The sequence below is a fragment of the Bos indicus genome, chromosome 7 (genome assembly GCF_029378745.1).
Source record: "Bos indicus isolate NIAB-ARS_2022 breed Sahiwal x Tharparkar chromosome 7, NIAB-ARS_B.indTharparkar_mat_pri_1.0, whole genome shotgun sequence".
NCBI lineage: Eukaryota > Metazoa > Chordata > Mammalia > Artiodactyla > Bovidae > Bos > Bos indicus.
In genome coordinates, this window is record NC_091766.1 from 92,646,906 (window position 1) to 92,935,263 (window position 288,358).

The following is a 288,358-nucleotide window of genomic DNA, read 5'->3' on the forward strand; positions in this document are numbered from 1 at the left end:
GCACTACAAAAAGGCATGACATTTCGCTTTTTCAGGCTTTGATTTAAAAAAAAAAAAAAATATATATATATATATATATATGCTCCTAGGCTTAGATACCACAAAATAGCCTGTTTGTTGTATTTACTTCGGATAACTACTGTCTCATGGCTAAAGGGAAAGGCATGAAGTGCTTTAATTGGTCATTTGTGGTTTAAGTCCCATTTATGTTTTACCAGAAAGCACAGTGAGAGGAAAGGCACTGGCTACTTTTTTAGCTGACCACTTGGTGTACTTAAAGCGGTGGTCAAAACCAGGGCATTTAGAAGGATGTTGTGGGGAAAGACTCTCACTTTGTATTTCCACAAAGTAAACAGCCCTTGATGAAAAGAAATATGAGAACTCATTAATAAGCATATGCCAAGCAGGAAGAAAAGTCCTTTTAAGCAGACCAAGGTAAATGAATCAGATCCAGAAGAGGTTGTGGTTAAGTAAAAAATTAAGGAAAAGCAAATCACTGCCATTTCAGCTCAACCAACAGCCTTCCACCAACAGTCCCCTTCCTCACTCCTGAACTCTCCCTCTCCCTCCCCACCCCCCCGCCTTCTCTCACACACACACACACACACACATCAGGGAAATCAACAGTAATCGGCAGCAGTTCAAATGCTATTTGTGGCATTCTGACACAATACAGAGCACACACCCCTAATGTGCAAGCAGGGTTCTCTTCCCCTCTGCGCAGAACGTGCATTCAGAGCCTATTATGTGTATAAACAATGGCATATGTAATTACCTTTCTAGGGTGGCAATTATTTCTCAGCATCAACAACCAGACTTAAAACATGCTCCCCCAAAAGACATATGGGGATCAATTCTGGGTCAATTAAGTCAGGCTTTGATTTATCACATGGTGTCAGGCTATGTTAAAAAAAAAAAAAAAGAAAAGAAAGTTTACCAAGGAAAAAGGATTATGAGGTAAAGGCTAAAGGTTTGACTCAAATTGGTTTGCTTCCAACTTTGCTTTCTGCCAGTTGCTCTGCCCTCCCCCATTCTCCAAACAACTGTGATTCGCTGGGTTTTATGTTAGACAGTTTGCTGTTGAGGAATACTAAATGCAATGAATCTAGGACTATAACCAGATTTGAAGTGCCTCCCCCACGCCCAGGCAGTGGGAGTTTGCCGTGGCATGCAGCAGAGGGTAGGGGTTAATAGTTCAGGCTCTGGAATCTAAGAGATCTGGATTTTGATCCCATGACTTAAGATAGATGTCTCTGAAATGGATAATGTCCACTTCAAGTGGTCGTTGTGTGGTTTAAATGAGATAATTAAGTAAGAGGACACATGAAAGCACCGAGCTCAGCCCCTGGCACACCATGAGGACCCAGTGAATAGAGTGATTGCTCTTCCCCTGTGGACAAGCCAGAGGAGGAGAAGCAGAACAGCCCTGCCCACCCCCCAACGCCCCCAGTGCAGAGTGGGGCAAGGGTCAGGGGACGCAGAGAGGAGGTTGGTACCAATGACAGGGCTGGACTGGTGAACCCTAGACACCAGTTAAGAGACCAGCGGACCAGACGATAAATCAAATCCAGCTGATTTGGACTCATTCTAAGTACACTGACTGTAAACTCCAAACCAACAGAGGTGCATACTCTGTTAGCAAGACCCCTCTGTCCTTTACAGAGCTTTACAAGTCATAGGTGAAGAAAAGCTACTTTATATGCCTTGATCACCATATATTCGCTGAACATGTATCTATGTACCAGGCTCTGTCCTAGGCACAAGGAATACACAGGTGGTCCCTCTAGATCTCTCAGAACAGTAAATAAACATCTACAGTCTTGTACCATACAAGTTCACAACTCAGACTTCCTGGAAGTTAGTTTACACAAACTGAAAGTGACACATCAAATATCCAGTATCACCACCAGGAGTTTAGGGGTGTGACAATACGTTGTATTAAGGATGAATCATATAATTAAAGTCATTGGTCAGATTAGGTTTATTCCTTACTCAGGAGCCAAATCAAAGTTTCTAGAAATTAAATAAAAAAGAATGATTTGAGAATTCTCATCAAATTTTTTAGGGACTGATAGAATGCTCCATTAAAAGAACACTTTAAATCCATTTTATAGGGAGCAACATTGTTTATTAAATGAGAGAAACAGCACTTACACAATTCATTTGACACACAGCACACAATGCTATTGATGGCACGTATTGGCAGCTCAATTAAGAAGTCTGTTGATGATGCTAAAGAAAAAAAAGCTGGCACATTTTCAATTCAGATGTGGACATTACTCAAGACAAAGACATGTCTATTGTTGGCTCATACATACTAAAGTGTGTCACAGACACTGTTTGTGTCTACAGTCATATTAGCATCTTAACACTGGAAAAATCATGACTTATTCCCAGATCAGAAATAACTTTTTGGAAAAATTATATAGTCATCCAACTCATGGAATACAGACAACAATGCAATGAATACTGAAATGGCCAAATTGTTATACAGAGCCTTTGCTTGGGTCTGTTTTGCACATTCCTTGCCCTTTCTTGGGTCCATGAGCAGCACCCACAAGTTTGAGCCAAACCTTTCCCTTCTCTATGCTAATAACTCACTCAGAATGGCAGGCCCCGAGGGCATGGGAGGCAGAGGCTTATAGAGACAACAGGTATAATTCACCTCCCAGCTCCCCAAGAAATGTATGAACACAATATATTTCTCCAATATACAGTCTACACCTAAGGAGGGGGAAGGGATTTATTCAAATTTACTCCAACTATAATGTATTAATACTTCTAAAGCCTACTGAATGTATATTAAATCAATAAATTGGGAACTATCAGAAGACCAAAAAAATGGAATTAAGATGCCCTGAGTTACCCACATTAAGAGTTTTGTTTTGTATTAAAGAAATTTAGGGCTTCCTTGTGGCTCAGCTGGTAAAGAATCCGCCTGCAATGTGGGAGACCTGGGTTTGATTCCTGGGTTGGGAAGATCCCCTGGAGAAGGGAAAGGCTACCCACTCCAGTACTGTTTCCTATTTTAGGGACACACTTAGAAGCAGAAACCCTCCCCCCCCAAAAAAAAACTGTCTCTTGAAACTAATTGTAAATACATTCAAGGTCGGGACCACATCTTATTTGCCTCCCTCATTTTCCCTCCCTATTCTGCACAGTGATTCACACATAGTAAGCACTCAGTTAAGTTGAAAAGGCAATGACTGTTTCAATTCACTTTAATTTGGAGGGGTTGCATTGATTTAAGAAACAGCTGAGACAAAAAGGATAGTTCAGTCTTTCCTGATTCCTGGCTGGTGAAGCACACGTCTTGAAAAATTCCTTTGCCAAAGCTTGCATTACTCGGGCATCATTAACTGCTGGCCATGGTGGCATTTTTAATGTCTTGATCTGTTTCCATTTTTTGCTGATGATAACAAGAAGACTCTCCAACAGTTGTCTTCCCAACAAGAAAATATGAAAGGTGATTTGAAGCCGGTATCCGGTGAAGCAGGTCTTTGGTCCACCTCCACCCTACAGACAGTACACCTGAGAACAAAATGCAAACAAATTATTAATCTAAGCCTTTCAAAGAACGACTTTTCAGAAGCACAATGGTTGGTCTTTTGCTGATTGCTAAAATCATTTAGCTCAACGTTTCAAAAACACAGCCAGGATCTCTCAGGATAATGTTGTTTAAAGTTTTATTTCCTTACCTTAAATAATGACTTTGAAATCCATGCCACCCCAGGTGCAGATCCAAGCCTAATAAAATCAGAAATACCACAAATTTGTGCATTTTGAAAACAAAGGTTCCCTACCCAGGTAAAGATTCTGCGTGTTTTTCTTTGCCTTGATAAATGGCAATAAAACCTCTCCTGAGGTTCAGAGCCCTACCCCTCCATGAACAGTGCGTTCCCACCTGTGTCCCACGAGAAGCACCAAAGTGTCTCGCTGGGACACAACAGTTATACAAAGAGAAGCCCATTGTGAAGTAGTGTGGGCAGGCAGGAAGACACTTTCTTCAGCAAAGCTCTGAACTAACCAGCTGCGTAGAAGCAGGACGCACGCACACCTCAAGGATCGGCTCTACGGCAGAGGCCCCGTGAGAACAGCCTGGGGAGATGCAGGTAGGTCCCGCCTTGGGCTTTTCAGTCACATCCATGCACGTGTATATGAGCAACACAATCTTACACCTGAAAAGGAAGACATCTTTGCAGGAAATGTTTACTCATTTACGTGCTCAAGTGTGACTGTCGCTCTGAGATGTCCCACTGCAGTGGGATAGAAAGCCGATCAACACGCAAGTAAGCTTAGCCTTAACACACTCAATTTGTTAACTAATTTATTTATTTGAGTTTCCAAAAATTGGCCAAAAGTAATTGCACATGTGTTTAAAACACACTTCAGCTCATGCACAAAAATGTCATATTACATGAGCATTTAAAACCCACCGAGTCATTTCAGGTCCTTCCTTCTCTGTTACATCAACCTTGTCACTGAAGCCTGTTACTTCTTAATCTGAAATGTCTTTTGCAGACCCCTCTTCTTCTGAATTGCTACTAAAATTCCCCTGCTTTGATAGGCCTATTCTCCTCTGCCTGGACTATGACAGGCTCCTGGCTGTGCCTCTGTCTCCTCTGCTGACGTCTCAACTCCTTCTAAGTCATGCTGCTTCCACCGGGCCTCCTCTTCAGCCATTCATCCCAAGATCCCTGAGTTAGGGCCCTGAAATCTCCACCTAAGAGGTTTAGCATAATATTTGAAATGGGTGACCAATAAAGACCTACTTTACAGCACAGGGAACACTGCTCAATGTCATGTGGCAGCCTGGATGGGAGGGGAGTTTGGAGGAGAATGGATACACGTATATGCATGGCTGAGTCCCTTCGGTGTTCGCCTGAAACTCTTCCAACATTGTTAATCAGCTATACCCTAATACAAAATAAAAGTTTAAAAAAAAAGAGGTTTAGCATAGCTATGACCTTCAGTCCATCAATAGGTAGGCAAAAGAGAAGCAACTCAGTCCTCCGTGGCCACAAATGCGCTAAATTGCACTGAGTTCACGCTAAACTGCTTCATCATAATATTTCCTGTGGTCTCCCTACCAAGCCCAGACATGCTGGTCCAATCTTCCAAGCTGTTTCTGCACTAGCTTTCCCATTTCCAACATGGCTTTGTGTCTTTCCCAGAACCCAAAATCTACTTGATGAAGACCCTGATACAACTTTCCCCAGATTCTACTGCAGGACTCCAGTTGCTGGCCGGGATTCAGCTGTGAATAGACTGCCCACTGCCATGATACCACCTTTCCTGACTCTGTTATCTCACCTGCTATCTACCCTCTAGTTGCCCAAATCTCCTGCTGAATTGGCTTTCCTCATATCCAGCATCTTCCCTGAAACCATCCCAAGACATCCTCCTGGTCTCTGAGGACTGATCTGCTAGCTAACCCTAGTGAAGCCAGGCTCACAGACCCTCACACACCTCATCTTCACTTCCTCCTGCTTCCTGGCAACCTGTGTTACTGAGGTCCTGCATAGGAACCCCCTTTTCCTATCCTAGACAAATTCTAACACTCAAATGTCTTTACAATATTCATTCATTCATCACTTACCAATTTATCCTTACTTCATACCATTAAAAATGAGGTCGACAGTTTTAAAAAAGAAAGGGGGAAAAAAAAACCTTACGTGATTACTCCTGCCTGATTTTTGAAGTATTCCACTTTCCTATTTCACTTCATTTCCTAGTCTCCACCATGAGGTCTGTGCTTCAGATATACAAGTCTACTGACCTCTAAGCTCATTTTGAGTCTTTGTTCACCCCTTCTTTTCTTCCTTCCTAATTAGCTCCTTTCATCCTCTCACTAGTGACATGATCTAAGAAGCCTTCCCCAAGAAACAAATCCACATTGACTTATCCCTTATCTGGATTCCTCTGGAATGATCAATATCACACAATTTAAGTGCTTGGTTTTCACTACCTGTTTCATATACACCAGCTTCCCAGGCTGTTAGTCTTTGAGAACTGGGATAAAGGCCGTGTCTTAAGAGTTGCGATGGAGCCTCCAAAGTACTTGATGTTGACCTTCTAACAGGAGAGCAAAGCTCTAGTTCCATCTCCTTTACCCCTAGTTCACTTCCCAGCCCCACAGCCAAGGAGGGAAAGAGACAAAGTGACTCAAGTTACTGGGTTCAACTAAACTTAAAAGGGGGTGGAGCTTTTGCTATATTGAGAAGAACACAAAGTTCTAACCTGCAGGCTTCTGTGGTTTCTTTGCAATTACCTTCTAGGATTCTCACTCTGGACTGCTTCTCTCTACTTCCATGCGGCGGGTAAGACAAAACAGGTCACTTCAGACATGCTCCCCAACTACCACCTCCACCCACCTAGATAATACCTAGGCCAGAAAAATCAGACCAGCTCTAACGTAAACTTTCCCTTTCTTTTTTTCCTTCTGCCTCATCTAGCCACTAGTGAAACAGGATCTAAAGAGCTGGACCCAGGAGAAAGGGACCAATGAGGACTGTCTGTGTGCAAGACACAATATTTCTAGGCAGCTCCACATGGATAGCTGAGCACATCAGAAACTGCATTAGTTTTGGGAGAGAGGTGACAGCAGGTGGTAGGGCAGCACCCAGGTAACAAGAAGATCTGTGTATGTGCTGAAGGTCTAACCTATTGTTATCTCCTCCACTACCTGTAGCCCCAGGAGATACCCAGATAAAAGTCTGTGGGTCCATCTCACATAACTGCTAAACACAGTATATACTGAATAAATATTCATTAATTGATTTTTCTATAGTAAATATCTAAACTTTATCAGAAGAGACCAGGAATTTTAGGAAACCTTGAAGTTCTGGGTCAGAGTTGTTTATGATTTATGTATGATACCTGCCTCACTCAAAAGCTTAAGGTAATTTTATTTTTATAAAGCCATTTCTCTACAAATACACCTCTTACAACATAGATCTCTGCATGTGGGATCATTGTGAGAGTAAGAATGCAAGCAAGACAAATTCTGAGGGTTTTGCAAGGCTTTCTGCCAAAAATTAAAGCAAGTGGCCTTGTTCTATTGTGAAATTTTGTAATTAATACTTACAGTTGATGACTAAGTCCCACTGTAGAATCATGTAATATTCATGATATCTCACGTATTTTGAACATTTAAATATATCATACACACTATATACATATATACATATACATATATGTATATATATACACACACACACACATACAACCTTGATATACTACTTGGAAAGAAATGGAAAATGGATGCAAAGTCATGAGATCATTGGTCACTTGTCCAAGTCTGAAACAATGCTCTCAATTATCGTATGATACAGAGACTGTCAATTTGTCCTGTTATATCCATTCTCCCCTTTTTCCCTTTATTAATAGAACCTCTGAATTTTGAGATGTACGTGACCATAAAGATTGTATTTTCAAACCTTCTTGGCAGTTAGGTATGGCCAGTAGGATGTGAGTAGAAGTTAGGGGTGCAACATCTAAGGAATGCCTTTAAAGCAAATGCTTATAAAAACCTTCAGACACATGAATGAGGCTCACGCCGAGGGACAGCGTAATAGTAAGAGAGAAGTTTACTTCTGCCTTATTCAACAGCCTATGCATAAGCAGTCCACAGCTGATATGGCTGAAATGGCTCCCCTACTGTGTCAAGGAGCTCCTTCTAGCTTGTTTAAGTCACTGCATAGTGGAGCCCAGGTTAGACCGCTGCAACAAAGACAGCACTGTAGTTCGAGCTCTGCCACTTACTAGCTATCCACCTTTGGACAAATTATATAAACTCTGTTAACTTGTTTGAGCTTCCCTGGTAGCTCAGCTGGTAAAGAATCCACCTGCAATGCAGGAGACCCTGGTTGGATCCCTGGTTTGGGAAGATCCCCCGGAGGAGGGCATGGCAACCCACTCCAGTATTCTTGCCTGGAGAATCCCCATGGACAGAGGAGCCTGGTGGGCTACAGTGCATGGGGTCGCAAAGAGTCAGGACATGACTAAGCACAACATGGCATGAACTTGTTTATTTATCTATACATACTTCATAGGTTGCCGTTAACAACATAAGGCTGTCTTTTTTTTTTTTTGCTTCCTGCTATATCCCCAGCTTCTAGCAGTGTCTGTATACAGCAATCATTCAACAAATTAGTTATTACTGCTGTTCCTTTTGCTATCTAGACAAATAATGCCATACCTTAACAACCAACCATTAGGTACTTCCAGTGAATATCTGAAATAATACAATTAATCAACAGGGAGTACATTATAGCAATCACATTTTCTGGCCCAAACTTAGAAAACGTGGTCTGACAAAAGTCAGAAAGAAAGGTTTTCTTTCTGACTTGTGAACTTATTATTGTGAAAATTTTTACATGTTAAACCATATATATTAAACCATTGGTTGTCAATTTAATGAACTGACTTTCCTTTTCTAAAAGTATCTGCTTAAACTGAGCAGCCCTGGAAAGTGAAAGGCATGTAGCCCCAAGAGTATTATTGGTTCTATCTCCTCTAGCTTTTATTACAAGGTTCCATTGTACATGCATATGATGCACAAAAATGCCTGATTTTTAAAACTCATTCAAGGTTGTGAATTTGTATTGTAATCATTCAGAATCTCCAAAAAAATAATCCTTTTATTTTCCCCAAGGAAGATGAACACTGCTTGCCTCTACAAAAATAGCATGGATAGAGTTTTCAGTAAAATACATTTCTCCTATTGAAGAGCACTTAATACACACACACACACACACACACACCCTTAGCTGCTTGCATTTCGCCACAAGTGGTACTGTTCGCCAGTCACTGAAGGAATTCAGTCTGATCTGTTGAGATGATGGATTCTGACAAACTGTGTAAGCCTGTCATTAAGGGGAGGATAGATCACAGTCTCCTTGCAGGACATTATACTGCTTACATTTCTCATCCACATAGCCCATGAAACATAAGGGAAAAGAAAGAAGATGGAAATAAAGTTGAAAACGACACACTGCTTCTCTCACCGATGAGCGATAGCTGCCCGCCAGCCCACACTTGCCACAACGTCCACGTAAAGCTCTGGTTCTAATATGAAGCACCTTTCACGAAGGATGCAAAGATTATGCACAAAAGTGATTATGACATGATTTAATCTAACTTGGGACCTTATGCCCCCACTTTTAAAATATTATTGTTTGCTTTCACCCCACATATTTAGCCATTTTCCTTCTCCATAACTTTTTTTTTACTTACATACTTGAAATTTTCATCTAGAATGGAGATTGTCTCGAATGAAGTTCATTAATTAAGTGAACTGAAAAGATAAGTCTGAATTAATGAAAAGTCTACATAAGGACTACTGTCCAAAAAATCATGATAATAGCAATATTAGCTGATAATAGCAATATCAGCTGATATTTGAGAGTTTACTACATGAAAATCACTGGCTGAACACTTTATAAGCATTATCTCACCAACTCCTTACGAAAGTCCTGGAGCAGGCATTACCATCCCATTTTTACAAATTAGAAAACAAAACCTGAGAGATATTAAGTAACTTGCCTAAGGCCACATAGCTAATGAGTGATAGAATTACTTTCACACCTCAGTTTGCCTGGCTCCAAAGCTCATGTTCTTTACCACCACACCAATCTGCTGGGGTTTTCCTTTAATCAATTAGAATAATAAAGCAATATCTCAGATTAGGTTAACAAAACTCTGCCTTAGTGCCAAGGAACCCTGCATTACTTAAAAAAATGAGAAGTATGTGAAATTAGCTCACTAATTATTTTAGATTGGTAATAATTATCTACCACTTACGAAGCACATACCGGACACCAGGCACTTTACATTAAATCTAACCTTCACAGCAACCCCACAAATTAGATAACTGTCTCCATTTTATAGATGAGGGAAAAGATACTCAGAGAAGCTAAGTAAGTTCAAGGTCACACAGCTAGTATGTGGCACAATCTTTGTACTAGGCCATCTCCACACTACCTTATTGCCTCTTCTGCAAAGCCTTTTCTCTAGTGTGCTAGGAAAGGCTGCTTTTGAAAGTAAGAGTGCCATCCCCCTGTGATTATATGTACACTATTTATTAGCTCAGCAAAGCTTTAGTTCAGAGACAATCCAAAAGTAAACTTTAACTCAAGCCCTTATTATCATAAATTCCAAATTTAGTGAGGTCCATGTTAATGAGTTTTACTGCATATAGGAAAGAGTTTAATAGTCACTTAGCCCTGCTCTATCTCCATGAACAAATCTGAAAAACCATACAAAGGTGAAGGAAGGAGAAATGACCTCAAAACTAAAACAGATAAGAAGTGCCTATAATTTGTAGTCCAGCAAAAAGTCGCAATATGCCATATGCCAATACCACAATACAGTACATATGCCAATATGTATCAACAAATGCAACCTTACAAGTGTAAGCGCTCTATCCATCAATTAAAGAAAATTAATCCTAATCAGATGTCCATATTAAGGAATATAACCATAGCAAATCGGCAATAATAATTAAAAGTCCATTTCAAATCTCTTTGGTGAGCAGTGAAATGTCTAACATAGCCAGGCTGCCTGATCCTTTTTGCAGTGTTGTACAAATGTGCAATTAGGTGAAAATTCCTGGCTGTTTAACATGGTCGTCTCTACCTCTCATGCTGCACTTGTTTCTAATGAAGACATGCTTCCGTGTGCACCCTGAGTGGGAAAAATGTACAAGCTGTGACAGTCAAGCACATGTCCACTCTGGGAGCCGAGTTCGTCATATACAGTTTTGTCACAGAAGTCATCACAGTGTTGTAAAGATTTTAAACAAGTCCTACTTGCATCAGAGGGGGCCACCTGAAATGATCAGGATCCCAAAACTCTGTCATATTACATCATGTTTTTTTTTCTTTTCTTTAAATCAGCTTGTAAAGAAGCTGCCATGTCCCTCTCTGCAAGGGAAACAGTCTTGAGATAAAAATGAAGGGCAGCCCAACTATTCATTCAGGCATGATGCACTGTTGAACCAGATTTAAGTTCACGTTGTAGTCTGGCTAGACTCTCAATAGGTCACCTGCTTCCTAGGGATAGAGGCAAGGCTTAGAGACAGTGGGTCAGCTGAGAGCCATCTTAAGGGATAGCCCAGCAGTCTCAGAAACTGAGTGAAGTAACTTCCTGTTGCAAGATACTAACTACACTACTATATGAATGTTAATTGATCCAACTATCTGCAACTGACGTAACTCTGATAATCCTGTATCTTGCGATGCTTGATAGGCTCACCAAAGTACTTAACCTGAGGAGTCAGTCTTTCACTTCTAACTCACTCAGCCAGAGCATCATAACCATTACTTTTTCTTTCACAGTCAATTTCAAGTGATTATAAGGCATTCATGATAAAGAGCATTGTTTCTCATTCTCTGAACTTTTCAAAGTCAGAGTGAAAACAAAACATCCTTCCTGGCAGCGTGTGATGAACTCTGAATTCTCAGAATTCTTCCCAACCTATGAGTCTCTTTAGTGGTAATCGCTCAGTCGTATCTGACTCTTTGCAACCCCACAGACTGTAGCCTGCAAGGCTCCTCTGTCCATGGAATTCTCCAGGCAAGAATACCGGAGTGGGTTGCCAGTCCCTTCTCCAGGGGATCTGCCCTACTCAGGGATTGAACCTGGGTCTCCCACAGTGCAGGCAGATTCTTTACTGTCTGAGCCACCAGGGAAGCCCTATGAGTCTCTGATTGTTATCAATCAACTAAATGTTATGAGATACATAGCAAGTCCACTTCCAGCAATCTTTCCTACAGAAATACTAACACGTTTATACAAATTTAAAACCCTACCATTTTCACTATAGCACTGCTTGTAATTGCAAAAATGTGAAATGAGCTAAATGGCCAGCAGTTGAAGAATGATTTCTTAAGGACCTTTCAAGCCACAGACCGCTATTCAACCATTAAAAATAATAAGATAGGTCTCTACTGACATGAAAGGGTGTTCAGGGAAAAGAGGAAGGTGCAGAACAAAACATATAGTGTGGTACGACGGGAAAATACAATGTATGTATATAAATCCTGGGGGGAATATATATTGTATGTATATAAATATACATACAATATATACAATGTATGTATACATACCTTGAATATACAATGTATGTATATAAATACGACGGGAAAATACTGTGTATGTATATAAATAAATAAATATATATGGAGAATATGGAGATATATGAAACAAAAAGATCTGTTTTAGAGAAATGTAAATATATACCTATATATATATATATATTTGTTATGTGATATTTAAGTAAAAACATTTATTTTACATACATATACACACATTTGTACATGCATAGAAACATCAGGAAGAATAAGTCAGCTCAGGCTGCTGTAACAAAATACCATGACCTGGGTGACAGAAACAACATTTATTTCTCATAGTTCTGGAGACTGGGAAGTCCAAGATCAAAGTACTAGCAGATCTGATTCTTGGTGAGGAACTGCTTTCTCGCTTATAGACAGCCACCTTTTTTGCTGTGTCCTTACAGAGTGGGGAAAGAAAGAGAGAGAGAAGAACCAAACCTCTGGAAAGTGAGATCAGGAAAGGAGGACTTTTAACTTTTCACTTGCACACATTATTGTATTTATTTAGATTTCTAACCAATTCCCCAAAATTGAGATACCCTTCCTTTCCTGCATTCCAAACAAGTTTATAAGTAGTACAAAATACAACCTGTATTACTGATTGAGACCAGGGTGAAGGAAGTAGCTTAGGGTGAAAGCCAAACCAAGCCTAGCTGTCTAAACTACAAAACTTGGGCATCGCCACAAGCCAAGCCAGTGCTGGGCCGGGGTTCGGGAGAATGTGGCTCTCAGTGGACAGGCCCTTCTACAGCTAGAACGAGGGTGGCAGGAAGCTGAGCTGGCCCACTTACTTACTTCAAATTTACTAAATAGGGAAGTTGCTCTTCCTCTACAGCAGAGTGAGAAAAGTGGTCTGACAAAAAAGAATACAATCTTTGTCTGAGAGAGTAGTATCAGGGGTGGCTCAATCTACTTTGCAAGACGTTAAAGTGTAAATGGTGAGAAGACAGAAGGAAGAAAGTAGACAAGTCGGGAAGAATTGAAAGAAAGGAAACAGAGTAGGGAATTTAAGAGTTATTAAGGACGAGGCTAACAAGATGTCAAATGTGCAAAGTTGAAGAGTCAAAATAATTTTTACCAAGAATCTAAGCACAGACAGTGATGGCACCATTTACACAAGGGAAGGTGGACACCTCCTCAGTTCAGTTCAGTCGCTCAGTCGTGTCCGACTCTTTGCAACCCCATGAACCATAGCACGCCAGGCCTCCCTGTCCATCACCAACTGCCGGAGTCCACCCAAACCCATGTCCATTGAATCCCCTTACTGAGACACAAATAAAAGGGGAGAAAGAGTAAAAATCATGGTGATCTGAGGCAGAACAGAAGGAAGAAAACCGAGTTCATATCACAGGATTAGTTTTATAAAAAGGTGGACAGATTCTCGGGCTAAAGCCAGACAACAAAATTAAACTTGCAAACTGCCACAGGACTGGCTGTACTGAAGTCATGACAAAACTCAGAAGAACCAAGACCTACTTATAAATGTTTTATCACACTGTGAAACTTTTGAGAAATTATGTGCTCTATTATTTATAAGACATTGCTTAGATTACTATTGATGTATATATACTCTATATCATTCAACATCATGCATCATAATATTAGTAGTTCACATGCTCCTCTGTCCCTGGGAACACTAAAGAATAAAGGTTTTGATAAATAACAATGGTTTAAGCTTGACTGGCCCTGTGCAGTTTTTCATTGCAATTCTGGCTACTATTACACCATATTCCCCAAACCACAGTGCAGTATAAAGTAAAATCAAACAGACCAAAGAAACTGCTGGAAAGATTCATAGTCTAAAAGTCTGGCCCCATATTTTTAACTGATCGAGACTAAAGTTTCTGCACTGGAAAAGTTTCTGTTATTTTCACTGATCTGTGTTCATGCCTTGGTTTCCATGGCCATAGAAGTCCTTCTAGCAAACGGGTTCCTCTGGTAAACAGTTTTCTGTGAGTTAAAAAAAAAGTCAGAAAGCTCCGTATCTTTCAACAGTCCCCCAAACTATATTCTTTATCAGGTTTTTAAGTTCTGTTCCAAGACTCCAGTCCTCAATGTGGTTTAGTTTTACAACCAGTTGCCACCTCTTAACTAGCAGTTTTTGACATCATTCAGGTTCGGTTTTGTAAAGTGGGGGCTACAGCCCTTGCTTGGGCTTCTTGGCTGCTATTAAAGTTATACTGGCCTTTGGTTAAGTGTGGAGGCTGGCACAGGGAGGATCCATGATGGTGATTATCATGCAAATCAACCTCCTGCAAGTCCGGCTCCTCCATAGGCCTTCCAGCACTGCTGCCCGCAGTTGCTTCATTGTCTCCAGGATAAAGCGAGCCATCTTAGCTGCTGACACTGGACGCAACTGGGATTGGCTCTCCTGACAGAGATTAGTGGGCAGCAATGAATCTTTCACTCGGAGTAGAAATACGATTTTATTTAAGAAAATAACCATATATAATTGGGCCGCTGTCATTTTAAATTTTAATGGTGAGAGTAATATGGAGGCTTCTGGAACTTTAAATTACGACTTTCAGAAGCTTCACACTGAATCTTTCAATTATTCTCTGTGAGTACTTTCTCAAAGCATGTGCCACCATGACATTGATATCACAATTCAAATCTACATTCACATCCGACTGCAAGGCTATGAGCTATGTGCCGGCGTGCTGGCTGCCTTATTTTATCTTTGAACATCTGACGAGGCGAATCAAGAGGCCCTCTCCCAGAGCCCAGCCAGCTGTTTGCCAAATATTCAAATACCCTGGCACGCAGAAGGACCTTTCAGATTTCCCCCACATCAAAATGAGCGACAACCCCCTATTTTTCCCATTAGTTTCTGGCTCACCTACATCCTTTCACACAGGCCCGCCTGACTCACTCGGCTAAGCGGTCGGTCGGTCGGTCTAGCTCGCTCCCTCCACTCGCCTCTGGGATTCCCCCAGCCCAGCAACTGGATCCCTTGTGTGTGCGGCAGGATGGCAGCCACTTCAGACAAAACCGTGGGGGAGAGCCTTTCAAGTCTGTCTTTTCTTGAAGTGGATCTGAAAGACGGGCTGTGCTGTATTTGCAGTGGTAGGAAGACAGCAAAGGCAATGTGAGAATTTTATGTAAAATGCATTCATTAGACTGGAGTGAAAAATGGAATTGGGAAGACGGTAAGGGAAATGTGGAAAGGTTTTTTTCCTCTTCTAGGAAAGTTTGACCCCTCTTTGGGGTCTTAACTTCCTTGTTATATAACTATTTTCTTTAACCGTTTTAATATTTTTATCTTCATATTAAAACAAGTCAAAGTGAATAATTATTTACAAATTTAGCTTTATATTGCTTCAATTCTTTTAGAGAGTCCCCTACCTCAGTAAAAAAAAAAAAAACAAAAAACTGCCAAATTTACAACTGTAAATAACTAAATCCATTGGCACTAATGAATCTATAGTAAAAGACAAGCAAGCCTTATTTCACAATTTAAATGTCCTGAAGCAATTTTCCTCAGCTGGATGACTTAGAACAAGGCTATAGGAAGCATGTGGGAAGCTTAGAAGGAGAAAGGGACTAAGGTGCCACAGACAACAGCCTCTTCCCTAAAGGCTGGTCAGACTTCCTGGACACTGAAACACCGCAGGTTTCCAGCTGGGAGAGGGTTCTCCGTTCCTTCCGGAAAAGTTGAATCTGTACTTGTTCATTTCCTGTGATGTGTTTACACTGTGGGACAGAAGGGGCCCAGTGGGGAATCTTTCAGGGCACAGCCAGAGGGAAGCCAATCTCACAGGAGGCATGGATGCCAGATGTCAAGCCGGTGTGTGCTGCTGAGTGTGCTCTGAGCATCCCACACAGGCACCAAACCGTGGTCTGAGCAAACTCTGCTGTCCTGATCTGGTAGAAATGTATGTTGTTTTTAAAGCACAACAGCAGTGATAAAAGGAACTGCTCTTATGAATGTAAAACCTACCTGTGATACAGATAGGCTGATGGCATTCCTGGTCTGCCAGGCAAGTCTATTCACTCCATCAACCCAAATCATCGTTAAGACAAATAATTTACTCCTGGGCGCCATCGCTGTGGGGTGGCCATAGCAAGTGCCGACTGACACTAGTTCTGGCAAACAGCCTCAAACATCGCTTTGCGCTGAGATCAGGACTATGGTGCCCCAGTGAGCATATTTCTAAGTCACCGATTGTGGACAGAGAAACAGAATTTTAAACCCCCCACATTGATTTTGGAGCCCAAAGCAGTACAATTATTACACATCCTGTCTGCCTTGGATATTTAAGGCCTGTGAAGTGTTTCAAGCACAAAAGAGTTCTACATAAGTCATTCACCCAAATATTTAACTGTGCTCTTATTTTATGCCCAGTACTGTACTATGATAAACCAGTTTTACTTAAAGAATCATGCTCCTAAACTTCTCTACAGAATTCAGTACCATGGCCCTTTGTCTTTAGGTCCCTTCTCATATGTGAAAGTTCTCTCCCTCTTAGAGGAGCTGACTTCTTAGCCGCTCTGCCCCTTTCTACTGATTCCTCTTCTACACCACTGTCCTCATCGCTCACTCTAAATCAAGGAGTGGAGGGCAGTATATCAGAATCATATGGGGGCATTATTTTTCAAGTGAAACAAGTACTTTCTACCCCCATCTGAGAATCATCACCTATTTGAATCTGTTTATAGCGGGAGTAAATCATATCCCATAAAAGTTCGGGGGTGAAAAAAACAAAAACAAGCTGAGAATCTCTGTACTAAACAGTTCCTCTTAATGATATTGTCACCTATATGCTGGTGATTTCAGAAGTAACATTTTAAGGGAATTCTCTGGTGGTTCAGTCACTAGGACTCAACACTTTCGCTGTAGTGGCCCAGGTTCAATCCCTGGTTGGGGAACTAAGATCCTGCAAGCCATGCGGTGCCAAAAAAAAATTTGTAAGCCTCTGTTTTCAAATGACATATTAATTCAAACTCATTAAGTACAGCAGATCTATTACCTTTTTTTTTTTTCCTTTTCTTCCCTTCTTATTATCTACTCAGTGGATACTTCATACTCCCCATTCCCACCCCACATACCACAAATCTGTTTCCAGGTATTTTCTCTTCTTCCTCAGGAATACACCTTAGTCTGTCAATCATGTGCCATATTCCGTCTGGACCACGGTAGCCTCCTCACTTCTTGCCAGCAGCCTCTCCATACTCCAGATTCTTTGCCTTGTGATCCTGATTCCTACTGATTACAGCAGGAAATTCTAGAATGTGGCACTCAAAATACATGAGATGATTTTTTGATACCAAAAATTTGATTTTTTAGACCAGCTTTTTTATATTTATATATTTTAATAGGCTTAGAAAAGTAGAAATTATTAAGCTTACTTTTAAAGTAAGCTTTTGGTATAAAAATTGGACAATTTAAATAAAAATCTAACTGAGGGAGTATGCAGATATTTTTTAAAAGATAAAAATGGTACACTAGTCAATGAAGTTTGGGAAACCTGGTCCTACAAAATAGGTCTGAATTTCTTACCATGATATTGCAAATGTTATACATCATCTTCAGTCACTTCTTCTTCGTACATTCCCTGCATTTTACTCAGATCTTTTGTGGATTAGCTTAGCTAGTAACAAAACACCCCAAACCTAGTGGCTAAACACTTTATTTAGTTCCTAACTGTGCAACTCAGTTGGGTTATCCTGTCCAGGATGACAACAGATTTCCCTATGACTATGGGACTCTGTCCATAGTCAATGGTGGATCAGCTGGTAGCTAGGATGATCCAAGATGCTCTCACTCACAGGTCTAGGGGTTAGCTGACAATTAGCCAGAGCCTCTGCTCTCCTGCAGGTTGTTACTTATCTCGCAGCAGTATAGACTGGCCTCATTCACAATATGGTCTCAGGGTTCCAAGCACAGAAGCCCCATTGCCTTACCATAACCCAATACATATCAAAATGCAGAGTTTCCTACTAGGAAAGCAAATGACCTGGGATGGTGTAAACTCAAGCCTGTATAATTAACATCTGAGAAAAGTGGCCAGTGGAGGGTGGGGAGAGGTAAGAAGAAGAATAGTGTGGAAATAAAGGAAGGGGTAATCCAGGCCTGCGGCTAGTAATTACATAATTACATCAGTTTTTAGGGACCACATGAAGGAATAAAAGTTCCCAGAACATATAGTCATTACATCTGGTAATATAGGACTTAGGACTCTGTATATTTTGCTGGGCATCAATATGGAGTCAGCATTTACATATATACTTAGGCAAGACGACTGGGGAGAGAGTTAAGGAAGAATCAGTTCAGTTCAGTTCAGTTCAGTCACTCAGTCATGTCCGACTCTTTGCAACCCCATGAATCGCATCATGCCAGGCCTCCCTGTCCATCACCAACTCCTGGAGTTCACTCAAACTCATGTGCATCGAGTCAGTGATGCCACCCAGCCATCTCATCCTCTGTCGTCCCCTTCTCCTCCTGCCTCCAATCCCTCCCAGCATCAGAGTCTTTTCCAATGAGTCAACTCTTCGCATCAGGTGGCCAAAGTATTGGAGTTTCAGCCTCAGCATCAGTCCTTCCAATGAACACCCAGGACTGATCTCCTTTAGTATGGACTGGTTGGATCTCCTTGCAGTTCAAGGACTCTTAAGAGTGTTCTCCAACACCACAGTTCAAAAGCATCAATTCTTAAGTGCTCAGCTTTCTTTGGATGTCCAACTCTCACATCCATACATGACCACTGGAAAAACCATAGCCTTGATTAGACGGACCTTTGTTGGCAAAGTAATATCTCTGCTTTTTAATATACTATCTAGGTTGGTCATAACTTTCCTTCCAAGGAGTAAGCATCTTTTAATTTCATGGCTGCAATCACCATCTCCAGTGACTTTGGAGCCCCAAAAAATAAAGTCTGACACAGTTTCCACTGTTTCCCCATCTATTTCCCATGAAGTGATAGGACCAGATGCCATGATCTTCGTTTTCTGAGTGTTGAGCTTTAAGCCAATTTTTTCACTCTCCTCTTTCACTTTTATCAAGAGGCTTTTTAGTTCCTCTTCACTTTCTGCCATAAGGGTGGTGTCATCTGCATATCTGAGGTTATTGATATTTCTCCCGGCAATCTTGATTCCAGCTTGTGCTTCTGTCAGCCCAATGTTTCTCAAGATGTACTCAGCATATAAGCAAAATAAGCAGGGTGACAATATACAGCCTTGACGTACTCTTTTTCCTATTTGGAACCAGTCTGTTGTTCCATGTCCAGGTCTAACTGTTGCTTCCTGAGCTGCATATAGGTTTCTCAAGAGGCAGGTCAGGTGGTCTGGTATTCCCATCTCTTGAAGAATTTTCCACAGTTTATTGTGATTCACACAGTCCAAGGCTTTGGCATAGTCAATAAAGCAGAAATAGATGTTTTTCTGGAACTCTCTTGCTTTTTCCATGATCTAACAGATGTTGGCAATTTGATCTCTGGTTCCTCTGCCTTTCCTAAAACCAGCTTGAACATCTGGAAGTTCACAGTTCATGTATTGCTGAAGACTGGCTTGGAGAATTTTAAGCATTACTTTACTAGCGTTTGAGATGAGTGCAATTGTGCAGTAATTTGAGCATTCTTTGGCATTGCCTTTCTTTGGGATTGGAATGAAAACTGACCTTTTCCAGTCCTGTGGCCATTGCTGAGTTTTCCAAATTTGCTGGCATATTGAGTGCAGCACTTTCACAGCATCATCTTTCAGGATTTGAAATAGCTCAACTGGAATTCCATCACCTCCACTAGCTTTGTTCGTAGTGATGCTTTCTAAGGCCCACTTGACTTCACATTTCGGGATGTCTGGCTCTAGGTGAGTGATCACACCATCGTGATTATCTGGGTTGTGAAACAGAGTTGTTTAAAATAATATTGTGCTAATAGTTTTAATTCCCTCATTTTTTTCCTTTGTGAGGGCTCCCATTTACAAACCACTGGGGCTTCTCTTGTGGCTCAGCTGGTAAAGAATTTGCCTGTAATGTGGGAGACCTGGGTTCAATCCCTGGGTTGGGAAGATCCCCTGGAGAAGAGAAAGGCTATCCGCTTCAGTATTCTGGCCTGGAGAATTCCATGGACATGGGGTCGCAGAGTCAGACACGACTGAGCCACTTTCACTTTTACTTTTTTCCTTTTACATTTATTAAGGACATTCTGGTTGCTGGGAGTAGGGAGAGGTAGATTAGGAGAATCCTGGGGATTGGGAAGTTCACAGTGAAACTGGGGTGAAAGATAGCAGGAGGATGTTGGGGAAAGGGTGGTTGTGGTAAACAAGGTTTTTTTTCCGGCCTACTTAAGGAAAAAGGGAAAGTGAAAGTCCCTCAGTTGTGTCCGACTCTTTGTAACCCCATGGACTACAAAGTCCATGCGTATAGCCCTTCTATAAGAGTGGGTAGCCCTTCTCCAGGAGATCTTCCCAACCCAGGGATCAAGGCCAGGTCTCCCGCATTGCAAGCAGATTCTTTACCAGCTGAGCCACCAGGGAAGCCTAAGAGTGGGCAGCCTTATCCCTTCTCCAACAGATCTTACTGACCCGTGAATCGAACTGGGGTCTCCGGCATTGCAGGTGGATTCTTCACCAACTGAGCTGTCAGGGAAGCCCACTTAAGGAAATAATGCTTAAGTGGAAAAAAAAAAAGCACATTTTAAATACAATTCTAAACTTCAAACTATATCACTTCAAAAGAAAATATGACCACTGAAATCAATATAAGGTGAATTTAGACACACTGAAGTCCTGTTCCAAAGTTAAAGCCAAATTTAATACATTTTAATAGAATCTTGAAACTTCCAAAATCCAAATAGGAACTTGTCTCCTGTAAGAAGTCTTTACAGCTGTCCCTGCTGAGGCTATTCTCACAATGCAATGGCAGCTCTGAAACACTTTGGCACTAAATGTGCACTAGATCAATCTACATTTGTTGATATTAAGCTCCATAAATGAATCCCCAACATCCTCCTGCTATCTTTCACTGCAGTTTCACTGTAAACTTCCCGATCCCCAGGATTCTCCTAATCTACCTCTCCCCACTCCCAGCACCTAGACTGTCCTCAATAAATGTTATGGCTGACAGGGAAATGTAGCTTTGAACATATATGCTCAAAGTAAAGTAACTTCTACTGGCAAAATTTTAGGTAAGCTCATCAAAGGCTGAACTCTTCTCTCACTCCTTCCCCTGTGAGGTGTGTGTGTGAGGCAGAGACAGAAAGAGAGAGAGAGAGATCGGGTTATCTCTGGTGCTTGGTCTGCCTTAGGATACTCCAGTTCTTGGTCCACTGCACAACACCATGTCAGAACATTAATTACAGATATATTCGGTTATAGAGTTAGAAAAAGGAATCAGATAATTGCCTAAATCCATATGTATATTAGCCATTTCCTTGCAAGGTCCAAACTCTACTACAGATATGTAGCAGGACAGCTTAGCATAATATGAATAGAAACAACATAATATATTGTTTTGTCTGCTGTTGTATTATAGTTGTGTACAGAAAAGGAGGTGTGATACATGATTGTCAGTAAGGACTCGGAAGGGCTTCCCTAGTGGCTCAGTGGTAAAGAATCTGCCTGCCAATACAGGTGATGCAGGATCAGGAAGATCCCCTGGAGAAGGAAACAGGAAACCACTCCAGTATTCTTACCTGGGAAATTCCATGGACAGCAGAGCTTGGTGGGCTACAGTCTATGTGGTAGCGATAAGAGTAGGACATGACTTAGCAACTAAAACAACAACCAACAAAAGGCCTCAGAAGCACAAGTTCCTTGCATTTTATTTCATCAGACTTCAATATCTGATAAAAGCAATAAGCACCAAATTATATTTGAATGCTGCTGCTGCTGCTGCTAAGTCACTTCAGTCGTGTCTGACCCTGTGCGACCCCATAGACGGCAGCCCACCAGTCTCCCCCGTCCCTGGGATTCTCCAGGCAAGAACACTGGAGTGGGTTGCCATTTCCTTCTCCAGTGCATGAAAGTAAAAAGTGAAAGTGAAGTCGCCCAGTCGTGTCCGACTCTTAGCGACCTCATGGACTGCAGCCTACCAGGCTCCTCCGTCCATGGGATTTTCCAGGCAAGAGTACTGGAGTGGGTTGCCATTGCCTTCTCCGTATATTTGAATAAACCTTCCATAAATAATGTTTTCATGGCCATCATAAAGTCTAAAATGCAGATGCTAATAATTACAAGCCAAAGTAAAACCTCCATAGTTTTATAAAACTATACAATTAAAACTATTTTCACTTATACTGTGATTCTCATAGTCATAGAAACAGATATTGGTTAATATTTCCATTAAATTTGAACATTTTATGTTTAAATATAAATGTTTCAGCTAAAATTTTCCCACTTTCATATTTTAAAATCTGAATGTGTTCCACTGAGTTGAATACTTTATTTCCACATAACCAAGCAGACCTTTCCAAATGTTTGGATACCTAGGAAAATAGCACAGAGAAATCAGAAAACTCTTGCGAGTGATTATAAAGGTACTGTATTTCTGATTACATAGGCACCTTAAAAGGGGTTCCCTCGTGGCTCAGTCGTTAAAGAATCTGTCTGAAATGCAGGAGAAAATGGGTTCAATCCCTGGGTCGGGAAGATCCCCTGGAGAGGGGAATGGCAACCCACTCTAGTATTTTTGCCTGGAAAATTCCATGGAAAGAGGAGCCTGGCAAGCTACAGTCCATGGGGTAGCAAAGAGCTGGACATGACTGAGCGACTAACACAACACACACACACAGGCACCTTAAAACAGTGAGTTCTTTAAATCCTACACAGCCTTCAGAATGGGAGAAAATAATAGCAAATGAAGCAACTTACAAAGAATTAATCTCAAAAATATACAAGCAACTCCTGCAGCTCAATTCCAGAAAAATAAATGACCCAATCAAAAAATGGGCCAAAGAACTAAACAGACATTTCTCCAAAGAAGACATACAGATGGCTAACAAACACATGAAAAGATGCTCAACATCACTCATTATCGGAGAAATGCAAATCAAAACCATAATGAAGTACCATCTCACGCTGGTCAGAATGGCTGTGATCCAAAAGTCTACAAACAATAAATGCTGGAGAGGGTGTGGAGAGAAGGGAACCCTCTTACACTGTTGGTCGGAATGCAAACTAGTACAACCACTACAGAGTACAATGTGGAGATTCCTTAAAAAACTGGAAATAGAACTGCCATATGACCCAGCCATCCCACTGCTGGGCATACACACCGAGGAAACCAGAATTGAAAGAGACACGTGTACCCCAATGTTCATTGCAGCACTGTTTATAATAGCCAGGACATGGAAGCAACCTAGATGTCCATCTGCAGACAAATGGATAAGAAAGCTGTGTAATATATACACAATGGAATATTACTGAGCCATTAAAAAGAATACATTTGAATCAGTTCTAATGAGGTGGATGAAACTGGAGCCTATTATACAGAGTGAAGTAAGTCAGAAAGAAAAACACCAATACAGTATACTAACACATATATATGGAATTTAGAAAGACGGTAATGATGACCTTATATACGAGACAGCAAAAGAGACACAGATGTATAGAAAAGTCTTTTGGACTCTGTGGGAGAAGGTGAGGGTGGGATGATTTGAGACAATAGCATTGAAACATGTATATTATCATATGTGAAACAGATCACCAGTCCAGGTTCGATGCATGAGACAGGGTGCTCAGGGCTGGTGCACTGGGCCGACCCTGAGGGATGGGATGGGGAGGGAGGTGGGAGGGGGGTTCAGGATGTGGAGCACATGTACACCCATGGCTGATTCATGTGAATGTATGGCAAAAACCACTACAATATTGTAAAGTAATTAGCCTCCAATTAAAAATAAAAATAAAAAAATAAATCCTATACAGACAGTAAAATACAATCAGAATGCAAATTTAGGAACAAAACTGAATAATTTAGTAGCTTGTTACATGATCAGATATGATTGGTCTTCTCTGTGTCCAATTAAAAAAAATAAGAAAAAGATTGCCTTTGGTGGCTTTGGTCTAGGAGTGGATGGTGTGTTATGTCCATTAAATAGGAAGCCAAGATTACATGAACAAATAATTTCACAGCTCTGTGGAAGGACTGATGGTCTTTGCAAAGGCCTAGACTGGTTTCATCTTTCTTGAGATTTTATCACTGATTTGTTCTTAGTCGTGTGAAGGCATTAAGGCCAGCAGAGGTGACAAGTGTTTGATATACAGTAATTGAGCCACTTTTGTCAGACTGCATTTATTTTAAGCTATGCTCATACTTAGTACCCTTACATGTTTATGTTCCTGGGTTTTAGTTTTGTTCTTATTCCCAGTGAGGGGTTGAATATGTATGCCAATTGTAATAACACTCTCCTCAAAGCTCTACAAAAATAACACATACCTGTTTTGGTGCAAGGGATGCCTTTTCATTACATGAACGTAGAGCAAGCTCTTTAATATAAAAACTTACCCTTTGTTCATTACCCTACTTGCACAGTTTGTAACATATCCCTTACCTTTTAGCATATATTATCCACTTCAATTCAATCCATTCTTTACAATCTGCAGCAAGCCACAGAAGTTTCCTCTTAGTGAAAGGAAATTTGAAGGGAGGAGGAGCGTAGAAAAACACATTTAATTTATCCTATTGAAAAGGGACCATTCTAGATGATGTCTGAGCACTTCTGCATTTCCTTACACACTGCAAATCAGCTCAGATATCTTAATCAGTGGCTAGAAATGTATCCTTATCAGTAACATATTCATGAAAGATGGTATGTGTATGAGCTGCAAAATGTTTGGCAGAGACCCAGGAATAAAAAAGAAAGAAAGAATATGGTAAAGAGTTGATGGAATAGCTTTGTGTTTCAACTCTATTCATTCGGGGAATTTTCTATCATCTCTGTTTGTTCTGTATGGAAGGATAATAGACAAATCAGCAAAATGTCAGATTTCTATTACTTGATTTCATCTATATTTAGATGTATTTACTGTACAGTAATCTAGGATGGAAGTATATCTATATACAGTTGTGTATATACGAACATACATACGTTCTCATGGAGCTTTCTAAATCTTCCTATTTATAATACCATCATACAAAGTTTCTGTTTTGACAATCTAAGCACTCTTTAAATATTATCTCATAAAATCACGAGCAATTCCTGACAATTAATTTCTGCAGTCAATGGTCTACTCAAACTGGGCAACTCCCCTTGGAACTTAGAAGCCACAAGAGCAGACTGTGTGCATGAAAAAGCAAGACAATTCATTAGCCGATTCTGCAGCAACTCAAAGTGGCGGGGGATGTCAGCCCCTGCTATGGTGCTTCAATACTAATGAGAATCATTGCATATTCATAACCTCAAATACAGTCAGCTTCTTGTAAAAACTTTTGTCACCCAGGCTTCATGGCAAGAGCAAAGCACTGCACAATCCGTGTCGTGGCACTTCCGCCAAGTGAGTGCAAGAGCAAGATTGATTGTTTTGCAACGCTGCCTGATGTGGAACTAAAAGATGCTGCCCCAAGGGTCCTAAAACTCTGCTTGGTTTGATTGCAAAGTCCTAAGTAATCAAAGAAACAAAAAGGATGCAGTGGTGGTGAATGTGTTTGCCTATATATACATATACCCACATATATCACTACACATGAAAAATACGGAAAAGAATACTTTAAAGTTGGCTTATTGCATGCTCAGAGTAATTATCTGTGAGGAATGTAACACCATCACATGAATTCTTACCATGTTGAAAGAAAAATGTTGTGCCCCAGTAAACTTGTTCTCAAGTTGCAAAAACACCACAGCATAGCTTAACAGAAACAGACTTCTAAAACTGTCTGAAGTTTCCCGTCATTATCAATACCAAAGCTTAGAGAACTGAACCTGTCAGCTCCACCAAATCTAGAGCTATCTGGAATCCAGCTCCTCAGGCGGCTTTTTATGTTGTTGTCACTGCCTCCCTTGCTTTATCATCATCATCATCATTATTAGTTTCCAGAAGTGAGCCGTTCAGTGTGCTTGCCAGGAAATCCTGAGGGCTTGGCACTACACCATTTGACCCCAAAATACCTGTCTGTTTGGGGTAGCTACCAGCATCCCCTGGAGTCAGAGAAAGGAAATGTATGTTTCAGCACCCACTTTGAAAAAGCCTTGAGCATTTTTCCACTCATAATGATGTCTTCAGCGGGAATGCCAGCACACTTCCACATTTTTCTGGCAGGCATACAGTCTACAAACTACCCATAAAAATTAAATAAAACAGGACAGTGAAAGAAAAGTTTCTAAATTTGATCACATTTGAGTTGTTAAAAGTTATTTCCAGATGCAAAATGTATATAAATATCTGCATAGCTAAAGACAAATCAGGAATATTAGGAGGCTGGTGGGGGGTGGGGGGTAGATGATGAGGTGTTGTGGGGGAAGGGGCTCACCCAACTGTCTTATATCTTAGTCACAGACACACAAGCTTCAAAAATAGAAGGATTTGTGTTTATGATTGATTGAGGTAACTGATTATCCACAGATATTTTAAGTGTTGAGACATTAAATTGTCAGCTCTATCAGTTTGATTGCAGTAAAACATGAAAACATTGACTTTTGTCTAGTTAGAGAAATTTATTTTTCCCAGAATGACAATTCTTTAAGTAGAAGCCAGGCAGCTTGCCAGCTTCCCGTGTCATACCCTGAAGTTTGCAAATGCAACCCATATTTTCGAGTGTTTTTCAAGGTTCAATGAATGGTGCAGAGGTCTTTTGCAAATAGTCTGATAATAAACAGATTCCTGCAGTACTCTTCCTTCTTTAAACCTGAGAAAAGTATTTACTCATTTAGAAGGAAAAAGGAAAATTGTAGCTTTGTACTCGTGGAAGATGTGTCACATGCTCTTCAGTTAAAGTATCTCTCAAAAAGAATATAACCCTCTTTGGACCACCATACTGTGAACAAGCATGATTCATATGTTTTATAAGTCTGAAATAAAATGCTCATCATAACTGTCAGTAAGCTGTCAGCTGTCAAAAGTCTTTGTTCCCAGAATGAGGCATTTGTCTGATCCTCTTTAAGAAAACATATTCCAACCTAAAAGGAAGATGTTAAATCAAGTAAATTCTACTAAAATTGATTACTGTTAAAACAGCCTGATATTCTAGATCCTTGTGTGTACTATACACGTCCATAGTGTTTTACAAAATAAAAACACCATATCTTATTTGCTATTATTGCTTGTTAGAACACCTGTGCTTTTCACTGGGTAGAACTGTAGTCCCAGTGTTTAAAACCTAGTCCATTATAATAACAAAAATGTCAGATGTTTTATATATAGTCAAGCTTTTAAATAAAATCTGTGACTGGGAAATCACTTAAATGATGATTAAAATGAAAACACCAATCAGAAGACATGTAGTCATTAATTCCACAGAAACACCATATTTATATTCTTTAAGCATTTATCATGATCATTAAAACACAAGATGTTCTAGAGACCAGCAAACCACTGAGCCCTCCATGTTTGAGTTCTACAGATAGCTGCAGATAATATCTGGAGAAAAAGGTTCCCTGAACAGCCAAGCAAAGGTCCACCAACTAGGACATCTTCCCAACTCCTTTAGCCAATCATCTTGTGCCCCGGAGTGCTGCATTTGGTTGCTTTTATCATATCTTAGAGGGTAACACCTATTATAAGTGGTCATTAAATTACCCATTCTCCTACTCCTTTATTCCAACCACCACTATACTGTATTGTATAGAACCATTGCACTGGTGGTTCTATGGCAAAGCTTCATAAAGCACCCTGTCTATACACTGTCAACAGCCACAGGTCCTTTTGTTAACATGCTTTCCTCTTTGGGTTAGTTCTATTTATTTTAATATCATGCCCATAAAGATTAAAAATGCAGATCATTTTCCATTTAACATCCCTTTTTAAGTTTGTATTTTCCGAAAATCTAAGAAAAATTCATTTTTATACCAATTGTCAAGGCTATGGTTTTTCCAGTGGTCATGTATGGATGTGAGAGTTGGACTGTGAAGAAAGCTGAGTGCCGAAGAATTGATGCTTTTGAACTATGGTGTTGGAGAAGACTCTTGAGAGTCCCCTGGACTGCAAGGAGATCCAACCAGGCCATTCTAAAGGAGATCAGCCCTGGTGTTCTTTGGAAGGAATGATGCTAAAGCTGAAACTCCAGTACTTTGGCCACCTCATGCGAAGAGTTGACTCACTGGAAAAGACTCTGATGCTGGGAGGGATTGGGGGCAGGAGGAGAAGGGGACGACAGAGGATGAGATGGCTGGATGGCATCACTGACTCGATGGACGTGAGTTTGAGTGAACTCTGGGAGATGGTCATGGACAGGGAGGCCTGGCGTGCTGCGATTCATGCGGTTGCAAAGAGTCAGACACGACTGAGCGACTGAACTGAACTGAACTGAATACCAATTGTGCTTCCCTTGTGACTCAGCTGGTAAAGAGTTCACCCACAATGCAGGAGACCTGGGTTCAATCCCTGGGTTGGGAAAATCCCCTGGAAAAGGGAAAGGCTACCCACTCCAGTATTCTGGCCTGGAGAATTCCATGGACTGTATAGTCCATGGGGTCGCAAAGAGTCAGACACGACTGAGCAACTTTCACTTCACATATCACCTTTATCCATAAGGAGCCATTTTTCATTTTATTATTTTCCAAATCGCCAAGAAACCACAGGTTATGTATATATAAGCATCAGTATATTGTAAGCATTACTGCTCTTCTTCACTTTGATGTATGCATAATTTGAGGGGTTTCCCTGATAGCTCAGTTGGTAAAGAATCTGCCTGCAATGCAGGAGACCTCGGTCCAATTCTCAGGTCAGGAAGATCTGCTGGAGAAGGGATAGGCTACCCACTCCAGTATTCTTGAGCTTCCCTTGTGGCTCAGCTGGTAAATAATCTACCTGCAATGCAGGAGACCTGGGTTGATCCCTGGATTGGGAAGATCCCCTGGAGAAGGGAACAGCTACAACTTTTAACAAAGTTTATTTTCGTTCTTTCTTTGTCTGCTTTCTATGCCAAAACTACCCCCTGGTAGTTTCAATATATTGTGTCAGGTCTAAAAACAATGTTCTTTCGTATCTTATACACTAATTTTCCGTCTTTTGCCATTCCTCATCTCTTACAAGGTTTTAGTATTTAGCTCACAAATAGGTGAAAAGTAGATAAGTTATTTTGTTCTCCTTTGTTGGTTCTCTTTTTCCATTAAGAAAACTAGAATTCCCTTGCAGCCAAACTAAAGTGATTCATTTGCTGCTCGCATCTTAAAACAATTCCATAATTTCAGTGGCTTCACAATGTTTTCTAGACCTTCAAATTCTGTCCTCTCTAAAGTACTATCTACCAGAGATTACGTTGTTAACTTTACAAGGAAATACCGAGCTCAGGTAGGGCTTTTCTCTGACATTATGGATATTGATTCCGAGGAGGACTAACTGGTACTAACTCAGTACCACAGCTAAAGTGGCCTCAGGTATGATACTTTTCACACTGCTCCTTTGATTGCTCTCATATCTATCCTGAATCTTTTTTTCATCATCTGTCCTCAGACTTACAAAGTTCACTTTAGTGATAGCAGCCACATTACCACAATCATAAACTAGAATTTACATGCTCTGAACCTCCCTAAACCTCATTTCAATTGTAAATTTAAACCTAAAAAAACCCTAAATTTTATTGTAGCTATCTTAAAAATCTTCTTCCTAACTACCTACAAGTAGTCTCTCCCTTGAACCCTTGGGCCAAATATAGACTTTGCTCTACTGCCTAACTTTTTTCCATATGCTCCTTTTTAAAAAAACTGTCCATCAATAATTACCAACAATCTCTGCAAATAACCTCTTGCTAGAGCTAGATATGGAGAAGGCAGTGGCACCCCCACTCCAGTACTCTTGCCTGGAAAATCCCATGGATGGAGGAGCCTGGTAGGCTGCAGTCCATGGGGTCACTAAGAGTTGGACACGACTGAGCAACTTCACTTTCACTTTTCACTTTCATGCATTGGAGAAGGAAAGGGCAACCCACTCCAGTGTTCTTGCCTGGAGAATCCCAGGGACGGGGGAGCCTGGTGAGCTGCCATCTATGGGGTCGCACAGAATCGGACTTGACTGAAGTGACTTAGCAGCAGCAGCAGAGCTAGATAACTGAAAATATCAGTTATCCTCTTGCATATATAATATCATTATTATATGTAAAACTTTCCACTTTCTCTGTTTTCATAGCTGGAAGGAATCATCATTTTAAGAGCAGTGATTTTCAGATTGTATTCAGGGGTGCCTCAGACGTTCTTTTTAGAAGAAAATTAATGAAGGAGCAATATCATATAGAAGGTGTTCCAGAACAAATTCATCCAGAACACCATCACTTTTTGCTTACAACTTTTTTGAAATAATTTTAAATATACAGGAAAATTACAAGCACAGTACAAAGAACTATTGTATGTGCTTAACCCAGACTTTAACATTTTGCCACAACTGCTTTATCATTCTTTCCTACCCTTTCTCTCTTCTCTTCTCCTCTTCTTTCTCTTTTTACACAGTATACATCTTTTATTTTCTGAACTGTTTGAAAGTTACAAAACCTTGTTCCATTACCTCTAAATACTTCCAGGTAGATTTCCCAGGAACAAAGATATTCACTTATATTATTACAGTATGATAATCAAAATCAGGAAATTTAATACTGACACAATGCTGTTACCTAATCTATACAATTTACTTAAATTTTTTCAACTGCCTCCAAAATTCCTTTTACAGCAATGTTTTCTGGTCCAAAATCAGCCTTTCTTTGCCTTTTGTAATACTGACATTTATAAATAGTACAAACAATTTTCTTTGTAAAAGGAACCTTCAGTATGGGTTTGTCTAGTTTCTCATAATTAGATTTAGGTTATACATTTTTGGCAGAAACATTATATAAATGATATTGTGTTCTTTTCAGTGTATCACATCAGGAAACATATAATATGGTTCGTCCAGTTATTGGTGATACTGACTGTGCTTACTTACTTAAGTAGTTAAAGTAGTATCTACAAGGTTACTCCACTGTAAAATATGTTTTACTTAGTAATTAAAGAACAATTCATGGAAAGATATTTTTATAACTTTGTAAATATCTTAGCCCTCATCCATTTCTCACTCACTGGTTTTAGCATCCATGGATGACCCTTGCCTGGTGGTTAAAATGGTTGCAAAATGGTGATTTCCTAACACTATCATTCCTCCTACATTTATTTATATGGTATCCTATTCCCTGGAATGTGAAGTCAAGTGGGCCTTAGAAAGCATCACTACAAACAAAGCTAGTGGAGGTGATGGAATTCCAGTTGAGCTATTTCAAATCCTGAAAGATGATTCTGTGAAAGTGTGGCACTCAATATGCCAGCAAATTTGGAAAACTCAGCAGTGGCCACAGGACTGGAAAAGGTCAGTTTTCATTCCAATCCCAAAGAAAGGCAATGCCAAAGAATGCTCAAACTACCGCACAATTGCACTCATCTCACACGCTAGTAAAGTAATGCTTAAAATTCTCCAAGCCAGGCTTCAGCAATATGTGAACCGTGAACTTCCTGATGTTCAAGCTGGTTTTAGAAAAGGAAGAGGAGCCAGAGATCAAATTGCCAACATCCGCTGGATCATGGAAAAAGCAAGAGAGTTCCAGAAAAACATCTATTTCTGCTTTATTGACTATGCCAAAGCCTTTGAGTGTGTGGATCACAATAAACTGTGGAAAATTCTTAAAGAGATGGGAATACCAGACCACCTGACCTGCCTCTTGAGAAATTTGTATGCAGGTCAGGAAGCAACAGTTAGACCTGGACATGGAACAACAGACTGGTTCCAAATAGGAAAAGGAGTTCATCAAGGCTGTATATTGTCACCCTGCTTATTTAACTTATATGCAGAGTACATCATGAGAAATGCTGGACTGGAAGAAACACAAGCTGGAATCAAGATTGCAGGGAGAAATATCAATAACCTCAGATATGCAGATGACACCACCCTTATGGCAGAAAGTGAAGAGGAACTCAAAAGCCTCTTGATGAAGGTGAAAGTGGAGAGTGAAAAAGTTGGCTTAAGCCTCAACATTCAGAAAACGAAGATCATGGCATCCGGTCCCACCACTTCATGGGAAATAGATGGGGAAACAGTGGAAACAGTGTCAGACTTTATTTTTCTGGGCTCCAAAATCACTACAGATGGTGATTGCAGCCATGAAATTAAAAGACGCTTACTCCTTGGAAGGAAAGTTATGACCAACCTAGATAGCATGTTCAAAAGCAGAGACATTACTTTGCCAACAAAGGTTCATCTAGTCAAGGCTATGGTTTTTCCTGTGGTCATGTATGGATGTGAGAGTTGGACTGTGAAGAAGGCTGAGTGCCGAAGAATCGATGCTTTTGAAGTGTGGTGTTGGAGAAGAGTCTTGAGAGTCCCTTGGACTGCAAGGAGATCCAACCAGTCCATTCTGAAGATCAGCCCTGGGATTTCTTTGGAAGGAATGATGCTGAAGCTGAAACTCCAGTACTTTGGCCACCTCATGTGAAGAGTTGACGCATTGGAAAAGACTCTGATGCTGGGAGGGATTGGGAGCAAGAGGAGAACGGGATGACAGAGGATGAGATGGCTGGATGGCATCACGGACTCAATGGATGTGAGTCTGAGTGAACTCCCGGAGTTGGTGATGGACCGGGAGGCCTGGCGTGCTGCGATTCATGGGGTCACAAAGAGTCGGACACGACTGAGCGACTGATCTGATCTGATCTGATCCCCTTATTTATTCACTTGTTTACTGTAAGTATGAACTCATGGATGTTTTCATTTAATAGATTAGCATTTATTAATCTCTTTGGGCTTCCCCCCTGGCTCAGCGGTAAAGAATCTGCCTGCAATGTGGGAGCTGCAGGAGATGAGGGTCCCATCCCTGGATCAGGAAGATCCCCCAGAGTAGGAAATGGCTACCCACTACAGTTTTCTTGCCTGGGAAATCCCATGGACAGAGAAGTCAGGCGGGCTACAGTCCATGGTGGCACAGAGTCGTATATGACTGAAGCAACTTAGCACACACTCAATCTCATTATTTTGAAGCTGAATTCTCTCAGATTTGGCCAGTGGGAGTCCCTCTGATCTGACTACTGAGGCCTTTTGACATGTCCCTATCCCTTTGTGAGCTTTAACATCACTTTTATTTTTATTTTGGGATTTGTTTCCAAACAATGCTTTTAAAAATTTGAAACCCATTTTTCTGCTATAATATTTTTTCCTCCAATTTTCCTTATTTCAAGTCAGGTTTGTATAAAAAGTATCTAGAATACAGAGAAGACGGAGAATAAATGATGGTAATCCTTTTGTTTCTGTGGCTGTACTGGCTACCACACCATCCCTCAACCTGCCAGGCATGCTCCTGCATTAAGGGCCTGGCATCCCTTGTGTCCTTGGCCTGGAAGCTTCCTCCCCAGGCAGCTCTGTAGCTGTTCCCACGTCTCCTTTAAGCCATAGCTCAAACATCCCTTTCTCGGGGAGGCCTCCATTGACCACTTTTATTACAGCAGAACAAATGTTCTCAAACTTTTTAAAACACCCTTTGAAAACTCTTGATGATAAACCCTTCATTCCCAAAGCTCCATTCCAAAGCAAGATATAAAATAACAATTGGTTTAACCCATCAATGGTTATGTCAGAAACATGATCTTAACCCTCACTGGTTTATTTTACCACAGTCAATTGACAAACTTTCTAAAGTGTTTACTGATATATGCATAGTCCTTCTGGGTCATTGAAACAAAATAGATGCTACCCACTCTGCTTCTTCTGAGAGCAGAGCAGAAGATTCCTTATTGATCCACTTATTCAGTTCACTTCCTTATTATACACAGCATATCCACATCTATATCATTTTGCTATGAATCAGTCTAATTTTTAAAACTGTTTACTCCTAAATAAAAGTATCAATAAACTAGAATAATGTAGAACTATTTGCCTTACAAAACTGCTCTCTAAAAGAATATGTTTTAAACTATGTAACATTTAACATTTGATTATCCCAAGTAAGTCTTTAAAAAACAAGCAAAAAACCCTCAACAAAGAATCACAGATAATAATCACCATCAAAGAGATATCCAAGACTTTATAAGTCAGGTGCTTTCATTCACATTCAGCAGAGAAACTCACTTTTCCCTGAGTATGTTGTTTCAATATACAATTTAATGTGATTACATTTCACAGATCAGGGTTAAAAGTGTCCTTGCTAAAATACACAGCAAAGTCCATGACTTAACAGCACTTTTCCAAGGCAAACTTGGTAAGTCATTACTATGCATCATCAGTTTCTTAGAAGATCTTAAGTTTGTCAAGCTACTTACCTAGTCTTTTTCTAAAACTACTAACATACTTCAGACTTTCCAAAGTATATTATTTCTAGCTCCTATACTGAAGGCATATAGACGGCTTACCTTTCCCCTCAACATCTATTTTTCATTAAGTTACATAATAGACATCTTTTAGGTTTCAAGATGCTTCTGTATAGAGGAATCAATACATTTTTCAACACAGCAAATAAGTAAATGCTTACAGGCCACAAAATGATGAGATGCCTCATTACATAATATAATAGGATAGAATAAATTCTCCTAACATGTAACTGATTTTTGAAGAGTAAGTCATGTACCCCAAACTATACTTTAAACCTCCTGGCTACCTAGTCCATCTAGTAAAATCCTTGAGTGATTTACCAATGATACATCTAAAGACCTAACTCACTTACAAAGATAACTATTTTAAGCACTGTAAGAACTGATTTTAAGTGAAACTCACGATCTCTAAAATATATACATATATATATATATATATATATAAATTCAGTGGCCATTTGCTTTTTCATTATAATGTTAGTTATCCTATAGTACTCAATTATCTAAGATAAAAGGCACAGCATAGTATTTAGTCTTCTAACATACAAAGAAGAACTATATTCATCACATATGATGAAATATAGCTTCTTGTTCTTGAGGGCTAGACCTGAGCTGTCCGATATGGTAGCCAGTAGCCACACATGTCTGTTGAGCACTCTGTAATATATCTAGTCCAAACTGAGACACACATCAGTGTAAGATACACATTAGATTTCAAAGACTTAGTATGAAAAAAATATAAAATATCTCACTAATAATTTTATGTTGTTTATATGTTGAAACAATATTTGACATATTGGGTTAAATAAAATATTAAATTCATCTGTTTCTTTTTACTTTTTTAATGTGGCTACTAAAAATTTTAAATTGCATACATGTCTCACATTTTATTTTATTTGAATTTTTGACTGTCTTGAGTCTTTGTTGCAGTGCGCAGGCTTTGCTGCCTAGCAGCATGTGGGATTTTAGCTCCCAAGCAGAAATTGAACCCATGTCCCCTGTACTGGAAGGCAGATTCTTAACCACAGGACCACCAGGGAAGTCTCGCTTATATTTTATTTTTATTGAAGAGGACTTGTTTAGACTAAAGTGGACAAAAGGCACAGTCAGAGGCCAGCTCCACAGTGTATCATAAATATCCTGCAACCATACTACTTTCTAAGGTTTTGAGGTTATTAGCAGATAATCAAATCCCACAAGCAACAGAAGACTAAGTCTATGTGAACTCAGTTTGTAATGAATACAATAATAAATTTACACATTTAATGATATCATAGTGTTTAATTAGGTAACTTGGTAACCACCTGCTGTAACTGTCTTTAAAATTACTATCAATAGTATTGTTTTGACATAGCTAAAGTTCATAGATTTTATTTTTTATTATCTCACTTCTATAAGTACTATACTGAATATTCTTATAAATAGTTAACTGTCTACTGAATACCTTGATTTAGATATAATGGGCATTTCAAATTCATTATGTCAAAACTGAAATCATTATCTTGCTGTTAGGAGTCTATTCTCTACGGTATTTCTGTGTGCCTCAGAGTAGGAATGGTCTATCCCTCCAGGTTAGAGGGCATACTGTTCCCTGACAAGGATAATAAAGATAATGTCATCCTCTGAGACAAGGTTGGCCAGTTTTGCTAGTAGGCTTTTACAAGCCTGGGAGGACACAGATCCACCTGCATCTGAGGGCATGGCATCACCCTGAGCCTCATTCTGTACTACAGGACTTGGGGAACCAATATGAACATGCAGATTATACTGACTACTTTGCTATGAGCAATAAACTGTCTAAATCTGACTGGGTTCATTGTTTCCTTCTTACAGGAATCTACAGAGTGTGGTGAGCCAGCCTAGCAGCTGCAGCTGCTTAAGAACTCCTTAATGCTCCTTCTTCCTTTGTGTCCTCAGTCTTCATACAAGCACCTCTGTCTACTCCACTGCCCAAGTCAGAAACCTGACCATCAGTCTTGACTCTTGCCCCTCATTCACCATATCCGGAGCATCACCATGTCTGAATTATTCTACCATCTAAATTTCGACTTCCCCTGCCTTCACCCTGGTTCGCATCATTACCCGCTCTCACCTACATGCCTAATTTGTGTCAGCGTCCCTAGCGTTCCCCTACTTCACCCATTCTTCACGTTGCTGCTGTAATGATCTGGTTATGTCATTTTATTGCCCTCAGGATAAAGCCCAAACTTGTCAAAGTTACGAAGTATTTTAAGGTCAGAATTTATGTCGAATGTTTCTTGGAATTCTATTTGTGATTATATTACTGGGAGGAGGGGGGAAGGAAAACAGAAAGAAAGATTAGCCCACTTCTAACATCAAAAACTGTGGAGCAAAATATAAGTTGGGTGGGGTAGACCTTAGTTAATTCATCAAAACTTCTCTCTTCCTCATTCATGAGCATAGCTGAACTGTAAGACTTTCCTCTGTTAGAACTGGTAATGAAAAGGGGGTCCAACACAGTCAAGAAGGGCCATTTTTATTTTATTTTTTTGCCAGCCACATTTATTCTGATGAAGAGAATGCTCAGGTTATAAGCAAACATGCCCTTCCTGTTACTAGACTTAGAAGAGGTGATTGGTGTCAAATCTATCTTTTCTTTTGGTTCAGGGCATTCAAAAAACAGGCCTCTTTTCTTTTTTTTTTCCTTTTAAATGATATTTTAAGCATGCTTCATTCAGATATATCATGTTGACTGAACTGGGGAAAATTCAAATAAGATTATCCTGCTTCTCGTTTGGTCTAGCTCCTATTTTTCATGACTTAGCTCAAATTTTCTTTCAGGAAACCTTCTCTGACTCCCAAAGTACGGTTACATGTCTTTCCTATGTGCTTACTCATGTTTTAGCATTTAATTTCTTGTTGTTGCTATTTAGTCAATAAGTCATGTCTGACTCTTTGAGACCCCATGGACTGTAGCCTGCCAGGCTCCTCTGTCCATGAGATTTCCCAGGCAAGAATACTGGAGTGGGGTGCCATTTCTTTCTACAGGGGATCTTCCTGACCCAGGGATCAAACCCCACATCTGGTTGGCAGACAGAATCTTTAACACCAAGCCATAATACTGAGTATTAATCTCTGGTAATCTCCTTGAAGACAGTGTGTTTAACTCATTATCTACACCCTCTATGTTATACCATCATGCCTGACATATAGTGGATACCCAATAAATAATTATTTACTTTAAATATATAATCAGATCACACTTTCAAAAATCAGAAAGGGAATTGTAATCTTGAAGGGAAACAAACCAAAGGAAAGGGATTTTAATTGTAGAGTTTTTCTTATCTTCTAACATATACTCAAACACACATACACACATACTGGCATGCCAAAACACTAAAGTTCTCCTAATTTCAGTACCCTCCCACTCTGAGGTTTGAAGTTACAGAGCCATTAGACGCTTTCATGAGAAAAAGAGAAAATGTATTTTTTTTCAAGGATTTATTCATGTAAGGCAGATTTTGATTTAATCTATATGTAACTCAAGTCTGCTTCCAGGCCAGGAGCACAAAGATGGTGAAGCTAAGATGACAGTTTAACTGGACACTTAACTTCATCTAACACTTTAGGATGAAAGATCCTCACATCTGCTTACTAGCCTTTTCAAGAGGTATTTTTGGCCCCTGGTTAGAATTTTGAGAAGAGAAATTTTAAATGCTGCTGAGCTTTCTTCCAAGACTTTACCCAGGGCAGCCAATGTAGCCCCTCAAAAAACAAAAAAGAGAGATCTTTAAGGCAATCGGTATAGCACAGTAGGTTTTAAGAATGTCTATGATCCCAGCAGTGTGAATAGCTTAGGGAGACACTGGTATCCTGGTAATCACTAGTTGGTTACCCTAATTTAAATTTTCAGAGTTTTCTTTGGCCAATAGCTGAATCATTGGTTATAAAATGATTTTCAGTAAGATCATTCTAGCACAACCTTATATTTTAATGACCTGGTTCTTTTAGATTATTAAAAGCAAAGTTCTTAAACTCACAGAGCATTTTCTTTCATATAAAGAATAAGTATATCAAGCCCAGGTGCCACAACTACTGAGCCCACAGGCCACAGCTAGAGAGTCTGTCTGTGCACCACAATGAAAGAGCCCACATGCAGTAACCAAGACTCATGCAGCCAAATAAAGGAATATTTTTAGAAAGAAAAACAAAGACTATCACCACACTCACAGATAAATCTGGGTTCTAGTAATGACCCTGCAATTTGCTGTATGAACTTGGAGTAATAATTTTAAAACTTCTGAGCCTCAGCTTCCTTTTTGTGGTCAGGATTAATTAAATAACAATACAATGTATCCATAACATTACCCACTACTCTGTTCATGCTCAATAAATGGCAGTCATAATTTTCACAAGATTCTTAATAGCATGAGTTAGCAGGCCAAACCTGTCCACCCCTGTTTTATAAATAAAGTTTTATTGGGCCACAATCACAAACATTAGTTTATGTTTTGTCTGACATGGAACAACAGACTGGTTCCAAATAGGAAAAGGAGTTCATCAAGGCTGTATATTGTCACCCTGCTTATTTAACTTATATGCAGAGTACATCATGAGAAATGCTGGACTGGAAGAAACACAAACTGGAATCAAGATTCCCGGGAGAAATATCAATAACCTCAGATATGCAGATGACACCACCCTTATGGCAGAAAGTGAAGAGGAACTAAAAAGCCTCTTGATGAAAGTGAAAGCGGAGAGTGAAAAAGTTGGCTTAAAGCTCAACATTCAGAAAACGAAGATCATGGCATCCGGTCCCATCACTTTATGGGAAATAGATGGGGAAACAGTGGAAACAGTGTCAGACTTTATTTTTCTGGGCTCCAAAATCACTGCAGATGGTGACTGCAGCCATGAAATTAAAAGACGCTTCCTCCTTGGAGGGAAAGTTATGACCAACCTAGATAGCATGTTCAAAAGCAGAGACATTACTTTGCCAACAAAGGTTCGTCTAGTCAAGGCTATGGTTTTTCCAGTGGTCATGTATGGATGTGAGAGTTGGACTGTGAAGAAGGCTGAGCGCCGAAGAACTGATGCTTTTGAACTGTGGTGTTGGAGAAGACTCTTGAGAGTCCCTTGGACTGCAAGGAGATCCAACCGGTCCATTCTGAAGGAGATCAGCCCTGGGATTTCTTTGGAAGGAATGATGCTAAAGCTGAAACTTCAGTACTTTGGCCACCTGATGCGAAGAGTTGACTCATTGGCAAAGACTCTGATGTTGGGAGGGATTGGGAGCAGGAAGAGAAGGGGACGACAGAGGATGAGATGGCTGGATGGCATCACTGACTTGATGGACGTGAATCTGAGTGAACTCCGGGAGTTGGTGATGGACAGGGAGGCCTGGCGTGCTGTGATTCATGGGGTTGCAAAGAGTCGGACACGACTGATCGACTGATCTGATCTGATCTGATCTGATGACTACATCTGAACTACAATGACAAAGTTGTGCAGAGTAACAACAAGATTTAAAACAGAGACTATATGGCCCACAAAACCCAAAATATTTACTATCTGGCCTTTTACAGAAACAGTCTGCTGACTCCTACTTACAATAAATTTCACTAAAACTTCTAAAATAATATTATCACCTTGTAGACTATTAATAAACCATTAATAAAGCTTTCCTGGCTTTAATATACTCAAAACTTTGTAATAAAGTGCAGTGCATTTAATCTCACAAAGATAATGGCTCATCTAATGGCTCTTTCATCTGTCCTCAATAGTGAATGGATGTGGCTGGGAAAAGTCTGACAGGAATGGCTATACAAAATAATAAGCAAAATCTAACTCTTTGTAACAAACTGATAAGTTTAAGTATATTACTTGCACTTCTATATTCTAGGCTTAATGAAAAAGATAGGAAGGCAGGATATTAGGTTCCCCGTTCAGCCTCCACTGACTTCATTTCCACTGGTCTCTAGAAGTACTAATTAATAAAATCTTTCTAGGAAAACAGTACCTTATAGCACTGTAACATTCTTCCAAAGGTAAAATAGAACTTGAGTAGTGTTATCCAGTGGAGGCTATCCCTGAACAACTACTTCCTATCCGAACCAAAGTGTTTATATTAATAAATGCAACTGGATAAGAATTCTCCTGCAACCTAGAATTCTCCTGATACCCTGCATCTCTACTTTCATTTGAAAAAAATACTCCTCAAGGGAAGTAAGTCCACATTGCTTCCCTGCTCTCGACCCGCTAAGAGTAATGACTTGCCATCACACTTAGAATAAAGTCCAAGGGCTTCACTGGGGTCCCGATTAGGCTGTACTGTGCCTCTGCCTAACTCTTAACCTCATTTCCTACCACTCTCCTCCTCTACCCACTATGCTTCTTACTAACTCCTGAAGACATCAAACATAAGCCTCTGCATTTGAGTCATTCCACTTCCAGCGACACACTTCCGATATGTAGCTGGTCTGGGAAACTCAGCTACATTTCCGATATGGGAAACTCATATGGTTTGTTTCCTCACTTCAGATTTCTGCTCAAGTATCGCCTCCACAGAGAAAACTTCCTTGACTGCTTTTTCTAAAGTAGGATACTATGTTATTCTCTACCCATTTAATCTGCTTTTTTTTCCCTACAGCAAATCAAATACATATTTACTCATCTGTTGCAATATATATATGTGTGATGAGGACCAAGATTTCATCTCATTAACTATTTTATCCCCAGAGCTTAGAACAATGCCTGGCAACAGTGAATTATCACTGACAGGGAATCTACTGAATTAACTATGTGAAAGATTTGACTATTCAAGGAAAGCTTTCAGCAAATGCAACTGACGGTGGAATAAGAAGACCAGTAATAGTAATGGTGGCCATGTGAATCTAGAATACTCACAGATGGAAAGGTAGAAGGCTGAAGGAACTAGATTAGCATCGGAATTAGAGTAAGATTTTTAATAGCTAGAGGATAGTAGGCAGGATGGAAGGAAAAAGAATGAGACCAGGCCACAGATGGCAGAAGCCTGAGAAAAATGGAGAAAAATCTCTTTTTGTAATCCCATTCACTCCCTGTCATTCTCCTCCCTCTCACGTTTCCTCTAGCAATATTGCATGCTAAGTCACTTCAGTGGTGTCCAACTCTTTGTGACCCCGTGGACTGTAGCCTGCCAGGCTCCTCTGTCCATGGGATTCTCCAGGCAAGAATACTGGAGTGGTTTGCCATGCCCTTCTCCAGGGGTCTCCCTGACCCAGGCACCGAAGCCATGTCTCTTATATCTCCTGCATTGGGAGGTGTGTTCTCTACCACTAGCGCCACCTGGGAAGCCCTTATGCACCCACTTTTGCCACCTCTCTTCCTCGTCCTCTTTTGCTTCCTCAGTCATAAATTGTTTTTCACTTGTATATTGCCTTCACAAGGTTTTTTCTTGTGAATCAGTGGCCTGAGTAAAAGAAAAGATCTCTAATGAGAAACTCTTAAAGAGTATATTTGATATTCTTTAGATGCTAAGAACACCAAAATCAGCATCAATATCAGTATCAGTACTGATGATCAGTACATTGATGATCAGTATCAGGTACTCATCATCAATGCAACAGACTGAAAAACAAACGTGAAGGCACTCCCTTTCACCTCCTACATCAAGAATCCCGACTGCTTTGGGAATTCATCTGTTTAATGTTCTTTTCTTCCTTCTCCAGAACATATCTTTAAAAGATAATCATCATTTTTAGTTTTACTGAGGTATAACTGACATATAGATAATTGCACATATTTTAATGTATATATTTTGATGAGTTTGGACATATGTGCACACATCACCACAATTAAGGTACTACAAACATATCTAGACTCTCAAAAATTTCCTTGTATTCTTTTGTGGTTTTGTGCTGTTGTAAGAGCACATAAAGAAAATGAAAGTGAAAAACATGAGATTTATCTTCACCATTTTAAAGTGCACACTATCATATTTTTAACTATGGGCACTGTGTTGTACAACAGACTCAACATATTTGACTTCTATCCTCAAACTGCTTTTAAAACTTATGACACACCCACTAAAGTATGCTGGGCCTAACCCCTAGGCCTAGCATTACCTTGTTTTATTAAGTTGACCCCAGTGCTGATACAAGCTAAAACAAAAGAAAACTGACAAGCAGTCTCGTCAGACTCATAAATGATTGTGTACATGTGCCTCTTCTCAGCTCTCATCAAATGACACTGGGCTCGGTGTTCAACTCGACTCTTTGAAGGATAATTTCTGACACATTAGCAGCAGCCAACATAATAATATATATTAATTTCAGTCAAATACCTCTCAAAATATAATACCCCAGAACATCAACTTACTCATTTTAAATTCTTCCATAGGAGTCTACAGGAAGAACATGATCTCTGTAATCCAAAAGGAGTCTTGAGAAAATAAACTGTAAAAAAAAAAAAAAATTTAGGAGGAATTCATAATAAAGTTCATGTTTTGCCCATTAATTTTAGATACCAAAGAAAAATCAAAGCGAGGAGAGATGTTTTTAATACCAAGCATATTTACAAGTAACAAGGCATTAAGATTTATAAACTAACATGATCACCTACTTAAAGCTAATCAATATATTCAACAACAAACAAGATACTTGTCTTAAATGATTTATTCCATTATTTTGGTACCTATGCTTAAATTAATTCCAATTACAACTCTATATTCAAGACTTGAGAGAGAAAAAAGTTAATTACGCAAATTAAAAATCAAAAGCCTAGAGTATTAATCTCCTCTACACATACCCCTGTTTCATCTCTCCAACTCTCCAAACCCACACTCCCTGTCTCTGTCATTGTACATTCAAGCCCGTACTATCAAGTCCAATAGGGTTGGTGTGAAGTTAGTGTAAAGTATGTATAGCTAGCAGTGTGACTTTATTATTTGTTTTGCTTAGTTCCAGGACTGAAGAATGCCAATTTCAATGCAAAGGGTGGTCATTTGTGCATGTATATCTCTCTTCCCACTCCTCAATGAAGCTGTGACTTCAGTGACGTTCAAGAGTGCAAAATACAACAACTGTTTGTATTTATCCGTATTAATGTCACAATATATTTACTTTGGAAGGGATAGGTCCAAATTTAGGTTAGCAGCCTACTCTGGCTTAAAACAGAACATATCTCCCTAAGGCACTCTCCTTCTGAAATAATTCATTACCATAAAAGTTAAGTATTTACAGGACAAAAACCTGAAACAATAGTAAGAGCAACAAAACATTCTGCTTTTCATTTCCACTAACTTGGTGTTAATGAAATGTGACACTGCTATTAGCATAGTATAATATGAAAAGGTGTCCAATGTACAAAGATAATATGAAAACTCCTTCCCTGGTGGTTCAGACAGTAAAGAACCCGCCTGCCAGTTCAGGAGAAGCAGGTTCGAGCGCTGGGTCAGGAAGATCCCCTGGAGAAGGGAATGGCTACCCACCCCAGTATTCTTGCCTGGAAATTCCAAGGACAGAGGAGCCTGGCGGGCTACAGTCCATGGGGGTCACAGAGAGTCGGACACAACAGAGCAACTAACACTAATGACAAAAGCAAAACAAAAATAGTTCTCTTTCCTTTTCATATGCCCTTTGTGTTAGCTGAAAAGCATATGACCTTGTTATCTACATGCTAGAATAAAGATATAATATATACATAAAGATATATATAATAAAATTGGTTGCCAGTGTGCCTAGAAGGAGGCTTCAAAAATAACCAAGTAGAATTACTTTTCCCAGTGCCCCATAAATGATACATTATACAGGACTCAGTTCTTACTTCTCTGTGTTAGAAGCTGTACTAAATGCAGTTAAACAAGAGAAAAAATATCTAAATAACTCTCAGAAGTGGCATACATAGATATTAGATCTTTGTTGAAATCTCAAAACTTACATTATCCAAAGGTTTAAATCACCTTTAAAACAGTATTAAAATTCTAAACTCATGTTGTGTTTATTTTTTTTTAAGTAGATGTATATTCCTAGCAACATGTTTGTATCTGATGTTACTCATATACATAAAAGTATATAGTCATTTTAGGGATTAATAGAAAACCAGACATCTGCACAGAACATTTCCCTCATTAGATATTATCATGTTAGCAAATTTTCCCTATTTTTTATTTTACTACAAAATAAAATGAGCTGATTTTTACCCTCAAGTTTCTCTATAATGTATACTGCCAATAATGCAAATATTTTAATGGCACATTAGAAGAATCTCATTTTCCTCTAAAAATCACTACAGCATTTAGCCCTGAAGAGACCTCATAACACATACAAAAAAATCAAGATATGACTATGGCACACTGGCATACCAGTTACCACTTAACAAATATTACTTTAATCATTACTTTTAAACTAAAAGCTATCTTTTCTTAAAATCTCAGTCAAGATCCCATTGGTCATTAGAATGTTATTTGGCCTCTTCCTAAATAAGTGCCAAATTGAATCAATTACACAAGAATCAATTAGCAAAAAACTATATACAAATCAACTGTCTTAACTACCAGCCAAACTGTATATTCAAAAAAGTAACTCTCTTCTGTCAGAATGTCACATTTGGGGTTCATGGGGGTATAAACTGATACCTTTCTAGAAAGCAATTTGGAATAACATTTATAAAATATTACTGTTTATTTTCTTTGACCAGTAACTCTATTCCTAAGAATTAACCTAAAGAAATAATCAGAAATAAAGTTTATATATATATAAAGATGTGTATTCCAACATGACTTACTAGAGCAGAAGGACAAAAAAAAAAAAATGCAAAGCTCAAAACAAAGCTTAGATTTAAAATAAATACCATGCAGCCATTTAAATCACAATTATGAATAAAATGTTATGACTTAAAATTCTCAGCACACATACATAAACCATACCAAAATATTTACAGCAATTACCTGTGGTTGGCATCATTATAGGTTATTTTTATATACCTCTTTTGTATTTTCAGGAGCTAATACCGCTATTCAAGAATATTTTAATATCCTATACTGAACTATTATAAACTAAGGGGTTTTGTTAGAAGTCATTTCAGTGACAGTCATAGACCATTTCACAAGCACAGAGAAGAAAAGATGGCTGGTCAAAAGTAGATGACTGTCATCAGCTAGCTTTTCCTCAAGCACTAGGAATACTGCTATAGTTCCCCTGCTAATATCCATCAGTAATCAAATTAGTAGAGCACTCATGTTAACAATTTGTATTTCCATCTGAGGGTCAATTTATTTAACAGATAGCTGTTTTTCCCAGTAAAGACAGTTAGTACAACAAACTTGCATGGGATAGGAACAAATATTTACTGAGTAAGTTAACTGCTGCTGCTGCTAAGTCACTTCAGTCGTGTCCGACTCTGTGCAACCCCACAGACGGCAGCCCAACAGGCTCCCCCGTCCCTGGGATTCTCCAGGCAAGAACACTGGAGTGGGTTGCCATTTCCTTCTCCAATCCATGAAAGTGAAAAGTGAAAGTGAAGTCGCTCAGTCGTGTCCGACTCTTCACAACCCCATGGACTGCAGCCCACCAGGCTCCTCCGTCTGTGGGATTTTCCAGGCAAGAGTACTGGAGTGGGGTGTCATTGCCTTCTCTGATATGTTAACTGACATGATGCTATAAGCTTTTCTGTTGTTGGTGGTGTTCAGTTGCTGACTCTTTGAGACCTCACAGACTATAGCCCGCCAGGCTCCTCTGTCCTCCACTATCTCCCGGAGTTTGCTCAAATTTATGTCCACTGAATTGGTGATGCTATCTAACCATCTCATCCTCTGCCACCCTTTCTCCTTTTGCCTTCAATCCTTCCCAGCATCAGGTTCTTTTCCAGTGAGTTCACTCTTCAAATCAGATAGCCAAAGTAATGGAGCTTCTACAACAGCTCTTCCAATGAATATTCAGGACTGATTTTCTTTAGGGTTGACTGGTTTGATCTCTTTACTGTCCAAGGGACTCTCAAGAGTCTTCTCCAGCACCACAATTTGAAAGCATCAATTCTTCGGCACTCAGGTTTCCCTGGTGGTTCAGACAGTAAAGAATCAGCCTGCAACACAGGAGACCTGGGTTCGATCCCCCGGGTCGGGAAGATCCCCTGGAGAAGGGAACGTCTACCCACTCCAGTATTCTGGCCTAGAGAATTCCATGGACAGAGGAGCTTGGTGGGCTACAGTCCATGGGGTTGCAAAGAGTCAGATACCACTGAGTGACTTTCACTTTCAACCTTCTTTCAACTCTCACATCTGTACAAAACCATTGGGAAAACCAAAGCTTTACATACTTCAACACTTTACAGATTTCATTTAATCCTTGCAATATTGTAATGTAGGTATTATTATTTTTCAGAGGAGGGAACTGAGGCTCAGAGAGGTTAGGTAACTTATCTAAGTACACAAAGCTAGTAAATAATGACACTAGAATTTGAACAAGCTTTTCCATATACAGAACCTTCTAAAAATATCAGTGAAGGAAATAGTTAAACTGTAATGATGGGATTATTCATCCTGCATCAGATAATGCCCTTGAAAATATTTCAATTGTAAAACACTAAGTAAATAATTTTGAAACAGCCAATAGCTAATTCATTGAACATTAATAATAAACAGACTCCACATAGCCAAGAGAAAAGCAAATAAATGCTTCAAGTAATATTCAATAAGATAATGCCTAACATTAACTGTGTCTGGAAATTATAGGTGTTCAATAAATACAGTATTGAACCAAACTAATTGAGATTGGCTGATAAAAACAAAAATAGAAACAAATGTCTATCACTTTCCAAAAGCTATATGAACACACTCAAGTTACAAAAAATTAAATTTATTAAATTATAATATAATAGGGACTTCCCTGGTGGTCCAGTAGGTTAAGAATCCACCTTCCAAGGCAGGGGACATGGGTTCTATTCCTGCTTGGGGAACTAAGATCCCACAGGCCTCAGGGCAGCTAAGCCCACATGCTGCAGCTACCAAGCCCACGCACTCTGGAGCCTGCGTGCCACAAGTAAGACCTGACACAGCCACAGATAAATAAATATTATAATATATAATTAATTTATGCTAGACAACTGTTTATCATTAGGTAGAAAACGGAGAAGGGATTATATATTACAGAGTAAACATAAATCCCACACACAATGATGCATTTAGCTCCTAATAAATTAATACAACTTGATTAAGGATCTAGAAAGAAGATAAAATAATTGAGAAAGTTTCTATTTTAACTCTTAAAATCTAACCACTAAAAATTTTAACCTCAATGCTACTTTCCTTTAAATGAAGCATTCTAGGGACTTCTAGAAGGTTCCTGTTTGGGTAAAACTATTAGAAATCATAGCTTTTAATAATTTAAATAATCTGTTAAAATTCTGCTAACAAAGTCAGAGTTAAATGGCTATGGTTTTGGTTCACAAACACATGATATGAATAATTTTTGCCTATTTTTAACAATATATAAAACCTCTACCACTATACCATTAAGATAATTAAACTAAGTTAAAGCCCATGTGTTCTATAAACTTCCTAAGGTCAAAAAAGATGATTAAACTAAGTTAAGGCCCATGGGTTCTATAAACTTCCTAAAGTCAAAATCGTTGCTGGCAAAACACTAAGGGTCAGTTTTTCATAAGCTAAAATAGACAAAGGAATTTAAATTGCTACAGATAATCACGGAGCAAATTTGGACTAAAGTAAGGAAAGTCCCGTGGACGGAGGAGCCTGGTGGGCTGCAGTCCATGGGGTCGCTGAGGGTCAGACACGACTGAGCAACTTCACTTTCACTTTTCACTTTTGTGCATTGGAGAAGGAAATGGCAACCCACTCCAGTGTTCTTGCCTGGAGAATCCCAGGGACGGGTGAGCCTGGTGGGCTGCCGTCTACGGGGTCACACAGAGTCGGACATGACTGAAGTGACTTAGCAGCAGCAACATACTAAATACATAAGTATACTTAAGCATATGTATATTTATATATTTATTTATACATTTAAATATTTGTGTTTATGTATATATCGATAAATATATATAAGTAAATATTTATATCTATTTATATTTTTATATATTTATTTAATAATGCTATAGTACACTCTTAAAGACCAAAAATATACCCCTATTAAGATAGAATGGAATTAAGACTGGGTGTGTTGATATTCCTGGAAAGTAGACCTATCTTGGGCTTTCCAGGCGGTGCTAGTGATAAAGAGCCCGCCTGCCAATGCAGGAGACATAAGAGACACAGGTCCAGTCCCTGGGTTGGGAAGATCCCCTGGAGGAGGGCATGGAAACCCACTCTAGTATTCTTGCCTGGAGAATCCCGTGGACAGAGGAACCTGGTCCACAGGGTCACAAACAGCTGGACATGACTGAAGCAACTTAGCACACACAGCACAGACCTTGCTCAGCCACTATTCAAATTTAAACCCTGGCACAGTCTGGATAACCTATCGTGCATAATCAAGAAATTAACTAGCACCGCCACCCAAGATCATTAGCAATGGTTTATTTTAAGCTTAAATGAGACTAACTTATAAAAATGATATTAGTATGCTTTATGTCTTCTTTGTAAATAACTGTAAATTATATAATCTAAATGAATAAACAGAAATAAAAGGTGGGTCCAAATTAGGATATTAATATTACCTATGATTATTAAACAAAATAGAATTATAAATAAGATTAAAAGGATCAATAAAATCTGTTGAGTTAAAGCCATAAAATTAACCTCCACTAATGATCTAGTAATTATATTTTTCAGGCAATTTTTAAAAATAATTTTATTTATTTATGGCTGTACTGGGTCTTCATTGCTGCATGGGCTTTTCTCTAGTTGTGGCAAGCAGGTCTACTCTCTCGCTTCAGTGCTTTGGCTTCTCATTGCAGTGGCTTCTCTTGTTGCCGAGCATGGGCTCTGGAGTGCACAGGCTTCAGTAGTGTGGCTCCCAGCCTCTGGAGCACAGGCTCAGTAGTTGTGGGGCGTGGGCTTAATTGCTCCACAGCATGTGAGATCTTCCCAGATCAAGGATCAAACCTGTGTCTCCTGAACTGGCAGGCCGATGCTTTACCACTAAGCCACCAAGGAAGTCCCTTTGTCAAACAATTTTTATGTAAAATTGTTGGTCAGATTGAATACTTGTGCAAGATTTGTAAATACAGATAAAACTTTAAACAGTTCAGAGAGTAAAAGTGGTTAAAATAAGAATCATACAGTAATTTCTGAAAATGTGCTAATAACTTGTCACAGTGAGTCAGATGCTAAGGTTTTATCTTACTCATTGTTAAATTCCCAGAACCAAGTATAGGGTCTGCAAAACTACAAGTTGTTAGTTATAACAAACTGAGGTTACATCCTTTAGCAAGTTTTGCCAGATTATTTTTTAAGAAGTTAAGATTTCCCATCCTGAATATTTTAGTGCACGTATGAGTATGTGAATTTTTCTGGGAAGAGGATTAATATCTTTCATCAGAGATTCAAGTGACACCAAAAAGTTAAAAGCTACAGATCTAAACAAAATACGGACATGCTGAATGTAGGTCATCACTGTCAAACACAGAGAGGTAAGGTAGCTCTAGAAATAGTTCAGAAGAGAACAGTCAGCTCTGGAAGGAAAAGAATGGAGTTTTCTGGTAGTATTTTTTCATTTGTTTATTGCCCTTGTTCTTTTGCCTGTGTTGATCAATATTAGAAAATTACTACAATTCTTCATTTAATTCAGTTGCACAAATGTAACCACTGATATAGTTACAGTATAGCATACTTTAGAAAGGCACACTACTGTTATGAAGTTAAATGTACCTACAATAAGATGAACAAGTTGAGGTTACACATAATATCTTACTAGATAATTATCTTTAGAATCTCAAGTTTAACTTATTAATATTCTTTTTATTAATTCCTGTAACCCTTGCTTGCTATAACTGAGTAAAACAGTGACTAAACCTCACATGATAAAGTAAGCTGGATCTCCTATTAACTCTCTCTTTACATATAATTTAAAATCTTCTTTTAAAATTATAAGCGTACCTATTCTGTAGGTGAACACCACACAGCCCTGCCCCACCAAGCTTATTCTATGTGCCAATCCTCATGCCAACTGTAACTAAAATGCTGTAATTCCACATCATTACATTAAGCAAGAGCCAAGTTGCGGATTTTACACTGTCTGATTACTAAGATCACATTAGCTTACTACCAATGGTTTAGTCACTGCATCAACTATGGGTATTAAATCTCTGGATGCAATGAAAGTTAACAATGCTATTTTTATGTCATGCAAAAAAAATTCATTCAGTCTGTTTTCCCTTTTTGATTACAGTTCATTTAAGGGAAAAATGTTGCTGTATGGCTTGACAATGTTTTATGTGTCTTCGGCTGATAGAACACACAAAACGTTTGAAAAGGCCCATTTATTTGAGCAGACGTATTAAATAATACTTTAAATGTGAACATGCATGTCATAAATTTTGTAGTCTCTTTAAAGTAGGATAAATCTGGTATTTAAAATAGTCTTTGTTCAAAGCCATTTTTTTTTCTAACAGTCATAAAGGGACTCTGATTTGTGCTGCATGAACAATGCCAGCATCATCATTTTAATGTTATCCATATGGGCTTCTAATAATAGATAAGAGTCTACATTTGTATTATATGTCTTAGAGACATTTAAAATCTAGATAAGGAAAGGCTGATTTCATTGGCCCCATAGTTAAAGGAAAGCAGACCCTAATTAAAAGAATTCTGTTCTGAATTAACTAGTTTGACATGTGCTAATTGACAGTTCCTGTGAAATGGTTCTAATTAAAGTCAATATGTCTTTTTCAATTAAAAGGAAATTAAGAATATACTAATATACATTAACAACTTAATCTGCCTTCAATATCCCATACATCAGCTGCTTTTTTCCCCCCTAACGTTATTGAAGAGCCATCTGACATGAATCATCTACTGTTTGCTTATGGTATCTCATTATTACTTCACACGAGCACAGGGGTAGTGTATGTCCCCTTGAGGAAGAGGATAACCTGCACATGCTTTAATTTTAACATCTCCCAACTCTTAGTTCATTAAAAGTAAACCCACCTTTTTGAATTCAAAAAATGGACACTCTTAGTAAGAATCTTTGCTAACTGAAAACAAAGACAAGTGTTCTCAATTAGTTGGTCTTTTACTATAGGCCTTAGAGGTAATTGCATTCTGCTGGAAAGAAGGCTGGACTGTTTTCATCATTTGGCTTGATTCAATGCAAAGCTTGATCTGAGCAACATACAACAGAAAACATCTTTCAAATTAGGTTCTGTTTCCCAAGAGAAACTTCGGGGAAATCTCAGGTGGGAATACTTCGCATTGTATATGTAACAGAAAAATAGAAAGCAAGATCGCTCAAATGCCAGCACTAACAGAAGGCCCATCATATTCACTGAAAATGTAGCATTAGAGAAGCTGTTTATAGAAACATAATTAAATATTCAAATGTGCATTACCAAAGCTATGGTATTGGCAATGTTAATACTAGAGAAAGTAATATTAAACTCAAGCATCAATGTAAGTGAACACTGCATTAACATCACAGAGAGAACTATGGAAAAGATTAAAACTATTTGTTTCTTAATAGATCATTATAATTTCGATGTTTTAAGTATAATAAAAATATTTTTAAAGAAATTTTTTATACTATCCAGATACTATGTTCAGTCCTCTCACATGATATAGCTAATATTTTGATAGGCATTTTTTCATAACCCTCTTTTTCCAGCATTTAAATTCAACCATAGCAAACTATTTCACCTAAATTTACCAAAATTAGTCACGAATGTTTAATACAGATCAAAAAAAAAAGGGAAACAAGTCATTTTCATTTTTATTCACTTACATTATTAAAGATTAAGCTTGCTAATACCTGTAGCATTGAGTATGTGTAGAAGAGCTGGACAGACAGTCAGCCTGCCAGTCAACCCAAGATCTCTTACTGAAAGTATTTTTTCCTAATATACTCTATTATTCTCTTCTGAGTAGTTACCAAAAACTTTGATGAGCATCACCATTTGTGGAATTCAGCAGCTGAAGTCTAGTGAATTTTCAGAATAAGTAAATACATATTAACCCATGTTCAAAAAATTACCTCCTTACATTATAATCAGATTCAAAAGTCCAAAAGCAATGCCACCTATCACCAAATATCAAGCCCCTGGTTTGATTTTCAGTCCTAGGATCCTGCTGCTCAAGCTGGTATAGACTGGAAAGGCTGCAGTGACATCACATACTCAGCTTTCTGAAATGGGAGAGAAGCCAATGCAGCAACTTCTCTGCCCAATGAAAGAGCATTGTCTGTAAGAGGCCTCCACAACATACGGCCCACACACAGCCATGAAGCAGTTGTTCATGACCCACCCACAGATTTGAGAAAGGGGAGCAAGTAGAAAGACAGACAATATGGCACCCATGTCAGCAGCAAGAGATAAGGCTGCCCCACAGACTCCACATCTCAGTTCACATGTTATAGTGACAATACTCCACATCTAAATTCACAATGAAAATCAATGTCATCTGTCAAGCCTTCCAACAAAGGCTTTCATTCACAGTATTGATGCTAGACTAGAATAAAAATTTCTTTAAAGGGAGGAGCTATATGGAACTGATACTAGGAAAACTCTGTAGCATTCATCTGACAGTTTATACTGTTCAAGCAAGTGATATTTATTGATGATTCTCATGGCTTATTTCCTCTGTAAGAACTTGTTTTCATCTTTTCCCTTGCTCCTGTCATTTAATTACCAATGAGTGACAATGAAACGTATTGCTCTTTTAAGAATGACCATGGAAGGGAGTGATATTATGGAAGATCACAGAGTATAAAGCTCTAGAGTCAGCCCCTTCACCAAAACAACTATTGAGCTGCAAGAACTGCTAGAATTTAGAACTCTGGCGTCTAATTGAACACATGGAGCATCCCAGGAAGTGCTTGACAAACAAAGAAGCCAGCAAATTTTCATGAATTGCAACATCATGCATAAGGACCAATAATCCTCCACTCCTGATTCAACCCTTTTAGCATCAAGGTGGACAGTAAGATCTTCTCCTTCAAAAAACCAGAGTTCTGTGTTTTGTGACCTGGCGGGTCACTAAGTGGCCAGCACAGAGGCTGGCCATTAATTCAAGCTTAATGGTTTGAACTGCTTCCCTGGCACCACTGAAGGAAGTTAAAGAGACAGAATTCCTTTTACACTTTTTAAACTCTTATTGTATCCAGGCATTTAAGGAAATTTCTGTCAGGTCACTAGCTGACCACAGAGATAACAGAACATAGACTTCAGTGACAACACAAGACTAGGAATATAGGCTTTTCAAAAAAAAAAAAAATGTAGAAAAGTCACTAAACAAATGAACAACTGCAGACTTCATCATATAATAATAGTCTTTGGTGTAGTAGGAGAACCAGATTTTCAGAATTACAATATTCAAAATGTCCAGATCTCAACAAGATAATTACAAAGCACACAAACAAGTAGTAGGAATGCATCACTCATTCACAGGACATAAAAAGTAAGAAAGAAATTGATGGAAACCATCCTGAGGAAGCCCAGGCATTAACTTATAAGACTAAGACTTGAAAGTTACTGCTTTGAATATGCTAAAAGAGCTAAATAAAATCATGGACAAAGAATTAAAAGAAATTAAATTATTTTTAAAAATCAAAGTAGAATTTTGGTAATTGAAAAGTATTACAGGTAAAATTTAAATATTCACAAGACACATTCAACAACAGATTCAAGAAGGAGTCTTCAAATTTGAAGATAGGGCAACTGTTAACTGCCCAGTGTGAGGAATAGAAAGAAAAAAAGGAAAAAGGCTTCAGAGACTTATGGGACACCATCAAACATATTAACATATATATTATGAGAGTCCCAGAAGGAGAAAAGAAAGGAAAAAAGGCAGAAAAAAATATTTGAAATACTATCCAAAAACTTCCTAAACTTCATGAAATACATAAATACACACATCCAAGAACCTCAGCTGGAGAAGAGAATGGCAACCCACTACAGTATCCTTGCCAGGAGAATCCCATGGACAGAGGAGACTGCCGGGCTACAGAGCATGGGGTTGCAAAGAGTCAGACACGACTGAAGCGACTGAGCACAAGAACCTCAACAAACTCCAAGCAGGACAAACTCAAAGAAATCCACATCGTGATATATTATTATCAAACTGCTAAAAGACAAAGATGGAAAGAAACTTGAAAGCAGCAGGAGAAAAGTGACTGATCACATCAATGGCTTCTCAAATGGCTTCTCAAAAAGATTAACAGTGTATTTCTCATCAAAAATCATGGAGACCAAATGGCAGTAGAACAATATATTTAAAGATTGAAAGGAAAAACATGTCAACCAGGAATTCTGCATTCAGCAAAACAACGCTTCAAATATAAAGAACAAATTATGACATTCTTAGCTAAATGGAAGATAAGGGAATTCATTACTAGTTATCTGCTCTATGAGAAATGCTAAAGGGAGTCCTTCAGGTTGAAATAAAAGGATACTAGACAGTAACCTAAAGCTACACAAAGAGATAAAGAACAATGGTAAAGGTAACTACACAGATAAATATAAAACCTAATAATGCTATATTTTTGCTACGTAACTTCTCTTTTTTATTTCCTATTTAATTTAATAAACAAATGTATAAAACAATAATCATAAATCTATATTAATGGGCATACAATGCATAAAGACACAATCTATGACAGTAATAACATAAAGGAGAAGATGGAGCCAGTTAGGAGTAGAGTCAACGTATGCTACTGAAGCTAACTTGGTATCAGTTCAAACTAGAGTTTTATAAATTTAGGATGTTAACTGTAATTCCCATGGTAACCACTAATACCTAAAAATATATGTAAAAAGAAATGGAAAGGGAAATGATATACAGAAAAAAAATCAAGCAAACACAAAATAAGTCAGTATTAGAGAAGCTGAGGAACAACAAAAAATAATACAAAAAACAAATAGCACAATTGCAGATATAAATCCTTCATTATCAGTAATTACTTTAAACGTGAATGAGTTAAGCTTGTCAATTGGCAGAATATTTTTTAAAAAACATAATACAGCTATATGCAGCTTTTAAGAGACGCATTTGAGACCCAATGACACAGATAGGTTAAGAGTCAAGGGATGGAAAAAGAAACTCCATGCAAACAGTAACCAAAAGGAAGCCTGGCTACCTATATCAGACAAAATTCATTTTTATAAACAGCAACCAAAAGGAAATCTGGCTACCTTTATTAATATCAGACAAAACTGACTTTACATACAAAACTGTTGCAAGAGACAAAGAAAGACATTTTATAGTGAAGGATCAATGCACTGCTGCTGCTGCTGCTAAGTCACTTCAGTCGTGTCTGACTCTGTGAGACCCAATAGACGGCAGCCCACCAGGCTCCCCCGTCCCTGGGATTCTCCAGGCAAGGACACTGGAGTGGGTTGCCATTTCCTTCTCCAATGCAGGAAAGTGAAAAGTGAAAGTGAAGTCGCTCAGTTGTATCCGACTCTTAGTGACCCCATGGACTGCAGCCTACCAGGCTCCTCCGTCCATGGGACTTTCCAGGCAAGAGTACTGGAGTGGGGTGCCATTGCCTTTAGAAAATATAACAATTTTATATATATATATATATATCAAACAATACAGCCTCATAATGTATGAAGCAAGTAGTGACATAACTGAAGGAAGAAATAGTCTCCAATAATAGTTGGAAACTTCAAAAGCCCACTTTCAATAATGCAGAGGACATATAGACAGAAAATCATAGTAAAAGACTTGAATAACATTATAAATCAACTACATCTGACAGACCAACATAGAACATGCCACCTAACAATGGCAAAACATATATTCTCACCTGCATGTAGAACATTCTCTAGAATAGACCATATGTTAGGTCATAAAAGAATTCTCAAACTTCAAAATACCCAAAATCATACAATGAGTGATTACAATGGAACCAACCACAATGGAACAAAGCTAGATATCAACAACAAAAGAAAAACTGGAAAACTCTAAATAACATTCTTAAGCAATATAAGATCAGGGAAGAAATCACTAAGGAAGTTAGAAAATACTTTGATATAAAAACACAATACACCAAAAACTTAGAGGATACAGCATAACCACTGCTCTAAGAGAAGTTTGTAGCTATAAACACCTCCACTAAAAAAAAGATTTCAAATAAACAACCCAACTATACACTCTAAGGAACTAGAAAAGAAGCTGAAACTAAACACAAAGCCATTAGAAAGAAATATTAGGGATTACAGCACAGAGAAACAAAATAGAGAAAAGCAATAGAGAGAATCAATGAAACCAAAGCTTGTTTCTTTGAAAAAAAAAATCAACAAAAATTACAAACCTTTAACAAGATTAAGAAAAAAAGAAAGAAGATGCAAATAACTACTACTAACCTCACAGAAATCAAAAGGATTATAAGAAAATACTGTGAACAGTTTTATACCAACATGTGAGACAATCTAGATGAAATGGACAAATTCCTTGGAAAATGCAAGTTATCAAAAGAGAAGAAAGTCTTTTTTTCCTCACCATGTGGCATACAGGATCTTAAGTCCCTGATCAGGGATGAATCCATGCCTGCTGCATTGGGAGTGCAGACTCTTAACCGCTGGACCACAAGGGAAGTGAGTCCAAGAGTAGAAAACCTTAACAGACTTATAACAAGAGAAGAGATTGAATCGGTTAATAAAAATCTCCCCAAAAAGAAAAGTCAGGACCATATGACTTCAGTGGTGGGTTCTATCAAATATTTAAAGAAGAATTAACATGATTCCTTCTCAAACTCTTCCAAAAAACTGACAAAGCTAGAACACTTTATGAGGTCAGTAATACCAAAGATAATAGTAACTAATACCAAAGATATCATAAGAAAACCACAGATAAATATGTCTTATGAATAAACACACAAAATTCCTTAACAAAACAGTAGCAAACCAAATCCAAAAGCACATTAAAGAAAATTATACACCATCACCAAATGGGATTTAGGTCAGGAATTCCATCGAGGTTAAACTTCTGAAAATCAATCAATGTAAAACAAACCCTATTGAGACAGTGAAAGGAGAAATAATGACATTATCATCTCAAAACACACAAATGGAACATTTGACAAAATTCTACACCCTCTCACAATAAAAAGACCCACAAACTGGGATAGAAGGGAACTTCCCTAACATGATAAGGAGAATTTATAAGGAATACACAGTCACACTCAATAGTAAAAGAAGGAAAGCATTTCCTTAAGATCAGGAATATGACAGAATGTCACTTTAACCACTTCTACTGGACTGGAAGAAGGACAAGCTGGAATCAAGATTGCCAGGAGAAATATCAATAACTTCAGATATGCAGATGACACCACCCTTATGGCAGAAAGTGAAGAGGAACTAAAAAGCCTCTTGATGAAAGTGAAAGAGGAGAGTGAAAAAGTTGGCTTAAAGCTCAACATTCAGAAAACGAGGATCACGGCATCCAGTCAGATCACTTCATGGGAAATAGATGGGGAAACAGTGGAAACAGTGTCAGACTTTATTTTGGGGGGCTCCAAAATCACTGCAGATGGTGACTGCAGCCATGAAATTAAAAGACGCTTACTCCTTGGAGGGAAAGTTATGACCAACCTAGATAGCATATTTTAAAGCAGAGACATTACTTTGCCAACAAAGGTTCATCTAGTCAAGGCTATGGTTTTTCCTGTGGTCATGTATGGATGTGAGAGTTGGACTGTGAAGAAGGCTGAGCACCGAAGAATTGATGCTTTTGAACTGTGGTGTTGGAGAAGACTCTTGAGAGTCCCTTGGACTGCAAAGAGATCCAACCAGTCCATTCTGAAGGAGATCAGCCCTGGGATTTCTTTGGAAGGAATGATGCTAAAGCTGAAACTCCAGTACTTTGGCCACCTCATGCGAAGAGTTGACTCATTGGAAAAGACTCTGATGCTGGGAGGGATTGGGGGCAGGAGGAGAAGGGGACGGCAGACGATGAGATGGCTGGATGGCATCACTGACTCGATGGACGTGAATCTGAGTGAATTCCGGGAGTTGGTGATGGACAAGGAGGCCTGGCGTGCTGCGATTCATGGGGTCACAAACAGTAGGATACGACTGAGCAACTGAACTGAACTGAACTAAATTCAACATTTTACTAGAAGTTCTAGTCAGAGCATTTAGTCAAGAAAAAGAAAGAAAATGTATCCAAATTGATAATGTCTTTTAAAAATAGGAAGAAGTAAAACTGTGTTTGCAAATGACATGATTTTATATATACAAAATCCCCTAGAATCCACAAAAAAACTATCAGAGCTAATAAATGAATTCAGTAAAGTTGCAGGATACAAGATCAACATACATAGGTCAGTTTGCTTTCTATACAGCACAATGAGTAATCCGAAAAGGAAATTAAGAAAACAATTCATTCTACAATATCATTTATAAGAACAAGATACTGAGAAATAAACTTAACCAAGAAAGTGAAAGACTTATACTTTAAGTATTACAAAATATTGCTGAAAAAAATTAAAGAGGACCTAAACAAATGGAAATATATACCATGTTCATGAATGGGAAGACTTAACACTGTTAGGATGACAATATTCCACAAAGTGAACTACAGTTCCTTAAATTTATATGAAACTTCAAGGAACCTCAAATATCCAAAACAATACTGAGAAAGAGAAACACAGTTGGAGGACTCCACTTTCCAATTTCAAAATTTACTACTTACTACAAAGCTATAGTGACCAAAAGACTGTAGTATCAGCATAAAGACAGATACAGAGACCAAAAGAATAGAATTGAAAGTCCAGAAATAAACCAACTCAACCACAGCCAACTGACTTTCGACAGGACCATTCAACAGGACCATTCAACAGGGAAAAACTATCTATTCAACAAATGGTGCAAGGAAAAATAGATAACCACATACAAATGATGAAGATGGACCCACACCTTACTTCTTATACAAAAATTAATAAAAGTAAATCAATGAACTAAAGCTAAGAGCCAAAACTGTAAAGCTATCAGAAGAGAACACAAGGGTAATCTTCATAACCTCAGACTTGGCAATGAATTCTTAGATTTGACACCAAAAGCATGAGCAATAAAAAATAGACAAATTATACTTCATAAAAATTAAAATATTTTTGTACATTAAAGAACGTTACCAACTATGTGAAGGAATGGAGGAAAAAAATGGCAAATCACATATCTGATAGAGGATTAATATCCAGAATATGTAAAGAACTCTTACAACTCAACAAACAACAGTAGTCCAAATTTCAAAATTGGTGAAAGACTTGAATAGACATGTTTCTAAAGAAGACATATACTCAACAAGCACTTCATTCCCTCTAGGACAACTTCGATCAAAAACTAAAAACTAACAAGTGTTGACAAGAATGTAGAAAAATACAATGAAACCTTGAATATTACTAGTGACCATGTAAAATAGTATAGCTGCAATGGAAAAAACATTTGCTGTTCCTTAAAAAGTTAAACACACAATTACCATATGACTCAGAAATGCTGCTTCTAGGTACATACCTAATAGAAATGAAAACATATGTCCATATAGAAACTTGAGCATGAATGTTTATAGTAGTAGTATTCATAACAGCCAAAATATAGAAAAGCCCAAAAGCCCATCAGTGGATAAATGTATAAACAGATTGAGAAATGTAAGTATTGTGTATGTATGTGTGTGCATTGAGCCTTATGTGTATATATGTGTGTGTGTCGGAGTATTCAGACATAGAAAGGGTACCTGCTACAACTATGATGAATTTCAAAACCATTATCCTAAGTGAAAGAAGGCAGACACAAAAGGTCACATGTTGTACGGTCTACTTAAATAACTGCTTTTAAGGTGTGTGGGGGTTTTCTTTGATCCTTTCAAACACCACACGCTTTTCAAATAGTGATACTGTACTTACACAGATTTAAACTATAATCTCCAGAGAATTTCACGTATGTGGCTTTTCTTTTCAGTATTTTAGCTTTTTCTTTAATTCTGCTTTAATCTCATCTCTAATACTTGATTTTTGTCTTTTCCCATTAAGAAAAAGTGCAATTATACATCCAAATCTAGTTATAAACTACAATTATTTTACAGTAAAAAAATAAGATGAAGTACATGGGGAAAATGCACATAGCGTAACAATCTCTTGAAAATTTTAAGTAAGATAAACCTGTATGCAGGTCAAGAAGCAACAGTTAGAACTGGACATGGAACAACAGACTGGTTCCAAATAGGAAAAGGAGTACATCAAGGCTGTATATTGTCATCCTGCTTATTTAACTTATATGCAGAGTACATCATTAGAAATGCAGGGCTGGAGGAAGCACAAGCTGGAATCAAGATTGCTGGGAGAAATATCAATAACCTCAGATATGCAGACGACACCACCCTTATGGCAGAAAGTGAAGAGGAACTAGAAAGCCTCTTGATGAAAGTGACAGTGGAGAGTGAAAAAGTTGGCTTAAAGCTCAACAGTCAGAAAACGAAGATCATGGCATCCGGTCCCATCACTTCATGGCAAATAGATGGGGAAACAGTGGAAACAGTGGGCGACAGAGGATGAGATGGCTGGATGGCATCATCAACTCGATGGACGTGAGTTTGAGTGAACTCTGGGAGTTGGTGATGGACAGGGAGGCCTGGCGTGCTACAGTTCATGAGGTCGCAAGAGTCAGACACGACTGAGCGACTGAACTGAACTGAACTGATGACCCTTAAAAGTACACAGTTTCCTAAATGAAATGTAAATATTTATATGCTTTTCATGAAAAGACAAGAAGGAGAAACTAGGCTTTTAGTCAAGACCAGGTAATAGAGGTAAGTTAGGAATCCTAAGATAATATGTACTTTTGTCTTCTATTTGGAAAAAACAATTTATTTCCATCATTTGTAATCTTATATAACTCTGTAAATTTGTAAAATAAGGCATATTTGTGTATACAAATATGGCTATTATTGGACATCTAATTTTTAAGGGAAATAAATTCATTTCAAAGCACTCAACTAGTTATAAATTATTTTGGAAAGTTCTCCTCAGGTTCTCTAAATTTATTTTACAACTTTAAAATCAGGAAGAGTGTTTTTTAAATACTAGAAATTAAATACAGTATATATTTCTCAAAACTGTTGTAGAAGATAGTATCAGTGCTAAATTTACATCATGACTATGATTTGAAGACTACAATATGAAGAAGAAACTCAATATCCCCACGCTGAATAATTAGAAGGAAAAAATGAATGAATTATTTCTCTAAGATTAAATATCAATTTTTCAAACATTACTAGGTATCCTTGAAAGTTAATAAAATCAAAGTGAAAAAACAGAATTCCTCTATTCATTCATAGACAGTAATATGAAATAAAAACAAAACCCACATATTATCTTTGTCTTTATATAAATAATTATCAAAGCATTCTAACAATTTATGTCTTACTTTGATCAAGCAGGCTTGTCTGTGAGGAAAATAAACTGTTGTGATGTTAATGATGCTAGTAAGCCCAACCTATGAATTCTCCAATCCAAGGAAAATTTTTTTCATATGACATCTACTCAAGAAATCAGAGCTGGGGGCATATCATGGCTTGAACCTTACAGGAGAAACCCCACCCTCAACTTTGTCAGAACTGCTTTTATTCAAGTAATTCTGCTATTATTCCCTTCTCTTTTTACTGTATCTCTTTATCTTGAGTATTCTGAAATAGACATTCTCTTTCAATATATGCATTATGGAAACTGTCCTGCTAAACAGATAAACATGTTTTCTACATTTATTTGTTCATGGGTTGAAAACAAAAAAACATAAGGTGTTTTTAATGTCTTTCTAGCTTTGCCATTTAAATACTTGTTGCCAGGCAGTCTTAATTTACATATCATGACTTTTGTGTTATTTTTCTCTTGTTGTTCTTGTTAATTGAATATTCATCTTTGGTATCTCAAAGAATAACAACTTTTCAACTAATTCTGATCCCTCTAAAGGAGTCAAAATCTATGGGCACATGAAAAAAAGATGACTGTCTCTTCCTTGCCAGCAAAAGAAAGATATCTTATATGCAGGTACAAAGGTTACTGTTTGCTATAGTTAGCTTCCTTTTTACCATGGAAACACATACCTGCATTAAATGATGCCAATTCTCAATAAGGCAGCTTACATACAAAGAAAACTACACGAGAAGAAACTCAATGACTCTGAATACTCTGCCTAAATGATGAGACTTCCAAGATGTAGCACTTAAATTTTTGTAATACATTTAGTATCTTTTAAAAGATATAATTCTTCTACACTGCTCCTGTGATTAGTAGCTGCTTTATCTAGTCATTCCTGTAGACTGTGATAAATGTCAAATAACTCAAAGCCCAGTTTTCTTGATACAGTTTCTATTAATGCAATGTGTAGAATGTGCATGAAGAAGACTGAAAAGCAGGAAATTACTAGGATAGCAGTGGAGATATTATGCTATGTTTGTTAAAGCTGCTGTGTGAAAGGCAAACCTTTCCATTCCCCTCATCACCAGAACTGTGATTAAAACTCCAGCTACCTGAAACCAAATATAAGGTTTGTTCTCTTCACTCAGCAGTCAATCTTTCAGCTAGTTGGTTTACAGGTTTTGAAAAAAGACATGCTTCTGTTTTAAACATGTGGATAAAAGATTGGCTTTTCCATATTCAATCAGAAGAAACATTTAGTTTTTTTCTCTTAACTCCACATCACTGTGGAATAGTGACAACTACAGGACCTTGGGTTGTTACTTTGTTGAACTCCATTTTTCCTTATTAATTAACGTGTTTTATTGTCTCCACCTAAATTCGTTTTCTAATGTATATACTAATTTCAACTAAAATTAATGTAATACATATTCATAAAAGTTGATATAACTTTGACACAGATGACATCGATGACACAGATGAATATATAAAGAAAATGACAGTGAATGTCATAGCCTGAAGTATGAAAAAAGTCAATATTAAGATTCTCACCAAGTTTCTCACATTCCTCATGTCTTCATAAATATGCCAGTAAATGTCAGTTAGACATTTACTGACATCAGTAAACCTCCATGACTTCAATTAAGGGTCAATTAGAAAACATTTCATTTTTAACTTTGCTGATCACCACACAAGTTTAAATAGCATTACACCATTTCACACTGGATTTTCTAAGTAGTCTTTTAAAAAATAACTGAATATTATGCTTCAAAATTTCTTTAAAAATAAGCCTTATAACACAAAAGAAAACCATAGTATTAATAGTATTAATATCTTTTAGGGTACATTAGAGTTGTTACTGAGTTCAAGCTTGCTCTGCTCACCGCAAGATAGGTCAGTGAATCCCAGATGAAGTGTTGGAACTAGATAGGGAGCCCATTGACCAAGAAGATGGCAGGCTAGTGCCTCAAAATAACCATCTTGTCAGGGCCTGGATGTCAGATTCTTTTAAGGATCGGAAATGGGGGGAAGTGAGGAAACAAGTAAAAATTTAATTTCTGCAAAATTATCTCCTAGAATGGCAAGCCTCAGATAGGAAGATGTGTTTGTTTCACTTCCTTACAGTCATTTCATGGGTGGTGTAAAATGGAATATCTCCTGCCATATCAACAAACAAAGATGTCACATGTTTATGTGATTTCTACCTCCCCAAAAGTGAATTTCTGGGGCCCTGGGCTTTATTTGCCACACAAAGGACTCAACAATGTCACAGTCCTTCACAGGTGGGTGGGGTCAGGTTATCTCCCTTAGGCCATTATGTATGCTTATAATAACAAAAAGGGTTAAAGTCACAGAAGTAAATCCAGTGTAAATTCAAAATTAACCCTTTCTGGTTACACAGTCACTTTAAGTAGTCTAAAGAAAGATTTAATTGTATTTCTTTCATTGTTTTTCTCTCTGGTTAAAATGTTGTATGTAACACAAGATAAAAGCTAACAAAAACAAGTAGCAATAAAACTACTATTGCTTTTATCACTTAAGAAACTCAAAAATGAGATTGAAGAGGTACAAGATGATGTTTAAGGAAGACCCTAAGTTCACCTCCCATGGAACATCAAATCCATACCCACATGTAGAGCAATTCCTCTTGGAAAAGACTATAGGCTGACTGAACGACTACTGCACGTAGAAGGACCACATAGAAATGAGCAGGAAAGACAGAAACACAGGATCCATGGGAACCCCATTCCTGACACAGCAATTTGAAGAAGGGAGGGTAATTACTTAGGGCCCTAAGTGCAGAAGCACACACCCTGGGAGACAGTGAAAAAAAATAGCAGTTTTAAAGGGCACCCAGAGTGCACAGGAAGAAATTCATTGACTAATCCTAGAGCTTCTGCAAAATGGAAAGAGAACTGCTGGAGCTCTCTCTGAGATCAAAGGATCAGTGAGAGCCATCATTTAGTCTCCCTAGGACTCTCGTGCCCACACCTGCTCCAGGCTCCAGCTGCACCAAGAAAACTTTGGCCTAGAAACTGCCACCAGCCAGGGTACACTTCAGACCCAATTGCCCTACCAATATGATCTTGGCACAGCACTCCCCAAGGAATAACCCCAACCTAAGCCTGTGGAGAAGGTAATGGCACCCCACTCCAGTACTCTTGCCTGGAAAATCCCATGGATGGAGGAGCCTGGTGGGCTGCAGTCCATGGGGTTGCTAGGAGTTGGACATGACTGAGTGACTTCACTTTCACTTTTCACTTTCATGCATTGGAGAAGGAAATGGCAACCCACTCCATTATTCTTGCCTGGAGAATCCCAGGGACGGGGGAGCCTGGTGGGCTGCCGTCTCTGGGGTCGCACAGAATCGGACACGACTGAAGTGACTTAGCAGCAGCAGCAAGCCTGTTCCAGCCCCAGCTGCCCTGACAAATCAGCTTCAGAGGCAGCGCTCCCCAGGGCCTGTCCTTGGCCACTCTTGCTCCAGCAAGCCTGCCAAAGCCACCAAGTTCTAGTCTATTCTACACAGAGGGTATTGCCAGACAGGGCCACTCCTTCAAGACCAGGAGAAGAAGCTGTTTCACCTAACTGAGAGAAGCAAAGTTTCAAACAAACTTTTGTTTGTTTGTTTCAAACAAAATAACAATGCCTGATGGGGGAAAAATGCTAAAGAAATGGAGATAAGTAGTTTACCTGATAAAGAAGTCAAAGAAACTGTTATAAGGATGCCCACTGAACTCAGGAGAAGAGAATTTCAACAAAAACTTAGACAATATAAGAAAGAATCAGTCAGAACTAAAGAATACAATAATTGAAATAAAAAATACACTAGAGGAAATAAACAGCAGATTAGACAACACGGAAGAATGAATAATCTGGAAGACAGAGGAGTGGAAATCACCCAATCAGAACAGCAAAAAGAAAGTTTTTAAATGAGGGTAGTTTAAGGAACCTGCCTCTGAGATAACATTAAGTATGCAGATATTTGCATTGTAAGTGTCTTAGAAGGAGAAAAAAGAAAGAGACCAAAAAAAAAAAAAACTTGCCTGAAGCAATAATGGCTGAAAACCTCCCTAACCCAGTGAAGGATACAGATATCTGATCATAGAAAGCACAGAGTCCCAAACAAGATGGACCTAAAGAGACCCACACCAAGACGTACAATTAAAATGGCAAAAGTTAAAGAGAGAATCTAAAAGGTAGCGAGAGAAAAATAACTAATCACACACAAGGGAAGACTACCAGATGATTTTTCAGCAGAAACTTTACAGGCCAGAAGGAAATGGCAGGATATACTTAAATTGCTGACAGGAAAAAACTTATAACGTAGAATACTCCATCTGGCAAGTTTATCATTTAAAATTGAAAGAGAGATAAAGAGTTTCCCAGACAAACAAAAACTAAAGGAGTTCAACACCACTAACTTGGACTTACAGAAAATGATAAAGGGTCATCTTTAAGCAGAAAAGGCTATAAGTATAAATAAGAATATATGGGGGAAAAAATCTCACTGGTAAAGGCAAATATATAGCAAAGGCAAGTTGATCTGCCATTTAAAAAGCTAGCAGAAAAAGGACAAAAGAGGGAAGTAGTCCCATCAACTATGGTACAATGTTGTGGCAGTTAAGGGATACACAAAAATTTTTAACATAAAATGTTAACATAATAAAAAAACATAAAATCAGAAACATAAAATGGGGTGGAGTGGTTAAAAAATGTAGGACTTTTAGAATGTCTTTGAATGTAAGTGACTATCAACTAAAAACAGATGGATATTTATACAGGTCAGTATATATGAACAACATGGTAAACACAAACCAAAAATCAACAATGGATATACAAAAAATAAAGAGAAAGGCATACAAACAAAACACTAAAGGAATCCACTGAACCACAAGAGAAGAAGAGAGAAAAAGACAGGAACAGAGAAGAACTATTTAAAAAAAAATCAGAAAACAATTAACAAAATGGCAATAAGTACATCCTTATCAATAATTAAGTATAAATGGACTAAATGCCCTAATCAAAAGACACAGGGTAGTTGAATGGATAAAAAACAGAAGTCATCTTTATGCTGCCTGCAAGAGACTCACCTCAAATATAAAAACAGACATAGGCTAAAAGTGAAAGGGCGGAAAAGTTATTCTATGCAAAGGGAACAAAGGAAAGCTAGGCATCCATACTCATATCAGGCTAAATGAACTTTGAAACAAAGACTAACAACAGAGAAGGGAAGACACAATGACTAAGAATTCAATCCAGCAGAAGGATATAACATTTGAAAACACGGCACCCTAACATAGGAGCACCTAAATATGTAAAGCAAACGTAAACAGAAATAAAGGAAGAAATGCACAGCAATACTATAATTCTAGGGAGCTTTAGTATCCCCATTCCATCCCAAAGCAGCAGGTGTACACTCTGTTCAAGTGCACATGGAACTTTCTCTGGGACAGATCACATGTTAGGCCAAAACATAAGTCTCAATAAACTTAAGAAGACTGAAACCACATCAAGCATCTTTTCTGACCATACAGAATGAAACTAGAAATTAATCTCGGGAAGAAAACTGGAAAAAAAAGAACACAAGCACATGAAGTCTGAATAACATGATAGTAAACAACCAATTTCAACAAACAAATCAAAGAGAAGCTTAAAAAAAAACCAAAAAATACCTTGAGACAAAAAAAATGGAAACGCAACAGTTCAAATCTATGGGATGCCGCAAAAGCTGTTCTAGCTCTATCTCAGGAAACAAGAAAAATCTGAAGTAAAGAATCTAAATGTACATTTAAAGGAACTAGAAAAACAACAAAGCCCAAAGTTAGTAGAAGGAAGAAAATTATAAAGAACAGAGTAGAAATAAAAACTAAAAAATCAATAGAAAATATCAGTGAAAGTAATAGTTGGGTCTTCGGGAAGGCAAACAAAATTGACAAATCTTTAGCCAGATGCATCAGGAAAAAAAGCCAAATAAATAAAATCAGAAGTGAAAGAGGAGAATTTGCACCTGAAATCACATAAATACAAGATCAAAAGAGAATACTATAAATAATTATATGCCAAGAAATTAGATAACCTAGAAGATATGGGAAAATTCCTACAAAGATATAATCTTTCAAAACTGAATCATGGGTAAATAGAAAATCTGAATAGGCTCATTACTGTTAACAAAACTGATGCTCAATCATGTGCAACTCTTTGCAACCCCACGAACGGCAGCCCGCCAGACTCCTCTGTCCATGAGATTCCCCCAGCAAGAATACTGGAGTGGGGTGCCATTTCCTCCTCCAGGGGTCTTCCAGACTCAGGGATCGAACCTGCATCTCTTACCTCTCCTGCACTGATGGGTGGATTTTTTACTACCAGCACCACTTGGGAAGTCCTACAAAATTGAATTAATAACCAAAAAATTCCAAAAATACAGAAGTCAAGGTCCAAATAGCTTCACAGATGAATTCTACCAAACATCTAAAGAAGAGTTAACACCTGCCTTCCTCAAATTATTCCAAAAAATTGCAGAGGGAAAAATGCTTCCAAACTCAATTTATAAGAACAGCATCACCCTGATACCAAAACAGATAACCACTTATATGTGGAATCTGAAAAACTAAACAAATAAACAAAACAGATATATAAACATAGAAAACAAATTGAAAGAGATTATTAAATACGAGCTTCCAGCTATGAAATAAACGTCATAAGGATGTAATGTACACATAAGGAATCTACCCAATAATACCATAACAACTTTATATGTCACTGCTGGTAACTGGCCTTATTGCAGTGATCATTTCATGATGTACAAAAGTATCAAATCACTATTCTATATTTATATTCACCTTAAACTAATATAATATTGTATGTTAATTTTAACTGAATTTTTAAAAATTCTTTCAATGGAAAAGAAACTGGAAAATGGTTGAAACGATTTTTTTCATACTTTTGCAAAATTTTTGTGCTCATTCACTTCAGTCATGTTTGACTCTTTGCAATTGCATGGACTGTAGCCCACCAGGTTCCTCTGTCCATGGGATTTTCCAAGCAAGAATACTGGAGTGGGTTGCCATTTTCTTCTCCAGGGGATCTTCCCAACCCAGGGATTGAAACAGCATCTCTTATGTCTTCTGCATTTTCAGGCAAGTTCTTTACCACTAGCATCACCTGGGAAACCCAGGTGGCAAAGTTCTTACCTCTGCTCAAAATTCTAATAAATGTCTCATCCTCAAAGGAGAATTATTCTGAAAGCTACAGATTTCTTTGAGGAATCTGAAGATTTAACTATGACTTTACACTTCTAAACTATTTAATGCATATTCATACTGCCTCCATATTTTAACTTGCAAAAACATACTGTAAAAAATCCAGTTCAAACGTTTTAAATACAAAAGATCTTCTATGTGACATGCTAACACTAGATATAGTTTTAATGAGAAGTGTAAAAGAAAGCAACAGGAAGACACAAGTAGAAGATAATACAAGTAAAAACAGAAATAAATGTCATTAGATAAACATTTTTCAAACACTCAAGAAATACCCTAAACCAATAATCTGTACTAGAGTCCACAAATTATACTTAGGCAATTGTTTTCTATTTTACTAAAAATAATTTATATTCACTATGGTGCTGTTGTCTAAAAGCCCTGTGACTTTATTTCTTGGTATTTTGAAAAAAGCAATAAGACTAGTTGACCTAGGTTCCTTACATAAATTTTTCTTTGACTAAAAGAAAGAGAAAAATAAGCAAGGCAGAGAGGAGAAAAAGGAAGAGAACGTACTAAAAATACCTTAAAATAACTACGACAGAACATCAATACTTTCAAGTGAAAGAAAGAGAAGGTTTGGTAGGAAATGTCATAATTTTAGTTATAAGATATAGTTTATAAAATTGTTTCACATGTGTGAATGTGTATGTTCCTTCAGCCAGCTAAGTACAGGAAAGGGATGATAGACATGGATGACAGAAAATAAATGTTGTCGATCTACTTCTGGCAAGATGACATATGAATTACTCCTGTTCCAAACACAGAGAAGGTCTGGATGAAATACAAACAAGCAAACAAAAAATACATAGTTTAGAAATATCCAGGCACCAGAAACAAAGAGTACTCAAAGCCAGAGTGACAAGAATATAAGCTGACAGCATGATAATTTAAGAAGTACAGAGTAGAAATAGGGCCTAAGAGCCAGCAGCTGAGGCTTTAAGGTCCTTATGTAGGGAGGATAAAATACACAGTTTGGGGCCCACACAAGTAGGAACATTGGAAAAGAACTAAGATACTTGAGTAAAAAATTCAGATTATAAGAGATTGCTCACTCCATAAAAAGGGGTATTAAAAACATAATCTCCACTCACAAGCCTTGGAGAGCAGCAAGGAAGCTGACTCTCTGCCAAAAGCTCAAAATAAGAAAAAAATTTCCTATGAGAGAACAAAACTTAAAGATAGGTTTGGGGTTCAAATTTGCATTACATGCATGGTATGGTAATCCCATGCCAAATTTAAAAAATAGAGCCTAATAAGAATTTTTATATACTATACTATTATGGTATGACATCCAAGAATATTATTAAATTTTAAAAAAGCTGGGCTCTGAACATGTGAAGAGTATGTATATGTTTATCTAAGAAAGAACACACATTTGGTTCTCTTTTCTTAAGAAAAAGGGGGGCGGGGATCACAGGTGATTAAATTATTTGCCTGTGGGAAAGGAAAAAAGAGTGGAAGGGAGAAGAATAGAAGCTAGACTTCTCCAAATTTATCTTATTTTCTATATTTGACTTTGAAACTATGTAAACATCTAACATCTAATTATAAACCAAATCGAATCAAGAATTTTTAAAAGTGATTCCCAAAATATACAAGTAAAATGAAACAAACTAATCTAGGTATCGAGTTGATGAAGCTCAAACACACAGAGAGCAATTATTTCAAGTGGTTTCAAAACCAAGTAATTTGATTGTAAATCCTTAATGTGGTTTAGTTGCTAAGTGTGTCCAACTCTTGCAACACCATGGACCGTAGCCCTTCAGGCTCTTCTGTCCATGGGAAATCCCAGGCAAGAACACTGGAGTGAGTTGCTATAATAGGATACAACAAAGACCAAAAGAACTACAAAGAAATTTTAAACAATTTCAATAACCATGTTTTTAATGGCATTGGTCTTATTATACTGATTAACATAGAGAGAGCAAATAATTATATTAATATCACAAGAAATCAATGTTTTCAGCATACAAGTCAACACACAAAAATAAAAGAAGCTAAGTAAAAATCCTGTAATCTCAAATTTGAGCAGAAATATCAGGATAAATTCATGAGACATATTTCTCTAAAAAAAATTCACCTAGCCTAGCTCTTCATATTACATTAAAAAGGCCTAGATACAATGACAAATCCAGAACACCAAGCACCCCATCATCCAAATTATGATCTCTAAATACCATTTTGCACCAAAAGAACTAAGTTTACTTAGAACAGCTGATATCAGATCTAGGGTAGGAAACACACAAGATGAACCTGAAATATCTTAGTATACCAGAAAGTAGTAAGATAAGTAAAGGTTAATGATATTATGTAAAAGGGCTCAATGGTGGTGGTGGTTTAGTTGCTAGGTCATGTCTGACTCTTGTGACTCCATGGACTATGGCCCACCATGCTCCTCTGTCCATGGGATTTCCCAGGCAGGAATACTGGAGTAGGTTTCCATTTCCTTCTCTAAGGGATCTTCCCTGACCAGGAATCAAACCTGTGTCTCCTGCATTACAGGCAGATTCTTTACCACTGACCCATCAAGGAAGCCCATTCAGTTCAGTTCAGTCGCTCAGTTGTGTCCGACTCTTTGTGACCCCATGAACCGCAGCACTCCAGGCCTCCCTGTCCATCACCAACTCCCGGAGTTTACCCAAACTCATGTCCATTGAGTCGGTGATGCCATCTAACCATCTCATCCTCTGTCGTCCCCTTTTCCTCCTGCCTTCAATCTTTCCCAACATCAGGGTCTTTTCAAATGAGTCAACTCGTCGCATGAGGTGGCCAAAATATTGGAGTTTCAACTTCAACATGAGTCCTTCTAATGAACACCCAGGACTGATCTCCTTTAGGATGGACTGGCTGGATCTCCTTGCAGTCCAAGGGACTCTCAAGAGTCTTCTCCAACACCACAGTTCAAAAGCATCAATTCTTCAACGCTCGGCTTTCTTCACAGTCCAACTCTCACATCCATACATGACTACTGGAAAAACCATAGCCTTGACTAGACGGACCTTTGTTGGCAGAGTAATGTCTCTGCTTTTGAATATTCTATCTAGGTTGGTCATAACTTTTCTTCCAAGGAGTAAGCGTCTTTTAATTTCATGGCTGCAATCACCATCTGCCGTGATTTTGGAGCCCCCCAAAATAAAGTCTGACACTATTTCCACTGTTTCCCCATCTATCTGACATGAAATGATGGGACCGGATGCCATGATCTTAGTTTTCTGAATGTTGAACTTTAAGCCAACTTTTTCACTCTCTTTCACTTTCATCAAGAGGCTCTTTAGTTCTTCTTCACTTTCTGCCATAAGGGTGGTGTCGTCTGCATATCTGAGGTTATTGATATTTCTCCCGGCAATCTTGATTACAGCTTGTGCTTCTTCCAGCCCAGCGTTCCTCATTATGTACTCTGCATCTAAGTTAAATAAGCAGGGTGACAATATACAGCCTTGACGTACTCCTTTTCGTATTTGGAACCAGTCTGTTGTTCCATGTCCTGTTCTAACTATTGCTTCCTGAACTGCATACAGGTTTCTCAAGAGGCAGGTCAGGTGGTCTGGTATTCCTATCTCTTTCAGAATTTTCCAGTTTATTGTGATCCACATAGTCAAAGGCTTTGGCAAAGGGACTCAATAGCTAACTTGAAAAGATAGCAAAAGATAAAACAATTTTAGGAAAAAGATAATATTTAAAAGTATGGAAATACTAAATATATTGAAAATCCATGTGCTCACAAAAATTTTTAAAAATGAAAACTTCTATCACCTTTTGGAGAATGGAGGACATGAGGGAACCAATCTATTATTATGAAAATCAGTTAAGTAAAAGGAATGAATCCTGCATTATTTTTACTATCTTTTCTTCATTAACTATACCTGAAAGTAACTGAATAGTTGATGAGGACAAGTTCTTTATAGAAATTTTTCAGCTAATAAATAAAAAAGAAAGTTAGATTTTGCAGCTCTTAATGGCATAATCAGATGCATCAATGGGTGCTAAAATCATTAGGCAAACTGTAGGTGGGAGGTGAGGAATGGGAATTGTATAAGGTATGGATCAGACTGACAATAGCTGAAACTTCTCATCAATCTAACCTTACCATTGCATGAGAAAAAGAGCAACCAAATGTTACATGCCTCCTTGTATGACGCAACAGAAAGTATATATCACCACCTACGAAATTATTCTTGCCTGAAAAAAAAAATTAAGCCTGAGTTAAGTTTTTACATCTAACTACTGTTTAACAGAAACAGGAGACAGAATAACATATTTAACAACACCTAGGATGCAGTCTGGCTCTAGGTGAGTGATCATACCATCGTGATTATCTGGGTCGTGAAGATCTTTTTTGTACAGTTTTTCTGTGTATTCTTGCCACCTCTTCTTGGTATCTTCTGCTTCTGTTAGGTCTATACCATTTCTGTCCTTTATCGAGCCCATCTTTGCATGAAATGTTCTCTTGGTATCTCTATTTTTCTCGACGAGATCTCTAGTCTTTCCCATTCTGTTGTTTTCCTCTTTCTTTGCATTGATTGCTGAGGAAGGCTTTCTTACCTCTCCTTGATATTCTTTGGAACCCTGCATTCAGATGCTTATATCTTTCCTTTTCTCCTTTGCTTTTTGCTTCTCTTCTTTTCACAGCTATTTGTAAGGCCTCCTCAGCCAGCCATTTTGCTTTTTTGCATTTCTTTTCCATGGGGATGGTTTTGATCCCTGTCTCCTGTACAATGTCACAAACCTCCGTCCATAGTTCACCAGGCACTCTATCTACCAGATCTAGGCCCTTAAATCTATTTCTCACTTCCACTGTATAATCATAAGGGATTTGATTTAGGTCATACCTGAATGGTCTAGTGGTTTTCCCTACTTTCTTCAATTTAAGTCTGAATTTGGCAATACGGAGTTCATGATCTGAGCCACAGTCAGCTCCCAGTCTTGTTTTTGCTGACTGTATAGAGCTTCTCCATCTTTGGCTGCAAAGACTATAATCAATCTCATTTCAGTGTTGACCATCTGGTGATGTCCATGTGTAGAGTCTTCTCTTGTGTGCGTCTAGTCAAGGCTATGGTTTTTCCTGTGGTCATGTATGGATGTGAGAGTTGGACTGTGAAGAAGGCTGAGCGCTGAAGAATTGATGCTTTTGAACTGTGGCGTTGGAGAAGACTCTTGAGAGTCCCTTGGACTGCAAGGAGATCCAACCACTCCATTCTGAAGGAGATCAGCCCTGGGATTTCTTTGGAAGGAATGATGCTAAAGATGAAACTCCAGTACTTTGGCTACCTCATGCGAAGAGTTGACTCATTAGAAAAGACCCTGATGCTGGGCGGGATTGGGGGCAGGAGGAGAAGGGAACGACAGAGGATGAGTTGGCTAGATGGCATCATCGACGCAATGCACATGAGCTTGAGTGAACTCCAGGAGTTAGTGATGGACAGGGAGGCCTGGCGTGCTGTGATTCATAGGGTCGCAAAGAGTCGGACACGACTGAGTGACTGAACTGAACTGAGGATGCAGTCATCAAAATCCTGAATGTAGGTGTACAGAAAAAAGTTAATAAAGCACGCCCAAAAATTCTATCCTTAGAAAAACCTGTTTGCAAGGTTGGACCTTAGCTGGTGTCTGGGAACTCAGATTTCAGTAAGGCTCCCACCATTCCCAAAACTGGTAAGAGCGCTCGACGTGCTTAAACTGTTTGTACAATGTGGTTTATGGTGAACACCTGCTCTCCTTCTCAGAGTCTTAAATTTTGGTATATGCCAGGCAGAGGATACCTACATAGTCAACCTCCAATAAAAACCCTGGTACTGAATCTCTAATGAGCTCTTCTTTTTAAAGTATTTCACACGTGTTGTCACAATTCTTTCCTGAGGGTTAAAATTAAGCACATCCTGTGGCACTCTACTAGAAGACTCTTAGAAACTTGTACCTGGTTTCCTCCACACTTTGCCCTCCATCTGTCTTTTCCCTTTACTGGTATTACTTTGTATGCCTTTGCTATAATAAATACCCATGAATACAACTATATGCTGAACCCCTGAGTCCTCCTACTGAGTCACTGAATCTAGGAGTGGTCTTTGAAAGCCCCAACACAGCGGGAAATTTAACAGATTAATAAACTGAATTCATTAACAAATAAACTGTATAAGAAAAAAAAGGGGAAAACTGTAAAGAAATGTAATAATAAAAGTTTAATTTTAATGTTTTATTTCAGTTCCTGTGATTAAAGATTAAAAACTCTGGCTGGAAAAAAAAAAAGTTTATTCATGATTAAAAAACCATAAAGCTTACAATACATTTAAATAAACTTCCAAGTAATTGTACAAGTCTGTGGCATTTATACTCTTGAAGTTATTCAAATTTAAAATTACAGTAAGACTTTCGGAATAGCCTATATAAGCAACCTAAATTTGACACAAGAAGAATATCAAGAACCGGAATATATTCATGAACATCAAAATATTAAATCAGCAGTCAAATATCTATCCACAAGAAAGCATCAACCCAAGGCTATTTATAGAAAGTACTATCAAATCTTAAAGAAACAGGTAACACTTATTTTAAACAAGACATTTTAGAGAACAGAAAAACAGAAAAAGCTATTCAGCTCATTTTATAAGGCTAGTATAACATTCCCTGGAGAAGGGAATGGCAACCCACTCCAGTATTCTTGCCTAGAGAATCCCATGGACAGAGGAGCCTGATGGGCTATATAGTCCATGGGGTTGCAAAGAGTCAGACACAAAACTGTAAAAGAAAAAACTATAGGCTAGTCTCATTTACTAACCCAGATTTTTTTAATTCTACATAAAGTATTAGCAAATTTAATCAATTTAATAATGCAGACTATGTGTCTGTGTACATCAGCTACATGCGAGTATGAGTGAGTAAAAGTAGCTCAGTTGTGTCCGACTCTTTGCAATTCCATGGACTGTGTAGCCCTCCAGGCTCCTCTGTCCATGGAATTCTCCAAGCAAGAATACTGGAATGGGTTGCCATTTCCTTTTCAAGGAGATCTTCCCGACCCAAGAATCTGAGCCCAGGGCAGGATGGCATTGTCTTGAGGATCAAACAGCAGATTTAGGACTTTTGAAGTCAGCAGAAGCAAGCCCATTTAGGTTATCATGATCAAGTTTATTCCAGGAACTCAAGGAAAGACTAACACTTAAAAATCTATTTATAACATGGGTAAACCTATGGCTGATTCATGTTGATATTTGGTAGAAACCAACATAATACTGTAAAGCCATAATCCTTCAATTACAAATAAATAAAAATTTTAAACCTATTAATATAATTGTCACATCAACATATTAATAAAAAAATCATATGATCTTTTTAAAAGATCAGCAGGATCAACATGAAAAAAATCAGCATGCCTATATTACCTTTTGTTGAGAACCTCTTAGCAAGCTAACAATACAAAGAAATCTCCTTAATCTAATATTAATAGTAAAACTTATATTTGAAGTCAGAAACATGATGAAAATGTTTGCTTTATTCAACCTTATACAAGAAAGCCTATTAAATATTTCTTAAACAGTTATTATTTGCAGATAATATAATTATATAGAAGATCCAAGAGAATCTAAAAATTGTTAAGACTAAAAATACAGTTCAACAGGTTACTGGATATAAGATCAATATACAAAAAATTAATAGCATTCCTGTACACAAAGAACAATCAAGTAGAAATGTAATTAAAGATCTCATTCACAATAGAAACAAAATCATAATGTACTTAAGATATCTTACAAAATCTGAGTAAGACCTCTATAAAGGAAATCATAAAACTTTATTGTCAGGCATAAAAAGAAACACAGATGAATGGAAAGATATACCATGTTGGTGGATGGAAAGACTGAGTTTCATAAAATGTCTATTCTCACTAAATTATTCTATAAATTCAATTCCAACAGAAATCTCATGAAGGGTGTTAACAGATCTTGACAAAATAACCCCATAAATTCACACATGAGAGTACAGACTGAAAATAGCACAATTCTGAAGATCAACAAGTCTTATCCACCATCCACTGTCATATTAAAAAGCTTTGTTATTTAGATGGCATGATACTGGCACAGAGATGAACAAACCTAACCACACAAAATAGAGAACCCAGAAACAGATCCACCCACTGATGGCAATTTGGAAGATGAAAAAGTTAGCAAGACAAGTCACTGAGAAAAGGAGAAATTACTTTTTAAATGATGCTGAGAAATTAATTTATACAAATGGAGGAAAAACTAGATCAGTGTCTCATAAAATAAATCCCAGGTGGGTTTAAAAAAGCTAAATCTAGAAGGCAAAATTATAACACTATTAGAGGAAAAAGGAGGAAATTAGCCATATGCCATCAAAACAGGAAAAGCCTACTTAAACAAGAGCCAAAAAAGTACAAGTATTAAAGGGAAGGCTAAAAAAGTTACACAAAAAATTGTAAAACTTCTATACATTAAAACATTACTAACAAAGTAAAAAGATAAGCCATAAAATGAGATATTTTATAATAGATATAACCAAAAATAATTATAAAGAACTTCTAAATCAAAAAGACAAAAAACATTTTTTAAAAAGGAATACAAACACAAAATTCCCAGAAAAGGAAATCCAAACAGCCAATAAACATACGAAATGTTGCTCATTCAAAATATTAATATTAGGAAAAATGTATATTAAAACAAAATAACATTTGACACTACAGTCTAATAAATTTAAAAATCAGCAAGTATGCAAAAAAATCTTTATACTGGTTGAAGTATAAGTTGGTATAGCTACTTTAGGGATTGAGTTGGCAACATCATGTAAAGTTGACAATGATTACAACCAATAAGTGCATGCCCCCAAGAAACGTACACCCACGTGTAAGGAAACAAGCATAAAAGGGCCACTGCAGGTTAGGCTGGAAATAGTCTAAATGCCCAGAAACCAGTGTGTCATTATAGATAAATCTCAAAAACATTAGACTGAGTGAAACAAGTTCCAGAAAATGAATAGTGTGATATCATTTGTATGAAGTTTAAGAACATGAAAGCAATGGTATATATCAGAACTTTCTGCCATGATGAAAATGTTCTGTATCTGCACTAACACAGTACCCTAAGGCACGTGTGACTACTGAACACTTGTAATGTGGTTCGTGCTCCTGAGGAATTTCATGTATTTCATTGTATTTTAATTCTAATTTAAATGGCTGTTGGCCACCATATTGGCAGAGCAGGTATACATCATTTATGGGTACATACATACATAGAAATATAAAATCTTAGAGGAAGAATACACACCAACTTCAGGATAGTGCTGGAGAAGTGAAGTGGGCTAAAACGGTATGTGAAGGGATTCCCCAGTCTCTGTGACCTTTTATTTCTTAAAACAACAAAAATATATACAATAAATACGTCAAAATGCTAATATACGTTAAATTAGTCTGATAAGTGTATTTTTTGCATGAAACACTTCCTAATTTAATTTTTCTAATATTTCCTAATTTAAAAGTTTCATTTTAATTTCTTCGAAATATATATTAATTTATATTTTTAAATAACTTTTTGAAAGTAAACAATATTTAAATCTTTATCATATCTAGAGAGCTAAAAAACCAGGAGATCAACCATCATATATTCCCTGATAGCTCAGCTGGTAAAGAATCCACCTGCAATGCAGGAGACCTCAGTTCTATTCCTGGGTCAGGAAGATCCCCTCGAGAAGGGAAAGGCTACCCACTCCAGTATTCTGGCCTATAGAGTCCATAGGGTCTCAAAGAGTCAGACACAACTGAATGACTTCCACTTTCACATGTTAGTCTCAGTGAATATATGTAACACTGAAAAAAGCAGACTACAGAGCAAACTTGTGACATAATATGTTAGTATACCTGTATGCAGGTCAGGAAGCAACAGTTAGAACTGGACATGGAACAACAGACTGGTTCCAAATAAGAAAAGGAGTACGTCAAGGCTGTATATTGTCACCCTGCTTATTTAACTTATATGCAGAGTACATCATGAGAAACGCTGGGCTGGAAAAAGCACAAGCTGGAATCAAGGTTGCCGGGAGAAATATCAATAACCTCAGATATGCAGATGACACCACCCTTATGCCAGAAAGTGAAGAAGAACTAAAGAGCCTCTTGATGAAAGTGAAAGAGAGTGAAAAAGTTGGCTTAAAGCTCAATATTCAGAAAATGAAGATCATGGCATCCAGTCCCATCACTTCAAGGCAAACAGATGTGGAAACGGTGTCTGACTTTATTTTTCTGGGCTCCAAAATCACTGCGGATGGTGATTTCAGCCATGAAATTAAAAGATGCTTACACCTTGGAAGGAAAGTTATGACCAACCTAGACAGCATATTAAAAAGCAGAGACATTACTTTGTCAACAAAGGTCTGTCTAGTCAAGGCTATGGTTTTTCCTGTGGTCATGTATGGATGTGAGAGTTGGACTATAAAGAAAGCTGAGTACTGAAGAATTGATGCTTTTGAACTGTGGTGTTGGAGAAGACTCTTGAGAGTCCCTTGGACTGCAAGGAGATCCAACCAGTCCATCCTAAAGGAGATCAGTCCTGGGTGTTTATAGGAAGGACTGATGTTGAAGCTGAAACTCCAATACTTTGGCCACCTCATGCAAAGAGCTGACTCATTGGAAAAGACCCTGATGCTGGGAAAGATTGAGGGCAGGAGGAGAAGGGGACAACAGAGGATGAGATGGTTGGGTGGCATCGTCGACTCGATGGACATGGGTTTGGGTGGACTCGGGGAGTTGATGATGGACAGGGAGGCCTGGCATGCTATGATTCATGGGGTTGCAGACTTGGACACGACTGAGCAACCGAACTGAACTGAACTGATGCCAGTATAGCTCCTAACTTACATTATTTTTACAGTTAATTTTCAAAGGCCAACAAATATACTTCAAAAATGTGTTATTTTAAATTCTAAATGCAACAAAATGGAGAAAATCAAGTATTTATCTTATTGATAAATTAGAACTATTATAAATACATTGAATAAAATACTGAAAATAGCATTGGACCAAGGGTGGTCAAGGTAGTTTAGATTAAGTTTCTAGTACTGGTTTACATTTGCATTCTGTGTTCTATTTACCTAAGTTTCCTCATTTGTACAGGATGAACTAGGAGACTGAAATCACTGTCAATTTTTTTTAAGATTAGAAATTTTGAGTTTTCTTTCTTCTTTCAAATACATACTTAATAAGTAATTTAGAGTAATCATTCCTTTGTATCAAAGTGTCAAAATATCTGCACACCTGAAATCCACAGTACCTTATCGTTGTCTGATCCTACCTCCTATTGTCCATAAAACAGAAAAAAAAAGTAAATTTATGATTAGCCAGTTAATGATCCATGGTTTTAAAAAAACCTCATTTTTCTTTATTTTTATTGAGGTACAGTTGATTTTAAAAACTTAATTTTGATGCATAGCAAAGCAACTTTTATATATATATATGTGTGTGTGTGTATATATATATATCCTTTTTTATATTATTTTCCATTATGGTTTATCTCAGGATATTGAATACATTCCTTGTGCAATACAGTTGGACCTTGTCATTTATCCATTCTCTATATACCCAATCCCAATCCAACCCTCCACCACCCCTCTCCCTCTTGGTAACCACAAGTCTATTCTCTGTGTCCCCGATTCTGTTCTGGTTTCACAGATAGGTTCATTTGTGCCATACTTTAGATTCCACATATAAGTGGTATCATGTGGTATTTGTTTTTCTCTTACTGACTTACTTCACTTAGTATGATAGTCTCTAATTGCATCCATGTTGCTGGATGCAATGGTGCTGCAAATGGCATTATTTTGTTCTTTTTAATGATTGTGTAATAGTCCATTGTATATACGTACCATCTCTTTATCCATTTATCTGTTGAAAGGCATTTAGGCTGATTCCATGTCTTTGGCTATTGTGAACAGTGCTGCTATTAATATAAGGGTACATGTTTTTTTTTTGAAATTATAATTTCATCCAGATATATGCCGAGGAGTGAGATTGCTGGATGATATGGTAATTCTATTTTTAGTTTTCTGAGGAACCTCCATACTGTTTTCCATAGCAGCTATCCCAATTTACATTCCCACCAACAATGTAGAAGGGTTCTATTTTCACCACACTCTCTCCAGCATTTGTTATTTGTACACTTTTTGAAGATAGCCATTCTAACTGGCATGAAGTGGTACCTCACTGTAGTTTTGATTTGCATTTCTCAAGTAATTAGTGACTCTGAGCGCCTTTTCATGTGCCTATTGGCCATCTGTATGTTCCCATTGGAGAAGTATTTATGTAGACCTTCTGCCCATTTTTTCACTGAGTTGTTCGTTTTTTGCTATTGTTGGGCTGTGTATTTGGGAAGAAAAACTCACTTTTTAAAGCCTGAAGCTTTTCTGTTGCGTGGTTGCTTTTCTTTTTCTCAACAGAAAATCACATTTATCCCATATCCTCAACGGAAAATGTGATTCTCTACGTAAGCTACATCTTTGCTCACATGAATTTTCTTCAACTCATAAAAGTATAAAACTTATGCCTAGTTCCAATGCACATTTTGCTTCATTTTACATTAACCAGAGATCTCAATTCATTCAGTGTTCTCCCCATGTCATTATGCATCAGAGAATGGGAAAGAATTGGGTCCCTCCATGCTGTATCTAACTCTGTGAAAGAAATGTCCAGATTGGAGAAGTTTAACCTGCATGACTATTACTAAGTTGTGAGGTTCTGGGGTTAAATTATTTTGAATAATGGTACAAACAGCAGGAAATGGTAGTAATAATCTCTTGCTTTGGGGTTTATTTTGTGGCAAAATTATGGAGACATTTCTGACCTTCATCACCTTTCATAAGACATGTACAGAACTTAACAAATGTCTCCTGTGATTCACTTCTCAACCATGATGAGGGGAAGGGCAGTATTCTTACTGTACCTAAGTATTTTTGTTTTTTAGCATAAGGGAAAATTCAAGCTTGGAGACTGCAAGGATTGAGAAATAGGGAAGAGTATGTCCTCTACACAAAGACGAGAAGAGCATTTTATGTTCATTAATCCTAACTGTAACAGTTGACCCTTATGGAGACCATTATAAACTAGGAGTTTATAGATAAGATTACAGTGAATTTGAATATATACAGTTTACTTTGAAACACTCAACTTTTCTTTCATGTTATACTGTATATTCAAAGCCAAAATAACACGGCTGAATGTTGAATTCAAGACTACTTAAAGGAACATTTGTTTGAAATCCAAGGACTGAGAGAGAAGAGAGAAGAAAATATTTCAGTTTGGTATTTCTAGTAACACCCAGTACTGAATATTCTATACCAAAAACTATAAATGCAGTAAATTGCTACTTTTTGATAAATCTAAATTGAAAATAGCCAAAAGGGGTGGGGTGGGGGGGAATGAACATAAATGGCACTATCCTCATGATTAAAATATACAATCCAAAGGCATATGTTTTTCTTCTCTCAGCTTCCAACCAACCAAGGGATTTTTACCTCCAGCATCCATTAAAATATGAAATTCATTCAAAGAGCTTGTGTAATGAAAATGAGAGGTTCTGTGCTGTCATAAAGTCTGGCCAGTTTCCCGGCAAACAGAGGAAATGCTAATAGTATATAAATTCGAGATTATTTGTAAATTACCTACCATTCAGTAACTAGTAAGAAGTTAAACACTGTTATACCCCTTTTTTTCCCTTTAAGCAAGAGAATATTTTACTAGGGGCAATTCTTTCTGATACATTGAATTAAAAACTTAGGGAGGCAGATTTAACATTATATAACAGTGTAACTAGAACTCTCCTTTAGGAGTGACTGGCAATCAAACCAGTCATTTCAAGGAAATCAGCCCTGAATATTCACTGGAAGGACTGTTGCTGAAGCTGAAGTTCCAATACTTTGACTGCCTGATGTAAAGAGCCGACTCATTGGAAAAGACCCTGATGCTGGGAAAGATTGAAGGCAAAAAGGGAAGGGAGCGGCAGAGGATGAGATAGATAGTATTACTGACTCAATGGACATGAATCTGAGCAAACTCTGGGAGACAGTGGAAGACAGAGGAGCTTGGCGTGATAAAGTCTGTGGGACCACAAAGACTTGGACGCGACTGTGACTGAACGACAACTAAACCTGAATGCTACAGAGCCAGTTTAAGGAATTTCAAATTTACACTTTGATTGTGAAAATAAAGAGAAATATTTTATAAAACTAAAAATCATTTTTAATTTTTAAGTGTCTTATAGTAAATGCAATTTAAACAACATTATGAATAGTTCATGTAACAAGGCAAAACTGACAAATTTAAAGTGAAGCTAATGGCTTTCCTTTATAAAGTTAAGTTTCAAAAAAGTTAAAAACCTCAATGAAAAAATGATATAAATTTTAATGTTTCCATTAAAATCTTAAAAAAAGGAATTATATTTTGGCTATCTTCATAGTTTCCAAGTTGCTATATTTTCCTGTATTTCAAGGCAAAGAAATACTGTATAAGAAAGCAATGTGTAAAAAAAAAATAATTTAACATATGAATTTATTACACCAATTCCAAGCATATAAAATAAAGCCATGGGGTTTTCTATAATGGTCCAGATTTTATACTTAACATCACTTTTATCATCTATTTTATATAGTTCTTTATTACATTAAAATTGTTTAAGTTCACTTAGCCAACGGAAAATTACTCCCACCCATAATTTTGTCAAAACTCTTACCACTAGAACTCTGGGATATATGACACATGTAATAATTGTTATCAATTACTAAGGGTAGTTTCCTAATTCTTTTATCATTTTTATCATTCAAATATGTACCTATCATTTTTATATTTCTCTCAAATGTTGTATTTTCTCATAAGATCCCACATACCTCTCCTTAGGAATTAATTCAAAATTTAACTCTAAAGTTATTTGACTAATGTCGATCTCTTCCACTAGATTATAAGTAAGTATAATTTATCCTCAGCATCTAGCACAATATCTGACTGAGAGCAAATGATCAATAAATACGTGTTAATCAATGGGTGCTATTAACAGAATATTGTTTTCTTTCACTTTTAGAAAGTCTATCCATCTCCTATAAATAAACTGGTCCTCAATATATAGGTGACTGAATGGAGATAATGCCGGAAGACTTCCCTCAAAGCACAGCTATATAGCCAAGAAATATATCACTTTTATCTCTTTTGTATACCAATTTTGTCTCTTTATATTTAAACGTAAGGTAATAAACTGAAAACAGAATGCATCCTTATTAATATGTACATCCAGCGATTTCTGGAATCTCTTGAAAAGGCACATAGTATGAAACTAATAATTATGCCATGAACAAACTGATGACCAAGTTTTCATAATTAATGTAGTGCAATACTAGCACCTGGGCAATTAACTTGTACCTGACACAAACAGCACACAAAGGAATGAAAAAACGAATGACATTTTCTCCTCAAAAGGCACTACGTCTTAGTATGCCCACTGCAGTATTTTGGTACGCACAAAGTATATACACATTACATGTAAACATATTGCCACCACAAATAATAATATAAAGTTAGAGATACTTGAAATGCAAGGCAGCAATACTAAAATTAAACTAGCAGGATACCTCTGTGAAGTTAAGAAACTAGAACGGAATAATCTGAGTACTTCATATCAAAACAAGAGATCTCACTTTTTATTTAGAGTTACTACATTTCTTTCACTACACAATGCACTAGTTAATAAAAGATTCACAAGAATAGCACATATCTACCAAACTACAAAAAGAAACCATGTAGCAGATTTACTCAATTACACAGCTAACACAAACCATCCTGTACTTAGTTTGTAAAATATAATGGGAGTATTTTCCTGAATCTCTCGCTGATAGAATACAGTCTTTTTGATTAATTTACATTATTATTTGATATATGCTCTTCATGAAGTCTTTTAACTCTTATTTTCCCCCTCCCTAAAACTCCAGAAGCTTTTCAAAAACTTCTAAAGGTTCTAAAGCACAGTAAGCAATTGCTTGATACCTTCTTTCCACCCCTACATTTTAAAGTGTTGTACAGCTGTTAATGTATGTTTGTGCTGGCATTGCAGAGTGGAGCCTTGGGAATACAAAATCTGATTTCAGAGAAACCAGAGCTAGCTTCAAAGAAAAGAGTAACCGTCTCCAGCTGATAAGATTTTTCCTGAAAGAAAACAACTACCAAGTAAGAAACACACTGATGATATCTCCTGTTAGTCCTCTAAATCCTTATTTATTCAACTACGTATTTCCATTTCACATTTTCTTCTGTAATGGTTTAATTTTTTTAATTAAGAGTCTTTTTATTTTATTTATTTACTTAGTCACACAATGCAGCTTGCAGGATCTCAGCTCCCCAGCCATAAATCAAACTCTGGCCACTAAACCCTCAACGAACTTCTTGGTAGTTTAGCTTTTGTTAATTTATTTATTTACAGTAGGTTTCAGAGTACAATCCCATTGTTTCAAAGTACAATAAATTGGATATTTAAGGCAAAGAAAAAAAGCTATGCAATTGCACAATATCCTCAAAATATCTCAGGATGAGATGAAACAAATTTAAGAAATATGCAATATCTTTTATAGATTTACAATGTTACTAGGTAATAATAAACAGGTAATTTATTTTCATATGCTCATACTATAAAACTTAAATGTCATAACTGATTAGTTATTAGTAAGTTTATTTTAAGTCTTCTTTTCAGAAGACAGGAATGAAATAAACAAAATGGTCACCAAGAATTTTATCCCTTATTCTGGGAAAGACTTGAGTTAAAGAAGGAAGAATGAAATTGTGTGGACAACCTATTACATAACTCTTCGTAGTTTACAAATATAAGTTTGAACTGCGGTTGGAGGGGAGAAGAAGAGAAACATTCATTCAAAGGACTTCTATAATATATTATAGACATAAAATTATCTTTGAAGTTTGAACAAGAGTTCTGCAAAACTTAATTTATGATAAATATTAATAACATGAAACAGACCTAGTAGTAAGTAGACCAAGTATCTCCAGACCTGAAACCGTGTGCAAACAGTAGAAAGAGCACTGAGCTGGTCTTTTCAAACATATAATTAAAATGATGGATTTATGAGTAGTAGTGCAGTAGAATAAGCTTCCCTGATAGCTCAGTTGGTAAAGAATCCACCTGCAATGCAGAAGACCCCAGTTCGATTCCTGGGTTAGGAAGATCCCCTGGAGAAGGGAAAGGCTACCCACTCCATTATTCTTGGGTTTCCCTTGTGGCTCAGCTGGTAAAGAATCTGCCCGCAATGCAGAAAACCTGGGTTTGATCCCTGGGTTGGGAAGATCCCCTGGAGAAGGGAAAGGGTACTCACTCCAGTATTCTGGCCTGGAATTCCATGGACTGTATAATCCAAAGAGTCGGACGCAACTTTACTTTCAGTGCAGTAGAATACTGTAATCCTGACTTTGTATTTGATGGAACTTTACAGTTTAAAACATTTTCACATAAGTGATTTCATTCAATCCTCCAAGTTATCCTCAAAACCCCATTTTACAGGTGAAAAAACAGAGAACCAAAAGAGTTTTTTCCAAATCCTAATCCACATAATTTCAGAAATGGAATATGAACCCAGATCTTATCATTCCAAGGTAATACATTTGTCTTCACCTGTACTTGTTTCTTCATCTTTAAAATGCGAACCATGACTCCATGCAACAGTTTTTCATTTACTCCTCAAAAATTTGATAACAATTATATGACAGGCAAGGTTAAATGCCATGCATGGTGAAAGTACTTTGGATGCTGTATAAAAATAAAAGCAAAACATCCATACACAAAGGTAGGGTGGTAGCACTAAAGAAACTGGTCTGGGCTTCAAGATCTCAGAACTAATCATTTAACCCACAGCACTGCGTTCCTGTGGGCTCCCTACAACATGTATGTGAGAAATAATCATGACAGAGGCTGGTGCAAAAGTCTATTAAATTAGATTTAAAGTAGATTAAAATAGTCTAGTAGACTATTAACATTTTAAATTAAGCCAAAAAATCACTAGCTAAGTGACTTCTCTCTCAGGGATTAGGATCTAAAGTCAGCATATAAGGAAAATTTGCATATGGTCAATGGCACACTGAAGATGGACACACTTTCTCTCATAGTCAGTTTTTTTTCTTTGATTGAGTACCAGAATAATTAGTTAGTTTGCATTTCATGTTACATTGAAAATATATACATATCTTCATGGGAAATAGATGGGGAAACAGTGGAAACGGTGTCAGACTTTATTTTTGGGGGCTCCAAAATCACTGCAGATGGTGATTGCAGGCATAAAATTAAAAGGCGCTTACTCCTTGGAAGGAAAGTTATGACCAACCCAGATAGCATATTCAAAAGCAGAGACATTACTTTGCCAACAAAGGTCCGTCTAATCAAGTCTATGGTTTTTCCTGTGGTCATGTATGGATGTGAGAGTTGGACTGTGAAGAAAGCTGAGCACCGAAGTATTGATGCTTTTGAAGTGTGGTGTTGGAGAAGACTCTTGAGAGTCCCTTGGACTTCAAGGAGATCCAACCAGGCCATTCTAAAGGAGATCAGCCCTGGGATTTCTTTGGAAGGAATGATGCTAAAGCTGAAACTCCAGTACTTTGGCCACCTCATGCAAAGAGTTGATTCATTGGAAAAGATTCTGATGCTGGGAGGGATTGGGGGCAGGAGGAGAAGGGGATGACAGAGGATGAGATGGCTGGATGGCATCACCGACTTGATGGACATGAGTCTGGGTAAACTCCAAGAGTTGGTGATGGACAGGGAGGCCTAGTGTGCTGCGATTCATAGGGTCGCAAAGAGTTAGACACAATTGAGCGAATGAACTGAACTGAAACGGAACTCTAGAACCACACTCATCCCAGCTCACATTAAAGAAAAAAAAAAAAAATGAGACTGACAGGCAAAGAATATTTACATCTCACATTCATTCCCAACTTACATTTATTGGGGAGAATATTTTAATTTCTCTTTTTGATTAAATTTCCATATATGTATTTAAGTAAATTTATACTATAAATTTAGTAGAAGTCACTAAGATAGAAAGCATAAAGGTATATACCCATACCAATATTCACATATGTGTGGAAATAATAACATACTCAAAAAATTGCCACACTTTATGATGCTGAGAGAACCCTTAACTTCCATTTCTACACTGCATATTTCAGTAATAACTTACTTTTTAGGCTATATGTTATCCCCATTAAAGAATATGGATCTATATATAAATGTATATTAAATGTGCCAAAAGAATACCTTATAAAACCATACTTTCTATTTAGACAAGCATGTTAGAGCCCAGGTCTGTTGTTATTGTCCGATGATTCTTAATGTTTGACATAAAGGAAAGTATCCACCTTGATTAAAAGAAATGTGTGATCTTTTATAGAAAATGATTCTACAATCAATAACTGCTGCTACATATTTTGTTCAATGTAACACTTAAATATAATGCATCTGAAAAATTAAGACTAAAATAACATTTAAAAAGTCTAAACTAAGAGAAAAAATTCTAGAATATTACTCATCAGTGATGACTAAGTACAAACTGACATTTCTCCTAGCTAAGATTTTTTAAAATACTATTTATAAAAAGACAAATTGAGCATTACTATAAAGTCTCAATGTTAAGATTCATAGGGTTTTTAAGAAACAAATTCACATTCATCATTACTTATAGTAATAAATAGATCTTATTAAACTCTATGTAAATCACATACTTCAAAAAGAAAAATGTGGTCTACCTATTTAAAAACCAAATTACATATATATATTATATTATTTTCTACATTCTCAAAAAGTAAAATTGTTTAAAATTTTATTTTTTACAAACTCATAGAGAACAAATCAGTGGTTACCAGCAATATAGGTGTGGGGGAGTGAGACATACAAACTGTTAGTTTTAAGATAGTCTGCAAGGATATATTGTGCAACAAAGGGAATATAGCCAATATTTTGTAATAACTGTAAATGGAATAATCTTTAAAAACTGCATAAAACTACATACATAAGGAGGAAAATGAAATTAAAATTTTTAGTTTTAGTTGTTTATTTACTTTTGCCTCTTTTAAGCTGGAAATAATTTGTTTTGGTTACTCTTCACTCTCAGACAGTAAAGAATCTGCCTGCAATGCAGGAGACCTGGGTTCAGTCCCTGGGTCAGAAAGATCCCCTGGAGAAGGGAATAGCTACCCACTCCAGTATTCTTGCCTGGAGAATTCCATGAACAGAGGAGCCTGGCAGGCTACAGTCCATGTGGTTGCAAAGAGTCAGACATGACTGAGTGACTAACACACATATATATAAGGAGGGAAACAAAGTTAAAATTTTGAGTTTTAGTTGTTTACTTTTATATCTTTTAAGTTGGAAATAATTTGGTTAGTCTCCACTATATGGACATTTCCATATTCTCCTTTTTCTGAAGAAAGAATGTCAGATCTACCTGGAAAAGCTGTCAATCCACAGTGTCATTTTCACATATTTAACATACTCAATTAACCAAAGAAAAATGCCTAGACAAGTAGACTAACCATTGAAATTTTAATAAGATCAAGCAAAAAATACTGTGTTAATATTCTCCTTTTTCATTCAACAGAAGAAACATACAGGTTCTCCTGACTGCAGAATCAGTTCAGTTCAGTTCAGTCGCTTAGTCGTGTCTGACTCTTTGCAACCGCATGAATCGCAGCACGCCAGGCCTCCCTGTCCATCACCATCTCCTGGAGTTCACTCAAACTCACGTCCATCGAGTTGGTGACGCCATCCAGCCATCTCATCCTCTGTTGTCCCCTTCTCCTCCTGCCCCCAATCCCTCCCAGCATCAGGGTCTTTTCCAATGAGTCAACTCTTTGCATGAGGTGGCCAAAGTATTGGAGTTTCAGCTTTAGCATCAGTCCTTCCAATGAACACCCAGGATTGATCTCCTTTAGAATGGCCTGGTTGGATCTCCTTGAAGTCCAAGGGACTCTCAAGAGTCTTCTCCACTTAGATAACAGAAATAGTGAAAAATTTGGCAGTTATCTTGAGACACAATTGTGCCAAAAAATTTTTATTCCTCATTTTCTCTTTAATAGTTTATTTATTTCAAAGTATCTACAATTCTCTACTTCCCTTTTCTGGGGGAGTCAAAGCCAAAGTAATCATAGGTGAATTCGTAATCACATGATGCATCATTTTCAATAATATAAATTAATTTATATTATGGAGACACTGAGGAACCAGGAATCTTAGCTCTGAATCTAAAACACAAACCTCACTTTTATTCATGTAGATCTGTTAATATAAAATATAAACAATAAAAAACTGCTATGTTTCAGGAAAGGGGGTAAAGTTACTTTGTACAAATATTCACAACTTTCATACTTCTGAAAAACAGGTAACTCTGTAATAAGTTTATAGTTCACAAGATTCTTTTTTGAAAAAATGATTCACTGTATTCTTACATCAGCCCTATATTCATTTTACAAATTAAAAACTGTGATTCAAATATGTTAAATTATTTGTCCAAAAATAAATCATAGAATTCATAACTGACAGTCTGAAATTCAAATTCCAATATCTGGAACAGCTATATTTTTTAACAGGGTTATCAACAACAGCCACTATGTTTACACTAGATCTTAGGCATTACATGTTTCACAGCTGACATCTTGTGGCCTTTTATCAACCTCTCCATATTTCCCTCACCTTCCAGTTCCTGGTAACCACTTTTCTATTTTTTGTTTATATAAATTTGAAGTTTGTTTGTTTTACTTCACGTGTAAGTGATATTATAAATTACTTATCTTTGTCTGGCTTATTTCATTTAGCAGAATACCTTCAAGGTCCATTTTGTCACAAACGGCAGGATTTCCTTCTTTTTCATGGCTGAATAATATTCCATTGTGGGTGAGTCCCACTGATGGACACTGAAAAACAAAAACTGCTGACACTCTGAGCTTTGCTACAGAGGAATTGATCTGGCTGGAGCTGGAAGCAGGATGAAATACCAGTTATGTATCATATAGATGATGTCCAGAACCTTTAAATTTTCTAATAAAACTTATTTCTGAGTTCTAGTCCAAATGACAACATAGGAGACTCCTGAACTCACCTTCTCCCACAAGCATACCAAACTCAGTTATACCCAAAGTAATCCCCTCTGAAAAAATCCAGTAACTAGCTGAGTGACACTCATATCAGGTACACAAGAAAATATCCACATTACAACAGGTATCAGCACATCCTCAAACACTGGGAAGCACTAAGAACAAATAAAGCAGGTTGAACGATCACAAAGGTTTGAGCAACAACCAAGAACTTGGGCCAGCAGAACAGTAAGGTTTATCTTCCTAAATGGGGCCACTCCATCACTGGAAGGTGTCTGTTCTAAGACCAGAATCAACATACAGAGTAAAAAATTTTGAGGAAGCAGCAATATGTTCCAAACTAAATAAGAAGATAAAACTCCAGAGAGGTATTAATGAAACAGAGATAACTGATGACCTAATAGAATTCAAAATAATGATCACAAAGATGTTCACCAAGGCCAGGAAAGACAATGCATGAACTGAGTGAGAATTTCAACAAAGAGATAACACAAGAATATACCAAATAGAAATTGCGGAGCTGAAAAATACAATAACTGAACTGAAAATTTCAATACAGGGACTAGATGAAATGGAAGAAAGGATCAGTGAACTTGAAAATAGGGCAGTAGGATGCGTCCAATCAGAGGAGCAAAAGACAAGATAATGAAAAAGAGTGATGACAGCTTAAAGGACTTATAGGGCACCATCAAGCAGACCAAATAAACAGCCCAAGTTTATACCTCAAGGAACTAAAAAAGAAGAACTAAGTCAACAGTTAGTAGAAGGAAGGAAATAACAAAGATCAGAGTAGAAATGAATGAAACAGAGACTAAAAAGACAATAGAAAAGATAAGTGAACATTTCTCCAAAGAAGACATACAGATGGCCAAGAGGCACCTGAAAAGATGCTCAACATCACTCAGACCAATTTATATTCACCCCAATAGTGTGGAAGTGTTTCCTTTTCTCCACACCCTCTCCAGCACTTACCTGTAGACTTTTTGATGATAGCTGTTCTCATTGGTATTAGGTGATACCTTACTATGGTTTTGATTTACATTTTTCTAATAGTGATGTTGAGCATCTTTTCATGTGCCTCTTGGCCATCTGTAAATTGGTCTAGCCACTATGAAAAACAATATGGAGTTTTCTTAAAAAACAAAATAGAGCTACCATATAGTCCAGCAATTATCCCACTCCTGGGTATATAAACAGAAAAGATTAAATCTCTAATTCAAAAAGATACATGCACCCCAGTATTCATAGAGACACTATTTATAATAGCCAAGACATAGAAACAACCCAAGTACCCATCAACAGATGATTGGCTTAACAAAACATGGCATAAATGTGCAATGGAATGTTAGCCACAAAAAAGAATGAAATATTAGAGAAAGATAAATATAGTATCACTTATACATAGAATCTTAAAAAAAAATGATACAAATAAATCTATATACAAAATAGAAACAGACTCACAGATACAGAAAACAAACTTATGGTTGCCAACGGGGAAACGGGGTGGGGGAGGGATAAATTGGGAGCATGGGGTTAACAGATACAAACTACTAGATAAGCAACAAGGACTTACTGTACAGCACAAGGAACTATGTTCAATATCTTATAATAACTTATAATGGAAAACAATATGAAAATGCACACCTGCTAAGTCACTTCAGTCCAATTCTTTGTGACCCCATGGACTATAACCCACCAGGCTCCTCTGTCCATGGGATTCTCCAGGCAAGAAATTCTGGAGTGGGTTGCCATATCCTTCTCCAATGTGAAAATAAATAAATATATATCTGTATAACTTAATCACTTTCTGTACATCTGAAGCTAATACAACATCAACTATACTTCAATAAAGTAAATCAACCATACTTCAATAAAAAAAAGGAAAGATCAGTGAAACTAAGAGCTGGTTTTTTTGAAAAGATAAGCAAAATAGATAACCCTTTAGCTAAAATTTACCAAGAAAAAAGAGGAGTCAAACAAATAAAATAATAGGTGAAAGAGGAAATATTACAACTGATATCAAATACAAAGGATCATAAAAGACTTGTGTGTAGAATTCTCTGGCAAAAAATTAGACCACCTAGATGAATAGAAACATACAACCTACCAAGACTGAATCACAACTGAAAATCTGAACAGACAAGAAATCAGTAATCAAAGCCTCCAAAAAAAAAAGTCTAGGACTGAACAGCTTCACTGCGAATTCTACCAAACGTTTAAGGAAGTCATACCAATCCTTCTCAAGCTCTTCGAAAAGACAGAAGAGGAATGAACAATTCCAAATTCATTGTATGAAGCCATCTCTACCATGAAACTGAAACCGGACAAGGATATTACAAGAAAAGAAAATTACAGGCCAATATCCCTGATGAACACAGTTGTAAAAATCCTCAACAAAATACTGGCAAACCAAGGCCAACAAAACATTAAAAGGATCACAAACCATGACTAAGTGGGATTTATGCCAGGGATACAAGAATGGTTCAATGTCTGCAAATCCATCAATATGATGCACAATATTAACAAAATGAAGGATAAAACTCATATTATCATCTCAATAGATACAGAAAAAGCATCCCCAAAATTTAACATCTATTAGTGATAAAATTCTCACAAACTAGGTATTAAGTGTGCATACCTCAAGCTAATAAAGGCCATCCATGACAAGCCAAGGCTAACATCATACTCAGTGACAAAAAAATTGAAAGCTTTCCTCTAAGTCCAGGAACAAGAGAGGGATGCCCACTTTCATCACTTTTATTCAACACAGTATAGGAAGTCCTACCCAGAGCTATCTGGCAATAATTAGAACCAAAAAAGACATTCAAATTGGAAAGGAAGAATTAAAACTGTCTCTGTTTGTAGATGACATATTACATACAGAAAATCCTCAAGATACTACACACACACACAGTTAGGACTAATCAATAAATTCAGTAATGTTGCAGGATACAAAAATTAATATAAAAATAAACTGTATTCCCATACATTTTTTATATCAGAAAGAGAAATTAAGAAAATAATCCCAATCATAATTGCATCAAAAGACTAAAATACCTAAGAATAAACTGAACCAAGAATGTGAAAGATTTATACACTGAAAACTATGAGACACTGATGAAAGAAACTGAAGAAGACATATAAAAAATGGAAAGAATCTCAGTGTTCATGGCTTGGAAAATTAATATTATTAAAATGTCAACACTACTCAAAGCAATCTACAGATTCAATGCAGTCACTATGAAAATAACAATGGCATTTTTCACAAAAACAGAAAAAACAGCTAAAATGCATACGGAACCACAAAGGACTTCAAGTAGCCAAAGCAATCTTGAGGAAAAAAAAAAAAACGGACAAGGCTGGAAGAATCCACATTTCCTGGTTTCTAACAATATATCTATAGTAATCAAAACAGTATGGTTTGGGCATTAAGTACATGCCAAGAATGAAACTGGACCCCTATCTTCTACCATACACAAAATCAACTCAAAATGGATTAAAGATTTGAACAAAGACCTGAAACTGCAAAAGTCCTAGAAGAAAACACAGAAGGTAAGCTCATTGACGCGCCAAAGAATTGATGCTTTCAAACTGTGGTGTTGGAGAAGACTCTTGAGAGTCTCTTGGACTGCAAGGAGATCCAACCAGTACATCCTGAAGGAAATCAGTTCTGAATATTCATTGGAAGGACTGATGTTGAAGCTGAAACTCCAATACTTTGGCCACCTGATATGAAGAGCTGACTCATTTGAAAAGACCCTGATCCTGGGAAAGACTGAAGGTGGGAGGAGAAGGAGACGACAGAGGATGAGATGGTTGGATGGCAGCACCGACTCGATGGACATGAGCTTGGGTAAACTCCAGGAGTTGGTGATGGACAGAGGAGCCTGGTGTGCTGCAGTCCATGGGGTCACAAAGAGTCAGACACGACTGAGCAACTGAACTGACTGAAGCGCATTGACATCAGGTCTTGGTAATGAATTTCTGGATTGGATACTGAGAGAGTCAATTCCTAGGCAGGTTGATGAGAAGTGCGGGTCCGAGAGGAGATAAAAGGGGTCTGGGGCTCTCAAGAAGGAGATAGGGTCTAGATTCTCAAAGAGGAGGAAAGGACAAACTTTTTTTCTACATTATTTAGTAAAGATTATATATAATAACAATGTATCCTGCTTGAGGACAGTTTCTCCTTCTTGAAAACCTTCTGACTAATCCTGTTATCTTAGAATGTATATTATGAGAATGGATCTAAGTAAGATCTTTCTATTGTTAGTTCTAACCCTGTCATCTTAAAATGTAAATTGTGGGAGTGGGTCTAGTAAGATCTTTACAACCTTGAGACATTCTTTTGATTTAGTGTAATAACCAATTTAAAAAGTATACAATTCCCTTGCTAAGACTAGCCAGGGGGCACTCTCTGTCCCTCTTCTGATGTCTATGTCAGAAACTTTCTCTGTCCCTTTTTCACTTTAATAAAACTCTGCTACACCAAAGCTCTTGAGTGATCAAGACTGGTCCCTGGTCCCGAAGCTAAATCTTCTCCTTCAGAGATCATAAATCTGACACGGTTCACTATAAGCTATCAATATAAGAGCAAAGGCAAGAAAAGCAAAAATAAACAATTGAGGGTATTTTCCTGGTGGTCCAGTGGTTAAGACACCATGCTTCCATTGCAGGGCATGTAGGTCTGATCACTGGTTCAGTTCAGTTCAGTTCAGTTGCTCAGTCGTGTCCAACTCTTTGCAACCCCATGATCACTGGTAGGGGGAAATAAAATCCTGCCTGCCACATGGTGCAGCAAAAATTTTTAAAAAAAGATTATATAAAACTCAAAAGCTTCTGCTCAGCAAAGGAAACTATGAACAAAATGAAGAGGAAACCAATGAAAAGAAAAAAAAATAGTTGCAAATCATACATATCATAAAGGGTTAATATCCAAAATATATAAACAATCCATACAGCTCAACAGCCAAAAAATCTGATTTATAAGTGGGCAGAGGAACTGAACAGACATTTTTACAAAAACATACCAACAGCCAAAAGGTACATGAAAAGACGCTCAACATCTCTAATCATCAAGAAAATGCAAATTAAAACCACAGGACATCATCTCACACCTATTTAGAATAGCTATCATCAAAAAGAAAGGTAATACCAAAGAATGTTCAAACTACTGCACAACTGCACTCATCTCACTAGCAAAATAATGCTTAAAATTCTTCAAGCCAGGCTTCCACAGTATGTGAACCATAAACTTTCAGATGTTCAAGCTGGATTTAGAAAAGGCAGAGGAACCAGAGATCAAATTGCCAACATCCGCTGGATCATCGAAAAAGCAAGAAAGTTGCAGAAAAACATCTACTTCTACTTTATTGACTACGCCAAAGCCTTTGACTGTGTGGATCACAACAAACTATGGAAAATTCTTAAAGAGATGGGAATACCAGACCACCTGACCTGCTTCCTGAGAAATCTGTATGCAAGTCAAGAAGCAACAGTTAGAACTGGACATGGAACAACAGACTGGTTCCAAATTGGGAGAGGAGTATGTCAAGGCTGTATATTGTTACCTTGCTTATTTAACTTATATGCAGAGTATATTATGCAAAATGCCAGGCTGGATGAAGCACAAGCTGGAATCAAGACTGCCAGGAGAAATATCAATAATCTCAGGTATGCAGATGACACCACCCTTATGGCAGAAAGTGAAGAACTAAAGAGTCTCTTGATGCAAGTGAAAGAGGACAGTGAAAAAGTTGGCTTAAAACTCAACATTCAGAAAATGAAGATCATGACATCGGGTCCCGTGCGGCTACTGCTGCTGCTGCTGCTGCTAAGTCGCTTCAGTCATGTCTGACTCTGTGCAATCCCATAGACGGCAGTCCACCAGGCTCCCCCATCCCTGGGATTCTCCACGCAAGAATACTGGAGTGGGTTGCCATTTCCTGCTCCAATTCGTGAAAGTGAAAGGGAAGTCGCTCAGTCGTGTCCAACTCTTAGTGGCCCCATGGACTGCAGCCTACCAGGCTCCTCCATCCATGGGATTTTCCGGGCAAGAGTACTGGAGTGGGGTGCCATCACCTTCTCTGCGGGTCTCATGACTTCATGGCAAATAGAAGGGGAAATAATGGAAACAGTGAGAGACTTTATTTTCTTGGACTCCAAAATTACTGCAGATAGTGATTGCAACCATGAAATTAAAAGAAACTTGCTCCTTGGAAGAAAAGCTATGACCAACCTAAACAGCATATTAATAAGCATAGATATTACTTTGCCAACAAAGGTCCCGTATAGTCAAGGCTATGGTTTTTCCAGTAGCCATGTATAGATGTGAAAGTTGGACTATAATGGAAGCTGAGCACCAAAGAATTGATGCTTTTGAACTGTGGTGTTGGAGAAGACCCTTGAGAGTCCCTTGGACTGCAAGGAGATCCAACCAGTACATCCTAAAGGAAATCAGTCCTGAATATTCATTGGAAGGACTGATGCTGAAGCTGAAACTCCAATACTTTGGCCACCTGATGAGAAGAACTGACTCATTTGAAAAGACCCTGATGCTGGGAAAGATTGAAGGTGGGAGAAGAAGAGGATGACAGAGGATGAGATGGTTGGATGGCATCACCGACTCAATGGACATGAGTAAACTTCGGGAGTTGGTGATGGACAGGGAGGCCTGGCATGCTGCAGTCCATGGGGTTGCAAAGAGTTGGACACAACTGAGTGACTGAACTGAACTGATCATAAAAAAGACAAGAGTTGGTGAGATGTAGAGAAAGGGGAACCCTGTGCACTATTGGTGGAAATGTAAATTGGTGCAACCACTATGGAAAAGAGTATGAAAGTTCCTCAAAAAAATTTCAAGTATAACTACCATATGGTCCAGTAATCTCACTTCTGGAAATATATCCAGAGGAAATTAAAACAAAGATATTGAAGAAGTATCAGCACTCCCGTGTTCTTTGCATTATTTATAATAACCAAGAAATGTAAGAAACCTAATATTTGTATTTTTAATTAGAATCAAAGTCCTTCCTGATTTGGAGGTTTTCAAGTGGTCATTTCATTCATGACTGAGAGTTCTATACCAGAAGTATGCATCTCTGGTTCCACCAGAGATCACCTAGCCTTCTCCTTTAGGCCCTAGAGAAGTCCACTTGCTGGCCTTACCAGCCTCGTCTTTCCTTCTCATCAGAGGCAGCAGCAGCAGGACCAATGGTATTAGCTCCAGCAGTAGTAGAAGTGTCAAAGGGAAGCAGGCAAAAGAGGGAATACAATGGTAATTGCCTTTTTTAAATGGATTCACCGCATCTTTCTTACTTCAAGGTCCTGATTCACTTTCTCCTTAACATTTTATTCACTGAGAAAAGTGACAGAAATACCAAATTTAGCAAGTCAGTTCCTCAATCCTACAAACATTTGGTAAGATGCAACTTAGTTTGGAGTTGGGGAAAACCGTAAAGATCAAATTCTAGACTCCATGACAAAATAGATTCAGGTAGACTCAGTGACTTGTCCAAGATTACTTTTCTGAAGTTAATATTTTTAAAAAGTAAATAAACATTTTTCAAGTTTTTCTTTGACAACTTTTATATGGGAAAAAGAAGTAAAGATCTGTCTAAACTTTCAAAAATAAGTTCTGGTTAACGGTCTCCCCGGGGGCGTCAACCAGGCCGCTCGTCGGTCCGCGGACCCTCCCCAGGCCGGGCTGGCTGAGGGAGGCCGGGCTGGCCCCAGGACCCCAGGAAGCCGCCGACGGGCCGAGGACGGGCTTTTGTATATATTATGATCCATGTCATTGTATGTTTTCTTTGAAGTAGTGAGTTTTGGAAAAATCTAATTTTACTATGTCATTTTTACTCATTTTAATAACTTAGTGTTTTTAAATAAAGAATTTTCAGTGTTATATGTATTTAACTGTTTCATGTAAAATTTAAAAACTGCATTTCATCACTACGTGTTGAAATGTTCTTCACTAATCACTTTTCAAAAATAGTTTTCCAGATAATATTAAAATTTTTGAACTTGAGACAGATGGCCTTATAGATTTCAAAATCTTTGAATATTTGACTGAAAATGAAATAAAATGTTTTCAGAAAAAAAAAAAAAAATAAGTTCTTTTAAAAGTTGTCATTTTCTAATTTTTCCAACACAGTCTGATTGGAAGTCATTGTCCTCTTATTTAATAAGAAACAGAAAACTGTTTATCAACATATGTAATACCTTATAGTGCAGCATGTTCCTGATATTAAGGAATTCAAGGTAAAGAAAAAGGCAAATGACTTACAGAACTTCAGAGAAATTTTTTTCCTGAAGAGAGTAAAAACAAGACCACCTGTGAGTTAAGATATTCTCAGAAAAATACTGTTTAAGAGATGAATGTGTTTGTTTCACTGTAATACAAGGGAAAAAAAGAAACTGGACTTAAGAAGCACACTGGAAAGTCCCATCATTCCCAAGCCTATCCTCATCAGTACAATAAAATAATGAAAGCCAAGCTATCCCTGGTTAGAATCCAAACTGTGTGCTTTGGTTTCTACTAGGAGTTACACTAAGTTTCCCAATGAAATGTTTTTATTTTTTCCTTTATCTGGGTTATTTCTTTGTAACTGCTACCACCCCACAGAAGAGTGATTTTACAGTTCAAATGACCTATGGCTTGCACTCTGTCTTTGGGAATAGTTCTTCTGCCATTTTTTCATTGTCCCTTGCCCTACCTTTTTCTACCTTAAGAATATCCAGTGCCCACATCTTTATTAACAAAATATTTCAAATCCAAGGAAGAACGAATACCAAAATTGACCAAGATAAAAATTGTATATCTATAGTGGTGTGCAAACAGAAGGAAACAAATAATGTAGACAAATATGATAGCCAAGAAGCTGAAGAAAGCTCTTAAAGCCAAGATTTAATGTCAGAGAAGGTAAATCTAATATTCATTTTGTTTTTTCTGTTCCTGGAATGAATTCCTACTCTGAGCAAGAATAACAACAGCAATAAATCTAAAGGGAAACAAATATTGAGGAAGCCTAATTATACCTTTTTCTTCATAATACACAGCAAATCTTAACACTCAGTAGCATAACATATAATAGTAGGAGAGCTCATTAGTTAAAATATCTCACTAGACTGTTTAAAGACTGCCTCTGGTGGCTTAGGTGGAACAGATATTTATTGCCTCTTTTAAAAAGCCTACAATTACCCCAAATTTTTCTGCCAATACTTTTAATCTTATTTGTTATTTCAATATACTTCTCTTTTTTCAAAAATGTATTTGGCAATTCATTTTCTAAGAATTTATCATAATAAATTTAGTTTGTGGACCTCTGTCCCTAAGAAAAAAAATTCTAGATTTACTTCTAAAACATGAATTTATCTGGTTGTCTCACTTATATACTTACTTTTTAAAAATTCCTTGCATTTTTATAAATTTCAGAAGGCAAGATTCAGACATAAAGAGAGAGTGAAAGAGAGAAAATTTTGTAATAGAATCCTGCCTGAGCCAACTCTCAGTAGTCTTTTGGCAAAAGGCCTGTGTGTGAACTACTTCCAAGACCTCAGTCTGAAAGGCAGCCAAAGACTCCATAAAAGAACAGGCCCAAAATGACTTATTACCTTTAACCTTTGACCTTTTACCCAGTTGCCTCATACTTTGTGAACTTGAAATCTTGTGAGAGAATGCTTAGCCATGCTGTTTACAAACAGCCTATTTATTCCACAGGAACAGCTTGGCAGGACATATCCAGGTCACCTGACCTTAGGTTGTCACAGAAACCATGAGACTTGGGTTCTTTTTGCAGTTAAGCCAAAACTGCAACATTCTGACTGATGAAATGAGTATAGAACTATACAGCAATCCTCAAACATTTAATTCACCTGTATATTGAATACTTTACCGAAGTATTAACACACAAAATGTGAAAGAAATCACAAATGAACTACAAGGAGAATAAGCCATGCCTTCTGCAGAGAACAGAAAAAGCATAAATTTTTAACCTCAATGTTACAAGTTGATCTCAACTATTATTCTGCCCTAGATCTTGTTCAGCTTATCAGCACACAACAAAAAATCACACAATCTTTAAGTTATTCATATATTTTCAAAACTCTAACCTGTGTGTGTATTTAACTCTAGCCTCTGTTTTAGTCAGACTTTATATTAAGCATTTACCTGAAGAAATTACTTCATTAATTTCATTATCTCCAGCATGTTTTAACTAATTCTTCAAGGCTGCTTCTTTGATCATTTCAGTGATCCTTTTCAAATAGATTACATAATTAATTCTCACAAATTATTAGTGAGTATAAATATAGCCAGATTTCCTTTTTTAAGTGAAAATTGATTTCAAGAATGAATAAAATAGTGAGTAATCACATTTAAAAGGGTCCTTTATTATTCAATGAATTTATTTTCAGGACTTATTTTCTAAATTTCCTTGCCATACCCAAAATACAAGAGAAGGAAATGGCAATCCACTTCAGTACTCTTGCCTGGGAAATCCCAAGGACAGAGGAGCCTGGCAGGCTACAATCCATGGAGTCACAAGAGTTGGACACGACTGAGCAACTAAACACAGACACACACCCAAAATATAATTACATTTGCCAAAATATGATATGCACACAACTTATCAGGGATACCAACATTTGAAATAAAGTTAATGAGTTTTCTTAACTGAAGAAACTGAAGAAAATACAGTGTAACACTGTATTCACATATATATCTGCTGCTGCTGCTGCTAAGTCGCTTCAGTCGTGTCCAACTTTGTGTGACCCCATAGATGACAGCCCACCAGGCTCCCCCGTCCCTGGGATTCTCCAGGCAAGAACACTGGAGTGGGTTGCCATTTCCTTCTCCAATGCATGAAAGTGAAAAGTGAAAGTGAAGTCGCTCACTCGTGTCCGACTCTTTTCAACCCCATGGACTGCAGCCCACCAGGCTCCTCCGTCCATGGGATTTTCCAGGCAAGAGTACTGGAGTGGGGTGCCACTGCCTTCTCCACACATATGTATCTACTACTAAGGGAAAATTGAGTTAATTGCTTGGATATGTCACAACAGAATGGCCACTTGAAAAATGGTAAGGATGATCATTACTTTACGAAAAGAGTTTCTTTTTTAAAATCTAAGAATAATAATGACAATAGGTAACATGTATTGAATGTGGAAGGATTTTGACATGGATTAGATAATTTAATCTTCACAACAACCCTATGAGATAGATACTATTATCACTCTCATTTTATAGATGAAGAAAGTGACACTAAGAGAGATCAGGCCACACTCCTAGCAGGAGGAAGATTTGGAATTTGAACTTACAGCAATGTGACTTTACTGTCTCTAAAACCATGGCCTTTAGAAAATAACTCACCAAGTACACAAGTAAAATAACACATTATTACTTAGAATATTAGAAACTTAAATACCACTTTGCACTTTATAAAGTACCATCACAAATATTTCATTTAAGTCTTATAATAATCCTGTGAAGTAATAGCATTCCTATTTTGCAAATGAAGAAACTAAAGGTAAGAACGGTAAACTGACTTTCCCAAAGTCACTTGGCTAATAAATAATAGAATGAGGATGCCAATCCCGGTCTTTTAATATTATGTCTTGTGTGTGTGTGTGTGTGTATTAGTTGCTCAGTCGTGTCCGACTCTTTGCGACCCCATGGACCACAGCCCATCAGGCTCCTCCATCCATGGAATTCTCCAGGCAAGAATGCTGGAGGGGGAATATTATGTCTTACATTTTTCCAGCTATAATTACTCTCCTTATTCCACACTAAAATCTTTCCTAAGATATTATTCACTCAATGACAAGTAGAATGAAGACTTTCCAATAAGAATGACATTTTAAAAAAAGAAAGTAAAGGTTTTCTCAATTTAACATTAAAAGAAAGCAGTATTATAGTAAAACATTTTCATGAAAATAAATCTCAGTTCCATATTTTAAAATCATGTAATTCTTAGTAGTGAGACTTTCATTTTCCTTACTAAGTAGTCACAAATACATTCTTAATCCAAATAATGAGGAGGAAGAGCAGGAGGGCCTTATACCCAAAGGATACTCCCATGATCCTACCAAACAGAGGATCACCCAAGAAATAACTAAGTTAGAACCAGGATAGTGTAAAAGCTGTACTAAGAGTTTGACTTAGAACCTCTACCAATCCTCCTCCCATGAACATTTTTAAGGGATTCACCATCACCTGGATTATTAGCAAGGTTAGGCTAGGCATATTACATGGAAGATCATTTCCCAAGAGGTACTCTCCCAGCTCTTGGTTCTCGATTTGTCTAGAAGCCAACAACTGTTTCAGTAATAATAGATTTTAAAACAGATATCTATAAAAGTCGGATGGTATGCAATTTTAGAAAGCAGTATCTTTTCCGAAAGACTAACTGCAGAGCACATCTGCAGAGCAGGAAGTACAATAAGGAAAGTCAGCCCACATGCTACTAGAGTAAAGAGTGTTATGAGGCCATCCTTAGGCAGAGAGACCTATTAGAAATTGAATGAATAAGGCCTGAACTTTTCTCATCTGTGACTGTCTTTGGCCAAGTCTGTGGCATAGTTGCAGTCATTACCCCCTCCAAAAAAAGCAAAGAAAAATATAAGAGGGAAAAGAGAAAGAAAAGAAGAAGAAAAGAATGTAAAAATAAATAAATGGAGAGCTTTAAAATTTAAATTTAAAAATATAAATTTTTTAAAGAAAACGAATAAATATGAATAAGAGATCAAGATTTTTAAAGGAAAATTCGGCTGATGTCAAAGTATCTTAAGACCTATATGGATTAATCAATGATAAACTCTTTTGGAAAGTCTATAATGTGCAATCTAAAAAGCTTCTTGAATATGCCTCATGACCATGAATGTACTCTGGGCTGCCAATTAACTTACTAAATTGCTATGTGATATATTTATCTTTAAATCTTCACTGGAATATTTCAAAAATATATATTATAGTTGTTAATAATTTTACATACAGGAAAGAATGGCATTTTGGGAGCTAGAGGGTAAATGTGCCAAGAAAAAAAAAATGGGAAGTTATCTATGTTGACGGAGAAGGCAATGGCACCCCACTCCAGTACTCTTGCCTGGAAAATCCCATGGATGGAGGAGCCTGGTAGGCTGCAGTCCATGGGGTCGCTAAGAGTTGGACATGACTGAGCGACTTCACTTTCACTTTTCACTTTCATGCACTGGAGAAGGAAATAGCAACCCACTCCAGTGTTCTTGCCTGGAGAATCCCAGGGACGGGGGAGACTGGTGGGCTGCCGTCTATGGGGTCACACAGAGTCGGACACGACTGAAGTGACTTAGCATAGCATAGCATAGCATCTATGTTCAAAGCCCTCTTCCACCAAGGAAGAATATGCCTGATGAGTGTGTGTCATCTGTTTAAAAAGGAAAAAAGATAAGATCTTTCACAGACCTATAGATGTTTCTGGATTCCCTTTCTCTTTATTTCAAGGGCTATAGCTCACTCACAGATACTGATTACAAAGCCCATCATTCTTCGTAGCTCTGATGCTCTATCAAACAGGCTCAAGGGGTTGTCCTTATGGAATCCTATCTGATTACTAAAATTCCTTTACTTCTCTGACATTTCAGCACTAAAATTTGCTTTGAAGACCTTAGTGTTTCCTCTATAGTGCAAACAGACATTAGTTTAAACAGATTTATGACACAAAGTGACAACTAAAGAACATGTCCTAGAAATGAGCATTCAGATAAAGAATTTTCCTTTCAAAGTAATTTAAAACTCACACATTCACAAGCGGACATTTTTTATCCACTGAAAAAAAACACAATAAAATTTTTGTGACATGACTGGAATTGAGAGATTCTAGAGGGAAAAACCTGGGAACATCAATAAAGGAAGATAAGTCACTATTCCACTGTATATGAAGGTATATGAATGTTTTGATGACACATGATTGGCTGGTTTAATAAAAGAAAATGGGTTTCTCACTTTAACAGTTTAGAAATAAATGCCTCAAAATGCCTTCCAATGATACCTCTCACTTCATTTGTTTTCCCTCACATTTCCCCAACTCTTCATAGGGGTTCAACAATGCTCTGACCCTCCAGCTGCAGGCTCTGTCTTACCTTGTATCTTGGTTCATTTTCACTAAGGTAAAAAAATTCTTAAACTGATAATATGTTACTAAAGAACCAAAGGATACTAAAGAAATCAAAGAGGAAATTAAAAACATACCTAGAGACAAATGAATATGAAAACATGATCCAAAACCTTTAGAAGCAGCAAAAGCAGTTGTAAGAGGAAAGTTTATAGCAATACAATCTTACATCAGGAAGCAAACAAACAAAGATATCTCCAATAAACAACCTAATCTTACATCTAAAGCAACTAGAAAAAGAATAACAAACAAAACCCAAAGTTAGGGCTTCCCTGGTGGCTCAGGGGTAAAGAATCCACCTACTGATGCAGGAGACACGGATTTGGTCCAGGGTCCAGAAAGATCTCACAGGCCGCAGTGTAACTAAGCCTGTGTGCCACAAATATTAAGACTGTACTCTAGAGCCCAGGAACCAAAACTATTGAGCCCATGCATGGCAACTACTGAAGCCTGCGTGCCCTAGAGCCCATGCTCCACAAGAGAAGCCACTGCAATGAGAAGCCTGCTTACTACAAAGAAGAGCAGAGCCCACTCTCCTGGACTACAGAAAAGCCCCTGCAACAACTAAGACCCAGCACAGCCAAAAATAAATAAATAAAAAAATTTTTAAAAGTTAGTAGAAGGAAAGAAATCATAAAGATCAGAGCAGAAATAAATGAAACAGAGAAGAAGAAAACAACAGCAAAGAAAGTAAAAGCTGGTTCTCTGAGAAGATAAACAGAATAGATAAACCTTTAGCCAGACCCATCAAGAAAAAAAGGGAGCAAACTCAAATCTGTGAAATTAGAAATTAAAAATAAGAAGTTACAACAGACACCACAGAAATATAAAGAATCATAAGAGCCTACTACAAGCAACTATATGCCAATAATGGACAACCTAAAAGAAATGGACAAATCCTTAGAAAAGTACAACTTCCTAAGACTGAACCAGGAAGAAAATACAAATAGACCAATCATGAGTACTGAAATTGGAACTATTATTAAAAATTTTTCAACAAATAAAAGTCCAGGACCACGTGGCTTCAAAGGCAAATTCTATTAAATGTTTAGAGTATAGTTAACATCCATCCTTCGGAAACTCTTCCTAAAAACTGCAGAGGAAGGAACACTCCCAAGCTCATTCTACAAGGCCACTATCACCCTAATACCAAAACCAGACAAAGATATCACAAAAAAGAAAATTATAGGCCAATATCATTGCTGAACATGACACAAAAATTCTCAACAAAATACTAGCAAACTGAATCCAGAACACATTAAAAGGATCATAGGCCACGATTAAGTGAGATATATCCCAGACTGATCTGATCTGATCTGATTCCAGGGATGCAAGGATTCTTTAGTACACATAAATCAACCAATGTGATACACCACATTAACAAATTAAAGATTAAAAATATATGATAATCTCAGTACACTGAAAACCTTTTGACAAAATTCAACACCCATTTATGATAAAAATATCCTCCAGAAAGTGGGAATAGAGAGGACCTACCTCAACATAATGAAATCAATAAATGACAAAGTCACAGCAAACATCATGATCAATGGTGAAAAACTGAAAGCATTTCCTCTAGGCTCAGGAACAAAACAAGGATGTCCACTGTCACCACATTTATTCAACATAGTTTTGGACATTCTAGCCATAGCAACCAGAGGAGAGAAAGAAATAAAAGGAATACAAACTGGAAAAGAAGTAAAACTGTCACTGTTTGCAGACAGCATGATGCTATACATAGAAAATCCTAAAGATGCCTCCAGAAAACTACTAGAGCTCATTAGTGAATCTGGTAAAGTTGCAAAATACAAAATTAATACACAGAAATTTATTGCATTCTTATACACTAAAAACAAAAGATCAAAAAGATAAATTAAGGAAACAATCACATTTGCCATCACAACAAAAAGAACAAAATACCTAGGAACAAACCTATCTGATGAGGCAAAAGACCTGTACTCAGAAAACTATAAAATACTGATGGAAGAAATCAAAGATGACACAAACAAATGAAAAGATACACCATGTTCTTGGATTAGAAGAGTCAACATAGTCAAAATCACTGCACTACCCAAAGAAATCTACAGATTCAATGCAATATCATCAAACTATCAATGGCATTTTTCACAGAATTAGAACAAAAAATTTACAATTTGTATGGAAACAGAAAAGCCCCCAAATGGCAAAAGCAATCTTGAGAAAGAAAAACAGATGGAGGAATCGGGCTCCCTGACTTCAGGCTATACTACAAAGCTACAGTTATCGAAGCAGAATGATACTGGCACAAAAACAGAAATATAGATCAACAGAACAGGATAGAAAGCCAGAAATAAACCCACCCATCTATGGTCAACTAATCTATGACAAAGAAGGCAAGAACATACAGTGGATAAAAGACTGCCTCTCCAACAGTGGTACTGGGAAAAGTGGACAGCTACAGGTGAAAAAATGAAAGTAGGACACACCCTAACACCACACACACACACACACACACACACAACTCAAAGTGGATTAAAGACCTAAATTTAACACCAGATACTATAAAAGTCTTACAGGAAAACATAGAACACTCTCTAACATAAATCGAAGCAGGATCTTTTTTGATCCACCTCCTAAAGTAATGAAAATAAAAACAACAATAAACAAATGGAACCTAACTAAACTTAAAGGCTTTTGCACAGCAAAAGAAACCATAAGCAAAGCAAAAAGACAACCCACAGAATGGGAGAAAATATTTCAAACAAAGTGATCAAGAAGGGATTAATCTCCAAAATACACAAACAGTTCATGCAGTCAATATTTAAAAAAAAAAAAAAAAAACCCAATCGACAACCCAATAAAAAAAAAAAAAAATGGTCAGAAGTTCTAAACAGACATGTCTACCAAGAAGACATTCAGATGGCCAAGAAACACATGAAAAGATGTTCATCACTAATTACTGGACTTCTTGGGTAGCTTACCTGCTAAAGAATCCACCTGCGATGCAAGAAACCCCAGTTCAATTCGTGCGTCAGGAAAACCCCCTGGAGAAGGGATAGCCTATCCACACCAGTATTCTTGGGATCCCTGGTGGCTCAGACAGTAAAGAATCTGCCTGCAATGCAGGAGACCTGGGTTTGATTACTGAATTGGGAAGATCCCCTGGAAGAGGGCATGGCAACCCACTTCAGTATTCTTGCCTGGAGAATCCCCATGAACAGAGATACCTGGCAGGCTACAGTCCATGGGGTCACAAAGAGTTTTTAAAAAAAAAAAAAAAAAAACAATCAACAAGCCAATCAAAAAAAAAAAAAGGTCAGAAGTTCTAAACAGACATTTCTCCAAAGAAGACATAGACATGGGCAAGAAACACATAAAAAGATGTTCAATATCACTAATTATTGGAAAAATGCAAATCAAAACTACAATAAGGTATCACCTCACATTGCTCAGAATGACTATCATCAAAAAATCTATGAAAAGTAAATGCTGGAGAGGGTGTGGAGAAAAGGGAACCCTTCTCACTGATGGTGAGAATGCAAATTGGTATAGACATTATGGAGAACAGTATGGAGGTTCCTTAAAAGACTAAAAATAATCCAGCAATCCCACTCCTGGGCATATATACAGAGAAAACCATAATTCAAAAAGATACACGCATCCAAATGTTCAGTTGAGCTTAGTCACTCAGACATGTCCAACTCTTTGCAACCCCATGGACTGCAGCACACCAGGCTTCCCTGTCCATCACCAACTCCCAGAGCTTGCTCAAATTCATGTCCATCGAGTCAGTGATGCCATCCAACCATTTCATCCTCTGTCGTCCCCTTCTCCTCCTGCCTTCAGTCTTTCCCAGTATCAGGGTCTTTTCTAAAGAGTCAGTCATTCACATCAGGTGGTCAAAGTATCAGAGCTTCAGCTTCAGCATCAGTCCTTCCAACGAATATTCAGGACTGATTTCCTTTAGGACTAAAGAGTCTTCTCCAACAACACAGTTTAAAAGCATCAATTCTTCAGTGCTCAGCTTTCTTTATACTTCAACTCTCACATCCATACATGACTACTGGAAAAACCATAGCCTTGACTAGACGGACCTTTGTTGACAAAGTAATATCTCTGCTTTTTAATATGCTGTCTAGATTGGTCATAACTTTCCTTCCAAGGAGTAAGCGTTTTTTAATTTCATGGCTGAAATCACCATCCGCAGTGATTTTGGAGCCCAGAAAAATAAAGTCAGCCACTGTTTCCACATCTATTTGCCATGAAGTGATGGGAACAGATGCCATGATCTTAGTTTTCTGAATGTTGAGCTTTAAGCCAACTTTTTTACTCTTCTCTTTCACTTTCATCAAGAGGCTCTTTAGTTCTTCTTCACTTTCTGCCATTAGGGTGGTGTCATCTGCATATCTGAGGTTATGGATATTTCTCCCAGCAATCTTAATTCCAGCTTGTACTTCTTCCAGCCCAGCGTTTCTCATGATGTACTCTGCATAGAAGTTAAATAAGCAGGGTGACAATATACAGCCTTGACGTACTCCTTTTCCTATTTGGAACCAGTCTGTTGTTCCATGTCCAGTTCTAACTGTTGCTTCCTGACCTGCATACAGGTTTCTCAAGAGGCATTTCTCAATCAGATATTAATGAAACAAATATTCATAACTGAAATTATGACCACAAATGAGTGGTGATTATTTTCTTATGCTCCTCTGTCCATGGAATTCTCTGGGCAAGAATACTGGAGCAGTAGCTATTCCCTTCTTCAGAGGATCTTCTCGACCCAGGAATCAAACCCAGGTCTCCCGAACTGCAGGCAGATTCTTTCCTGTCTGAGCCATCAGGAAAGCCCTTATATTCTTATAATATGGGCTAAATATTTGTGTCTACCCCACCAAAGTTCATATGCTTAAGTCCTAATCCCAATTTGATGGTATTTAGACGTAGGACCTTTGTGAGGTAATCAGGTCTTGAGCAAGGAGCTTTCATGAATGGAATTAGTGCCCTTATAAGAAGAGACATGAGAGAAAGAATCTTTCTTCCTCACCATGGGAAAATACAGCAAGAAGATGGCCATCTATAAACCAGGAAGAGGGTCCTCATCAGACACAGACTATGCCAGCTCCTTGATGTGAGACTTTCCAACCTTCAGAATTGTAGGAGATAACTGTTGTTTAAGCCACCCAGTTTATAGTATTTAAATACAGTACTTTGAACTGACTTGAACATGTTGCAAAGAAACAACTAACTAGTTACAGAATCTAAGAAAACAAGATACAAGTATATGAAATTGTGATATGCTTTCTTACAAAGATACATGTGAGACTCTACATCAAGCAATGCAACTGAAGAAATGTTTGCCAGATCCTTTGAGAAAATCATAAATTTCTAAGTGATTAGGGTCAATATGACCAATTAATTCATTAACTATTATTAAGGCATTAGTAGTATATTCTTTCTCTTTTAGTGATACATAAATGGTACATCTTAAAACTGATGATATTTTATATTCAATTAAAAAGAGATAAGAGAGCAACAAAATTTTCCAGAATTGATGAAAAACATCAATCCATGTATGCTGCTGCTGCTAAGTCGTTTCAGTGGTGTCCAACTCTGCGACCCCATAGACAGCAGCCCACCAGGCTCCGCTGTCCACAGGATTCTCTAGGCAAGAATACTGGAGTGGGTTGCCATTTCCTTCTCCAATGCATGTATGCTGCTGCTGCTACTGCTAAGTCACTTCAGTCGTGTCTGACTCTGTGCGACCCCATAGACGGCAGCCCACCAGGCTCCCCCGTCCCTGGGATTCTCCAGGCAAGAACACTGGAGTGGGTTGCCATTTCCTTCTCCAATGCATGAAAGTGACAAGTGAAAGTGAAGTTGCTCAGTCGTGTCTGACTCTTCAGCGACCCCATGGACTGCAGCCCACCAGGCTCCTCCATCCATGGGATTTTCCAGGCAAGAGTACTGGAATGGGGTGCCATTGCCTTCTCCACAATCCATGTATACAGGAAGCCAAAAGTTCCCAAGCAGTATAAATAAAAGGAAGTCCACACTTAAAACACATTATCATGAAACTGTTTAAAACCAAAAGGAAAGAGAAAGACCTTAAAAGCCATCAGGGCACAGTAGAGGGAGGGACAGACAAAGATTACCTTCAAAAGAAGCTCAGATACCAGGTTCATGGAGTGGAAAGTTCAATAACGTTCAGAATAGTAATTCTCCCCAGGTTGATTCATATATCAATTGCTACCAGATTTTCAGCAGTCTTTTAGCAGATATTGGCAAGATGATCCTAAAATGTGTTCAGAATTGCAAATTACATAGAATTACAACATTTATACAGAATTCATATAGAACGCCAAAACAATTTTGAAAATGACAAAGCTGGACAACATATGCTTCCCAATTTCAAAACTTGACGTAAAGCTACTCGAGTAGTTGTGAACAGTGTAGTACCAGCACAAGGACAGACATGTAAATCACTAGAACAGAACTTATTTTCAATAAAGGTGCAAAGGAAATTCACTGAAGGAAAAGATAGGCTTTTTAATTAATAGTACTAGGAAAGCTCTATATGCATATGCCAAAAGATAAAGTTACACCTTTATTTCACACTATACAAAATAAATCACAGATTTAAATGTTAGAGCCAAAACAAACTTTTAAAAGAAAACACAGGTGATTATCTTCAATACCTTAGGTCAGGCAAAAATTTCTTTGCTATGACACCAAAAACATGGTGCATTCTTTATAATCTGGTAGATTAAACCTCATCAAAATTCAAATCCTTTACACTTCAAAAGATGCTATTATGAAAATTAAAAGATAAGCAACAGACTGGGAGAAAATATTTGGGAAACATATATCTTATAAAGACTTTGTGTACAAAATATGCAAAGAACTCTTTGTATACAAGACAAACAACCCAATCAAAAACTGGGTAAAATTTTTGACAAAACATTTCACCAAAGAAGATATATGGGTGGCTAATAAACACACAAAAAGGTATTTCATGTTAGTTTAGGAAAATGCAAATTAAAATCACAATGAGAAGCAATTTCACATCCATTAGGATGACTGTAATAACTTTTTTTAAAAAAGGATAATAACAAATGTTAGCAAGGATGTGGAAAAAAGGAGTCCTCATACTTTGCCGGTAGGAGCACAAAATAATGCAACTACTTTGGAAAGTTTGAAGTCTCATTAAAAGTTAAAAATAAATTTTCCAAATGACTGAACGATTTTACACTTAGAGAGAAAATACCCAAGAGAAATGAAAATATGTATTTACACAAAGACTTATACATGGATCCTCTTAGCAGCATTATTCATATTCATAGTCAAAAACTATAAAAAACTAAATGTGCATCAACTGATGAATGGGCGGACATGATGCAGTGTATGCATACAGTGGAACACTGCTCATCAATAAAACAACAAACTATTAACACATGCTTCAACACAGGAACCTCAAAACTGTTATTCTAGGAGAAAAGGGTAGGGGGAGGAATAGACCAGGATTTGGGGATTGATATGTACATGCTGCTATATGTAAAAGAGTTAACCAACAAGGACCTACTGTATAGCACAGGGAATTCTGCTCAATATTCTATAATAAGCTAAATGGAAAAATAATTCGAAGAAGAGTAAATGTATGTATATGTATGACTGAATCACTTTGCTGAACACCTGAAACTAACACAGCACTGTTAACTAACTCCAATATAAAATAAAAATTTTTTTAAAGAAATAAAAATTGAAAATAAATAAAAATGTTAATATTAAACAGTAACAGTAACATTACACAAGTGAAAGCACAATAAATCATCCTAATGAAATTATCATATATAGAAGTATTTTCATACTTAAGCACATTTTAATATTTCAGAAGCTTTCATAATTTTCATAAATGAATGATGATAGTGAATACTTACTGAGTACACCAAACAGTTAGACATCAAAGATTTCCAGTGTGAAAATATATGTATTATTCTAAGTCAAAGAATACCAACATAAGAGACCACATATTGTGTGATTTGATTTATATGAAATTTCCAGGAAAGAAAAATCTACAGAGAAAGAAAATAGATTAATATTGTCCAGGGTAAGAAAAATGGATAGAAGTTACCAAAGGGGAAAGTCATGGGGGATAAATTAGGAGTTTATATTAACTGATACACACTGCTGCTGCTGCTAAGTCACTTCAGTTGTGTCCGACTCTGTTCGACCCCAGAGATTGCAGCCCACCAGGCTTCCCCGTCCCTGGGATTCTCCAGGCAAGAACACTGGAGTGGGTTGCCATTTCCTTCTCCAGTGCATGAAAGTGAAAAGTGAAAGTGAAGTCGCTCAGTCGTTCCCGACTCTTAGCGACCCCATGAATTGCAGCCTACCAGGCTCCTCTGTCCATGGATTTTCCAGGCAAGAGTACTGGAGTGGGGTGCCATTGCCTTCTCCGAACTGATACACACTACTATATACAAAATAGATAAAAACAACAAGGACCTACAATATAGCACAGGAAACTGTAGTCAATATCTGGTAATAATCTACAATAGAAAAGAATCTGAAAAAGAATATATACATGTACACACATAACTGGATCACTCTCTGTACACTTGAAATATAACATTGTGAATCAACTATACTTAAACTTAAGAAAAAGGAGAGGGAATGGACATTAACAATTAATGAACATAAAGGATCTTATTTGGGTGACAGAAGTGCCTGAAATCTGATCAATGGTGAAGGCTGCACAATTTGTTAAATTTACTAAAAAAAAAAAAGTCATTGAATAAATACTTGCAATGGGTGAAATGATATACCCCAAAGCTATATATACAAACATATATATATATACAAACACATATGACTATACATACGTATATACATATATGAACATCAGACTGGTAATTCATGTCACAAAAACAACAGTGAAAACCAGAAAACAAGACACTGAGATCTTATACAAGATGACAAACAAAATTGCCATCCCTGAATTTTATTCCCAGTGAAATATATTTAAAGAATTAACACAAAACAGAGACTTCTTCAGGCCTCCCTGATAGCTCAGCTGGTAGAGAATCTGCCTTCAATGCAGGAGACACCAGTTCAATTCCTGGGTCAGGAAGATCCCCTGGAGAAGGGAGAGGCTACCCACTTCAGTATTCTTGGGCTTCTCTGGTGGCTCAGACGGTAAATAATCTGACTGCAATGTGGGAGATCCTGAGTTGGGAAGATTCCCCTGGAGGAGGGGTGGCAACACACTCCAATATTCTTGCCTGGAGAATCCCCTTGGACAGAGGGGCCTGGTGGGCTATAGTTCATGAGGTCGCAAAGAGTCAGACATGACTGCGTGACTAAGCACACACACACACAGAGCCTTCTTCAGAACAATGAAACTGGAGTTTGTAATCAGCAGATACTCTAGAAGAACTGCTAAAGAATAAACTACAGATAACAGGAATGAGCGACTAAGCTAACCATCGGACAATCACATTCATCTCCCATGCTAGTAAGATCATGCTTAAATACTTGCATGCTAGGCTTCAGCATTATGCAAACCAAGAACTTTTAGATGTCCAGCCTGGGTTTAGAAAAGGAAGATGAACCAGAGATCAAATTGCCAACATTCACTGGATTATAGAGAAAGCAAGAGAATTTCAGAAAAACATCTATCTCTGTTTCATCAACTACACTAAAGCCTTTAACTGTGTGGATCATGACGAACTGTGGAAAGCTCTTAGAAAGATGGGAATACCAGACCGTCTTACCTGTCTCCTGAGAAACCTGTATGTAGGTCAAAAAGCAGCAGTTAGAACCCTGTATGCAATAACTGATTGGTTCAAGATCAAGAAAGGAGTTCTACTGGGCTGTCTGCTGTCACCCTGTTTGTTTAACCTATATGCTGAGCACATCATGAGAAATGCCAGGCTGGATGCAAGTCAGAAATGCAAGTCAAAATCAACTTAGGCAGGAGAAACATCAGCATCCTCAGATATGCAGACGATACCACTCTAATGGCAGGAAGCGAAGAGGAACTAAAGAGTCTTTTGATGAGGGTGAAGGAGGAGAGTGAAAGAGCCGGCTTAAGACTAAATATTGAAAAACTAAGATCACAGCATCTGGCCCCATTACTGTATGGCAAATAAAAGGGGAAAAAGTGGAAATAGTGACAGATTTCCTCTACTTGGACTGCAAAATCACTATGGACGGTGACCGCAGCCATGAAATCAGAAGATAATTGTTTCTTGGCAGGAAAGCAATGACAGATCTAGACAGTGTGTTGAAAAGGTATGTATAGTCAAGACTACGGTCTTCCCAGTGGAAGCTGGGACTGCAAGAAGGCAGGACGCCAAAGAACTGATGCCTTCAAACTGTGGTGCTGGAGAAGACTCTTGAAAGTCCCTTGGACAGCAAGGAGATCAAACCAGTCAATCTTAAGGGATATCAACCCTGAATATTCACTGGAAGGACTGATGACGAAGCTGAAGCTCCAGTATTTTGGTCATCTGATGCAAACAGATGACTCACCGGAAAGGTCCCTGATGTTGGGAAAGATTGAGGGCAGAAGGAGAAGAGCACATCAGAGGATGAGATGGCTGGATGGCATCATCGAGGCAATGAACGTGAACTTGGGCAAACTCTGGGAGATTGTGAGGAACAGGGAGGCCTGGCATGCTGCAGTCCATGGGGTCGCAAAGAGTCAGACGTGACTGGGCAACCGCACAAGGCAACAACAAGAAGGAATGAGCTCCCAGATGAATGAGCTAACATGCAAGAAAGAACCAGCAACAATAAAGTGACAAATACGTGAGTGTACGTACATAAATATCAAGTATAAAAATTAGTAATAATAAAGTTTCATGGGATTAAAAATAATCATAAAACAACAATTTTCAGGAGAGGGGGAACTGGGGTTAAAGCGTCTTTATATTATCAAGAAGGAAGCTAAAAGTAATAATAATAACTTGTTGCTGCTGCTGCTGCTGCTAAGTCACTTCAGTCATGTCTGACTCTGTGTGACCCCATAGATGGTAGCCCACCAGGCTCTGCTGTCCCTGGGATTCTCCAGGCAAGAATACTGGAGTGGGTTGCCATTTCCTTCTCCAATGCATGAAAGTGAAAAGTGAAAGTGAAGTCACTCAGTCGTGTCTGACTCTTATCGACCCCATGGACTGCAGCCTACCAGGCTCCTCCATCCATGGGATTTTCCAGGCAAGAGTACTGGAGTGGGTTGCCACTGCCTTCTCCGATAATAACTTAAGACTCTGATAATTATGTTTATTATAACTTCCAGAGTAACCAATAAGTGAATAGAAACAGAATATATAACTTCTTTATTAGAGGGAAAATAAAATCATTTAAAAAAATTATCCATTGTTAGGGCTTCCCTGGTGGCTCAGATGGTAACGAATCTGAGAGATACAATGTGACCTGCCTGCAATGTGGGAGACTTGGGTTTGATCCCTGGGTTGGGAAGATCCCCTGGAGGAGGGCATTGCAACCCACTCCAGTATTCTTGCCTGGAGAATCTCATGGACAGAGGAGCCTGGCAGGCTACAGTCCATGGGGTCTCAAAGAGTTGGACACAACTGAGCGACTAAGCACAGAAGACAGCACTCTGTATTAGTCAAGGTTACTCAGAGAAACAGAACCAAAAACAGTAGGGTTTGTCATGTGTGTTACATGTGTGTGTCGAGAGAGAGAGAGAAATACTTATTATAAGAAACTGGCCAATGCAATTATGGAGGCTGACAAGACCCAAGATTTACAGTCAGCAACCTGGAGACCCAGGAGAGCTGATGGTATAGTTCCAGTCCAAGTCCAAAGGCCTAAGAAACAGGAAAATCAATGGTATGATTCTAGTCTAAAAGCCAGTAGGTTTGGGAGCCAGGAAGATGTTTCAGGTTGAGTCTGACTATGGGGAAAAAGCAAATGTCCCAGCTCAAAGGCAATAAGGCAGAAGGAGTTCCTTCTTACTCATCCTTTTTGATCTCTTTAAATCTTTAACAAATTGGATGAGATGCACCCATATTGAGGAGGGCAATCTGCTTTACTCAAACTACCAATTCAAATGTTAATCTCATTCAGAATGTTTGATAAAATATCTGGGCACCCTGCGGCCTGGTCAAGCTGACACATTAAATTAATCATCACATCAATCCAAAAGAAAGCAAAAATGGAGAGCAAAACAGAAAAGACACGTCAAATAGAAAGTGAAAAACAGAACAGCAAAGCCTACCACATCAGTAAATGCATTGAGTGTGATCAAATTTAAACCCTTAGAATCAACTAGATGTCTGATAGAAGGTACATTAATTCAATCCACTGATTCACTAACATCTACTATGTGTTATCTACTATTTTAAGTATATAGACACAACAGTGGGAAAAAAGCAATCAGATTACAGAATAATACACAACTGTTCTGTATTCATTTTCATCTATCTATAATCCCTACCTCCCTTTTAAAAAGACTGTGCTGATTTATAATTGAAAAAATTTTATAAAACAGGTTAATATAAAATTAAAGACAAAGGAAGCTCAATAATTACATGAACAAATTCAGGGGTAAAGAATTCGCCTGCCAACACAAGAGATGTGGGTTCAATCCCTGAGTCAAAGATCCCCTGGAGAAGGAAATGGCAACCCACTCCAGTATTCTTGCCTAGGAAATCCCATGGACAGAGGAGTCTGGTGGGCTACAGTCCATGGGGTCACAAAAGTTGAACATGACGTAGCGACTAAACAGCAACAAGAACACAGTTAAATAAGCAACCACACATGAGGAAATTACTAAAAGTAAGTAGTATCAGTATTAAAACTTGAGCTAATAGGCATCCAAGGCAAAAAGGGAAATAGCACATTTTAGTCACCTACCTACCAAAAATTGTATATTCAGTAGAACACACAAATTTTCATTTAGCCCTAAAGTATAATGAAAATGAACAGAGATCCTTATATTCTGAGAAATATATAATTATATAGGCTGTTCCAAGAGATCCAGTAGCCAACCTAAGAAGCTTCATACAAAGATAACTTGGGTACAATAGGAGAAAAACGTGGGCCTCATATTCAGAACTGAATTTCAGACATGTTCCATGCCAGGCTGGATGAATCAGTAAGTGGATTCAAGATTGATGAGAGAAATATCAACAACCTGAGATATGCAGATGATAGCACTCTAATGGCAGAAGGCAGAAAGCAAAGAGGGACTAAAGAGCCTTTTGATGAGGGTGAGTGAGGAGTGTGAAAAAGCTGGCTTAAAACTCAACATTCAAAAAACTGAGATCATTACATCCTGTCCCATCACTTCATGGCAAATAGATGGGGGAAAAGTGGAAATAGTGACAGATTTTATTTTCTTAGGCTTCAAAATCACTGTGGACAGTGACTGCAGCCATGAAATTAAAAGATGCTTGCTACTTGGGAGAAAAGCTATGGCCAACCTGGACAGCATATTAAAAAGCAGAGACATCACTTTGCCAACAAAGGTCCATATAATCAAAGCTATGATTTTTCCAGTAGTCATGTACACATGTAAGAGTTGGACCATAGAGAAAGCTGAGTGTCAAAGAACTGATGTTTTTGAATTGTGGTGCTAGAGAAGACTCTTGAGATTCCCCTGGACTACAAAGAGATCAAACCAGTCAATCCTAAAGGAAATCAACCCTGAATATTCATTGGAAGGACTGATGCTGAAGCTGAAGCTCTAATACTTTGGCCACCTGATGCAAAGAGCTGATTCATTGCAAAAGACCCTGATGCTGGGAAAGACTGAAGGCAAAAGGGAGACAACAGAGGATGAGGTGTTTGGGTGGAATCACCGACTCAGTAGACATGAATCAGAGTAAACTCCGGGAGATATTGAAGAACAGGAGAGCCTGGCGTGCTGCAGTCCATGGGGTCAAAAAGAGTCAGACACAACTTAGCAACTGAACAGCAAAAACATGTTTCATCACCTACAGTCTGTACAAACCTGGCAAGTTACTTACCTTTCTGAAATCAATTTCCTCATCTCTAAAACAGAAGTATGAATGAAGGAACTAGAGAGATGTTTTATAAAGTATCTGGCATATAATAAATTCTCAATTTTAAAAAAGTTATTATTATTATTATAGCACATAATCATAAACATAGGGGCAATGTAAATTGATACAGAGAGGAGTTTCTACTTATAGATCAAAGTGTATGGTGCTTAAAGAATAGTCAGCTCCACAGTACCAATGAACTAAAATATGAACAATATGGAAGTAATATAAATGAAGAGAAAGTTGACTATTGTACACAAATCATAAGGTTTGTGTATATACATTTACATAAGGCAAGTCAAAGGAAAACTGGGCTTTTGTCAAGTGGGTTCATCGTTGGGTTAACAACCACTTTTTGCCTTTTTCCCAAGCATCAACATTAACCAGTAAACTACATAAGGGTAGAGTCCATTCATGGTTTTCCATGCCATTCTTTCCCAGTATAGACACATTCAGAGCACTCGATATTTGTTAATCAAAAAATGGGTATCAGCTATTATCTCTGGAATTGATAGTTTTCATTTCAAGAACGTTGTCTAATATATTTTGCAGTGATGGTTTGACTCTATGCATTTCTGTGACTTGTGACATAAACAGGTTTTTTAAATGACCAACTCTGATGGCTAATTTTATGTGTCAACTTGGCTATGCTATAATACCCAGTTATAGATGAGGAAACAATGGAAACAGTGAGAGACTTTATTTTTGGAGTCTCTAAAATCACTGCAGATGGTGACTGCAGCCATAAAATTAAAAGACGCTTGCTCCTTGGAAGAAAAGCTATGACCAACCTAGACAGCATATTAAAAAGCAGATATATTACCCTGCCAACAAAGGTCTGTCTAGTCAAAGCTATGGTTTTTCCAGTAGTCATGTATGGATATGAGAGTTGGACTATAAAAAAAAGCTGAGCATCGAAGAATTGATGTTTTTGAACTGTGGTGTTAGAGAAGACTCTTGAGAGTCCCTTGGACTGCAAGGAGACCAAACCAGTCAATCCTAAAGGAAATCAGTCCTGAATATTCGTTGGAAAGACTGATGTTGAAGCTGAAACTCCAATACATTGGCCACCTGATTCAAAGAACTGACTCAATAGAAAAGACCCTAATGCTGGGAAAGATTGAAGACAAGAGGAGAAGGGGATGACAGAGGATGAGATAGTTGGATAGCATCACCGACTCAACAGATATGAGTTTGAGCAACACTCCAGGAGTTGGTGATGGACAGGGAAGCCTGGCATGCTGCAGTCCATGGGGTCAAAAAGAGTTGGACACAACTGAGCGACTGAACTGAACTGATAATCAAACACTAAGTTAGGTGTTACTAAGTAGGTATTCTGTAAATATTGTTACTATCTCCAATCAGCTGACTTTAGGTAACAGAAATTATCCTCAGTAACTTGGGTGAGCCTCAAACCATGAGTTGAAGGCCTTAAGAGCAAAAATTGAAGGTCCCAGGCAAGAAGATTCTTCCTCCAGACTGCAGCATTATCTTCTCCCTATCTTCTGCAAACTTGCCCTACAGAATTTAGACTTGACAGTCCCCTCAATCAAGTGAGCCACTTTCTTAAAATAAATCATAAATGCATGTGTGTATATGTATATTATACATATATCTATTGGTTCTGTTTCTCTGGGGAGCCCTGACTAATACACCACTGAATTGAATGATTTGTTTGAGGCTTTAAAGTACTAAGTCAACATGAAAAGTAGAATACACCAAAAATAATATTGTGTGTTGCTTTCAACCTATAGTTTTAACTAAAACAATATGTGTCTTTTCTATTCTTCTTTGATATCAATGCTAAAGTACTGATTCCAACCAGCATCTATCATCTTTAAAATTCAAGTCCCTTGAATATTTTTGCATAATAAGATAGAGATTTCTCAGTATCAAAACCATGTACTATTTTTTAACCATATATCATTAAATCCAGTAGAAAGGAATTTCTTTAAAAATCCTTTTATAGATTATCCATCACATTAATAGCATAAGACTTAAAATCATACAACATGCACTAATACCCTATTAGTGTTCATATAATAAAAAGTAAGATATAATTGTGTACTCCACACCTATTTTTTATTTGTGTGGTTGGTTGGTTGGGTTTTTTTAATTTATTTATTTTAATTGGAGGCTAATTACTTTACAATATTGTATTGGTTTTGCCATACATTGACATGAACCCGCCAAGGGAGGTGGGAGGAGATTCAGGATGGGGAACACATGTACTCCACACCTATTAATCCTTAGTTCCACTCCTTAGCATATACCTACATGAGAGAAATAAAGAGCTTATCAAATCTATGCCAAGGATGGATTTAACCAAAAATATTCAAAAGGGCCATATATTTTAATACACCAGATGCTACTTAAAGATTCACTTTATATCATTAGGATAAAACTGCTACTTTTATTGTACAAAACTAGAAAAGGTATACCAATGTAATGTTGATATTGAGAAATGCAATATATATTTATATAATATGAGACACTTGGAACATGTTACAAAAATGCAAATTTTACTTTCCTATATGTACATTTAGTGATAAAAGAGATGGAGATTAAATGTCAAGGGTTAAAGTGTAAACTGGAACAAAAGCCTTTGGCATATTTTATTTACACTGAACATTCTGACCCTGTTAAATACTCACCTAGAAATGTAAATACCAGAAATTTATTCTTATATATTTTGCTTCAGTTTTCCCATAATTTACAGACACTTCCATTCTCTCTCACTCTACTAATGCTAAATTTTTCAAGTGAATCAATTAATAGAAGCAATCAGGTTTATATATCACAAAATGTAGACAATCTAGAAATCTATTTTACTTAGTCAACATAAACAAATGATTAAAATAATTCAGCCCATTTCTGTGACTTTAAAAAATGTTCTTGTGTCCTCCTTTCCATGCTAGTCTTCTTCTATTCCCAAGTCTTATAGCCAGGTCACAGCAACAAAAGCCCATTTTACCATCTATTGCTTACCTCAATATACCTAAAGAAGTACAATAAATGTTTCTAGATTTCAAATGTACAGCTATGTCACAGAGGTAAAAAGCACTGAGCCAGGCTGGAAAATGACAGTATTTTATGGTCCCACTTTAGTTTATGGTCATTACACAAAATCTGCCAAAATCATAAAAGATTTAAAGTTTGTTTCTCTACTGATAAAATTAATAAGTTGATCCTTTGTCTTCTCATTTCTAATTACTAATTCTGCAATTTCAATTCTACTAGGATGGTTTATATTGTTAAAAACATCTTTGGAGAATTAATCTTTTGGTCATAATTTTTAAATGAATAATTGATTAAATATATAATTCATTGCCTAATCAGGAATAAAATTTTAATCCCATAAAAGATGTTTAATAGCAATTTTAACTACTAAGCACATAATTAATGGTGTTAGGGGACAAAAATTAAATTTCAAGGTGACTAAAGCATAAATTCAAGAACTGCAGACAATTCTAGAGTAACACAACATTAAAACTAAAAGATGATAGCTATGTTTATAAAATTATACGTAATTATAAGTTACTATCCACCTTTCCACATAAATTAATATAGTGTAAGACTTTATTCAGAAAAAAAACTTTTGTAAAACATTTTTAAAGGCAATGAAACAGCAATAAAACAATTTTTAGTTCTAATTTAAATAAATCTTATTCATAAAAGAAAGCAAAGAAAGTTAAAAGGCATTGGAACTCTTAAGATATTAATTACTGTGCATTTACATAGAGAGAAATTATGACAGTACAATTCCATGACCCTTCTATGTGCAAAGCTCCCATTAACTTTGATTTTGCCTTTATAAGCAACAAAGAATTACTTTATCATATATAATATTTTTATTAGTAAGAGAATCTCATAATAATACTGTTAAGCAATTGAGGTCCTACATTCTCAAGCCTCAGAGTTTTCAATGAAGGAACCATATTTTTACTATGGCAATGACTGAATTTTGTGCAAAATTCTCAAATTTTGAATATATCACATTATGGAGCATCCATTTTATTTTTCAATTGCTTGGGTGGATAGAATCAAAGGAAATGCAATTATACTACAGGAATTTTCCACCATTCAATTCCCAGTGTAGTTATGCATGAAGAACTCTAAGTCAAAAGAAAACAGAATACATTTGAAAGCAGAATTGACCCCTTTATTTCGTTTTACAAATGAAAAGATTCAAGATTCAGGTCACTTTTCCCTACTCAAAAAGAGACCTATTAATAAGCATTAAAATGCTTCACATTTTACAGTCTGCAATATCATTGCTTCATTATGAATTAGGTATTTAGGGGAAAACACATTTCCTACAAAGGAATTGTACAAAAATATACAATTCCTCCAACATGCATTTTTTAAATACTAAGAAAGAAATGTAACTGTTGTTTTCTGCAACCTAGGCTCAGGCAACTGCCCAAGCAGCCTATGGGGGACTGATATCAATAGGAGTTTTATGCCTGATGGAAAATCATTCTAAAGATTTTTTTTTATCTGAAAAATAACGTCATCACTGTGATTTCCACCCTGGGATACAGAAGCGGGAATTACATTGTGTTGTTAAAATGTTAGCAACTGCATTTCATTTTTTGAAAAGGTAATTTAGTTTTCCTGAAGTAAAGAGTTGATTATATCTCTTATTACTGTTACAAGAATTTGATATATCACAAAGTATGAGTTACAGCATGTGCCAACTATCAACCAGGAAAAATGAACCTGATTCATAATTCACTTTGAGAATGTCTAGTTAGTCAATCAAGTGATTTGTAATCATGAAGGCTGCCAGAAATGGAATGAATAATGAGCCACAGTAAAATCCCTGGATTTTTTTTTTAGTATTCTTATTTCATTATGTGACTTTTATTGCCATTTTTGATCGCTGTTTCTCAGCAGCACAAATTAAATCGTACATATTTACTTAGAAGTTTTTGACTATTAAATAGGCTAAAGGATACACAAGTTGAATGACCAGAGTATTTAATGTCTCCCTACAAAATTAAAAGTCTTAGTGATTATAGCTTTAGCACAGAAAATTTCATTATCTTCCAACTCCCTCAACACTTGCCTTATTTTATTTAAATTATTTTGTGACTATGCTATTTCTGGATAGCTTATTGTAGTTCAGAATACTTTCTCAAGTTGTTTCTATATAGTCTAAAATCATTTAACAGAATTTTGTTAATATCAGAAGCCTTAAACCTCCTTTAATATCTTCATCGCATACTATTTCCTCAGTTAAAACTATAACATAAGCTGATGGCCAAAGAACTTTTGCCCTCTAACATATGTTATTAAATAATATATATTTATTGCTAAATATCGGACACAACTGAGCTACTGAACTGAACTGAACTGATACATAATATAATATTAATTATTATAATATACAGTCATATTAAAGTATATAATAGATATATCTATAGTTATTAGTATAATCTTATTAAATTACAAATATAAAAAATATAAACCAACTTACAGCTTGGCATATTACTAAAGGGGTAATATGATAAATTAGTGTTTTTCAAAATGTAAAAATACTAAATTATGTAAGAATTTGTCACTCTGATAATATTGGCTATTATTAGCATGTTATGAAGATGGCATAACAGAAGAACTACCCAGTTGTAAAGCAAATAAAACTGTAAATGTGATAACAAATAGGCTCATTCTTTGTTGTATTTTTCATAATTTTCAAGCAAAAAAGTCTTTATCCAAATTTAGACTGATTACAACACCAGACCACCCGTGGCTCTCCTTATAAGTAATAAGTCCTTAAGTCAAGACCTATTCTACCCATTATTGAAATCTAATACTTATGAAAAATTCAACTATTTACATTTTGTGGATTAATTTCCAATAATAAATGCTCAAGATAACAAAATTCCATGCATACACTATACTGACTCCAAGAAGCAAGGACAATTACGGTGAGACCTCAGGAAAGACACTGGTTTTCATTCTGGATAGTCCCTGAAAAGTATAGCAGCACTCTTCTTTGGAATTCAATTTATCACCATTATCACACCAACTGTGAGAATCATCTTCCCTTTCCTACAGAGATTAACCATTCATTCAACAAATGCTTATTAAGCGTCCATTATGCGTCAGATGGAGAAGGCAATGGCACCCCACTGAAGTACTCTTGCCTGGAAATTCCCATGGATGGAGGAGCCTGGTAGGCTGCAGTCCATGGGGTCACTAAGAGTCGGGCACGACTGAGCAACTTCACTTTCACTTTTCACTTTAATGCATTGGAGAAGGAAATGGCAACCCACTCCAGTGTTCTTGCCTGGAGAATCTCAGGGACAGCAGAGCCTGGTGGGCTGCCATCTATGGGGTCGCACAGAGTCGGACACGACTTAAGCGACTTAGCAGCAGCAGCAGCAGCATGTGTCAGATACTGTGCTAAAAACGGGGGATGTAAAAATGAATCAGACACACAGCCTTTGTACTCACCCTTGAGAGACCCATAATCTAGTTAGAAAGATTCATACAGGAAAACAAATAAAATAAAGGTTCTAGAATAGATCTATGTACTGGAAAGACTCAAAGAATGTAAGGTACAATGACAGGTCAGGAGTCACAAAAAGCTTGAGACAGATAACAAAGTTGAATCTTATATGAAAAGTCACTATTCACCAGGAAGCAAGGAGAAAAGATCATAATGGTAAGAAGGAGAATATTAATAAAGAAGTGCCAAATAGCAAATTACCATAGGGTGACCACAAGCTACTCAGTTTAACTGAAGTTGACATGTAAAGAATATATATGAAGTTGGGTGGTGAGGAAGAAGGCTGCCAGAAGTAAGCCTGAAGTAAGCCTGAAGTAAGCCTGAAGTAAGCCTGAAGTAGTATGTAACAGATCAATAACAAAAGTTCTATTTGTACACTAACACAATATATGTCTTACAAACAATAGAAACTTTTGAAGAACTTTAAGCATAAAAATCACAGGGCCATAGGTTTCCATAATGTCTAAACAATTTATGCATTTGGCTTCCTTCACAATGGTCAAATTAACATTTTACATTTTATTATGTAGCTTATAGAGAACTAATACCACTATTTTGGCCTACTTATTTTATATTCATATGTAAATAATCTCCCAAAACAAGGGTCTCAGCCTCTAGCAGACTTGTGAATTGAACAGCAATTCTGAAGAGTGTGGCAAACACTAAAAATATACCAAGTTTACCAAGGAAGCATATCAAGATTCTACTTAGAGAAGTCATACATGTGATATATGTATATACATACACATACAACACGGATAATATATTGACTTTCAAACGTTATGTCCATTTAAAGTTATGATAGCAAATGTTTAACATAGACACATTTTGGTGTACTTCAATCAGTAGTACAAAATCACTATGAACTAGCCAGACTATGTTTCAAAAATAAAGTACCCCAGTCCTGAATTGCATATGTAAAAGCTTCATGTAGCTTAATGCAGCATTTATAAACAGGAACTCTGAGGTCAGAGTCCAGGGTTGGAATCCTGGATTAGCCACAATCTTATACCCTGGAGAAGGAAATGGCAACCCACTCCAGTACTTTTGCCTGGAAAGTCCCATGGATGGAGGAGACCAACAGGCTACAGTCCGTGGGGTCGCAAAGAGTCAGACAGGACTGAGTGACTTCACTTCACTTTATACAAATTATTAACCTCTTTGAGTCTTAGTTGCCTTATCTATAAGCCTGGGATAATTATTTCTGTCCCACAACACTGTTATGAAGACACAATGAGTAGAGAAAGTACTTAGCACAGGGCTGAGCAAACATTAATTATTCAATAAATAGTATCTTATTATTATAGATAGAATAGAAATTATTCTAGTTATGATAAACTCATTTATACACTAAAAAAATTTGGTTTATTTGCATAGACTATTAAAGAAATTACGAAAGTCTAGTCCAACTGAAAATATTTGATGTAGGCTTAATGTGAAAATAATAATATGAGAAAATCATCTAAAAACAATGTTTTAAAGGAAAAAGGTTTTGAAAAATGCATCAAATTATACTTAATTACTTCCAGAGCATGGGAAGGGTGAGTCCAATCACTATAGGACTATTGGGAGCCTCTTTCAGGAAAAGGAAAACTACAGTCAAATCTTTTTTCCAAATACAGTGTCATGTCATTCCTTTTTTGAATTTCATTGCCTCTTACTAAAAGATTTAGTATAGATGATGAGGCTGGTTATAATCACATAATGACATGTACCTGTAGTATAAGGATCTTCTCCCTAGAGTGAGGTCTTTCTTTGACTTCGGTGAGCATCAGTCCTAACAGTCTCCGATCTTGAGATTTGTTTATAACCTGAAAAAACAACAACAACAACAACAAAAAGAGAATAACAATAAAGCAACAAAGAAGTAGAATACTAATAAAGCAAGACTGTAAAAGAAAATTTACTTTGACAGTCTGACAATAGAGCTGACTCAAATGAAAATAACTAGAATAGAGGGCCAAAGCAACATGGTAACTGTATCAAGTTACTTATACATATACTCAGTTCAGTTCAGTTCAGTCGCTCAGCCGTGTCCGACTCTTTGCAACCCCATGAATCGCAGCACGCCAGGCCTCCCTGCCCATCACCAACTCCCAGAGTTCACTCAAACTCACGTCCATCGAGTCGGTGATGCCATCCAGCCATCTCATCCTCTGTCGTCCCCTTCTCCTCCTGCCCCCAATCTCTCCCAGCATCAGAGTCTTTTCCAATGAGTCAACTCTTCGCATGAGGTGGCCAAAGTACTGGAGTTTCAGCTTTAGCATCATTCCTTCCAAAGAACACCCAGGGCTGATCGCCTTTAGAATGGACTGGTTGGATCTCCTTGAAGTCCTAGGGACTCTCAAGAGTCTTCTCCAACACCACAGTTCAGAAGCATCAATTCTTCGGTGCTCAGCTTTCTTCACAGTCCAACTCTCACATCCATACATGACCACAGGAAAAACCATAGCCTTGACTAGACGAACCTTTGTTGGCAAAGTAATGTCTCTGCTTTTCAATATGCTATCTAGGTTGGTCATAACTTTCCTTCCAAGGAGTAAGCGTCTTTTAATTTCATGGCTGCAGTCACCATCTGCAGTGATTTTGGAGTCCAAGAAAATAAAGTCTCTCACAGTTTCCATTGTTTCCCTATCTATTTACCATGAAGTGATGGGACCAGATGCCATGATCTTCGTCTTCTGAATGTTGAGCTTTAAGCCAACTTTTTCACTCTCCTCTTCACTTTCGTCAAGAGGCTTTTTAGTTCCTCTTCAATTTCTGCCATAAGGGTGGTGTCATCTGCATATCTGAGGTTATTGATATTCTGAGGTTATTCTTCCAGCAATCTTGATTCCAGCTTGTGCTTCTTCCAGCCCAGCGGTTCTCATGATGTACTCTGCATAGAAGTTAAATAAGCAGGGTGACAATATACAGCCTTGACGTACTCCTTTTCCTATTTGGAACCAATCTGTTGTTCCATGTCCAGTTCTAACTGTTGCTTCCTGACCTGCATATAGGTTTCTCAAGAGGCAGGTCAGGTGGTCTGGTATTCCCATCTCTTGAAGAATTTTCCACAGTTTATTGTGATCCACACAGTCAAAGGCTTTGGCATAGTCAATAAAGCAGAAATAGATGTTTTTCTGGAACTCTCTTGCTTATACTCAAGATTAGGTATATTTGGGTCAAGTCAAAAATGTAATTACTATAGTAAAATGAAGTTATGATTATTAAATATGCATTAAATGATATCAACCTGAACTACAGATTTCTATACACTACTAATTCTTGTGATAATATTAAACATACATATGTAGTCATTCACTGTGTTTCTGAGATAGAAAACATGCGGCAAGCATTAACATCAGGTACCCATTGAAAAATCATAATCTATATATTTGAAAATGGAAAAAAATCTTTACAATTATATTGCAATTATTCTGAAATTTCCTAAACCTCAGTAATATATTTTAAAATAGGCATGTAATACAGGTGGTTCTATTCTACCCATATTTATTCAAATAAAAGTCATGAATTATAAGTCAGCTGCTGCTGCTGCTGCTAAGTCGCTTCAGTCGTGTTACCATGTGTTATATAGAAACAAGAACAGAGGTGAGAGAAAGAAGGTAATCAAACTACTTTTATTAGGTATATTCATAAATAGAAAATTATTACTTCCATTCCAATTTTATGCAATCCTTTAGACACAAGTAATGAAGCACTATGGTTTAACATTCTAATGTTGTTGTTTAGTCACTCAGTCATGTCCAGCTCTGCAATTTCATGGACTGCAGCATGCTAGGCTTCCCTGTCCTTCACCATCTCCAGGAGTTTGCTCAAACTCAAATCCATTGGGGCTTCCCTGGTGGCTCAGCTGGTAAAGAATCCACCTGCGATGCAGGAGACCTGGGTTCGATCCTTGGATTGGGAAGATCCCCTGGAGAAGGGAACAGCTCCCCACTCCAGCATTCTGGCCTGGAGAATTCCATGGATTGTATAGTCCATGGAGTCACAGAGTCCTACATGACTGAGCGACTTTCACTTTCTAGTCCCTTGAGTCGGTTATGTCATTCAACCATCTCAGCCTCTGTCACCCCCAAAATACTGTCTCAAAAAAAAGTTTAAACCAAATAGTTGTTTGATAACACTGAAAATATAAAATAATGCTAGTATGATCTTTCCTGTATGAAGATGACACTGACTCACCATCAACAAAGACGAGCTTCAAGCTGATTTTCCACAGTGAAGATAGACTTTCTGATACAGACATTCTCTTGCCAAAGATCCCTGGTGAATAAGAGCTTGTATCTGCAAGATAAGTGTTACCAATAGTCACAGAAAGTAACAAAATAAAATTATCAATATAGAAATGAAACCTATGCCTTGGTCCCAACCACTATATTTTGATGAACTAAAAATGAAGTCACAAAAATATATAAGTACTGTATAATACTTAAAAACAAAATTGCATATGCATTTACTCTGATACATTAATTGTATTCTATATATCACTGACCTAAAAATACAAATAACCACAGCCTGACCTCTATCCCTAAGTAAAAATGTTCTCAGCCATCTTAACTACAACAAAAATTGCATCTGACATGTAAAACCCGAAGTATATAATGAAAATGCTCAAAACATGAAAGCATGCCAACTTTACATCCCTCATCACCAGTAGCAATAACTGAGGAAATTACAGAATATTTTTGTTAATGTTAGCAATATTCTCAATAGCATTAAAAACAGTATGACTACAACCAAAATTATTTCAATATTTCCCAGAATCCTGAAAAATACTTCTACTTTTCATGAAGAAAAAGTACTTTCGTTACTAGCTTCAGTGTTCATTCATGTTAATGCAGAACAGAGGTTTTGTAATTAAATATTCCTGATACGGAATTTAATCAGTTGCCAGATGAATCTCCTTCATAAGAGTTGAGGAAGCTAGCTAAACATTGCTGAAGATATACTTTATAGTAAAAGTAAAATTAATGTATGGGCTTCTTTGTTATTTAAGGAAGTAAGAGATTAATATTTGTTAAAAGTCAGTAAGAAGCAGAACTTCCCTGGAGGTCCAGTGGTGAAGACTTTGTGCTTCCAATGCAGGGGTCGTGGGTTTGCTCCCTGGTCAGGGAATTAAGATCCCACAAGCCACGTAGTATGGCCAAAGTAGCCAAAAAATTAAAATTTTTTAAATTTAATAAAAAAAAAGAAAAAAATGAGTAAGCAGCAGCTAACAACTGGATACAATTTAAACAAAAGCATGATGCTAAGTACCTATGATGAGCAGTGTTAGTCGCTCAGTCATGTCCGACCCTGTGCAACCCCATGGACTGTAGCCCGCCAGGATCCTCTGTCTGTGAAATTCTCCAGGCAAGAATACTAGAGTGGGTTGCCATTTCCTTCTCCACGGTGTCTTCCCGACCCAGGGATCAAACCTGGGTCTCCTGCATTGCAAACAGATTCTGAGCCACCAGGGAAGCCTCTGAGTCTATTTGGAGGGGTTGATACGGGGTTCCGTATCAAGTATAAAAATAACAAGGCATAGTACACAATCTCAAAGAAATCATAATATCAGTATTATTGAAACATTCCCCACTTCCACTTCTACATAGTTCCTGCAATAATAAACAGCTAAATTCCAACCCAGGTCCTCTGCTAGAACAGGAAGCATGAAGTAGAAGAGCACAGCATCATACCAGAACAAGTTAGCTACCACAGGGATGAGGCTCTGGGGCTCCTCCTGCAAATGGAGATAAGGAAATTTCAATAGGAATGTTGAGAAAATTTGCTACCACCTGTGATGGGGGTCTACTGCCACCTGTAAACAAATAAACTGTTAATTCTAAGGCACTAGACTAAACTGTCAGAGAAGGCAATGGCACCCCACTCCAGTATTCTTGCCTGGAAAATCCCATGGACGGAGAAGCCTGGTAGGCTGCAGTCCATGAGGTCACCCACTAGGAGTCGGACATGACTGAGCGATTTCACTTTCACTTTCATGCACTGGAGGAGGAAATGGCAACCCACTCCAGTGTTCTTGCCTGGAGAATCCCAGAGACGGGGGAGCCTGGTGGGCTGCCATCTATGGGGTCGCACAGAGTCGGACACGACTGAAGTGACTTAGCAGCAGCAGCAGCAGACTAAACTGTTTCCAGTCACAATTCTGTTTTAAAAGGTCATTCTCCTTATCACCTCTTCATTATTTTCCTTACCATCATCTCTCACCCAACTCATCAAAATTGAGAATTAGGCTGCAAACTCCTAAACTTCCTTTTCATTGTGGTTCCCATTTTCACAATGCCTAGCAGAGCACCTTCCAATTTTTAAATGCTTAATAAATGTTTGATAAATTGAACTGAACTAGTTATCTTACTTGTCCACCTGTCACCCACAAAATCATCATTAATGCTAACTACACCCATCCCTTGGACTGCAAGGAGATCCAACCAGTCCATTCTGAAGGAGATCAGCCCTGGGATTTCTTTGGAAGGAATGATGCTAAAGCTGAAACTCCAGTACTTTGGCCACCTCATGCGAAGAGTTGACTCATTGGAAAAGACTCTGATGCTGGGAGGGATTGGGGGCAGGAGGAGAAGGGGACCACAGAGGATGAGATGGCTGGATGGCATCACTGACTCGATGGACGTGAGTCTGAGTAAACCCCAGGAGTTGGTGATGGACAGGGAGGCCTGGTGTGCTGCAATTCATGGGGTCGCAAAGAGTCGGACACAACTGAGCAACTGAACTGAACTGAACTGAACACCCATCATTCTTGGCAGGACAGTATGAGATGAAAAGATAAAATGATTTATTAATTCAACAAATGTTTTGCTCAAACACCTACTAGGTACCATGTTAACTTCCATGGATATTAGTGTAAATGATCACTGCCCTTAAATAACTCAGTCTAGTAAGAAAGATAAAGATGGAAAATAGCCATTATAATACACTGAAATCAGTTTATAACAAGTTTAATAGAAAGTGCTACAGATACTAAAAGGGAGGAAAACTGGCTTAGAACAAAGGCTTTAGAGAGGAGATGTCATGTAAGATGAGTACTAACAAATAAGTAGCTGCTGAACAGAAAGATAAACAGAGAAAGGGCATTCTAAGCAAGAGAAAGAGTGAAAAATTATCGATATGCAAAAGAGTACACGATATATTGAGAATTTTGATAAGCCTTTGGAAAAGTAGCAAATGAGGGGAAAAAAAGACATACGGAAGATCATAGAGATGCCTTATGATACTAAAAGGCTACAGCTCTGTCCCGACTAAAGGAGATAAGCCAAGAATATGACGTGACCATTAAAAAGATCTTGGCAGCAGTGTGAAACATCAGAGGGAAGACAAGACGAGAGAGGCATGGGACCAAATTATGAGACAAAGATGACTTGACTTTAATGGTTTATGAAAACTATGGTGACCTAGTTCATGGGTGACCATTAGGTTTGTTACCCAGCGGACCTTAAACTTAGATATGCATTTAGAGACTACTATAGATTCTTATTTTAGAAAACTGTTTATGTGATATAACCTCAACCAAACAGCAGAGTAGGAATTTCAAAGAAATTATATCAAGATACCAAAATATAATGACTAGCTCAGGGTACTGGGATTACAGGTTATACTTTTCTTCTTGTTACTGATATATTCAAAATTTCCCACACACTAGAATTAAAAATAAATTTCAGGGCAATTTCTTGAAACATAAAAGCTACAACTGGCATTAACCCTAAATGGCCAGTGCCAGGATTCCTTGACAACATAATTGACTCCAAAGGCTCCCTTCACGACCACAGCCCACTAGACATAAAATACACACGCCTACATGGGAACATAAACCCATTCCCTTTCTGCTTCTGTAATTTCCTCTTACCCTGAATGCCTATCTAAATCCTAACCTCATCATTTGTTGTTGTTCTGTTGCTAAGTCATGTCTAACTCTTTGTAACCCCATAGACTGCAGCATGCTAGGCTTCCCTGTCCATCACCAATTCCCAGAGCTTGCTCAAACTCATGTCCATCGAGTCAGTGATGCCATCCAACCATGTCATCCTGTTGCCCCCTTCTCCTCCTGCTCTCAATCTTTCCCAGCATCAGGGTCTTTTTCAATTATTTGGCTACCTCTTCACATCAAGTGGTCAAAGTACTGGGGCTTCAGCTTCAGCATCAGTCCTTCCAGTGAATATTCAGGACTGTTTTCCTTTAGGATTGACTGGTTTGATTTCCTTGCAGTCCAAGGGACTCTCAAGAGTCTTCTCCAATACCACATTTCAAAAGCATCAATTCTTCGGTGCTCAGTTTCCTTTATGGTCCGGCTCTCACACCTGTACATGACTACTGGAAAAACTACAGCTTTGACTAGCTGGACCTTTGTCAACAAAATGACATCTCTGCTTTTTAATATGCTATCTATGTTTGTCACAGCTTTTCTTCCAAGGAGCAAGCATCTTTTAATTTCATGGCTGCAGTCACCATCCACAGTGACCTGGAGCCCAAGAAAATAAAATGTGTCATTGCTTCCAATTTTTCCCCATCTATTTGCCATGAAGTGATGGGACTGGATGCCATGATCTTCATTTTTTGTATGTTGAGTTTTAAGCCAGCTTTGTCACTCTTTGCATTCACCCTCATCAAGAGGCTCTTTAGTTCCTCTTTGCTTTCTGTCATTAGAGCGGTATCATTTGTCTATCTAAGGTTGTTGCTATTTCTCCCAGCAATCTTGATTCCAGCTTGTGCTTCAACCAACCTGGCATTTCTCATGATGTACTCTGCATATAAGTTAAATAAGCAGGATGACAATATACAGCCTTGATGTACTCCTTTCTCAATTTTGAACCAGTCCATTGTTCCATGTCCAGTTCTAACTGTTGCTTCTTGACCTGCATATAGGTTTCTCAGGTGACAAGTAAAGCAATCTGGTATTTCCACCTCTTTAAGAATTTTCCACAGTTTGTTGTGATCCACACAATCAAAGGCTTTAGCATGGTCACCAACAGCTATAATGATATTATATATGCATAACCAAAAGCTCATTATCTGCCCCACACACTGTGACATCCAATCACATTATTTATTGAAACCCTTCTTGAATAGTTCCCCAGTTTGGGCTTCCCTGGTGGCTCAGAGGTTAAAGGGTCTGCCTGCAATGCAGAAGACCAGGGTTCGATACCTGGGTTGGGAAGATCCCCTGGAGAAGGAAATGGAAACCCACTCCAGGATTCTTGCCTGGAGAATCCCATGGACGGAGGAGCCTGGTGGGCTACAGTCCACAGGGTCACAAAGAATTGGACACGACTGAATGACTTCACTTTCACTTTGTTCTTCCTACAATTTTCTACGATACTAGTGAGTAAAAAAACAATGCTAGTGCAAAATCAGTCCTATTCTAAAACAAATATTCAGACATGACTCATTTATGGATATATGTGCATATAATTATACCAATGACTTAATAAACTGAAAATTTATGTATATAACCACTACAAAAGAGTTTTCAAATCTATTATCTCAGAAGAAATTGCTTACTATTATGAGTTGCACTGTGCCCCCTACAAGATGTTGAGATCCTAACTCTCAGTACCTGCAAATGCAACCTTATTTAGAAATAGGGTTTTTGCAGATAATCAAGTTAAAATGAGGTCATTAGGGTGAACGCTAATTCAATATGACTGATGTCCTTATAAATAGAGGAAATTTGAACACTGACACAATAATATACACAGGGAGGATACCACATGAAGACGAAGGCCAGGTTCAGGTTTATGCATCTACAAGTCAGAGAACACCAAAGACTGCCAGCACACCATCACAAGCTACAGAAGAGGCATGGAATAGATTTTCTCCCTCACGGCCCTCAGAAGAACCAGCCCTGCCAACATCTCAGTCTTGGTCTTCTAGCTTACAGAACTGAGAGACAGTAAGTTACTGTTACTTAAGCTACCCTCATTTGTGGTGCTTTGTTACAGCAGCCCTAGCAAAACAGCACATCCACTAAAGGAAACCATGATTTTTTCCTTTGAAAGTCACTAAAGATGAAAACATTCTGAAGAAAGAATGCAAATCAGAAATAATTTCTTCCTATTCATTTTTAAACTTTATAGCAAAAGTGCTATTTAGCAGCTAAACCAACCTGGTGCCAAAAAATTCTAATGGGATATGATTCAATCTTCATCCTATATAGTACCTTTATACATATAGCATTACATTGGAGGATGATAGCATCCCATGGGGCTTCCCTGGTGGCTCAGCTGGTAAAGAATCTGCCTGCAATGCGGGAGACCCGGGTTTGATCCCTGAATTGGGAAGATCCCCTGGAGGAGGACAAAGCAACCCATTTCAATAGTCTTGCCTGGAGAATCCCATCGACAGAGGAGCCTGGCAGGCTACAGTCCATGGGGTCACAAACTGTCAGACATGCTAAGATGTCAAACTACCTTTACAACCTAGACTGACATCAGGTTAACTCTAATGGTATGGTATCATCCATTATAACTTTCCATCAGGTATTACTGATGTATTTTTGCCTTTTTTAAAATAATGCAAAACTTAACTGATTACCAAAATTCAAAAGAATCTTGTTATATCATGCAAACACTCTTCACAAGATATAAATTATACCTCCACTGCTCACTGCAATCAGTTAGTTCAGTCGCTCAGTCATGTCCAACTCTTTGTGACCCCATGAATCGCAGCACACCAGGCCTCCCTGTCCATCACCAACTCCCGGAGTTTACCCAAACTCATGTGCATCGAGTCGGTGATGCCATCTAGCTATCTCATCCTCTGTCATCCCCTTCTCCTCCTGCCTCCAATCCCTGCCAGCATCAGAGTCTTTTCCAATGAGTCAGCTCTTCACATGAGGTGGCCAAAATATTGGAGTTTCAGCTTTAGCATCATTCCTTCCAAAGAACACCCAGGGCTGATCGCCTTCAGAATGGACTGGTTGGATCTCCTTGCAGTCCAAGGGACTCTCAAGAGTCTTCTCCAACACCACAGTTCAAAAGCATCAATTCTTCGGTGCTCAGCTTTCCTCACAGTCCAACTTTCACATCCATACATGACCACTGGAAAAACCATAGACTTGATTAGACGGACCTTTGTTGGCAAAGTAATGACTCTCCTTTTGAATATGCTATCTAGGTTGGTCATAACTTTCCTTCCAAGGAGTAAGCATCCTTTAATTTCATGGCTGCAATCACCATCTGCAGTGATTTTGGAGCCCCCAAAAATAAAGTCTGACACTGTTTCCAATACTTATACTTAAATGACACTTATACATCTATATATTAAGAAATAAAAGACAATTCCCTGGCATTCCAGTGGTCAAGACTTGGCATTTTCACTGCCATGGCCAAAGTTCAATTCCTGGTTGGAGAACTAAGATCTTACAAGCCATGTAGCATGGCAAAAAAAAGAAATTAATTAAGTCTAAAAAAGACTGAAACTACTACAGAGAGAGTGGTGGTATTTTTTTGTCAACCTTTTCACCTAAAGTAGCTATCATCTGTTGTTGTTGTTGTTGTTTAGGTGCTAAGTCATGTCCAATTCTTTTGTAACCCCATGGACTACAGTCCGCCAGGCTCCTCTGTCTGTGGGATTTCGCAGGTAGGAACACTTGAGTGGGTTGCCATTTCCTTCTCTGGGGTATCTTTGTGACCCAGGAATCAAACTTGCATCTCCTCTATTGGCATACAGATTCTTTACCACTGAGCCAGCAGGATCTACATTGGTCAAATTTGTTAGAAAATGTACCAACAACACACTTCTCCCTGTGAGAATGCCAAATAGTAAATTATTCTATAGTACTCTTAATAAAATTTGGTGAAGTATAAAAGTGTGATGATGCTGGGAAAAGACCCTGATGCTGGGAAAGATTAAGGGCAAAAGGAGAAGTGGGCAACAGAGGATGAGATGGTTGGATGGCATCACTGACTCAGTGGACATGAGTTTGAGCAAACTCAGGGAGATGGTGGAGAACAAGAAAGCCTTGCATGCTGCAGTTCACAGGGTAGCAAAGAGTCAGACACAACTTAGTGACTGAAAAACAACAAATAAAAATATGTTCAATGCTGTAATAAATTAAATAATATTAAAGATAACATGAGGTCCAGACCAAACATATGTATATTTCTAAACATTTATAAAAAAACATGTTTTGCCTTCATACTTAGTATATGTCCTAATGTTAATTCAAATAGACTTTGCAATTTAGTTTCTTTAAAAAATGAATCTGCTTCTTGCCAAATAAGGAAATGGAGGTCACCTTTCAAAAAATATTATTATGTAATTATATTTTATTTAGACAGATTGGCATATTTAATATAAACAGAGCATAAAGAAAAATTCTTAGGTTTTATTTTTTAACTTATTTAAAGTTAGCTAATGCCATATTCTATTGATTCAAAATACTATGACAGTATTTTTCTTAGCTTATTTTTGTGTATGGTGAGAGAATGTGTTTTAACTTCATTTATATGCAGCTAGCTAACCTGCCCAACATCACTTGCTGAAGAAACTGTCTTTTTCCCATTGTATATTCTTGCCTCCTTTGTCAAAAATTAATTAACCATAGGTGTGTAGATTAATTTCTGAGCTCTCTATTCTGCTCCATCGATCCATTTGCCTGTTTCTGTGCCATGCTGTTTTGATTACTGTAGCTTTATAGTACTGTATTGCCTGTGATGGCTACGCCTCCTACTTAGTTCTTTTCCTTCAGGATTGCTTTGGAAAAATGGCTTAAAGGCTTAAACATAAGACATGACACCATAAAACTCCTAGAAGAAAACACAGGCAAAACATCCTCTGACATAAATTGTACAAATGCTTTCTTAGATCAGACTCCTCAGGCAATAGAAGTAAAAACAAGAATAAATAAATGGGACCTAATCAAACTCACAAGCTTTTGCACAGCAAAAGAACCATAAACAAAATGAAAAGACAATCTACAGAATGGGAGAAAATATTTGTAAATGATGCACCAACAAAGGCTTAATTTCCAAAATATACAAACAGTTCATACAACTTGACAACAACAAAAAAATTTTTTAATGTGCAGAAGACCTAAAGAGATGCTTCTCCAAAGAAGAAATACAGATGGCCAACAGGCACATGAAAAGATACTCAACATGACTAGTTATTAGAGAAATGCAAACCAAAACTACAATGAGCTAACGCCTCATGCCAGTCAGAATGGCCACAATTAAAAAGTCTACAAATAACAAATGCTAAAGAGGGTGTGGAGAAAAGAGAACCCTCTTACACTGTTGGTGGGAATGTAAGTTGGTGTAGCCACTGTAGAAAACAGTATGGAGGTTTCTCAGAAAATTAAAAATAGAATTACCATACGATCCAGCAGTTCCACTCCTGGGCATATATCCAGACAAAACAGTAATTCTAAAGGCTACATGCACCCCTATGTTCACATTAGCACTGTTTACAATACCCAAGACATGGGAACAACCTAAATGTACTTCAACAGGTGAATGGATAAAGAAGATGTGGCACATATATGCAATGTAATACTACTCAGCCATATAAAAAGAATGAAATAATGGCATTTGCAGTAACATGGATGCAACTAGAGATTAACATACTAAGTAAAATAAGTCGAAACAGAGAAAGACAATTACCATATGGTATCACTCATACGTAGAATCTAAACTGTGACACAAATGAACCCATCTATGAAACATAAATAGAGTCAGGGATATAGAGAATAGACTGATGGCTGTGAAGGGGAGGGCATGGGACACGGTTAGATTGGGAGTTGGGGATTAGCAGAGGCAAACTGGTATATACAGAATGAAGAGACGACAAAGCCCTCCTGTATAGAGCAGGGAACTATATTCAGTATCCTGTGGAAAACCATAATCAAAAAGAATACGAAAAAGAATGTGTATATATGTATAACTGAGTCACTGAGTTGTACAGCAGTAATTAACACAATATTGTAATTCAACTGTAAATTCAAATTACAATTTTATTGTAATTCAATAAAAAATAAAGAATAACATAGTATTAAAACAAAGTGGAGATCCCTCAAAAAATTAATAATAGAACTACCATATGACCCAGCTGTTCCTCTTCTGGGTATTTATCCAAAGAACATGAAAACACTAGTTCTAAAATAGGTGTGTACCCTTATGCTCATTACAGCTTATTTATAATAGCAAAGATATGGAAGAAATTGAAGTGCCCAATGATACATGAATGAATGAAAAAGATGTGATGCATGTTTATGTGTAATGAAAAATTAATCAGTCATAAAAAAAGAGTGAAATCTAGCCCTTTGCAATAACATGGGTGGTCCTTGACAGTATTATGCTAACTGAAATAAGTCAGATGGAGAAAGACAAATATCACACTACTTCACTCATGTGCAATCGGAAAAAAAAAAACAAAATAAAATAAAAACAAGCTAATAAATACAGAAATCAGATTAGCGTTTATAAGAGAGGAAGTGAGTGGGAAGAGGTGGGTGAAATGGATGAGAGGGGCAACTAGACTTATGGTGGTGATCACTTTGTAGTGTATACAAATGTCACATTATAATGCCATACTTGTATAATAAAAAATAATAAAATATCATTTTGGCTGAGCTCAAATTATAATTCTAAGAATCTTCTCAAAAGGTAAAGAACAGCAACAGAAAACTAAGCATATTTTCTTTTTCTTTTATGTCCTAATATAATAATATAAAATCACACAAATTCATTATATTAAGAAAATACCATATGTTAAATTATTGGCAAAAGACAGTATCAATTATTATCCCCCTGAAGACAGGGACTATGCCTTTATCTACTTCACATGCTTAAGCAAAAGAACTCAATAAACGTTAACTATACTTCAAGCTAGTGGAGGTGATAGAATTCCAGTTGAGCTATTCCAAATCCTGAAAGATGCTGCTGTGAAAGTGCTGCACTCAATATGCCAGCAAATTTGGAAAACTCAGCAGTGGCCACAGGACTGGAAAAGGTCAGTTTTCATTCCAATCCCAAAGAACGGCAATGCCAAAGAATGCTCAAACTACCGCACAATTGCACTCATCTCACACGCTAGTAAAGTAATGCTCAAAATTCTCCAAACCAGGCTTCAGCAATATGTGAACCGTGAACTTCCTGATGTTCAAGCTAGTTTTAGAAAAGGAAGAGGAACCAGAGATCAAATTGCCAACATCTGCTGGATCATGGAAAAAGCAAGAGAGTTCCAGAAAAACATCTATTTCTGCTTTACTGACTATGCCAAAGCCTTTGACTATGTGGATCACAATTAACTATGGAAAATTCTGAAAGAAATGGGAATACCAGACCACCTGACCTGCCTCTTGAGAAACCTATATGCAGGTCAGGAAGCAAGTCCAGTTAGAACTGGACATGGAACAACAGACTGGTTCCAAATAGGAAAAGGAGTACGTCAAGGCTGTATATGGTCACCCTGTTTATTTAACTTATATGCAGAGTACATCATGAGAAACGCTGGACTGGAAGAAACACAAGCTGGAATCAAGATTGCCGGGAGAAATATCAATAACCTCAGATATGCAGATGACACCACCCTTATGGCAGAAAGTGAAGAGGAACTAAAAAGCCTCTTGATGAAAGTGAAAGTGGAGGGTGAAAAAGTTGGCTTAAAGCTCAACATTCAGAAAACGAAGATCATGGCATCCGGTCCCATCACTTCATGGGAAACAGATGGGGAAACAGTGGAAACAGTGTCAGACTTTATTTTTCTGGGCTCCAAAATCACTGCAGATGGTGACTGCAGCCATGAAATTAAAAGATGCTTACTCCTTGGAAGGAAAGTTATGACCAACCTAGATAGCATATTCAAAAGCAGAGACATTACTTTGCCAACAAAGGTTCGTCTAGTCAAGGCTATGGTTTTTCTTGTGGTCATGTATGGATGTGAGTTGGACTGTGAAGAAGGCTGAGCGCCGAAGAATTGATGCTTTTGAACTGTGGTGTTGGAGAAGACTCTTGAGAGTCCCTTGGACTGCAAGGAGATCCAACCAGTCCATTCTGAAGGAGATCAGCCCTGGGATTTCTTTGGAAGGAATGATGCTAAAGCTGAAACTCCAGTACTTTGGCCACCTCATGCGAAGAGTTGACTCATTGGAAAAGACTCTGATGCTGGGAGGGATTGGGGGCAGGAGCAGAAGGGGATGACAGAGGATGAGATGGCTGGATGGCATCACTGACTCGATGGACGTGAGTCTCAGTGAACTCCGGGAGTTGGTGATGGACAGGGAGGCCTGGTGTGCTGCAATTCATGGGGTCACAAAGAGTCGGACACGACTGAGCGACTGATCTGATCTGATCTGATCTGATACTTCAAGAACAATAAGCACAACCGTAACATAACTCTTCTAAGAATCAAGTAATAGGAAAATTCTAAAGAGCTGGGAATTCAAAACAAGCCGTGAACAAAATTTTACAACGTGCAAATTCTAATATTAGTAGAAGAAAATTCTACCCCCTGTAACCCACAGACAAATTCCAAGGTCACAGATGTAAAGTGTATATTGGCTGTGTCAGAAGCTATACAGTCAATGCTGGTTTTATAATAATCTTAACTTGGCCTAAAGCAAAGTCTTTCTCCTTCTGATTTACTTCACTTAGTATGATACTCGCTACCAGATTGCTGCAAATATTATTTCATTCTTTTTTGTGGTTAATACCACATGATATCATGTATATGTGGAATCTAAAATAAGATACAATGAACTTATTTACAAAACAGAAACAGACCCACAGACATATAAAACAAATTTATGGTTACCAAAGGGAAAAGGGGTTGGGGAGGAATAAATTAGGAGCTTGTATTTTTGCCTGGGAATCAGTCCACGGGGTTGCAAACAGTCGGACCCGCCTGAGTGACTTCACTTTTGGGATTAGCAGATATAAACCACTAAATATACAACAAACATGATACTACTATATAGCACAGGGAACTATATTCAATATCCTGTTATAACCCATAATGGGAAAGTATATATATATCTTTCTTTTCTGGACACCAGAAACTAACACGACATTGTAAATCAACTATACTTCAATTTTTAAAAATCTTAATAAATAAAGTGAAATCATTAAGAACAGAGGAGAATTGATGCAGACATCGAAGGACCTAAATATAATCCTCAACCCAGGGATCGAACCGGGGTCTCCTGCATTGCAGACAGACACTTTACCGTCTAAGCCACTAGGGAAGCCCAATAAATAAAGTGAAGTCATTAAGAACAGAGGAGAATCGGTGCAGACATCGAAGGACCTAAATATAATCCTGGTAGTCCATATGGCCAAAAGAAAATTATCTTTTTACCATATTTGGTTGATGTTTTTGCAAACAGCACATCAACTGTCTACTATTATAAGTAAGGTGGTAACTGTGGACTATACACAGACTATATATCCTTCTGTCTACGGGGATCTTTCTGATATTAGCATTGTTGGCTTGATGGTTAAAAGTCTGTATACTCACCACCACCAACCAGATTTATCCTGTGGTCAGGAAGAAAATGGGTTAGTCAGGAGGTAGTTTCCTTAACCTACACCTTTTCTCTTGAGTTTCACCTACCTGCTAAAGCAATATGGGGGATTTAACCAGTATAGAGAATTCTTTATACTACAGACTACAGATGTTCACCAGAACTTTCAATTAGATAAGAACTGCCTTTTGAAATACACACACATATACACAGGGGTTTCCCTGGTGGCTCAGATGGTATAGAATCAGCCTGCAATGCAGGAGACCTGGGTTCAATCCCTGGGTTGGGAAGATCCCTTGGAGAAGGGAATGTCAACCCACTCTAGTATTCTTGCTTGGAGAATCCCATGGACAGAGGAGCCTGGCAGTCTACAGTCCATGGGGTCGCAAAGGGTCAGATATGACTGAGCAACTAACACTTCATATACACATACCACAGCTCTCTCTCTAGATAGAAATGCTACAGAAATTAAAGAAATCGTATTCAGTGAGTATAATCACATGAAGCAATGGCTAAATAAGAGGTACTAAATGCTGGTGTCTGATCGCATTGGGTCTTTCCTACTCAACCTAACATACTATGGGAAATTTACTACAAGCTGCTGAACATAAGCTAATTAATCTAAAATACTCAGAGAAAAATGTGTTACCTGGCTTATTGTTAAAATACAACCACCTTGAGAATATTTATAGCATTTACAAAGCTACTATTAGTAGTTTCATTGGCCCTAAAGAGAATTAACTACCATTACAAGTTTCCAAGTATGTATTTACAGAAGGAAGCAAACAATTTATTAAGCCAACTTTTTGGTCTTGAAGCAACAGATTTGGGGAAAGATAGTTTTACAGTAGGACACAGAACTCACTTCTAGTTACACTGCTATTTTTTCACAGGAGAGGCATGGCACTGTCTGTGTGAATATTATGACTCAAGCTTACTCATCTTAACTAAGAATGAATTAAATTTGTTAGAGTAAAAACCTGAAAGAGAACAAAGATGCATGTAATTCAAAGTTGCCATTTTTAGAATGGGGTTTTGCTCCATAGAGATTTTAAAAACATGTTTCTACATTATTCTATTTGCACTACTTTCACTTTAGTGCTCTGGTAAGTTGGCTGCTAAATAGAAACAAGAAATGAACTCATTTTCCAAAAGAAAGTCATTTGTGATTTGACCATAGCATAAGCAACATAAAGAAGGAAGAAGTAATTTGTTAAGGTCCTGACTGCCAAAACATATTGAAAAGTAGATACAAGTACATGCAAAGAGACACTTGTGTTTGTGCCCCTCCCTATTTTCCTGGTGCAGTTACCCCCTGACAAAAATCAGATAATTAAGGATAGGGTAAGGAGCCTATTGAAAGTCTCATTATATCCAAACTGTCATTCTTTCCAGGGAAGTCCAGAAAATATAGAAGGGAATCACAGGCACTGCAGGGCACACATTCTTTCATTCTATAAGTAGCTTTCAGGGTGATATGGCTTCAATGTTTTTCCCCACAGAAAAGATAGTCTAAGAGGAAAAAAAAAAACTTTCCTGCATGCACAATCAAAATCATGCAAGCCTGTGGATCGTCTTTAATCACAGGCTAGAGCAGCAGTCAGCCAGCCTGTACCCAAAGAAGACAGACAATGTGAACCGAAGAAAGGAGTTTGAATGGAAGTGAAAAGAACTGAGTTTTATTCCCAGCTCTGTGATTTACCTGCATGGTCTCAGGCAAGTTACTTAACCTCTCTGGACCTCTATCTCTTGTTCATTATGTTTTATTTTGTATCACAGGGAAAACAAGAGGAAATCAAAAAACTTTTTAAAAATTATGCCTAGGAAAATATTAGAGATCACACAGACCCATTTCCAACTTCACAGATGAGGACAGTAAAGTAGAGAAGTATACCCAGCCATAGGCAATTAGATGAGAAGGGTTCTAATAGGCATTGCAGCTTCAATTTTTAAAATTTACTTAAAATGACAAGTAACTTATGTCAAATTTTTAGGCCACGTGAAAAAAGTAAATAAAAGACAAAAAAGGTTGAAAATTATCAAATTTAGGATGATAATTCTCTCTTCAAGAAGCCATAAGGGAATAGAATCAGGAAGAGCATCAGTTGTTCTGGTAGCATTTTATTTCTCAAAATGAGTTCAGAGTACAAGAATGCTTGTTTCTCTTTATATGTCATTTTTTGTCTAGAATGTTTTCTAGTAATTTTTTAAGTAACCACCAAAACATCTTTAACCAAAATCTGAGTGAAATAAATGAAATTTCTCTGGAAACTATTTTAAACATTCTTCTGTTGAGTTTAAAAGGTAAATATCACTATGCCCCCTAATATAAGAATACAAGAGTAAAATAGGCTATATTTCCAGCCTAGTAAAATATTAAAAATACACAAATGGCACAAAACATAAAAGGAACTGTATTACTAGTAGATTGATTAACCCATTTAAGAATAGTGAGTGAAATACCCAATAATTTGTATATGCCTAAGAGAAACAGATTCAAGAGTCTCACCTAAGGGGCTACTGTTTAATCATCAGGATTCTTTATTTGTTGTTAATGAGACAAACAGGAACTGAAATGGCTTACCACAAGTAAGCTAAGGCCTTTCTAAACCTCAACATGGAACCTACCTGTAAAAACTAAGTGCTTCTGAAATCCCTGAAATTTTCCAACAAGAAAGTGTAGGTCATTCAGCAAAATATATTTACTGTACACTACTATAATAGCTATTTAGTTGTTATCATTATGATGCAGATATATAATGGAAACAGATGTTCCTTTTTCCTTTCAGCAAAGCACAGGAAAAGCATAAACTTGCTGATACTGCATGGACTACTACCATAGCACAACAGAGGAAAAAAAGACATTAGCACATGACAATATTAGTTTTTACTACACAACTAATTGCATAAAAAGTACAACTTGAGATCATTAAATCAATATAATTTTCAGCACTACAGAAGGGAAACAAATAGATTTGTATAACCAGCCTATTTCACATCTGCAGTTGGGAAAATACTTCTGAGAGACTAAGTATATGCAAAATGCTACCACTGCTTTCAGAACACAAGGAAAAGTGTGGTTCTGTTTTCTTTGCTAATGTAACATGAATTAAAATGCTGCCTCTACAGAGAACATTTTTTAAACAGTACCAGTATAAACTGGAAGAACCTTTCCAAAAACAATTTGGCAGTTCATATCAAGACTTTTAAAAAATAGCCTATACTCTCAATCCAAGTAGTTTCTTTGCTAATGATATATTGTAACGAAATTAACCAGAGGGATGATAGTTTTATTTTAAATGCTATTCTTCATAACTTTATTTATAATCATGGAAAAGTAGAAATGTAACTAATAGTAGACCAATGGTTACTTAAATCATATATGTGAAAAAATAAAGTGATATAAATGACTTTAATAATAATTTTAATTATATAAGAAAATTTTCATTGTATAACACCAACAGAAGAAAAGCAGGACAGTTTATGTCTATAGCTACAGTATATATATAAAATGTTTGGGGGGGAAAACTCTTAGAAGAACATACAAAATGTCATTTCTAACTTTTTCAAATTCTCTGAGCAGATACTACCTTTTTAATCAGAAAATGATAAAATTTTCTTTAAACAGTTAAACAATTCTGTTTCTATGCTCTAATACTCTCTGTCCTTGTCCAAAGTTTCTAAAAATTCTTTGGGTCAAATATTCTTAAAAATGTTTATACGTAAATCGACTTAAAGTTATGCTGACATGTTGTTCCATCCCAAAATCTAGCATAGAAAGAAAAGTATTTGTCAGTCACATAGACATTGCATTTTTTCCTGAGTTAAATTTTTTTTTTTCCTCACAAATTAAGGAAAAGTTTTATGGAACAAACATTACAAACGCTTACTTAAGAGCTATTAAAATGATGTATTTTAAGTCACAAAATTAAGGAAATTTTTCAATTAAAAATAATTCTAAAGCATATTAAGTAGCCTATTAACTGCTCTCCCAAAATGCAAATCAAAAGTTTGCCATAAGCTTTTGTAGGATTCCTAATTTCAGGATTCTATTTTTACAAGAAAGAGCTGATTTGTCTTAGGCTATTACTGTCTATTACTTCTAGAAGTCTTGAGGAAAGGTGGGAAGCAGCAAATTCTGGCAATCTGCCTAAAGAGAAATCAATGAAACAAATTAATCCTTCGCAGGCTGCAATGACACAGTAATCCATCATTCAGAGCTGCTTTTATATACCAAATCAGAGAGCAGAGCAGAGAGCCCTGGGGGACATCACAGACAACAACTTACACCAACACTGGGAAAATACTGAGGAATCAGTTTATTTAAAGAGGATAGATTTCAGTTGATTGCCTATTTCATCAAATAAAGATTTTTTTTTTTCCTTCACAGTGTGGTGAACCCAAGGCCTGATGACTGTATCTTCAGAATTCAGTACCATATATGCTGGCTGACATCAATAAGGGATGGGTGTTTTAAAATAATTAGCATCATTAATCAGTATGAACAAATATTACTTTTGCCATCAAATTTCTAGGTATTAAACACATTCTGTTTGCAGTAGGGACTAACGGTAAATTCACCTATTAATCTATAACTTAACTGACCAATTCCTGGTAAACCACATTTGAGGTATAAGATATATACAACTTCCTAAGTATTGCGTTAAGTCTAAAGGCATGAAAACTTTAATTTCATTTCTTATGGTATAAAGTCGAACAAGCCAACCAGGTTATAAATAAATAACTTGCTTTATCATGATAAATAGCTCTCTGGCTTATACTAGAAAATGAAAGATAAATATGGTTTATTTTTAAAAATAAACTTATAATGAATGTACAGCAATACATTTACACTGTGTATTTGTTTATATATACACAAAAACATATGTATCTAAATTTATTTATGCCTATGGAGAAATTTATGCACCTGAGTGTGTCATCCTAGAGCAATGTATTCTGAGTGAAGTATATTCCCTAGATGAAAACGAATGACAAGAATTATAAAGTCACAGTGTATTACTATTGTTAAATGCATGCATCTTTTTCACAGCTAAATGAGAGAAGTTAATGAAAGAAAAGAATTTTCAAGAAATAAAACAGAAACAAACCTGTCACAATGGTCCCTGAAATGTTAAAACCCAGAATATCTAATCATGAATCAGAAAAAAAAAAGTTAAATAAATGCTAACTAGTCGATTTCTGAGTGGCATCTTCGATTCTGAGGTCCATGGCCATATGACTGCAATTCCTGGACCTGCTGATGCATTTTTAATTCAATGCATGGATCTAGTATTTATTGATTTAATAAGGTTAGAGGTATTACATTGTTGCTGCTACTGATGAACTGTCAGCAATTTAATCTAGTGAAATCTAACAGAGGAATATGTATTTTAGGCACGAGTGTGGGTGGGGGAAGGGAGAGATGGAGGAGGGAGGCAATAGCTATGTAAATGTCATCCCTTCAATACCCATGATGGTGACAAGACCAAAGCCCCTTCTCTCTCACACTGATTTGGGCTCCAGATATTTACTGACGATGTTGGCCACCAGCTAGCTGAGGTCACAATGAAGAGACTGCAACAAAGCCTTGCAGGTAAACCTTCAATATTAGGGAAAGCAAGGACTTATCTCCCATACCCGTCTCTGGCCTCTCCTCGAAGGTTTTTAGGTGCCTGCAGGCACACACAGGCACTCACCCCCAATGACCTGCGCCTTTACCTCCTCACCTCAGGGTTTAAAGGAACCCTTCAGCAGTTTCCTTTTGGCCCCCAACATTGTCCAGGGCTTCATTAGCATGCAGGCAGACAGAAAAGAAAGGAGACAATTCACTTTCTCAAAAGCAATTCTGCCAAAAATACAACCAAAAGAGAGAGGCTTTACAGGGTATGTCAAAAGATAGAGATACTATAGGCTCCAGAATCAGAGAGGAGGAGAAAAAGCCACCAAAGTTGCTGAAACAGACACTTGGGGAATATTAAAAAGCTTTCTGCGCTGCTCCGCTACCCTGCTTGTGGGCTTCTTTCCCCAACCTGGACACCTGGGAAGCGTGTTGTGCTCCAGCTTTTCCCCGACTTTGAAGAAATGGATAATCTAAGGAGCAGTGCTGCTTCTGGGGTCAGTAAAACTATGCTAATTGGTGAACCTAATTGCTTCAAGCAGTCCTGCCTCCAAACAGGGAGAGCGCAGTTGATGGAGTCGGTCTGTTCCTAATAAAATGAAGAAGCACTGAATTCAATTCCCAAGGAAGGCACTATAAAAGTTTCCACAGTGTAACCAATGACTTCACCTACGCTATTACCCCTAAGACGACATCTTTGAAAGAAAGCAGACCCCGTCAGGCTCCATATTCATAAATTGCCTGAGTTTTAGGCCAGTGAATCTGGATTGATTTAAAAAGGCTTTTTCATCCTTCCAATCAAATGAAGTCATTGTTAATTAGATGCTTTCTGTTAACAATGTCACTCTTCTCCGCATTACCTGCTCACACTTGCAGCGCCTCTAGTGCAACATCTGGACTTTTCCTACCCCCCTCCGCCCCCCATCCGTCCAGAAAGTTCGGCCCCAGGGTGGTGGTGTTTCCGTTTCTCCATTCCTGTCTGAAGGAAGATCCTATTCAGTGTACCAGAGGCGAGATACACAGCAACTCTGTAGACTGAGACATGATAAAACAATCTCTGGGAACACTCCCCAGATACGGGGCTTCCAAAAAAATCATTTTTAATTAACTACGCAGAAGTTTCTCTGTGCTGTTTCCCGCCTTGTAGATGGATGTTTTCCACGCTGCCGAAGGCCACAACGTAAACTCCCAGTGACTGTCCAACTTCTTAAAATCAAGCTCCCCCTTACACTAGAAAGTGGGGTTTGAGGTCTCCCCGCCTTGCCCCCCAGGACCTTGCTCCCTATCCTCTTGTCTCTACACCCAACACCTAAAGAGGACCTGCGGGCCGAGACGGGCAACCCGTGGGGCAGCCCAGGGCGCTCCGGGCCCAAGAAAGGAGAGAAGCGAGAAGCGCAGGGAGTTAGCCTCGCACAAGGCGTCTCGCTCGACGGTAGGTCTCCCTCAGAACCTTACAAGGCTGGGCGGAGGCCGGCTCCCTCCCTCCGGGTCCATTTCGGAGAGGCTGGCGGCGCGGAACCGAGGGGAGACCCGCCAGAGCCCGACCGAGGGCGCGTGCCCGGGGTTCGGGGACGTGCGCCACCCCCCGGTCGGGCCTGGCTTCCTTCCTGAACCTTCCACGCCGCGCGGGCCCGGGGCCTCGGTCGCTCCGGCCCGCCCACGAGGTGTGGGGGGCCTTTGGCGCCCGCGAAGGCGCGGCTCCAGTGCTCGGAGGAGGGCCCGACGCGGCCCATCCCGGCACGGCCCAGGCCCTTCGGCCGCTCGGAGTGCCCCCGGCTCGCGTCGAGCGCCCGGCCGCCCCACCCCGCGAGCGGGCCTTTGTGCCCGGATGTGGGCCTCGCCTCCAGGAAGGCCTTCCCCTCACCCCACCCCACCGCCCACCCCGGGCCCGGCTCCGACCCGAGAGCACGGGCCTCGAGGGAAGGAACCCGAGGGGGGCCCTGAAGGGAAGATGGGTGCGCAGAGCGCAGAATTCGTTCTCCGGGGACGCCCCTGTGGGGCTGAAGAATGTGAGGCGACAGGGGCAGCGAGGGCCCTAGACGGCCGGGGGGACGACGCGGGCTTCCGGCAGGGGCCTCCCTCCCCTGAGGCGGCGCCGGGCGTCGGCAGCGCCAAGGGCCACGCTAGATGGCGGACGAAGGGACCGCCGCCATCACTTTAGAACCCCGGCGGGCCCCCGACGGCCTCTCGGGGACCCGCCGCCAGGTCACACACTTCACCCCGGTGCAAGGAGGTCCTGAGCGGGAGTCGCCTACCTACCAGGACACAGACCTCGATCTGGGACTCTCGGTCCCTGAGGCACGCACTTGGGGGCCAGACGGCCTTGGGGGCGTCCGACGGTCTTGGAGACCGCGGCCTGGCAGTCCTCCTCACCTGGGGCTGCGGAGGGGCGGCGGTCGGGGCGGGGGAGGCGGGGGGCTCGACGGTTAGGCCACCGTGAGTCCCGAATTCCTAGACATCACAGACGGCAGAATCACAGCAGACGAGGTTAGACAGTGACAGTGGAAAGACAGAAGCACCCCCCGCCCCTGCCCCGACACAGGCACACTTCTGCGAACGAGGACACCTCACTGCCCTTCTTCAAATCTTTTACCTCAGAGCTTTGCCCTGTGACAACGCCCGCCCTCTCCGCGAGACGGTTCAGGGAAAGGAACTTTCCCCGGGACTCTTTACTCCTGTTACGTTGCTCTGGGAGGAAGTCCGACAAATAATAGCAGCAGCTGAAACACCTGCGATCTCTCAATACCATAAATATATATATATATATATACACACATATATATATATGGACGGTGATTGGAGTCATTTCTCCTTCCGCTTCCAGAGGGAGCTCAAACCTGAAGCCTCAAGGTTACCCCTAAGTGTGAAACAGGATGCTTGCCAAACCGGCTGGGAACACCGCCGCCCCGCACCAGAAGGGGGGTTCCCCTTTGCCAACAGAAGAGACGACCCGATGGTTCTCCTTCTCGTGTGTTTGTGTGTGAGCCTAAATTGGGGGCTTGTGCAGTGTAACACCCTCCTCTGACCCTCTGGAGAGTAAACTAGAACCGAGCGAAGGGGGATGGGGTGAAGGGGAAAGGAAAGTGCCCTGGAGAGAGTGGCTGGCAGAAGTCTGAGTGGGTGGTTGCGCAAGGGCGGCGGGACCCAGGTGCGCGCGGGTGAATCCCAGAACCGCCGGCCACCGGGCTCTGGGCAGGCCCCGCAGAATCCGGCACGTGCTGGGGCTGCTGTACTCTGACTCTGACTTTCGGCGATCTACACACACACACACACACACACACACACACACACACACACACACACACACACACACCCCCGAGGCGTGCATCTCTCTCACACACACACACACACACACACACACACACACACACACACACACACACACACACACACACACACACACACACCCCCGAGGCGTGCATCTCTCTCTCCTGGTCCTGAGGTTCCTCCGAGGTTGTCCAGGCCTAGGAACCCCGCGGGTGTCCGCGTGGCACCGCCACTTGGCCATTTCGCTCTCAGCTGGATGCAGGGGTAGCTGCAGCCGGGGAAGGAGGGCAGACGAAGGCGCCCGTCTCGGTGGGCACCCAGCCCCGCGCAGGGTAAGGGCTGATCGAGGGGCCGCGCCCGGGGAGAGGCGGCGTCCTCCATGGCCCAGGGCTCTCCTCCTCGCCATTAGGTCGGGTCACCTGTCATCCCGAGCTTGCCGGGTGCTCGCCACGCTCCGCTCTTCGCGGACACGCGACAGCACCCTGCCAGCTGAAGCTGCGCGCCCTGCCGGTTTCCGGGTGCCCCAGCCCAGAGAGCTAGGGCTCACCCCTCACCGCGAGCCTCTAGACACAAACAGCACTGGCGTCGCTCTTCCTGCCTCCAGACCCGGGTCTTATCCTCCCAGCGGGCAATGACTCGCCGGTGTTTGGGGGGTGGTTGTTGTTTCTTTTAAAAGTATATTAAAGGCTCATTGGCATCTCCCCGTCCAGTCATTATGCCTTCATCCCCCGTCAATTAACCACACCTCAGAGGGCTGCTATTAAGAGCTAAATTGAGCTGCAAAAGTAGGTATCCCGTTTCGGGCAGATGTTGTCATCTCCCGCGGAGAAAAGCGGCGGGCGGGCCGGACCAGCAGTTTCCGCAGCCGCCGGAGCTGCGCAGGACCAGGCTAAGGACTCTGGTTTCCGGGGGCTGGAAGGGAGGTTCCCACCCGACAGTGCGCTGGCGCTCCAGGAGCCGCGGGGAACGGGGAGGGCCCTAGCCCTCGGACCTCAACTGCTGAGCCGTCAAGGGGAAGTGTCTCCTGAGTTACGCCAGGAAAAACGCCAAGAGCTAGCCGTGCGTCTTTACGCAGAAAAGTAGAGTGCAGAGTGCGAGCAAAGCCCCAGCTCCCGGGCCGGAGACCCGGAACGGGGACAGCGGAGTTGTGGCAAGAGGGCAAAGTAGTGACTTTGGCTGGCAGCCCTCCACCGGTACACCTCACTTCCTTTTCCCGCCACTCCAGCCTCCTTCCTCCCTGGTGTCGGGCCCCCAGGACCCCTTGTGGAGGAAGACGCGGTGCTATGGAGATAGTAGAACTGGAGCTAGGGAATCCTGGACGGAAACGTGGCGTTTAGGACAAAGGAGGTGCACTAGAGACCGCCCGCCGTGATGTGCCTTTCCACTCTTCCTCACCCTAGTCATTCCTGGGGACTTGGAACACGGCTGTCCTGCCGCACGCGGCTGGGAGACCCTGGAGGGCGGAGGAAAGGGGGTGGGGAGCAAGGGGACGTGGCCCTCGCTGCAGTTACAGGGCCTTCCTCCCGATAGTGGACACAATAAATTTAGCCAAGGCTAGAGGAGATTAATTTCCCAGCATAATCCAATTAAAAGATTTCTAAAGTAATCTTTTGCGAAAATGAAAAAAAAAAAAAGTCCGTGGCTAAAGAGGGGACTGCTTTTGATGACAGTGATTTATCGCCTCGGCACAGCGGGCCCTGGCCGCTCGCTCTCCTGCACGCGATTTGACCAGGGCCTCCCGTCGGTGCCTCCAATCCAAACCTTAGCCTTTCTGAAAGATAGCCATCCATCACGCCGACCTGGGCAGGAGAAACAAGTGCAAGGGACTGGGGTTGCTTACAAGCACCATAGACTTTTTAAAGTGCTATTAGATTTATGGTCTCTTTTTCGACGCCCATCCAGAGTAATTAGCACATATGTTCTAAATAGATGATAGTTTTGTGAGCAATAAAGCAATTACCCATCGTTGGAGCTGACAGTTCCTCCAACTAAACTCCAACCAGCAGCTAATTGGAAAAGTCATTTCAGCTCCATTGTCTGCAATTAGTCCTGCTAAACTACTACACCCCAACTAGCTGGTTTGAGGTTAATTTATTCAGTGTTGTATTTGCATGGACGAACCCTGCAAGGTTCGTACGAAGGGACTTGCCTTTTGCCCCCACCAGACTTCGCACTGGGACTAGAAGAGCAGGTGGGAGTGAGCCCGGTGTTTGGGGAGTCAGGATGGTTCCCAGGGGAGGAAGCGCCTGGCCGGGCCTCAGCTTCAAGGTCAGTGTCCAGCGCACTAAGCGCTGCCGCCGACAGAGAAAGCCATTGTTTCTTCTGCTGGCCAGTAACTGAAAGAAACTGCTCAGTTCTCAGTTTGTGCTACCAAAAGCTGAGTGCTAAAAAAAAAAAAAAATCAGCATAGAGGAGGTGACTGCGTTCTGCTGGCACACCTTTCCTGCTGCACACGAAGCTGTGACCCTGGGCCACCTAACTGTCCCTAAAGGATAAAAGTAGACTCAGACTCCAAAACAGCAAAACCCCGAGCCCTCTTCCAGGTCGGGGGAGAGGGATCTTTCAATTCTTTCAATTCTCAGAGCGGTTGGTGAAAGAAAAGACTAGAAAGGTCAGGCAGACTAGAAAGCCCTGCTTCTGCCTTCAGCCTCTCTGAGTGCAAAGTCCCCTTGAAGCTGGTGGGTTTACATGAATTCCTTTCTTTGCTTTTTCTTTTTCTTTTCCTTTCTCTTTTTCGTACTTTCCTTACCTTTTTTCTTTTTCCTTTCTAAAGTTAAGCCCAACAGGTCCAAGATTTGTGCACAGTGAGTGGAAAAAATGTGTTAAACGTCGGTTTGACGCCCCACCGGAGCTTCCAAATATCCAGCGGCTGGGATTCTTCTACTTAATTTAATCTTTATTGGACAGGGCAGCTCCTACGCTCCTATTCACCAGGAAACCCCAGGAAACGATCCGTTGGGGTTCAGAACTGAGGGCGGGAGGAAGAAGAGTTAAAGAGGGATTAATCCTCTCCCACCCAACCTCGAACTTTGGAACTGCGATCTCCGCTAGGCTGGGGTGTTAGGGGAGGGGGCCCAAGGTCCCAGCTGTGACAGCCAAGGGTCTCTGCAGTCTGGAGCAGGGGGCGGGGAGGCTCCCAGGCTAGATGGGAACTTGTAGCCCTGGTAACCGAGTATTCCCTTAAAGGAATTTACGTTCTGAGAGCAATGCGAATTTTACTTAGAAGAATATGGGATTGGGAGGTGAGGGCCAGAACAGTTTCTTAGGAAGTAAAGCCCAGTGCCTTCAGCCCTAGAAATCAAATGTCCTTTTCTTGATAGCCATTCATACCTAACAACCTGAGACTGTTTCTCCTTTATGAAGGACATGTAACAATGGCTAAGAAGACAATTCAAATAGTATTGTAGTCAACATGTGAGACTTACTATAACAGTTCTCATTTCAGAACAAATTATAATCAGTTATTCAGCTTGAAAGATTTGGAAATATCTATAGCAAAAAAAAAAAAAGCAAACTTTTAAACTGCCTAATGTCAGGCTCTTGTTTTCCAGTTATTTTTGTTTTAGCCAATTTAATTCCAATAAAAACCAAAAAAAAAAAAAAATTACTGGGGAGAAATCGAAAGTAATGGTCTCATCTTACCCCATCACTTCCCACCTGTCATACACTCTGTACCCTCTAAAGAGAAATTCTCCTGTCAATGTGGCTTCCAGTTGAAAGTGGAAAGGAAATAAGATGTCTTCACTAAAAGACTGCTCATCGTGTTCTCAATTACTTGCTTTTTTATTCAGGACTTAAATATGACATCCTAGAGAGTGGGGTGGGGGGAGCTGAAAAAAGAATCAGCCTGGACTTGGTAGAGAATCCTAATGTGTGTATGCATACTTATGTGTAAGGGCAAAAAAAAAAAAAAAACCCACCCAAACCCAGAATGTATGGGACACATTTATGTATACATCCTTACACCCCCAAAAATCTCTAAGCACATGTGTACAGAGATGTAGTCCTGTGCAAGCTCAGCTAGCTGTCCACACACATGTATTCACTCCTGGAGTAAAGGCATTTTCATTGCTCCCCATAGTTTCTTTCCATTAAGCGCGATTAGATGATGTCTATTCAAAGTTGCTGATCCAGAGAGAAAATAAGAGTAGATAAAAGGAGATTTCAAGTGACCTCCTCGTCCCTTTCACACCAACCTGAGCCCTAGAATAGCCAAGGATCAACCAACACAAAAGCCCTGTCCTTTCTCTTTTCAGCTTCAGAAGATTTCACGCAAATGGTTAACAATAAAACATAGAACTATTACCAAGTTTGTTAGATCACACATTGGGAATACTTTATTAACTCCTCCCACAGATGGGCTAGGTTTATTATCCACCTCTGAAGTGGGTAAATAAAATACACACAGCAAAACAGGGCATAATTATTTACTGCTCCATGTGGTTTGTATCAGTGGTGTACTATGCTCATTGCTTTTTCATTTGAACTTTACCTAAAGCCCCTCTCCCCCACTAATGGAGGACACTGTAATAAACATATCTTTCCACTGACAGTTTAGAGAGAAATATTAGGTTTTTATTTACATCAAACTTCTGATGGGTAAAACAGGATTGCAGCATGACCATAGTTACCGACAGATCTGCTGGCTCTGTGAGCCAATACTTTTCCACTACTTTGGTTTACTTTATAGGCAGTGAAGAAAGTGGCATTGAAGATTTAAACATATTCCAGCAGCTTTTAATCAGTGAATGTCCAACTCAGATCTACTTCTGATGGGCTAATCCTGGAGTAAAAGAAATAGGTGCTCTGACAGGTAACTATTAAGAGAAGGTATTACAGAGTGTAGTTAATTGTGTTGCCAATGTACTCTAAGAAGTTTCAAACTTATTTCAAACTTGAACTTTTCTTCCAAATCCAAGTCATTTTCCCTAGGAAGAAGAGCCACACAGTTATTCTTCACTCAAGCCGGACATTTAAAATAAAGAAATACATTTCCTAACACTGTCTCCAGTTCTTAATTTTTGCATAAATGCATTCACATAGCTAAGGCTTGATTTTTACAAAAAGTAAATATTTGTCCCTGGCTTCACTGGTGCTGGGCGTGCTAGAAACTGTTGTCACTTTTCCTCCTACAAAAGGCTTGATTTGCATCCAAAGGTCAACACTTGCTCTCCTGCCATTTTCCTGAGGCTACTCCTGGGCCCTTTAACTGGGGGCCCAAGCAAAAAAATGGGAAGTGTTTCCCTTATGTCTCTTTTCCAAAACACAGGCTTTAACTGGCCAGTTTGTGATAGAAAACTAAACTGCTTTTAAAGGAAAATCACTTTTGTCTGGGCATTTCAGCCCAAAGGTGACCAAGAAGTAGTACCCGGACATACCAGCGTGCTAGTGAGTGCAGAAGCCTGCTGGATCCCTGGTTCAACTACAGAGGCAGGCTGAGAGCAGGCAGTCCATCAGAAGTCTGACTCCCAACTTGGCCTTTCCACCCTTGTTTTCACATTGACAAAGGCAGACCTTTTTACAGCTGGGCAGCCACAATACAGACTGAGTTCAGTCTTGCAAGAGGGGGGTGGTTTCTGACATAGGCAAGGCTTTTGTTTGTTTGTTTGTTTGGGATTTTGTTTTTAAAACAATCACAAAGCATTAGGCAGGCATTACTATGCCTCTCTTCATCCTTTTCTTCAAAAGACCTATGCAAGATCATTTTAAATACATCTTTTTCAACTTCATTTTTCACAGCCTTAATCTCATACCAAGGGAGACTAATTGATTCGGCACCTTTAAAATCAGCTCTTTGGGAAAGGTCTGCAGTAAGATCAGAAGAACTGACCTTCCTCCCAACAATTGCAGGCATGTTCGTTCATTTCTCCAGATGGGCCTGATAAAATGGGGTCATTGCTGTTCTATGGTTTCTCAAAACAGAAGAGTACCATTTGTAACGATTTAGGGGATAGGGAACACATACAGGAGAGAATTTTCTACACATATCTGGTCATTTGTAGGGGCTCTTGAACTAGATTGAAAAAACGTTTTTACAAGGCCACCTTTTTTTTTCAGTATGATTTACCAAAACAAAACAAAACAAAACAAACGATCCATTGAGTTTGGGAAAGCAAAATACCAATATCAAAGAGGTCACAGGATTAGTGAAGAATGATTCCAGCCTTAGTGGAAAGAAAGATAGTGGGGAGGGGGGTTGTTCATCAACTAGAAAGTCTTCGTGGCCCCTCTGGGGCCTGGAATGCAAGTCATGCTGTATGTGAAGCCACTGCGTCTTTCCTTCTCCCACCAGGTCACAACTGTTTATTGGCTATCACACTAAAAGAGAGCAAGTGTTGTGTGGAAGGTGTTTAAAAAGTGAATAAGGCTGAGCTCTGATGCTGCCAATCCACAAGAGGTATTAATAAGCCTGATTTCTCTCCCCAAACGGAGAGTACCTTCTCATGTCCCTTGGGGAGACACACGGAGACTCTGTGCATTGAACTAGACCATGAGGACTAGGAGGACAGAGGATGGCTTTAGAAGGGAGACCTGGGAGAGGGCTGACTATATATGGCCACGACGCTGGCAGTCTCAAGGAGGGTGCTGAGACAAGGGCCACAGTGGATCTGGATCCAGGAGCCAAGTCCACACGCTAAGACTCAAGTTAGAGGTCCCCCCCACCAAACAAGGCCTTGGTGGAGAACGGAGGGAGAGAGACCTGGGAAAGAGGTTGAGTAGAAGAAAGACGCAAATTCCAAATGTTTTTCTGCCCTTGCAGCTGAGCATGCCTGAAAATCCCGTGGGTGTATTTTTCACACTTTGAGGACCTACCTGCTCCCGCAAAATATGATCACTTTCTCTTAAGTGCCCTCCCCAACAACAACAGATACCATTATCTCCTGGTTGAGTGTGGGGCGCATCCAGCCTCAGGACCAGAGTGCCAAATTGAACTAGGAACAAACTACAGCCTCGCAGAGACAAAGCCTAAGCTCCCCTAGAAGCTGAGCTGGGGGTGGGGTGTTCAACCCGAGTGGAGGCGCTCTGCGGGCGCGCAAAGGCGATAGGAGAACGACAGAGTCCAGAAGAGAAACTGAGCCTAGAGTGCCGCTTAGGCTGGAGTCCAAGAGGGGGAAAAGTCTCGGACTTCTAGAGTCCAAGAAGGGGAAAGCGCCTCTTCTCGAAAAGATTCGGTTTCTTCTTGCCCCCTCTCACGACAAGTTGGCGCATATGCCCTGCAGGAGCGGGATCTGTCCCCCTGCTTTGAAAACCCGAGGGTTTCCACGGCTCAGAGCACCATCTCCAACAGCCGCCCGACCCCCTTTCCGTAACTGAGGCCGGGGGGTGGGGGGGCGCACCCCTCCCTCCCTTCCTTCCGGAGAAGCAGGAGGCTTCGCCTGAAGCCGCTCGAGGTCTCCACTTCTTTCCCAGCCCCCCGGGGGCACGCCTGATCCCCCTGGGCCTCTTCCAAGTTTGGAAGCTCAGGGTAGGGGGGACGGCAGGAAGAAGCCCCTTAGAGAGGGTGAGTGGGCCCCCACGGCTCTCGGGGAGTCGCCGCTCGTCCTCCGGCCCCGCCTTAGCCCCTAGCCCGCCCGGCCAAGGGAAGGCCAAGGCAGCTCCGCGGGCTCCTTCCCGCGCCCACCCAGCCCTCGGGCGCGGCCCCCGGCGTCGGCTCCCCCCGCCCCTCGCGCCCGCCCCGCGCGCCCTCTGACGCAAACGCGCGCCCCTGCCTGCGCGGAGGAGAGCTCGCTGGTCGGTTTTAATTGCGGCTCTTCCTTTCATGCACTCCGGCTCAGTCCTCACCCCTGGGGGAAGTGACCCCTCCCCGCCCCCGCCCCCGGACTGGCCCAGTCCCCTGGTTGCTGAGCTGGCTGCAGATCTCGGGCTCTCTCGCCACAGCCGCCGCGGGTTCTCCGCTGGGGAGAGCGGCTTGAGGGTCCCTTTTAATCCGCTGACGCTCTCACCCACATCAAACAGGCAGCCATCGATCGCATTACATTAGGGGGATCCCGTTGCAAACGGCGTCCGCAGGTGGGCGCGGGAGCCGAGTTCACCCAGGCCTGGCTGCAGCCGGGCAAGGCGCGGGCTACGCGCCGACTCCACCGCGGCTCCGGCTTGGCACCCGCCAAGAGGAGATGGGGGGGTGTTGAGGGGCGGCGGCGCGGATTGCCCAACCTGTGGACCCTCCGCCCGCCCCCACTCCAGGCTGGAGGCTCCGCAGCCTGTTCCCGCTGGTGGGGGAGGAGGGTGGCGAATGGGGATGGGGAGGCCATCAGTTTTGAATCTGGACCGAGGCTCGGTGGGGCGCAATCCTCAGCTCCAGGGCGGCGCCGCGGGCCGCGATCCCTGTTTTCCACTCCGCCGCGGGACAGAGGCCGGGGGGAGGGCGGCTCCGGAGCAGACCCCCCTGCGGAAAGTTCTTCTCGACCCTCCCCGGCTGGCTAGACCGAGGGCATCCCCCCGCCCCCTGGCCTGCGGAACCCGTGCGAGTAATCGCTGCCTCCCGGCCTGTCCGCGTTGCAACAACCACCCCGAGTTCAAAAGAAACGATAATCATCGCGTTACTTGCCTGGTGGGGCAGAGATGGGCCGGCTCTGGCTTCTGGAGCCCAAGACTTCCGGTCCAGGGTCCGAGGGCGGCCAGGCCCGAGAGCCGGGCGTCCTGGCGGGGGGAGCCTCCGGTTCCCTGGCGCTTGCTTCGCGCTGCCTCTTGCACTCGCTCCGTCTCTCTCCAAGTTCTCTTTTCCTTCTCCCGGTCTCCCTCTCTCTCTGCCTGCTTCCTCTGCCCTCGACTGCCTGCCTTTGTACTCTAGGAACATTTAGAATTCATATGAGAAAACTCATTCTTTTGCTTCCTTCTTTCCTTTTTTTCTCATTCCTTCCTTCCTTCTTTTTTTTTTGTTGTTGTTGTTGTTGTTCTTTTAATCGTGTTCTCCTCCTTTCACCTTTTAACTGACCAGGAGACTTCGGCGCGATTATTTGGGGAGACGAGAAAGGGCAAGGAGCCCACGCCGGCCCCCGTCGCCTCCCCTGCAGCGTACAATGGGGCGGCTGCTTGCAGAGTGCATGGACTGTGTCCCTTCATTATTCGAACTGGAGGGGCTGCGGGGCGGCGGGGCGGGGGGCAAGACACGGAAAAGCCTTTATTCTGCTCTTTCGCGTCGTCGCTCGTCACTAAGCGGTCGCCGGGTTCCTGACTCTCAGTAGGACTGGAGAGAGACCGGGAAGCGCAAAACGCACCCCGAAGGCGCAGCGCTTCCCCCAAACCCCCTCCCTGATGACATTTAAAGGGAGAACGAGTATTAAAACACACAAACCCTACCTCCGGCAATAACAGCGTGGCCTTTTTTTTACTCCCACCTTCACCTGAGGGCGTGTGGAGGCTCGGGGGTGCTGGAGCTGAGACAAACTTTGATGCTGTCCGGAGTCGAGGGGCGGCGGGCAGGCGCGCAGCTCCGCACCCCCAGGCGGCTGCGGGCGGCGGCTTTGTCACTCGGCGCCGCTGCGCGCCCGCCTGAGCCTGCCTAGGGGAGCGATCGTAGAACGAGGAGGTGGTGGGGTGGGGGGGGAAGATGCGAGTGTGCGATTGGAGAATATGTAACTAATAGAAGTATCATTTTCCCTCAGTACGATCTTTCAAGGAAGAAGGAGGAGGGAAAAAAAATCCATTGAAAGAATTTTCAAAGTGCTGTGTCTTGGTTTGCAGAAAAGGCACAGGGCTGCTTGTCGGGAGGAGGAGGCTGGGAGGAGGAGGGGACCCGACCGCGCGTCTCCGGGACGCGGCTCCCGTCCGCTAGGTGGCAGCCGGAGCCAGCGATTCCTGCAGGCCTCGCGGCGGGACCCGCTCCTCCCGCCCGGGCCTCCTCCGGCGACCAATCGCCTTTGGGAACCGGGGGTCTCTCCCGTCTCTTTCCCTCTCTCTGTCTGTCTCTCTCTCTGCCCCCTCCCTACTCCCCCCCGCCTCTGCCCCCCTCCGTCCTTTCTTCCCTCTCTTCCCCCCCCCCCCCATCCTCCTCCCCACCTCCCATCCCCATCCGCATCTCTTCTCTCTCACCCCTTTCCCCCTTTTCCTGGGACTCGGACGCGGCCCGCACTGACCGGGCCCCCACCCCGCAGCAATAGAAGAACTTACTACTCTTTTATTAACAATTATTGGAGCGTTCTTTGGAGGTTAGATCAGCCTGAGGATATCAAAAAGGGGAAGGGAAAAAAGGAGGAAAAATCGGGGGGGGGGGAGTTTATTTTAAAAATCACCTTTGGGATGAAGAGGAACCATTGATTCGGACTGATTTGGGGGGCAATTTCTGCGAATTCCAGGAGTGCGTTTTGTCATAATTGAACCTTTCATTTTAAAACCAAAATATACGTTGGACCGAGGCGGGGGGGGGTGCGGAAAACAGCAAGTCCCTACTTTGTTTCTTAAAGGAATATAAAATGAGCAGAATCTACTCTAGGGCTGTGCTTGTATGTGAAAAAACAAAACAATACAAACCCAGAATATTTTTCAGGACTCGTTAGAACGGTAAGAGTTTTAATTCCCATTTAAAATTTTCCTAACATTTCCAGTGATCGTGTTCATGCTCATAAAAGCTAAATTTAAAAACTTTTCAGAAGAAAACAAAATAATGCCTGATTCTCTTTTTTACCCATTGGAAGGCATTCTTCCCCTCGCCGTCCCTTCCCCCTCTGGTGTTGGTGTATGTGTGCGTGTGTATGTGTGTGTGTGTGACCATAGACGACCCATACTAATCAGGTCTCAGAGTAAATAGCAGCGCAGGGCGATCTCAATGTAAATTGCGCTTGTCAGAAGCACACAACCCGCCCCCCCCCCCCACTTTATTTCCTCCTCCCCTCGCCATCCCCGTCAGTAGGTAGCTGAGAGGGAGGGGAAAGAAAAAAAAAAGAAAGAAAGAAAAAGAGGAGGGGGGAGGGGCTCTCCAACCAATGGCGTGCGGGAGGCTTGGCTAACCTTAGCCTCCCATTTTCTCTCCCCCCGATTCAGGGCTCTGACCAGTCAGTCGCCTTTGATTATCAGTTGCCAGCAGCCCTTCTCTTGGCTCCTTGACACGAGCTCCATATAAGGCAGCGATCTCCATAGAAACGTGTCAGTTTCAATAGTAGTGTCAAAGTTCACTATATACAGACATTCGCACAGATCCCCCTTTCGGAAACACTGCTCTGCGAGTCCTCCCGTTTAAACGCATTCAATTTTGGGGTCTCTCTCTCTCTTCTCTCTCTCTCTCTCTTTCTCCTCTCTCTCTCTCCTCCGCCTCTCTCTCTCTCTCTATCTCTCTTTCTCTCTCCTCTCTCCCCTTTCTCTTTTCTTACATATTCTATTAGTTGTTTCCCCGTATTCTTCTTTCTCTCCTTTTTCTCCCTCCTCCTTGTCTCTTTTACTCCATTCCTGCAGAAGAGTGAGGGCTAAACTTAAAAAAAAAGAGAGAGAGAGAGGAGGAGGAGGAGGCACCCCCTTCGTATTCTTCTTATCGTTATTTTATACATATATGATTTTTTTTTGGAGGGAGGGTGTTGGTTCCCGGCTGAAGAGCACTTATTTAAAATACTAAAAAAAGAACATTTTTGGGCGATCTCCAGGTTTTTTTTAACTAGCTCTGTGTGTTATAGCAGAAGAAGCAGAAGAAGGAGCAAGAAAGAGGAAAAGAAGAGGATTATTTATTCGACCTACTTTGGATGTCTCTCTTGCTTTTTTTTTTTTTTTTTTTGCGCAATTCTTTTTCTTCTGATTTTGATTTTTTCTGTTCCGCTGTGAATTCGTCGCCGGCGTGAATTACTTCGTGTTTTTCTCCCCCTCCGTCACCTCCCGAAAGAAGAAGGCAGCGAGAGCCCGGCGCCACCGGTACAACAAAAAGAGCAAAGTGTGTGATCCTCCTCGCTGGCTGCCTCCCGCTCTCCAGCGCTGCCTTCCTGAATGGCTGGCTGCGTCCGGCCCTGGACCTGGCCGCCCGACACCAGCGCGCCCTGATCGCCGCCGGCCGCCTCGCCTCGCGCCCGGCTCGGGCTCACCGCGCTCCCCTCAATCCCGAGCCCAGCGAGGGCTCCCGCCGGGACAGCGGCGGCGGCGGCGGCGGCGGCGGCGGCGCGGGCAGCCCCAATCCCCGGCTCGCGCTCCGACTGCGGCCCCGGCTCCAGCTCGGACTCCGGCCCGGGCCCCGGCTCCTCCAGCGGCGCTCGCCGCTGCAGCTGAGACAGAGGCTCCAGAGGCGCCTGCGGCCGCGACCTCCTCCTTCGCCGCCGCCGCCGCCGCCGCCCTCGCCGGCTTCCTCTATGTCTGCTCTGCAGGCGCGCAGCGCGTAGCCCGAGCGGCCGGCCGGCCGGCGGGCGGGCGGGCGTCCGGCGCGGGTGAGCGAGTGTGTGTGCGAGTGTGTGTGCGTGTGTGTGTGTGTGCGCGCGGGGGTGCGGGCAAGGCGGAGGGTGAGTGTGTGCGCGCGCCGTGGCCCATGCCCGCCGCCCCCGGCGCTGCGCCCCGCGCCGCTCCCGGCTGCCGCCTGTGCCATTTCTGATTTTGCAACTTGGGGGAAGAAGAAAAAAGCGAGAGAAGGGAGCTTGCTCGCTGGGGGGGGGTGGGGAGGGGGGGAAGGAGAGCGGGCCCCCCCAAGATCCGAGCGCGGGGGGGAGCGGGCGAGGGGAGCAGGGGTGTTGGGGGGGGAGCCTGAGAGCCTGGGGGGGCTGCAAAAAGAGAGAAAGAAAACAGCAGGAACCACAACAAAACGCCAGCAGGGCGGGCGGGCGCGCAGCAGCAGCAGCGGGGCGGCCGAGGCAGTAGCGGCGGCGGCGGCGGCGGCGGCGGCGGCGGCGGAGGCAGCAGCCGGTGCCCAGCTCGGGCTCGGCTCCCGCGACCCCGGGGCGCCGGGCGGGCCCCCCGCCCCCGCCCCCTCCCCCCTTCCCCTTCCCCTTCCCCTCCCAGCGCGCCCGCGCGCCCCGCGGCCCTCGGCGAGCAGCTCGGCTCCCCCCCAGCGCTCCCCGGGCCCAAAGATATGGCAATGGTAGTTAGCAGCTGGCGAGATCCGCAGGACGACGTGGCCGGGGGCAACCCCGGCGGCCCCAACCCCGCAGCGCAGGCGGCCCGCGGCGGCGGCGGCGGCGCCGGCGAGCAGCAGCAGCAGCAGGCGGGCTCGGGCGCGCCGCACACGCCGCAGACCCCGGGCCAGCCCGGAGCACCCGCCACCCCCGGCACGGCAGGGGACAAGGGCCAGGGCCCGCCCGGCTCGGGCCAGAGCCAGCAGCACATCGAGTGCGTGGTGTGCGGGGACAAGTCGAGCGGCAAGCACTACGGCCAATTCACCTGCGAGGGCTGCAAAAGTTTCTTCAAGAGGAGCGTCCGCAGGAACTTAACTTACACATGCCGTGCCAACAGGAACTGTCCCATCGACCAGCACCACCGCAACCAGTGCCAATACTGCCGCCTCAAGAAGTGCCTGAAAGTGGGCATGAGGCGGGAAGGTGAATATTTCTTCCGTGCTTTTTCTCCCGGAGCTTCGCCCGCCTCCCCGGCCCTCTTTCTCTCTCTCTCTCTCTCCCTCTCTCGCGGGGGTGGCTGCTGTCTGGGGCTGGGGCTCCTGCGGTCCCGGCCCGTCCCAGCTCCCCCCATCCCCGCTGCCTTCCTCCCCCGGCGTCTCCCCCACCCCACCCCCTACCCCCCGCCCCAGCTCGCTGCCGCTGTCTCCCCCTCCCGGCCTGCGCTCGTCTCCCCGGCTTCTCCACCCCGCCCGCTGCCTGCTCGGGACGGTGCCCCTAGGATCGTGAGCTGTGCTGGAAAATCCCCTCCCTCTGTCTTGGATGTGCTCGGTGTGTGTCTCTTTCCCGCGTGTGCGTGAGGATGCTTGGAGCTGTGCTGGCATGAACTTGGGGGGAGGGCTGCTTATTACCCCCAGAAAACTCGGTTTCTGTGGTTTTTGTGTTTTTGTTCTTTTTCATTCCCCTTTCCTCTCCATGTCTTCATTGCCCTTTATTTAAGATGGGGGAGGGCTGGAGGAGACTGGAGGATTCTGAACCATAGATCCCTGACTGCATCATCCTTTTGGAAGCTTAGCTTGGAAAAAGAGGAGTGAGATTTATTGCACTTGTAGGTCTAATTAGGAGGGAAGGGGGGCGAGGGGGGCTTCTGGCCTGTTCACTGGTTCCCTCTCCTCTCCACCGAGCTGGGGCCGCCTCCTCCAGAGCTGTGGCCTTGTTTTCACCCCTCTACTTTCAAAGGAAAGTTTGTGACTGAACCGTGCTTTCATAGTCGTGTCATTTTTTTTTTAAAGCATGATACTCGTTTTATTTCTTCATCAAACTCCACCCTCTGTTTAAATACTGCATACAAATTACAATTAACAACGGCATTTACCGATCCTTCTGATTTGGCTATAATGCATAGACTGCAGCTGGCATGAGCTTCGACATCATTTAATCCCTGTGTTGTATGGCTTTGGTTTCTTTTAACACAACTTTTGATGTTGTATTTAGATATGCCTCATGTTCATGTGGCAAGAAATGCAGCACTTTTCTTATAAATATATCTAGCCATTTACAGTTAAAGTTTATCTCCTGACAATCATTAAAGATGTCTTATAGTCAAATTAGCAAACCAGTCAATTTTGCAGAATGCAGATTACTTCTTCTTGTAATTGACTTTAAAATTATATTTTATATGCCACAAGAAAAGAAATTGAATTTCTTCAGATCTCAAGGAGCAGGCAAATATGACGACTTCATTTCTAGCTCCAGGGAGATTTTATAGGCATCTGAAGGAAAAAAAAAAAAAACAAACTTTGAATTGTACTCTCATTTAATTGAAAAATAACTGCCAAGTTCAAAACTATAATTAGAAAAAAGTATTCTAGCCAGTTATGTTTTAAGAGTTTAAATTGCATTGAGGCTTGCATTAAAATGAGAATCAGTGCAAACTTAAGAAAATAGTGTACAACCTGAATTAAGAAAGCTACGTCTACATGGACATATCTATATTAATTTGTTGGGGGGGGGAGAGTTCAGTAGCCCTAACTTTTCCTAAAGTTGTCTTTGTTTACATGGCAATTTAAAACGCTGGCACTGTTGAAGTAAAACATATACATAAAAAAAAAAAAAAAAAACTTTGGTCAGCTTTAAGAACTCAAAGCATGCTTACGTTCTGCATTCAGATGGTTAATGAATCCAGTGTTTTTGCAGTTGCAAGCTCGTGCATTCACTGGGCAAAAGCTGGCTGCAGGTTGCTGTGGCACCTCACAGGACAGACATTAATTATATTTTCCACTTTTTTCAATAATGTTTGGCTACTGTAAGTTCAACTTCTTTCTTGATTTTTTTTTTTTTTCAATTTTCTGTTGCTTTTAACAGTGAGAACTTTGTGTGGGGTGGTGGGGAGGAGGGGATAGGGGAGGGGTGCAGGATACTAGTTTGCTATTCAAAAGTTGTAAGTGGTGAGTAGGGTATGTAACTTCTGTCTGTTTTAAGGATAATTCCATAGCATTTTTAGAGAATATGGAAATGTTTTGAACAAAACCTGCTTGCTTGCAAATGAAGAGGCAGCTAGGCATGTGCCTAGAACCACAACCTTTTCTCTGGTTGCGCCTGGTTTTTGTTTTTGTTTTATCCTGATTGGGTTCCTTCTGGAGGGGTGAGTGGGATGTCATTAATCTGCGTGTGACCTGGTGGTGGTCGAGGGGTTGGGGTGCACTTTCTCGGTCACTCTGGGCTGGAGCGGGGAAGCCCTTAACTCAGGCCTAGTTCTGCCTGGGTCTGGGGTGGACAAGAGCGCCCGAGATGGCCGGGCGGATCGAGCCACGGAGCTGGAGGGCTTCACCCCTACGCCGTCTTCCTCCGGGTGTGGGCCGGGAGTGAAGGCCAGCGCCAAGGAAGATGCTCGGCGCTGGTGGCCGCGGAGACCAGCCTCCGCATTGTGTCGGTGCGCTGCGGGGCGGCCCGGACTGTTCGCAAGCCCCCTGGATGCACATTGCCTCTTTTCTCTCTTTCTTTTTGTCAGCGGTTCAGCGAGGAAGAATGCCTCCCACTCAACCCAATCCAGGCCAGTACGCACTCACCAACGGGGACCCCCTCAACGGCCACTGCTACCTGTCCGGCTACATCTCGCTGCTGCTGCGCGCGGAGCCCTACCCCACGTCGCGTTACGGCAGCCAGTGCATGCAGCCCAACAACATCATGGGCATCGAGAACATCTGCGAGCTGGCCGCGCGCCTGCTCTTCAGCGCCGTCGAGTGGGCCCGCAACATCCCCTTCTTCCCGGATCTGCAGATCACCGACCAGGTGTCCCTGCTCCGCCTGACCTGGAGCGAGCTGTTCGTGCTCAACGCAGCCCAGTGCTCCATGCCGCTGCACGTGGCGCCGCTGCTGGCCGCCGCCGGCCTGCACGCCTCGCCCATGTCCGCCGACCGCGTCGTGGCCTTCATGGACCACATCCGCATCTTCCAGGAGCAGGTGGAGAAGCTCAAGGCGCTGCACGTCGACTCGGCCGAGTACAGCTGTCTCAAAGCCATCGTGCTGTTCACGTCAGGTGAGGCTGCGGCCGCTGGGAGGGCCAGGCCGGCGCCGGGAGCGCCCGCCCGCCGGCCCCGCTCCGCGCCTCGGCTCCCCGGGCGGCCCGGGCCCTCGTCGTTCCGCGGGAGGCCGGGCCGAGCCCGGAGCCTGCGGTGCCCGCGCGAGGGAAGCGGCCGGTAGCGCCGCTGCCATCTTGGGAGCGCGGCGGTGCGGGAGGCGAGGCGGTGCGGCTGCGGGCCGCTCGGTGGCCCGGCTCGGCCCGGTCCGGCGGCCTGGAGCCCCACGCGGGGCGGCGGCGGCGGCGGCGGGCGCGTGTCTGGCCGGGTCGGAGTTGGGGGGGGGGTGACGGGGAGGCGGTGCCGTGGATCCGTCTGGCTGCGCGCGTGTGTGCGGTGTGCATGTGTGTGCGATGTGTGTGCGCGCGTGTGTGCCTGAGCTCGGCGTTTCTGGGGGAGGAGAGGAAAGGAAGGGAACGTGGGAACGTGGCTTTCTCCTCTGCGTGGCACGGTCCCTGGCTGAGTTTCCCGACACAGTGAGACACACACACACGGAGAGGTGGCAAGAGAAGAATCCGTGCAAATAAATCATAAATAATCCCGCTTTATGGCTGCCTGATTTTCCCTTATCGGAAACCATTCATGTTTGCAGTTGCTGAGGTTATTGAGGGTCGTAAAAAATGGATTCGACCTAAACAAGAAAGATAAAAAACAAAAGCAATGCCGGAGAACCCGCAAGTATGCGAGGATTCCCGCCCGGAGATAAATCTCATAGCCCATGCGAGGCGCACGAACGTTGGAAATTTAACAGAGTGCCTTAAAAATATCAAATTAAATGTAGGCAGTGGTAACATGCATGTTAACAATTTCTCTTATGATAGATGGTTCAAATTAACTTCCAGGAAAGTGCATTAGCGTAGCCTTTGAAGGCTCTCGTCTGAGCCTCTGAGAACACTGCCCCCCTTTTATTATTGTAACCTGCAAGAGGGAAACATATAAACACCCAGGACAGCAGGTAATGGGGGGAAATATAAACAAAGCCAGAAAGGACGCTGGTGGGGAACAGAGCTGCTCAGACTGGGTCTCCGGCCTTGCCCACTGTGAGTAGAGTTAGCTGCCGTTTTTACCACCATTATTGGCGCTATTGTTTTTAATTCCTCCATTCAGAGAACAAATAAACCATCCTAATAAATCTATCCTAGAGCCAGGACCTCCAAAGGCCAAATTAAAACCATTCTTGAGTAGGGATGGCAAAACCCCTCTCCCAAGGCCTTGCTGAACAGTAAGCAGTGGTATAATCTATCAATATTTCCTGGCTTTCATGCGTGAAGAATCGTATTTACATTGTATTAAAATGACTCTTAAATTTGCACAATATTGTAATGTAGCAAATGTAGTATTAATATCGATCTGAACAGCAGATAATTTATTTAGACAAGAGCATCTCATTTGTATGCAGGGTGGCCTGAGCCGTGGACTTGGACTGCCCCCCTTTTACTTTCAGTGCAAATGCAGGTCTGCTAGTGGGAGAGGGAGTTATTCTTTGCAAGAGGATAAAGTGAGAACCTTAAAACAAATGGAAGATTTATTGAATCGCCTCCTCGGTGTTTGAATGCGTTTTATCTTAATAAGTCTTCTTGATGGAAACGTGTTTTTCAAAAGTGACAAAGAGCCTGGGAAGTAGCGACCCGGCTGCTTTAGTTCTGGCAGGCCTAGGGCCTGGCTGGCTCTCCACTACCCAGCTCTTTAGCCAAATTAATCAGGAAGCAAGCCAGTGTCGGGGAAGCTGGGGTTTTAAAATCTCACCCAGTGAGGTGTCTTGAAGCAGAAATGTGACTTGGAGCTGGACAGAGGTCTTCTCAAGCAAAGTCTCCCTCCCTTTTCCTTGTCCCCTCCTAAGGTTCTTTGAACCCCCTTGACTTTTCTGATCTCCTGCCCTTTCCCAGAGAGAGGCGAGGACCGTGCAGGCTGCAGGGAAGATTGTGGAATTATTCATGCTTTTCTTTCAACTTTCCATCCTAAAATGTCCCTGTGAAAAGTCTTCTTTTTTTAAAAAAAAGTTTTCCTAAAGACATTTCTTAAACCAAGTCTTCAAGGTGCAGGGGAGGCCGAGAAGTGAACAATGACATTATTTTGTTGGGAAAATTGCAAGAAGACTATCTGAAAATGGAAATAGAGCTGTCAGTAGTAATTCACCCCCCCCCCCTCCATATAACACATTTCCACTTTTGACTAAACTTGTTTTGATTGCTAGCCAGAAGGGAATTCATGGGAAGCCTTCTCAAAGTCATCCAACTTTTAAGCAAACTTTGAATGATGGAAAAGACAGTTTTAGACATATTGTCCAACGAGGTTTGCTCCGGCTAAGTATTTGAAGCTGGCACGGGGGTTCCCTGTGGTGGTTTTCACATTTGGCCTCCGGATGGTATGTTTAATCCTTAATATTCTGGACGGCATCCAAGGACTAGGTCATGACCTGAACTTACTTAAAAAAAAAATTCATTAATTCATACACCTAAATATTCTCTCAAATAAATGAGACTTTCCCTGAAAGGAGCCATCTAGTTAACATAAATACAATAAATCCATTTTCAGCACAATAATAACTTTGATTTCTAGTTATGGCAGCTGATTACATCTATATTTCCTGAACACTAAACTCTTCTGAATGCACAACATGAAATACATTCTCTGCACTACAAAGGCTAAGCCGGGAAGGCCTGAGCGGTAATGGTTATTTATTTACATAATTTCTTTTCCATACACTGTAGAGGAAATATCGAGGGTTCCCACATTGACACTCCCATATAAAAAGCGAGACATGGATTTTGCACATTCTGCCTCCTTTTCTTATCTGGGGTATAACTCATGGAGTGTAAATATATACTGGATCTCACCCCCTGCTCATCTAGTTTTGCTGCCTCAACCACCTACTTGGTCTGAGAGCTCACACTATCACTCCACAGTTGGGGGAATCCTGTGGCAAAAATATATGGAGTAGGAATGAATATCTAGAGTGCAAAGCCAGACCCAGTCTAGGGCTTCTGCCCTGGAGGAGGCCACAGTGCTGGCCGGCTGGCACTTTGCAGCAGGGGCCCAGCTACAGGCATCCTACCTTCAAAGCAGGAAAGAACTCTGACAAGGAAGCCAACACAGGGCCCAGGCATGCCTTTCCAGCTCCCTGGGAGTTGCCTAGCTGGGGGACAGGTAGTGACCTTGCACACTGGGGGCCCTAAGTGTAAACATCAGATACATATTTTATAGATCCAAAGAGATGCCATGTGGGTCTTTAAAAAAAAAAAAATCTGCTGGGGTGCCAGTGAGTCCCTTGCATGCTGCATTCTCTAAGGCTGAGTGGGATCCTGTGCCATAAGGGGCAGATAAAGCCTGTAAAGCAAGATATATGTAAATATGAGTCTGCCCAGGGGTCATAGAGCAGGATCAGGTTAGCCTGCAGAGCTAAGGGCAGACCTCAGGGTCCCCTCTCCAAGCACTGAAGCACCAAAGTGCTCCTGCCCTCAGCCTGTAGCCATAAAATCTCCCTGACTTCCCAAGTCAGGCTAGTGTGGATGCACCTGACTGGCCGGCTAGAGTCATTAGACATCTGAAAGGAACCCAATCTGGATCTGGGGTCAAAGGAGACCTGCCTCAGAAGTTCTTGAATTATCACTAGTTTTATTTGTATTTTTGCTCAAGGCCATAGCTTTGTAGATGAAGGTGTTAGAATGCTTTGTAAGTCCCAGTTCTTGAAATAGAGACATAAAGCTCAAGAAACTCAGCAGACACAGGTTCCTCTTTGAAATCATTCTCTGTGTCTTCTTTGGGTTACACTTGCCCATTCACAATTAGACAGAGTCCTTTGGGGGGGGGGGGCATCGCCATGCATTTCTTCCCAGATCTATCTATATATTAGCAAACTCCGTCTTTGATCTCTAGTCAATCTCCTGACTGGCTAAGGGCTCCTCTGTGATCTTCCTGTTTTTTTAAATATTTATTATTAATACAGGAAACAACATGGGTGTTTGAACTAGGAGAAGAAGCCTTCGCTTCCTCTGATTCCACCTTCCCCTCCACTGGCTTGCCTCTGATTCGTTGATACAGTATAAGCTGCTGTCTCAAAATATTTTTAGTAGACCAAGAAGAGCCGCTGGTTGACATGAGATTAAACACACAGGTTTTCAGACGTTTCCTTGCATATAAGTGCATTTTTCTCTCTTAGTCCTGTGACAGGAAGCCTGTCTCCCCAAATCCTCCTTCAGCCCCCACTGCCCAGTTCTCAAGCAGCAGCAGCAGCAGCAGCTGCCCCCAGCCCAGCTTTGTGTCTGATAGCTGAAGTTGTCTCCTTTCTGCAGCCTAAAGTAACTAAGCCATATTCCTTCTGATTATTATACAGCTTACAGAGATGTGACCAGTTTTCAATTACTTGATCTAAGGCACCGATAGAAGTGTTCACCCTCACTAAGGATTTGCTGCAGACCTCTTGCTTGCATAGATAGTGGATCGCAAATCCTATCTTGCTAAAGCCTGGACTTGATCTGATTGCAGGCTCTGCCAGCCTACAATTCCTTACCCCCTCCCATGCGTCTGATCACTACACAATCTAGGTTCTCCTGCTTGGGGTCGTTTGGGTTTGAGAGAGGGACTCCCAAGAAGTGTTTCAGAGCCGCCTCCAGGCTGCATATTTCTTCAGGGCTCCTGGACACCCCAAAAATCCGGGGCAAAGGGGGCAGAAGTCCTTCCTTTAATGAGCACAGCGGAAAAGATGCTCCCCTGCAGGCGGAGGCCAGGTTGCTCCGTATAGCAAACATGGCTCCAGCATCGTACATTATTTAACCCAAAGGTGAAAGAGGAAACACAAAGGAACTAGAGAGAGTGTGTCTGCAAGTCTGCGCTCCTCTCTTCGGCTCCCCTAGGCATGGTGGGGATTTGATTTATATTTTTATTGGTCTTGGGGGCTGGGGGGAAGGAAATAGGGAAGAAGGAGTAGGGAGCCACGGGGAGGATTTTTCTTTTTCCTCCAATTTGTTTTCCCCCCCTTTGCTTCTTATTAAAAAAAAAAAAAAAAGGAATGGCGTGTTGTCTGTGACCTTGCTGGTAGCTGACCTAACCGTGTGCCCCTCCCCTGGTCTCTCCTTGCTGTGGCCGCGCGGGCAGATGCCTGTGGCCTGTCGGATGCGGCCCACATCGAAAGCCTCCAAGAGAAGTCGCAGTGCGCGCTGGAGGAGTATGTGAGGAGCCAGTACCCTAACCAGCCCAGCCGCTTCGGCAAACTGCTGCTGCGGCTGCCCTCGTTGCGCACCGTGTCGTCCTCGGTCATCGAGCAACTCTTCTTCGTCCGTTTGGTAGGTAAAACCCCCATCGAAACTCTCATCCGCGACATGTTACTATCCGGGAGCAGCTTCAACTGGCCTTACATGTCCATCCAGTGCTCCTAGACCTTGGGCGCTTCCCACCTGCCCCCAGCCCCTAGAGACTCACAGCACCGGCGGGGGGCCGTGGACTCCAAAGCCGCGGAGACACCAGGCGGCCGATGCTGGGTGCGGCAGGGCCGGGCAGGCGGGGAGGAGGGCCGGGGGGGCGACAGGAGCCGCCCACCGCGCAGACAGGCAAACCGAAGCTGCAAACCTGGAGAAAAAAAAAAAGAGAGAGAGAGAGAGACTCATTTTAGTATCAGATCCGGGAATACGTTGGAAAGGAAAGAAAACAGACCCTTGTGTCTGGTGAGAAAAAGAAAACCAATTTGGGAAGAGAGGACCATGAAAATTTTAATAAAACAGAAGGAGACTAAAGGACCTTCCAGGATTTATTGTGGACGGATGTGGATATATTCTGTACAGAAAACAACACCCATGAAAGTGGACCGAATCCTATGTAGAAACACACACACAGACACACACACCACACACACACAGACATTGTTATTCATTTTGTAAAATACTAGTCTTTATTTTCATTTTTTTGTAAAATTTAAACATCGTATGCACATAAAAAAAGAAACAAGAATTAGGGGAAAATAACATTTTCCAAATATAAAAAAAAATTGTCCTGTGTCTATGTATCTATATCTGTTTTGTATTTTTTTCTGGTTCCAAACCAGATTTCCTGTGATTCTATACTAATAATTTTTGATATAACCCTTTGCTTCTTATAATGAGTGCGATATATGTTGTCGAGGCTGTTCTTCAAGAATTAAAATCGAAGTGAAAATTTAAACAAAAAATAAAAAGAATTTAGCAAAACCCACGTGTCTGGTTGCTTGACAGATGTCATCAGTGCAAGAGAACCCTCCAATTAATTTCCACTCCAATTATTATTAGAATGGCGGGGAGAGGGGGGCAACTTTAAGGTCCATTACCAAGTTGGCTAGATTTATTTCCTAAAACCAAGGAGCTGCTTTGGGATTGTAAGTGTGGAAGCCCAGGCTCTGCGTGGGACAGAGTGGGCAGGGAGATCACCCTTCCGTGCGGACGCAGGCAGCAGCCACAGTGGCCTTGTAGGTGGTGGGCAGCCAGCACCCAGCTGGCTGAGAGGCTGGGACGGACCTGGTCCCCGTAGGGTCGAGTCTCTGTGCCGCCAGCTTCAGCCTCTGCAGGTGGCAACATGCCTGGCTGGAGAGGCATGGAGCCCTGGACATAGGGGTTTCAGGACAGAAAGATGCCTCTGCACTTGGCTGTGACTAGAGGCTCAGCCTCTTTCTAGCTCTTCTCTAGAGAGAACTGGGGTCTCAGCTGTGAGCCCTGGCTTTGCTCCCCTTATGGTTTGCTAAAGAGCTGGCTATGCTTTGCCCTTCACTCCAGACCCTGTGACAGGGGTTCCCTGGAGGGCCCTCCAAGCTCCATTGGACATCTGGAAGGGCCCCCCTGTGGCCCTTAGACTTGTGGACCTGGAACCTGGGGGTCTGGGAGCTGGACTAGAGCTGCTGATTTTTTTTTGAGAAGCTTCATTGGAGTCCTAGTGGACTTTTTAGGGCAGAAACCTCCTCCTGAGGCCTCTCCTTGGGGGGTGCAAGGGAGGGTGCCCTCTATAACAGCTTTCAGAGCATGAATGTTTTATAGGATCCGAGTTGGTGCTGCAAGAACACACATAGCCAAGGGAGCTTTTTCTTAATGTATTAATAAAGCCAGGTCTTTTAGAATAACACCTCTTTGCTTCTCCCCTTTCTCCCCCAGCCCCAAACAGCCATGGATGAGGCCAAAGCTATACTTTCAGAAGTCAGTGGCAAAGTTTGCTCTCAGTTTGCTGTCTAGAAGTCTCCAGGTGGCTCCAGTCCACCTAAAGTTTTAATATTCTGGGTGCAGTGCAGCCTGGCACCACTTTCTATGAAGAAGCCCCTGCAGGTCTGCCTGGGGACAGGCCTGAGCCCTAGGACAGCTAGACTGATGAGGTGTGTGGGGTGTGGAAAGCCCCCCTCAGGCCACTGGGTCCCTCCTGCCTTCCTGCAGGTCCCACCCAGCTCTGGGCCTCATCCTTTGCACCACACCCAGGGACAATGTTTTGGGGGCCTAGGCTGAATTGTTTGCAGGTTGGGCACCCAAGGCAGGAGGGGTGTGGGAAGAACTCATATTCAACCGCAGACCACCTCCCAGGAAGTCTCACCGGGCCTTCCTGGGGGCAATGCTGGGGGTGGGGGAGGGGAGCTGAGCCATCTCCAAGCTCTCACCCATCTTCCCTGCCTTTCTTGAAATGAGATGTAAATATATTCATTACAGTGTGATCCCTCTGATGAAAACAGATAAACATTTTCCTAGGTCAGAAACATATTTTTCAATTAATTTCAATATGGAGGTACAAGGCACCCAGTGTGGGACTGGTCCGGGAAACCAAGGTCTGGGTGTAGGAAGCACTTGTTCCAGGGGGTCTGGGGCTGACCCCCGGACTTGGTTAACTTGGCTCTTGCTGGACAGGGCCAGGAACATTGCCTACAGCCGGGGGGATCCCAGTGACCTTTCTAAATAAGCCTGGGCCTAAACTGGGCAGGGGTGGGTGGGCAGAGGACCAGCACAGCATAGGAAGGAGACCTGGCCTTCCCGGGGTCTCACAGAGTCCCTCACAGGCTTGGTATAGGAACCTGGAGGGAGGCTCGGCGCAAGGTAGAAGAGATGCTCTGTTCAGTTCTCAGGCAGCCCTGCCTGGGGGAGCTGCAGGTAGGGGGTTTCCATCTGCCGTCTCCTGGGTGGCTGGGGTGGTCCCTGCCTGCATTAGACGCACGGAGACAGTCATCCTAAGAGGTCTCTGTATCTCAACCAGAAACATGGAGCCTCCTGGGGACTCCGAGGCCCTGTGGGCGCCTCCTGCAGAGCCGGACAGAGGGTGCGATGTCCGCCCGTCGAGGCTTTCATCTCTCAGGCCGCGCGCAGTCCTGCCGCAGGAATCTGCTCGCACTAAGGGAAGGTTTAGGAACTGAGACGGAGGCATCTAAGCCACCGGTTGAGGCTTCTGACGACCAGGAAGCCTTGTCTCTGCTCCCAGCCATCTAAACGCTCCTTGGCCCAGCTGACCAGTGGCCGGTGGGGGGCGGGGGTTTCGGGGAGTTGTTAGGGGATGCACGGGGAGGGGGGAGGTAAGGGCCGGTCACCCCACGGAGGAGCAGCCCAGGAAAGGCCGGGGTGGCCGTGCTCTGGATCCTGGACGTCCTCAGACCCTGGGAGCCACTGGGCAGAAGGCCGCCTGGACTGGGGGCGTCTCTGCCTTGGGTGGCCGCCTGGAGGCCCCTGAGCAGCGAGCCGCGTTGGAGCAAAAGGCGCCAGGAGGAGCCCTGGGCCCCGGGTGTGAGGCCCGCGGGCAGGTGTAGGCCAGACCGGCCGCTGGGAGTGCAGGGGGAGCGGAGCTGGTCTCACTGCGGGGTGGGGGGGTGGGGGAGGGGTGTAGAACCAACAGCCCCCCCCCACCCCCATCCCGACCCAGGGCCTGAGGAAAGCCATCTTAACAGGTGGAGAGCGGCCCACACAAGGTGACTTCCTTCTGGAAATTACCTGTGACATCTAAAAGCCAAGCGTTCCCTTTTCTAACCCAAACACTTGCTGGGTGACTGAGAATCTGAGGGGCCTTTGAAGTCGATTTAAACTACTTTAGCCACCCAGCTTTGCTGAAAACATCAAAAAAAGACTGTCTTGGGGCTGGCTCTCCTCCAGGAATCTCTAGGGCCCCGGGGCTGCGGCCCTCAGCCGCCGTGGAAGGACAAGGACGGGCCCAAGGGAGTTAAAATCTGACCTTTGCCCCCGACACGCACAACTCAACCTGCGACCAGGCCTGGCCGAAAGCCCTGGGGTGGGGGATGGGCCCCCTCAGGACCACCTAGGGCTTCTGGAACTCTCCCCTCGGGGGGTTCAGGCTCACGGGTCTCTGGCTGCTGCAAAGGGGGTCGGTCAGCTCCTGGAAGCCCCGCGGGCCAACTCTGCGCCAGGAGCGCCGGGGATCTGCAGTCCCCCCGCACCCAAGGCTACCTGAGCTAGTCTGCTTGAAACAGGCAAAAGTTGGTTTTTATTTATTTATTTTTTGAATCCTCCTTCTCCACCTCCGCTGGTAGGCAGTCCTTCTACCTCCTACAGTGGCAGCATCACCTCGTAAGCTCCTCGATGTCTCAGAACACATCACCTGAACGTCTCCGCAGTGGGAAACCACGAAGGAGCGTTGGGAGGGGATTGCGGGGAAACCCAAGTGGGGAACTAATAAAACTCTTGTTAGAGGGCCTGCTCGGGATCCGTGGCGTCACTGGGCCTTTTGCTCGGAAAGCCAAAGAGTTGTATTCCTAAATGAGTTAAAGACCCATTTACCTCTGTCGTGTTCTATTCATCAAGCCCCAAGTTGAGAGTTCCTAACATGAAACTATTTGTTTGCTTACACAACCAGCTGGGCGCAATTTCACGTCTGAGATATCTATCTGAAAGCGCCCCTCATTTATTATCTCTCCTTGTCAGCGAATCCATTTTCCAGCTCCCCCTCCCCCCTTGGACTTTATTTATTTATTTAGGGGGTGGTGGTGGGGGGGCACTCCTCTGCCTGGAGGACCTGGGTCTGGAAGGCTCCCAGGGGACTGGCCGCTCCTACCCGGTGTCTGCGTGGAGCAGGGGCGCGGAAGGCTCGTCCGCCGCCACCGCTGACCCCGGCGGCCGGCGGGTGGGCCCGCCTGGAGACGACAGAGCTGCCTTTCTGCCTGGATGTCCTCCCCGCTAGCTCGTCCCAGAGTCAGCCACAACCACCTGTGCGAGGCAGGGGTGGGCGGAGGCCGGCCCGGGGAGTTCACGAGCCTCTCTCCCGGAGTGGGGGGCCCGAGATACGAGATACGATCCGGATTTGAGAGATGCTTTACTCAAAGCCTCACCTAGTCCCGTGGGGCCAATTTCTTCTCCGGGGGCCCGGAGCGCGGAGTGAGTAACCAAGATGTAAATAGTTGTGTGATGGGCTGGGGGAGGAGGTGCGGGGTGGGGTGGGGGTGGGGGACGCAGCGCATTTATTGTGTGTGCTGAGGGACGAAGGCTGCACGTGGTTTCAATTTTGAAGCACAAAGAAATAACAGGCAATGCAGAAAATAGGTTTATGAATGTAATTGAGAGGAAAGAAAACAATTAACACGGTGCAAGGTTGCACACTCGGTTGGCCACCCCTCGCCTTCTCCTCTACCCCAATTTTGAGCAATCCGGGATCATGGGAATAGAGTGGATCCAGGCAGTTGGAGGCAGCTGACAAGGCAACCCCTGAAGGAGATCACAGTGATGGGTGGATAATGTGTCTATCCATCTCCTAGTCGGCTGAGGCCTCCTCCAACCAAGCTGAGAGAAAGAGATCAAATCCCCAAGCCCAAGGTATAAAAGAACCCCAGTAGTGAAGGTGGAAAGGAGAAAGGGGTGTCTGTAACAGAGAGGAGGGAGGAAGAGAGAGAGATAGCCAGGGATTTCTTTAAGACAGATCAGGCTGGTCTCCGCAAGCTATCCTATTGTGTTGATTTAGGAAGACATTTGCTGTATATTAACGTTTAAGGCTGATAATATCATTGCACAGCCAGATAAATAAAGCGTTGGCCCAACAGTGGGGTCAGCGATCGATCTCTAGGCTCAGAGGAAAAAGGAGAGAGACAGGGTCGTGCACGAGCCTCTGTGTGCTTGTCAGTCGGCATGCATGAGCCTGAGTGTGTGTGAGCGTGAGGGTGTGCGAGAGAGAACCGAGTCTTCAGCTGGCCAAGAGGCTCATTAGCATTCCTAACCCATGGACCTGCGCTGACAACTAACAGAGATATCCCGCTCACCACCAGGCCTCCTCTCCTTTTGTCTTCAGATCTGGAGGAGAAAAAGATTTCTCCGTGGAAGCTGGAGCCTGAACTTACATTTGGTTGTTGGAGATTCTGGGTATTAAAGAAAAGAAAAGAAAAGATCCTAGGATCTCGCCTGATCTTTTACTCTGCTTTTAGAAACTTTCATCCCCAAGAAGGAAACTTTTTTGCTATAATAGGCTTGTTGAAACTCCAAGCTTAAATGAGACAGAAAATCCTCTGAAAAATATTTTGCCTTTTCTCCTTGTTGACACGCAGAGAGGTGGATGTTTATATGTTTGGCTCACAGACACATGTAAATCTGGTACTTGTAGTTAAAAGATTTCTAGACTATAGCAACCAGGGGTTGTTTGAGCTTTTTGTTTCTCTTCTTTCTTCAGCTTGCTTTTGTGGGGTTTTTTTTTTTGTTGTTGTTATGATGAGATTCATTTTATTTTCTATAATAAATATCCTGCTATTACTTTATCACTCTTCGTTGTTTAAATGAACTTCTTTCAAGATTAAATAAGATCTAGTTTTTGTACTATCAGAAATAAGCAATTTTAGAGGTCTCTACTATTTTAAGAAACATTTAAAAATAATATTCATTCAAGCAACTTTAATCACCTTACACCTATTGGGGAGAAAAGTGTGTTTTCACCATATTTCACAGGGATAAATATGTATCCACTTTGCTTTCCTAGATCCTCTGCCTTGAACCACCATCAAAGGAGGCAGATAGTGTACAAATTATCCCATGTTGACAGATGTTTGTCACTTAGTAACTTCTTTCCAAGTTTTTTTCTCCTCCCCTAAGCCTTCTTTCCAGCTTGCTTTGTTGTTTTAAAATATGCATGTCTCTCACTGGAATGCCAGTCACGAGTGCAAACTTTGTGTCCAACCTCCCACATGAAATGATCCTTTTAGAGGGAACTCGATATGTCTCAATCTGCACTTCACTCAAAGCCTCTGAGTACCGGCCACTCACTCACTGGTCCTGGTCTAAAGTAACTCAGCAGAAGCGAGTTTCCTGCTAAAAAATCCCCTCGAATATCTCCCAGGGAAGAAATATAGCTCCTATAATTAAAGGAGGCAACGGCCAGAGGGGGAATGCAGCCGGCAGCCAAAAAAAAAAGTAAGAGTTTTATTTATTTGCTGATTGAACTTGTGTTGTCATGACCAGCGGGTTTATCCACACTTGAACTCCTGGAGGTGTGTGCACAAGAGGGAGAGGTGGAGAGGAAGGGGAAGATGACATAGAATAGGAAGAATGGAGTGAAGAGGACAACTGGGGGAAAGGAAAAAATGATCTGTGGGACAATGTAGGGAAATTTCTTTGCACAGGCTTTGAGTAAAAACGTGTAGTGAGAAATATGGGGGGGGGGGGTGGCTCAGAGGAGATGAAGGGGTAATTATGGTAAATTCTTGAAAGCAGGGTATCATCAGGAAAGGGAGGACTCTCACTGTTTTCCCTAGAAAAGTAATGTGACAGCAGGAAAATTATTAGCTGTGCTGTGTGTGGCGGTTTCAGTATGTGGGGGGTGGAATTAGGAAGAGAGGAACCAGAGAAGAGGGAAGAAGTTCCAGGACTCCAAACAGAAGTGTCAGGGAACCAGAAGCCCTCCACCCTCCTTGGCAAAAGTTTGCCTAGGAGGTGTGGAAGTGAAAGCTACTCTAGAAGACATCATCTTTGCATCTCCTTTTTTTAATTGGTTTCATCAATTGGCGCTCATTCTGGCCTCAGACCCGCTTCCAGGATGATTCAGCCCCTGAGATGAAGAACACCTCCCAAGCTCTTGGACCACCCCCCATAAGCTCCAAATCAGAAGGAGTACTCAGCCTGAGCAGCTCATTTCTATTAAAAAGGCAAAACTTGAGCACTGATGAAAAACAGATGATTTTTTTTTTCCTCCCTCTCTCTCTGAAACAGTTACTCTCTTCTACTGATGTGAAGTGACGTCAGCAAGGCCTGTCCTATCCCCTTGGAGAGAAGGGAGTGAGGAGGAGGGGATGGAAGGAGGGAGCTGGGAGAAAGAGCTAAAGAAAAAGAGAAAAAGCAAACCGGACGAACAGAGGACCGCATGGGAATGAGTCTTCTACACTCGGGGGCCCCAGTTCCACCAACAGTGGGCAAAACAATGCTTGCGAAGTCGGGGGTTGGTAGAACACCTTTCTCTCCTCTCCCGCGATCTACATATTCTAACATATGGAAAGCTTACAGGCCCCGAGCACTTATAGAAGCCGATAATGCATTAGCTCTCAGCAATATTTACAGCACCACTTTTAATACACACCAGATGGTTCGCGACTGTGCCGCCCCAGCCAGCTCACTCCTCGATTTTACTCGGCGGCACTTTGTTGCAATTACGCTCCATGCTGAGACCAATTTTATTGGTGACCTATTTTTCATATTTTGTAGCATTTTATGTTAAAAAAAAAAAAAAAAAAACCTCCTCTCTGGCCTTTTTGTAAAGGGCAGCGCGCAGGAAGGGAGAGCTTAGGAGGACGGCGGGACTGTCTAGGTGGATATTAATATTTATCATGATGTTCCATACCTCGGGTTTAAGTGAGTCAACCGGATAGACATAAGTACTCCGGTCATTATGTTTGTTCACTCACCCCCCTGTTTGTCAGACCCCCACGGACTGTCTACACGGCGCGCTTGCCTCCGAGTCAATACATCCGACCATAAATATTGTATTCCATTAATTATCACGCCACTGGCTGATCCCGGGCGCCGGCGTCCTCGAGCGACGCAGGGCAAATGAGGACGCTTCCTGAACAGATTTCTAGGCTGGGAACCCCGCGGAAATTGCCGCAGAGCCTGGGAATTCCTAGAGCCCGAGCGCCCGGCTCGACTCGGGCTGGGCCCGGACCGGCTGGCGGGGGAGGGAGGCGGCTGCGGAGGCCCGACGCCGCCAGGAGGGCTCAGTACCTGTTATCTTGCCACGCAGAAGGCCACAGGGAGAATCCCATTTGGCACGCCGGGAAAGGCTTTCAACTTTATCTCCCGTCATGTAAATATCCCCAAGTGCCCGACTGTGAACTTTGTTTTGCACCGAACAATATAAATATCCTATTTGCTACCACACAGGTGTGCGCTTCCTAGTCGAACTCTTTTTTTTTTTTTCCCTCCCTCGTTTGTAGTAACTCTATATACCCCCCATCCCCTGGTTTAAAGAAGAAAAAAAAAATCACAGATGTTTACTTTATGGGTATAACCTATACCATGGTTAGGCTGAGAATAATATGCCTCAACTCACAGTCATTTAGCAAATAATAGAGGCGTTCTGGATGCTTTCCAACGTTACACATGTACTTGGTCATAAAATGATACGTGAAAAAATTAACATCTGCTTTCCTAAAATAAAGTGTGCCAAGTAGCTTTTTATGAATGCGTTCCTCATTTTAAAAAGAAATATGGAGAGATAAACTGGCACCCAGATGTATAGCATATTTATAATTGTTTTCGGATTTAAAGGTAGTGTATTCATTGCACAAGGCATTTTAAAACTGATGGTTTAAAAAGCTACTTAACCCCAGACATCTTTGCATCCTGAAGAGTCTTTCACATTTTATTATTTAAAGAGGAATTTGTCATTGTGTATCAAGGCAGAACTCCGGCAAGTCGGGGCACTGCAGCCTGAACTCAACAGAAATTCCAACTCGCCTTTTATTTACCTAATTTCTCAGCAAGGTTCCCAGGCCCTTAAGAAGGCAGAGCTGGAAAGTTTAGTTGGGCTCTTTTTTGTTGTTGTTTAATTCCACTATTAGAAAATGAGGCCTACCTTTGAATTATTTCATTAGGGTTTGGCCTTTTGGGGGAAGGGGTGGGAACCATAATCATTAGTGGCTTTTTATTATTTCTACAATAAATGGCTAGATTCTTTGTTGAATAAGCTGCTTGAATGTTTTGCAGATGTTCCACTTAGACCAAATCTGACCCCCTATTTCCTCCCAAATAAGTCGCTTAAACTCTCCCACCGCTCGGGAGCATACTCCCCCATCCTGGCAACTTTATAAGTGCGGGGCATATTCTTATGAAATTTCCACCTAACTGCACACACACATACATTTACACACACACACACTCCCACCCACTGAGCCTCTGAGCGTGGAAGAGGGTAAGACAAGAGAAAAGAAAAAAAAAAGACGAGAAACTGGTGAGGCGGATGGGGTGGAGGAGGGAAGTCAGCACAGTGGTTACAGCCCTGTGAGGAGCGCGCCCGCCCTGGGCCCCTCACCCCCTCTTTGTGCCACGGGTTTGAAACATGGGGGGTGACCCCGGTCCGAGGGCCCCAAAGTGCCAGGAATCTTGATCTGCCCGGCGCCTGGGGCGTCAGCCTGGGGCCGACCCCGCGGTCACCCCCCGCCATCCCACCCCGAGCATCCTTCCCGCGGCGGCGGCCCGTGGGTACCCAGGCCGAACAAAGGGCTCCGTGGGGCGCGGGGCGCGGGCGCGTGAGCGGCCGGAGCGCCGCGGGGAGGGCCGGCTTGCCCCGGGTGCCCAAGGGCTTCGGGACGTGCAAGGCGCGCCGGGCCTCGCGCCGGGCCGCGCTCCGCGAGCTGAGAAGTACTTGTCTGGCTCCGCGTTGGAGAAGCCGCACCTCTCATCTCTCCAGCTTTTACTTGAAAAAGCACTTGGAAGAAACTCGTGTGTGTGTGTGTGTGTGTGTGTGTGTGTGTGCGTGCGTGTGTGTGTGTGCGCGCGCGGGGAGGGCCGCAGGGTGGGCCGGAGCCAGGCGGCGAGGCTGATGGGGGCCGGCTGGGTGGGTGGATGGGGAGGAGGTTGGAGGCACAGCTCCTTTCTGAGTGACAGGACTCCTTTTCAAAGAGCTGAACGGCCAGAGGGGTTGGGGGGAAGCTCCTAAAATGAAGGGGAGAATTTTCAAGGTTTCTAAGAGTTCCTTCCCCCCTCTTCCCCCTCCTTAAAGACAGAGATCTCTCTTCCCTTGTCTTGTCTTTCCCTTTTTCTTTCTTTTTAAGGTAGGAAGTGCGCGTGCCAACGTGTCTCACTGTGTTTCAGGAGGAGAAAAATAAAGATCCATTAGCTTAAAAAAAATCTTCTGGGGTTTGTAAAAAACTATTGAAACATTTTAACATGTTTTTGTGGACTCACTGACCGGAGTGGACTGGTCAAGCTCTCAGACTGAGGTCTTTAAAGATGAGGTGTTTGTGAGGGTAAGAAAGTTTTCCCTCATCCTAATAACAAAACCCATCACAAGTTTACTTCTTCCTAGAAAAGAGTGTGTCCTTATTTGAACACTTCGAAGATGTTGGATGCCTCTGAGAAATCAGGCTGGAAAAGTAAAGCTCATCATCACACACGCGCCGAGTTTCGCAGCCTGTCTGGATTTCCAACTTAACCTTAGAAACACGTTTATTATGTCCATTCTCAACCTCAGCTTTTTTTAAGTGTTGTTGAAGGACCATGCCTTAGAGAGGAGAAAAACCTTCTTAAAAAAAAAAGATTTAAACCCACAGTTCCAGTTGTTTGTTGTTGTTATCATGATTATGATGGTTATTATGTCATCCCTCCTTTTTGCACTTGATCTGATGAGAGAACTTTTTTAAAGAGTGTGAAATGAAGGACACAAAGACAGTATATCAATGAAAAGAAGAAAGTGGCCCTTTTAATGAGAACTAAAGAAAACCCAAATGTAGATGAAGTGTACCGTAAAAGCTGCTTCAAAGTCCATCTTAATTCCCTTGGGCTCAACCATCACAAACATGTGATAATTGGGAGTTCTGCAGGGAGGTAAGGCGGCTGTGGGGTGGGGAGCCTACACATCGCAGTTCCCTGCCCTCGAATTCCAAATATATTTTAACCAAGAACTTGGAGACCTTATAGAACACAGATTTGGCTACTCAACTTTCAAATGCTATGTGCCCATTAGAATATTTTTTTTTTCTTTTTGAGTGACTGGGCTCACAGAGGGAGCTTCATCCTTCACCCCACTTCATCCCCCAGCAGGTCAGAATATGCTGGGCCATATTCTAGGTTTTGACTATTATTTTGTGATCAACTCTGTTTAATTTTCTATTTATTTTCGGATCTCGGCCTTTCTGGATCACAGAAGTCCCCACAAACAACCCAGCAATAAATCTGAACAAAAATAAGACAGATTTCCTCATCGATGTGTAATAAAGTTAAAGGACATTGTTTTGTCAGACAAGCGCTAAGTAGAAAATAAATCTCAGGGTCTGGGGAAACAAAACGGAGCGCTGCTGGCATGTGTGTAAATTTACTTTTAAAAGCAATAAATCAATGTTAAATTAAACAGCTGGGTACCCTGTCTAGGAGAAGCTTCCGTGTTTAAGAAGACCTTGATGGGAGAAATGTGCTATTTAACTAGACACCAATAACAAAAAAAAAGTTAAATTTTTATTGTGATCTGAGGCAAGACTGACCTGGGAACTTCTCTGAACTTCAGAGAGGAAAAGGGGAAGAGGAGGCAGTGTGAATTGTACCTACATTTTCCATCTTCAGATCTTTACATGTGTTTTGAGGCATAAGAAGACAAGGAGGTTTCATAGAAACGTTTTAGATGTTTTGTAAACTGTCGCTTAAGCTCCTTACTGGCTTGGGTTTGTTAAGTGGGTTATGATTTTAGGGGATTTTTTTTCCCCTGTAAATACTATAACCTGTGGAGATGTTTTAATGAACATTTTGAGTATATTCTTATCTAGCAGTTCCTTGATTCTCAATGTGGTTGTTTTGCACAGTAAATAGATTAGCAGAAAATAGAGAATTGCTATTTCATATCTATTATGCCATGCCTTTTTTCACTGAGAAGCAAACCTCAGATTGGGGTAGCATTTAAAACTCATTTGGAATATTTTAATATTCATTTCCTAAGGTTTTTGTTTGGTTGGTTGGTTAGGTTTTTTTTTTTTTTTTACAAAACACTTCACTGGGAAAATTTGTATGTGTGGGGTGGGGGCAGGGGACAGAACAATAGAAAACCCAAGCTCTGCCTTCTGTATTCTCTGAATCAATGAGTTATTATAAAGACAATATTCAGTAGCAGGAAATTAGGAGTAGTTTAAGGCTAACATGTATCTACATGGATTTCCCCCACCACCAAACTGTAAATGAAATTCCGGGAAGAACCAACAGAAGTACTTTAGAAAGCAGACATGAGATGAACCCCTTAGTCTTCTGAATTCAGACCGACTTAGTTTAAAGGAAAAATATGGCATTTTTGCCTATCCAGAAACCAGTGGTTTTTTCTTGATTTTCTTCACATCACAAATCTCAGAAGCTGTGTTTTGTTAGCTCAGTTCCACAGAATATTCATATAATTAGGTAACATCATTCAAACCCTTAAAGATGGAGAAAGTGCTGTTTCCCTCCCTCAAGCTACAATCTAACAGGGCTATTTGGCAGCATGCTGGCCACCTTTGGACTTTGCTTCAGCCAAAGGAGATATCAAAGACCTGGTTGCCTGGAGAAGAATAAAGTTATATTATTTATATTTTGAAGGCAGCATCCAGTTTCCATGACCAGCCGAGCCTTGTTAAGGAAATCTGTGTCTCATGCCACTCAGAGATGGCTCGAATCGCCTGTCAGGAGACGTCTAGGCAGCCTTGTAAACTCAGAATGACTTCTCAAATCCTGCTAGGATTTCCCAGCGATGTGCTTTCCTCAGCGCCGAAGCCCTGGGAGTCGTGTCAGCCCAAGGTGAGCCTTTCAGGCACTGATCTTTGTCCCCATCTGGAGAGGAAGGTGCAGAGTTAGCTAGCCGCCGCTGGTTTTGGAGGTGGGGATGGTGGAAACGGCAAGGCCGCTTGTTCTAATTAAAGACAATAAGCAACCCTGTGAGGAGCTGTCCTTTAGCCTTAGCTTGAGGCAGAAAGGGTCTGTCTCACCTCAGGAGTTAAGTCTGTTTGAGCTGGCTGGTGGGGCGAAGAGCAGAAACCCCGCGAGCAACGCTGGGTTCAGGTGAGACAGGGCCAGTGGTTAAGTCGCAGCGAGTGCCTCTCAAGCCCCCCTTTACCTCCCAATTCCCTAGCTGCTCTGTGCTCTGTGCTTGACTTTGATTCTAACTTTGCTTGCTAGATGGCGCTCGGTGTCTCAGGACTTTGCGTTTCAGAATTAAAGCAGCTTTTTAGCACCGTTGTTCTCAACTAGTTGTGGGCATTTGATTCGCACAGTGCTGGTAATGCTCTTACTGCCCTTGTTTCTTCACCCTTGTTCACTGTTTGATTAAGGTAGCGCCCAGATGGGAGCTGCCCACCTTCACCTGTATAATAATAAAATTTAGTGCAACTCTGCACCTGAATGTAGGGCACATTTATGGCTCAATTACCAGTTCTGATGCGTTTCAAAAAGCACTTGGGTAACTTTTCCTCCAGTAATCTGATTGAGGTTTTCAGGAAGAAGATAAATCAGCAGGTCCAGACACTTAGTTATAGCCCTTGAGGTTTACCACCAAGAGTTAACCTCCCGCTCCCACCACTAATACCTATTTCCATTTCAAGATGAGTCAAGCTAGTCTTAGGAAACTTACTGCTTTGATTTATCATTATGGTATACCATGCATTGATTTTAAAGTATTATCATTTGTTTAAAGACTAAATACTAAATTTCAGGTCCATAAAGGAATGTGTTTCAGTATTAGTCATAAAAGCTACCATAAAGCTTGTGAAGGGTGATTTGTGGATTCTAAATGTATATTTATTTTAATCACGAGGTGATTCTTCTCAGATATTCAGAACACTTATAAAAAAATCCTTTGTGTGGAAGCACAAAGAGACAGAATACCAACAGTTCTGTTTCTGATGGGAAAAAAATTAAGATGAGCCAAAAGGACCTGTATATTGTTTTGTCGAATGAAGATGTCACTTCCACAGCACTCACTGCTCTCAAAGTGTGTGTCCCTCAAAGAAAAAGGTTGCAGGTGAGGAAGGCAAATGGGGGGGACCCTCCATGTAGGTATTTTACAAACATTTTGACAAAAGAGAATGTAACTTGTTACTTGTCTTTTGGATTCAGAGAACTAATTTGTATAGAAATGTCCCATCTTCAGGAAAATCGGTAACACTCAGAGCTGGGTGGTTTGGAAACCTTTTGTCAAACCATGGCTGCTTTGGTGGAGAGCCCCGCAAAGCCTCTCTCTAGGTGTTAGGCTGAAACTAGCAGGCGCTGAAAACCTAAAGCGGAAAATTTACAACTTGATCAGCCCCAACCACAAACCAAAAAACCTGCTACTGGTGCAAACATACGTTCCAGATTAAGTTAGGCAAATGGCTCTCGTTTTCTCAGGGTTGAAAGTTGATCAGAAAAATTCAAAATTGAGTAAACTGTGCTTCCAGTGGATCACCGGATCCTCAAATGCTTATAAATCCCTCCCAACCACTTACTCAAGAGAGTTAATATATTTTATTACCTTCTTGAAAGCTTAGTTTACAATCTCCGGCAAACTTAATCCAATCAGGTATTACTTTCCAGGAACACATATAGTTTTAAAAGTTGGGTAAGTTGAAAAACTAGGTGTATTTTCTTGTCTAATGTTAAACTACTAGATAGCTAATGTGTAACTCAGTTGCTTTAATGCCTTTTCTATTTATTCACATACACACTAACTTTAAGAAGCAGAAATTAAACTGTTGGATTTATTTGAAACTTTCTTTAAAGTTTTATTCATCAGAGGTGCAGGTGATCTTTTTTCACAGCATGAGACAAAATAAGAGAGTGTTACCCACACCTTTAATTATGTCAGGAAAGACTGATATCATGCTTTATTTTTTTTTTAAGGGGTAAATGTATTTTGCAACCTCCCTGTGGTCACACAACCATCTCCCAGCTCAGTCATTTGATGACCAGTCTAGCTTTTAAGATTCCAGGTAAGCTAGTTTAGAATTACCTCCGGATTCTCCAAGATGGCTAGCTCTCTAGGCAAGTTGCGGAAGACACCTTGGGTCCTTTCTTATCTCAGGATAGGAAATCACTCCCTATTACCTACCCTGAATTTGAATAATCATCCTGCAGATTTTAACTAATATTGTCATGTTGAAGTTTGGTAGTTATTGTTTATATGGTTTCCAAGACCTCCGCAGGGGGTCTTGGAAAGTATTTAAGAGATTACTGATTTCCAAGAAACCAAAGAAATCTGTTCTTTTATAACATGTGAAATACACACTTTTCTTTAACTAAATAGCGTATATTTGACATTGACAAATGCACAAGAGACAGGAAACTTATTTTAAATGACTTTGAAGGAGAACAAATAAATAGGACAGAAGCAATCCTCTAGAAGAGTGGGCTTGGAATTAAAGAAAAAGTTTGGAATAAGGTGTATGGGGGTGGCCATCTATGCTGTAAAATGGCTTAAAGTTTCATCGAACACATACAGGTGGTGAGCAAACATCACTGGAGAACCTCCTTTCCGGGGACCTAATCATTTCACTCAGTGTCTTGATTGCGATTTGTCTCCTTAAAAGAAGGTTTCTTGTACTTCTTTTCACCATGTTTTTCTCTGGCAAAGGTGGTCCTGAAATATCCACCCATGTCTGGGAGTTTCTGATTTACTTAGACTAATCCAGAAATGTCATTCTGAAACTGTGTCAAGAATACACTTTTTTTTTTAAAAGTAAGAAATTCCTGATTAATAAATTAGGAATCTTAGCCACTCTGTCCCCAGGTCATAAGGAAAAATCTCCAGTCAAGGAAAGAGGTTCCCCAAAACCCAGACTGAAGAAACAAATGTTAGGCACCCAGGAGTTCAGTAACTGCTCTGTACTTCCCCCAAATCTCCACAAGTCCCCCGAACCAGCAGAGGAAAGCCCCATGTCCTTCACACCTGATTCCCTTTCTTGTTACCGAACCTCGGTAGCTAAGAATGAATTTACCCAAAGATGGAAGCTCAATTCAGAGAATAAGCTCTGGGAAAATACACCAACCAAAGACATTCAAACATTATCGTGATATTTCAGTTTTAGTCTCACCAGGGGGAGGCAGATCCTGGTCAAGAATATTCGAATCTCTGAGTCACGATTATTCAACAGGTGCCCTTTGCTATCCTGCACACTTCAGCTGCCACGCTGCCTTTGCCTAGTTTTCACAGGGTCATGCCGCTAGTGTAAAACAGCTCCCAGCATGGCTGAGTTTCTCTTGTAGCACGGACTTGTCTTAGAGTTTGGACAAAACGACTCTTGAGACAACAAAATTGACCAAACTATGAGGAAAAAAAATTATCTTTGGGGATAACTCAGCAGTGACTTTGCACACCAAAAAGGGGGCAAACATTTTGTGCAAGCAGCACTGTGTGAGAAAACAGACTAAATTGTTAACCTATGAAATATTTAATATTTGTATGTCTTAAGAGATAGAACAATAGAGTTTTGAAGCTGACTGACCGCTAAACTGAGGAATTCACAGAAAATTTTCATTGTTATACTGTGGCAAATAGAGGATCATTTTATCCTGAAACGTATTGTAATTCACGTTACTATACAAAGGCTGTTTTGTAATCAGTTTATCGAGGCTATTTTAGAGGAAAGAAACCCCCTACCGTAAGATACCAAAGTCTTTCCCCTTTTTACTTTCCTGGCCCTTTCTGATCAAGTTTGGATCAAGCTGATTTGAAACGATTTTTGTACAATCGATATTTTAATAGAAATTTGGTTTGGGCCGTCTTGCCTACTCAGAATGGAATACTTTTGTCCTCAAAGTCGATTCAAGAGACTAGATGATTAGAACAGGGTTCAGGAGGCAGGGAAGAGATTTCACTCAAAGTCCAACAAGTGAGGCAAGTTTCAGTAAAGGAAGGTGCAGTTGGAAATCTTTAAAAACTAGTCTTAAGCGTGCTGACTTATATGTTGCTAGGGAGATGACGCAATGAAAAGACACCAGCGGAAAGTGATCTTTATTGTACTTTGCTTAACCCTTACGGTAAAACGGAGATCCAAACAGTGAGACCTGCGGAAATTTGGATCTTGGAGTTGAGGTCTGAAAGTAGGAAAAGAGGTAATGGTGGGTACTGAGCCAGGCGCGCCCCCTCTTTAGTGCTGTCAGATAAGTTTCTGGCAAGCTCTTTAGCACGCCGCGGACCGGGCGCCCGCTGCAGAGCCACCTGCTACCGGGAGGTAATAAACCAGCACCTGGGTGCACCCCGGGGAGACGGCTCTAGTCCCAGACAGAGCCGTGCGACCGAGGGCCCAATGGGTCTGGACGTACAGCTCTCGGACCACAGGTCTCTCGTGGCTGAGATCACCAGCCCAGGGAGGATGAAGCTCATAGCACAGAGCTCTTAAAGCGGTGAGCCGGTACAGCTCTGGCCAGCTTAGAGGTGGTGGTGAAAAGTTGGTCAAAGTTGCGGCCAAGACTTCTACCACAAGCGACTGAGAGTGGCGCTGCTTTCATGATAAAGTAGATGCAAATTTCGGGGAGCAGGCAAATGGTGTGTCAACTCTGGGGCACTCTAGTTAACTCCGGGCACGGAGCAAGCAAGCCTCTCCACCCACGAACTGTAGACTTTTAAAACCCATTGTCGCTTTGGGCTCAGATCGTAAGATTTTGAGCCAGTTTCCTACGGTGAGGGGGTGGTCGGAGAGAGGAATCAGGCGAGGGCTGCAACTTCGGGGTTCTGGCGGAGGGGAGCGGGAAGGGGGCGCGCTGGGTGCTGTCCATGGTGCTGGGAAGAACGCGGCTTCATTTCGCTTCTTTTTGCGGCACCCAAACCGAGCTCAGGTGTAAAAGAAAAAAAAAAAAAAAAAAGAGACGGAGAAACCGAAAACTTTAGCGGCTGAGATTTTTTTTCTTCCCATGAATGTGGAAAATACGCATAATGATGTATAATTTAAACAGCTCTCTACGAGAGTTCTACCCTATTTCTCTGTCTGCACAGCTGAGTCAGCAGTAACTGGTCATTACAGGACGGTTTCCTCCCTAAAGTGTTCCAATTTTTCAAAGTAATGTAATTATCAATTACTGACATACAAAGTAAAGAGGAAGGAGGAAAGAAGAAAGGGTGATTTGAGACTTTAAACATATCCAAAGGCATTTAGCTATTTTCAGGTTTGATATCATATACTAATACAACCGCATGACTTAGCCCATTAGATGAGCTTACTGAGAAATTATTTTTAAAAATATCATATATTTAATTCTTTAAACTTCATGCTAGCCAAATACTGCAGTTATGTTTTTTGTTAGCAAGAATAAAAGAAGTGGTTTATGTATTGTTGTGTGTGTGTGAATCTGAAATGGCTGATTTCACTTTAAGCTTCAAAATGGTATTATAATAACTGCATTCTCTTAAAACAAATTAGATTTCTTAAAAGACAGGTGTCCAGAAAGACAATATACAAATAGAAAGTATTTCAAAATTAGAATAAAGAACTAAATAGAAACATTGCTTACCTAGGAAGCAAAGCATACTTCTTTTAAGAAAGAGAAAAAAACATATATAGGTTTTACATATGTGTAAAATACATGTTTTTTACAAAAAGTTTGTATGTGTAATGTGTGTGTGTGAAACTATGTGATGAAATTTCAGGTAGAATATTAACTATGTTTGGTCAAACCAAAAGTGTGAAAAACATGGCTAATTGTGTTAACATGAAAAATGTTAGCCTTAGCAACTTGAATCCATATGACAATGAAGAAGGGACAAGAATTCAAACAGCTGACACGATGATCAGCAGCAACTGACAGCATCTCATTTGATATTTGATATCAAGCACCAGATCAATATTTGTGAGATCAATGCAATTTTAATGGTTTTCTTTTGAAACTGTATGAAAGCCAAATTGTGACACTCTGTGCTAGGGTTATTTTTAGAGATGGCTATTCCAGGGGATGATATTAAGTAATTTACTGAGGCAGAGCAAGAAAAAAAAAAAAAACCAAGCAAAAGCAACAACCCCCCCTCCCTAAAATCTCAAAGCCAAAACCACCAAAACAAACCGTCAATATTTCTTCAGTTGGTAAATCCTGATTATCAGTACCCAGAGAAGGTAGGAACATTTATTGGAAAAAAGCCATGTAATCATAGTTAAAACAAAGAAGAAAGCAACCCTTTGGGAAACTCTTTGGAGGTACATGAAGATGAACTGAATCAGAGGTACCTTTTTCAGGCACAATGGGATTAGGTAGTACTTGAGCAAAAAGAAATGAAAATGATAAAAAGAGAACGCTAGCCCTTTCAGCTATAGGGGCAACTGCTCCATGTGTAGAATTCTGTGTGAAGTAACAGATTTTTCTGTGTCCTAGGCAGAAGAGAAAACTGAGAGCCCTGAAACTCATCGTAAGGTCCCACAAAGGTCACAAGGAGGGAAAAAAAGTAATTAGGTATACATATTGCCTATTATTTTCCTTTTAAGTTTGTACATTAAAAATAAAATGCAAATTGATCTCAGCCACTCATAGGTCCCCAACCTATAAATCTTTAAATGGTAATCAAGAAGGGTTCTACTCTTTATTTTTCAGTCTTTACTGCTTAGTCAGACAGCAGTGTTAACATTTGCTTACCAGCTCATTCTGACAAAAAAGCTAAACTTTATTTGTATTTACAGATTCAGTTTTGAGGAATTTTCACGCAGAGGAATCCAAGACAAACAGCAGATTCTGGGGAGGCAGATGAAGGGTGGTGCAGAGACAGTATACTAAGCAGGTGCACATTTTGGAAAGACAGTAGCAAGGTGAGATGTGCTGTGCTCCTGATAAGCAGATGTTTAAGTTTTTGCACTAAAAAAGAAGAGTTTTCCACTTGTAATCCAACTTTAATTAAGAACTTGGGAGAGATTGGTTTCTTTTTTGCTTGAAGTAATGGGACACTTTGGGAAATTTCAGATGCCTGACCTAAAGACTTCTCCCTCTCCAAGACAGAGAATAAAATACTTCAAAACCATGTACTTCTTAAAATTTTTAGCTCAATGTTTCTTTTTCTAATGTTTTTCTTGATGAAAGTAAATTACATGATAAATTGTTAATTTATTATTACTAACAGGTCACTTTAAAAAAAGGCATTGCAGTTTATGCTTTTAAGTGAAATATAGACCTAGTCCTTTTGCAATAGAATTAAATCATGCACCTAGTATGCTTCTTAAAAGCCTAGGTAAAAGTATATTTTCCAGGATTTTGAATAACTCCATAACAAACAGTCACTCTGCATGTGTCTCTGTGTTGTATTTTATTTCAAGTCTGGCCAATTGCCTATAAACTAAAGACACCAACGGTTATATCAACTCTTCTTTAATGAAATAAAGTCAACCTTACACACATTACATACAGATAATTTACAGATGCAAATGAACTTGAGGCATTCAAAAATGTTTATTACAATGTCTTGCAGAATTTCAACAGGAAAAATTTATTTAAGAGAAAGTAAATTTACAAACAATCCTCGTGACCAACATATATGGACTACCTACTAGGTTACTTGCACTGAAAAGACACACACATACTGTATATGTTGTCTATCCTGGTGGAATGGCCATATATGCCCCATGGATGGATACGTACATGTCTGTGCGTACACATACACACAGATATATATGCATATATACATATTTTTCTGTTAGGTCTTAAAAAAACCCTGAGTATTTCAAAAAAGGTAATGAACTTTATATTCAATTGCTGTTAATTTGGACTTCAGTTTGGCTCATCATAATTTGACCAATAATTTTTGCCTGTTAGCATGAAGGGCAATACTTAGAATTTAAAAGTTTAGCGTTCCAAAAATGCTGCTCTTCTTAAGCCACTTTGAAGTAATGCTAGTCAGTTTAAGATCCAGATCTACATGTTAATCTCTAGTTTTGCCTTCAAACAGAATTCAGTTACAAAGAACTTGGAAAGATTTTGAATCTATTCAGGAGGGGAAAACTCTTTAATTTTCTGAGGAGTAAAAACTCCCCAAGAAACTTCATATAGCTTCTTAGATTTTGCTTAGCATACGTGATAAAACATTGATTGTTGCAGTTTGGTGACCCATGAAATTTGGGGGTTAGTTTTCTCTTCAGACCAGAGCATATAATTATGCAAATAAAGAGCTGTCACTGATCTAGTGAAATACTCACAAACACATGCACTCTGAAATTGGACAGAAAAGTGAAAATGGTTGGTGATGTGATGGTGCCATGGTTTGTTTTCCTGCCAAGTTTCTATCCAAGTTCATTATTCAAATTGTAAACTTTAAAAAGAGACATATCATTCGTGGGGGTGTTGGTTGTCTTTTCATTTCGGATTCTTTGTATTGGTACTGCAGGCTGGCTACAAAGTACAGTTCAACATTATTTTACCTATGACAGTCGCCCATATTACCCGATGCATTAGCCAAGGAAGAAAAAGTGGAATGATCTGGAAAGAAAAATGCAGGGCCTCTCTAGATTTCTCTCTAGAAACATGTTTCATGTCTGTTTCAAACAGAACTCAACAATACAAAGAATATAATGAAAGGTTTTTTTTTTTTTTTAAACAAATCTCAAGGCAAAGGACTGGGAAAAGTTGCCTGGAAGGCCTCATGGATTAAGTCAAATTTCCATTTTCAAGCTTTTTTCCATTCAAAGGGAAAAGGCTGGTCACTGCATGATATCCACTTAATGGTCAAACTTTCAGGACGATTTTCTCCTATCTAGCAATTAAAGCCCACTACATAATATTTGGTGACTTTAACCTTTAAGGTTCATTTATAATTACCACTCCTCTAAAACCTTTGTGCTAAGAATTAACAAGAGTTCTTGAATGTAACCATGCTCTTTGGCATCAAGGTCTCCCAATTCCAGAGTTACCATTGCGCAGGCTGTTGCATAATTTCAGATGTCACAGACAGTCCACTGATGAAATCTGAGAAGGCTCATGTCAGACCACTGACTGCTAAAGACATCACTGCATGAAAGATCAGTGGTGTGAAACTTTAAAAACATCGATCCAAATGAATCAATTAAATCAACATTCATCCCTCCTAAGTGTGAGGTTTAAAACTATCATTGTTGCCTTTTTTTTTTTAACCCTACATAGATTTTGAGATAAACGCTGGAATGCTTTGATGGCTACTTCTATTCTCGAATCTGTTAATCGACTTTGTGCTATTTTCCTCTTTTCAACGTCTTCCACTTGGTGTACATTCTTTACTTTTAGTACAGTGCATGACAGTTGCAGTGCTTTAAATCTAAAACCGCCTAACAAAGCTGACGCTTTAGGTAGGGTAGCTTTAAGCTCTGTGAAGTGTTGATTAAAAACCCTTTCCCAGACTCAAACTGATCTTTTTGGAGATTAATAGAATATTAGATAAAAGGAAGACGAACAATTCAAGAGACTCCCACTCAGTCACACTATACAAGGAAGGAAGGAAGGAAGGAAAGTATTCAATTTTTGAAAGGGGGTACCTCCTGGAGTCTTTTATTTTATATTATTATACCTCCTAATAAGTAATCATGAAATAACCACCACTATTATCCTTTTTTGCCACCCATATTTCAAAAATGAGACTATTTTACATTTATTTAAAGACTTTTTTTTTCTCTATAGAGGCATAGGCAAAGTTTTTGAGAAAATTTTAGACTTTCTGTGATAGTAATCTTTCTGAAATGAGCTAGGATTACAGACACCGAAAGGACCCTGTCAGTTTACAGTTACAATCCATGATTACAACGGGAGACACACATGTGTCTGGATCGGAACCCGCCCCCCCCCCCCCCACCCCCCGGTAATCCAGAGAAAAATGAAAAATTCTAATTTATTAGCACTGATAATACAGGAAACATTATTTTGTCATCCACACTCCCTCAAAGGAGTTACAGGTTTTAAAGAAGGAAAAGCTGTGAAATACATGTAAACAGGATATTTTTAGATTAGAGGTAATAACACATCCAGGATCTATATAGGGATTTGGGAGCAATTTAATCTCAGCAGACTCCTTCTGGAAAACACATTTGTTTACCATATATAGTAAAATATATCTTATAAAATGATAGTTTAACAACAGGTTCTAATTTCCTTGTAGCTAAGGAGATATTTCAGGTCTTAAAAACAAATGTTAGCTTTGTGAAAGTTCCAACCTAAAGAGTGACTCAACTGAAGTTAGGATATTACTTTACAGCAATAATAATAGTAATAATAAGCAGCTGTAAGGTTTATAATATTGATAAATGCTGTCCCATCATTCTTTTTAAGTTTCTGCTTTTATTGACCTCTATATGTGATAAAATGAACTTCTGAACAAGAATAACACATCACTGAATATTGGGAAAATTATTTTTTATTTTAAAATAGTAAACAGAAATATATCATATATAGGAAACTCCTGTGCTTTAGTTTTCTTTTGGTATAAACAATAAAGTAATCCAAGTTGAAGCACAAGGTAGAAACTTGAGAAAAGAACAATTATTACAAGTACATCTCCTCCTTCCCCATTCAAATATCCATGAAAACCTTTAATGGCTGTATGGTTATGTATCTTTAGAAAGCTCCAAAGCCAGGATCTGGCTTTTAAGTTTTAACAGGACTATTCTGAACCTTAGATTTATCAGCAACTCCTTGCTTCCCATTACACTTCCTCTAAGAACTCACTATACAGTTAAAAAAAGAAAGATAAAAGCCCACTTCCAAACTTTAAACCTCTACTCTGCTGAAAACTTGTTTAAAGAAATCAGAATGGGAGATCAGAAAAGAAATTTTGTTAACCCTTTATCTCGTTCAAGCAGGCAGGCTACTACCAACTAACTTGTTATTCTTGGAAAATTGAGGTGAATATAACAGTATTATATTCATACCAAGAAACCTGTAATCAACAGGTTATAAAAAATTCCACATTACAAGGAATCTTACTAATAATCAGCTGGAGGTCTAGGGCGGGATGCCTAGCTCTCTCGCGGTGGCAACAGCTTAGATCCACAAGTAGAAACTGTATTTACACAACTTAAGTTTGCAAATAGCTCTCTATAGATAGTGTAAATAAGGCCTAATAACACAGTAGTTTTAAAGGCAATTTAAACAGTGATTTACTCCAGTTACCAGTAAAGGTTTTTAAAGAAAGAGGTGAGAAAACTGAAGAGAAGGAATAGGAGTGATTTGGTTTATAACCCGAGCGTATTTGCTCTAATTCAGTTGTAGAAGCTTCACAAACCGACTACTGTACAAGTGCTGATTAAAAAAAAAAAAAAAACCAATAAAATTAGTTCCCTGTGAACATTTTCAGATACTGAAAACACCACACAATTTGTAACACTTTGACAAATACATACAATCGGTATAAATTCTCAAAGCCTGTCAGTGGAAGGTACCATTAGTTAACACAGTTCACCATTACTTCTAAACAGAAAAGATTGCAGACCAACATGCTTGACATTGTTGGAGTTATACTTGGATAAAACGATGTTTTAATTTTTCCATCTATGCTGTTTCTGCTAAAATAACATCAAAAGATACTCATGTAAGACTACTGAAGAAAGATCACCTTAACTTAGCATCATTAAAATTATGAGAACTAATTAAAGCACTTGTGTACCAAACACAGATACTATCAGTTTTAAAACTTGCTGAAATCGATTCATAATATAAAAAGAATGAGGTTTTCCTTTTAAGTTATTCTTCTGAGGAGTCAGACAGTCCTAAGTCATTTTGGGTACATTTTATCATGACCTCAAATAAGGCAGGCATATTGTTGCATATACTTTAAAAAAGGATGGAAAAATATTAAATTCAGATCCTCACTTATTAGAAACAGAATCTTCTCTAGGTAATTAAATTATACAAGCAATTAAAAAATTGATAATGTTAAGATTTAACATGTGAATTTAAAAGTCAGCAAAATCTTAACTTTTTTTTTTACCTTATACTTCACAGTGTTGTTGGCCAGATCTTAGCTGGACTAAAAAACTTAACTGTTGAAACTGTAGGGCAAAACCTTACAAAGGAGGTGGAGAACTATGAATTATACCATTGGGTTGGGAGGAGAAAAGTCTTTCATACTGTTGGAGCAGAAAACTAAAAAGAATCATCTTAGTTCCACTAAGTCTTTCAGAAGGAAAAGGTTCAAGAGCAGACAAGTTCATTTTCCTGATGAGGATAAAAAATTATCTCCCTAAAAAAGGCCTAACAACCCCCCACCCCCAAAGCTCAGAACATATCAATCCAGTTAAGATTAACAACAAACTTCCTCTACATTAAGATTTAAACAAGACTTAACTATGCTATCTAAATTACAATGCTACTCAATACACACTGTGTATTTTAGAAAGTAAATTCTAGTGATGAAGTTGGAAATTTCACTGAAAATGAAACCTTTCACTCATACACTTAAACGATTTGCTCATCATTATGCACTGGTTTGAACACTCTTCTGCAATTAAGAGACCTGTGTAAAGTCTCAGATTCAACTGGCAAGGATTTTCCGCCATAACGTGGATTCGGTACTTTATCCGTTTTTTGGGTGGGTGGGTGGGTGGGTGTGTGTGTGTGTGTGTGCACGCACTTCTGGTCTCAAAAATAAGATTGTTAGGGAAAGCACAAATTGCCCCACTCAAACTACACAGTACATCACCGCATGCATGTTCTGAATTTGAACTTGACTTTGGGGGGTTTGAATTTGGTTTTGGATGGGTAACTGTATAACTTCTTAAAAAAAAAAAGACAGAAGTCCTTAGGGAAAATTCTATTGAAAATGGAGTTTTTAAGTCTAGAATAAAAAGTTTGCTTGGGTTCGGAGAGAGAAAAAAGATTCTATTGAAAATGGGAGTTTTAAGTCTAGAATAAAAAGTTTGCCTGGGTTCGGAGAGACAAAAAATGGACACGATTCTGGGTAAAGTGTGTGTGGGGGGGGGGGGGGGGGGGGGGGGGGGGGGGGGGGGGGGCGGGGGGCGGGGGCCGTGGGAGCGGCGCGACGCGGCGGCGGCGGGCGGTAGGACCGCGCGGACGCCGCTCGCCCCGCAGCGCCCGCTCGGGCTCCGTCGGGACCCTCTGAGGCGCGCGGGCCGCGCCGGGCAGGGCGCCGTCAGCCTCTGTCTGCGCGGAGCCGCGGGCTCGGCCCGCAGGAAGCGCCGGCGCGACCGGTGGACCCGGATTGCTTTGACAGTGCACTCATCTAGAAATAATGCCGAACGCCGTTTAGATGTGTCTCTCTCTATATATATGTATCACGGCCCTGTGGCCCGAGGGGGAAAACAATCTAATGAGGGGCTGGGAGTCGGCTCGCCGGGCCCGGCGGGGTGTGTGTGTTTGTGTGTGAAGGGGTGAGGCGGGCGGACTCCGGCTCCGGGGGCGCTTCCTCGCCCCCCCCTCTACCGCCCCCCTCCGCGTCCTCGCTCTCGCTCTCCTCTTACAGCTCTTCGTGCTTTATTCGGTGCGAGCGCCGCGTCAGAGCCGGCTTGAGGGAGCTGCTCTTGGCCTCGGAGGCTTCGGTGAAGAATTTGAAAATAGACGGGAAGCTCTTCCAGGAAGTGAGCTCGTGGCGGTCGGTGCCTGAAAAAACGCACAGACAGGGGAAGGGGTAGGGGGGTTACGCGGTGGCCTCGCGCGCCGCAGGCGCGGGAGGAGGGGCGGGGGAACACTGGGCCGCCGATCGTCGGTCCCGGAGACCGCGTCCCGCCCCCCACCCCAGCATTCCCCAGCCCCCGCCCTTCCGCGGCCTGCGACCCCCTGGGGTCGACCCCTGGGGACCACCCCTGTACCTGAGGGCTCACGTGGGTCCCTCCCGCCCCGCGGGGAGGCTCGCAGGCCGACTCCGCGGCTCCGCCCGCCCGGGTCCGCGACCCCGGGACTCCGCCGTCGCGGGCCGGAGCCCCCCCAGCACGGCCACCCCCCGACCCTGATGCGCGGCCGCGGCCCGTTAGTCTCCCAGCGGTCGCCCGAGGCGCGGCCTCAGCCCCCTGCGGGCCAATCGAGGCGCGGGGCGGGGAAGGGCCACTCCCTCTCCCGCCGGGGAAAACCACCCACCGCCCCCAGGCCCGGCGCGCGCGGGGATTGGTCTCCCCGGCGCGGCTCGGCGTCCCGGCCGCGGCCGCACCCACCGCGGAGCACTCACGGTTCTTTGCTTTCCGAGAGAAGCAAACACGTCCGAGTTTAGTGTCCCAGCAGCTTACGTGTTTTTTCTTTTCCTTTTTTTTTTTTAACAGATCTTAGGGGACAGTTTTACAGAAGCTAAACAAAACCCCTCAGTGTTTCAAGGCAGTCACTAGTAAAACAGCCTCTAGGCCCCCCTATGTTGTCAGGAGGAATGCAACTCACCAAATGAAAGTTAAGTGGTCAGTTTATGGAGCTCTTTTATTTTACTACAGCTTCTTTTCTGTGGGCTTCAGTTTCATGCTAATGTAAATTTGTTTTTTTTTTTTTTTAATAAAATCTTCAGTTTGAGACAGACCAAAATAATAATAATAATAACATTGATGTAGACAGAAGAGATGAGGCCGTTAACCTGTTTTTGACTCCTTGGGATAGCTTACATCGTTTTACTAATAGCTGTATAAACGGAACACTTTTTAAACAAACAAACAAAAAAATGACAGCAACAAAGACTGTCCCCCTAGAAATAATGAGTGAATAGCTTTGAAACGGTTGAAATCGCTTCCTAGATCACTCAATTATGCAGAGGGACACTGCCTGGAAGTCTCTGGATTCGGGGCCTCTGTCTGATACTTTAACATTGTTAATGATAATTCTTTAGTCTGTAATAGTAGGTCATTGCTATGGTTACTCTACAATGGTGCAACACTTTGCTTTCCCCTTCAGCTATTCGCTGAGTCCTGGTAACCACATTTGTTGCCTAGCAACAGTTTTGTGACAGTATCACAATCTGGGAGTTACAACAATAAGGATGCTATGGCTGCCTCGACCAGAGAGCAGAAAGCTATATTCTGTGCCTGTGACTTAGCTGTGGGAGCTGGCCTTACTAGAGAGCCCCTCTTTTAATAGGTGTCCTCAGAAGGATGCTCTCTACCCTCCTGTCCTCTACAGATTGGCCAAATGAACCTGCATTTGGAACTAAGATCTAGTACTGAAGTCATATCCTTGAGAAATATCCCCCAACACTGCTGTGTTCAGACTGAAAAATGAGGTCATCTTTCCATTTGCTTACTCATTTTGGGCAAAATTCAATGTTAGTCAGGGGGAGAAAGAAGATGAGTGTAGGTTTATCCTGGCAAATCCTAACGTGCCTGACTGGATTTTGATGTCTTAGTAGAATTCTTGGGGAAAAAAATTATATATATGTGTGCCTGCATCAATAAGTGTAAAATTTCAAGTTCTTTAGAATATATTTAACTTCCTGATATTTATTGTCAGTATATAACTTTCACTGATTTATTCAGCTAACAGTCTTAAAGACTTCCTTTGAATTTGGAGTCATCTATATTCTCCAAATACAAAAGAAGTTTGTGAGCAGTTCTAGATAAGCTCAGACATACCTACTTTAAATAATATTTCATGGGTATGTTTAGAAGGGGGCCCAGTTTCTGGACCGGTTTATGAAATGACCAACCCTGTTTCTAGAGTCTTGTAAGTCCAGTTTCATTTCAATAATAATTATTAGTAGCACTTATAATGAAAAAATATTTTTTAAGTCAATTGTATTGACTATTCTCCGATGCATACTACATGGAAACACCCATCCCCAAACACAATAGGGAAAAAAAAAAAGGTGTTAATTGTCTCTTTTCCTTCTCATTTCCCATGCTTCCAGGCTCATTTGGCATTTCCTCCGTAGTGATCACACTTAGACTTACTAATGTTATCAAGGCTATGATGAATTTGTAAGCTTTCTTAGGGAGCTCCTCTCATAATTCCTCCCACCCCTTGAAAACCAATTCAATGTATGAATCTAGAGGGACCTAAGGAGTCAAATGGTCTGAAGCAATTTTAACTCCTTTATTTTTTTTTCTTTCCTGGTGACAGTCTTTATGAAGGATGAACAAATTTCCCTGGTGATAAAGTCACTACAAAGGCTTTTTAGTTTTAGCTTATGATGACTCTCTGCTTGATTAGTCTTGGGCTGAAAAGACCAAAGTCCCTGAGATAACTGAAGACCTGCACTGGCCCTCAGTATTTACCCTTGCAATTTAAGAGAATAAATAATGAGAATGTGTGCTCTGTCAGAGGAAGGGAAATTGCTAGGAGTAAAGTAATAAGCAAGGTGGGTTAGAAACTGAATTATGAAGAAGGAAGTTGGGGAGGGAGAATTCTCCCTGAACTAAGGAGTGGTAACATAAATATCTTATATAAAAATGGCTTTCTTTTCTAAATTACTGAAAGTAGATTTTTAATAATTTAAAAATAGCATTTGGAAGTTAGGTAGTTGCATGTCCATCTGGGGCTGTGTATGCACGTTTCAAAAACATGTTTGGAGACCATTTTTGAAAATTCAAGGCCAAAGGTCAATCAAAATATTCAAAATTAGTATGAATATCCACCCATAGCAATACTAACAGAATGGAAACTTCGGACAGCAGCTTTCTAGTAATTAAAAAATATACCACTTTAGGGGAACTTCTTCCGTCAGGATGGGAACACAAGGCCATTATATCATCTGTTCATAAGAGCAAATAAAGGGGGAAAGTCTAGGCTAACTAAAAAAGCAGCCATTTATTAATAAACGGCAGTGATGTGTAGGTATCATGGAAACTAGTCCAGTCAGCACTAACGTATGTTACTTGAAGGAGATAAACATGGTTTTATAGTTAGGCCTGGTCTTTGCTCTACCACAACTTTACCCTTAGCAAAAACTCCTCTTTTTAGGGACTGTGAACATCTTTCTCCTTTTCAAACTCCCATTTTCCTAATCTAAGTTGTTCCCACAATGAGGAGTAAAGGGTTTTCCCAGGTTGATTTTTGTATCCTTTTAGACTGGCAGGCTTTCTCTTACTGGATGATTCACCTTTGGGGCAAATTCAGTTTCCTAGTCCATAAAATCAATTCAGTATCAGAATAAATGTGCAGCGATGAACATTGGGGTACACGTGTCTCTTTCCCTTCTGGTTTCCTCAGTGTGTATGCCCAGCAGTGGGATTGCTGGATCATAAGGCAGTTCTATTTTCAGTTTTTTAAGGAATCTCCACACTGTTCTCCATAGTGGCTGTACTAGTTTGCATTCCCACCAACAGTGTAAGAGGGTTCCCTTTTCTCCACACCCTCTCCAGCATTTATTATTTGTAGACTTTTGAATCGCAGCCATTCTTAGCCAGGACATGGAAGCAACCTAGATGTCCATCAGCAGATGAATGGATAAGAAAGCTGTGGTACATATACACAATGGAGTATTACTCAGCCATTAAAAAGAATACATTTGAATCAGTTCTAATGAGGTGGATGAAACTGGAGCCTATTATACAGAGTGAAGTAAGCCAGAAGGAAAAACACCAATACAGTATACTAATGCATATATATGGAATTTAGAAAGATGGTAACGATAACCCTGTATATGAGACAGCAAAAGAGACACTGATGTATAGAACAGGCTTATGGACTCTGAAAAAAAAAAACAACAAACAAACAAACAAAAAAATAGGCTCAATAGGTATTGAGGAAAAATGAATAAGACCTGCCTATTAATTAAGCGATGGCTGCTACTGGTGAATAAAGAGGAGAAATAAAGAAGTGACTTTGGTTATAGTCACAGTGACTTGGAGGATGGTGATGGTTCAATAAAAGATAGGAAAGTCAGGAAGAGGTCTGGGCTGCAGGTCATTTACATTGTGTTTTAGGTGCTGTTCTTCAGTCTGTGAAGCTGAAGAAAGAGATGAGGGGATGAACAGTGTTAGGGAGGTTTGGAAGAACTCAAGTGGAAGAAAAGTATTCAGTTTGGCAGTTACAAGGCCACCATGGCCCCTAGAAGGGGCAGCTTCACGGACAAAATCCAGATAACTCAGAGGAACCAAGAGCATCACTGTCCTCTGGGCCTCAGCAAGTGTTGAACTGAACACTCCCTGAGGCCCCCGCTTGTCTGATGCACTACAGTTCTCCTGGAGTTTAAGTGATGACCCATTCAGCTGTACAATAATAATTATAATAAAGACATTTCCAAGGTGGAAAATGATACAAACACAGGAGTGAGTTTAGGGTAAGGGTGGCATGGAAAAAATATACATAAGACAGAAAAATGACGCGAGAATGATGCAAATACTTTTTACTCTTTTTTTCCCACACTCATCATTTCTTACTGGAGAGCTGCTCCTCAGAACTCCATGAGTCTCATCCCATGTCCTGACTTATTCCTTGTTTCTAGGGCGCTGCATCCATCATCAGTGTCCTTTCCCTTCATCACCTGGGCTTACCAGCAGCACATAGCAACTTCTACCTCATCAGTGAGGCTGGGGTTTCACACAGGAGCCTAGGCAAACACCACCCACCACCCTCAGAGTCACCCACAGCTTTCTGACCCTTGGACAAAAAAAAAAATAAATGTGCAGGATCTCAGTTCTTTATTACAAAAAAGTGCCCTTGCTCAGTCATAATCAGTGGTTCTTAATGGACATGGTAGTGGCCTCTGGGGCATTTTGGGAATCTGTAGGAAAATTTTTTGGAGGTCAAGACAATTGGGAGGAGCTTTTGACATTTATTGGGAGAAGGCCGGGGAGATGGACATCCTTCAGTTTGCAGGGCATTACAGCGTGAAGAATTGTTCTGCACTGTACATGGTTTTCAAATGTTTTGTGTAGTTGTAAAACTTGTTTATGATTATGGGCTTAGAATTTAGATTTAACAAAGTATTCCGGCATGATTCTTTAATATAACAGAATTTTCCAGGAATCAGGTACCATGTAAAGTGAAGGAATTTTGTGCCTTGTGTTGTTCAGAGTATTACTAAGAATGGATTACTATATGAGAAATATCTCATCACTGGCCTCACTGCTCACAGTTCTTGAGCCACTGATAAGCACACCTGCAACTGGCCTGTATTTGTAGATGTAGAATTCCTGGTGAGCCGATGCACAGGACCCACGCAGGTTTTCTTGAGCACTTTAAATAGTGATATGCATATTATTTGGAGAAAGCAATAGCACCGCACTCCAGCACTCTTGCCTGGAAAATCCCATGGAGGGAGGAGCCTGATAGGCTGCAGTCCATGGGGTCGCTAGAGTCGGACTTCACTTTCATTTTTCACTTTCATGCACTGGAGAAGGAAATGGCAACCCACTCCAGTGTTCTTGCCTGGAGAATCCCAGGGACGGCGGGGCCTGGTGGGCTGCCGTCTATGGGGTCGCACAGAGTCGGACACGACTGAAGCGACTTAGCATGCATATTATTATGGGTTATTTTTCTTTTATTTCCTTCATATGTTAACTAGGGGGATACAAAAATTTAGCAATCTTGTAAGTAGGTGAATTATGTTATCTCTAGAATTTATTTAAGGACAGTTAAAAGCATGACAAAATATTTGTTAAAATAGTATGCTTTTAGATGATCAAGGGTCAGCTTAAATAAAAATGAAGTTAATTCTTTTTCATTACATTAGAGATTAATTTTATTATAACCTGAACCCTACCTACAGCTAGCTCTTTTATCCTTACACAGGGTAGAAAGTGCCTTTTACTTCTCTTACTTAATGTTTCTTTCACAAATAGTTTGTCAATGACGTTGTTCATTGTGAAATAACCAAAAGGTAGTAGACAGGGGATCTTCCAATTAAAATACTACACTGAATGTTCTTTATCTCTCAATTGTTTAAAAAATGAACTATAGCAAATTTCAAGGAGGTAGAGATAGCACAAATGGTCAAAAAGGTTAGAAACTTTAAGTATAAAGGATGAGACTATAAGTCATATGAGGAAGATCAAATTGCTAAAATGTGTCAAGTTTTCCCAAAAGACTTTATGTGTCTTTTATGCATACAAACACATTCCACACACACCACACATTACAGTGTCTTGTAATGGAGCTGAGAAAGGAGGCTGCATTTATGTATCAGCATTTAGAAATTAAACAAGAAACAGTTGGAAATAGTACTGTCAGTGGAATGCTCAAAGAATAGTATGAGAGAAGAAAACATTGCTGTCTTTTGCCTTGTCTAATGCCCCTTACTTCTTCCTATGATGACTTTAATTCAAGTGTTTCTTGCAAATCTGCCTTGTCCATACTCCTCTTCACTTGATCTTAGTGCTTAGAATTTTTTTTTTTTTGGCAAAAACTATGCCAAAATATGCTACTGAGTTAGCAGCCAAAATCCTGATGTTTACTTTGGTAGATGTAGACTACTCTGAAGCTGTACCTCATTTTATGCAGTAGATGTCTTAAAAAGTTATATTTAAATACAATTTCTGTAAATAGAATATTTTTAAAGGAAGAAACAGGTTATCTACTTCTTCAGTGAATCTTTTAATAAAGTGAAGAATTCTCTGGGAAAGCAAATAATCAGTCTTCAAGTGACATCACACATGCGTGCGCGCGTGCACACACACACACACACACACACACACACCCAGATTTTCCAGAGGTGAGGTTTACTACTATAATATGATGGACAGTATGAGTAAGGTCTCATTGAAAAGATAATTTAGAAGAATTTCTTGGGCAGCCATTCACTATTCTAGTTATTGTTAGTCACCTTATTTTACATGGTCTGAAACCAAAAGGTCATGGAATAATTTCAACAATTTATGCATAATTTACATTTTAGGGTCTGGTTTAGAATAGGGAATATCACTGTTCGCAAAGTCACCTCTGAATATGAAATATCCTTTTTAATATTTTTATTTTAGGAGGAAAAACAACTGTTTCCCTACCCTCTCCCTGACATCTCCCTCCCCTGCAAAAGAATTTGTTTTTAAAGAAAAAGATAATGAATAAATTTTATATGCTTCTTACGATAAAGGGGGAAAGGAAAAAAACAAGAAAGATATGAAACACATTAACAGGATAACATATCTATGATACTTTCAAACTGGCGAGGCTTGATTTTAAAAATTGATCTTTAACAAGAAAAAGAAATATGAGCAATTAGGAAGTAATGAAGACCCTGTCAATATAGCTATGTTGATAATAACAGGTAAGGGAATTCTTGAGAAAATCTAATATATAAAAATCAGGAGGTCTGTAATATGCATTATTGAGTCCCAGTGGGATTAACCAATGAATTTATGAGCTCACCAGTGGTTATTTTTAGAAAGCTATAAAGAATTAGAGAAATACTAGAGCATGGAAAAATAATGTGCCTTCTAAAAAGAAAGAAAACATATATTACTACTAAAATTCATTGCAAAATGAATTCTAGAGCTTCCAAGGAGAACATCATTTAAAAGAATAAATCTACCAATATTTGAACACAGAAGGGCTCCTGATGGTGACTCTCCAAGTTAGAAGGCACAAGTGTGAGACTCAGTCACGTGGGGGTGGGGGTGGGGGCAAACAAAGTGGGGTGATCACTGAGACTGAGTGAGGAAAATGCCAAGAGCAGCTCACTAAACGTGTCACATGCCTGCTTAAATTACTCATGGAAGGAGAGACAGGCAAGTCTTCGACTGCTAACAACGCTGCAAACCCATTAAGGCTGAGATCGTGTTGAGACCCTAAAGGCAAGTCATCAAGCTTGACTAGGGATAACAGGCTGAAACAAAGGCAAAAAAATCAGTGGTAGAAACTTCTGGGTCATTCGCAGCTTCTGGGAAAGTCTGTCCTTTCCTCCAGCATCTTTTCTCTCATCTATGGAAGGGGAGTGGGTGGTGGTTTGGGCACTGGGCAGCTTAAGATTCAAGGAGACAACTTTGGGAAGCAAATTTCTCAGGCAGAGTAGAGAGCCTACAGTAGCTATGGGTCTTCAACACTAAACCTGGCAGACCTCTCTAGTGCGCCTCTCCTAGCCAATAGAAGATGGACACATTTTAGTTGCTATAATTGCTCATCAAACCCAGATAGGTGGTGTGGAAGTCCTCTTGTCTCGTGTACTACTCTTAGTGTTGTCACAAGGCCTGGCCTCCAGGAATACTGTTTCCCTGTCAAATATGAGCCCAAGTGTGGGCAAAAGTTCTCTTTTTCTAGGTTCCCCTTGTCATTTTCAAAAGTAATTTTACCAGCTCTGTGATCTACTGTGTGAATCACAACAAACTGGAAAATTCTGAAAGAGATGGGAATACCAGACCACCTGACCTGCCTCCTGAGAAATCTGTATGCGGGTCAAGAAGCAACAGTTAGAACCGGACAAGGAACAACAGACTGGTTCCAAATCAGGAAAGGAGTACGTCAAGGCTGTATATTGTCACCCTGTTTATTTAATGTATATGCAGAATACATTATGCGAAATGCCAGGCTGGATGAAGCACAGGCTGAAATCAAGATTACTGGGAGAAATATCAATAACCTCAAATGTGCAGATGACACTATCCTTAAGGCAGAAAGTGACGAGGAACTGAAGAGGCTCTTGATGAAAGTGAAAGAGGAGAGTGAAAAAGCTGGCTTAAAATTCAACATTCAAAAAACGAAGATCATGGCATCTGGTCCCATCACTTCATGGCAATTAGATAGGGAAACAATGGATACTGTGAGAGACTTTATTTTCTTGGACTCCAAAATCACTGCAGATGGTGACTGCAGCCATGAAATTAAAAGACACTTGTTTCTTGGAATAAAAGCTATGACCAACCTAGACAGCATATTAAAAAGCAGAGACATTACTTTGCTGACAAAGGCCCATCCAGTCAAAGGTATGGTTTTTCCAGTAGTCACATATAGATGTGAGAGTTGGACCATAAAGAAAGTTGGGCGCCGAAGAATTGATGCTTTTGAACTGTGGTGTTGAAGACTCGAGAGTCCCTTGGACTGCAAGGAGATCCAACCAGTCCATCCTAAAGGAAATCAGTCCTGAATATTCATTGGAAGGGCTGATGCTGAAGCTGAAACTCCAATACTTTGGCTACCTGATGCGAAGAACTGACTCACTGGAAAAGACCCTGATGCTGGGAAAGACTGAAGGCGGGAGGAGAAGGGGACAACAGAGGGTGAGATGGTTGGATGGCATCACTGATTCAATGGACATGAGTTTGGGTAAACTCTGGGAGTTGGTGATAAACAGGGAGGCCTGGCATGCTGCAGTCCATGGGGTCACAAAGAGTCGGACATGACTGAACTGAACTGAATTTACCAGAGGATCGTACGAGCACAGAGCTCTAAATAAGGAATGCAAAGAATCATGACATAGCTGTTTCCATAGATATTTGATCGTATTATTTCCAACACAAGCAGCAAAGAGCTTTCTGGGCCTGCTTCTGATCACGAGGGCTAGTGCAGCTTTCTAGATATCTTGTCAGGCTTCCCTTTTCTTCCAGCTTCTCTGTGTTCCTCGCTACATACCCATGGCTTATGGCTGCCAGTCTGACTTTGTGTGTGTGTGTGTTTGTGTAAGTAAGAGAGAGGTGGGGAGAAAGGGAGAGAAAGTAAGAGAAGGGAAGTAAGGGGGAGGAGGGGAGAGAGAGAATGAGAAAGAGACAGCAGGGAGAGATTGAATGGATTGCAAAATACTTTATTTCTATGCAAAAGAAAATCATTTACTAGTTCACATATCTGAGTCTTCTGTGGTCCTCTTCCCTCAACCGTGGATTCTATTCTAGAGGATATATTTTGTGGGAAGTTTTTTCCATGGGTCCTGTGAGTGATATACAAAGACTCTGCTCTTGGAGCATATGTGCTGGTGGGGATGACAAGTGATAACCAGGTACACCAATGAACCTGATAATTTCAGAGTCAGAAGCACTGTAGGGGAATCTCACACACACACACACACACACACACACAATGGCGGAGGTGAAGAGAACAAAGAGGAGGAGAGGTGGTCATCCATTTACACTTGATGGAAAAGACTTCTGACCCGAGACCAGAATGGAAAGAGGGAGCCAGATGCAGGTCTGGGGAGGCTGCTGTAGGCAGGGTCCTGGGAGAACAAGGGCCAGGGGTGTGGGGAGGTTGGGGGCGGGGGTGCAGGGGGGGTGGGTCTGAGCAGGGGACGAGCAAGTCACAGTCAAGGAACTGAAGAGTCAGTGCCCAGAGTATGGAGGGTGAGGGGAAAGTGGGAGACGATTCAGAGAGGTGGGCAGCCTCCAAGCCATGTGAGGTTTCTCAGGCCACAGTGCAAGGTTTTGATTTTATTTCAAGTACAATGGAATTAATTTAATTTTATTCCAAGTACAAGCAGCAGAGTTTCATCAAAGGAGAAATATAATTTGTACTTAAAGAGTACCCTTTATTTTTTTTTTTTTGGTAAAGACTGAATGGATTATGGGGGAGTTGGAATGATGGATTTAACCCTCCCTGATTGCACTTATCAACTCCTCCCACCTGTAGATCATTCTCCTCCCGCACACTTCAGAGTGTAAAACACACCTACTTCTGTTTCACATAAAGTGAGTTATAGTAGTAGGCAACAGTCATATGCAGTTAAGAGTTGAAAGGCAGCCTAATAAAATATTTCAAAGTAGTAGCTGGATTAGAGACAGCATTTTCCTAACAACTGTGCTCTTCTCCGCTGATGCATCTGGGTTCTTGCCACTCTGGGCTGGTGTGTGTGGTGGAAAGGTACCAGGCTGGGAATGTGCTCTCACTGTGTTCCATGTCTGCAGGCCCCCAGAGGTGACTGTGGACTTACTCTCCAGGCAGGCTTTCCCACTTTCTTCGCTTCTATGAACAGACAAACCTCTCAGTCGCTTTTGATTTTGTTTTTGCTTGTTCCCTGACTCCTGATCCAATCAGTTACCAAATCCTGACAGTTATACCTCAGCAAAGTTTTTCCAATCTCTTTTTTTTCCCCTTTCTATTCCCCTGTTACCAGTCTGGATTTAATGACCTATTATTTAGCCTCCAGAAACTTCCTCCTAACAAACTTCACAGCCTTCACCCTCTTCTGTCTTGTACCCTGCTACCAGATGAAACATTCTAAAGTATCCTCTGTGTCACAGACCTCTTTCTCTGCTCAAACATATCCAATTTTCTTCAGAATCTTTCAAATTATGTAGAAATTCCTCCACGTGGTTTAAAGTCCTCCATTCCCTAGATTAAGTCTTCTTTTCTGGGTGTAATCCATCAACTGTTTTTCTATAAATATCCCCCATTCTCCCAGGCCCAGGTCAGCTGACAATTTTTAAACCTTTTCAAAATCTCAGGGTCTGGGCATCTGTGATTCTGAAGTCCAGTCAGAGAAGAGATTGATTACCATGGTGAAGTTTTTGAAGGCAGTGGTCAAACTTTACTCATCTTCAACACAGATGGACCAATGTACCCTATACTGAAGTGTATACCAGCTTTTAGAGTCTAGAAATAAAATCCTCTAAAATTGGAATGTAATAGTGGTTGGATACTCTATAACCGAAACTCAAGGAGTAGAGTGTTTTTCTTGCTCTCTCCAACAAACTGAGGAGGTAGGTGCAGGTGATCCACAGCCCGCCAGTAACTAGCTGGTAAGTATAGAGTATCTCATAGTTCTACTTAGCTAAATGCCGTCCTTCTCTAGTAAATACAATTTACTAGCATCAAATGACGTTTAGGACAGTGTCAGAACTGAGAACTTGCAGAGTCAAACTTTAACTGTTCAAGAGCTTGCACTCCCAAGATGTAGTGAGCTTGGTTCAAATTTAGATGCAGATAGAAACATAGCAAATATAAGATAGTAAAGACGTGGAAAGAACCCAAGATAAAAGTTCATCTAACAGCTCCATTTCACAAGTGAGAAATCTAAAGTCCAGAGCAGCTGTGACAGGCCGTAGCTATACCGACACTGCTTAAATACAGTTAATATTTCTAAAGTGACTAAGCATTATAATAAAACATTTTCAGAGATGTCTTACTACTTTCAGATTCAGTTCAATATTTACTTCCTCTAATAAAACTTCTTTGATTCCTTACCCCACACCAACCACTTCCTTTCTTCATGTTTCAGTGTTTTGTGTATATATAGCAGATACTATATTATCATATACTTACTTTGCTTAACTAGTCATTTCATGTATGAAAATATCTTGTTTTATCTCCAAATCCTTTGAGGGTAATGCCTCAAAACTTTTTATTCCAGAAATCACAGCTGAGGCTTAATAGATATGTGTTGTATAAAAAACTATCTAGAAGTGAATTCACCAGAAACCTGATACTTATTAAATGCTATTAAGATACAATAAAACATAAATTCATAGATGTTTTCTATGGGTTTTGCACTATTTTGATGATGGGTCTTCTTTTGAAATAAAGGAAATGGAAGCATACGGAGGATCACAGCAATTAAAACTGGTGACTTCACAAAGCAAAGTGCTAGTGGTATTCTGAATACATACGTGAGTCAGATGAACCTTTGTATCTACAGCATCATTTTATATTGTTTTGTCAGACTCTCAAAAGCACAGACCTCTGCTGTGCAGCCAGTAGGAAGAGGAGGGGAAGGAAAGACAAGGTGGGAAAGTAGCCACTAGAGACCGCCGCAGCCACTCAATGACTTGGGACTGTAGTAAGCCTATACACTAATTTAGGGAGAGCTGATATACCTACAATGTTAATCCTGTAATCGGTGACTGTGATACGTCTTGCGATTTATTTAGATCATCTTTAATGTCTCTTAATGAAGGTTTATCAGTTTCTCCACAGAGGATTTGCACTTCAATTTTTTGGATTCATTCATTTATAATTACACTTTTTATTTTTAGATAATTATAGACTCATATGCAGTTGTAAGAAATAACACAAATGGATCCTGTGTCCTGCTTATGATTCCTGTTACAGGAACACCTTATAAAACCATAGTGTAATACGACAACTAGGATATTAACATGCTACAGTTAAGCTACAGAACTTTCCATCACCACAAAGATCACTCATGTTTCACTTTATAGCCACATCCACCTTCCTTCCAGCCTTTCTTTAACCTCTGGCAACACTAATCTGTTCATTTCTAGAATCTGGTCATTTGATGAATATTATATAAATGGAATCATGCAGTACATAATCTCATGGGACTGGCTTTTATCATTCAGCTTAATTCTCTGGAGATTTATCCAGGTTGTTGTATGAATAAATAGTTCGTTCTTTTTTATTGCTGAGTAGTGTTCCATGATAGGGATGTACCACAGTTTAACCATTCCCATTTCAAAGGTATCTGGGTTGTTTTCAGTTTTTTGGCTATTATAAATAAAGCTGCTCTAAATATTCATGTATGAATTTTTCTGTGACATAATCTTCATTTCTCTGGGATAAATGCCCAAGAGTACAACTGCTGGGCTGTATATTACTTGCATGTTTTGTTTTGCAAGAAACTCCCTCACTGTTTTCCACAGTCATCACACAATTTTACAGTCCTTCCAGCAATGTGTGAGTGATCTAGTTTTCTTTGTATCTTTGCCAGTGATGTATTAAAATCAGAGGGTCTGATTCTTCCCACTTTATTCTTCTTTTTCAAAGTTGTTTGGAATATTCTAGTTCCTTTGCCCTTTTATATAAATTTTAGAATAAAGTTATGTATGTCTACTGTACAGTAATGATTTATTTGACCTTGCCTCAAAAGGCTTCAGCTGGACCTCTGGAGTATCTGGAGATTAAAGTCAGCAATGCAGGTGGTCAACCATGTCAATATGAGCTGAGTCCCAGTAAAAACTCTGGACACCATGGTTGAAGTGAGTTTCCCCAGTCTGCACTATTCTATGTGTATTTTTACACACTGTTGCTGGGAAAAGATAGCCCTAGCCAAGACGCGACTGGAAGAGGACAAATGGAAATTCATCCTTGGAACTTCCCTGGACTCTGCCCTGTGCGCTTCTCCCTGGCTAATTTTAATCTACACCCCTTTACTGTTGTAACGGTGAGCACTGTGCGTGCTCCTGGCAAATGACGAAACCTGAAGATGGCTTAGTGACGCCGACTTGTGGTTGGTGTCAGAAGTGATGGTTGTCTTGGAAACCTCAAAGGGTTGTATCTACAAAAAAATCTTGCTGGGATTTTGATAAGAATTACCTTAAACTTCTGTTATCAATCTGGGGAGAAAAGACAAGTTTACTGTGTCGAGTGAATTTATGAACATGCTATGTCCCTTAACTTTTTTTTTTTTTAGTATGACATGTTTTTGATGCTACCATAAACAGATCTTTAACTGCTTGTTGTTGGTATATAGAAATGCAATTGGTTTTTGTATAATTATTTTGTATCTAGCAAATTTCCTAAATTACCCTTGTTATCCTAAAAATTTATCTGTAGATTTTGAATTTTCTACATAAACAATCATATCTGAATAATTTCAGCTTTTTCTTTTGTAATTCTTAGAGCTTTCATTTCTTCTAGTCGTAAATTTAAGGAAACTGTGAACTATAAGCAAAATAGCCTCCAAATGTACTCAGAACATTAACTAATAGAGACAAATGAAATATCACATAAAACAAATTATTGTGAATAATATAAATCTGGCATAAAATTATTACATTGTCTATTTTGATTGATTTTGTGATGATGCACTTTAAAAGAAAAAAACAAAGAAAAGGTTTTGTCAGGTGATGTCATCTAGTTGCTCACTACTGGTCATGAAAGTTCGCGGTCACCTTACGGCATACAGCTTCTGGAGGATCACCTGTGCTCCTGACACTGGGATGTCTTTTCAATTTAAGTCTAGAATTTGCCCTCACCTGTCTGATACTACTTTAATTTTATTCTCAGTTCTGTCCCCCAAGGCATTTCCTCTCTGAATGTCCTTTTCTTAAACAAAAAAAAAATCACATAATCCAACTGCCTTCTACATGAGAAGAATCCTTACAGGATCCTGAACTTATTTACACAACACCGACAATACATATAGAATAATATCTCCCATTAAGATAAAAAATGCATTGATTTTAAATGAAATATATATTCTTAAATATGTCATGTAAACACAGTAAATTCCTATTATTCCTAGTTTAGAAAATGATGTGGGCATATATTAGATAGGACTGGTTACTTCAATGCCAGATAATATTTTAGAGTATCAGTCCTTAAGTTCCACTAAGGACTGAGTTATGATTAAAAACTGAATAGAAATAGAAACGGCTAAGTAATTATTAGGAAGGGTTATGAAAATTATTTATAATTATAATCCTTACTGCATCTGTACTAAATTTTATCCTAAAAAGACATTTCAAAATTCTAATTGGACTGTCCATATAGGCTTTTCTGCAACTGTCCAGAAGACTTACAGGGGGAAATCTTTCATTATTGCTCAAGAAATTAAATTTTCCTCTCAGGAATTAAATTTACTTTTGGGTTTGTAAACAGTTGCAATACTGGGGTGTGAGATATTGCAATGGATGTAAAGTAGATTTTACATGTGGTACAAAATTTGCCAAGTACATATTGTTCCTACTTGTTTGCTTTGTACCCTGGTTCCAAGCAGCATTTTAAAGTTAATTATAGGGTCATAAAGGTCTCTTCCCCGCCCCCCCCCCCCCAATATTTTAAAATCATTGTTACAATTATTACTTGGATCTTGTTAAAGTGGCAATGGATGGGAATTACCACCCAAAGAATCTCAACTGTATCCTTTGGGCATCACTGAATGTGAATGGCATCTATTATTTTATTTCTCTTCCACAGAGAAAATTTAAAAAGTCACACTGATGGGTGGGAAAGCTTGTGAATCCACTGAGAAGGTTAACTACGGTGGAGGCTTAATCTGTACAGTGAGACATGAAGAAGTTGGTTACTGACAGTAAGATGTCTTCAGTTAGTCAGACTGCAGTGTTTGGGGGCACGACAATGTCTATGGACTGGTAGGATCATGAGTTGTTAAAACTTTCCTACAAAAAATAAAGGAAGACCTGTATCATCAAGACAAAAGTACTTCAGGAATCTCTAATAAAGAATGCTATAACCCACTGACTAGAAAAAAATATATTTACAAAATATAAAAAATGGGGCTAAAATTGTATCTCTACAGTGATTTAATCCCTACAGTGAAAACTTTAATAATATTATATTAAGCAAAAGTATAGTAGTTACTTTTACTTATTTAATATTTATTCATACATTTCATTGAAAAAGCATTTAAGATGACTTATATATACATTATAGTAGGACAAAAGAGAAATAAATGAAAAACAGTAGAGAAATAGTGTAGAGGCAGGGATAGGGTAAGATTAACACATAAGGATGACTCATATGTAAACCTGTGTAATTGCCAGATGATGGTCAAAAATTTGACTGAGCTTTCCATTGACAAACACAGAGAAGGCAACACAGTTGATGATAATTCACTGCATCAAGGTGGTAAAAACAAATCGGTTGTGCAGAATAGTTGTTTTTAATAACTGCATCCTTAATGCAGGCTTATGGCACACTACTAAAGGGCAACCTGGGAGAAGTAAAATAGGTGTACATCAGTATAATGAATTTTAGGTGACCTGACAGTCAGGTGCTTAAGAGATAAAATCATACACATCTAAAGGAATGGGTGACCTATATATTCTTTAGAGAACCATATTTTTTGAAGACAATTGTATTATTATATTATTCAGACAACTACTTTAGAACTGTGGTATTGGATAAGACTCTTGAGAGTCCCTTGAATTGCAAGGTGATCAAACCAGTCTATCCTAAAGGAAATCTGTCCTAATATTCATTGGAAGGACTGATGCTGAAGCTGAAACTCCAATACTTTGGTTACCTGATGCGAAGAGCCGACGCATTGCAAAAGACCCTGATGCTGGGAAAGATTGAAGGCAGGAGGAGAAGGGGACGACAGAGAACGAGATGGTTGGATGGCATCACCGACTCAATGGACATGTGTTTGAGTAATCTCCGGGAGTTGGTGATGGACAGGGAGGCCTGGCGTGCTGCGGTCCATGGGGTCGCAGAGAGTCAGACTGAACTGAACTGATCAAAGGGGAATGAGACAGAAACACGTGAATGGTCGGACAACAACAAAATTGCCCAAACTGGAAAGCATCTTTCTTCCTGGTCGGTGACCAGTATAGTGCAGGCAAGGAAGAATACAAACGTTAAATGCAGTTTTCTATTTAGTTTTTGTAGGCTTTTCTTTCTTCATTCCCTAATTAAGTTCATCTTTTAAAGCCGGATAAAAATCTGCTGTAAGATCCACATTTCCCGGTTATGTTTCTAAAGATGGGCATTAAATACAGAAGTTTTCCACAGTAGTCGTGTCCCCAAATAAAATGATGACCCATGCCACAGTGATCTGATATGGACACAGTTAATGGAATACAGAAAAGAACTATTATAACTAACCTAACTGTCATAGGTTAGCATGATACTTCTACAAAATCTGCATTTTCCTTTTTTATAATCCATATTATTATTATTATTGTTAAAACAGCACCTTGAATGTGTCTTGAGTGTGGGAAGATCAGTATTTGTTCTCAGCTGATGAAAGATACCAATTTTCTATAAGCCACAAATACAAATGAACTTTAGAGAGCCAATCAATAGGTCATTTCCTAAACGTCAGGTTTCTGTATAAGCATTCCAGATCCAATATTTTTAAAAAGAAGAATTTTTTCCCCTCCAACACAGCACAATAAGCTTTTTGTAGACTTTCACACAGAAAGCAACATTTTCAATTTTATATAACTCACATCTCTTCCTGCCACAAAAGAACAGCCAAAAAGATGAGGGACAGCATGGGTCTCAGTGAAACATGGGAACTGTAAAACTCTCGTTTCTTATCTTTAAAAGTGAAATAGAGAAAATGCTGAGACTCTGGGATGATGCAAGCCTAAGACACTGACATGTAGTATCTAACGTAATTATTAGAGAACATGTTTTGAAATTTTGGGAATAATCTTTGCCTGAATTTTAAACTTACATTTTATACATGTAAGTCAGAACATTACATGTGCTTTATCACTGATGATATTTCACACTTTATTTCAGAATTGCATTTGACCAAAATATAGCAGTTCAAGATTTATCACCAGAGAGGAAATACCTGATTTAGAAAAGTGAATCTTTTACAAACTAAAATTATAGTTGAAGAAAGCAGTTCCTGAAAAGAGAATTTCATTAGAAAGTGAGTTTCTTAAGCAACTGAGACATAGCTCTGGGCTTGACGCTATTTTCTCACGGCACGCAGTGCAGAAAACTGCCTCAGGGACGGTACAGTGCGTATTATGTTTAAAAAGAATACTATGTACTCAAACTTTAGAATAACCGTTATGCTTGTTTTAGCCTTTACTCTTTTACTCTGTGTACTTCTGTGAACACACTCGTATTTGTGTATACACATTATTTTTTCTCAATTATCTGGGCGGGTTATAAATGTCATACCCTTTAGAATATATTCCCTAACAATGAAGAAACCCTCTTATGTAAACCACAGTAATCAAACTCAGAAGAGTTTACACTTGTACGAGACTCTCTTATCTTCCCATCTGTATGCCGATTTTGCCAGCTATGCTTATGGCATTTTTACTTTCTAATACAAAATCCAGTCCAGGGGCTTCCCTCGTGGCCCAGTGCTTAAGATTCCGCACCTGCCATGCAGGGTTGCAGGTTCCACCCCTCGTCAGGGAACTAAGATCCCACAATACTGTGTGGCGTGGCCAAAAAATAAAACATTAAAAAAAAATTCAATCTAGGATCACAGAGGGAAACCTATCAAGATTTAGTAATTATTAATTCTTGTTTTCATACATTTTTGTAGATGTTTAAAAGATAACTTTATTTTGTATCTTCTACAAGGTAGTTTTATAAGGTAAGGAAGCTTGCCTGCAACGCGGGAGACCCAGGCTTGATCCCTGGGTGGGGAAGATCCCCTGGAGGAGGAAATGGCAACCCATTCCAGTATTCTGGCCTGGAGGATCCCATGGGCAAAGGACCCTGGCAGACTACAGTCCACGGGTCACAAAGAGTTGGACACAACTGAGCGACTGACACTTTCAAGGTTGAAACTTCAGAATGACAACACTAATTTTAACACTAAGATCTATGACATTTCTAGTAAACTATCTTAGTAACTAGTAAAACATAAGAAAATGATTAAAACATTCCAATTTAAGCTTACATATCTATCAGTAAATAACAGATACTCATTTGATTGTATTTTTAAAAGAAGTTTGCAATCCAGGAAAGAAGAAAACTCCTATCTCAAGGCCTGCCTTCCTGTCATTTTCTTGTTAGACCTTGGAAGGTAATCTGAATTATAATTAAAATCAGTCAAATTCTCAACTTGCTGGAAGCTCCAGTAAAAGATCTGATGAAGAGGCGATCAAAAGCAGTGACAAAAGTGAAGTTTCTAAAATATTTGAGGCTTATATTTAACTATGATAATTTTCTGCCATACCCATTAGAGAATGCAGAATTAACTGCATACATTGTTGCTGATGGCTTAGAAATAGTTTACACAGCTGAACTGAGGGACTTAAAATTTTAAATCTATTTCTGACTAGTCTATCAATATGCATGAAATTCTGGATAAGCTGTTTAACTTTGATTTGTCTCAATTTATCTATTCCTAAAAGCAGAAGGAGTATTGTTTACCATATAGATATACTACTAGGAGTTTATTAGGCAGTTAACCTAGTGAAGTCATAATATGAAATGCATTGAAGAAGCACAAGTATTATTATAAACAGGCATCATAAACAAAAAATTTGCTTAGGACAACACAGAAAGAACATAATGTTCAACCTATGGTTGCTACAGAGAAAAAGAAGAAAACAGATAAGAAAAAGGAAAAAAATTAAAATCATTAATAATTCCACCATTCGGAAATAACCTGAAATCTATTTTTTCAGATGCTGTTTTCCCTATGCAAAACATACTTTTTTTGTTTACAAAAATGCAGTACTTTAATAACAGATAAATTAACCACAGTTCGATGCACTTACATTTAAAAATACTATACTGAAAATTCTTGTTCTGATCATCAGGTAACCCTTCCACTGGTAGCAATAATCAACTCTGGATAAAACATGACATACAAGTATTTGATGGCTCTGGAAAGCAACCAGAAGCAGGTATAAACTGGAGATTAAACTCTTCAAAGCAGGGATCTGCACTGGGTGGCTCTTAACTTGAGAGAATTCTTCTTTCTACACAATGCCAGGTGGCTAGAATCCAAGCAAAAGACTGTAATTATTGGCTCAAAGTGTCAAGAAGATGGAATTCTAGGAGCCAGAACAGCTGGAAACTAGGAAGGAAAATTCCTGAAAAAAGTAGCCAACCACAGAGGGGGAAAGTTCCAAATAGGTATAAATTCCTTTCAAGTTTTTAGATGAATTTTGAACAATGTTTGCATGAAGAAGACTCCAAGGAATCAGAAGAAGGCTATGGACGGAAAGCTGAAACAGCTGAGCAGAGATTTAAGCAGCTGTCCACCACGGGAGAGACAGTTTAGAGTTTGAATCCTATCAAATTATAGAGGCTGGATAAATACTGTGGGCTTTTCCATTGAAACCCAGAAGGGTTATTCCTTAGGAGTAAAGGTGACGTCCCATGTCTAAGGGTTCATTCTAAAAATAAGGGCAAAATTCACCGTAACAAAGTACAAAACCAAGTCTGAATAAGTTCAGGGTCATCCACCATCCATCCATAATTTACATGCCCACTACAAAAAAAAGCCAAAAGAATAAGACAGAATCCCAAGAGACAACAATTCATCATCCACAATATCTAACATGTAATAAAAACTTACTAGGTACACAAAGAAATAGGAAGATGTGAACCAAAGAAAGAGAAAAAAGGAAAACGATAGAAACAGAAAGATGATCTGGACATCAGAATCAGCAAACTAAGACTAGAAATACATCCAGGAAGTTAGGTGGCACAGTGGTAAAGGATCTGCCTGCCAACGCAGGAGACGCAGGAGACATGGGTTTGATCCCTGGGTTGGGAAGATTCCCTGGAGGAGGAAATGGCAACTCCAGTATTCTTGCCTAGAGAATCCCATGGGGAGAGGACCCTGGTGGGCTACAGTCCATGGGGTTGCAAAGAGTTAGACACGACTAAGTGACTAAGTGCACGCGTGCACGAGTCCGAGCACACACACACACACACACACACACACACACACACAAAGACTTAAAGAGATGGATGAATTAAGTGAAAGATAACAGTGTTTTAGCAGACAAACTGAAACCTTAAAAAACGACCAAGTGGAAAAACTAGAACTGTAAATTATAATATCTGAAAGGAAAATTCACTGGATATACTTAATTGAAGCAGAAGAAAGCTCCAGTAAACTTGAAAACTGACCAAGTGGAATCAACAGAGCTAAAAAAAAAAAAATAGAAAGAAGACTGGGAAAAACATGAACACAGCTTAAGTGACTTGTAAGACAATATAAAACCATTTAATTTATATGTAATTGGAGTCCCAGAGAAGAAAAAAGAGAGAATAGGGCAGCAAAAATAAGTAATATCCATGAACCCCAAGTTTTATAAAAACACCAACTTATGTATCAAAGTCAAGGAAATGCTGAACAGGGTAAATGCAAAGGATATCACATTAGGCACATCATAGTAAGATCACTAAAATCCACAGACAAAGAAAAAACCTGAAAGTAGCCAGGGGAAAAGGGACATAATACATACAGTTGAACAGTGATACGGATGATAGTCACCTTCTCATCAGAAACAATGGGGGCCAGATGACAATAACATAATTATTAAAAACAAACAAAACGAGGGGAAAAGAACACCCTCACCAACCCAGAATTCGTCTTCCAATCAAAACATGCCTGGTAAAAATTAAGGTGAAATAAATGGATACACTAATTTTGATAATATTCATAAAATGAATCAGATCAGATCAGATCAGATCAGTCGCTCAGTCGTGTCCAACTCTTTGCGACCCCATGAATCACAGCACGCCAGGCCTCCCTGTCCATCACCAACTCCCGGAGTTCACTGAGACTCATGTCCATCGAGTCAGTGATGCCATCCAGCCATCTCATCCTCTGTTGTCCCCTTCTCCTCCTGCCCCCAATCCCTCCCAGCATCAGAGTCTTTTCCAATGGGTCAACTTAGTAATTAAAAAGAATGAACCAGTGATACAAGTAACAACTTGGAGGAATCTCAAAAAGAATACGTTAGGTGAAAAAAGTCAAACACAAAAGAATAGATGCCCTATATGCCATTTATATGAGTTTTTTTTTTTGTTTTGTTTTAGTCCCTCAGTCATGTCTGATTCTTTCTGATTCCATGGACTTTAGCCTGCTAGGCTCCTCTGTCTATGGAATTCTCCAGGCAAGAATACTGGAGTGGGTAGCCACGCCCTTCTCCAAGGGATCGTCCAGACCCAGGGATTGAATCCAGGTTTCTTGCATTGCAGGCAGATTCTTTACCATCTGAGCCACAAGGGAAGCCCATATGAAATTTGGAACAGGTTAAAAAGAATCTATGGAAATATAATTAAAATGGGCATCCCAATGCAGGAGACACAAGAGACATGGGTTTGATCCCTGGGCTGGGAAGACCCCCTGGAGTAGGAAATGGCACTGCACTCCAGTACTCTTGCCTGAAAAATTCCTTGGGACAGAGGAGCCTGGTGGGCTACAGTAAACGGGGTCACAAAGAGTCAGACACGACTGAACACATACTAGCAACTGAGCTAATTAGTCTGTATCAGTTCTGTTCTTCTACAGTCCTACATGATTTAAAGTTTAGGACAAGAATATGTCTATAATAATTACATGGTGTTTGTAACTACCTCAAATAGATAAACTCATGTAATAAATTGTAGAGACCTCAGTCAAGTGTTACTGCTAACAAGATTACAGAATCACCTTATCTGCCTTAGGATGGCAACATTTTAATTACGTATTCTTGGTGACTCTTTAAGCATGGAACTTATCATATCAACAGGGTGTTGGGTTCAACATCTACAGGAAACAGTTCTGGTCTTTATGAACTTGTCGATGGTAAAGACAGAGTAAGAGCACTTTATCATTAAAGGATTTGCAAGGCTTCCAGAGAATGTTAAAAATTATAGTCCCAAAAGGACAGTTCAGTAAAAATTCACCAACCCTTTTTATTACATAGACTACTAATATGAGTCATTACATCCCAAGGCAGCAGAACTAATGGGCATATAATAATAATTTAAACTCTATGCCACTTTAACAAAATACATGACAATGAAGTAACGAAAACAGGCAATGCACATTATGCTTTCCAAGGAGAAAAAGAGACAAAACAGTATTTTTTATTTGAGTTGATCCAAAAGTATTTGACGTTCAAATGAATTTGGGTACCAAGCTATTCTTACTCAAAAGAAGTTTTAAATGACTCAAGTAATTGAGGATCTTGGTCTGACAGAGCTAAATGAATTAACATTCTTTATTCTCCTCTTGGTTTTAGAAGAGAAAGAAATAGTTCTGTCATTGGCTTTTCCTCCAAGTTGAAATGTTTACTCCATTAGATTAAAATCACTGACTTACCCTTGTTTTTAATGATCAAGGTAATACTTCTCAGTAATACAGAATAGATCCAACCGTCTGCTAGGGTATAGTTTCTCACTTGAAAAAATGATCTGAATTTCTGTTATCTTTTGTTATAGCCCCAACTATGGTCAAAATTAAGAAAACATTACATGGAAAAATCTTTAGGAAATTGGTCAAACTCATTTAGGAAAATTATCAGATCAACTGTGCGTTTACAACTTTACATGTTTTATGGTGAAGATGGTACTCCACATCTTTTGGTACAAACTGGCATTATGATTATTGCATTTACTAATTAACAACACTCAACCTTTCTAAAAGTTCATTCCATGGACCTCTGGCTTTGTGGGACATCAACAGGGCTGCTGATTTAAGGTTCTGTTAAAAGTTTTGGAAGGCTCCTTACAGCAGCTTTTCTCAGAGGGATTAATGTGCCCTGTGACACAGACAAGGAGGATTTTAGGGTGTACCATCACCCATCTCCCAAACATATCTGACCAACGTGCTTCTCTGGGCAGAGTTGTGTGGATTTTATTTCACAGAACACACTTTGGAATACTTTGGTCTAGAGGAAATATAGATATGAACTAGAGTTGTAGCAGGGTGAAAAAAAGAGAATAAAAGAAAGAGCAAATACTGCTTAAGTCACTTATCTTAGTGCTAGTTTCCTTAAATGTAAAAGTGCTATTTGCCAGCTGTAATCCTGAGCAAGTTCTTTAATTCCTCTTTCTTTTTTAATCCGTAAAAATGGGATTAAATAACAACAATACATTCACTGCAGTTGGTGATGAGAACTTAGGTTCATGTACGCAAAATGCAAGGACAGCGCCCGGCACATGATGCTCCCTGAAAAATAAGACTGACTGTTATGTGACTTACATGACCTGGGCTTCCCTTGTGGCTCAGCTGGTAAAGAATCCGCGTGCAAGGCGGGAAACCGGGGCTCAATCCTTGGGTTGGGAAGATCCACTGGAGAAGGGAAAGGCTGCCCACCCCAGTATTCTGGCCTGGAGAATTTCACGGACTGTATAGTCCACGCGGTCGCAAAGAGTTGGACACGACTGAGCGACTTTCACTTCACATGAACGGGATGCTTTTTTAAAATTCTATTTTTAATTGGAGGAGAATTGCTATACAGCGTAGTGATGGTTCCTGCCATACATCAACATGCATCAACCACAGGCATATACATGTCCCTTCTCTCTCCAACCTCCTTAAACCTAGGTTGTCACAGAAAAACGGCTTTGGGTTCCCTGCACCATACAGCAATTTTCCACTGGCTATCTATTTCACCTGGTAATATACATGTTCCAGCACTACTCTCTCAAGGCTTCCCATCCTCTCCCTCTCCCACTGGGACCAAAAGTCTTTCTTTCGGTCTTAAAGAAAAAGACATTCATTCTAGCCCATTTTCATACTTTCACAAAGTTTATTTGCAACTGAAAGATTCTAAGATCTGCTCATAATAAGCCTGCTTACCTTTATTGAACTCAGCATTTAGATTTGATGAAGAAACCTGTCAACCACGGGAGCATCTTGGCACTACTGGTTCCATAGAAAAATGCCATTTTTTGGTATAGCACTTGATAACTTCTGGTTTATCTTCATCTGCATTACCAGATTCTGTCCTTATAACAATCTAGTGGGCTTAGTAATAGAGAAGTCAACATTCCTAACTCACAGAAATGAAAACTGAGGCCCAGAGAGGTAATATTATGAAGTGCCCACAGTCACAAAACTGGCAAGTGGGCAGTGTCTGGACTCAAACTTGTGTTTCTGACTTTAGTGTCAGTATGCTGAGGATCTGAATGAATGAGTGACTCTGATTTTACATTTTAAAATAATTCAGTTTAGTTCAGTAAACGTGGATTGAGTTGCTCCTATATGCTATATACACTGTGCTAGGTGTGAGGATGAATAAACTAGACATGTTGGTCTTCATCCTTGAAGAGCTTATCATTTAGTTGTATTCAGAAAAATTAAAAAAAAAAAAACAAACACAGGGAGGAAAAAAGAAAATTGGTGATTCTGAGTAGTTTTCTATGTAATGACCTTGAATGCTTCTTGGCATCTACTTCCCCAGAGGCCACTGGAAGAGAGTTTATGGTGACCCTAGAAAGGGCTTTGTGTAAGAGAGAAAATCTGGAGAGCGTGCCCTGTGATGAAGCTTGTGGTCCTCGCTGTGCCCCTTCACAGTCACTAGCATTCCACCACACGGTAATGGAGAATGCTGAGGAAGCATTTGCTATGGTTTCTATAACTCCAGCTTGAAATACCTTCCTTTCTTTGTGTCTGTTCTTCCTTCCACAACAGATCACAGAAATGCATTTTGTACTTTAGGATGCTTAGTTGCGAGACAATCACACGAAAATGTATTTCTCCTCTCTTTGATGTCTTTATGTTTCTATTACATTATCCTCGTTCCTTTTGGCACGCTCATGCTTCCCGAACTTTATTCCTTATCTTAGCTATACATTGATTCTTAATACCTGTTTGCTTATAGAATTACTTGAACACACCCTCGGCATAAGAACCCTCCATTTTCTTTTTTTTTTTTAAATCAAATCCCTCCTTGATAACTGCAAAGCTTTTATCATCATCACTTTGCTGTTTGGAAACTTTCCTTTCAAAAATCATTGATTAGTTTTCTAACTGAATGTGAGATCCACTTTTTCTGTTCTAGCTTTCTGTTGCTAAAAGACACCATTGATTACTTTCTCACTGACCTGTTAGCGGTAGCTTCAGACTCAATCCTATCATCTCTCTGACTCCTTCCTCTTGTGTCTGCTTCCTCCCGTAAAATATCTATTTGTAGTGTTCTGGAGAACATAACGGCCTTGCAGATACAACCCCTGGGTGAAATGTCTAATTCTAACATTCCAGCTTTATGGTTCTGTGTGGATCACCTTGCTGAGCCTTGGTTTGTTCACATATAAAATGCAGATAATCACGATACCTATTTCACAGCATTGTTCTTGATGGCTCCATGAGATGTTATATGTGAAAGCATTTTATACATTTTAAAGCAAGATCCAAACAGAAATATTATCTGCCAGTTTCAGATGAGATGAGTTATTTGTGTTCTTTACTCTCTAGATACATTCCCTCTAAGAGCTTACTTTTCAGTTATATTATCATTTGCATATAAATGACTATGTATATATATAAGTGGAGACTGGCTTGAGCCAATTTATAGGACAGATTTACAGTTAGAATATATTAGCAATGGAAAACTTAATGCTTTGCCTCATATCCATCCGTTTCCCTCACTTTTCTGACTATGTTCAGTGACTCTATCATTCTGAGTGTTTTGAGTCTTTAAATCTGGTATCCTCTTCAAATATTCTCGACTTGATATCTACAGTGGACACTTGAGATTGCTTTTTGTTGCTGCCCAGCATCTGGTGCTTCTTCCACGCCTTAGGGAAAACCACAGTGTAAGTAGTGAGGAGTATAGGTGGGAAGCGTCACCTTTTTCAACCAGTTACCAGAGTATGAGGGAAGGTGCAGGAAGTGTGGTTGGACAAGTGTATTTTCATCACTTCTGGAGAAAACAACTCAGTCAGTGATGTCACACTACTCTGTGGTACAAAGAGAATGGGGCGTCCCAGTGTTGGCACTAATGGTAAAGAACCCTCTTGCCAATGCAGGAGACATAAGAGATGTGGGTTCAATCCCAGGCTTGGGAAGATCCCTTAGAGGAGGGCATGGCAAGCCACCCCAGTATTCTTGCCTGGACAATCTCATGGACAATGGAGCCCGCCGCACTACAGTCCACGGGCCGCAGAGCCGGACATGACTGAAACGACTTAGCACGCACGCCCAAAGAGAACGTGTTAATAATTTAATGAAGGGCAGTAGCAGCAGCAGGACTGGGCAGGCTCGAAGCGTGAAAAAAAGTTAGCTAAAGGAGCATCTCTGCTCCTTTATTTCCTGCCCAGTCACTCCCAATCTTCTACCCTGTTAACTGTATATCACAACACTTAGTAACATCTGAAATAATACTTATTTTTTCTTTATGTACTAGCTTGTTTTTTGGCTTTTACATTAACTGCCATCTGCCTCAAGTGATACACAAGCTCCTTCAAGGCAGAGGCTTTGCTGTGTGTCCTGCTCTATCCATCTCAGCGCCTAGAACAGTGTCGGGCGCACCTCAGAAGTGCAACAAGCATCTGCTGATTGAATGACTGACTGGTAGAGTCTTCTGAATAGTGGGAGTTCAGTAACGGTGAATTTAAAAAAGTGAGATACAGCTATTTTCTAAGCTAAGTACTTAACGTCAAATGTTTTCTTTTCCAGAGAAAGAAATATACTATTATGAAAAAATAAAAGAATAAAAAATTCTTTAAATGCTTTTTGAAAAATGTAGATGCAAAGTTCCAAATACTAAAAATGACAAGATAATGTAGGTTTTGCTTCTAACCTGCTGATAAGCCTGTTAGTCTCAGTAACCCAATCATTCCAGTAAAATGATCATAAAAAATATGATTGTTAAAAGCTTCTGAAAATATAAGAAACATAATTTTCACTGTGTATTTGGTTCAAAACGGAATTCAATACCACTTTATAGCTTCTGTGTTAACAGGGTTCTCACTAAAAAGAGCTATTTCTATTCCACAGAAATAATTTTAAGGACTCATGTACAATTCACATTCGTTTTGCAAAAGTACGGTAAAGAGAAGAAATAAGACACTGTTCACTATTTTGATTTTCAATGTATTTTCACATTTAAATAGAAACAAACACAAACAGAACACTCTACACATTTTTCTTTTGTTTCCCACCCAGAAAGAAAGACCAAAACTATCTGTAATACTATATAGCAGATTCTTTGAAATTCGTTCAGGGAGGCAGCTTTAGGCCCCTGTATAATCACTTATATGGTAGAAAAAAATCTTTCCGTTCTGGAGAGTCCTGTCTCAGTGAGGCTCCACAGGGCTCTATGTAAGGTCAGGGACCATGCAGGTATGTTTTCGGTTTTGTATACCATCCCCTCTCCCAGCCAGGGGTTAGCTGCTGACTATTTGCATACGTCATGCCTCAGTAAGTGTGAACTGTGGATATGGAAGATGCGCTTCTGTAAAAGGTGTGACTTCCATATGTCAGAGAGAAGACTGAGAATTTGATACAGGAGTAAGTTAACACTCTCCAATATCTGTAGATCTGAGATAAGATAAACGGAACATTGATACCATAGCAACTGCGGCCTTTCTCAGATCACAGTTAATAGTACCAATTCCCAACCAATTTGTATCCTTCTGCACTTGTTGGGAGGCTGCTACAGTCCTCTGAAAGAATGTACTAGAAGTGGGAAGACGGGGACATAGTTATGGTGGGCAAGATCAATGTTGCATTGAGCTACTAAACATCTACAAAGAAAGCTGGAGAGTATGTTCCCTTGGGCCTTCCTGCTTATCTTCTAGAGGTGTCATATCTGATTTTCCATGACATGTCTTATATTTTGTCAGCAATCGATAGAAAATAAGGTAATACAAATGAAAATGATGATTACTTCACAGTATAGAGATGTTAAATTGAAAAACAAAGTTAGTACCTTGTAGCCTAAGTACAATGTTGTCTTGAAGAAACAGGCTGAAGGATAATAACCTTAAGAGAGCTCCACACATTTCCTAAGTGCCGTGTGTACACTGGACACACGGGCAGTGGGCATATAAAGAAAAGCAAGACACAGGGTTTATCCTTGAGATTACAGTTCCAATGGCCCCTCGAAAGGAATCTAAGACATACTTGCCTTATTCCAAACTGTACTTCATGATAAGTGGTATTAAAATGAAATTTAAATGTTATATGAGAATATTTGGATACATCAATTCTGCCTATAATGCAAATGACATAGCGTTACGAATCTCCCAGTTGAACTGACACACTATTTCTACTACACTGTACCTCTAGAAAAGTAAACTAATACAGAGACTTTTCTGCCAAAAACAACAGTAATTACATTTGCCACATAATGTGCCCTATTTTCTTTAAAACAATGTTTCTAATTTTTCACAGTTTTATTAAATAAATGGCTATTATCTATATTAGGCTAGTATGAGACTCCAGTCTATTCTCTGTGAAGGCTGAATGACTTTCTATCCAATTTTCAGTTATGCTTCCTCATGTTTCTAACAGAGTACCAACTGTACTATGGCTTGTCTGCATTTGTTTTAGTCAGGAACCCAGAAATGATCACCCAGACTCCCATCACTGCTTTTACCTTTGGATTCTCCAATGTTCAACTCCTGTCAAAAATCTGTGTGAGACGAACGCTACTATCCATTTTCCAGATCTTTCCATCTTTGGTTATAGTAAAGTTACAGTAAGTCACAGTAAAAATTAATGTTATCTCCTATCGAAATCTCATCATTGAGCCATGATTTAATGTTACCTTAGTTTTATTTTTATTGTATTGTATTTCTTTTCTGCTCTCCCTGCTTATAGGCTTTGATTAATAAAAAAAGTTAACAATATCAAAAAAAGAAACTAAGAAAATAATCTCATTTATAATTGCATCAGAAAAGGATAAAATACTTAGCAGTAAATTTAACAAGAAGGTAAAAGATTTATAGATTTAAAACTGTAGACAGTGATGAAAGAAAGTGAGGAATACACAAACAAATGGAAAGATATTCTGCACTCATAGACTAGAAGAATTAATATTGCTAAAATGTCCATACCACTCAGAGCAATCTATGAATTCAATGAAATCCCTACCAAAATTTCAATGGCACTTTTCACAGAAACAGAACAAACAATCCTAAAATGTGTGCAGAACCACAAAAGACTCTGAATAGGCAAAGCAATCCTAAGAAAGAAGAACAAAGTTGGAGCCATCATACTTCCTGATTTAGAAATATACTGCAAACATACAGAAATCAAAGGAGTATGATATTAGCATAATAATGGAAAAATAAATCAGCAGAAGAGAGACCCCAGAAACAAATCCATGCACATACAATAAAAATTTCTTTTTGACAGAGGAGCCAAGAATACACAATGGGTAAAGGACAGTCTCTTCAATAAATGGGTTGGGAAACTGAACGGACACGGGAAATGAACGAGACCGGGCCTGTTTTACACCATACTCAAAAATCAGTTCAAATGGATTAAGCACTTGCGTGTAAGACCTAAAACTGCAAGAAAACAGCGGGTAAGCTCCTTGACACTGGTCTTGGCAGTGATTTTTTTGGATTGATACCAGAAGTGAAAGTAACAAAAGCAATCAACAAGGGGGACTAACTACATCAAACTAAAAAGCATCTTCAGAGCAAAGGAAACCATCAACAAAATGAAAAAGCAACCTACGAAATGGGGGAAAATGTTTGCAAGTCACATATCTCATAAAGGGTTAACATTCAAAATACATAAAGAACTCATAAAACTCAAAAAAACCCCAAAATAAAAAAAAATCTTATTAAAAATGGGCAGAGGAACATAATAGACATTTTCCCAAAGTAGACAGATACATGAAAAGGTACTCAATATAATCAAGGAGATGCAAATCAAACCCACAATGAGACACCATCTCCACACCTGTCAGAACAGCCATTTCATATAGGTCTAAAAATCCAAACATAGCCAAAGGAAAGGAAATCAGGGTACTGAAGATCATCTGCACTTCCGAGAATACTGCAGCATTGTTCACAATAACCAAGACATGGAAATAACCTGTGTCCATCAAAGAATGAAGGAAGGAGATGTGGTACTTATACTGGATACTATTTCAGCCGTGAGAGAAGGAAATCCTACCATCTGTGACAACCTGGATGGACCTTTAGGGCATTATGCTAACTGAAACGAGCCACAGGGAAAGACAATACTGCCTGCTATCACTTAACATGTGGAATCTGAAAAAGTCACCTCATAAAAACAGAGAAGAAAAGCGCTTGCCAGGGGCTGGGGGATAGAAGAAATAGAGAGGCTGGTAAAAGCGTACAGACTTTTAGGACGAGTAGGTAGGATGTATTAATATAACATGGTGACTGTAATAGCTGATAACACTGAGTTGTGTAATTGACATTTGCTAAGAGAGTATAACAAATACTCTCATAAAGAAAGAGAAAAAAGATATTTATGGTGATGGATATGTTAATTAATTAGGTAGGAGGAATTCTTTCACTGCTGCTGCTGCTGCTGCTAAGTCGCTTCAGTCGTGTCCGACTCTGTGTGACCCCATAGACGGCAGCCCACCAGGCTCCCCCGTCCCTGGGATTCTCCAGGCAAGAACACTGGAGTGGGTTGCCATTTCCTTCTCCGATGCATGAAAGTGAAAAGTGAAAGTGAAGTCGCTCAGTCGTGTCCAACTCTTCGCGACCCCATGGACTGCAGCCCTTCAGGCTCCTCCGCCCATGGGATTTTCCAGGCAAGAGTACTGGAGTGGGGTGCCATTGCCTTCTCCGATTCTTTCACTGTGTATATGTAAATTAAATCATCACATTGTACACCTTAAATATCTTAAATTTGATTTGTCAATTATACCTCAATAAAGCTAAAAAATTGAAATGCTAACTGTATTTTTGTATAATATTTTCACAGAATATGTGGCCTATGATGTTAGTCAGTGCTCCTTAGATAAGAATCCATGTAATTTCATTTTATTTTAATTTCAACCAACATTTTTTTCCCAGGAGTGAGGATGTGATGGTTAACAAGACAGATGTGCTCAATGACTTCTAGGAGTATACAGTATAATATGGAAGTAGACACCAAACAAGTAACTTTACAAATAATTGCTTGTTTACAAATAAACACTATGTGATGATTTCTTTGGTATTTATTACAAGGTAAATATCTTTTCAGATGGCTATTCAGATGTATGCTTTTGCTTTTCAAGTGAGAAAGATATAGTTACTATTTCCTTTCTTGACTTGACTAGAGGAAAATTTCATGATAAATTAAAAAAGCTTCTGAACTTATACAAACCTTTATTTTAACTGTTAAGTCAATGTGTCTTATTTCCTGCAAGGTGACCAAGGAAATAGAGAGGGACAGAGTATGGGGAGGGGACTAAGCTACAAGTCATACACAGAAATAATCACGTCTTCTTTAAGTTTTATTCTCAGAATTGTTCTATATATCCACTGTTCTATAAATTAGTATAAAATTATTTTAGAAGTTTCAACTTGGAGTTGTCTCTAAAATCTGTGATGCCAGAAATTTAAAAAAAAGGGGATATTAATTGCCTTTAGCCCCATGACAGAAATAAGGGATTAATCAAATTTTTATGGAAGTACCATAGTACAATTTATGTTAAAAAAGCAGAATTTCATAATCTTTTGAAACTCTGCAATACTTTAATGGTACTTCTAATAGTGCCTACCACTTGGAAGGATTCCACAGTTTGGCTCCTATAAAGGGGTTTTTGACAGCAAATGTGCAGGAACCAGAATCTCTACTGAAACTTGAATCTGAGCCACTTAGACATCATGATGTTGCCCAAATGTGAAGTGGTTTCCATTGGCAATACCATAATATCTTCTCACTGAAGCAAGAAGCTTGAGTTTGGGGGATATTTAGCTACCAAAAGAAGCAGACATTATCTAAGTCTTGATCAGAGAGAAAAAAAAAAAAAATTGAAAAAGACTTCCTGGCATTCATTCACTGGAAAATGAAGACATGAAGAAGCCAAATAAAGTTAACAGCTCTAAAGAGAGGCTAGAAATTGTGGTGCTCTGGAGTCCTCATCGTCACTGCCATGCTCACTGATGCCAATAAACACTTAAGCTCTCTCTGTGTGCAAAGTACAATGGCAGGGCTTCAGTTGTGAAGGTCTTGAAGGTCATGGACTTTATGTTATGCCTCCGCTTAACTTCTAAAGCTTGGCGTGGGGCTTCTGAAGACAGCAGATATTCAGTAAATATGTATGAATTTTATGAATGAGACGGCAAGGGGCTTATGGTCCAGCGGGGAGATAAAACAGAGGCAACTTCCTTGCGAGCAGAGGTTTTAACCCCTTTATACTGAACCTACTTAGCACAGTGTGTAGCACGTGACAGGTATCAGAAAATGGCCAATTAATCAATAATGTGCAAATAATTTTATAGAAAACATCGACTGAGCACTTACTATGCTTTAGATGCATTGCTACACTGAATTCTCTATGTTGGGGGCACTGTTACTGTCTCCATCTTAGAGATGACACAGCTGAAGTTTACGGAGGTTAACTAACTTGCTTAGTTACTCAGATAGTAACTTGCAGAGGCAGGATTTGAGCCAAGGAAGCCTGACTGCATTTCACCCTCTTCACTATCCACATGCAAAAAAGAGAAACAGTATGCACATGCCAAAAAGAGAAACATTATTGTAAGGTGGCATATGCTAAAGGCCAGCTGAAGGGCAGAGGTCATAAGTCCTCTAACTTTAGAGTAAGAAGTGGTTGCTGAGGTCTGGGCAGGAGGGACAGCTTCATGAAGAAAGGGTAAACCGAAATGGGTTTTGAAAGAAGGATACGCAAGAGGTTAAGAGAACAAAAAAATGGAGAGAAATGCTAATAAGGTATTCGGAGGTCAGAGTTAGATCTTTTGGATAGCATGAAACAGCTCATATAGGATGGTAGTAGCAAGCTGAACCGGAGATTTAGCAGGAACAAGAGAGCAAAGAACTGAAGAATTTGGATTCCATTCTTTACACACAAGGGGAGCCAACAAAGTTTTTTTTTTTTTTCCATAGAGAAAGAGGTGTGAAAAGCTGCTTTTTAGGAAGCTGTGCAGGATATGATAAAGGGCGAGATTTTAGGAACCACACAACCAGTTAGGTGGAGGTGAAGAAGACCTGGACCAAGGCAGCAGAAGTCAGAATGCAGAAGAAAAAATAGATAAAACAGATAAAAGAAAGAACCAGCCAACACGACTGACTCGAGGGTTAAGAGAGGGGTGAGTCGGTATGGGTGTGACAGATACTGATAATATCACTGTCAGAAATGAGGACATTTAGGAAGGAAGGAAAGCTGGTTTTTGGAAGATGACTAAACTTCTGATTTGAAACACTTGATTCCTATAGGTTTGAGGCACTTATTTCTCAAACAACAAACATTTGGGTGTTGTTATGAGCCAGAAACTGGACAGGTACAAGACAGAACAGTGAGCAAGAAAGATATGGTTCCTGTTTTGACACACTAAACTAGAGTTTATGCGAGACGAGAGGCACTGAATAAGGAATTACACTAACGATGGTTGAGTTTTAGTATGATAATGATTAAATGCAGAGTATCAGGAGAGCACATCCTAGGAGCACGTATGCGGTCTAGTCTGGGACCTCCCTGAGGAAGCAACATTTAAGCAATAGGTTTTTAGTAGCCTGGTGTTCCATCTGAAGAAAGCTTATATACCAGAGGTGCCAATCATAACGTGTGCTCATCAACCACCCCTTTTAGTGAAACTGCATTACTTATAGACCTGTTTCCAGGGACAGCAGGGGCCATCTTTTCTATCACATGACCCTGTGCCTCCTGTCTCCAGCTGGCTGAGCCAGGGATGGACACTGATGCAGCCAACTCAAAGGACCACCATCTCTGATCTAAGCAAAGAGATGAAAAAAAATTTTTTTTGTTTTTTCTGAAGAATTTAAATGGAAGAAACAAAGAGACTGTTGGAGGACTGCAGCTGAAGTGAGAACTAGAGAGACCTAAAGACCATGCATTTGCCAAGGTTCTCAGTGGGCAGGGAGAGTAAGCTCCTTTGTCCATGAGACTCTCCAGACAAGAGTGGGTTGCCATTTCCTTCTCCAGGGGATCTTCCTGACCCAGGGCTCGAACCTGGGTCTCCTGCATTGGTAGGGGGATTATTTACCACTGAGCCACCAGGGAAGCCCCAAGTAAGAGGAAGAAGTTGGTCAATACACAGTGAACAGAAGAATTAAGAGAGAAATGAGACTCGTCTAGGGAAAATGTGTCCTGGGAGACAATGGGCAAGAGTGGCTGTTTCACACAGCAGTATTAATTGTCAATGACTTTCCGATCACAAGACAATGATTACCCTCACAATCACCCCTGCTGGATTCATTTCACATTACAGCAACATTATAAAGTCTAAATAGCTTGAACTAAATTTTCAGCATAGAGTTCAGTTCTTACACGTTTCCTATAAAAATCTTCTTTAGGAGACAAATTATAAATTCAATCCAAATGAGCTGAGCGGGTCTCTACTGCTTGTAGACAAAAGGGCTTAAATTGAAACACACTATATCCCCTCATGGATAAACTAAAAAGGAGATGCTGTATTGAGTTCAGCTACCAGGGTAAATAAATTAGTATACAGAAAAACAAATCTGTTCACTACCTTTAAATGTCTTTAATTGTCATAATTATAGCATGCCTTTCTCAACACAGATGCATATGATATATTCTTAGGAAAATTGCCACAACTGTTGATACTTATACTCAAGTGTTATATTTATATGCTGGATACCATATACATGAAATATATTTATACACACCTAACTAATGTCCTTGAATGCATGAGTGCTCGACTGCTCAGTCATCTGCAACTGTTTGCGACCCTACACACTGTAGCCCACCAGGCTCCTCTGACCATGGGATTTTTCCAGGCAAGAATACTGGAGGGGGTTGTCATTTCCTCCTCCAGCGCATCTTCCCCACCCAGGGATTGAACCCACGCCTCCCACGTCTCCTGCATTGGCAAGCAGATGCTTCTTACTGCAGCACCGTCTGGGAATCCCAACTAATGTCCTTAGTAGACATCAATTATACAACTGTGCAAACAAAAGCATGTGACTTCCTCGTAATTCTGCATGCGTTACAGGAACACTGAGAGTGCATCACTGGGTAGAAAGACGGGATTAAGCAAGACTGCTCTCGACAACTTCACCTTCGAGTCTCACCCACGGCTGTCTTCTTACTGTGTCAGCCAACCTCTGTATTCCTCAGCTGAGCTTTCCCTAGTCCCTCTCCTGGTTGGAACCATACTATGGACAACCGTAGTCAATCAAGTGATAGAATGGTTAGATTATCTGGACCAGTTTACGCAGGCTCAAAATATGAACTTTTTGATACAGTTATTATTTAGGGCTGAGGAAGGCACCTGAGGGCTTCCCTGGTAAAGAATCTGCCAGCAATGCAGAAGACCTGGGTTCCATCCCTGGGTTGGGAAGATGCCCTGGAAGAGGGCATGGCAACCCACTCCAGTGTTCTTGCCTGGAGAATCCCATGGACAGAGGAGTCTGGTGAGCTACATCCATGGGGTCACAAAGAGTTGGACATGACTGCCGCTACTTAGCACGCAGGCATGCAAGGTAGCTGAGCTAGTGGTGCCTGTCCCTGAAAAGAAATTTAGAAGTTTCCTCTTGTTTTACATTTTCCAGTTAGGCTAAACTCAGTGAATTACTTCAGCCAAGGAGGAGATAAGAAAAAAAAAAAAATAGGAGAAAATGAGTAAAGTGATTTTAATAGGTCAGGGGAAGAAAGAAGTAGGTTGAATATATACACACCCGTCCCCCTCCTGCTCCATGCCAAGGAGGCCGTGGGAAGGGCTGGTCAGGGAAACACTGGTCTAAGGGCATTTGCGATGACAGAGCAGGGCTGCCTCCTGCCAGACCACAGCAGAGCTTCAGCAGGGGGAGTGGACGGGGAGGGAAAGTTCAGGTTTGGGGGACAATAAACTGTGCTTAACTACAAGAACGCACACAAAATAAACAGTGGGCGGTTTTCCCACTGCAATACCAAAAGTTGCACTGGGAAATCATACCTTTTTGCCCAAGTGAAAGAAATTTGTTTCTGGACACAATGTCTTCACCAGTGAAGAAATCGTTTTGAAAGAAATGAAGGAAGATTTAAAAATACTAACTGTATTATTTAAAACACTAAATTTTACTGTAATAAGAGGAAAGTCTACCGAAGGGTTCATGAATCAAGAGTTCTGATAAACATCAGTTCAGTAAGGTAGGTGTTATATTCTCTTGGTTTCTAACGTGCTTTAAAAAAAGTACATGGATCATAATGTGAAAATATATACACATAATATGAATTACACAAATAAATAAAGTTGCAGAAATAGATACACCCGGTATATCCTTATGACACATATTATAAAACCTTCACAATAAAAGTAGACTGAAGGCATTATATCATTGTGGGATTTATTAATACTTTTCTTAATGGACTGTATGTATACAGAGATTTACCTTATAAACTCAGATTTGCTTACCTCTTTTAGTAATGTGGATAATAATGAGGGCAGGTTAAGTAATTTTACTTTAAAGAAAACCAACTGAGTCACAGGTAAGTTATATAAAATAGATTTATATAACTATCTGATTTCTGCATAGTGTCTATAAGCCACTATACACACCCCACACAGCAATTTACATGTACTTTGATTAACAGGGTACCTTACGGAGATACTATCTATAGTTCCCAACAAACGTGGACAACAACCAAGCTTGAAAAAACGACAACGCTAGTAGAAGCGAATGAAAGAGATACACTGGAGCTGAAGCACTGATGGCAGAAACAGAAAGATACCGGTTCGAACTTCAAGAAAACAGAAAGCACTTCTCAGTAGTTAAAACATGAGCTGACAGAACAAAACCGGGACAGGTACACAGTATCGTATACAGAAGCATTTCCTGTGTTAGCATTTATTTTACATGGAAAACCGCAAATAAATAATGATACAAGATCACAGCATGTCTGATAATCTGTGACAACAATTGTAGCCACGGGAGAAACCTGCCCGTCCTGAGCCCTGACCCACAGAGTCTTTATCTGCCTGTGTACTCTCCACAGGCCAAGCATATAAAGGCCAAACGATAATTTACACATGAATCAACTTTCTCTGCAGCATGGGCACCAGAGACATTTCTTTTCTCTATTACTGAGAGAAAGGCAGCCAGGTCGAAGCTTGTCTCACTAGAAATCATACAAGGGAACAGTGATTTGCAGGAAAATGGCAGATCAGCAAAGGGAAGCTGTTCTGAATGCATGATAACAATGGTAGCCACAGAGGACTAGATGAGTATTTAGTTTGAAATCAGCGCCGACAGTCACCATTGAGTCTTTATCCTGTTCCAAACAGGTGGTGTCATACAAACTGCAACAGAGATACAGTCCTGATAGAAGACTACACAAGATACCTGGGTGGGTGTCTTAAAAGACTCCGGTCTTCATTTGAATACATGTAAGATGCATAGATCCTCTGCATCCAGATCTTATTCGGGGCACATGCAGTCATTTCACACGAATGACATATGGAGGGCATATTGCCCGCTTTGATAATTAGAAATAAATCAGTCAAGATGATTAAAAAAAAAAAGCTTGTTCATGAAAAACCGGATACACATTTCATACTATGAAACTTGCAAAGGAAAAAATATGCAGACAGTGTATTTTTCTCTAACCCAAACCCCTTGGTGCTTAGGTCAACTTTTAGAAATTCATAAAACTATCACCACGTTGCTGTAACCTTTCTTACAGGGACGTGTACCGAATACTACTTGTTCTGGCTTGTTTAATAGAGGAATGGAGATTTATTATTAAATCTGTGTTAATAGGCCATTCCAAAGAAGATTATGTAAGCTTCTAACAAATGACAGGTACTAACTAAATCAATAAAATTCGTTTTTATTCCCTTGTTACCACTTCTACAGTTCTGTGCTTGCCATATTCCGTCTGTTTCCTGGAATGCTTACCTTCCTACTCAACAATGCATATACCTGACTTTCTTCAAATTGGTTCAAAGCTGTCAGTTTAGGAGCTTTTAACTTAAGGCTCCAGTCACAGTGTGGTGGTTAGATACAGGAGACCATCAGTAACTGCTGCTAACCACGTACATGGATTATCAGTGGACAACAGACCGAAAATCTTTAAAAGAAACTTTATTCATGAGCTGTAAATATAAGAAATGGGGTATAATTTGTGTTTCATAAAAGGAAAGTTGGAATTTTTAGCCTTTTAGAGTCCAGAAATGTGTCTGTAAACTTCATATTGCAATCCATGCTCTGAGACAACATCCAACATAGTTATTCCATTGTTATATCAGTTCGTGGTCATGAGCTGTATCTATAAAACTGGCAGTGAACAGGTTTTTGACATTATTTGTTTCTTTTTTTCTTTTGCAATGTTAGTTTTTAAACCCTTTCAACTGCTTTCCTTTCCTCTCTTCTCCTTCTGTATTCCTCCCTTTAGGTTGAAGCTCTATTTTGCCCTCTCTCTCTTCTCGATAACCTGTTCATTTCCCTACCTTCTGACTGTTTAGTACTTCTTGAAGTAAACGTTAGAATTTTCTTTAAACTGAAAGCTTGTAATGGATAAGAAATATACCTACCATTTCTATATATCTAGAATCTCCTATAGTGCCTGAGGTAGTGTTAGTCATTCAGCATACTCCTGAGAACTCTCAACAAACTACGCATAGACGGAACGTACTCCAACATAATAAGCACACGACAAGCCCACATCTAACATCATACTCAATGGTGAAATGTTGAAACTTTTTCTAAGACCAGAAACAAGACAAGGGTTTTCATTCTTGCCACTTGTACTCAACAGAGTATTAGAAGTCCCATTCAGAGCTATTGGGCAAGGAAAAGAAACAAAAGATCTCCAACCTGGAAAGGAAGAAGCAAAACTGTCCTTATTTTCATATGATATGATGCTACGTATGTGCGTGCTAAGTCACGTCAGTCGTATCCAACTCTTGTGGACTGTAGCCCGCCAGGCTCCTCTGTTCATGGGATTCTCTAGACAAGAATACTGGAGTGGGTTGCCATGCCCTCCTCGATTCCACACCCAGGGATCAAACTCAGGTCTCTTACATCACCTGCATTACCACTAGGGCCATCTGGGAAGCCCCTTCAAATATATTACAAACATGTAATAATCAAAATAGTACAGCGTTGGCATAAAAAGAGATAGATCAGTGAGACAGAGTCGAGAAATAAACCCATGTATACATACGGTCAATTAATTTGTGACAAAGGAGTGAAGAATATACAATAAGGGAAATATCTTTTCAGTAATGCTATTGGGAAAACTGGAAACCATCATGTGGATGAGATATCTGTATTTTCATGTACACTGCAGCATTACTCGCAATAGCTAAGGCATAGGAACCACCTAAGTGCCCATCAACATGGATATACACACACAATGAAGTATTATTCAGCTTTAAAAGAAGGAAACTCTGTCATCTGTGACAACATGGATGAACCTGGAAGACATTATGCTGTGTGAAACAGACCAGGCAGAGGAAGACAAATACTGCAAGGTATCACTTATATGTTGAGTCTTAAACAAACGTTGAGTTTCCAGGGGCTAGGGGATGGTGGGGGATAGAGGGAAAGGCTGGTAAAAGGGTACCAAAAAAGAAAAAAGATATTCTTGAGCGATGCTAACAACTTAGGACTCTTAACAACACATTTCTGTAAGTAAAGCCATAATTTAGTTATTGGTATTCATTGACTTATTGAGTCAATTTATAAGTAAACTCATAAAACACTTGCACACAGAGGTGAATTTCACAATGACTAGATATGACAATGTCATGGAACAACGGACTGGTTCCAAATTGGGAAAGGAGTACATCAAGACTATATATTGTCACCCTGCTTATTTAACTTAAATGCAGAGTACATCATGTGAAATGCTGGGCTGGATGAAGCACAAACTGGAATTAAGATTGCCAGAAGAAATATCAATAACCTCAGATATGCAGATGATACCACACTTATGGCATAAAGCAAAGAGGAACTAAAGAGCCTCTTGATGAAAGTGAAACAGGAAAGTGAAAAAGCTGGCTTAAAACTCAACATTCAAAAAACTAAGATCATGGTATCCAGTCCCATCACTTCATGGCAAATAGATGGGGAAACAGTAGAAACAGTGTCAGACTTTATTTTTTGGGGCTCCAAAATCACTGCAGATGGTGACTGCAGCCATGAAATGAAAAGGCACTTGCTTCTTGGAAAAAAACTATGATAAACCTAGACAGCATATTAAAAAGTAGAGACATTACTTTGCTGAAAAAGGTCTATCTAGTCAAAGCTATTGTTTTTCCAGTAGTCATGTATGGATGTGAGAGTTGGACCACAGAGAAAGCTGAGTGCCGAAGAATTGATGCCTTTGAACTGTGGTTGGAGAAGACTCTTGAGAGTCCCTTGGACTGCAAGATCCAACCAGTCTATCCTAAAGGAGATCAGTCCTGAATATTCATTGGAAAGACTGATGTTGAAGCTGAAACTCCAATACTTTGGCCACCTGATGCGAAGAACTGAGTTATTGGAAAAGACCTTGATGCTGAGAAAGATTGAAGGCGGGAGAAGGGGACGACAGATGAGATGGTTGGATGGCATCACTGACTCAATGGACATGAGTTTGAGTAAGCTCTTGGAGTTGGTAATGGACAGGGAAGCCTGGCATGCTGCAGTCCATGGGGTTGCAAAGAGTTGGACACGACTGAGCGACTGAACTGAACTGAGATATGACAGATTCAAATGTCACTTTTGATGACCTCAGTTCAGTTATTCAGTCATGTCCGACTCTTTGTGACCCCATGAACCACAGCACTCCAGGCCCCCCTGTCCATCAACAACTCCCAGAGTCCACCCAAACCCCTGTCCATCGAGTCAGTGATGCCATCCAACCATCTCATCCTCTGTTGTCCCTTTCTCCCCCTGCCCTCAATTTTTCCCAGCATCAGGGTCTTTTCAAATGAGTCAGCTCTTTGCATGAGGTGGCCAAAGTACTGGAGTTTCAGCTTTAGCATCAGTCCTTCCAATGGACACCCAGGACTGATCTCCTTTAGGATGGACTGCAGTCCAAGGGACTCTCAAGAGTCTTCTCCAACACCACAGTTCAAAGGCACCAATTCTTTGGCACTCAGCTTTCTTTATATTCCAACTCTCACATCCATACATGACCACTGGAAAAACCATAGCCTTGACTAGACGGACCTTTGTTGGCAAAGTAATGTCTCTGCTTTTTAATATGCTGTCTAGGTTGGTCTTAACTTTCCTTCCAAGGAGCAAGTGTCTTTTAATTTCATGGCTGCAGTCACCATCTGCAGTGATTCTGGAGCCCAGAAAAATAAAGTCTGACACTGTTTCCACTGTTTCCCCATCTATTTGCCATAAAGTGATGGGACTGGATGTGATGACCTCAAAGAGATAAAGTTTAGATGGTAAAGGAGGAACAAAGAAAGACTACATTAGATACTCATGATTGCATACTCATTTTTTCGTATATTAGTGTTTTTTTTTTTACAACTAAGTTTAATTTTGGGGGGGGGTTGTTCTTTTTTAATAAGATAAAGTTACCTTAATTTGAAAAGTGGTATACAAATATTAATACTATGTTGAGTCAATGGTATTTTCTTTGTAGGGCATAAAGGACTATAATCTTCAAAAGCAGAGCAGATGCCTTTTCCATTGTATAAGGATAACAAAGGAATGGGAATAGGATTTTGGTTGACAGGGCTTCTAAAAAGCAACATGGTGGGGAAAAAATCAGGAACTTCCCCAAATACCAACAGACAGCTAGACGGAAGAAAATGCAAATTTGAATCCATTTAATTCAATACATGTAAGATGTTATTTAACTGGTTTTTTTTTTTTTTTCTTTTTCTTTTTTTTTGAGTTTTAGGAACAGGGTACCTAAGTCTATAAACCTGGGGCTATTTCCCAATTTCATTTCACTCTGTATTTTGTTCTCCTCTATCATCACACTTGGTAAGGCCCGCTTCTTATCAAAGTCTTCTCTCTTAATCTTATCATTCATCATGTTTCCTCCTTATTATTGATCATCAGGCCATGAATGAGACAATGGATAGCTTTACTAGCATCAATATACAACACATCTACTCAATCTACCTGATCTGTCAATCTGCCATGGGGGAAACAGGATGGGCCTGTAATTTGATGTTCACAAAAGCAAGCTGATAATTACACAAAAATGTGTGTAATGTTTGAGTAATGACTTTGGATAACACTGGTATTCTCTGCTGCTGCTCGTGTCCGACTCTGTGCGACGCCATAGACGGCAGCCCATCAGGCTCCCCCGTCCCTGGGATTCTCCAGGCAAGAACATGGAGTGGGTTGCCATTTCCTTCTCCAATGCATGAAAGTGAAAAGTGAAAGTGAAGTCGCTCAGTCGTGCCTGACCCTCAGCGACCCCATGGACTGCAGCCTACCAGGCTCCTCCGCCTATGGGATTTTCCAGGCAAGAGTACTGGAGTGGGGTGCCATTGGCTTCTCCGTGGTATTCTCTAAATATTTAAGACATTTAAATATTCTCTAAATATTTAAGTATCTAAATCAAGTTGATGGGATCATAACTTTATTTTTGTTTTAAAAATTTTTTATTGAAGTACAGTTAATTTATAGCGGTGTGTTAGTTTTGGCTATACAGCAAAGTGTATCAGTTATACATATATCCACTTTTTAAAAATTCTTTTCCCATATAGGCCATTACAATATTGAGTAGAGTTCCCTCTGCTATACAGTAGGTCCTAATTAGTTTTATATATAGTGCATGTGTCAATCCAAACCTCCCAATTTCTCCCTCCCCTCCCTTTTTCCCCCGTAACCATGTTTTCTCCATCCGTGACTCTACTTCTGCTTTGGATATAAGTTCATTTGTACCATTTTTCAGATTCTACATGTAAGTAATAGCATATGACACTTGTCTTTCTCTGTCTGATTTCACTCAATATGACAGTCTCTAGGTCCAACCATGTTGGTACAAATGGTGATCGTAACTTTTTTATGTAAACACTTTGTATGTTTGAAGTAAAAGACCAAATCTGTCCCTTCCCAATTAGGTTTTCCTTATTACTGCTGTATTCCCCACCACATAAAAAATGAGAATAAAAACACAAACTAGTCTGCCAACGGAGAAGGCAATGGCACCCCACTCCAGTATTCTTGCCTGGAAAATCCCATGGACAGAGAAGCCTGTTAGGCTACAATCCATGGGGTTGCTAAGAGTTGGACACGACTGAGCGACTTCACTTTTACTTCTCACTTTCATGCATTGGAGAAGCAAATGGCAACCCACTCCAGTGTTCTTGCCTGGAGAATCCCAGGGATGGGGGAGCCTGGTGGGCTGCCGTCTATGGGGTCGCACAGAGTCGGACACGACTGAAGTGACTTAGCATAGCATAGTCTGCCAAAGTAGATAACCTTGCTCCTCTGAGTTGTAGCACATGAACAATACACAAAACACACAAATGTTACCTTTTAAAAAGGTGATGATGCCCAACAGTTGCAGGATATGGTTTTCAAACATTTGAACCACAACCCTGAAATGGTAAACGGCTATCACGGGAGTGGGAAGAATGAGGTAGCATCTGGGAACATCTTTTCTTCATCCTTAAGTGACAAAAGGTATAAGAGACTCTTTTTTTCCCTAAGTTTGACTGGGTTACTCTTTTTGCAAAGGATTACTTACCCACTGGGGGAAAAGATAAACTGTATAAAACAGAATTCCTAAATTTGTAAGGTAACATTAAGCTGTGGATTCTTACTAAAATGTCATTAAAATTCTTTAAAAAAGAAATCCAGGGAAAGAGAACTTGCTTTTTATTTTCTAATCTCTGAAATATCTCTTTCTCTTTTTAGTAATCACAAACTTTTGAACTTCTTATTTTGTATTAGGGTATAACCAATTAACAAATAATGTTGTGACAGTTTCAGCTGAACAGTGATGGGACTCAGCCATTCATATACATGTATCCATTCTCCCCTAAGCTACCCTCTCATCCAGGCTGCCATAGAACATCGAGCAGAGTTCCATGTGCTATACAGTAGGTCCATGTTGGTTACCTGTTTTAAATACAGCAGTCTGTACATGTCCATCCCCAATTCCCTAACTATCCCTTCCACCAAGCTTCCCCCTGGCAACTGTCAGTTTGAATGAGAACTTGCTTTTAAAGTTATGTGCTTATAGTTATGTTGGGGCTACTGAAAAACTGTCTCCATCACAGTGGGAAACAGCTGACGTGAACAACTTGCATGTAATCTGCACAAGTGAGAAGTGGCTAAATGTGAGGGTGTGTACGGCCGATAGACTGTGAAGAAAGCTGGGTGCCGAAGAACGGATGCTTTTGAACTGTAGTGTTGGAGAAGCCTCGAGAGTCCCTTGGACTGCAGGGAGGTCCAACCAGTCAGTCCTAAAGGAGATCAGTCTTGAATATTCATTGGAAGGTCTGATGTGGAAGCTGAAAGTCCAATACTTTGGCCACCTCATGCCAAGAGCTGATTCATTTGAAAAGACCCTGATGCTGGGAAAGATTGAAGGCGGGAGGAGAAGGAGATGATAGAAAATGAGACGGTTGGATGGCATCACTGACTCAATGGGTATAAGTTTGAGTAAACTCCGGGAGTTGGTGATGGACAGGGAAGCCTGGTGTGCTGTAGTCCATGGGGTTACGAAGAGTTGGACATGACTGACTGAAATGAATTGAACTGAATAGCCTATGTTAGTCCATAGTGAAGTGAAAGCCTACCAGGCTTCTCTGTCCACTGGGTTTTCCAGGCAAAAGTACTGGAGTGTGTTGCCACTTCCTTCTCCAGGGTATCTTCCCAACCCAGGGATCGAAGCCGGGTCTCCTACATTGCAGGCAGACGCTTTACCCTCTGAGCCACCAGTGAAGCCCTAATGTTAATATTAGTCAATGGTGAGTTTTAAATATTCATCAAACACTGTTAGATCCGCACCTTCTAGCTGAATAACTTCTAGTTCACTTCTAGTTAGAAGTCTCCTGTGCTGATGAAAGAAAAACTTTAATGTCATGCATTTGCTATTTTTCTTTCTTCCCTTGTAACCCACCTCTGATCTCCAGAATGTTTTCTTCAATAAATGTTAAAAGATTAAAAAAGAGAGTATGGTCAAATGTCAACATTTTACTTGCAATTATCATTCCCAAATCTATTCCTCTCCCAGACTTCCCCATCTCAGTAACTGACCTCACCCAGATGTTCAAGCTAGAAATGGAGAAATCACCCTTTGTCCCTTCACTTGCTGGCACCTCCCACATCTAAATGATTCAGACATGTTGGTCGCTCCTTCCTATCTCCACCGCTGCTATGGTTCAAGCCACAGTCATCTCCTGCCGAGGCTACTGTAATAGCTTCCTAAGTGCTCAGCTCCTTGCATTTTCGCTCCCCAACCAGTCTACTTTCTCTCTGGTATCTGATCTGTAATTTGAGGATCTCCAGTGGCATCCCACTGTCCTCAGAGCAAAACGGGAAGGTGGTTTCTGGGTTTAGAGCTCCCCAAACAGTCTGGCCCTTGCCTTTATCTTCTCCTTGCTCTACCTGCTTTGGCATCACTTGCCTTCTTTCTGTTCCTTTCTGTTTCCTCGGTCTGTGGAGAGTAAATCTATGGATCTTCAAGGCTGAAGTAAATTAAGTAGCCTTTTTCTGAAGGTGAAGGAAATATACTTATCATGATCAAGACTTGTGAGTTGCACTTAGAAATGCTCTCAATGTCATTAAAAAAAAAAAAAAAACCAAAACAGCAGACTGTTTTAATTCATACAAAATGAATATTTCTGCAGAAACAATTTAAAGACAGTTTCATTATTTATTTGTTGTACTTTGCTATGTATAATGCATAATGGAAGATGATAAACATGTACATGTCTAAATATGCAAAAATTATAAGTTTAGAAAGGGCAAGATTTTCTCAAGAATTATACCCAGTCTTCTGTTTATATATAAAATGCAACAGTGATTGAGTACTTTACAATGCTGAAAAGATCCACACTACTTTCATTCACGACTCTACTATTTAAAGTAATTGTACTATATATTTTTTTCTTATTTGAAGTCTTGAAAAAGTGCTTTACAAGAGGAAAGAAGTTTTCTTTTTGCTCCTCACAGGAGCGTCCAGAACGCCACTGTTCCAGGACTTCCACTGTGATGTACAAACACCGGCACTGACTACACGCTTGGAAATGACGACCTGCTTTTCTCATTAGTATGGGAAGCATTACAAACCCTTAAAATAAGACATTTTGCATAGACTTTATCTGACAGGACACTAGTAATTTCAAATCCTCCAGAATCTTGAAGAAGCCAAATTAGTCTAACAACATGAATTCATACTGTCATTATTACTGTTATATCAATTGTTACCGGGAAATAATGCTCAATAACAATTTTACTATTAGCTTTTAAACAACTAAAAAGTTTGGAATATAAGAATTATAATAGAGAGACAAAAGCCCAACATTCAGTTTTCGCTATGTGAAGTAAGAATAAAGACAAAAATCCAAGTGTAAAAAAGGAATTTTGGCTGATAAAGTAAGCTAAAGTAGAATTACAGTGTTACTTGAGAGTTTCTTCTAAATGGCAAATAATAAAAGCTGAAGACTGAACTTCTTAAAGACCTTTATGTATAATTAAAACCATCCCCCAAATCTGATTAGTAAAAAGTGGGAATTACAGCTATAACTAGAAATTGAAAACATCGTCAGTCTTTAGACGTTATTAAAAAATAAAGCAAAATTTGGTTTATAGAAAAAAAATTGGATTTGTAACTGATTCTTTCCAGAATTTTCCAGTAATTTTTCAAATAAGCTCTTAAGCTGAGTAAGAAACTCAAAGCTCAGGGAGAATACCATTTTCATGAGCTGATTTTATTTTTAGACTGATTGGTAGTAAAATAAATGATCATTTAAACTTTAAATGGGAAGAAAAGAACTAGCTTAGAAAAGGCTCGAGGTAGAAGGCAGTGTGAAGAAAAGTAGGACTGTTAGAGATGTACTAATGCTTTTTTACTTCGGTGAAAAGGACGGGTAAGTGTGCAGGCATAGCACTGAACACTGCCTAAGGAGACATAGCTTTGAGGAGGAGGCGAGTGAGTCTTGCTGATGATCAGCTTACCATTCCCTGTGGGTCTGAGTGGGGCTGAGAATTATCTCCAAATCTTTAGGAAGTATTTTATTACTTCATAATCAATTATTGGTTCTAAATTACGAATATACTTACATATGAAAAATAAAACAGTTCCAAATCTCTTTAAGGATCTGGCTTGGGCATGACTGGGTTCAATATTTTTAAAGTGATGGACCTAAGAACAATATGAACTAAAGGGCTAACCACATTTGCACGGCAGTTTTGGAAAAAGGTGTGACAAAAATATGGCCTGCATCACTGATGTTCTAGTACATATAAAGCCTTTATTAATAAGGGAAAGAAGACAGAAAAAGGATGATGGCTAAGGAATACTTAAAGACACTAATGACTACAAAATTTAGTCCAGAACTAAACTGTGCTTAAATGTGAAGAAAAGAGAATTTTAAAAATCTCCTTATTTACATGTGAACTATGATTTGCAAGTATGAGGCTGGGCATTAGCTACTATTAATCTTTAAGTAATTTAGAAAACTATAGAAAATCACACTCAGATTTGACTGTTTTAATCACACTGGGTGTCTGCTAAGTTGCTTCAGTTGTAATCACATTGCTGCTGCTGCTGCTGAGTCACTTCAGTCGTGTCTGACTCTGCAACCCCCGAGACAGCAGCCCACCAGGCTCCCCCGTCCCTGGGATTCTCCAGGCAGGAACACTGGAGTGGGTTGCCGTTTCCTTCTCCAGTGCATGAAAGTGAAAAGTGAAAGTGAAGTTGCTCAGTCGTGTCCGACTCTTAGCGACCCCATGGAGTGCAGCCCACCAGGCTTCTCCATCCAGGGGATTCTCCAGGCAAGAGTACTGGAGTGGGGTGCCATCGCCTTCTCTGGTAATCATGCTACCAGAAGCTTAATGTGTGACTATGAACGTTATTTCAGTCTCCTTCATTTCTACATGGTCTGTCAGTCATTTCAGCCATTGCAAAAACCAAATGAAACCAAACTTCATTTTAATCAGTTATACAAACACACATGAAACACAGTTGTCTCTAGATAGTGAAATGGAACATTTTTCTAGTGTCACTTGATAAAGGCAAGGTTTTCAAAAATAAAATTGTATCTTTCATTTTATTCTAGTTCCATTAAGTTTTTTCTACTTTACAATCTGGATTTCATGTGCAGCCAGTAGGACCTACATTTCAAGTGTGAGGAAATTTTAAATAAAATAAAGTGCAATGTTTTTAAGCAGCACACTGATGGTTTTGTTTTGGGATACAGAATAGAAAACTATTTCCTCAAGATATTTTGTGTTCAGCATAAAATATTTAAAATGTCTCATTTCTAAAAGATCTGGTGGGAGTTCATGACAGATGTGTTATTTCTTCTTCTTCTTTTTTTTTAGCAGCATTATTTTGTCTAATTAGCACTGGTGAGTTACCCACGGCAGTAGGAAGTTATTGAGAGGAAAGAAAAGTAGACCAGCTTCTTTAGAGAAAAGAACAAACTGGGATAAGATGGGAGAGAGGCACTTATTTTTTTTTTTTGCAAGGTATTCTGCAGCAAGTGCCCACAAACGGCCCCAGAGAGTTCGTTTATTTATGCATCACCATATGACCGATCGGATCACCTTTGGTCTCAAACAGAGAAAGCCTTGGTACAAAGCAAAGCATTCTCCAGGTGTTAGTTTAGGTTTGTTATTATTCCTGTTTACAGACTCTGTCTAGTAAAAGAAGACAAATTACTCTAAGTGGGGGTAAATGTGATTAAATGAGTCCTCTGAAGATAAGAGGGTACATGGACAAGGGTCATTAACACAAGTGACCTCTCTGCCCAGACCATATTTTTATTTTGCGGATTTGGTAAAAAAAAAAAAACAAAAAACAAACCATAAACAAACAACCCTACAAAGCAAGAAGAGAAGAATTTCTACTATGTATATCTAGAGAGAAATAGATCTCTTTTATCCTAATAAGCATTTTCATGCTTTTGCAGTATTTTAATAACACACTGCTGGTGCCAAAATACTCTTAGAATACACTAGAACGATATTGGAGAAATTTTTCATCCCAGGGAGACTGATTGGAAACACTGAAGAAATGGAGTTAGAATCACTAGACATGAAGCCCAGAATGTAAATTAGTGGATACCAAGATCCTCTGAATCAAAAAGTTTACATTTGTAAAGTTTCAATTAAAACATCTACACTCTTTCTTTCACCTGATTGTAGCCCCATATGGCAAGGTCAGCCCTTTCAGTGAACAAACAGCTCAGTCGCCTCCAGTGTAGCTGTTATCTTCCTCAACAAGGGGAGACATTTGGCACAGCCTAAAGCTGGGGCATGAACCCTGGCTAAGCTTAAGACATTTATCTGACAGCATCAGCTGACACTCCACAAACACATTTGCTCTCCATGACCTCAGAGCATTCGTGATTAATCAAAAATGTATCTTGAATCTTGAGAACAAGCTACAACCAGGCACACACAAAAAAAGAATATGCTCTCGATCTTGCTTATCGACTCAAGAGGTATATTGAATTTAGAAATAGCAAATAGAATAAAATGATCAATATGTTCTCACTTGTCCATGGAAGAGCAAACTTTATCCCTCAAGCAAAAGACATTGATCATGTAAATGCTTCAGAACTGCTTTCCAAATTAAAGAATGCAAAATGTACATGGCTTATGGGGGGGTGGGGAAGGAGGCCTACCAAAGAAGGAGCTTTTACTTCAACTTAAAAAAAAAAAATCTATAGTTTAGAGACATAGAGTGTATGTCTGTAGGGTGCTATACTTTTAGAAAACCTGTGTGTTCCACTTAAAACCTTTTTTTGGTAACATGTTGCCAAATGTTCTTAATAAAACATTATAAAAGAGACTTTAAAACTTAATGAAGGAACATTATTCGTGCAGAGAAAACTCCCTGCCTCAATTTAAATGAGACACAGTTATAACATATCCCCTATGCACTGTTTACAATTTATAATGTATAATTTATGTCTCTTGGTTCAAACTCACTATTTTCTGCAGTCATCTGCTAAGTAATAAGATTAGCATGTGAATATTGTAATATTCTGCTTCCCAACATAGTATAATTTAGTACATTTTAAATTTCCTTCGTACTTTCACTTTCTAATAACAATACTGAACTCTAATTAAAGTAATGGGAAACAGAAGCATAGGCCCCACCCTCGATGATCTGAAAATAATTATTATTAAAAAAAAAATATCTACAATTGAAATTATTAAGTCCCCTTCTGGCCTGGTTACCCACTGGTTAGGTTACAGTGGTTCACGATCCTACGGCAGATCGTTCCACTAAAGAAAAACTACTCGTCCTGGTCTCTTGGCATGGCAAACCAACTTTCATAGCATGCGCGCACTCTATAAAATGGCGGTACTAATTAGAGGAGATAAACTCATGCTGAGACATGATATGAATCGGCTTTATGTATCTACTAAGCTCACAGCAGTGCTAGATTTATACTGTTGTTGCTTTAAACTAACACTACACAGAAAATTTCAACTTCTAAATCTGTATGATAAGAAAGCAAAAGTGATTGAGCTGGAAAAAACAGAGCCTCAGCCCCTCATTTTCGGTTTCACTTCTGAAATGTTTCTTGTGCGCTTAGAGGATGCCCAGCACTTCTTCCCCATATGTTTACCTAACTTGAATTCTTCAGACACGAATTGCAAGTAGCAGATAGCACAGCTGTATGTTTTGACATCCATGGTGAAAATGAGCAGAAAATCTAACTGTTCCATATCAAGAAGTATTTTTACTAGTGCTAATGTGCCTTAAATACCTTGTTCCACAGATGAGTGGCCTGGCACCTGCTGCATGAGAAATAGCCAATTACTGTTCAGTGTCTCTAATTTTCTGATTCAATTAGCATGCTTCAGAGCTTTCCAGTTTAATTGCAAACTACTTCACAGTTAGCTCTCTGATTAATCATTGCCCATCTGCAAGCCATCGGAAAACTTAGTGGAACAAATTTGTGTACTTTGGAATGCTGGGAGCTTAGCAAATCAAACTTGTTTTGGTATATAAAGCTTTAATTTTGTTTGCCCTTTTCAGCTGCACTTGTAAGAAGCTCTGTACTGATTAAACAGGAAGTCCGGACAATAATATGCTACATTATGCATATAATTACTGTAAATACAACCGAGATTGTAGAAACATCATTTAAGGTTAGGCACTAACATGAATGGAGAAGGAGGTCAAGAAAACACATTTGGAATCAATTTCTTTCCATTATGACCAAATGTAAGTATCAAGTGGGGGGGGGGACTACGTGACCCACAGTGATGTCATTACAGCACCTGTTCCCCTGAAGGCATTTTAAATTCTGGCTTTTCATGTATTCATAAAATCTTTCTTGTTATTTAATTAGTAGAGTTCTAAGTTTTATAAGCTTTGTTTACAAAACATATATTAGGGATTTTAAAGCAAACTGGCACCACGTTGCTTATGCTTCATTTTCCCAGCTTTCTTGCTGGTCTGCTGAACGTATGAATGGTAATGTCAGAAGACAAAACTGTTTTAATCGAGCTTTGGTTGGAGTGTAGATTATATCTTAACCCACAATCACGATCTCTTTATTTCTGAACAATGAAACAGGAATTGCGTATTTTGTTCACTCCTATGAACAAACCCCACAGAGGGGATTTTTGCATTGAATGAGGAAGGAGGCTCTATGAAATTCTCTCTGAGGTCCATTCCAAAGCTCAGTCTCTCTGGCTCATATTTTACAAAATTTGGAACTACTATATATGATTTTTTCAAAGCTTCTAAATGCATGTACTATGTAAGAGCTTTAATTTCAAATTGGAAATTGTCAACTCAGGAGGGCAGGGGCTGTTGTATGCAGCTCAGCACTGTATCTCCAGTGCCTCATGGAGGGCCTGAACATTCTTGGTGCTCAATTAACATTTTGGATGAAGGAAGTGGAAGCAGTATGGGTTCTAAATTTTCCATGTCATGTCACAGGGCCAGGTTGGACACTGTGTTCTCCTCTATAACCTAAACAGGATGCAGTCATGTTATCTATAAAGACGTTGACAAATATCATCATCCTGTAAATACTTGGCTGAAAGAATAATACAGAGAGGAGTGCTTTGCTAATTATGATGCCCTGTAACGGTTTATTATTAGCAACAAACAGCCCCCCCTCCACCCCCACCCAAAAAAAAGGCTGAATTTTCCTATCTTTTATGAAGATCCTTCACACATGCTATGGGAATGTTTAAATGCTGAAAGTTAAAACCCCAATGACAGCCCTAAAAATAACATTAAAGTTGGAGACATGGTTTCTGGAAATTGCAAGATGAAATGAAAATTTTATTGATAGTCAAGGGATAATCAGTGTGGAGTGACTTTCTGACTCTCTTAACAGTAGGCACGTGTGAGGCCAAGATTCCATGAGAGCTCTAGTAGCTCCTATTCTGTTTCTGTTAAGGGCTGTAAAACTCAAGTGGGCTGACTTCAAGCTTCTCTGAACTTCAATACAGGCAGCCAATGTAAGAAATGCTGAGAAGGCATAATCTGATCATAGCAGCTCAGGCAAGTGAGCAGGCAGGCTGCCACATTCTGCTGCCCACGAGCAGGGAAGCACGGCTGGAATCCCCACTAAGATCAAATTACAAAATAATCAAGCTTTGTGGCCAGGCGGGCACGAGAGGCTATTGTGAGGTCATGACATAAATCAGGCACTAGCCTGGGCAAAACCGTGCAGTCAAAACCAACACTTTTTATACCACATTCACAGTGTGGTTTGCTCAGGAAAATAAATTGTTAATGATGCTCAGTTTTGTTTTTTTTTTTTAAATTCAGGAAAGGGCAAATGGTTCTCCCCACACAAGCTCCCACCAATTGAGCCTTATGCTTAGAGATAAGCAATTAAACCTCACACACTGAAGAAAAACAATGAGAGCTGTCCAAAACGGAATTTGGCCAAGGAGAGGCCACACTGGGCCTTGCTCCCTGTCCTGGGGTTTTCAGCGCTACCTCTACCTAATACCCACTGTGTAGCCGAATGTCTATGTGTATCAGAGAGTAATGATGGAACCACTGAGTGGCTAATGAATGAAAATGATTGCAAAGCACACTGAAAGTGCTTAAAGGACCCAAATATGATTTGAGAGGGTGGCATATCTTGGGCCAAGAGAGTCATTTCCGGAAATAATCCCATTATGCAAAAAGAGCAGAATATTCTTTGGGAAGCTGGCTGATATAGATGGCTCTAATGTGGCACCAAACCCAGACAGTGACACTCTATAGAGAAGTGTTAATGTTTGTATGGTTCCCAAAGCTGAATCGGCTATAGAAATTATATTTTATTTCCTGAGAAGTTTCAACATGATTGTCTGTGCTACAGTAAATATAAAAGACAATGAAATTATAGAATATAATTAGCCTCTTGATAGAAGAAAAATGTGAAAATCCGGGTGGAGATTTCAAAGACAATAGCAGGACTCCTAGGGGACGCCTGTTTGGCAGACTTCTGCTGGAATGACCTTAATCAAGGTGGATGGAGCAACTACTACAAAGACAACAAACAAGCAAGCAAAAATCTAAATGCAATATAGCCAAGGCTTCTTGGTAAACAACAGACCGGGTGTATCAAGAGATCAGGGGCATATCACTTGTGAGAACTTCCAATAGGGGCTTCAGGGAAACACTTAGAGGTGGTTCAATGTGAACTGAGGGCCACGTGTTGGTTCTTCACTTGCACTTCTGATATGCTGATAATTACCATCAGTAATATCTTTCTTAGACACAGAAGCAATATATTTGCACACTACACACTCAGAGTGCTTTTAACTTTTAAAGGGAAAAATACAAGTGACTATAAAGTTCACACGAATTTTTAAGAAATGAAAAAAAAGGCAAAAAGTAGTTGCTTTTAGATAGGAAATCTTATAAGAGATATGAAATTTACCATCTACTGTACTTTAAGCCTATATATTATTGATAATTTAAAATTATAATTAGTGTTCTTGGGACCGAATGCTACACTGAAACTAAATATGCACATATGTATGAGATGTGAGATGCTGCTGCAGGAGAGAAATACCCTATTTTTAAAGCAAAAAAAAAAAAAAAAAATCCTACTGAAGTCTATCCTTTCATTTATATGTCTCATGTAAATTACACATAATTTTAAATCTTCAACACATTGAAAATGGCCAGGTCTCATGGCACTTCTCTTTTATTATCTCCCATTTTTACTTGGCCATGGTAATGGAGACTTTCTAGAGAACATTAGGGATAAAAAATTATATACTTTGAATTGATCCAAGAAATGACCACTAGAAAAAATTAATTTTTATTTGTTTAAATCTGGTAAAAAAAATATACATAATAATTTTTCTACTTTAAAGGCATTTTCTTATGCAGTAACACCACAAAAATAGCTTAAGTTTAAAATAGTGGATTTCCCATATGGTTAGTCCACAGCAAGATAAAGTTGTAAATGAGGGGACTATGTGAAGAAAACATAAAAAAGCCTTAAGGGCACATACAAAAAATGTGATTTTTGTATGATTTACATACACAATTTTATTCCCCAAAATTCAAAGAAAAAAGCTTAATATGTCATAATTTGAACTGTATTCCACATCAAGTATTCCTGATTACGTATTTAACTCTAAGATGCAAAACTTAATTTAGAGCATAATGTGGGAGAGGAGTTAGTAAGAATCTAACCTTTTGCATTTCTTGACTTTTTTGGGCTTGTGGTAATGCTGTATTTATAGAGATTCTACACTTTCAAATTTAAGTCTTGAAATGTCAGAAAAATCCCAAAGCTGAGATCTCACAGAAGGTGATTTTTAACAGTCCTTAAAAGTAAAGACTTTATGATCTTCTGACAACTGGAGCTTTCACATTTTAAGATTTAAAATTTTCAGTCCTAATATTACATAAGCACACACATTGGTATGCTTTTAAAGATTCCATCATCTTTTGATAAACCTGGAAAGAAGGGGAAAATAAGAAAATAGAGAAAGAAAGTTGTGACGTTCAGGAATATTATAGCATCAAAGATATAAAGACTATTTAAAAAGTCTTTTGTATTTAAACATGGTCCCCTATAAGAATATATTTCCAATGTAAAAGATCACAAGATCCAGTTAATTTCTGCTTGTTTATAGTAAAGATGTAGATCTGATACTTTGGAGCTTGGATACAGAAGGACGTAGAAGCCAAGAGAGGTTGAATAACTTGATCAAGACTATACCTCTACCTAGCTGTAGACATATCCTGAAGGTACCAGGTCTTTTGTCTTCGGGTTTATCACTCCCAGAGCTAAACTTTCATACACAATTCTTGGAATTCATTTGTTTTCAATGTATCCTACCATCCTCAGTATGATCACGGAAAAGTCATACCCTCTAGTTTTCGCATCACTTTCAACTCGGCAAACATTTTCCCACCACCCCCTACGAGCGAGATGTACACATTACAAAGATAAGACATGGGTTAATCTTATGGTTTAGTGAAGGAGAGAGGACTGGTGAACAAGTATCATCAAAGGCAGTACTTGATTTGACTAGAAAGTCATTAAGTCCAAGGTGCCATTTGGTTTCTGATCAGTAAGATTAAACTACATGATGTCTAAGTCCTTTTCTAAAACAATTTGAATTTCAATTTTCCCCCTCTATTCTTATTTCTTTGATGGACTTCTTAATAAGTAAGTAGTTGATAAGACCAAAATTTCTAAATATTGAAAGTGATTTCAGTGGAACACAGTGATATGTTTATGAATAGATATGCAATGAACAAAGCCTTTTATGTGCAAATACGTTTGTGAAATTATGGGTTTCTTTGGCATAGGCCTTTAATGTGTAAATGTTCATTGTAACTCCAAGAGGAAAATTTAATATGCAATGTTTCCTTTTTTCATTAAAAAAAAAAAAAAAAAGCCCCCCAGAGGAGCTTTTGTTACTATCTCTGTATCTCAGGATTAGTATTCTAAGAAGCATAGTTTGAGTAACACTAGTCCCAACTCAACCCATCCTATGCACGCACTGGCTAGTTAATCCTCCTAAAATGTTGCTTTCATTGTATTTCTCTGTTCATAATTCATATATGCCACATGATTCTCTGTGGCATATAAATTGAAGTTCATACCCCTCAGCTCCTCTAGCTGCTGCTTGTACATTCCTCTTCACTTAATTTCTCACAATTTTCTTAAATTTCCAGACTCCAGCCAAAATGTCACTGAATTTACTGAGCCCTTTCTGTCTGGGATCCCACTACTTTCCTTTATCTAGATAGCTTTCCCCGTTCATAAAATTACTGATGACTTCTGATAAAAATCATTCAGCCTCTGTTGTCTCAACGAAGGAACACACTGCGCAACTTCTGACCTTCTTACCTGAACCGCTTTCTACAAAACTATGATCTTCTCTTTTAGTGGTAGTTCTCTTTTCGGTGTAGATTTCAGACCTCTTTTGGCTAACACAGTGTAAGCTCCATGGGGTCAGGCATAGGCTCTTGCCTGCCACAGTTCAGTACATTCTTTTATACCTAGTATGATTTTAAGGGATGGGAATGGTGAGACTGTTCGTGACAAAGTAAAAACCACAGAAAAGAGAAGCATGTAAACCAGGAGCCTAATCCACCTGCCAATGTAGGAGATGTGGGTTCGATCCCTAGGTTGGGAAGATCCCCTGGAGAAGGGCATGGCAACCCACTCCAGTATTCTTGCCTGGAGAATCCCATGGAGAGAGAAGCCTGGCGGGCTGCAGTCCATGTGGTCGCACAGAGCAGAACACGATGGGACATGCGAGCACGCAAATGTCCACTTACAAACTAAATACACGGTGGTTCACATCAACCACATTTCCCCAGTGTCAGATGGCAACTGCTCGGGCAAGAGTCTTCAACCTTGACTGTTGACGTGTCCTAAATGCATAATGGAATTGAGGTATTTAATATTGAAACTCTATATCCAACGTTTTCTTAAATACTCTTCAATAGTTTCAGCTCATTATACATAAAAGAAGAGTTTTAATTCCAAAAGACATCTCTATCCCAATGAAGACATTTTAAATAAGGAGGGTGTTCCAGTACCAAATATTTTAAAAGGTTATCTATTATAATTAATAAACTGCCTTAGTGAAACTGCAAAATGAACAGTCTCTTAATTTTAGACTGTAGTATAACTTTTTTTTGAACATTCTTCACAATCAATTTAGTCTTGCCAATTAAAAAAACAAATGTTGCCCAGTAATACTTATCGCTGCGACTGTAAATTATTCTGAAATTTGGATAACATTTAACTTCAGGTGACACAAGGCCTAAGTGAATTTCCACTTTCTGAAAAGTTCTTACTTTTAGATATAAAGATTCTCCTCTTTTAGCAACTGAAAGAAATAGTTTTTGAATGTTTTGATTAAGAAAAAAGAGCTTTTTTTAAAAGTAAAGTATATTATTTTTAACCACAGATGAAAACAAACTTAAAGTATAAAAATAATGTTACCCTTCCTGAATATCTGAATATACAGTATTTATTTTTTTATACATTGCATTGTATTCAATAGTTTGGTAATTCTGATAAATGTAATTAGTTAGTTATGTCTATTACTTTAGTATGTATATACTTTCTTCTTTTTTTTAAACCATTATTAGAGGATTTGAAAGGTACAAGTCATGACAGCAATGATCGTGTTGGTCTCTTCACCACTCTACCTTGGGGGCCTAGGGCTGTACCCGGCACATAAGAGATACTCAGTAAGTACTTGTTAAATAAATGAATTGCTGGAATACATGCTCCATGAGGAAAAGGAATATATTTGCTAGATTGCTAGTTAAAAATCCAGCCCCTGAATTCATACTTGCAGTGTTTGAATTTTAGTTGCACCATTTCATAGCTGTGAGACCTTTCCAAACTTAATTCCTCACCTGCAAAATGCAGCAGTAATAGAATCTGCTTCATACAGTTATTGTGAGGACTAACCCACATAAACAGTGTGCGTGAGGAACACCCGATACATAGGCTGCTAGTATCATCATAACACATTACCTTCTTCATTAATCTCATTTGCCATTATCTCCTGTTCCAAACATGTAGCACACGCTCAGTAAACTGTGTGTTAGGTGAGGAATGAATCAGTGAAGGGCAGCTGTATCTGCAAACTTAAGTGGGTCTGTCTACCCTCAGCACACTTCTAGGCAAGGTTCAGACAAAAAAAAAAAAAAAAAAGACTCTGAAAGTTGGTGTCACCAAATTACTCTTATTGGAACCTGATGCTTGGAGATCTAGTCATAAAGTCCTAGTTACTCTCTAGTCCTTCATGGAACAGATGTTTTTTCTATTTCCTTTTTGAACTTCTGGTAGTGCCTAGCACAGAGGTTTGTATCATTGCTACTAAAAAAATCTTATTTAGCAACCAAGTCATATAAGGTAAAATTTGAAAACAAATGAACATAGATTATAGAATAGGTAAATGTTAGAATTCTCATAATATTTAACCTTATCTTAAATCCAGTTTGCAGCATTTATATTTCTTGTAATGTTGCTATACATTGGAAGTGTCATGGTGAGAATCATTACTTCTATACTTTCTAACTTAAAACTGCAGTAAAAATTATGTAAATAGTAACTAAAGAGTTATATTTCTGTGAACTGCCTCATTGTGAATGGACAACAAAAGTAAGGCTCAGGTTGCGTGGCTTTGAGATACTTATTTTGTCACTGGCTTAAATCGTTTTAGATTTTATATTCGTCATATCTCTCATCAGAAATGTATTAAATAGTACTGGTAAGTTTTCTAATTTGTTTTGAGCTTCCCTATGGAAAGATGCTGTCAGGCCATAGAGTGGCATTGTTATTTAAGGTTTATAGTAATTTTTTTTTAATTTACAAAAATGAACATGAACTTTAGTAGTAGAGAGTTTAACTACTTTTTATTAAGATAAGATGAATAGTGAACACTTATTTTAACTGGGTGAAGAAAAGAAGGGATGAAGACTCAGACAAGAGTTAATCTTAAATTCCTCTTTTTACTGTGTACATTCTTTGTGTAATTCTTTTGCTTTCACTGTATTTTTCAGATTGAAAATTAAAAAAAAAAAAACATAAAATATCCATAAACCCTGATCTCTTTATCACACTATCTCCCACAAGTGTCCTGAAAAAAGAACTGCAGGTCCTAAAAGCTGAAGCCAGTGGTTCTTAAATGTTCGTGCGTACAAATCAGGGGTGCTTGTTAAAAGGCAGAATCCTGGAACACAGCCAGGATTTACTTCTGGTCTCTTGGGGTGTGGCTCAGAGTCAAATGAGAACATGTGTCAAGGTAAAGCAAAGCAAACTAACCAGTATTTGTCCTTCTATCTAAAATCTAAAAACCTTCTTGTTTCTTTGCCTGTTTTTACATTTTCTGGGCTTGAATACAGGGTTCCAATGGCTTCTAATCATTAGAAGTCTTACCGTCACAGACTAAACTAGACCCAATTGCTTTTCCATACTGCTAAGGTACAACATTCTCCCAGATGTCTGATCTCATAATTCAGTCCTTTGAATTTTCCTCTCTTCTTTTCCTTATCATCATGCCCAGCAAAAGTGGGTCAGAAGTGGAGATGGCTGGTAGACAGCAAAAACTTGTGTGTCTAAAAACAGATGAAAAATCTTGCCCTAAGAAAATTCTCCCCTCGGGCTCGCATGGGCTAATGGCGTCACTGATCGCCCACCTTGGACACACAGGAAGCACTCAGTTCTCTCTCACAACCTTCCCTTTTAAGTAGTAAGTTGTAGTCTTTGTCGCCTAGCAATGAGCTCCTTCCTCTGTCTCCATGATAAGCACTTTAATTCTCATCATAGCCTCCCTGAATATACTCCTCACTGGTCTCGTTTAGTCTCTTCTCGTTCAGTCTATCCTCGTGTCACCACCATCAATCTGATCATGCTAGTCCTAGACTTAAAAACTTCTGAGGGGTCCCCACCATCCCTAGAGGAAAAGTCTAAGCTACTCCTTAGCAGAATCCCCTCTATCTTATAGACTTTATTTACCATAATGCCTCATCCCAGGGGCCCCTGTGCTCAGCCATACTAAATTTCTGCCATTCCTCAAAACGCCCACACGAGTCTATATTCTGTACTTGGGCATAAGATCTTATTTCTTTGCAGAATGCCCTATTTTTCTCTAGTCATTACTTCTGGGAACAGTTAATATTTTACTTCTGGTGAAAATCCTCCCTAAACAGTCAGGCTAAGCCCGTGACTTCCTACTGTGCATTCATAGCACTTCACATGTTTTTCCCATGTAACACATCACATTGCTTTTAATGATTTATTTACATGCTGTTGTAGAGACGGCAAAGCACTCATGAAGACCTTTGCTAAAGCAGTTGAAACAAAGCACGTGGATACCCAACGGTACATTTTCCAGCCTTGCTGGTGAGGTGTGGCCATATGACTCCTTCCTTTCCAAAGTAGGAATTCCTTTCCAAATGAGGGATTTCCCTGGTGGCTCAGATAGTAAAGCATCTGCCTACAATGCGGGAGATCCAGGTTCAATCCCTGGGTTGGGAAGATCCTCTGTAGAAGGAAATGGCAACCCATTCCAGTACTCTTGCCTGGAAAATTCCATGGACGGAGGAACATGGTAGGCTGCAGCCCAAGGGGTCGAAAAGAGTTGGACATGACTGAGCAACTTCACTTCACTTTCCAATGCAACAAGTGTGGAATTGATTTGTGTCACTTCTGGCTAATGCCTTAAGAAACTGGGTATGACTCCTCTGTGTTCTTATTTCCCCCTTCCTGTGGTCTAGAATGCTGATGGACCTGCAACCCAGATGTGGCCATGCAGATGACACGGTCAAGATATAGGACAGAAAGAACCTGGTCTCTGAACTTGGCTGTGTGGGATTGGAGCCGTCTGCTCATCTGGAATGCCCACCTTCGACTGTTATATGTGAAAGAAAGAAACTTCTATCTACTTTATATATCTGGAGTCTTTTTGTTAGAGCTGCTTAGCTTTACCTAACTATGCTATGCTATGCTAAGTCACTTCAGTCGTGTCCAACTCTGTGTGACCCCATAAACGGCAGCCCACCAGGCTCCCCGTCCCTGGGATTCTCCAGGCAAGAACACTGGAGCGGGTTGCCATTTCCTTCTCCAGTGCATGAAAGTGAAAAGTGAAAGTGAAGTCGCTCAGTCATGTCCGACTCCTAGCGACCCCATGGGCTGCAGCCTACCAGGCTTCTCCGTCCACAGGATTTTCCAGGCAAGAGCACTGGAGTGGGGTGCCATTGCCTTCTCCATTACCTAACTAATACAGGCATTTTTCATCTTTTGGCTTGTTTGTCCCTTAACAGTAGAAACTGACTTATGCTTCTTTGTGTATCCTGTGACAAGCAAATAGTACTTAAATGAATGCTAGCTGGATACACCTTGAAGATAAAACGGTACTGTGCCTATGCTCAGTCCGGTGGAAGGACCGGTGGCACAGAGAAGAAGAAACAACACCATACAACAAATATTTCACATGTTACCATGTCTGGACGTCTTTGGAGATGTTTAGGTCTAGTGATAAAGGATCTGAGGATGCTTAAAGAAATGGAGCCAGTAAAAGAGATCTAGAATCTGAGATCAGGAGAGAATGAAACACTGCTAAGTTCTCCAAAAGGAAGGGAGTGAACGAGGACCATCAGTTCCACAAGCAGCAGAAATACTGTCCAGGAATACCATGACTGCTGGATACTGGTCTGTTTCCCCTGGTAATCCTGCTATGTTGTTTAAATGTGCAGAGGAAACAGCTAGCTCCCCAAGACAGGTACCTCCTCTTCTCCACCTCGTCCATCCCTACCTCGAACTGTGTAATGCTCTTGTACAGCCCCTTCTCCCTGAAGGTGAGCTGGCCTCTTTGAACACAGAATACGGTAGAAGGGATGCTGCCTGACTCTTTAGGCTAGGTCATAAGTTTTGCAGCTACTGTCTGGGACTCTTAGAGTACTTACTTGCTCTTTGAATGCTCCCTCTTGGAACCTAGCACATGCTCCAGGTAGATAGCCACTCTGGTAGATAGCCCTGGCTGAATCCCCAGCCAAGAGCTAGCATTAACTGCCAGCCTTGTGAATGAACTACTTTGGGTGTCCAGCTTGGGGAGTTCCAATGAGAATCTGACTCCAACCATATGAGAGATCCCAGGCAAGAACCTTCCAGCTGAACTCAGTCAACCCACGGTACCATGACAGATAATAAGAGGTTGTTACTTTAAGCCAAACATTTTTAGATGATTTATTACACAGAAACAGATCGCCAGAACACTAAAACCGATATAAACCCGAGTCTTGAATAATGTTTTGAAGACATTATGAGCATTACTTGGAAGTGATTTGGGCTATTAAAGAACAATGCCTCCCCAAAACCTATGTAGCAGCTTTACTTTTTTCTTGACCTTACGTTTTTTTTCCTCTAAATTTCAAAATCATCATAAAAATGTTTGAGAAGGCTATTCAAAAGCCTATCTACCTTCAATGTGTTTACTTCTTGAGTGGAAAAAGACACAAAACTACTGTGGAAACAACAAATGGACTAAATTATACTTAACCTCCTAAGAAAGACAAATTGGAATGGTACATGGAGTCAAAAGTGCAGACATATCAGAATGCACTTCTGATTTTGTAGTGATGTACTGATTGCAACGGACAGCACTTATTAATAAATGGACATAGTTGGAATGGAGTCACTGTGGTACCCAATCAGAAGAAACTGTCAAGACCCAGTCTGGTATCTATCCCATACACCCCCCGTCAAAATCGGGTTACCCTCATTGAACCATCTCTCAACCTATGTCACCTCTTCTGTACTACAGCTCTGGGATAACTGCCTTTACAAAATCAATCCTAAAGGCTTGGTCATCTTAGAAGAGGGCAAGATTATCTGAATCCTGAAACAAAATATATAAAGTTTGAATGCAAGAAGTTTCACTTCAAGTCTCAATTTCCATGCTTCTTCTCTGTCTACCTCTCACACACCCAGTGTCTCAAAGCTGTCCTTAGTCGACTGGTGCATTATCTTGACTTGCAGCCATTTCTATACGAAACCTTTCCTGAACCTCCACAAAAACTTCCTTGTCTCCCATTTGTTCAGTGATTTCACTGAATAGCTGATTGACCTGTTTGAAGAAGATACTCAAGACGACTCTCACGGCCCAGTCACATGGATTCCAGTCCTGTATTTGGATCTCTTTCCCGCTCTTCATTTTCACTCTTGTCATTGACGTTTAGACCTTTTGCAGGGACCATCATAATGACCTTTAAACTGCACTCTCCCTACTTGTGGACTTTCCTTCTCAATATATTTTACTCATAGCTGCTAGAGCAATCTTTCTCTAGTATAGCTCTGGTAGTTCACTTCCTTAATTAAACTTAAAACACCTTTGCTTCCTAAAAGTTTGAAGAAAAGAATGCAACCCCCCCTTAGTTTATCATTTAATATCCTGTCATTTCATTTCCAACTAATTTATAACTTTATTTCCTTTACTCCCCATTCACATTCATGATCCATCCACCAGACTCCCTCCTTGCTACTTTCAGTGCTTATAGAACATACTCTATACTTTCTAGCTCTTGCTGATAATCTTAGCTCAAATATTCTTTTCTCCCTTTTATGAATCTCCAAATCCTATCTATCTTTCCAGCTTCAGTTTAATGGACCTCCCTTCCTCAATCCCCAAATATCTTGTTGGCTCTTATAATTAGATAGAATTATACCTTCTTCCATATTTCTCTATTACTTAAATCAATATTTGCCTTGTGGTCCTTATTCCTTTCTCCTTGAATTACTCAATTTATAAATTTTTATCTCTTTCCTACTTTATTTTATGAAAAGTAGAGTATTCCACACATGTAGTAAATGCTCAATAATTACTGTTGCATGTGTGGGGATGTTATGATTTTAATATGTTACTCATTGTAAATATTATTTAAATTTACTACTGGTCATAGATAGACTAATATGAGGAATGCAGTGGTGAGAGAAAGGAGAGTTTTTTTTTTTTTTTTTGTGGGGAAAAAATGAATCAAAAATACTAGTATGCACCTACCATGCAGATAACTCACTTCTCATGTTCCTTTTTCTCATTTAAAAGCAAGTTTGGTTAGCTCTTCCTGTCACGTTGAGAAAAAGGATAACCAGTCTATTTTCACATTCATTTATTTCTTCTTCATCTTTATACTCATTCTCTCTTCGAATCTTATTCTATGAGATGGCTCCATCTCATCCGCCCTAATTACTGGTTCTCTCATCTGTTTGCTTTTCCCTTTGGGTTTTGATACTTTGTGCATATGTCTTGCCTTGATGAGCACTGGAGAATTGCCTTGTTTTGGTATATGCATTGGTCTCCTTCAGCCACCCAAGTAACCACTTACCCTTTTAAAATCTTTTATTTAGAACTTTCCTTAATACGAACACAACCTTATTTAAACCATTTTATGACACCATCATTGTTTAAGTAGCTAAAAACTCCTACACACAGTGAGCTGAATGAAAATCTCACCTCCTGCGCCACACAGAGCCTTCATATTTTTTAATTAGTGTCTCACATACAGCTCCTTTCTACTTCCCACAGAATTAGGGATAGAAAATGGCAGAGACAGGCTAAGTACTCAAGCAGTATGGCTCCAGAGTCCTCGTCTTAATTACTATCTTACACACGATCTAGGCAGCATGTCTGTGTAACAATTTGTTAACGAACAAAGATCTTTGAGTGTGTTCTAGCTGTTTATATGCGAGGCTTGGTATGGACTGTCTGAACAGTTTTGATTCTAGAACGAGTTTTTATTGGCATGATCTAGAGTGCAGAGAGTTGGTTTTGTCTAAAATCAAATAATTTTGCTCAGACTGTGGTATGAGCTTATAACATTGGTATTCACGGGCCCAATAACATAAAAAGTCTGTACCATGAGCAGGTCTTGGAATCCTCTCTCCCCTGTATTCTGACAATTCTCAATAAATACAGAACCACCTCTTTTGAGTGCTCCTGAGTGCAACAGATTTTGTTCAATGTCCTGGGTCCATAAATTCATTAAAAAAAATCTGTCCTCGAGAGTCTCATTCCCGCTTTCAGATACTACCTTCACAGATATAAGTTGGCTTGGATCTTGCTTAGAGTTGGTAAGAACATCAGGGATGTTCTGGACCAAATCACAGGTTACACGACTTCTTCCAGGCTACCAGAGTTGTCAGATCACCATCGTGAGTAGAAATTGCACTGCTGACCTAGATAAAACATCCGTGAGCTCAAAGCAAAGGCACATGTGGGTGTGGGGTGGGCTGTGGAGACTTGCAGAACTACGTATTTGCTCGGCTAGAATTCTAAAAGCTGATGATTTCCCATTTTCATCATGCTCCGCTCCTTGACTAGACAACTGGAAATTCTAACTGGGGATTGCACAAATTCTATCTGTTGAAGACATAACATTCTCTGACAATGATAAGTGACACAAATTCCATTTGGGGTTCTTAGAAAGACATAAATCATAGGAAGAGCTGTTGTATATGAAAATGTGGAAATGGCAGGTAAGGGAATTAGAATCCTATCATTTTTAACACCACGGATATTTTTCTAATAATATCTATAGCAGAAAGTCATTGAATGATTTAGCAAAAACTGTATGAATATTTATACAGCTTACATGCAAACATCGTTGCTGTTCAACTCAGTTATTTTCAGGTATGCACAATGCTTCCCTGGTAGCTCAGTTGGTAAAGAATCTGCCTGCAATGCAGGAGGCCCTGGTTCAATTCCTGGGTCAAGAAGATCTGCTGGAGAAGGGACAGGCTACCCACTTCAGTACTCTCGGGCTTCCCTTGTGGCTCAGCTGGTGAAGAATCGGTCTGCAATGTGGGAAACCTGGGTTTGATCACTGGGTTGGGGAGATTCCCTGGAGAAGGGAAAGGCTACCCACTCCAGTATTCTGGCCTGGAGAATATAGTACTGTATAGTCCATGGGGTCACAAACAGTTGGACACAACTGAGAGACTTTCACTTTCAAGCACACAACACCAGATAACAGTGAAGTTTCCTGTCTCATAAGTCATTCTGAAGGCTGGATCCATCAAAATGGAATATCCAAATAGCTTAACTGATGGAGGAGACACAGAAGGTTTGAGAAAAGTCATATTAAGGTGTAAATTTCAAAAAGAGTAGGAATAAAGAAGATTGCATCAACTGAATTTGAGAGTAATGTTAGTAATAGTGATAAAACATAAAAAGAAGTCAGAATAGGATAAAAGAAATTTGGCAAAAATACTGATTAAAGATTAACATTGAATTGGAATAGACTAACAATGCTATTTTATGAGTGTTTTCATCTCATGCAGAGGAGTCATGATCAATTTTCAGTTTATTAACTGAACTCAATTATTATCAAAGAAAAATATTGATCAGGCTTATAGAGATGGTAACAAAATTCAACAGTTATGATGACTGATTTTTAGTTTTATCTTTTAATTCCATGTTCCTTTCAAAGCGTCCCTGGTGGCTCAGCTGGTAAAGAATCTGCCTGCGAGGCAGGAGACTCCAGTTTGATTCCTGCATTAGGAAGATTCCCTGGAGAAGGAATAGGCTATTCACTCCAGTATTCTTGGGCTTCCCTGGTAGCTCAGCTAGTAAAGAATCTGCCTGCAATGTGGGAGACCTGGGTTTGATCCCTGGATTGGGAAGATCCCCTGGAGAAGGGAAAGGCTACCTACTCCAATATTCTGGCCTGGAGAATTCCCTACAGTCTATGGGGTCACAAACAGTCAGACATGACTGAGCGACTTTCACTTTCACTTTTCCTTTCAAAGCAAATACACGTTTCCATAATATGTAAACACAATTTGAAAAATTAAGTAAATAGAAATATACCCCAAAAATGTATAACTTGTACCAAGTACTGTTTTAAGTACTATTATACTGGTCTGAACTTACACTGTGCATTAAAAAAATATTTTGTCTCTCTGAAACACTAGATTGCCTTTGAGAGATAAAGAGTTCATAAATTTATAATGGTAACCAAATGAAAACAGAATAAATTTTCTAGAGGAAAACATAGCTCTCCTAATGAAAGGCCAAAAGGCAAGAGAAACGTAACGTGCATTAGATTCATATTGTGGGGAATGCGTCTGGATTCAATCTAATGCTTACATACATTACTCCAATGCTTTGAGAGCAGAGTAACAATTGTAATCTTGCTCTGAATCCAGATAACAGAATCTGTCATTTGACATGCTGTAGTGTTTGCACTTTCATTATTGTTCATAGAATAATTGTATGCTTCCTCTTACTGTTATACTATAGAACTTTCCCTCTTCAAAAAATGCTGCTCAAACCATCTTCAGCAGGAATCAGTCAAAATCAGTCACTATGTTTCAGCAGACATTTTCAACATGCTTATATGCATGCTTATGCATATCTCTTGATAAAATGTGACTCTTACATGTCTAGTTTGTTATTTCACCACAATTTGCATTGTCATAATAGGTTATTGATTGATGTTCAGTTTAAGGGACCAAGGTAGTATTCAGCAATGACTGAGTGCTACAAGTTTATTACAAGTGCCCATGGTTCACTCACCCCAAGCAATTTGGTCAATAACCAATTTTTATACTTCTATCTCCTCAAAATTCCAAACCAATAATCCTTGTGTGTGTGTGTTTTTAATTATTTCAGTATCAGACTAACATTTCCCATGGAAATCAATATGGGTGCGATCCATTAGCCAAAAATCTGCAGTACTGGAATGCAAACATATTAAAAATATTGATCTTGCAAAGCTACTGATGTTTTGATTGACTTTAATGTTTGTAAGCAGTAATAACAGAATTTCAATGACTGAAACAAACTTTTGATTAAAATTATAGATTTTCTTGGAGGGGGCTTGCTATTTTACTGGTTTAAAGCATGTCACATGGCTTCATGCCTGCTATAAATGGTTGCAGTGGGATATACTTACCCAATTCCTTATTTGTAAATATTTTAGTCCATCATAGCCTACACATCTTAAATGTACTTTGAACTGCTCTGATGTTTCAATTCCACTTATTACTGTACCACACAGTGAGGCAGAATTTTCAGACTGAGAACGGCAGAAATCGAGAGCTCTAATCCTTCTTTAACCATTATGAAGCCTTTGGGAAGGCATTTAACTCTCAGTTTAAATTCCTTGAATGTAGAATGTAATTAACCTTGGAAATCAATGAACATTCTCAGTACATTTTGAGATCAATGGACAATAAAGACCATGACTTATACATACAAAAGATTATGTGACCCAAAGATATGTCTCCTAAAGAAAGCACAGAATTTTGAAGCTGTTAGTGATCATCCAGAACTGCTCCCATTTTATGTATAAAGAGACTGGGCTGAGGCCCCCAGTTATAATACAACTCAAGAAGCTAGTCTGAGGTCTTTGCTGACTACCTTATTTAAAACATACTACTGGCTGGAAGAAGCACAAGCTGGAATCAAGATTGCAGGGAGAAATATCAATAACCTCAGATATGCAGATGACACCACCCTTATGGCAGAAAGTGAAGAGGAACTAAAAAGCCTCTTGATGAAAGTGAAAGAGGAGAGCGAAAAAGTTGGCTTAAAGCTCAACATTCAGAAAACTAAGATCATGGCATCTGGTCCCATCACTTCATGGGAAACAGATGGGGAAACAGTGGAGACAGTGTCAGAATTTATTTTTTTGGGCTCCAAAATCACTGCAGATGGTGACTGCAGCCATGAAATTAAAAGATGCTTACTCCTTGGAAGGAAAGTTATGACCAACCTAGATAGTATATTAAAAAACAGAAATATTTGCTTTGCCAACAAAGGTCCATCTAGTCAAGGCTATGGTTTTTCCAGTGGTCATGTATGGATGTGAGAGTTGGACTGTGAAGAAAGCTGAGTGCTGAAGAATTGATGCTTTTGAACTGTGGTGCTGGAGAAGACTCTTGTGAGTCCCTTGGACTGCAAAGAGATCCAACCAGTCCATCCTAAAGGAGATCAGTCCTTGGTGTTCATTGGAAGGACTGATGCTGAGGCTGAAACTCCAATAGTTTGGCCACCTCACGTGAAGAGTTGACTCACTGGAAAAGCTGATCCTGGGAGGGATTGGGGGCAGGAGGAGAAGGGGACGACAGAGGATGAGATGGCTGGATGGCATCACTGACTCGATGCACGTGAGTTTGGATGAACTCCAGGAGTTGGCGATGGACAGGGAGGCCTGGCGTGCTGCGATTCATGGGGTCGCAGAGTCGGACACGACTGAGTGACTGAACTGAACTGTGCTCTTATGAGGCACTCTCCCATCGCTTTAACCTATACATATATAAACATATATATATATATAATTTGTCTATTATATATAAGTTATATATATATATAATTTGTCTATTTATTATCTATTTTCTCTTTTGAAATCAAAGCTCTATGCAACAAGAATTTTGTTTATCCTTTTCACTGCCAAATCCCTAGCATCCGTAATAAGTGTCTGACATAAAGGAGGACTCAGGGAATGTTTTCTCAATGAAGGAAAGCAGGCACCAGAAATGCTAATGGAACGGAGTTGCGTTGGGCAGAGTTGAAATGGGGAAAGGACTTGGTTCTCTCGACTCTCATGCTGCTCTGAAGTTTCATTCTTAATATGTTCCTTTTACTTCTCAGGATTTCTGGATGTAAGTATCAGAGGGGATTCCTTCTCCTCTCTATTATACTTTGTGTTTCTCAGACGGCACAGTGGTAAAGAATCTGCCTGCCAACACGGGAGACGCAAAGAGATGCCAGTTTGATTTCTGGGTCGGGAAGATCCCCTGCAGAAGGAAATGGCAACCCACTCCAGTATTCTTGCCTAGAGAATCCCATCGACAGAAGAGCCTGGTGGACTAGAGTCCATGGGGTCATAAAAGAGTCGGACATGACTGTGTGCACAAAGGAATGAACAATTGTACTGCATAGTTCTGTCAGAGTTCAAGGATATTTTCAAATTAATTTTAACCACTTCATTATTCAATTATTTATTCTTCCCTGTATTTTTTCTCTATTTGTTTGCTATGTCTTCTATGTTAAAATTGTAATACATTCTCTGTATTTTTATTTGTGACACTTCATTGGAATAAAGAAAAACATCAATAGCTTAAGCAAAAAAATGGAAATTAAAACTTACCCATAAGCTGCCTGTTTCATTTCTACTCTAATCACTGCCTCATAATCCTTCAGGGGAAGCACCAATAAATAACTTGCAAGCGTGCAAGGGACTTTAGCTTCTTCAGGAAGTCTATTAACTTTCCCCCAAGTTACTCTACCATGGGGTTGTGGTAGTTCAGACTGTAAAGAATCTGCCTGCAATGCAGGAGACCTGGATTCGATCCCTGGGTTGGGAAGGTCCCTGGAGAAAGGAATGGCAACCCACTCCAGCATTCTTGCCTGGGAAATCCCATGGACAGAGGAGCCTGGCGGGCTACAGTCCTCAGGGTCAAAAACAGTTGGACAGGACTGAAGCTACTGGGCAACAACAACAAATTACCGTAACACATACACACTATGTTTGTAAACATAAAACAATGAAGCTCAAAAATAAGTCCTACTGGCCCCCTTCCACCAGGTCACTGCCACCACAAACCTTCGAGAACTGTCTGCTGCTGCTGCTCTCTGGTAGGTCTAGGGGATGCAGAGGTTTAGAGCCACAAGATCTGGGTTAACATCCCGTGAACCTCGGTTTGTGCTTCTGTAAAAAAGCTCATAACACTCACTGCAAAGATGAACCATGAGACCATGGGGAGTAAACGAGGTGATACACATGGAGTGAATGGCTCTCGGCAGGTGTGCCATCAGATTTGGTTCCCTTCTCCCCACACATCAGTAAAAAAAAAAAAAAAAAAAAAAGGCTAACAAAGCTTCCTGCTTTTTAGTACTATTTTTTAATTCCTTAAGACTCTTACTTCTGTGAGTAGGCTCACAGAATTAGAATTTCTTTATAAAGACTGAAGAGCAGAAACTAAAACTGAAAAAGTTTTAGATATTTGTGTGAGACCACAGGTGGTTTCCTGGGAAGCCATGAGGCTGATGGAGGGTGGGACTGTTTCAAAGATATAAACTATTAACCAGGCAAAAGAAAGATTCTGATGGCTGGAGAAGATACTCTATACAAGTACCAGGGGCCTCCAGGCAGAAGGTGACACTGCATTTCGAGCACGATAATAGTGTAACTCTCTTCCACTGGCTGTTACCTCTGGCTACTCCACCTTTGTAAGTGGTCAATGCCCTAACATCCTGACCCTCCTTAATCCATTCCTAGAAACTACCTTCAGCTTCATGAGCCTCAACTCTTGATCTAATCCTCAAAAATAAATGTTGATATTACTACGACACTGCTGTTGAAAGCCCGAGTGAAACATGCTCACGACTCCATCACACACCATCCCGGCACCACAGCATGCATGTCCCTTTTGCTCTCCGAACCACTGTGAAAACCACCAGATCTTCACTTCTGGGGGGACCACACGCCACTTTGAGAATATGATAAAGGCTGTCATTCTCTCCCTAGAATTTCAATTCAACACAGAATTTAAAGGGTTTTTGGAACTCCCTGGAGCTCTGCCGTGGATCTCCCAACCTGAGGGTATTCAAGGGTAATCTCTCTGAGTTGGAAAATATAAAGATGTCCTCTCTTCTCAGAGTATTGCAGGTATGTAGTATGGAGATATTTGCTCATGGGTGAAGAAGGGAAAGAGAGGAGAGAGGCAAGTTTTAAATGGAAAGTGTTATTTTTTTCTTCAAGTTAGAAAGTATTCAGATGAAGGAAAAAGACCATTCAAATGCCAGGACTTGGATGCATGCACCATAAGTTGAATGCATGCAAGTCAGAAGATTTGGCTTAACTCCAAGTACAAAATATTTCAGCTCCATGGGGGAAGTTAACCATAGGCCAAAACCTCAAAGCATATATATAAACCATTTAGTATTTTAAAAGGTCCAATATTTTAATTTCTCAAGAAATTCTCAAACTTCTCAGAAATTTAAATAATGCAAACATTTTAAATATAGAGGGCTAGCAGTTGTTGAGAAATATTTTGGCATGGATTCTAATGGAGATTTGTTGATCTTTTTTCAGGGACACACTAGAAAATTTAAAACAGTCAGTGAGCACTTGGAAGACATCACCCTAATTTATGACTATTTTAAGGCACATCAGATTAGGGTCTGAAACTTCCAGATATCATGCTTCTAAATTGTAGGGTAAAGCATTTGTCCTTTTTAACTGAAGATAAAAATTAGAAAAACAGTATTTCAAAGGCTTCTTACTCTAGCAACCCCCAATCCACATATTCTTCAATTAAGCAACCATTGGTCAGAGAGCACAGAATAAAAGCTGTTCAGTGAAAACGCAACAAAGCTGGCAAAGAAATGCTTAGTAATGTCAACAGAGAGACTTGAGCTCAGAGACTTGAGACTCTGTAGTTGAGATCATTGCTAAATTTTTGAGGGGTTTGGGAGTTTTCAATTTATAAGGTCCTCTTCCTCCCACAAACTGGCCTTAAAACATGGGGAAAAAGTGGAAGTGGTGGCAGATTTTATCTTCTTGGGCTCCAAAGTCACTGTGGACAGTGACTGTAGCCACAAAATTAAAAGGTGTTTGCTCCTTGAAAGAAAAGCTATGACAAACCTAGACAGCGTGATAAAAAGCAGAGACATCACTTTGTCGACAAAGGTCTGTATAGTCAAAGCTACAGTGTACAGATGTGAGAGTTGGACTATAAAGAAAACTGAGTGTCAAAGGATTGATAGTTTCTAATTGTGACGCTGGAGAAGACTATTGAGAGTCCCTGGGACAGCAAGGAGATCAAACCAGTCAATCCTACAGGAAATCCACCCTGAATATTCACTGGAAAGACTGATGCTGAAGCTCTAATGCTTTGGCAACCTGATGCAAAGAGCTGACTCACTGGAAAACACCTTGATTCTGGGAAAGATTCAGGGCAGGAAGAGAAGGTGGTGACAAAGAATGAGATGGTTAGATAGCAATACTGACTCAATGGACATGAGTTTGAGCAAACTCTGGGAGATAGTGAAGGACAGGGAAGCCTGGCATGTTTCAGTGCACGGGGCGCAAAGAGTCTGACATGATTTAGTGACTGAACAAGAAGTTATTTGAATCAGCAATTTGACTCCTAGGTATACACCCAAGAGAAGTGAATACACGCATTCAAAGAAAAACACGTCCATAAATGTTCATACCAGCACTATTCGTGACAGTTAACAAGTGAAAAAAACCACTTAAGTGAACGTTAACTGATCAATAGGATAAATAAAATGTGGTGTATAGTCATACAACAGAAAATTATTCAGCAACAGAAAAGAATGAACGACTGATACATGCTACAACATGAACCTTGAAAACATGTAGCTAAATGAAATAAGCCAGACACAAGAAGTCATATATTGTATAATTCTATTTATATGAAATGTCTGGAATAGGCAAATTCATAAAGACATAAAGAAGATTAGTGGCTGTCAGGGGCTTGGGGGAACAGTGAATGGGTAGTAACTGTTTAATGGGTAGAGGTTTTCTTATTTTGGATGATGAAAATATTCTGAAATTTGATAGTAGTGATGGTTGCACAAAATTGTGAAGGTTTTATAAGTCATTGAAATGTACACTTTAAAGTGGTTATAATAGTGAACAACATAAAAAATGTTATGTTTTACTTCAATTTTTAAAATGTGGTCAAAATTCTTTTTTACTTTATTTGTTATAATTCTGGTGGATAAAGATATTAGTGAAACAAATTCCTAATGAAATTAAAAATTGCATATTATCATAGGTTTTTTTTTAAACTCACAAAATTTCTGTTTGATTAGGCTGAGCCTTACTGAAGTGGGAAATAATTCAGTCAGCTGGATAGTTAAGAATATTATCATAGGTATATATTTATAATTCTTGTAAAACATGACAAAGACAAAGAGGGGGATAAATTTACTTTGCCCAAAATTCATTGGAAGCTGAGCACCTCTGCTTTGGATAAATTAACAAATCTTACCAAAAGTAGGGATTTAACTGTCAAAAGATAAAGGATTTATTGCTTTATAGTTACCCTTCTTGTATGTGCAAAAGCAGTGAGATTTTTTTTTTTTCTTGTCTGCAGGATACAAGGCAAGATCCACTTGGTAAAATTTAGGAAATTTGAAATGAAGTAAACTTACCAAATATTCGTAAAGCACCTAATTACATAACTATACCATGGTCACTATATTCAACTTAATTTTTAAATATATTTTTATTTTATATTTACTTTTTTAATTTAAAAATTCATTAATTTTTAGCATTTATTCTTTTTTTAAATATAATTTAAGGGTATACATTTTTTTGTTTAGAAATCAAGCTATACCAAAAACTTTTATAGCTTCATTATGGCTCAATTCTAAATATTTTCTAGATTTATTCTTTGATCTATAAGTTATTTGGAGGGCTTTTTCTCTATTCTTTTCCTTCCTTCCCAGTATTTATTGTAAAAAGATTTCAACTTGTAAGAGTTGTAACAGCACAATGATTATACATACACTTTTCTCCTAGATTCAATAACTGTTAACACTTTATCATATGTGCTTCTTTGCTGTCACATACGTTTTGCCCCCTGAACCATTTGAAGGTTAATTGCAAACAAAATGTTTTTTTTTTTTTTTTTACCAACTTTACTACTGCAAATATTTGTTTTCTGTCCGTGTCATAAGAGTTGCATTGGGATACATTCTTTATAGTCATTCACCCTCATAAAAGTAAGTTAGAAAGTACATTATAATAATTATCTTGACTTTTCTATAAAATTTGTCATTATTCTATACACACTCTAAGGCAATGTGCCTTCTTTTTTTTTTGGTATGATAACATTCTGATTCCTGACTTAGAGGTATTTTTCCATGTTCAATGGTCCTCTGCACTTCCAATTCAAATCTTTCCCCTTTCCAAGTCACATCTTCCATAGACATGACACACATATCCATACATCCATTCTGTTAACCTTGGAATAAAGCCTTGCTGCATATAACCCTCATCTGGGTACTTGTTTTCTGCTTTAATTTATTTTAAAACTTTTTATTTTGTATTGGGGTATACAGCCAAATTAACAATGTTGTGATAGCTTCAGTTGAACAGCGAAGGGACTCAGTCATACATATACTTGTATCTACCCTTCTGCAATCTCCCCTCTCATCCGGGTTTTTCTGTTTTAATTTAAATTTTAGTTGCAAGACACATTGCTTCAATGAGATGATAATCTCCTTCAAGATCAGTTCAGTTCAGTTCAGTTCAGTCACTCAGTCATGTCCGACTCTTTGCAACCCCGTGAACTGCAGCACGCCAGGCCTCCCTGTCCATCACCAACTCCCGGAGTTCACTCAAACTCACGTCCATCAAGTTGGTGATGCCATCCAGCCATCTCATCCTCTGTCATCCCCTTCTCCTCCTGCCCCCAATCCCTCCTGGTGCAGGCCTTTTCAACCTCATGGTGAATGGATACTAAACTTCTTCCTCAACTAAAATACTCTAGCTTGATACTTGTAGAGGAATGTGACTGCATTGAAGATTATATATATTTTACTCAGTTATACAGAAGTGCTATAAACTCAAATAAATTAGTACCATAGTTTGGTTGCCAATTTATTTTTGTGTCACTGAATCCAACCCTCATATTCTCCAGATGAAAGAATTTTCCTGCTGAAAGACTTCTTACAGCTTTTCTAGTTTAGTCATACATAAATATAATCCTATAATTTTTCAAGTTGAGGAAACAAATCTACAGATGTTAAATGACTGATACTAAAAAAAATTTAAAAGCAAAACCAAAACTAGAATTAGATGAATTAATAGATTTGAAGTACTTAGACTAGGGTCCGGTTGATAAGGAAGGGCTTCAAAATATTATTAACCTCAGAATCAAGGTTTTTCAATGCCAGTTTCAGTCATTTTCTATTAAAGCACATTACCTCAGAATTCTACAGTAAAATAATGAAGACAATCGTTTAGGGAGCATATTATAGTTATACGTTCTTTTCTGAGCAACAGATACATGCCAGGAAATGAGGCAGTGGCCATCCGCAGAAGAGGGTCAAACTATTCTTGCCTTCCATACGTCGTGAAGTGGCTGCCTATGGGCCTGATCTGAATGGTAGTTATTTTACTTGACCTATGTAACAGTTTCAAAAACTTAAATTAGTTGCAACACTTAAAATTAGAGAGATTTCAAACAAATATGCAGATTTCTGGCTTCTTTGGGAAAATGAGAAAAGCCTGCCAACAATGGGCTTGCATTCCTGAATGTCACCCTTTAGCTGGGGTTTGAATTTGTAACTCCTCTCCTTTAGCTAAGGTCTTAATTATGATTAATGCATAGAATGATAACTTTGATTCATGTAGTAAGAACCACATTAGCTAGGAAATACTGATATTTGTTTGTTGTACACAACTGCTAGCTATACCTAGTAGTTATTTCCTATAGTAGGAAAATGATTATAATAAGGATAAAAACAAAACTGACTGTAGTATTTAAAGGGTTAATTATAATTTAGCAGAAAATCTATTTAAAGAGAAGAACCCTCTCTCTGGATTTTAGGCACACAATACCACTGTATTTTTCTTATATGAGAGATACTGGTCCAATAACCTTGATTCATTTGTCAAATAAAAACAAATGATACCATCATATTTGGAACCATTTTTTCCCCTAATCTAAATATAGCTCTTAAGATCTGAAGATGTTTTAGTTAGCCTGCTTTTGACCGGAACTAAGCAGCTATAAGAGAAAACATTAAAAACAAAAATAGGTTAAAACACATTAAATATCCTCTCTCCGGCACCTTACATTTTTTGGTGCTAAAACATATGCTTTGCCACCTGCAGATAAAAGTCACACACTGAGAGTGTATATTCTGACAAGAATTACTAGTTACAAGCTTGCCTAGTGATTCTGGACAGTAGCACTTAAGAAACCTTCAATCTGGCAGCTTTATCACCGCACATTTTATATCATATTCCTACAGTCTACAGTTGTACAAGTTTGGGGATCTGACCTTTGGGAGAAAACAAAATAAAATGAAACCAAAAGGATCCCAGGGTAGCATTTTGATTCAGCTTGTTCTATTTTTTTTGGTCAGATACATACCTTTTTCTCCCACTTATTTTACATCTCGATGACAATGAAAATTTTTGTATTTTTGGATAGAAGTGAATTACTATGAAAAGATCAAGAAAAATCTCCATTTCTAGGCACTGGGAAAATCTACTGCCAGAGTAAAAATCATAGTTGCTCCATAAGGAATTTATTTTCCCATCTTATATTTCCTTTACCCTTGCTTGCTGTTCTATTTTATCTGATTCTGTATTTATATAGTTAATGTTTCATCTTGTTCCAAAAGGGGTTTGCGGCTTACAAAAAGAAACTCAGGCAGGACTTCCAGCGATGGCAAGTTACGAGACTGGCAAATCTTCTCCCTAAATACAACCAGGAAAGTCGACAAAATTGTCAAGTGCAACCATTTCAGCACTCCAGAAATCAACCAAAGGCAAACAACAACTTGAGAAGTGTTTATTCATGACACACTGCTGAACGACAGGTAAGAACAGAGGCAATCTGTGTCAGCGGCAGCATGGTGGAGCTTCCAGAGTGGAAACTGGCTGTGAAAAGAGAGGGCTGACTTGACATGGAGTAGAAGGAGAAAAACCCATGGCTAAGGGTGTTTGTTATCAAGCAAATAAAGCAAACCCAGTGGGACACTAACCATAAAAGCCCATGACCCTTCTCAGTAGAGGTTGGGCTCTTACTTGAGGTGATCTGTAGACCAGTGGATTAGTCAGATTTTTAATAGGGAGATCCTGGAAGTGAGAAAGCTGCCGAGAGCCTAGAAGAATCCCCATACATCTGTCTTGTCTGGGAGTATAAGCACTGGCACAGACAGAAATCTCAGGAAAGTCCAGGAGAAAATAAAAGATTGAGGTGGACTTGAAAACCACAAGAACTTTTAATACATTCTTCAAAGCACACACAGATTCATCCAGAGCCTTAGTGTCTTGGGATGACTGTGCCAACTCTGACGATTACACTATGCAGGCAAAGGGGTGACCTCTAGGAAGCCAGACTAAAATGAAAACAGGAATGTTTAAAAATTGCAGCAGTAACAATACCCTGAAGGGAAAAAAAAATCAGAATCTAGAGTTGCTGTCATTACTCCTAATTCAGTACCGCACAGAACATTGTAGCCAATGCAGCAGGCAACTGGAAAGGAAGATATAAATTGTCTTTATTCATAGATGCTACTGCTAAGTCACTTCAGTCGTGTCCGACTCTGTGCGACCCCATAGATGGCAGCCCACCAGGCTCCCCCGTCCCTGGGATTCTCCAGGCAACACTGGAGTGGGTTGCCATTTCCTCCTCCAATGCATGAAAGTGAAAAGTGAAAGGGAAGTTGCTTAGTCGTGTCCGACTCTTCGCGATCCCATGGACTGCAGCCCACCAGGCTCCTCCATCCATGGGATTTTCCAGGCAAGAGTACTGGAGTGGGGTGCCATTTGGTCCTATATGAAGGAAATCATAAACATTCTACCAGAAAAATTTGGTAATAAACTAATAAACACATTTGAGTAAGGTCACAGGATGTAAAGTGAGTGAAGTCGCTCAGTCATGTCTGACTCTTTGTGACCCCATGGACTGTAGCCCACCAGGCTCCTCCATCCATGGAATTTTCTAGGCAAGAGTACTGGAGTGGGTTGCCATTTCCTTCTCCAGGGGATCTTCCTAACCCAGGCATCGAACCTGGGTCTCCCGCATCGTGGGCAGACACTTTACTGTCTAAGCCACCAGGGAATCTCCAGGATATAAAATCAATACACAAAAATCAATTTTAATTCTTTATATTAGGGACAAACAATTTGAAAATGAAATTAAGAGAAGAAGTCTATGATAGAATCAAAAAGAATGAAAAATTAACAGTATATTTTACAGAGAAGCGTAAAACCACTAAAAAAACACTGCTAAGAGAAATTACAAATGATGTAAGTAAAGAACAAAGAAGAACTTAAACTACCTAATTTCAAAATTTACTATAAAGCTACAGTAATCAAAACACTATGGTAATGGTATGAAAAACAGATATAAAGATCAATGGAACAAAATATAAAGTCTATTAATAAGTCTTCAGTTAGTTGATTTTTTAGAAAAGTCCAAGGCAATTCAATGGGGAAAAGATAGTTGTTTTTTCCAGCAAATGCTGGTGGGAAAATTAGACGTCCACATGTTAAAGAATCAACTTAGATCCTTACTATATACCATACACAAAGATCAATTGAAAATGAACCATATCTAAATGTTAGAGCTAAAACTATAAAACTTCTGCAACAAAAAAGGAAATCTTTGAAACTTTGAGTTTGGCAAAGATTTTTTAGATATGATGCCAAAACCACAACCCATAAAAGAAAAAGAATGATAAATCATCAAATTTTGAACTCATAAAAACTTCTGCTCTTCAAAAGATACCATTTAGAAGGAAGAGATAAACTGCAGCTGAGGATAAAATATTTGTAAATCACACATCTGATAAGAGACTTGTTGCCAGAATATATAAAGAGCTCCTTCAATAATAAGACAAATATCAGATTCAAAATTAGGCAGAAGTTCCCATCACTTCATGGCAAATAGATAGGGAAAGAGTGACAGATTTTAATTTTTTGGGCTCCAAAATCACTGCAGATAGTGACTGCAGCCATGAAATTAAAAGACGCTTGCTCCTTGGAAGGAAAGTTATGACCAACCTAGACAGAATATTAAAAAGCAGAGGTCAACAATTTGCCAACAAAGGTCAACCCTTTGTCAACAAAGGTCTGTCTAGTCAAAGCTATGGTTCTTCTAGTAGTCATGTAATGGATGTGAGAGCTGGACTATAAAGAAAGCTGAGTGCTGAAGAATTGATGCTTTTGAACTGTGGTGTTGGAGAAGACTCTTGAGAGTCCCTTGGACTGCAAAGAGATCCAACCAGTCCATCCTAAAGGAAATCAGTCCTGAATATTCATTGGAAGGACTGATACTGAAGCTGAAACTCCAATACTTTGGCCACCTCATGCAAAGAGTTGACTCCCTGGAAAAGACCCTGATGCTGGGAAAGATTGAAGGCGGGAGGAGAAGGGGACGACAGAGGATGAGATGGCTGGATGGCATCACCAACTCAATGGACATGAGTTTGAGTAAACTCCAGGAGTTGGTGATGGACAGGGAGGCCTGGTGTGCTGCAGTCTATGGGGTTGCAAAGAATCAGACATGACTGAGCAAATGAACTGAACTGAAAAGAAAAAGAGGCACTTCACCTAAGAAAACAAAACATATGACTAATAAACATAAGAAAACACATTTAACATCAAGTTGTAACAAATTAAAATTACACTGAGATAATACCAAATACCTATTTTATTGTTGTTGTTATTTAGTAGCTAAGTCATGTCTAACTCTTTGTGACCCCCATGGACTATAGCCCACCAGGCTTCTCTGTCCATGGGATTTCCCAGGCAAGAATACTGGCATGGGTTGCCATTTCCTTCTCCAGGGATCTTCTCAACCCAGGGATCGAACCTGCGTCTCCTGCTTGGCAGGTGGATACTTTACCACTGAGCCACCTAGGAAGCCCACATATCTACCAGGATGGCTATAATCAAAAAGACTGACTATACAAGTGTTTGTGAGGATGTGAAGAAACCTAAATTCTCATACTTTGCTGCTATGAATATAAAATAGTGTAGCTACTTTGAAAAACAGTTTTCTAGTTCCTCAAAAAGCTAAATATAAACTATTTCATACAGAATGGATAAATAACAAGGTCCTACCATACAGCATAGGAAACTACTGATATATTCAATATCTTATGATAAGCCATAATGAAAAAGAATACAAAAAAAAATGTATACATATATATATATATATATATAATTGAGTCACTTTGTTGTACAGCAGAAATTAACACATCATTGTAAATCAACTATACTTTAATAAAAAAGATAAATTAAAAAAAAAAGCTAAGTATAAACTTACCAAATGACCCACACTCCTAACTTTCACTCCTAAGTTTACACTCAAGATAAATGAAAACATATGTCTGGACTGATTCATATGTGAATGTGCAGTATCATACATAATAGCTCCAAGTGGAAAATAATTCAAATGTCCGTCAACTGGCAAACAGATTGATGAAATAGTATATCCATACAACGGAATACTAGTTAGCAATAAAAAGGAATAAATTACCCCATGGCTGAATTTCATAAACACTGTAAGCAAAGTAAGCCAGCCGTAAGAGACCACATACTGTATAATTCTATTCATATGATGTTTGCAGAAAAGGCTAATCTATGGAACGAGCAGATCACTGGTTGTCTGGGGCTATGGGTGGGAGCAAGACTGACTGCAAATAAGACAAAGAAGTTTCCTGGGGTGACGGGAATATTCTAAAATGGGATTGTGGGGATAACTGTGCAACCATAAATTTGCTTTAAAAAACTACTGAATTGTACATTTAAAATGGATTTATTTAATAGTACATAAGTTCTACTTAAATAATACTATTGAAAATAAACACGATCTAAAATTATAAGAAAACACAAAAACATTTGAGGAAGTCAAGGAAAAGCAAAAAATGGACGATAAAATAATGAATGAGTGTGATCAGTCCTTTTTAGTTGCTACAGGTGAGATGCACATTAGCTCTAAGCTTTCAAAACAGCTAACGCTTGGCGGGCACTACATTGGGTATGTCAGGGGTTCCCAAACATGGGAAACCCCAAACTGGGGATTACGGATTACCTGGATCCCACTTTAGACATTCTAATTGGATTGTAATACGAACGAGACCTTGGCTGCTCGGGTAATGCTCTTGTGGAACAAAGTCTGGAAACTATGAGAACAGCATACTGTAAGATTTTCATTGTTCATAAGATTAAAAAAGAAAAAATAACCAGGGAAGAACTGAATTCTGGGAAGAACTTCTCCTACGGGTCCTCCTAAGAGAGAGCCTCGTAAGATGCAGTGGGTTGCTGCCTCTAAGTCAGCCTCCTCCTGGCCAACTGTAGGGTGCAGAGACAGTGACCCTTCAGTCCTTAGGGCAGCCAAGGGGACCAGGACCCTCTCAATCCACACCAGGGTACTGAACAAGTACATTCTCTTATAAAATATGCCATACAATAAAAAGCACTTCACCTAAAAGATATCCGTATCAGCTATAATGGGGAGTTCATGTAATGATTTCTTTTAACAATCTGATTGTAAAATAGGATACAATTTGGTGAAAACATTTCTGCAAGAGGCCAAAAATGTCCAGTTATCTATGACCTGGCTTCATTTATTCCATGGTATTATATATATATAGGTATAAAACTCACTTGAACTTTTAGGTGGCACGTATGTCAGGTGATTTACATTATTTATGGATGAGGTCACCTTCCCTTACCATGGGGCCAAGTTTGGCCAGAGGAGCTGGCTGTGTTGCCCAGTGAACGCTCCCCGATGCCTGGGAAGCCGTGAAAGGCCTTCGGTGTCCATGTCTTGAAATTTACCGTTGTACATGCGGTTTTTAAGCTCATTTTTACCACAACATATACTGCATTGCATAATAATAAGCTTGCAGATGTTATTCATGTTATTTATGAGGGGTTGACCTTAGACTAAAAAATTATAGTTACTCTTTAGTCTGAATCTTCCCCTCCTTCTCTATTTAAGTTAATTCCATACACAGTGACTGGTTACGTGCCCCTGGGGAGCATTAAGATTCTACTCTTCAGAATTTTTTAGGAACAGGAAATTTCAGGTAAAGTTGCTGGTATAGAAGCTTACCAATATGGGGTGTGGTTTATGGTATCATATATTCTCTTGGTCATTTGCAGTCCTTACTCAGGAGGGTCTTCCTAATAAGTTTTCCCAGCAAACATGACTTTGAGGGGATAGCCTTGGTAAGTACATTAGTTAATCTTTATGGCTCTCCACCCCATTAGTCACATCATTACAAGAGAGTGACACCAACTACAGACAGTAAAATCATCTTACGTATTAACTTCCTACATGATACATCAGGTTCTTGTATCAGGAGCTCCTGTTTTAAATGAAAAAGTGAGGTTCTTGCCCATATATATATATAACCACAATGTTCCATCTAACTGTAAAGAAATTCCATTCTTCCCTTAATGAATTTTTACTATCTGTGAAACTGAACCAAGAGGATTTTATTTTACTCTTCTTATATGGATACTGAAATCACCTTGGTTTACTCTGAAAATGAAAGAATGAAAGTGTATGAATATACTTATATTCCTAAAATGTGTGTATAATCGAAAGAGGATTTCAGTGAAAAGTACATATGTAAGCACAGCAAAATGAAGACAAGTAGTTCGTGAACGTTTAGCACTTATGAGCAAAACTTAAGGAAAAACCATAGCTATAAAATTTTAAAAAGCACCCTTAAATCACTTTATCAGATTAAAATTGATCACAAATAGAGAACTGCCTTCTGCTGCAACGCCCTTAAGCCGTCTTGTTAAATTCTGCCCCAGCCTGTGCTGCTGGAGCTCTACACTGTTACCTTTGACTTTGTAGTGTGTAGCAGAGCAGCATCATTAACCACCGCTAGGTAGTGTTTACGTTAGTTCTCAAAAGGTTAAGAAGCTGATTACAGCTAAAATCAGCTTTGCCTGGGGCTTCAGGGGCTCTGTGTAATCAAATTAGACAGCAGGGCACAGTGTCACCTAACAAACCAGTGGCGCTTTCCTCTTGGCTCTGGCCCCTTCCCCCACCCCCCATTTTTTACTAGGGGAACAACTCAACGCTTTGTGCTTTTACCAGATAATTTTAAAAGACCTGCTTCTAATAAATTTGACATGCAATCTCATAAGATGTCCACCTGTTCAAAAGTAATGAGAGCAGGGAGAGGCATTTCTGAAAAAAAAATTTGGGAAAAAAATCTTATTAAAGAGAAGTCTACCTTTAGAGAGACTGAGATGTCTTAAAGTATATTCTTAAAAGGCAGGTGACAGCGTGGTCACATGTATTAATACATGATATTATTAATACAAACATTTCCTACGCTTGGACAGACTGTCAGTTTTGTTCTGCAAAAAAAAAAAAAAAAAAACAACAACGCATAATGGTTTATCTGCTTCCAAGAGAACTCAGAGAACTTTTAAAACCTGATAGATAACACATTAGCATTTCTAAGAAGCCATGGGTAACCCACTCTGCTGAGTTTCAGCTCATCCTCTCTCCATCTCTACTCTTTGAAGTCAGGCAAGGTGAACTATATAATGGACGCATTTAAGGAGGCGGTTTAATAAGGTGAGGAGAAGAGCATGCCAGCACTACCTCAGAGACTCCCTTTCCACAAGGTTCTACATTTAAATGCAGTAAGAAGCATGAGTCAAATCCAAATCTTGCTACCTTTGAGCCTAAAGGGAACAAAAGCATGAACACTAGATATTTAAAAAGAAAAGCAATGGCAAATTTAAATAAAATCTAGACTCCTGTTCTTAAAAAAATTCATGAATCATTACTAAAACTATATTTGACTTTCAACTTTCGGTTCAAATTCTACATATTTATTAATGAGCTTGAAACACAGAAACATCAGACATATGAGTGATTGGGAGAATGTGACTTTTTGCTAATGATTTATTCTGGGCAATAAAATCAAAACTTGTTATTTTAATTGATTAAGTCATAAAGAGTTCCTGGCGAAGTCAAATCTTGCTATTTGCACAGTCAGACAATTTCTGCTAATCCAGCAGTACTTAACAAATTCACATGTGGTTAGCTTGTCTTGCTGTAGCTGTATATCACATTTCTGTGCTGCAAGCTGTGCAAAAAAATCAATATGCCAAGTTTAACCAAAGGACAGGAAACATGATGTTCTCCTATATTTTCAATGAACCTCAAATGACTCTGCTGTTCATACTCAGTGCAATTTATGGCAGTGAAATGTATTCTTCAATGAAAAAAAATCTACAACGGAGTGAATTATATAAATTCAGGGCTGAAGTTCTGCCTTATTCCATAATAACAATTTATTTAGAAGATTCTGACATTTTGATTCAATGTGCATAGTATAATCACAAGGCATATTTTATTTTTCTTGATGAAGGCTAAAATAAATACATGCTGTTTACGTATGGTAATACTTTGACATACATGTTTAATTTAGGTTTT

General features: G+C 39.8%; 2 protein-coding genes and 1 long non-coding RNA gene across 10 annotated transcripts in view; 1 reads left to right on the forward strand and 2 right to left on the reverse strand.

Annotated features, from left to right (window-relative positions):
* Positions 1-2,106: 2,106 nt before the first annotated feature.
* On the reverse strand, positions 2,107-162,199 carry LOC139184233 (uncharacterized). 7 transcript variants are annotated; one of them, XR_011567815.1, is made up of 8 exons: positions 161,684-162,199; positions 131,705-131,748; positions 130,209-130,310; positions 127,739-127,834; positions 42,836-42,912; positions 4,028-4,178; positions 3,699-3,747; positions 2,107-3,531 (listed from the first exon to the last, which is right to left on the reverse strand). It is a non-coding gene; the product is annotated as an uncharacterized lncRNA (long non-coding RNA). The 7 variants fall into 7 exon arrangements; XR_011567814.1 differs by lacking the exon at positions 131,705-131,748 and adding an exon at positions 160,932-161,170 and having other exon boundaries at positions 161,684-162,197; XR_011567813.1 differs by lacking the exon at positions 161,684-162,199 and adding an exon at positions 160,932-161,648.
* Positions 162,200-165,265: 3,066 nt separating this feature from the next.
* Positions 165,266-175,093, forward strand: NR2F1 (nuclear receptor subfamily 2 group F member 1). Its single transcript, XM_019965426.2, has 3 exons — positions 165,266-165,822; positions 168,347-168,874; positions 174,009-175,093. Exons 1-3 carry the CDS (start codon positions 165,357-165,359, stop codon positions 174,287-174,289), a joined length of 1,275 nt encoding a protein of 424 aa, XP_019820985.2. The 5' UTR covers positions 165,266-165,356; the 3' UTR covers positions 174,290-175,093.
* Positions 175,094-197,766: 22,673 nt separating this feature from the next.
* The window catches only part of ARB2A (ARB2 cotranscriptional regulator A), a 423,598-nt gene continuing 333,006 nt past the window's right edge, over positions 197,767-288,358 (reverse strand). For both annotated transcript variants that reach the window (XM_070794035.1, XM_070794037.1), the window contains one exon: positions 197,767-201,502. In XM_070794035.1, coding sequence (XP_070650136.1) covers positions 201,360-201,502 — 143 coding nt within the window. In that variant the 3' untranslated portion in view covers positions 197,767-201,359. The remainder of the gene's footprint in view (positions 201,503-288,358) is intronic.

Bases quoted from the DNA above. Each gene is read 5' to 3' on its own strand.
- NR2F1 (XM_019965426.2), top strand. From the start codon at position 165,357: ATGGCAATGGTAGTTAGCAGCTGGCGAGATCCGCAGGACGACGTGGCC. The intron at 165,823-168,346 runs GTGAATATTTCT...TCTTTTTGTCAG, and splicing joins AGTGGGCATGAGGCGGGAAG to CGGTTCAGCGAGGAAGAATG. The intron at 168,875-174,008 runs GTGAGGCTGCGG...CCGCGCGGGCAG, and splicing joins CATCGTGCTGTTCACGTCAG to ATGCCTGTGGCCTGTCGGAT.